At 37.1% G+C, this 288,358-nt stretch overlaps 1 long non-coding RNA gene across 2 annotated transcripts; it reads right to left on the reverse strand.

Moving 5' to 3' along the window:
- Positions 1 to 82,578: 82,578 nt before the first annotated feature.
- Positions 82,579 to 241,501, reverse strand: LOC132666826 (uncharacterized). 2 transcript variants are annotated; one of them, XR_013555396.1, is made up of 3 exons: positions 241,415 to 241,501; positions 235,125 to 235,239; positions 82,579 to 82,675 (listed from the first exon to the last, which is right to left on the reverse strand). It is a non-coding gene; the product is annotated as an uncharacterized LOC132666826 (long non-coding RNA). The 2 variants fall into 2 exon arrangements; XR_009604863.2 differs by lacking the exon at positions 82,579 to 82,675 and adding an exon at positions 180,203 to 180,307.
- Between the last annotated feature and the right edge of the window lie 46,857 nt (positions 241,502 to 288,358).

Genomic DNA, 288,358 nt, shown 5'->3' on the forward strand with positions numbered 1-288,358 from the left:
ATAAACGCCCTCAAAAAAAGTAGATTTAGAAGGAACATACCTCAACATAGTAAAGGCCACATATGAAAAACACACAGCTAGCATCATCCTCAATGGGGAAAAACTTAGATCTTTTCCCCTAAGATCAGGAGAAAAACAAGGATGTCCACTCTAACCACTTTGGTTCAATATAATACTAGAAGCCCTGACCACAACAATATCCAACAGCATTTTTCACAGAACTAGAAAAAACAATCCGAAAATTTGTATGGAACCACAAAAAAAAAAAAAAAAAAAAAAAAAAAAGGAAAGGAAATGAAGAAAGAAAGAAAGACTCAAATAGCCAAAGCAATCTTGAAAAACAAGAAACAAAGCTGGAGATATCACAATTCTGGATTTCAAGTTATACTACAAAGCTATAATCAAAACAATGTAGTTTTGGTACATAAAGATTAGAGAAGAAACAAATGACATATAAACTAAAAAAAAAAAAAAAAAGGTACATAGAGCAATGGAACAGAATAGAAAATACAGAAATAAACCCACAACTATATGGTGGATTAATCTTCAACAAAGCAGGAAAGAATATCCAATGGGAAAAAGAAAGTCTCTGCAACAAATGCTGGTAGGAAAACTAGTCAACTACGTGCAAAAAAATGGAACTAGGTTACTTTCTTACACTATACAGAAAAACAAAATAAAAGTAGATTAACGACCTAAATATGAGATCTGAAACCATATATATCCTAGAAGGGAACACAGGCAGTAATGTCTGTGACATGGCCTGTAATAACATTTTTCTAGATATGTCTCCTTAGACAATGGAAATAAAATTAAAATAAACTATTGGTACTACATCAAAATAAAAAACTTCTACACAGTTAAAGAAACAATCAACAAAACTAAAAGGCAACCTACAGAATGGGAGGAGATATTTGCAAATGACATATCTGATAAAGGGTTAGTATCCAAAATATATAAATTTATAAAGAATTTATACAACTCAACACCCATAAAACAAATAATCCAAATAACAAACGGGAAGAAGACAGGGTGCCTGGGTGGCTCAGTACGTTAAGTGTCCAACTGACCAGCTCAGGTCATGATCTCCCAGTTCGTGAGTTCAAGCCTCGTATCCGGCTCCATGCTGATGGTGGGGAACCTGTTTGGGACTCTCCCTCTCTTTCTACCCCTTCCCTCACTTGCGCTCTCTCTCCCTCAAAACAATAAATACATCTTTAAAAAGAGTAAAATGTTTAAAAAATGGGCAGAAGACGGGGCACCTGGGTGGCTCAGTCGGTTAAGCGTCTGGCTTTGGCTCAGGTCACAATCTCACGGTTTGTGGGTTTGAGGCCCGCATTGGGCTCAGTGCTGTCAGCTCGGAGCCTGGAGCCAGCTTTGGATTCTGTGTCTCCCTCTGTCTCTGCCTCTCCCCTGTCTGCTCTCTCTCTCTCTCTCAAAATAAATAAACATTAATTTTTTTTAATGGGCAGATGACATGAACAGACATTTCTCCAAAGAAGACATACAGATGGCCAACAGACACATGAAAAGATGCTCAATATCACTTATCATCAAGGAAATGCAAATCAAAGCCACCATTGGATATCACTATACACCTGTCAGATTGGCTAAAATAAAGATCACAAGAAACAAGTGTTGGTGAGGATGTGAAGTAAAAGGACACCTTGTGCACTGTTGGTGGGAATGCAAACTGGTGCAGCCACTATGGAAAACAGTAGGGAGGTTCCTCATAAAGTTATAAAATGAAACTACCCTATGATCCAGTAATTGTGCTACTGGGTATTTACTGAAAAAATATAAAAACACTAATTCAAAGGGATACATGCACCCCTATGTTTATTGCAGCATTAATTACAATAGCCAAATGATGGAAGCAGCCCAAGGGTCCATCAATAGATGGATGGACATAAGAAGTAATATTTTATATAAAGTAATATTTATTTATAAAGTTGTATTGGAATACAGCCAAGCTCATTTGTTTACATATTGTCTTTGGCCACTTTTATTGTTGCCTTCCCTCTACCAAGGCTGCCTTGAATAGCTGCCACAGACACCTTATGACTTGCAATGCACAAAATATTTACTACTGGGCCTTTTACAGAAAAAGTTTCACAACCCCTGACCTAGGCTAATGATGAAGAGTAACTCAAGGTCATGAGGTGCTATATGTAAAAGGTCAGAGATCCTGTGTATAGATCTCTCCAGTTCGTACACAACAGTTACTTCTACCAGAGCATGCTTGGAAAAGACAATTATTTGATGAAGTGGACATAAGAGAAAATATACTATGTATAATGTTTTCTAATCCTCATCTGTTTTACTTCTGCATATGCAATTATCAGTATCCCTTCCATCTGGGTATAACATCAGTTAAAATAACCCTAAGGTTATTTTAAGGACTCAGCCAAAAGTTTCTTCTCTTCTCTTTGGGTCATTTACCTTTGTTGAAGCTTGTTTCATCACTTACCTTTAACCTTTACCCCCCACCATTCAATGCTTCCATGTTCATTTCTTCCCATGCCCCACTAGTTGTGCCAGTGCTGACATAATAGACATTAGCAGTCAGGAAAAGGAGAGACTGCTCACGGAAATGAGGGCCTGATTTGCAGATATTTTGCTATCAAAGCATTCAACTTAGAGTTAGGAGACCTTGATGCAGGTTTCACCACTGTCACTAACTAACAGTATGACCCTAGGCCAATCTCATTAGGAAGACTTGTAATGATTTTCAATGATTCTAGGTTCCAAAAATGAGACAAAGTGAAACCTAGTGCATTTGTATCATTCTTGTGTGAAAAATCTAAACAAATTCCTTAATTGTGAGTCTATTTCTATAAATATTTGCTTTTAAAATTTTAATTCCAGTATAATTAACAGTGTTATATTAGTTTCAGATGTATTATATACTGATTCATCAATTCCATACATCACCCAGTGCTCATCATAAATGACCTCATTAATCCCCATCACCTATTTCACCCATCTCCCTACCCCTCTCCCCTCTGGTAACCCAGCAGTGTGTTCTCTATACTTGAGTCTCGGGGCACCTGGGTGGGTCAGTCAGTTGAGTGACCAACTCTTGATCTCGTCTCAGGTCATGATCTAGCAGTTCATGAGATTGAGCCTCATGTCAAACTCCACGTTGATAGTGTGGGGCCTGCTTGGGATTCTCTTTCTCCCTCTCTCTCTGCCCCTCTCCCTCTCTCTCTCTCACTCTCTCAAAATAAATAAATAAACTTAAAAAAATACTTTCTTGGTTTTTCTCTCTCTCTGTTTCTTTTTCTTAGCTCCTTTGTTTTCTTTTATTTTTAATTTATTATTTTAAATTCAAGTTAGGTAATATTCACTATAGTACTGGTTTCAAGAGTAGAAACCAATGATTCATCACTTACATATAACATCCAGTGCTCATCCCAACAAGTGCCCTCCTTAATGCCCATCACCCTTTTAGTCCATAAGCAGCAAGATGGATTTGGCATGGAGGGCAGTTTGCCAACTCCTAGTCTAACTAATGAATTTGATAAAACCCTGGAGTTTCTGAGACACTTGCTATACTCACAGGTGTGAAGACATATAATAAAGTCCTACCCTGACTTTCCAGTCACATCACTGGGCATGGCACCTGTAGCTCAGAAAGCGTGAACAACTCATCCAACACCTCAGCCCTCGGGGAGAGTAGTTTAAAATGCATGTATCACTCAAGTAGGTGAATCTAGTTATGGAAGCCGGCTGACTAGTGGGAAATGGGAAGTTTTTATTTTCAAATTTGGAAAAGAGAAGAAGTAGGGTTATTCTTACTGGAATTAACTGTGCCTTTTGGTCAGCCACTGTACATTGGTAGCTATGGCAGCAGAATCACCATCTTTGCACGTTGATTCAGCAACACCCAGACTTGGCTACCTGTTGAGTGTGCCCTGTGTGACCCCACATAGCCCATCAGGAGTCCCAGTGAAGCATAATGCCTTCTGGATGAGGGAATCAGGAAGCCTGGTGCTTTTGCTTTCATATGCTTTGTACAGATTTCATCCATAGCAAAACTACAATGAGAACATGCTTCCTAAAAACAAATGCAGACTATAAATGAAGGATCCTCTATTTCAGGCCCTGAGAGGTTCAATGACTGAGGCTGTGGAATGGTCAATGTGTGTAAGTGGCCAACTCACTTGGAGATAGAAAACTGATGCCATTTTATAGAATACTCCTTTGTCTTTAAGGAAACAGCTGTTCACAGAAATGATTAATGATAAAAGCAAAGTCATTCATAGGAAAGTTAGCATGTTTCCATTAACAAGTCCCGGCATAAGGGCATTTTCTCCTCAAGCAAAGATTACTATTTCATTAAGAGTGTCCATGCAACAATGTTCACCTGGAATTCAAACTTTAGTTCAAAGTTTCTTTTCTAATTTAGGAAATGTCTTACAGGTTGAATTGGCAAGAAATTTCACCAAAGCTTCTGATTCATGAATTATACCTTAAAAATGCACTTTGAAGTAAATTTTCCTTAAAGCAGTTTGCAGTAGAACTTCTTTTTTAGGGTTCTTTCATCAGCTTAAGAGGAGCCTACCTAGATTTAGGAATATCTGTCACAAATGGCCTGGAACTTTGGATCCCATTTCACAGATCTCACCCTCTAAGGGGGTGTGAACACAGGGGCAAGCTGGTTCTCAAGCCACTGCCTCCCCCCTAGACCAACAGACTCCCTGCACACTCACAGCCAGGGAGGGTCACCCTTGTCACGCAGGAAGCTCTGTGCACAGTGAGGACAGAAGGCCTTCATCTCCCACACACCTTACAGCTGCCTATGGTTGTGGATACAGGTTCTCAGAGCATTGGTGGCAGGGGAATATGTGTGGCAGGCATGGAGCAAGGACAGCTGTGAAGGAACATGCTGGGGAGCGAAGCCAATTCTACCCACTTTGGTTCCTTCTACTCCAGTTACTGTGTTTTCTGCATGGTTGTATAGCAAGCCACAGATACTCTCATATGGCTAAGAAAAAAGCAAGAGGGGATAGGGTGAGGTCAGAGAGAGCTTGCAAAGAACTCCTCAAATTACTACAAATAGGCACTTGCTGCCTATACCCCAACTGGGAAGTCACACTGGGTTCCATTATGAAAGGGACAGACTCCAGGTCAAATGTAAAGAATGGCCACTTGGCTGAGCTGGTGGATGCAGAGAGCACTGCTGAAGGAGGTAGATTTTGACTGTGTGAGGCCTTTAAAATGTTTTTTTTTTCTCTATGTCAGACCAAACAATTTCTTATTCTAAAGTTCTTGATAACAGGGATCTGCATTTTTTCCCTATAAAAAGCAAGAGAGTATATAGTTTTGGCTTTGTGGTTCATAAAGTTCTGTCACAATTACTCAACTCTGCCTAGCCAGAGTAACCATTGTTACAGACAATGTATAAACCAACAGTCATGACTGCCCAGAAGAACTTTATTTACAAAAGCAGGCAGTGGACAGATGAATGTCTAAACAAAATGTGACATAAACATATAATGGAATATTACTGAGCCTTAAAAATGAAGGAAATTCTGACACTTGCTACAACATGGATGAACCTTGAAGACCTTATGTTGAATGAAATAGGCAAGGCACAAAGGACAAATACTATATGATTCCACTTATATGAGGTCTGTAGTCAAATTCAGAGACAGAAAGTGAAATGTGGGTTGCCATGGGTTGTGGGGAGGGGAATGGGAAGTTATTATTTAATGGGGAAAGAGCTTCAGTTTTACAAAATAAAAAGAGTTCTGGAAATGCATGGTAGTTATGGTTGCACAGCATTGTGAATGCATTTAATGCCATCAACCTGCATGCTTAAAAATGATCAAAATGATAAGTTTTTTGTTTTGCGTTTTTTATCATGTGTATGTGTGTGTGTGTGTGTGTGTGTTATGTATGTGTATACATATGTATTCAACCTATATACATGTATGAACAGGTGATGAGTTGACCCTTCTCTATACTCCTGAAGAATAATGCACATAATGTACAGAGAAGTATTAAATTTTTCATTCAGCAAATAGTCCTGGTGTTTCTTCAGGACTAATCCTCTGGGTAATAGAATGTGGGGATGGGGAGAGAAATGTGCCATCTGTTACCTGCATCACTGGATACACAAGAAATGAATTCATAGCATTGTTAAGGAGTGCAGAGAAGGAAAAAGAGAGAGAAAAAACATTTTGTGGGGAGGGAGTTATTGTTTTATTCTCCAGGCTAGTCCATGCTAATCCTATTTAAATTCATAAAGCTAATTGTTTGTTCTTACTGCCTAGAAATACTTCCCAAGGAACTAATGTAATAGAAAACTGAATAAGGTTCAGATAACTATGTGATACTAGTCTACAGCACTCAGATGAATTTTCTCAGTCCATGGTGTGTTGTGTGTGTGTGTGTGTGTGTGTGTGTATCTCCAATAGATATAGTCCTCATATGTGTGTATATGTGTACACACAAACACAAACACACATATACATGTCACCAAATAGCACTGAATCAGTCTATGGAGAGTGTGAAGGAGCTCAAGTCCAAGGCCCCTTTATTGATACTAAGCTTTATTTAAGCAACTTAAATATTCTCATGGAGTAAGAGATTTATAACTTCAGAGCAGGAAATTCTCTATCAGTTCAGGAAAGAATAGAACAGGGAGTGGCCTGACAATGGTACCTTTTCTTTGCCCTTCTAGGGCCTGGGCTGAAGTTTGATTTGGTTAAGAAATGCCCACAAATAAATGGCAGGAGTTAGCTAAGTCAACACAATCTCATTTCCTCTCCTTACATAAACTCATTAGCAAAAACACTGATTAGAGTCTTTGCTGGTAATCTAGACTTTTATTTCTTTTTGTTTCTGTTCCCCAACCAGGCTTGCTTTCAGGAAAGCTCAGTGAGAATGGTGCAGAGAGTCATTCCTTGGTCTTGGTCCATCACTCAGAACCTTTTGAAAATATTCCACCTCCACCCCTTGGGGCTGACTTTGAATTTATGTCCTTGAGGCAAAAGGTCTGGAGCCTGTTGGCAGTCCCACTTCATCATCTTATGCAAAGTCTCCCAATCACATCTGCCTCCATTTTCCCCAACTTTTAATTCCTATCTTTTTAAAGAGATTATGTTCTATCCAGATTCTACTGTATGACTATGGATATTGCTATGCTTTTAGTTTTTTTCTTCCCTAATAACTTTATGGTGTTTACTTAACCTTGCTTTGATACTGCTATTGACTTTGTAGTTATAATTACTACTACTAATCGAGAAAGCTTGGTGATAGATTGAGGCAAATTGACCAACCACTATGTGGGAAACGATGCAGTGGCAGTCATTAGAAACTAAATGGCACAGAACAATTTTAATTAGACATGACTAACGTCAGCTGCCTATATTCTCAGGGTGATTAAGGTATGGAGTTCAAAAATACTAAAAGTCACTTTACCTCGTTTGATCTTGAGAAGGGAGGGGCTGTCAACTTTGCTTCTAAGATAATTTTTCTCTCTCATTTTCAAATGAATTTGGCTTTGATTTAGGGTTAAACAGCTGGGTGTTTTTTGCTTATTTGGAGAAGCCATTCTGTAAGGCTTATGATCAACAATATGGGGAGGTAAAAACAATCATGCAGACATTCAAAAGCATGGAATAGTTATTTGTTTTACTGTTAAAGACTAAATGTTTCTTAATGAAAAATAAGTAGTAAGGAAACTGTGTTGCAGGGTTCTTATTCTTTCACAGATAAAGAATGTGTTTTAATCAGAAGCCATGTGCATATTAAGTGTGACCCAAATGCTAATGTAAGGACAGTGATGATTTTTTAACATTCTTATTTGTAACAAAGTCATTGCACTGAACTAACCATCACCATGAAAGAAGAACCATACCTCAGAGAAACTCTAAGATTTTTAAAGGAATCTGGAATTATTTTCCCCTATATCCTGTCCCCAAACAATTATATTCACCATTAGAAATTTAGCTACCACCCCTATGTAGATTACTACCCAACCTGAACCCCAACCGCTTTTCTCCTCAGTTGACCATTTCAACCTTCTATTGGACATCTTCTTCTGGGTTCTTTGCTTGTGTCCCAAACTTATGTGGCCAAAGCCAGTCACTGTATATGTTCCTGGCCCTTTCTCTTTATGGTCTCTCCTTTTAAGTTATCCAGGATTGAAACGTCCATCAACTCTGACTCCTCTCTTTCTCATCTTCTACATCTTATCACTGTGGTGGTGTTTGAATTTTACTCTTTTTTTTGCATTCTTATTATTGCTTTCTGAGTTTAAGATATGTGTTCCTAATTCTCTGAATACTGGAATAACCCACTTGGTTGTCCAGCTGCCTTCAGTTTTCTCATGTAACTACCCTCAAAGCTTCTCCAGAGTGACCATAATCAAGAACAGCTTAAATTATGTTTCTCTGCTGGTTGAAAGCTTCAATACCGCATTCCTCCACAAGATAAGGTTTGAACCACTGATGGAAGCTGACAGGGTCTTTGAAAACATTCCAATCTCAAGTCACTTTAACACCTCTGCACATTTTTATCAAACTGGACTGTAGAAGTTTTGCCTCAACTTATAGCAGCACAGCCTGCTGAGGTTCCTAGTGGACCACTGCTTACAGGCAAAGTTCCTCCCAAGTTACATACAGTATAAAAGCTTCCAGTTGCCTTCCTTCATTTTGGGTTAAAAAGAAATAAATAATGACTCCAAAGAGAAAGGAAAGCCATTAGGCAAAGCCATAAGTGACACAGTGAAGTATGAAGGCATGCATTAATGGTGTTTCATCCTAGGCACCCCAAGTGCTTTTTATGGAAACCTGTACTAGAGGGGGAGGCTAGAAGGCATTCATGCAGGTTGAGGAAGCTCTAGAGCATCCTTGTGTGAAATATCTTCTGGACTATAATTTTAGACTTTCCAGAAAGAGCTAACATCTTGATTACAGCCTATTGAACAAACATAGCACTAGGAATTAGGCCTGGGTCTAATTCTGATGACCTCTGTCACTGAAAGGCTACCTATCACTGACTCTGAGTCAGACACTTGTAGGTTAACATGTACTTAACCCTTCTAATTCTTGTCTTTGTCTTCTATAGAGTAGTTACATCACAGGGTTCTTGTGCAATGACATGAGATCATGTAAATAATGGGCTTAGCCAAATATCCTGCAAATGACAAGTGTTCAATGCAAAATACTTTTTGTTTACTCAACTAAAACTGGAGACATGGAGGAAAATGGCCAAGTCATTTGCTCATGTTTAAATGATTAAAAAACTAGGAATATCTGTATTGGTGATTTTGTTTTGAAGAATCTCAATAATAATGTTATAACTGAAAGGAGAAAAAGAGATGCTAAATGGAGTTCTACTTAGCACAGGTGAGAAGCTGAGAAAGACAGAATTTGGAATAAGAACTATGCTCCAAACTACGCACAACTTTCTATCTTTGAAATACAAATTTTGGCAAACCTTCTAACATCTCTGAAACTGCTTCCTCAAAAATAAAATTCATCATAATTTGTATGAATTTTTTGGTTCATTGTAAAACTAGAACAAAATGCTTGAAAATTATACAGTAATTTACTAGTGGAAAACAAAGGCAGAGTTGTTTTGAGTTAGCTGAGAAAGCCATTGAACAAATGTAAACATCAATATTATTTTTATTTTGAGGGAGAAAGAGAAAGAGAAAGTCTGACTTAGACTTTCTCACATTAAAGTTCTTCTTTCCCTCACAAGCCATGGTGAGTGGGGGTCATTATGACTATCTTCCAAGGGCAGGGCAGTGATGGTGAGCCCACCTCAGCTGGGCCTCTTTGAGGTGGCACACTGTGTCCTTGGCTTCAGATCATGGTAGTTGTTTGTTTCTGGTTCTCTTATTAGCAATTACCTTAATCAAATCACCACTGTTTATTACTGAATTACTCTCTGATGAAACGGAAGGAAGCCCATGTTCTGTTGGAACTTGAGGTAGCAGTTGTTTAGACCATAATAAAAGATGACACCCTCTTTATGATTTTTTTTTATTTTGCAAATTACTCCACAAATGTTCATAAAAGAAAAGATTAATGGTGTTGGAGCAGAACCTTCTGGGCTGGAGGCAGGCCCTTGCCTGATGCCCACTGTTCCCATTAATCTTGAAGAGGCCGGAGAGAGGCAGTTCCTGCCCAAGACCAGATGTTGCCATGCTCTTCAGTCAGCAGCCCCACAAATTCGTTTGACTGTTTCTGCTTTTCCTGTTTCAGATCTCTCTGTCCTGTCCTTTGCAGTCCAGAATTAGAGGGCTCAGATTAATTAAGTAGGCCTCACGGAGGCATAGGAAAGCATGTTGGGCCAGCAGAGGGCAGAAGTTACAATCCAAGTGTGCCCATTCTGGGACGGCCATCACCTCCATAATGGAGGTGATAACCAAGATCCTGGTCAAGACTTTCATCTGAGTAATAGTAAGACTAGTGAAAAGTGCTTTTACACTGGTTGTGTTTTGTGGAAAGACTATTTCATTTTTATCTTTCTGTAATTTCTAAAGGAAGGATTCCAAATTTCTCATTACAAGAAGAAATAATCTTTAATAAAATCTTTCCTATTCTTTAACATCCAATTTATATACTACTTTCTCCATGAAATCTTAATGACTGCACATATACAGTATTTTTGAGAACACTTATATAGCATATTATGCATTTTCATGAATGTTTCTTTTTTAAAAAATCCACTGTATCACAAGGAAATAAAGGGCATGTATTATTTATCCCATAATACTGATAAGACAATGAGTCAGAGAGCCATAATATTCACAGAAGGAGCTAGAACTCACATCTTCTGGCCATTAATCCATTTTCTGGCCAGGCTAGATAATACCTTTTTTGGTTTTCTTTGGCAAAATAAATCACTCTGTCTTCTATATAAAGACAGTCCAAAAAATGAAGAAACAAACAAAAATGAGTAAATAATTTTGCTAACACCAGTTGTTTAAGAAAATTGTACATGTGGAAATAAAACCAAAGCTCAAAAGACAAGCCTTTCCCAGAGGAGTGAATTGCAGCTATCTAGAGCTCAGTGATGGCCAGGCCATAACTGCTCTGTGTATTACTGTAACTCCAGAATTGAGCAAGACACCTGGCCATGTTGGAAAGAAAGAAAGAAAGAAAGAAAGAAAGAAAGAAAGAAAGAAAGAAGGTAAGTATGTTTGCTTAAAATATGTAGATATGACCATGCTCTGGCTTAGCTTTTCTCACAGACATAGTCTTATCTTCTATGAGCTCTCCATGAGAATTTTTAACTCACTGCTTTCCTTTATAATCTGAAAAGTTTATTGTAAGTAGTATGAGTGACCTTTTAGAATAACTAACTCACTCCAGTTTGCCTGGAACTGTTTCTGTTTTAGCACTGGAAGTCCTTCATCCTTTGGAAATCCCTCAGGCCAGGGCAAACAGACTGTTGGTTATCCTACGTCTAGATGACTTCCTTAGGGCAAAATGTTTTAAACATTCATGGCCTGAATTGGGATCTATGTTTAAGATCCCATGATAACCTAAAGTGAACTTATGAGTGAAGTGCTTTTTCCAACCCTACTTTATCAGGATATCAAGACAGATCCCATTTTGACAACTTCTTCAATACATGCCAAGGGCTAAGGTAGGCATCTGAAGGACACTTCAAGACTTTCCTAGACATTTTTGCAACATGACACACTCCCATTGTTGATTCCACCATCTCCACCATCCATGACATCACTCCTTTTAAAAGAATAGTTTTGGGTCAGTAATGGCATCTGCTTTGGTGAGTAGAATAGTTAAACTGGGAAAAGTGAGAAATCTTGTCTTTAGATTCCTTGCAGTTTAAGGGAAGAAAATTGAGTCAATGTCTGTATGAAATCCCATTATCCTAAAAGTTTCTTAATTTGTATTTTTTTCCTAGTGGAACGTAAAACATTTTTGCTTTTGCAGAACTGTGTAGTCAGTATACTTTGGTATATTTCCTTTCTTTTCTCTCTTTTCAAGTTTGAGGTGGGAAAATGCTTAAAGAAATATGGAAGAGGAGAGATGGAATTTGCTTCAGAGGACATTGTTTCAAAAAGTTTTCTTCGAAGCATATCTTGTGCCTGTGGCAATGGCACTCAGGTTTACTTGCTCTGCACCTGTAGCTCCACTGATATGGTTTTACAAGCGATAAGCCACTCATAACTATTAGTGATATTCCTATAGCAATAATCTAGGAGTTATAAATTTATAAAGCTAAAACCAATTAGCTAGACTAAGTATTTTGTTCTATGGCCAACCTGTTTATCTGGTTGAGCAAACTTTTCCTTGAACATATAGTTCAACAAGGAATATGAATACCAATAAGCACATTCTTATAGTGTGATTAGATCTGAGTTGGGATTAGTAGGCAGTGCTAAGACATGCACTGGTTTTCCTTTTCCAGTTTTAAAGTGTGCATGGATCATTTGAGCAGGAGAATAAACTTACTTGGCTTCAGGGAAGTTTACCTCCATTTACTTTAGTTTTTCCATTGACCTGAAGATGATAACATCCTTCTGGAAACAGGAAACTCTCTGAAAACCTGCTATTGAGTTTCCCAAATTGCACAAGTTGCATGTTCTTGTGCATCATGTTAAGATCATAGATATACAAAGCCCACAATGCCCACATGTGGGGCCTCAGGATAATTTGCAGCTTCCCGTATAAAACTGACTTGTGAAATTAAATTATAGGGAAGGAGGAGGTAAGGGAGAGAAGATAAACAATATGGACAGTTCTCTTCATCTTGTCTGAGTCCAAGTTAAATGGTGGTTTGCAAACCTATCTTTGTAGATTCTCAAATTTTCAACTGTATTCTGAACAATCTAAATTCCCTGCTGCTTATCAGATATTGATTACACAGACACTTGGTTGGAGAAGAAGGTTATTCTCAGGGTAGGGAAAGGCAAACATCTTTCTTTCAAGCATCAGAAATTGCATTCTAAATCAAAGAGTGAGGGAGATTGATTTCATCCTGAACTACTATGTATAAACCAATTAAGATTAAGCTGCAAGAAGCTGTATATTTGAAGCATTTTTACATAGCAATATTAGTTTAGCAAAGCATGTTGATAGCACCTGAATGTGGTCTTTCAAACCCACTGTAACTTAAGGCCTGAGCCAGATAAAGTCAAAAAATAACAGCTATCCCTGACAAGAGGCATGGAAGCTGAGGAGTCATTTGCTTCTTCAAGGGTGATGTTGAAATAATGTTGCAAAGTAGGTCTCAAAATGAATGAGGTGGAGAAAAGTGGAGTTTCCTTAAAATTTATTGTTTAAGTCAAGAAGTGTTAGCCATTGTGAAAATATGTTTGGAAGCTTGGGTTACTGAGAACAACTGCCTATAAGTTAGGATGCTGAATGAAGAAAGCTATCTCCTTTAAGTCCACCTTGACTAGTTAGCTACCACAAATGAATAGCCCTAGTCACTCTGTAGGAACCAGGTGATTTGGGGAGATTAAAAAAGCAATAAAAAGACTCATTGCAGTGTCCTATCAGCTATTGAAACCACTCACTATGTAAGTTAATAATGACCACATTCTTGAATTCCCTGCTTAGCCAGCTCTCTCCAGTGGGTGCAGCTTCCATTCACACCCTGAATTTCCTGGTTGCTGAGCATCTCCTCCAAGCCTACCAGATCACAGTTAGCCCACATTAAAGCTTTTACCCCCAGAAAGAGTGTTACCTTCCTTTAACAGTTTGGGTGAGGTCTTCACTGACATTAAAAGAACAATTGATATTTCAAGTGGTGTTTAATATTATTATATTAATTATATTATATAATAATCATTAATATGTTGTGATATGTTTATACACTCTTTTAAGTTTATTTACTTATTTTTGAGAGAGGGAGAGCACAAGCAAGGGAGGGAAAGAAAGAGGAAAAGAGAGAGAATCCCAAGCAGGCTCTGCACTGTTAGCACAGAGCCCAACATGGGGCTCGAACTCACAAACCATGAGATCATGACCTGAGCCGAAATCAAGAGTCAGATACTTAACCGCCTGAACCACCCAGGCACCTCTGTGTTGTGATATATACTTTTTTAATTTTTTAATGTTTATTCATTTTTGAGAGAGAGAGAGACAGAGTGTCAGTGGGGGAAGGGCAGAGACAGAGGGACTTAAAGCAGGCTCCAGGCTCCGAGCTGTCAGCACAGAGTCTGACGCAGGGCTCAAACTCACAGACCAGGAGATCATGACCTGAGCTGGAGTCAGATGCTTAACTGACTCAGCCACCCAGGTGCCCCTGTGTTGTCATATTTTTAACAGCAACTTAGAACTTTATAGGATTATTTATCATTCCTTTCTAATATAACAGGGGAGGAAAGCCTCACCTATCCAGAGATATTCCTGCAACAAGTCCACAGGGCACCTGACTAGTTGGATTGGGAAATGAGAGTTTGGCTAGAGAAAGATCATGGGCTCCTCACAGGAACAAAGGCTTTGTGAAAATATCCTGCTTCCCACCCCTAGGAGAGGATTGGGGTGAGTGGAAGGGTCAGAAGAAAGAAAGATCATCAAAGAAGAAAGTTAACTGAAAATTTGAAAAAGAGTGGACCCATCCCATTGTTTCCACTGATTCCATGTCATGAGAACAGACTCCCAAGGTCCCATTTCCTGTCTCTCCTGCACTTTTTCTCATGAGAATCCAGTCAGAGATTGTGGGCCTGTTAAAATTTCTGACAGTCAAGGGTACCAACCTACCCACTGACAATAAGGTATAGGGAAAAGACAATTTCACTGGAAATTATTAAATCAAAAAGATCAAACATGTCTTTAATTAAACTTTCAGACTAACTAAATATTCACTTCCTGAAACATCCTACCTAGATCAGAGAAAGAGTGTAAAATGGGATTGACAATCTGGTTTGCTAACATTATTATTAGAAGCTCAATTCAGTGTAACACCTAATCTTGGCTTGTCAGCATTAAAAAGCAAACAGCAAAACATACTAAATCTGAACCTCAGAAAAGAAAAAGCTACAACACCACTGGAGAAGATCACCTTCTTTGAGAAATTTTGAAGAGAAAACAATGGGTACTCACCTACTAGGTGTAATCTGGTCTCATTTTCCACAGAGAACCTGGAGTTGAATTGAACAGTATCATAGGACATCTCTCAAAGAACAATCTCATATTATTTCTTCCTTTTTAGGATCCAACTCTTTTTCCATCAGGTCTACAGAAAATAAGACCCAAATGGGCCACTTGTCTCAGGCCCAAATATCTATCAAAAGATCAATGCAGTGAGATTTTTCACAGCAAGTAAGAGACAAATTTCCCCACTGAAAATGTAAGGGTGTGAGACATCCATGACTCTCTGGTTTCCTCTCAAATTTAAGCAAATAGAAAAATAAAAATAGATAGATAGATATAGATGATAGATAGATAGATGATAGATAGATAGATAGATAGATAGATAGATAGATGATAGATAGATGATAGATAGGGATATATATGAAAGAGGAGAGGAGGGGAAAATTTAGAAAAATTACAAATAGCTTTAAAGTAGTCTGTACCACTTTTTAGAGGGTTTTTTGTTATTTTGTGGGTTTTTTTGGTTTTGTTTTTATTTAAGATGGAGGGGCGCCTGGGTGGCTCAGTTGGTTAAGCATCCAACTTTGGCTCAAGTCGTGATCTCATGGCTGGTGAGATCAAACCCTGCATCAGTCTCTGTGCTAATAGCTTGGAGCCTGGAGTCTGCTTCGGATTCTGTTTCTCACTCTCTCTCTCTCTGCCCCTCCCTCACTCATGCTCTGTCCCTCTTTTAAGAATAAATAAACATTAACAAAAAAGAAAAGATGGAGTAAAAAGAATTGTGAAGACTGTGACTGAGTGAACTCCTTGTCACGAAGCTCTACATTTCTCTTCTAGCTTAACTATTGCAAAACTTCTCAACAAGACAGAGGAAAAAGGTGACATGACAAATCACTGTTCCATCTAAATTTCTAAATAGGCATCAAGGTTATATTCCTCATTACAGGGCCCAGAAGAATGCTGGAGCTCCACGGAAAAATTGCTCACCATAATGGGAAGCCATTTGCAGATCCCAACTTGGGCCATGGTCTACACATACACCTACACACTCATTGACCCTCTAAAAATAACAACAGCCATCCTTCCTTCCAGCTGCAGGATTAGGACAAGGACTTTCTCAAAAACAAAACAAAATGAAACAAAACAAAGCAAAATAATGCTTCCTGCTTTATGAGGACTAGACACAGATGGCCAAAGACTCCCTACACAGATGCTCTAAATTTCATATCCATTGTGACCAAGATAACTTGAAAGAGGGAAAACAAGCTACTACTCACTGTTGTTAGATCATCAGGAAACTGGGCAGCTATGGGCAACCTTGGGTGGGACCCTGGCCATCAGGGAAAGCAGTTCACTGATTATCCTGTCCTCTCTGCAAAGCAGGAGCGAGTTTTTCAGAGAGGCTTTGGTTTGGAATGTTTCATCCTTATGCAGAGGGATCCTGCTGCACACAAGCTCCTTCCTGAGCCTTGCTTTTTTTTTTTTTTTTTTTTTTTTTTTTGTGCTGAGCACTTGTTTTCTACGGGTGAGAAACAGCTTTATATAGCAAAGTAGCCTGGGTCTGCTGCTGATCCTTTGGCTAACTCTGAGAGCAAAGGACAGATAAGGCTTCCCTCCACAAACAAGAGCTCAACCATAAATTCCCGCATGGAGTTCTGCCTACAATATTACCCACACAGACACCCCAGCCTTCATACCTGCCTTCTGAAGAATCCTGATGAGAAGACACAGTGTCCTAGTGTGAGACTCAAGAGACCTTCCCTACCCTCTATAGCATCTCTCCCATGGGTCATTATAGCCCTCAGCCTCAAGCAAATCCTCTGGAAACCAGAAATCTCCAGCTGTATCCACAAAACCTCTAGCCCTTCATCCCATTCTGTACAGACCTCTCTTGGGATTATATTAAAAATTAAATTAAGTTTTATAAGAGAAGATATTATACTCCTATTTTCACTGTATACTGTCTAGGTATATAACTTAGACTTGATCACATATGGTATTTTTGTTCTTTTTATAATAATTTGAAAATCAAGCACTTGGTCTGTATTATAACTTCCATTATAATATAAATAAATGTTAAAATATATATGTGTATATATATATATATATATATATATATGCATATAATATAAATTAGATTAGACTTACATCATTTCAACTTGTAGTGCCTTTCCCAGAAACATAAGAAGTCATAAGTTCCAGGAATACAGTTTTGACCTGAGGGAAAAGGGGGTTCAAGTCCAAAGAACTGGGTGCAAGCCTTTCTCTACTATTTACTGGATGAATTTCTTAGGGAAGTTTCTCAGCTTCCTCCTGTGCAAACTATAGCTAATAATAATAACATTAAAAATGATCAACTGTGAAGATAAAACTAAAAGTGCTTTATAAATGCTCTACAAATGTTAGCTAGAAAGATAAATAGTTTTGCTTGAAGCAAAAAATAGTGGTCACATACAAGCTAATTTTCATTCTCAATACTATATATTTTCCTCATTTCTAAGAGGAAAATATATTCTTTTCATGAAAGTTGATGAAAATAAATGGTGCATTAGTTTGCTGGTGCTGCCACAGCAAGTACCAAGGACTAGGTGACTTAAATAAGAGAAATTTATTTTCTCATGGTTCTGTAGGCTAGGCATCTGAGATCGTCGTGTTGGCAGGGATGTTTCTTCTGAGGCCTTCCTCACTAACTTGCAGATAACCTTCTCCCTTTGTCCTCATGTGGTCTTCCCTCTGTGTGTGTCTGTGTCCTAATTTCCTTTCTTGAAAGAACATAAATTGTGTTGGATTAGAGCCCACCCCAATGACTTCATTTTCACTTAATTACCTCTTTCAAGACCTGATCTCCAAATATAGTCACTTTCTGAAGTTCTGGGGTTAGGACTTCCACACATGAGTTTGGAGGGACACAATTCAGTCCATGACAAATGGATAGGACAGAACGTTTCATTAAAATTTTGAACTCATTCATTATTTTATCTTATTTTTTTTTCACTTTTCCATCTCAATAACCAAGTCCAAAAAATGATCTCTGATCTTAGTGAACCTAGAAAATTCAGGCTGGCCCAATTTGTTCTATAGCTTGATTTATGGCAAAAACCACCAAATGTTGGTAACTTTGATTTTGCATAATGAGAAAAGAAACAACACCACAGACAAACCTCAGTCCCTTGCTTGAGAGCAGACCTATTGCTCTGCCAGGAGAGCTCTTGGCTGTCCAGAGCTGACAGGATTTTATGGTTTTCTTTTCCTCCAAAGGTTTTCAAAGATTGCTTTACCTTATGTTGGTAAATTCAGAAAAGGAAAGCTGACTTCCTGAATGCTTCTCACAAATAGCCTCCTAATAACACAAAGAGCTTTCTTCCCCATTCACAGGACCCTGACCCCACTCTCCAAGAATCAGGTAAAATTAACAGATAGAAAATGTAACCTTGCCCAATAATGTATATCACAGCCATTACTTTCCTGCATGATAATATGATGGAAATATTCTAACATGAATGCTCATATACTGTCATAAAAGTTTTCTATAAAACATATCTTTAGGAGAAGCCAGGATGGCGGAACAGCATGGAAGCTTTTTGGGTGTCTCACGTCCATGAAATACAGGCAGACCAACACTAAACCATCCTACACACCTAGAAAACTGATTGGGGGATTAACACAACAATCTGCACAACCTGAACCACAGAATTCAGCAGGTACATGGCACAGAGAGGTGAATTTGGGGAGCGAGAAGCCGTGGGGAGTAGGGAACCACTTTTGTAGGTAGAGAGAGGATGGAGACTGGGGACAGGGGGAGAATACAGGAAAAACACCCGTCCCCAAAAGCAGCTGGAGAGAAAGTGGAAAATTGGAAACAAACACAGGGACTAAACTAAAATGGGAGAAAGGAGAGGGTTTAAATTCCATTAAGATTATAAACAAGGGGAGCACAAAGGCTGCAACTCTGCAGCTCAATACCTGCCAGTGCTCTGGTGGGAAGGGCGAATCCCCAGGAACAGCGTAGGGTCCGGGAGGTTTGCAGACCACATGGGGAAAAGCGGTTCCACTGCTGGAAGGACACTTGGTAGAGACTGTTGAAGCCACCTGGTCTCAGCAGACCCCAGAAGGTGGCCATATTTGCTGGTGCTGGGGCAAGGTCGTTAAGGGTGAAGCCTGGTGCCAGATGTGTGTTGCGATTTTCCATGATCCCTGAAACGGTGCTGCTACACTGTCTCGCGAACTTTTTCTGGGGTGGGCAGGCACCTGGCTACAGTCTTGGGGCACCGGCAACAACAGGGTTCAGTGGGCATTCCTGGGTACAGCCGATATTCAGCCATTGCTCATTAGGCCATTGCTCCATGAGACCCTCCCACAGAGGGGCAGAATGGGTCAAAGCCGCAGTCCTTCAGAAGTAAGGGGCCAGAAAAAGCCGCAACTGAGACAAAACTTGGGAGAGAGGTACTGCCTGGGGCCTGGTCACAGAGAGTGAAAAAGTGGGGAGTGGACCACAGCTGAAGACAGAAGACAGGTGCATGACTGCTGATCCAGGAGAACAGACTGGGTAGCTGGGTGGCGCCATTTTCACCACTCCCGCGCATGCACATACGCACCTATGAGCGCTGCAACAACCCACTCCAGTAGGCTAGCAGCGCCATCTAGTGGAAAGCAGAGCTATTACACCAAGCCTGGCCCAACTGGTCCAGCTTCCCTCTTCAAGAACACAAGTCTCAAGGCCGGCTTAATTTATGGACTATAAAAAGCTACATAGACTGACTTCTAGAAGAAAACGAAGCAATTTAAGTCCTACTTCAATCTGTTAGCAGGTTCATCTATTCAATTTTCTTTCTTTTATTTTTTCCTTTTTCTCTTTTACAATTCTTTTTTTTTCTTGCACACAGAAAGAGAAAAAAATCATTTTTGTTTTCAATTTTTATTGAAAATATCTGTCTTTAATTTTTATTACTATATTTTTTTACTTTTGTGTAAATTTTTTTTCAAATTCTACTTTACTTCCATTATTTTATTTTAGTCTACTTCAGTGTATTCACCTTTCCAAATTTCAATTTCCTTTTTTTTCTGTTTCTTTTTCATCTTTTCTTTTTCTTGAATGCACAAAGAGAAAAACTTCATTTTTACTTTGAATTTCTATTAAATATATTCTTACTTAATTTTCATTACTATATTTTTTTGCTTTTATGTAATTTTTTTACAAATTCTATTTTACTTCCATCATTTTATTTTAGTATACAACAGTGTATCCACTTTTTCAAATTTTCAAACTACCTCTTTTTTCTTCTTTTTCCTTTTTTTATCTTTTTTTCCCTTTTTCATTTCTTTTCTTTCTTCTTAAATACAGAAAACGAAAAAATTCTTATTAATTTTTAATTTTTTATTAAAAATATTTTTATTTAATTTTTTCCACTATATTCTTTACTTTTGTGTATATTTTCTCAAATTCTATTTTACTCCCATCTTCTCACATTAGTCTACTTCAGTGTATTCATTTTTTTCAAATTCTCAAAGGATTTCCTTTTTTTTTATCCCCTCCCTCTTCTTTTCTCTAATGTGTCAAACCACTTTCAACACACACCAAAACACACCTAGGATCTAGCATCATCTATTCACTTTGTGTGTGTGTGTGTGTGTGTGTGTTTAATTTTTAATTTTAATATTTTTTTAATTTTAATTTTTTTAATTTCATGTTTTTCTACCTCATTAATTCCTTTTCTACTGTCAAAATGACAAAATGAAGGAATTCACCCAAAAAGAAAGAGCACAAGGAAACGACAGCCAGGGATTTAACCAACAAAGATACAAGCAAGATGTCTGAACCAGAATTTAGAATCACGATAATAAGAACACTAGCTGGAGTCAAAAATAGATTAGAATCCCTTTCTGCAGAGATAAAAGAAGCAAAAAATAGCCAGAATGAAATGAAAAGTGCTATAACTGAGCTGCAATCACGGATAGATGCAGCCGAGGCAAGGATGGACAAGGCAGAACAGAGAATAAGTGATATAGAGGACAAACTTATACAGAATAACTAAGCAGAAAAACAGAGGGAGATTAAGGCAAAAGAGCATGATTTAAGAATTAAAGAAATCAGTGACACATTAAAAAGGAAAAACATCAGAATCATAGGGGTCCCAGAAGATGAAGAGAGAGATATAGGGGTAGAAGGGTTATGTCAACAAATCATAGCAGAAAACTTTCCTAACCTGGGGAAAGACACAGACATCAAAATCCAGGAAGAACAGAGGACCCCCATCAGATTCAACAAAAACTGATCATCAACAAGGCATATCATAGTCAAATTCACAAAATACTCAGGCAAGGAGAGAATCATGAAAGCAGCAAGGGGAAAAAGTCCCTAACCTACAAGGGAAGACAGATCAGGTTTGCAGCATACCTATCCACAAAAACTTGGCAGGCCAGAAAGGAGTGACGGGATATATTCAGTGTGCTGAATCAGAAAAATATGCAGCCAAGAATTCTTTAGCGAGCAAGACAGTCATTCAAAATAGAAGAAGAGATAAAGAGTTTCCCAGAAAAACAAAAATTAAAGGAGTTTGTGACCACTCAACCAACCCTGTAAGAAATTTTGAGGGGGACTTTCTGAGGGGAGAAAAGATGAAAAAAAAATATGTACATATACATATATATATATACCAAAAGCAACAAAAGATGAGAAAGGACCAGCGAACACCACCAGAAACTCCAACTCTACAAGCATCATAATGGCAATAAATTCATATCTTTCAGTACTCACTCTAAATGTCAATGGACTCAATGCTTCAATCAAAAGACATAGGGTAACAGAATGAATAAGAAAACAAGATCCATCTATATGCTGTTTACAAAAGACCCACTTCAGACCTAAAGACACCTTCACATTGAAAATAAGGGAAGGGAGAACCATCTATCATGCTAATAGTCAACAAAAGAAAGCTGGAGTAGCCATACTTATATCACACAATCTAGACTTTAAAATAAAGACCGTATCAAGAGATGAAGAAAGGTATTATAACATAATCAAGGGGTCTATCCACCAAGACCTAATATTGTAAACATTTATGTGCCAAATGTGAGAGAACCAAATATATAAATCAATTAATCACAAACATAAAGAAACTCATCAATAGTAATACCATAATAGTAGGAGACTTCAACACCCCATTCACAGCAATCGACAGATCATCTAATCAAAAAATCAACAAGGAAACAATGGCTTTGAATGACACAATGGACCAGATGGACTTAACAGATATATTCAGAACATTTCATCCTAAAGCAGCAGAATATGCATTTTTCTCCAGTGCCCATGGAACGTTCTCCAGAATAGACCATATACAGGGACACAAATCAGCCCTAAGTAAGTACAAAAGATCGAGATCATACTGTGCATATTTTCAGACCACAATGCTATGATACTTGAAATCAACCACAAGAAAAAAATTGGAAAGGTAACAAATACTTGGAGACTGAAGAACATCCTACTATAGGACGAAAGGGATAACCAAGCAGTTAAAGAGGAAATTAAAAAGTATATGGAAGTCAGTGAAAATGATAACACCACAATCCAAAACCTCTGGGACGCAACAAAGGTGGTCATAAGAGGAAAGTATATAGCAATCCAGGCCTTCCTAAAGAAGGAAGAAAGATCTCAGATACACAACCTAACCTTACGCCTTAAAGAGCTGGAAAAAGAACAGCAAATAAAACCCAAAACCAGCAGAATACAGGAAACTATAAAGATTAGAGCAGAAATTAATGTTTTCAATACCAATAAAACAGTAGAACAGATCAATGAAACCAGAAGCTGGTTCTTTGAAAGAATTAACAAAATTGATAAACCACTAGCCAGTTTGATCAAAATGAAAAAGGAAAGGACCCAAATAAATAAAATCAAGAATGAAAGAGGAGAGATCACAACCAACACAGTAGAAATAAAAACAATAATAAGAAAATATTATGAGCAATTATATGCCAATAAAAATGGGCAATCTGGAAGAAATGCACAAATTCCTAGAAGAACCTGAAACAGGAAGAAATAGAAAATTTGAACAGATTCATAACCAGTAAGGAAATCGAATTAGGAACCAAAAATCTGCCAAAAAAACAAGAGTCCAGGGCCAGGTGGCTCTCTGGGAGATTTCTACCAAACATTTAAGGAAGAGTTAACACCTATTCTCTTGAAGCTGTTCCAAAAAATAGAAATGGAAGGAAAACTTCCAAACTCTTTCTATAAAGCCAGCATTACCTTGATTCCAAAACCAGACAGAGACCACACGAAAAAGGAGAACTATAGACCAATTTCCCTGATGAACACAGATGCAAAAAACCTCAACAAGATATTAGCCAACCGGGTCCAACAATACATTACAAAAATTATTCACTACCACCAAGTGGGATTTATACCTGGGATCCAGCTGGTTCAATATCTGCAAAACAATTAACGGGATTCATCACATCAACAAAAGAAAGGACAAGAACCATATGATACTCTCAATAGATGCAGAGAAAGCATTTGACAAAATACAGCATCCTTTCTTGATAAAAACCCTCAAGAAAGTAGGGATAGAAGGATCATACCTCGAGATCATAAAAGCCATATATGAAAGACTCAATGATAATATCATCCTCAATGGGGAAAACCTGAGTGTTCCCCCTAAGGAAGGTCAGAAACAAGACAGGGATGTCCACTCTCACCACTGTTACTCAACATAGTAGTGGAAGTCTTTTGTCCTCTGCAATCAGACAACACAAAGAAATAAAAGGCATCCAAAACAACCAGGAGGAGGTCAAACTTTCACTCTTTGCAGATAACATGATACTTTATATGTAAAACCCAAAAGATTCCACCAAAAAACTGCTAGAATTGATTCATAAATTCAGCAAAGTTGCAGGATATAAAATCAATGCACAGAAATTGGTTGCATTCCTATACACCAACAATGAAGCAACAGAAAAAGAAATCAAGGAATTGATTCCATTTACAGTTGCACCAAAACCCATAAAATACCTAGCAATAAATCTAACCAAAGAGGTGAAAAATCTATACACTGAAAAGTATAGAAAGCGTATGAAACAAATTGAAGAAGCATGAAAAAGATTCCATGCTCCTGGATAGGAACAACAAATATTGTTAAAATGCCGATACTACCCAAAGCAATCTACATATTCAACGCGATCCCTATCAAAGTAACACCAGCATTCTTCACAGAGCTAGAACAAATAATCCTAAAATTTCTTTGGAACCAGAAAAGCCCCGAATAGCCAAAGCAATCTTGAAAAAGAAAACCAAAGCAGGAGGCATCACAATCCTACACTTCAAGCTGTACTACAAGGCTGTAATCATCAAGACAGTATGGTACTGGCCCAAGAACAGACACTCAGATCAATGGAACAGAATAGAGAACCCAGAAATTGACCCACAAATGTATGGCCAACTAATCTTTGGCAAAGCAGGGAAGAATATCCAATGGAATAAAGACAATCTCTTCAGCAAGTGATGCTGGGAAAACTGGACAGCAACATGCAGAAGAATGAACACGGACCACTTTCTTGCACCGTACACAAAATAAACTCAAAATGAATGAAAGACCTAAATGTAAGACAGGAAGCCATAAAAATCCTCGAGGAGAAAGCGGGCAAAATCCTCTTAGATCTTGGCCGCAGCAACTTCTTACTCAACACGTCTCCAGAGGCAAGGGAAACAAAAGCAAAAATAAACTACTGGGACCTCATCAAAATAAAAAGTTTCTGCACAGTGAAGGAAACAATCAGCAAAACTAAAAGGCAACCAACAGAATGGGAGAAGATATTTGCAAACGACATATCAGATAAAGGGTTAGTATCCAAATTCTATTAAGAACTTATCCAACCCAACACTCAAAAAGAAAATAATCCAGCGAAGAAATGGGCAAAACACATGACTAGACACTTCTCCAAATAAGGCATCCAGATGGCCAACTGACACATGAAAAAATGCTCAACATCATTTATCATCAGCGAAATACAAGTCAAAACCACAATGAGATATCACCTTACACCTGTCAGAATGGCAACATTAACAACTCAGGCAACAACAGATGTTGCCAAGGATGTGGAGAAAGAGGATATCTTTTGCATTGTGTTGGCAATGTAAGCTGGTGCAGCTACTTTGGAAAATGGTATGGGGGTTCCTGAAAAAACTAAAAATAGAACTACCCTACGACCCAGCAATTGCACTACTAGGAATTTATCCACAAAATACAGGTGTGCTGTTTTGAAGGGACACATGCAGCACTATCAACAATGTTTATAGCAGCACTATCAACAATAGCTAAAGTATGGAAAGAGCCCAAATGTCCATCGATGAATGAATGGATACAGAAGATGTGGTATGTATATACAATGGAGTATTACTCGGCAATCAAAAAGAATGAAATCTTTCCATTTGCAATTACGTAGATGGAGCTGGAGGGTATTATGCTAAGTGAAATTAGTCAGTCAGAGAAAGACAAAAACCATATGACTTCATTCATATGAGGACTTTAAGAGAGAAAACAGATGAACATAAGTGAAGGAAAACAAAAATAATATGAAAACAGGGAGGGGGACAAAACAGAAGAGACTCATAAATATGGAGAACAAACTGAGGGTTGCTAGAGGGATTGTGGGAGGGGGAATGGGCTAAATGGGTAAGGGGCATTAAGGAATCTACTCCTGAAATCATTGTTGCACTATACGCTAATTTGGATGTAAATTTTAAAAAATTAAAAATAAAATTAAAAAAAAAACATATCTTCAATGAGGCTGTATCTGATATTTAGTAGAAAGAGAGCTAGCATTTTGTGACACTAATGCAGCAAAACATTCTCTTTCCATGTAACCATAACCATTTACCTCTAAACTAAAAAATTAAACAGTGCTTTCATCTTTAATACCACATTTAAAAAATCGTACTATAATCTCTGTAGGGATAACTGGCCTTCAAAAGGTTTATTTTTTTTTTAAGATTAAGAAACTATGCTATGAAGTGACAAAGGGAAAAACAACACATAAATTAGACTTGATTAAAATTTAAAACTTTTGTGTTTCAAAAGATACCTACAAAATGAAAGAAAATATTTACAAATCATATATCTAATAGGAATTTATAGGACTTTTATCTAGAATATATGAAAAACACAGCTCAATAGAGGCATATCTTGGAGGTATAATTGGTTCTGTTCCAAACCACCACAATAAAGCAAACAACCTAATGAAGCAACTCAAATTAATTTTCTTTTGTTTTCTCGGTACATGAAAACATTATGTTTACACTATACTACAACCTATTAAATGTGAGATGGAATTATGCCTTAAAAATGTATTTCCCTTAGTTAAAAATACTTATTTGCTAAAAATGCTAACCATCATTTGGGCTTTCAGCAGGTTGCAATCTTTTTGCTGGTGAGGAGTCTTGCCTCCATGTTGCTGGCTGCTGACTGATCAGGGTAGTGGTTGCTGAAAGTTGGGGGTGGCAGTGGCAATTTCTTATGAAAACAATAAAGTTTACCACATAAAATGATTCTTCATTTCACAAGTGATTTCTCTGTAGCATGAGATGTCCTTTGATAGCATTTTACCCACAGTACAACTTCTTCCAAAGTTGGAGTCAATCCTCTAAAATCCTGCCACTGCTTTACCAACTAAGTTTATGTAATATTCTAAAACCATTGTCATTTCAACAATTTCCACAGCATCTTCACCAGGAGTAGGTGCCACCCCAAGAAACCATCTTTGCTCATCCATAAGCAGCAACTCCTCATCCATCCAAGTTTTATCATGAGATTGCAAAAATTTGGTCACATCTTCAGGCTCCACTTCTTATTCTAGTTATCTTGCTATTTCCACCACATCTGCAGTTACTTCCCCCACCAAAGTCTTGAACCTCTCAAAGTCATCCATGGGGAATCAGCTTTGAATCAACTTGTTCCAAAGTCTTGTTAATGTTGATATTTTGACCTCTTCCCATGAGTCATGAATGTCCTTAATGCATCTAGGGTGGTGAATCCTTTCCAGAAGGTTTTTAATTTATTTTACCCAGATCCATCAGAGCAATCACTATCTTTGGCAGCTACAGCCTCACAGAATGTATTTCTTAAATAAGACTTAAAAGATTAAAGGACACCCTGATCCATGGGCTACCAAATGGATGTTGTGTTAGCAGGCAGGAAAACAATGTTAATCTCATTGTACGTCTTCATCAGAGCTTTTCGGTGACCAGGTGCATTGTCAATGAGCAGTAATACTTTGAAAGAAATCTTTTTTTGTTTCTTTTTTTCAGAGTAATAGGCCTCAATAGTGGACTTAAAACATTCAGTAAACCATGTTGTAAACAGACATCCTGTCATCCAGCCTTTGTTCTTCCTTTTATAGAGCAGAGGCTTAGTCGATTTAACATAATTCTTAAGGGCCCTCGGATTTAGAAATGGCAAATGAGCATTAGCTTCAACTTCAAGTTACCAACTGCATTAGTCCTTAATGAGAAAGTCAGCCTGGCCTTTGAAGCTTTGAACGCAGGGATTGGCTCTTCCCTCTAGCTATGAGAGTCCTTAGATGGCATCTTCTTCCAGTATAAGACTGTTTCACTTACTTTCAAAATCTGTTGTTCAGTGTAGCCACTTCCTTTAATTATCTTAGCTAGATCTTTCTACATCAGTACTTGCAGCTTCACCTTGCACTTTTATGTTATGGAGATGGCTTCTTTCCTTAAATCTCATGAACCAACCTCTGCAAGCTTTAGACTTTTCTTGTGCAATTTCTTCACATGTTCAGCCTTCACGGAATTGAAGAGAGTTATGGCCTTACTCTGGATTAGACTTTGGCTCAAGGGAATGTTATGGCTTGTTTGATCTTCTATCCAGACCACTAAAACTTTCTCCATATCAGTAATCAGAACTGTTTCACAATTCTTATCATTTGAGTGGTGTTCACTGCAATAGAACTGTTAATTTCTCTCAAGAACTTTTCCTTTGCATCACAACCTGTTTAACTGTTTGGGGAAAGAGACTTAACTTTCAGTTTATTTTAGCTTTTGACATGTCTTCCTCACTAAGTTTAGCCATTTCTAGCTTTTGATTTAAAGTGATTTTGATTTAAATGTTCCTTACACTTGAACATTTACAGGCCATTGTAGGATTATTAATTGGCCTAATTCCTATGTTGTTCTGTTTCAAGGAATAAGGAAATCTAAGAAGAGGGAGAGAGATGGGAGAACAGCTATTCAGTAAAGTAGTCAGAAGATCAGGGTATTTATTAAGTTTGCCATCTCATATGAATGCTGTTTATAATGCACCAAAACAATTACAATGATAACATCAAAGATCACAGATCACAGATCACCATAGCAAATACAATGATATGAAAAAGTTTAAAATACTGAAGGAATTACCAAAATGTGACACAGGGACATAAGGTGAGCAAATGCTTTGGGAAAAATACTGCAGATAGAATTGTTGAGTGCAGAGTTGCTACAAACCTTTAAGTTATAAAAAATGTAATATCTGTAAAGCACAATAAAATGAAGTATGCTAGTAATAAAAAGATAAATAACCCAACTTAAATATATGCAAAGCATATAAACAGACATTTCTTTAAAGTTATTCAAATAGCCAATAAACGTATTAAAAGATGTTCACCATCATTAGCCAAATCGAAACCATATTAGCTACCACTTTACACCCAATGGGATGACTATGATCAGAAAGATAGACAATAACAAATTTTGGCAAGGATGTGGAAAAAATTGGAAACTTTGTAGATTGCTCTTGGGAATATAAAATAGTGCAACTACTTTGAAAAATATTCTAGAAGTTCCTCAAAATGTTATATATAGAGTTACCATATAACTCAGCAAAATTCATATGTATACACCCAAGAAACTTGTAAATAAACATTCATTGCAACATTTTTCATAATAGCCAATGAATGGAAACAATCCAAATGTCCATCAACTGATAAATGGGTAAGTAAAATGTGGTAAATCCATTACAATGTAATATTGTTTGGCCATAAAAAAGGAATAAAGTAGCAATACATGCTACAACATGGATAAACCTTGAAAATATTATGCTAAGTGAAAGAAGCCAGTCACAAATATCCACTTATATGATTCCATTCACATGTAATATATAGAATATGCAAATCTATAGAGACAGAAAGTAGATTCATGGTTGTCAAGGGGTGGGTGGGTAGGAGAAAATGACAGTGAGTGCTAATGGGTACAGTGGTTTATTTTGGAGGGGAGTGGTGAATATATTCTAAAATCAATTATGATGATTGTTGCACAACTCCATGAATATACTAAAACCCACTGAATTGTACACTTCAAAAAGGTACAAACAAGGCATATGAATTGTATCTCAAATAACCCTTAGAATATCAAGTATGATTTGGGAGCCACCCCATTCCTTCAGAGTGATGGATGTGGGCACACCTGGAGGGAAAGGTCAATGGTAAATACAAAGAGAAACATTTAAAGCTATTCTCCTTGGCATCATTGACCATGAGGTCTCTGTGGAGTTTTCTCCTGAGGATATGGTTATACACTGAAAGATGAAATTTCAATGCAGTTGTTGCTTAACAACTTAGTCTATTTTTTAGTCACTGTATTTTCTGATGTAATAAATGCTCCATAAATATCTGTTGAATGAATGGATGGATGAATAAAAAACTCATATATTTTTTTCTCCAGTCTTCATTATGTTAGCATTTATGCTGAAATATAGGACATGGCCATTTGGAAAATGGGTTTACTGTGTGTTGTTTAGTTGCATGGCAATATTTTTCATCTTTCTCCTACCTACAATAGACATTTTAACCAAAACAAGAGGCTATTTATTACTAAATACATGGCATTATTCTCAATTTATTAACTCAAGTGTGTAATAAACCACTTTAGTGTTCTGAAGTGAGCTGACATCAATTGTAAGTCCACATTCTAGAGAGACGGGAACACACTGCACCAACTTCGGGTCTCCCCATAATTCCGCAGGAGAAATGAGAGATTGCCAAGGGATGCTTGGCATCATGGTCCATCCTGAGACACTCTGCTCACCTTTCTTGTAATTGATCCAGGCAGGTCACAACTGTTTCCTCACTATTCCCTAATTATGATCCCCTCACATCTACCCTCTAGGCCATGCCACCCTCAAGTGCCCAGGAAATGTTCCCTCACTCCAGGATGGACACATCTATAGGGATCTCCATCAGGCCTTCCTGGGCACAACAAGCAAACCTCTCTTCTGTTCCCACTCTACTCTGAGAATTTTAAGATTTTTTACCAAAATTTTCTTTGTAACTCTCCACCACCATGCCTCCAACCCCTGCCCCCTCCCCATCAGCAGCCCAGGGAGTAAGGAGCAGAACATAGAGTCCCTGTGAAGGGACCTATCAGTACAGAGGCCCACTTCTCCTCTGGTCATCCATCTCCCCAAGTTCAAGAAATCCAGCCTGGGACCTGTCAATTAGTCTTATGCCAGAGTCGAGGCATTTGAAATTCAAAAGTCTCTAATTTAATTTGCTTATTATGTGTGTTCTGTTGTTATTCCTTTTCCTGGGGGAATAAAGGCAGAATGGGTAAGATGCCTAGTGATGGAAGGGTAGAAGTAACCAAAAATACCAAGAAAAACATTCTATTTGTTAAAGTTCTGTTGACTCCACGATAGAATTTTTCAAAAGTAAGAAGTGTCATTGGAGCTTCAGCACAGAAGAGAGGGGAGCCTGCTGCTGTTGTTCAAGGTACCCCAGAGCACTGCAGCACAGCCAGGGCTCTGTGAAAGATGAAATGAAACAGAGGAGAGAAGAGAAGATAGCTAGTCTTTCTCAAGGCTGGAAGGTGAAATTATTTCAAGTCTTTGTTTTCATACCTTCTATCCCAATCCTTTCTCAGGATGTCATAGTTTTTGCCCAGACAGCAGATTTCAATTCTGGGAGATAAGGGAGGGCATGACTCTGGTTTTCTCCTTGTGGGCCAGATTAGATCTGGAGCCATCACCCCCCAGATGTCTCCCCTGGGACACACTGAGGAAGAAGGGATCTGGAAAGCACAAAATAGCATAAACAGCTGAACACAGCAGGCACATCTAATTTGGAGGGGAAAAAAAATGGGTTGGTGGAAAGGCTGGAGTCAATGGGCAATGACTTCAAATATCCAAAGGCTACTGGAGAGCCAAAGAATGTGGAGGAAGTAGCAGGGAGGTGGGGTTTTATTCAAATAAGAACGATCTGCCCCAAAAAGAAGTCCTTGTGTTACAGCAAATACTCGGCTCCCAGGAAGGGACAAGCCACATGCACTCAAGGAATCAGAAAAGGCTGTTTATTGCACACTCATGCTAGCCCAGGGGAGTCATCTCCAAAGGCTGAGCCCCTAATCTTGGCATTGGCCTCCTTTTATGGCTGGGATGGTAGGGGATTGAGAGACAAAAGAAAAAGGAGAGGGGGACCTTATCAGTGGTGCTATCTGGGCAGTTGGTGGACACAGGAGACAAACATAGATTACAGAAGCCAAAAAGTATGCAAGAGGAGTATACAGCCTCGGGCATCTGACTGGCCCCTTTTATCTTGTTTTTACTAGCTTTTCTTCTCATCCCTCCCCCTCTTGATTCTCCAGCTGCTGTAGCAGACTTAGAGAAAATCAGTTTGTGGGGGCCAGGGAACCCTTCGCTGCCATGGGAAGAGAGGCAAAGACCTTTCTGGTTTCTTCCTGCTGGACAGGGACATTGAAGAAAGGAGTGAAGCAACTGGGGTTCTTTATCATCCAAAGGAGAGTAGACACAGCTAGAATCGTCCAACTGGAGCATCATCTGGAGTTTTATAGCTTCCAGACAAGAGGAGACAAACTTGGTTAGCATATTAAGAATACAAGGACGGGGCGCCCGGGTGGCGCAGTCGGTTAAGCTTCCGACTTCAGCCAGGTCACGATCTCGCGGTCCATGAGTTCGAGCCCCGCGTCAGGCTCTGGGCTGATGGCTCGGAGCATGGAGCCTGTTTCCGATTCTGTGTCTCCCTCTCTCTCTGCCCCTCCCCCGTTCATGCTCTGTCTCTCTCTGTCCCAAAAATAAATAAAAAACGTTGAAAAAAAAATTAAAAAAAAAAAAAAGAATACAAGGACCAAACAGGAGGGCTATGGAAAGCATTAGGAGAGGATCAGCTAAAGGGAGGAGCCAAGATGCCCAATTCCATATGTTGCTCCGAGAGTTCCATGAATCTGCTAGTTCCTGTCTTCCTTTGTTGATTCTCCCCCTTAACTGCTGGACCATATCTCAGACTATCCCTGATTGGTTGACATAGAGGCAACATTCTTCATATAGGAAGAGATATAGTCCTCCCCTTTCAGCAGTTAGCAGGTCCATCCCTACAGCAAAGAGTATAGCAACAAGTATGAAAAGAGAAATAGGTAGGAGATGACAATGAAATCTGAGACAGAACAATTTGCTATAGTTCATTTAAGTTGCTTGGTGATTTTCCTCAAGCTTCTGGTTACAGAGAGTTCTCAGGTGTTGGCTGCAGGCTGCTTATCATCTGTTATCTTCTTAATGGTGATCTGTAGAGGATTATTCTGGTTAGGAGTTACTTTCCACCTCAAGTGGTTGTCAGGTGACAGGTGGGCTGCCTTTACTCGAGAATGGTGAATCCAAGTGTTTAGTCCCACAACCTTGAGAGCTGTGGGTGTGGTTAGCACAACTAAGTAAGTCCCTTCCAGGTAGGTTTAAGCAGTTCCTTTTTCCAATCTTTTCTCCAAACCTGATCCCCAGGTTTGTGGGGGTGTACAATTATTTCTAGGGAAATAGGTACCCTCTTACCCATCTATGTATCTCAGATACAGTTTTCCCTAGTCCTTGTAGTTGTTTTTCTATTTCTAAAGCTCTGTCAGGTCCCCCTTGAATTTGACTAGTGGAGAGGGTCTTCCATATAGGATCTCGAATGGGGAGAATCATATTTTTGCCCAGGGTGTACAGTGTATTCGGAGAAGAACTAAGGGTAGTATATCTGGCCAGGGCAAGTTAGTTTCCTGAAATAGTTTTGCCATGGCTGATTAAAGGGTCTAGTTCTTACGTTCTACTTTCCCTGAACTCTGAGGCCAGTAGGCTGCATGTAAGTTCCACTGGATAACTAGGGCTTTGGCTACCTGTTGCACCACTTCAGCCACGAAAGTTGGGGCCTTGTCTGAGCCTATGGTTAATGGCATTCCAACTCTGGGAATGACACCCCTTATAAAGGCCGTAGTTACTTCCCTTGCCTTTTCGGTGTGTGTGGGATAGGCTTCAACCCAGCCTGAAAACGTGCAGATGAAAACCAAAAGATATTTTTATCTTTTACTGAGTCTTAATTCTGTAAAATCTACCTCTAAATCTTTGAAGGGTACTTGACCACAGCGCTGGATTCCCATGGGCCCAGTGGGGCCTTGTTTGGAGTTATTTTGAGCACAGAGGAGGCAGCGTTGAGAGACCAAGGCACAAAGGAACAGAAGTCGAGCAATTACATAGTAAAGTTTAATAAGATTTCAAGGACTGTTTTTCCTAGGTGAGTGAGCTCATGTTACCTGGTATGCTAGCTGCTCCGGTATATAGACTCTTTGGTCTGGAAGTACCCACCATCCTTCTTTTGTCTGACTTCCTGTTTCCTGTTGTGCCCATTTTATTTCTTGGATTGTGTACTTTGGGGAAGTTGGCAGTTCCGGGGCCAGCATGATTTTTGAGGGTGTGTTTGTTTTCCTGCTGCTTGTTTAGCTGTGGCATCAGCTCGTCACTTCTGACGCTGAGTCCTTTCCTCTTTGGTGTCCCTTGCAGTGGATGACTGCTACCTCCCTCGGTTCCTAGACTGCCCTTAATAGTTTTAGGATTCTTCCTGATTTTTTATTTCTCTTCCTCCTGCAGGCAAAAGTCCTCTCTCTCCTTGTATAGAGCACCATGTACATGTAGAGTGGCAAAGGCATAGCATGAGTCAGTGTATATGTTGGCCCATTTGTCTTTACTGAGTTCTAGTGCTCTCATTAGGGCCCACAGTTCTGCTCTTTGAGCTGACAATGCTTGTGGAAGGGCTTTTGATTCTATGAACTCATAATCAGAGACTACTTAACCAGCATATATTTTGCCTTCATTCATGAAGCTGCTGCCATCAGTGTACAGGATGAGGTCAGGATTTTGTAACGGCCTGTCTAATATGTTGGGTCAGCTAGAATAGAATTTATCAAATACAATCATACTCTGGGGGCCCCACCACTGCAGACAAGAAAGTGGCAGGGTTTAGAGTTTTTACAGCTCCCAATCTTATTCGTGGGTTCTCACATAGCAGTCCCTGATATTGTATCATCCAAGCATGCATTCGCCAGTGTTGCCCTCAGGCATCCATCAAGGTAATAACAGAATGGGGAACCTTAATGTTAGGTTTTGTTCCAATATGAGTTTGTCTGCTTCCTTGATTAAAAGTGTGGTGGCTGCTAGTGGCCTCAGGCAGGGTGGCCATCCTGTCACAGCTGAGTCAATTTGCTTTGAAAAATATGCCACTGGTCTTTGCCAAGGTCTAAATTCCTGGGTGAGAACCCCCCAGGGACACCCCATTCTTCTCATGTACGAACAGGTTGAAATCTCATGATACATCTGGGAGTCCCAAGGCTGGTACCTCCATGAGTTTTGTTTTTATAATTTTGAATGCCTTTTCTTAATTAGGGGTTCAGAAAAGGGGTGCTCTCTCTTCCTCCTTTAGTGCCTCATATAGAGGTCTGGCCAACTCTAAGAACCCTGGGATCCATATTCGACAGAATACTGCTGCTCCCAAGAACTTTCAGATCTGCCAATGGGTAGTGGGAACTGGAGTGGCAGACTGCCTGTTTACTTTTGGCTCCCAGCATCCATTTGCCTTGGTTAATTTTGAAGCCCAAATATTTAACTTCCTGTTGGCAAATCTGTATCTTTTTCTTTGACACCCGGTATCCTGCCTCTGCTTATAGCCTGAGTAGGACCCCAGTTCCCTCCTAGCACTGGGTCCGTGTGGGACCAGCTAGCAGAAGATTGTCCATATATTGGAGGAGGACACATCCTAAGCCCTGTCCTGGAAACCTGGGTAAATCAGATGTCAGGGCCCCACTGAATAAGGTTGGTGAATTTTTGAATCCTTGCAGCAGTCTAGTCCAAGTGAACTGTTCCTTTGCCCTTGTGGTGGGGTTTTCCCATTCAAAAGCAAATAGGGGTGGGCTATTAGGTACTAGCTGGAGACAGATGAAGGAATCTTTTAAATCTAGGCAGGTGAACCATCCTTCTTCCAAGGGTGTGAGTCTTAGTTGAGTGGGTTAGGCAATGCTGAATGCAGCATGATGACTACTTCATTAATGGCTCTTAGGTCCTGCACTGGGCAGTAATCATTTGTCCCAGGCTTTTTCATGGGCAGCAGGGGAGTATTCCATGGGGACTGGAATCATTTTAGGAGTCCTCATTTGAGTAGCCTGTCCAAGTGTGTCTGAATCCCCAGGCGTGCCTCCCATGGGACCATATATTGGTGTATTTTTGACAGGTTGGGATCCAGGCTTTAGGTCAATTAATATCAGTGGGTGTTGTTTTTTTTTTTTTTTTTTTTTTTTTTTGCCAGACCAGGGAGTTTCCACCCAAACTCAAGGGAATTCAGCTTCAGCTTGGGGGCCACAGTTGGCTCACTGAGAGGGGAAGTATATAATCTCCATTTCTCTTCCCATGGAATCATCAAGGACAAAATCATGGGTTGGGTCTTTTTGTTCAGGCATGATTACATCTGTCCATCTGAGGAGAAGGATATTTCTGTGTTCAAGTTGGCTAGGAGACAGTGAGACCGGGCAGTCGGGTAGATACAGGAATTCATAAACTACTTGGTGACCCCCAGCGGGCACTGTTGGGGACCACAAAATGGCTTCATGTTTGTGCCCCTGTGGCTCCTACGACCAGTGTCAACAGTGGAGTCTATTGTTTGCCCCCCCCACCTTCATTTTGGCCATGGGCTCATGGAGGCCTAGTTAGATATAGCCCAGTCTTTCCTAATCAGAGTTCCCTCCTGCCAGTCTGATCAGGTCTGCCTCAGGTGGTTCTGGTTGGTAGTGGCTGGGTGGAGCAGAGGTTTTTGGTTTCCCTTTTTGGCAGTTGGGGCATTCATTTTTCCAATGTCCAAATTCCTTGCGGTAGGCACATTGGTCCCATCCCAGTGGTGCCTTTCCTTTTTGTTCTTGCATCCCTCTTGGTTTCCATGGGGGCCCTTCTGGAGGGGGTGGTTGCCCCAAGGCAGCGGCCAGGAGAGTTGCCTTTTGTTTCATTCTTCAGTCTGTCTTCTTTCCAACAGCTTGATCCCAGTTTACAAAAACCTTGTTTGTAATTTCCAATAATTCGGTGGCATTTTTTCCAGCAAATCCTTCCAATTTTTGTAACTTCTGTCTAATGTCACTTTGGGCCTTTCCCACAAAGGCAGCATTAACCATGCACTTATTTTGGGGGGCTTCTGGGTCAAATGGAGTGTAAACTCTGAAGGCTTCACATAATCTTTCATAGAAATCAACTGGACTCTCTTCTGGCTTTTGTAGGACCTCAGATATCTTTGTCATGTTGGTGGGCTTTTTGGCCCCTGCTTTTACCCCCTGGAGGAAGGCAAGTCGGTATCTTTCTAATCTGGCCTTTCCACTTCTGTGTTGGGGTCCCAGCAGGGCTCCGCTTCAGGCATAGCCTCCCGTACCCAAGGCTCAACTTCTAGATTCCACTCAGGCACTCTGGTGCCTGAGTCTGGAACCATTTTCTGATTTCAGTGACAATTCGTGGGCACTCTTCCATGTTGGAAAGGGTAAGAAGAAGCTGCTTACAGTCAACCCAGGCAGGGCGGTGAGTCTGGATTATGGATTCTAGGAGATCTATCATCACCTTTGGCTTCTCAGGACAGAGGGTGGTGTCTCCAGTTGAGGAGGTCAGGAGTGGAGAAAGAACGGTTGGTAGTAGAAAACCGATCCCCCCTCTTATAGGGTCCCATTGGGGCCTATTCTCTGGGGACCCTAGTCTCCTGCAATGGCGTCTGCACTGCCATTGGGGGCCTTGGACCTTAAGCCTCAGACCTAAGGCATCTTCTTAATGTTTCAGGTGTCCCTAGTTAGGGCAGGCTGGCTGCTGGAGGAGGCATGACTGATGGAGGTGGACTATCAGGCAGATGAGGTTCCCCTCCCTCGATTGATGGGGTGCTTAGGGCATTGGTAGAAGAAATGGAGGGACTTCTGAATTTTCTTGGGGAATGGGGGGCAGATGTGAAGTCTTCTCAGCCCATGCCACTAAGACCCTACATTGTCCCTTGCTATTAATGCAGAACCAGACCCAAGGAGGCTTGACTTGAGCTATTTCCAGCCATTGATCAATGTATGGGAACTGATCTGGGTGGCTAGAGTCTCCACTAACTACTTTATAAACAACTCGGGCTGTGGGGACATCTAGGGTGCCCTCAGAGGGCCAGCCTACACCAAATGTGGGCCATTCTAATTTGCAGATGGTGTGTAACTTCCTGGGGGTCGTTTTGACCCCATAGTCACCTGAAAATCACTTTTTAAAATTCTTAATCATACATTCCAAAACAGTTGGTTTTGAGGAATTTCTCCCCATCCTGGTATCCTAGATAGATCCTTCCCAATGTACCGTGTGGCAGGACAAACACTAAGGAAGAGGTTGCTTCAACCACCTGGCCCTGCCCTTATGGGGATTTAGATGCCTCTTAGCATTGGCAGGTCAGTATAAACTCCTGACTTGGATCAGACCTCTGCAGACCTGATTTTATCTTGAGCTGTATGAGGTCGTCACAGAATCACAGGATAGGACCCACTCAGGCTTCATAGCCAAGACGGTGGAGCATGGGCCCTCACACATATTTCAGACAGATTCCAGACTTCCACCCAGGACTTCCCTTCCTATGTGGTGACTATTGTCACCTGGGAGGTGTTCAGACCCCCCTTTTGCCTCTATGGTGGGCCTGAACTCAGTCCTGGGTCCAGGGACACTTACCTGATCTGATGTCCTGTCCTGGCAGAATTTTCTGATTCCCCCCGGACTCTGTGCGAGCACAGGGGGGCTGACTATTGCCAGGCCCAGCAAGGGTGGGGGTCCAGTGAAATCACTGGCAACGTGCTTTCCTTTCCATCACAGGGCGCTGGAAGAGTGACCTCTCTGCTGGCCTCCGACAATGGTGGCTCAAGGGGCCAGCATGCTGTTGAGTTTCCTGGCCAATGCACCAAATGTTAACAGTAAATACTCAGTGCCCAGAAGAGACAAGTCACACACACTCGGGGAACCAGAAAAGACTACTTATTGCACAGCGGTGCTGGCCCAGGGGAGTCATCTCCAAAGGCTGAGCCCCTAATCTTGGCATCGGCCTCCTTTTATGGCTGGGATGGTAGGGGGTTGAGAGACAAAAGAAAAATGGGAGGGAGCCCTTATCAGTGGTGCTATCTTGGCAGTTGGTGGACACAGGAAGCAAATAAGATTACAGAAGCCAAAAATATGCAAGGGGAGTATCCAGCCTCGGGCATCTGGCTGGCCCCTTTTATCTTTTTTTTTACTAGCTTTTCTTCTCACTTGTAGGAGAGAGTCAGCACTTCCTCCTTAATAAGAGTGTCCAGGAGAAAGCTGGCTAGAATGACAGGAATATTGTAAAAGATTTCTGGTTGAGGTACAGTTTAGGCCAAATGGACTCTGAAGTAACAGCCAACTATGAAGAGTCTATGATTTTAGTGTCTAGGTCAAGATTGGCTGATGTCACTAGATATTGAAGTAAATATGAAACCAGAGTCAGATTCTTAAAATTCTTGTTTCTCTTTGTTAAAAAGTCATTTTCACTTTAAATTTTTTTTTCATTTTTTTTTTATTTTAGAAAGAGAGAACACAAGGGAGAGAGAGAATCCCAAGCATACTCCAGGCTCAGCACAGAACCCAAAGCAGGGCTCCAACCCTTGACCACAGAATCATGACCTGAGCTGAAATCAAAAATTGGACGCTCAACCAACTGAGCCACCCAGGTGCCCCAAAAGTCATTTTAATTTGTTATTCATAAGAGCAAATCTTAAAACTCTATGCATGGTCCAAAGTCCATAAAACATAATTAGCTAAACACATCAGCTAAACCTCTGAATTTCTGAGTTCACTACTAGCTACTAACAGTCATTGAGATGGTTCATAAGTCCCAGTTTGAGCTTTGGTTAGAGTAATGGTATACACAAAATATTTGCTGTTAGGGGGTGCCCAGGTGGCTCAGTCAGTTAAGTGTCCAACTTCTGCTCAGGTCATGATCTCATGGTTCACGAGTTTGAGCCCCACCCTGGGCTCTACACTGACAGTGTAGAGCCAGCTTAGGATTCTCTCTCTCTTTCCCTCTCTCTCTCTCTACCCCTCCCTCACTTAGGCCCCCCCAAATAAATAAAAAATTTAAAACATTTCTAAAAAAATTAAAAAAAAAAACATTTGCTGTTAGTGATAGTTATGTTATAAAACATTTACCAAACAAATTTGTCTCAGCAAATATAAGTTTGTCACCACAAGCAGAGCTACAACTTATTAATTTTCTGACAGTGTATCACATACCTTGGTAATTTAATTACCAAAAACCTTTGGAAAGTATTTTTGGCAGTAGGCAGAGGTCAATTTCCAAATATATCAAATTCAAGTGGAGACAGAATATATAACATCTCTAAGGAATCATTCAATTCTAAATTCTATGGTTGTAACCCTATTCCTTGATAATGGGCAAGCTTCAAAAGTTAGCATTTCTGCCTGTTTTTCTTAAATTTAAATATACAATTATAGTTTGCTGGTTAATTTGCTATTACAAATTGGCCTGTCTATCTGTAGTCTATGGAGATAAATAATCTCAAATAGATAGATAAAGAATCTAAAATCCAAGTTTAGACTTTTACCTCCTCATACCAGCCTTCTTTATTGCTCCCTACCTTCCTTCATGACACATTTCCTTTAGGCAACTTGCTTTTATTTCAGGCACCAAAGGAGGAGGAAAAACCACATCACAGAAATAAATCTATCCTTTATTCCTGTTTGGGTAAGATATCTCCATATTTGTTGTTTTCAAAAGAAATGATTTCTTGAGGGGAAAACTATAATAATTTCAGGAAGTACCTAGTCTGATACTGACAATTTCCAACTGAAAACTCTCCAGCCAGCCCAACTTCACTGGTCTTGAAGGGCTCTGTGGCATGGGGAGCTAAGTTAGGAGTGACTAAGGTCAGTCATCACCTAGGCAAGCCAAGAAAGATTAATTCCACTCTGAGCTATAAAAAGAAGATAAAATGGAAGAATACTTTTTAAAGAAAAGCCCACACCCTTCTTCACTTTTTGGTTTCACTTGATTATACTTCCTCAAATTGTGTTTATGTTTTTATGTTTTGGTGCTGCTCTTATTTTTTGTCTTTTGTCATAGTAGGTTTGGTAAGCCTTGCTTCAGCCCTCAGGGTTTGTTCTGATCAGTTGAACCCTTTTGTCTTAAGTACCTGTTTATATTACAGTTTATCATTCCAAATGTCAGTATTGAAACAGGAGCTGATAGCCTGGGTCTCTTCAATATTATCACCTTTCAATCACCTATCACATCTTTCAAGAAAGGTGTGAATTTGTAAAGGAGATGCTATCTATTGTCCTTATTTGGGTAAGATGAAGGAATTACAAAACAAACAGGGTGTACTCTACTTATAGTTAATATGAGAAATACCACTTGAGATTAGCCTTTGGAAACTGAAAATTAACTATGAAAACATTGTCTAGGGACAATTGATTACACTTTTCATGAGGGAGGGCAGGGTGTGAGAATGCATTTCTGAAAAATTAACTGCCATTCTTGAGTTGGCCACCCTCATACCCTTTCCTTAATGATTTCAGAGTGACCAAAGGGTCACCTTGCATGAAAGGATATTCTGGTCTTAACACAGTTCAGTCCCCTGGTGCTTGGGTAGTGGTGCAGGTGTACACCCCCACGGGGGTCTAAGGACCTCCATATAAGGTGTCTCTACCTCATGTCCATTTCATTTACCCTCCAAGCCTCAGCTGGGATGTGTCACCTCCTGCTGGATGTAAAATCATCTGGGTTCACATCCTTCGTCCTGCTGGATGAAACAGATTGTTTCCTTGAAGTCTCTGACTTCATGTGACAGTGAGCATCTTTAGCAGCACCTTTTTTTACGTGTTCTCTGTCTCCAGTACCTAGTACAGTGCCCGGCATACAGAAAATACTCAGTAAAGGTTAGATAAACAGAAGCCCAGATTTCCACTCACTTCACTGTCTGTAGTATTCTCATCAAAACCTGGTACATTAGAACCAAAACACTGAAGTATCAAGGCAAATAGCTAACACTCTTTTCTAAACATGTGGTTTTAGAACAGGACCGGTTAACGAGGTTGGAACTACTGGCAGTAAAATCCTAGAGAAAATATAGAACAACTGCCCTCAAACATGTTCCATTGACATTTGGCTACTACACCCATTCTTGTAAACAGCAGCAGGTAGAGTGCAAATAAGAAATTTCACCGATTATGTTCTCCCATAAAGAAATTCAGTAAATACACAAGTGCTTTCCCTGCTATATTCCCATTAGATGTGTTTTCCCTTAGAGGACAAAAAACAAATGTTTCTAGGCTCTGGAATGACTTCGAAAATAAAATAAAAACTAGGTTGTTACAGAAAGCTCAGCCTCATATGTTCTTGACAAGACCTTTTTTTGAGGATTTTCTTTCCCTAAGAAAAAATTTGGGAAAACATAGTAGTTAAATAAATGTTAGAACTATGAACACTTACTCTGAACAGTGTCCCAGGTTACTTCTAATACTCTGAAAAGATTCTTAGCTTTACTTACATGCCCTCTCAATTAACATTTTATTGGTTTCTATTTCTTGAATTAAATAAGTTGATCTTACAGATTCACAAGAGAATGGGGGAAGGAAAGATGCAGTGGGAGAAGATACCGAATTTTGTCCATAAAAGTAAATGCCTCACTACATTTTACCTGGAAATAATTTTGGATGCCCCACTGAAAAAAATGGAGTTTTACTAATTTGGATTATTTTTTAAATAATCCCTGAATTTAATTTACTCTCACCACTTTACCACACTTCTCTCTGGCTAGAAATATTTGTGTATGTCCTAAAATGTATACATAGATCATCTTTTAAGTAGTAAGATGAAATGTCAATTTATATTATTTAAATAAAATGAATTAGTATTTAATAGTATTTGTATTTAAATTTTTATTTTACTTATTTTGTTTGCAATGAGAGACCTCTAATTGAGTCTTGGGTTGTTTAATTTTTCTAAAGTTTTTATTTTAATTCCAGTTAGTTAACATAGAGTGTTATATTAGTCTCAGGTGTACAGTAATATATATTTCCAAAATAGTAACACAAATCAATTACCAATAGGTATAGAATGACATTGGGGAACTTTACTAAAGTAGAAAAAATAAAGCTAGTTTTGGACAATTATTTCTCTTCTTGGATGTGACTACATTAACTCTCCAAGGTAAAAAAACAAAACAAACCTCTCTCTTGCACTCTCCTTTAAATAAACTACCTATAAAAGACACTTTTGAAAGATATTTGCAGTTCACAACCACTGTGTTCTGATTCCATTGGCAAAATCCTACTTTAACATATCCAGGGATCATCCAAATTATTGCATGTTACTGGAATATTGCAATTCATTTAAATAACCCTTTGAATAAATAGACAATGGCCTGAAGCAAAGTCTTGTGATAATAGAAGAGTGTACTACCAAGTTATTTAGTGTAATGAGATTTAATCTGTAACCAGAATTAATCAAGTGTCATTGCCAGCTGTCCCTTATCCAAGAAGCATGGCATGTTAGTCTGCCATTAACACCCCCTTTTAATAAAATGGCTGCTTTCCAACTATGCACTGCATTGTCAGTTCTGTTTCCAGATACAAAAACAGTATGACACCGAAAGCAACGTGTTCTACATGTGGGTTCTCTATCTGCTCCCCTTGGAGACTTTCTTTGTCTTACTTTTCTTCTCTTCAGCCCTGAGCAGTGGTATTCAGGGCTCTGAGCCTCTTAGAGCTCAGGGGTGGCCTCAGGGGTTGCCTCCATCAAGGTGGCTGCAGGGGTTGCCTTCCATCCAGTCTCTTGGAGAACAAGTCCTGCTCCAATCAATCAGAAAGTGGCTGCTCATTGAGTCCATCCCTAGACTATTGAGCCAGAGAACCTAAAGAGACTGTGAAAATTCTGAGGGAGGCAAACATAATGGGAAAGGATTAGGAGGCTGATGTGGGACTTGTCTGCACAGTGTGCAGTGTGACCAGATTCATGCAAGAGGAACAACAGAAATACAGACCAAGTGTAGGCCAAGAACAGTCAGAACAGAGGTGTCCCATGGGGCAGTAGAAAGTAGCTGAAGGAAGGTGTGCAAACCTGGGAGACCTTCTAGGGAAAGGAGTGTCAGGTGTTCTGTTGGGGGTGCTCCCAGTCACAGATGTTCTCAGTTTGCTTTTACTGTGTTTTCCAAACCTCATGTCCTCCTCAAGTCCATGTGGACACTGGGATCCCAAAGGCTGCATTAGAATGTGCTTGGTTCTGGATGACAGAACTAGCTTAGTATTCCCTGGGTTTTTCTCATTGGTCCTGTTGTCCATTTCTCCAAAGCGTGTTCCATAGAGCACCAGCTGTAAATTTGAATATGTGATTCTCTCTCTTCCTCTCTAGTTTTCTTTCACACATGCACACACATACTCACACACACAAATCCCACAGATCCCAGACTCTGTGGTTAAAATGTTTATAAAACAACACATATTTTGAGTGGCACTTTATTATAAAGGCACATTATAAAGGCACATTATTATAAAATTATATTAAAGGCTTCCACTAATCCCACAGCATTGAACTTGTTCATTTAATTCAACTCCATGTTCCCCCAAATTTTTTTCCCCACAGAACCTGTTATGGTGGAATACCCATCTTAGATCATTTGTGTTGTGTGGAAGAGACTCTAGGGATTGCTCATATGATAACTGTCCATCATGTATTGTCTAAACCATAAACAATCTCATGGGTTAGGTCTTAAACCAAGCAAAATGGATGAAGACAAGCCAGCAGAGAGACTCCAGGAAACCAAAGGAATCCTGTAGCAACCTTTTGTTCATGACATATCAGTAACATTCAGTAACATCGGTGATGCATCCCCAAAACTATCCTCCAGTTCTTGCATCCCCATGAGCTAGCTCTGCTTTTACCCCAAAGCCAATCTGGACATAGACCAGAGAGTCTTGAGGCTTTCCAAAGGACCCACTTACTCAGAAGTATTATGAATAATGCATAACTTGCCTAAAATTTCATAATGAGGTCAAAGAAACAAAGTTTGCATGCTCCACTCAAAACCCAATACCTACAAATTGTCCATGCCAACATCACGGTGGTTCTTCTCTCCCCTTCTTCTACCCCAGAACTGACCTCTCCAGGCACTTCTTTTCCATTTTATGCATAACAATTCATCTGCCCTAGTTTCTATCCCCAAACATGTATACTAAAATTTATTTAAGTACTCAACAAATCAGGTTTCCCTTTCATTGCCCATCCCTACCCTTAGAAGACAATTTAGAGACTATCTTTTCTCCTTGAGCATGTCCTTAGGGGTCTTACCCTCAACTTGCTGAAATATTTCCTCCAAACAAGTGCAATACTCTAAGAGGCATTATGGTTAATTACATTTTTTCCATCACACTAGCATCTAGAAGTGGCCTCTGCCAGGCCTCCAAGAGGTACCATGCTACAGTACCTTGCATACAATGAAACTTAGCTTTTACTTAGTAGGACTTCCTGGTTGTCTTTCTGTATCCATTCTCCCCTCCTTATAAAGTAATAGAATTTGTGTTTGGGCACATGGCCATCTATCTAAAAGACTATTTATCCAAATCCCCCATATTGCTAGATACAGCCACATGATGCGCTCTGGTCAGGGGGATGTGAGGGAAAGTGATACAAGAGCCAAACTATATCCTTATAGACAAGGGACACACTCCCCCTTCTCCTTTTCTCCTGCTCCATATCTACTAGAATGAGACACCCTAGTAGGAGGTATAACATCATCTTATATTCCCACATGGAAACTATACATTAAGAATGGTAGAACAATAGGATAGATGCCTGAAACCCCAGTGATTAGGTAACTGAAAGACCAGCCCTCCATATCCTATCCAAGCTTTTACAGAAGAGAGAAATAGACATCCATCCTATTTTACCAATTAGACTGTAGAGTGTCTGTATAATAGCAGCTCACCAACTGCCCCCCTTTATTTCTCTGAAATTCCATTCAACTGATATTCTTTGATCATATACTCTATACTAATTGCTGGGGCTAAAATGCTGACCATGACACCACCCCTACCCACAAAAAGTTCATGGTCTGCTCAAGAACCAAATATTTCTATGTAATGTAATAAAGATAATGACAGAGTCATGAAGACCCAGCTTTGGGAACACAGGGAAAGAAATGCAGAAAGGCAGAGCAGAGCCTTGGGGCACAGAAGGCTTAAACCACTCTGGAAGGATAAACAAGAGTCAGTCAAAAAAAGGAATATGGAGGTGAGCTGGGAAAATGTGCAGCATGAGCAAAGGGCAAAGGCACAGAGGAGTGAAACATCACAGGCCTACAGGGAATGGCAAGTTTGTGTTTGGGTCATATAGAGATGGAGAGGAGAAGAAGCTGAAAGAGAAAGACATGGCTTTCTGAAAGCCTCCAGTTTTCAACCCCATGCTTTCCTGCAGCTGAAAGACTTTTAGACTTTCTGACTCAAGTGGCCACCTACATCTTTAGTTTTCAGTCTTTCATGGAAATTATGAGGCTTCCCACACAGTGCCCTGCAGCATGCCTTTTATTCTGAAAGACTGTGGCCCACAGAAGGTCCAACCCCTACAAAATGAGCTGTTATCACCAAACTATAAAGCAATCAAGCAACAACTGCCAGTTGAGATCCTATGGAAGCCCCATCCTCTCACTTTCAAAATTAAGAAACTGTAGCCTTGGGAGGGAAATGTAGCCCAAGGCCACAAGCTAGGACAGAATTAGGACTAGGGCCCTAAAATCTTCTCCAGCATGGGGTTTATCTACTGCACTCAGCTGCCTTCTCCATCTGCAGCTAGTCTCTGAGTGGTCACCTCTTAAAAACTGCCCTCCTGGGGCGCCTGGGTGGCTCGGTCGGTTAAGCATCCGACTTCGGCTCAGGTCATGATCTCACGGTCTGTGAGTTCGAGCCCCGCGTCAGGCTCTGTGCTGACCGCTCAGAGCCTGGAGCCTGTTTCAGATTCTGTGTCTCCCTCTCTCTCTGCCCCTCCCCTGTTCATGCTCTGTCTCTCTCTGTCTCAAAAATAAATAAACATAAAAAAAAAAAAAAAAACTGCCCTCCTGAGAGCATTTTACTGACCTGACCTCTCAGCAACACACAGGATTTGCAACAATGCAGACTTTTCCACTGAAACAAAGAATGTTTCTCCTTCACTTTTGATATTTTGACAATTTTTCCAGAGTGCAGATCTGTTGTAGACCAAAGAGTGTTTGTACTGCAATTAACCAGGAATGCAATGTAGCTGCAATATAATGCAAATGAATTCAAAGAATGTTCAAATGACAAGCTAGTGAAGAAAAAGATAAGGAAGTACAGGATAAACATCATTCTGGTTATTTATTCATCGGAAGAATGTCTGAAAAATAGAAGAGAAAGATCTTTTAGGTCTTTTAAATATCAAGAAATTATTGTTGGGGTGCTTGGGTGGCTCAGTCGGTTGTGTCTGATTTTGTGAGTTTGACCCCTGCATCAGCTGTGCTGACAGTTCAGAGTCTGGACCCTGCTTCAGATTCTGTGTCTCCCTTTCTCTCTGCCCCTCCCCTGCTCACTCTCTGTCTCTCTCTCCTTTAAAAATAAATAAACATTTAAAAAATTACGAAAAAAAATTTTTTGAAGAAATTGATATACCTATATGTATGTATATATATATATATATATATATATATATATATTCATTCACTTGTTCACAAATAATTAATTGATCATCAATTATATGCCAGGCAATGAGCTATGTATTGCCAAAAGGTGTGATACGACAAAAATAAAGATAAATCAGTCTCAGCTGATAGATTTGAGGAGGAATTCATGGAGACATAATCCATCTAGAAAAATATTTGAACAGGCTACACATGACTGGCATTTATACTGGCACAAATTACTTTACCCAGATTAGGCGATATAATGATGGCAAAAAGTGCAGACAACAGAGAAAACAAGTGAACATCTGATAGGAGAGGCTATGAAATAGACACCATGAGGTAATTCATGTAGAGGAGTTAGAAACCCAGGCCCTCCTGAAACATGTGCTCTAGGAGGAAAATAGTTCTTGAGAGTTGAGTCTAAGCTGAAAACTGCTTGTTATTTTTACTTTACAGTTTACCTCATTTCCTTAGTGAGAATGTTATCATTTGCAAAATACAATGCAAACATGTGTTCTTTTTGCAGTTTAGGGGATGCCATGGTTTCTGTTCATTCCTTTAATATTCTTGCTTGTAAGAAAAAAGAAAAGTTTAACCATCAATTGAGCCAGTGATGAAAACTGTAATTTCCTGCTGTGTTTCCAGGACATGGCTTCCTGACACATGAGCCTTTCAGACACTGACACCTCGGGGAAAGTGCAGAGATCTGGCAAATGCCCACCATGTAGAAAACAGTTCCCATTTGCATCAGTCTCAATGAGAAGAAGCTCCAAGCAGAGAAGTCTGCCTATTTTATTCAGTTCTGTTACGCAAGCTCTTAAACCAGTGCTGGGCACAAAGCAGATATGGAGTAACTATTAGTTAAGTGAATGAATGGGTAGATGGCTGGCTGGATGAATGAATGAATGAATGAATGGTAGCGATGTTGGACTTCCCATTGAGCTGGTATTCTCACATGTACATTTCATAGTCTTCATCATCTGACCTCCTAGCATACTTTTTGAGGTTTGAGCTTTGCTAACACAATTACTATATTTTAATTTCTTTCATCTGACGAGATCAACCTAAAGAAAAATTGCAGCAATGGTGCAATAAGCCTAAATATCCAGCCACATTTTAAAGTGGCTGATCTAAAAACACTAGAATGCCTTAAGCAGGAACTATGCATTTTCTTGAGATATTATCATTTTTTTCTATAAGGCTCCTGCCAGCATTTTCACTTGTGGAAATAAACAATCTCTCTCTCCCTCTTTATTTTTATGTTTATTTATTTTTGAAGGAGAGAGAGACAGAGCTTGAACAGGGGAGGGGCAGAGAGATAGGGACACACAGAATCCTAAGCAGGCTCCAGGCTCTAAGCTGTCAGCACAGAGCCTGATGCAGGGCTCGAACTCATGAACTGTGAAATCATGACCTGAGCCAAAATAGGACGTTTAACCAACTGAGCCACCCAGGTGCTCTTCTACCTTTTTTTTTTAATAATAATTTTTAAAAAGCTACAACTCAATAACTTGATTTGCTTTTTCCAGAAGGCTAGCAACTTCCAATTTTTAAACCCATGCTTTCCTGCAGCTGAATGATTTTTAGAGTTTCTGACTCAAGTGGCCACCTACATCTTCAGTTTTCAGTCTTTGAGCACTGATATTTACTACAACACTTTATGTTTTCTAAAGAGATTAGAAAAATAGACATCTGCTACTCAACCGGCAAGGCTATGGTTGAAACCTACCACATGTTGTTGACAGATGCCCTGGATGCCTGTCTGACTGGTATCATAACTAAGTAGTAAGTACTGAGACAGGAGGTTCTGTCATTGGCTCCTGACACCAGCAATCAGACTCCTACAGCCTTGGGACTAGGTTATGAAAATGCTTGGCTGATGAATAAAGCTAAAGAAAGAAAGAAAAGAAAAGCTAAAGAAAGAAAAGAAAACCACGGAAAGAAAATAATTCCTGTTTCTGTTCCATAGAGTAGACTTTAACTTGCATTCCATCCTGTAAAATTCTTTGGATTCAGAAACTGAAAGCCCCCTGGTTCAGTTTTCCTGTCTGTAAAGAACAATGATCTTCATTCAAAAGGCTCCATTCATACCCAAACCTGTGATTCATTTGCTGTGTGGTTTTCTATGTATCATTATATATCTTTTTTGCACCTTACTTTCCTCATCCAAAAACAAGTTAAATGGTTTACTAATGTGATGAGTGTTTTGTGTGCAATCTCTTTGTGACTGTAAATTCTTCCCTTCTTGGTTCTTTACCTCCCAAGTCTTTTTTTTTAATGTTTATTTACTTATTTTGAGCAGGGAGGGCAGAGAGAGAGAATCCCAGGAAGGTTCCACACTGTCAGCACTGAGCCCGACACAAGGCTTGATCTCACAACCCATGAGATCATGACCTGAGCCAAAATCAAAAGTTGGACGCTTAACTGACTGAGCCACCCAGGTACTCTTATCTCCCCAAGGTCTAATCTTTTACACTTGATTTTAGCCAAACAGCTGAGAAACAGTTGAAAGGTCTCATCTTTTAGAGATTATATTACAGAGTTGGCAAGAGGCAGAAACAGAGGGCAAAAGTGGGCAGATAAAGGGCAGGGCAGTAAAACTGCAAGCCCTGGGCCTGCAACAGTGGGCCCTGGAAGGTGGCAAGGCCTCAGAGGAACATTCTAGATGGTGCACCTAGGAAGTCAGGATTCCAACATTAGGGGTATTGAGGAAGGATTCCTGAGCTCACACATAGCAAAGAGGCAAAAGAACCATAGACTTACAAGGGACCAGACAGATGGGGGCAGTGGGTATTTCAGCAGCAACTATGGAGGCCAAAAGCTGGAGAAAATTCCCCAAAAACTTGGTCCACGTGAGTACCTGGGAATCCCAAGACCTTCTCTTGTGTCCAGGAGAGAATAATTGAGTAACAACAGAGAAAGAATGCTCACTCACACCATAGGATAGGAAACAGAGTAAAATCAAATATGATGGAAAAGGAACTGATTTAAAGAAATGGAGTGGCCATTTTGTAAACACTGTAGTTTTTGAAACAGTATAGTATTGGCATAAAAAAAGACATATAGATCAGTAACAGAATAGAAAGCCCAGAAATAAACCCATGCATATATGATCAATTGCTTTACAACAAAGGAGTCAAAAATATACAGTGGGGAAAGGACAGTCTTTACAACAAATGGTGTTAGAAAACTTGGACAGCCAGCTATATGCAAAAGAATGAAGCCAGAACACTATCTTATACCATATGCAAAAATAAAACCCAAAGGGTATTTAAGACTTGAATGTAAGACCTGAAACCATAAAACTGCTAGAAGAAAACATAGCTGGTAAGCTCCTTGACATCAATCTTGGTGATAATTTTTTGGATTAAGGGTACAAAAGCAAAAATAATGGGTACTACATCAAACTGAAAAGGTTCTGCATGGCAAAGGAAATCATTGATAATATGAAAAGACAACTACAGAATGGGATAAAATATTTGAAAATATCTGAATATATAAAGAACTCAATAACTCAATAGCATAAAATAATCAGATTTTAAAAATGGATAGAAGAACTAAAAAAACATTATTCCAAAGATGACATATAAATGGCCAACAGATACATGAGAAGGTGGTCAATATCATTAATTATTAAGGAAATGCAAGTTAAAACCACAATGAGATATCACTTCAGATCTGTTAGAATTACTATTATCAAAAAGACAAGAGATAACACGTTTTGGCAAGGATGTGGACAAAAGAGAACTCTTGTGTTCTGTTGGTGGGAATGTAAATCAGTATAGCCATTATGGAAAATCATATGGAGTTTCCTCAAAAAATTAAAAATAAGACTACCAAGTGAATCAGCAATCTCACTTCTGGGTATATATTCAAGGCAAATGAAAAGAGGTAATGGAGAGATATGTGCATTCCCATGTTCATTGCAACATTATTCACAATAGACAAGATACAGAAACAACCTAGGTGTTCTTCAACAGATGAATGGATAAAGAAATGATATATACAGTGAAATGTTATTCAGCTATGAGAAGGAAGGCAATTCTCTATTTGCAGCAATATAGAACTTGAGGGTGTTGTGCTAAGTGAAACAAGACAGAGAAAGGCAAATTTGTGTGGTATCACTCATATCTGGTATCTTTAAAAAAGTGTTTAAAGTAATCTCATAGAAACAGAGTAGGAAAGTGGTTGCCAGAGGCTGGGGGGAGGGGGGTTGGAGGAAATAGAAATAGATTTGTAAAAGGGTATCTTTTAGCTATAAGATTATTGAGGTCTGGTGACTATGGCTGATAACACTGTGTTGTATAACTGAAATTTGCTAAAAGAGAATTTTAATGTTCTCATCAAAATAAAAAGCAAGATAAATATGTGAGGTGATGGATGCGTTAATTAATTAGATGGGGGGGGGATTCCTTTCACAGTGAATACATATACAAAATCACCATAATTAAAAAAAAAAAATACGATAGAAGAGGGACTGGTTTTAAGAAAACCTGGACTGGGCCATTTCGTAGGGTGGAAATGTTCACAGAGTAGTAGTCATACCTGCTGCAAACAGATCTTATGGGCCTATTGGGAGATAATTTAAGTGGAAGTGAGATGCAGACTACAAAATGTCATGCAAGTACCTTCACTCTTTGCTGTGAAACCAGCTTGACAGATACAAGTTTTGATCTTTTGGCAATCTCTATCTCTATCAGTCTGATTATGGTAGTCTCTATCAAGCTTAGCAGTCTCTACCATGGTAAGGAGAGCATTAACGTGCCCAAGGACATAACTTTTCCCACTTTTCTCCTGGATGATTTTAAAATGAAATACACTTTAAAATAGAGTAGAAAAGTTTGAGGTTACTTGAAATTTTGAGATTAAATTGTCTCTACTCAAGGAAGAAAAAATCTCAAACAAAAATCAAGCGAAGTATTAAGGCTTTAATTCAAAGGAGCAAAAACTTTCTGTTCTGCATTACAGGATTATGCTCTTAGAAAGAAAACTGGCATCAGCCTAAAGAGTATCACTGCCTATTGGCCTAATTTACAACAATGGATAGAGCTCACGGGCATTTGCTCATCTTACAACCAAACCTCTCCACATAAAATAATGCCAACAACTGCTCACAGGAAATAAGAAATCAGATCCAAAACGTTTGAAATGTTTTTATTTGAGCAGGGGGTTAGGGGAGTGGTGGGATGGTGTGTGTGTGTGTGTGTGTGTGTGTGTGTGTGTGTACACTAATCTGTTCTTTTGTAGATACAGTTTAGTTTTAGTTTAAAATATATATATATAGATCATCAGGAACTGTTTAGACTTGCTAAACTCCCTCAATCTAGTGCCACAAAGTTTTTCCAAGGGGCTTAGGGTCTGGAATGGTCATGTGAAACATTCAGCAGCCCCTCCCCCCACACAGACCTCCCACACACAGGACTTTAATGATCTGGGGCAGATTCCTTTACTGCTCTGTCTCAGAAAATGTAAAAGATGCCTTACAGATGATAGATCTGCAGCAGTTAAAACCAGTGATTGCACCTGGCAAGGAGCCCATATGCCACATTTGCCACAAATGATCTACACGTGGCTCACCTTTTTTATCCTTCAAAGAGCACATGCTAGAAAATGCCTTCCCAAACAATGGAGAAGAGCAAAGCCATGTGGACCTCCACATTCTAGGAGGGAACTCAGCCGACAAAGGCAGAGCTGAAGCTAGCCTTAAGTCCAAACTTCCCTCTGTCAGAATAGCCTCAACATGTCCTCCTGACAGATACAGAACCTGCTGTGTTTCTCTAACTGCCCTATTTTATAAATCTCCTTCCCAGACAGGCACACAATTTGGCATCAAAATCAGAAAGCAGACACTCTCAATGAGAAGGTGAGAACCAAGATGTGCCAAACTGTCCATTTTCTATTTAAAATGGAGCTCTCTTTTTCTCATTGGATAGTAGCCAGTGTAACATTCTGAAAGTGGGAAAGTCACAAGGACAAATTATGAAATTAACTTAAGAAAAATATAAAAATGACTCCTATCCTCCTGTAGCATCTTCAGTGCAGCCACCAAAAGATAGGGATGGATGGTGGTCCCCAGCCCCAATACAGAATGTTTTCAGACTAACAGTCATTGGATATGCTTGGTTTTCCAGGAGCAGTGGTCAGGGGGCTGGAGCGGGAGGGAGGGGGGTGGCGGGGAAGCAAAGGCCAAAACTTCTTTTATGCATGTTGGTCAAATTATTAGAAAAATAATTCAATATTAAGCAGACATAATTAATTCACTTTTCAACTTTATTTCTACTCTTCTGTGTCTTCCTTACTTGGAGGTATAGGGTTGAAGAATTAAGCATGGCTATGGGCAAGTTAGTCTGCAATTCTCCACAGGGGTCCTACCTGGGCCCCAAGGAAGCATGCAAAACCTCTTAAAGTTCAGCCTTGAAATTGGCACAAAGTAATTTCTGGCACATTTTATTGGCTAGAGCAAGTCAACAAAGTCAAACTATAGGCAACAATCTTCACCTCCCAAGCTGCAAAGTCATAATACAAAGGAATATTGCCACATGGAGGGAAATAATTTCTTAACATTTTTACAAATACCACAAGAATGGAAAAAGTCATCTGTATTAGTCTGTTCATGCTGTCATAACAAGATAATACAGACTGGGTGACTTAACATGAATTTATTTTCTCATAGCTCTGGAGGCTACGAGTTCAAGATCAAGGTGCTGGAAGAGTTGATTTATTCTCAGGCCTCTCTCCTTGGCTTGTAGATGTTCATCTTCTCCTTCTGTGCACACACTTCCCTGGTGTCTCTTTGTATTTTCTAATCATCTCTTCTTTTTTTTTTTAAATTTTTTTTTTAACGTTTATTTATTTTTGAGACAGAGAGAGACAGAGCATGAACAGGGGAGGGTCAGAGAGAGAGGGAGACACAGAATCTGAAACGGGCTCTGGGCTCTGAGCTGTCAGCACAGAGCCCGATGCGGGGCTCGAACTCACAGACCGCAAGATCATGACCTGAGCCGAAGTCGGACACTTAACCGACTGAGCCACCCAGGGGCCCCACTAATCATCTCTTCTTAAAAGGACACTAGTTAGGTTGGTTTGGGGCCCACTCTAATGGCCTCCTTTAAAACTTATCACCTCTTTAAAGGTCCTATTTCCAAATACAGTCACATTCTGAGGTACTGAGGGTTATGACTTTACTATATGAAATTTGGGAGGGCACAGTTAAGTCCATACCACCACTGAAATACCAAACATTCGAAGATAGTACAAAGATAGTACATGGGAGATAAAAATGCAATTTTACATGCAAAGGACAGAAGCCACTCTAGCACTGCCTCTGTGGCCTGCAGCTTAGATACACTTAGTTTGCCAGTTTCCCTCATCCTAAATCCCCTGCAACCCTTTAGTCTGTCAGCTTCTGCAGTGTTCATCTATTTAAATGTATCCTTCTTGTGCTAATATAATTTACCTCTTCTCCTGAAAAGTAACACCAAAGCAAAGGGCAGTGGGGAATCAAAATGCTTTAAATCTGGTATATCCTTGTGGAATTAAGGGATTTCAGACATATCTTTAAGTGTCCACTATGCTCAAGGCCAATGATGGGATGATGTGGGAATCCACGCAGTGAAGAGATAAACCTTCCCAGTCCTCAAAGCACATACAGGGTAGTTGGAGAGTCATGAGGTCCCCAACACAATAGGACTTCCTAGGTAGAAAACCACAGGAATGGCATCTTCTTTCCCGACAAATTGCATCCTTATGGCTAAAGATCAAAATGAACAAGGACTGAGGAAGTTTTGACCAGCCCTAAGAAATAATTCATTTTTTATTTAAAAGATATTCTGCAAGTGCTCTTTAGCACCTCTGAATGTATCCTTTGCCCTTCTGGATGTTCAGTGCAGAGTTCCCTTCTTGGCAAGTGCACTTGTGACAATCACAAGCATGGAATCTGATACCGTTTTTTCCCTTTAAGTCTTAAAAAACCATCTGCTTCTTTAAGAACCAGGCCTGTGAGTTGCCAAAGCAAAATATAATAAGAGCACAAGAGAGGCCCAGGTTTGTCCAAAATCTGCTTTTCCATTTTTATAGAAATGTCAACCTCACTTGATCAGAAAAGAAGAGCTGCCACTGACTCACGTACCTGGCTGTCTCTCATCTCTGCTTGAACAGTGCTCTGAGGAAGTCAGCCAAATATCTTGCCTTGCTCCTGTGGACCTGAGTGCCAACAGTGGAGAAAAGAATAGTCCATATGTCATATAATGATAAATTCAGAATAAAATTAATGCTTCTTTTCTCTTGGCAGAATTGTGTTTAAATTTCAACCTATGACACAAAAAATGCCCAGAGATCTGAAAATACATAGAAGAGGTTTGTTTTTTTTTTTTTTTTTTTTTCTTTTCCTCTTTGTCTTTCAGGGAAGCATGATGGCATCAGCCATTTAAACAGGATAATAACAGAGGGAATCTGGTTATAATCAGTAAAGCTCAAGGACCCAGAACATAATACAGATCCATTCTGAAATTGAGTGCTGAGAAAATTCAGAAATATATAGAGCATACTCCTAAATGGTTGAATTCCATTCGTGCTTAACGTTTTAAAGATGTTTCCTTATTTATAAATTTTATATGCACATTTAAACTACGAAAAAAGTCTAAATATAAATCTAAAAGGATTCTCAGTGTTAGTCACTCTTTGTCCATTATTAAGGAGCCAGATGTTAGGTTCATCATTTCATAAGAATATGATATTTAATTTCCACTTTCATCAGTATCCCCATATTTGCATGAAATGGATTTCAAAGTACTTGAGACTATAAATTAATACCTTTTACTAAACTTATACTAATGGAATGGATATATAGAGTATTTTGTCAACATGAAAACTTAGCCATAAATTTTCTACACATATTATTGTTGTACTATAACTTGATTTCCTTTTGTGGATTTTGGGAGGTGGGGGCACTTAGCAAAACATTCTGAAATGTGCCTGTTCACTGTCTCCATAGCATGGTCTACAAGGAATGTTGATGCTGATGGGCACCATGCAGTGCGCAGCACAAAAACTTGGAGCAGTTTTCAAAATGGGAAGAGATTGAGAAACAAAACTATTGTGTGTTCTGGAAAAAATAGTGATAGTGGATGCCACATACTAGTGGCTGAAAATCAGGCTACAAAGTGAAATTGTACTGCAAAACAGCACAGTGCATAAGAACGACAGATGCTTCATTATTTAAGATTAGGTTGGGCACAGTCACTTCAACCGGTGAACCAGGTTCTTGCCCAGTTTTGCATGTGACTTCCCAAAACCATAATGAGACTGGAATTAGACCTGGGGAGAAAAATACCTGTGATAAACGCTTATGTCCATTTTTGAATGGAGGATACAATGTTGAAATATTCTTGCATTTATTTACTCCTTCCTGACCTTATGCAATGGAACTTCATAATGACTCATTTTTTACTCCCTTACTCTATTTTCTAAAATTAAAAATGTTTAATTCATCCAGTAGTGGGAAATAACATCTGGGATTAGCCACTGAAAATGCATATCCATATATAGGATATTAAACCCTTTGGAGAATCACTTCCCCTAGAAGATTTCTTCAACAAAGTTCTGACCAGATAGAAAGTAACAACAACCACATGTATAAAAATGGAAAGAAATTCCATATGGAGTGTAATATGTTCTATGTCAATATCCAATAGTTGATCTATATATTTAGGAATATGTAAGGCTTTCAGCAGTAGAATGGACATGTATGTAACCAAATTCCTAGATGCCGTAAGACAAGCCTGACACACCTAGCTTCATGGGGTTATTCTTTATTTTATATTTTTATTTAAATTTTTCAAATGTTTATTATTTAGAAAGAGAGAGAGACAGAGACAGACAGAGCATGAGCAGGGAAGGGGCGGGGGGCGGGGAGGGGACACAGAATACGAAGAAGGCTCCAGGCTCTGAGCTGTCAGCACAGAGCCCAACGCAAGGCTGGAACTCTTGGACCACGAGATTATGACCTGAGCCAAAGTCAGATGCTTAACTGACTGAACCACAAAGTCACCCCTCATGGGGTTATTCTTAAGACCCCCAGCCTCACCCACTCTTCAATGCAGTCCTGGTTCCATTTTCCCTGCACCCTTGGCTAGTAGGTGTGTTGCCTGTTATCTCTGCAGATGTTCATTTCAACATTCCATCTGAATACATTATCAAGTTTCTCAATCTCTCACCTCAGCTGCCCCCCTAGCTTCATGTTTATCTCTTTTTGATTCTTTGAGTAAATATGAACACCCATTAGGGTACCAGTTCTTCATATCTCTCTTTCCTCTACTAGGAAAGCATCCAGTCATTTTAAGGTAGGCACAAAAGTGCTACAGAACCATAGTCTGAACTGGGGGGAACCATAGGGATCATTTCGTCCAAGTTTTTACACAGGAGTAGCATGTTGCCACAAGTTATTAGATGAGAAGATGATTAAAGTAGTAAAAATCACAATTTTTGAAAGTTTGTCTCTTGTGTTAAAGATCTCAAACACCAATATAGTGGGCAGAGTATAAGACAGCCCCCATGATCCTTACCTCCTGGTGTGGTTTCCCTTCACAATGTACTAAAAGTGAACTGTGCAACCAATATATAGCTAAATGATGCTATGTCACTCCTGAGATTATGTTATACAAATAGACTATGATTTCTGTATGAGATTCTCCTTCTTTTTTCTCTATCACCTCTCTCGTTTTGGTGGAATCCAGCTGACATGTTGAGAGGACAGTCCTAGAAGCCTATAAAGAGGCCTACACGATGAGGAATTTAAATCTCCATCAAACAGCCAGCAAGAAATACAGGCTTGCCAGTGAGAACATAATTGAACCCAGAAGCCCAGCCTAGCCTTTAAAGGAGATTGTAGTCCTGGCTGGTAGTTTGACTGCAACCTCTTAAAAGACTTGAACCAGAACCATCCAACTAAAATACTCTCAATCTCTCAACCCAGAGAAATGGGAGATAACACATATTTGTTGTTTTATACTGGTAGATTTAAAAGAGAAATATTTTCCTTACATAATAAAGACCATATACGACAAACCCACAAGTAATATCATAGAAAGGCTGAAAGGTTTTCCTGTAAAATAAGGAGCAAGACAGGGCTTCCCACTCTCACCACTCCCATTCAACAGTACTGGAAGTCCTAGACAGAGTAATCAGGCAAGAAAAATAAATGAAAAGTATCAGAATTGGAAATGAACAAACAAAATTGTCTCTATTGCAGGTGACCTGATTTTATATAGGAAAAAATCATACAGACTCCACCAAAAAACTTCAATCTGATCAAATTTAGTAAAGTTGTGGGATAAAAAATCAACATACAAATATCAGTAACATTTTTTTACACCAAGAGTGAATTATCTGAAAAAGGAATAAAGAAAAATGTCCCATTTTCAATAACATCAAAATCAACAAAATATCTAGGAATAACTTTAACAAAGGAGATGAAAGATGTCTATACTGAAAACTATAGTACATTGATGAAAGAAATTGAAGATGACTCAAATGAATGGAAAAATATACCATGTTCATGGATTGGATAAATTAATATTGTTAAAATGTACATAGTATCCAAAGCCATCTATAGATTCCATGCAATACCTACCAAGATTCTAATGGCATTTTTTTTACAGAAAGAGAAAAACAATCCTAAAGTTCATATGTAACCACAAAAGACCCTGAATAACCAAAGAAATCCTGAGAAAGAAGAACAAAGCAGGAAACATCACACTTCTCGATTACAAAATATATTACAAAAATATTTTAGCAATCAAAACAGTATGCCACTGGCAAATAAAACAGATACATAGACCAATGAAACAGAATCAAGAGCCAAGAAATAAACCTGGTCAACTAATATGTGCCAAGAGAGCCAAGAGTATCTGATGGAGAAAAAATAATCTCGCCAATAAATTTTGCTAGGAAAATTGGATATTCATGTGCAAAAGCAAAATAAAAAACAAACTAGACTCCTATCTTATACTACTCATAAAAATTTAATCAAAGTGGATTAAAAACTTCAATGTAAGACTAAAACCACAAAATGCTTAGAAGAATATATAAGAAAAAGCATGTTAATAAGGGTCTTGGCAATAACTTTTTGGATACAACACCTAAAACACAAGCAACATAATAAAAAATAAATAAGTGGGACTACATCAAATAAAAAAGCTTTTGCACAGCAAATGATCAACAAAATGAAAATGCAACCCTTGGAACGGAATAATATTTACAAAGCACACAACAGGCTTATTAATATAAAAAATATGTAAGGAATTCATACAACCCAATAGCAAAATAATAATAATAATTAATAATAATAATCCAATTAAAAAGTAGGCAAAGCACCTTAATAGATATTTTTCCAAAGAAGGTATTCAAATGGCCAACAGGTATATGAAAAGGGACTCAACGTCACTAATTATTAGGGAACTGCAAATCAAAAACCACAGTGAGACAGTTTACTCTTCTTACAATGGCTATCATTAAAAAGACAAGAGATAACAAATGTTGTCAGAAATGTGCAGAAAGGGGAACTCTGGTGCACTGTTGGTGAGAATGTAAACTGGTGCAGCTACTATGGAAACTAGTATGGAGATTTCTCAAAAAATTAAAAATAGAACTACATATGATCCAGCAATTGCACATCTGAGTATATATCCAGTGGAAATAAAATCACTATCCCAAAGAGGTTTCTGTACCTCTATATTCATTGCAGCATTATTTACAATAGCCAAGACATGGAAACAACCTAAGTGTCAATCAACAGATGAATAAAGAAGGTATGGTATATAGATGCAAAGGAATATTATTCAGCATTAAAAAAGAAGGAATTCTACCATTTGTGGCAACATGAATGGACTTTGAGGGCATCATGCTAACTGAAATAAGTCAGACAAAGAAAGAAAAATATTATATGATATCACTTACATGTGGAATCTAAAAAAAACCACACCCACAGAAATAGAGAACAGATTTGTGGCTGCCATGGATGGGAAGTAAAGAGAATGGGATAAACATGGTCAAAAGGTAAAAACTCCTGGTTATAAGGTAAATAAGTTCTGGGGATGTAATGTACAGCATAATGGCTACAATTAGTAATTGTGAGCCCTCATGTAGAGCTCATTCTCACAACCATGAGATCATAACCTGAGCCAAAACCAAGAGTCAGATACTCAATAGACTAAGACATCCAGGTGCCCCTAATCTTCTTGCCTTATTTCTTAGAAAAATACTAAGTGAAGAGAGATAGCACATATCAGATTGCTTAGCCACTTGTCTAAGAACAAAAATAATCAAACCATTATGTTCTTCAGAAAATTACCATCTTTATCATCCATTTATGGAAGGGCATATTGGTTGCTTTCAAGTTTTGGCAATTATGAATAATGCTATACCTAAATTTTTATTTTATTTGGGTAAATACCAAACAACATATGGTGCTGTGGACTGAATTTTGTCCCCCCCAAATTTATATGTTGAGACTCTAATACCCAATATAACTATACTTGAAGATAACGCCTTTAGGAAGGTAAGTAAGGTTTAATGAGATCATAAAGGTGAGGCCCTAATCCAATGGTACCAATGTTCTTATAAGAGGAAGAGAGGGGCACCTGGGTGGCTCAGTCAGTTAAGCATCTGACTTCACTCAGGTCATGATCTCACAGTTTGTGAATTGGAACCACTCATCAGGCTCTGTGCTGACAGCTCAAAGCCTGGAGCCTCTCTTTGCCCCTCCCCCACTCATGTGCTCACGCGTTCTCTCTCTCTCACCCTCTCACAATAAAATAAACATTTAAAAAAACTTTAAAAAAATAAGGAAGAGAAAGAGACTATCAGAGCTCTCCCTCTGTCTTCAAGCAGTGCACAGAAATAAAAACCATATGAGGACATAGTAAGAACTCTGTAAAAGAAAGAGAGAGATCTCATGAGAAAACCTTGCTGGCACCTTAATCAAAGACTTGCAGGCTACACAAATAAGAAAATAAATGGCGGGAGGGAAGATGGCGGCGTAGGATGCTGGGCTCACCGCGCGTCCTGCTGATCACTTAGATTCCACCTACACCTGCCTAAAGAACCGAGAAAACAGCCAGAGGATTAGCAGAATGGAGTCACCAGAGCCAAGCGCAGACGAGAGGCCCACGGAAGAGGGTAGGAAGGGCGGCGAGGCGGTGCGCGCTCCACGGACTGGCGGGAGGGAGCCGGGGCGGAGGGGCGGCTCACCGGCCAAGCAGAGCTCCCGAGTCTGGCTGGCAAAAGCGGAGGGGCCAGACGGACTGTGTTCCGACAGCAAGCGCGACTTAGCGTCTGGGAGGTCATAAGTTAACAGCTCTGCTCAGAAAGCGGGAAGGCTGGAGGACAAAGGGAGGGAGAGCTGCTGAGCCCCCCGGACGGCAGAGCTCAGCTTGGCGGGGAACAAAGGCGCTCGCCAGCACCATCTCCCCCGCCCATCCCCCAGCCAAAATCCCAAAGAGAACCAGTTCCTGCCAGGGAACTTGCTCGCTCCGTGCAAACACCCAACTCTGTGCTTCTGCGGAGCCAAACCTCCAGCAGCAGATCTGACTCCCTCCCGCTGCCACAGGGCCCCTCCTGAAGTGGATCACCTAAGGAGAAGCGAACTAAGCCTGCCCCTCTTGCCCCCGTGCACCTTGCCTACCCACCCCAGCTAATACGCCAGATCCCCAGCACCACAAGCCTGGCAGTGTGCAAGTAGCCCAGACAGGCCACACCACCCCACAGTGAATCCCGCCCCTAGGAGAGGGGAAGAGAAGGCATACACCAGTCTGACTGTGGCCCCAGCAGTGGGCTGGGGGCAGACATCAGGTCGGACTGTGGCCCCTCCCACCAACTCCAGTTATACACCACAGCACAGGGGAAGTGCCCTTCAGGTCCTCACCACTCCAGGGACTATCCAAAATGACCAAACGGAAGAATTCCCCTCAGAAGAATCTCCAGGAAATAACAACAGCCAATGAACTGATCAAAAAGGATTTAAATAATATAACAGAAAGTGAATTTAGAATAATAGTCATAAAATTAATCACTGGGCTTGAAAACAGTATACAGGACAGCAAAGAATCTCTTGCCACAGAGATCAAGGGACTAAGGAACAGTCACAAGGAGCTGAAAAGCGCTTTAAACGAAATGCAAAACAAAATGGAAACGACGACAGCTCGGATTGAAGAGGCAGAGGAGAGAATAGGTGAACTAGAAGATAAAGTTATGGAAAAAGAGGAAGCTGAGAGAAAGAGAGATAAAAAAAATCCAGGAGTATGAGGGGAAAATTAGAGAACTGATACACTAAAAAGAAATAATATAGGCATAATTGGTATCCCAGAGGAGGAAGAGAGAGGGAAAGGTGCTGAAGGGGTACTTGAACAAATTATAGCTGAGAACTTCCCTGAACTGGGGAAGGAAAAAGGCATTGAAATCCAAGAGGCACAGAGAACTCCCTTCAGACGTAACTTGAATCGATCTTCTGCACGACATATCATAGTGAAACTGGCAAAATACAAGGATAAAGAGAAAATTCTGAAAGCAGCAAGGGATAAACGTGCCCTCACATATAAAGGGAGACCTATAAGACTCGTGACTGATCTCTCCTTTGAAACTTGGCAGGCCAGAAAGGCTTGGCACGATATCTTCAGTGTGCTAAACAGAAAAAATATGCAGCCGAGAATCCTTTATCCAGCAAGTCTGTCATTTAGAATAGAAGGAGAGATAAAGGTCTTCCCAAACAAACAAAAACTGAAGGAATTTGTCACCACGAAACCAGCCCTACAAGAGATCCTAAGGGGGATCGTGTGAGACAAAGTACCAGAGACATCACTACAAGCATAAAACATACAGACATCACAATGACTCTAAACCCGTATCTTTCTATAATAACACTGAATGTAAATGGATTAAATGTGCCAACCAAAAGACATGGGGTATCAGAATGGATAAAAAAACAAGACCCATCTATTTGCTGTCTACAAGAGACTCATTTTAGATCTGAGGACACCTTTAGATTGAGAGTGAGGGGATGGAGAACTATTTATCATGCTACTGGAAGCCAAAAGAAAGCTGGAGTAGCCATACTTATATCAGACAAACTAGACTTTAAATTAAAGGCTGTAACAAGAGATGAAGAAGGGCATTATATAATAATCACAGGGTCTATCCATCAGGAAGAGCTAACAATTATAAATGTCTATGCGCCGAATACGGGAGCCCCCAGATATATAAAACAATTACTCATAAACATAAGCAACCTTATTGATAAGAATGTGGTCATTGCAGGGGACTTTAACACCCCACTTACAGAAATGGATAGATCATCTAGACACACAGTCAATAAAGAAACAAGGGCCCTGAATGATACATTGGATCAGATGGACTTGACAGATATATTTAGAACTCTGCATCCCAAAGCAACAGAATATACTTTCTTCTCGAGTGCACATGGAACATTCTCCAAGATAGATCACATACTGGGTCACAAAACAGCCCTTCATAAGTTTACAAGAATTGAAATCATACCATGCATACTTTCAGACCACAATGCTATGAAGCTTGAAATCAACCACAGGAAAAAGTCTGGAAAACCTCCAAAAGCATGGAGGTTAAAGAACACCCTACTAACGAATGAGTGGGTCAACCAGGCAATTAGAGAAGAAATTTAAAAATATATGGAAACAAATGAAAATGAAAATACAACAATCCAAACGCTTTGGGACGCAGCGAAGGCAGTCCTGAGAGGAAAATACATCACAATCCAGGCCTATCTCAAGAAACAAGAAAAATCCCAAATACAAAATCTAACAGCACACCTAAAGGAAATAGAAGCAGAACAGCAAAGGCAGCCTAAACCCAGCAGAAGAAGAGAAATAATAAAGATCAGAGCAGAAATAAACAATATAGAATCTAAAAAAACTGTAGAGCAGATCAAGGAAACCGAGAGTTGGTTTTTTGAAAAAATAAACAAAATTGACAAACCTCTAGCCAGGCTTCTCAAAAAGAAAAGGGAGATGACCCAAATAGATAAAACCATGAATGAAAATGGAATTATTACAACCAATCCCTCAGAGATACAAACAATTATCAAGGAATACTATGAAAAATTATATGCCAACAAACTGGACAACCTGGAAGAAATGGACAAATTCCTAAACACCCACACTCTTCCAAAACTCAATCAGGAGGAAATGGAAAGCTTGAACAGACCCATAACCAGCGAAGAAATTGAATCGGTTATCAAAAATCTCCCAACAAATAAGAGTCCAGGACCAGATGGCTTCCCAGGGGAGTTCTACCAGACGTTTAAAGCAGAGATAATACCTATCCTTCTCAATCTATTCCAAGAAATAGAAAGGGAAGGAAAACTTCCAGACTCATTCTATGAAGCCAGTATTACTTTGATTCCTAAACCAGAAACCCAGTAAAAAAAGAGAACTACAGGCCAATATCCCTGATGAATATGGATGCAAAAATTCTCAATAAGATACTAGCAAATCGAATTCAACAGCATATAAAAAGAATTATTCACCATGATCAAGTGGGATTCACTCCTGGAATGCAGGGCTGGTTCAACGTTCGCAAATCGATCAATGTGATACATCACATTAACAAAAAAAAAAAGAGAAGAACCATATGATCCTGTCAATCGATGCAGAAAAGGCCTTTGACAGAATCCAAAACCGTTTCTTAATAAAAACCCTTGAGAAAGTCGGGATAGAAGGAACATACTTAAAGATCATAAAAGCCATTTATGAAAAGCCCACAGCTAACATCATCCTCAACGGGGAAAAACTGAGAGCTTTTTCCCTGAGATCAGGAACACGACAGGGATGCCCACTCTCACCGCTGTTGTTTAACATAGTGCTGGAAGTTCTAGCATCAGCAATCAGACAACAAAAGGAAATCAAAGGCATCAAAATTGGCAAAGATGAAGTCAAGCTTTCACTTTTTGCAGATGACATGATATTATACATGGAAAATCCGATAGACTCCACCAAAAGTCTGTTAGAACTGATACATGAATTCAGCAAAGTTGCAAGATACAAAATCAGTGTACAGAAACCAGTTGCATTCTTATACACAAACAATGAAGCAACAGAAAGACAAATAAAGAAACTGATCCCATTCACAATTGCACCAAGAAGCACAAAATACCTAGGAATAAATCTAACCAAAGATGTAAAAGATCTGTATGCTGAAAACTATAGAAAGCTTATGAAGGTAATTGAAGAAGATTTAAAGAAATGGAAAGACATTCCCTGCTCATGGATTGGAAGAATAAATATTGTCAAAATGTCAATACTACCCAAAGTTATCTACACATTCAATGCAATCCCAATCAAAATTGCACCAGCATTCTTCTCGAAACTAGAACAAGCAATCCTAAAATTCATATGGAACCACAAAAGGCCCCGAATAGCCAAAGTAATTTTGAAGAAGAAGACCAAAGCAGGAGGCATCACAATCCCAGACTTTAGCCTCTACTACAAAGCTGTCATCATCAAGACAGCATGGTATTGGCATAAAAACAGACACATAGACCAATGGAATAGAATAGAAACCCCAGAACTAGACCCACAAACGTATGGCCAACTCATCTGTGACAAAGCAGGAAAGAACATCCAATGGAAAAAAGACAGTCTCTTTAACAAATGGTGCTGGGAGAACTGGACAGCAACATGCAGAAGGTTGAAACTAGACCACTTTCTCACACCATTCACAAAAATAAACTCAAAATGGATAAAGGACCTGAATGTGAGACAGGAAACCATCAAAACCTTAGAGGAGAAAGCAGGAAAAGACCTCTCTGACCTCAGCCGTAGCAATCTCTTACTCGACACATCCCCAAAGGCAAGGGAATTAAAAGCAAAAGTGAATTACTGGGACCTTATGAAGATAAAAAGCTTCTGCACAGCAAAGGAAACAACCAACAAAACTAAAAGGCAACCAACGGAATGGGAAAAGATATTTGCAAATGACATCTCGGACAAAGGGCTAGTATCCAAAATCTATAAAGAGCTCACCAAACTCCACACCCGAAAAACAAATAACCCAGTGAAGAAATGGGCAGAAAACATGAATAGACACTTCTCTAAAGAAGACATCCGGATGGCCAACAGGCACATGAAAAGATGTTCAACGTCGCTCCTTATCAGGGAAATACAAATCAAAACCACACTCAGATATCACCTCACGCCAGTCAGAGTGGCCAAAATGAAGAAATCAGGAGACTATAGATGCTGGAGAGGATGTGGAGAAACAGGAACCCTCTTGCACTGTTGGTGGGAATGCAAATTGGTGCAGCCGCTCTGGAAAGCAGTGTGGAGGTTCCTCAGAAAATTAAAAATAGACCTACCCTATGACCCAGCAATAGCACTGCTAGGAATTTACCCAAGGGATACAGGAGTACTGATGCATAGGGGTACTTGTACCCCAATGTTTATAGCAGCACTCTCAACAATAGCCAAATTATGGAAAGAGCCTAAATGTCCATCAACTGATGAATGGATAAAGAAATTGTGGTTTATATACACAATGGAATACTACGTGGCAATGAGAAAAAATGAAATATGGCCTTTTGTAGCAATGTGGATGGAACTGTAGAGTGTGATGCTAAGTGAAATAAGCCATACAGAGAACGACAGATACCATATGGTTTCACTCTTATGTGGATCCTGAGAAACATAACAGAAACCCATGGGGGAGGGGGAGGAAGGAAAAAAAAAAAAGAGGTCAGAGTGGGAGAGAGCCAAAGCATAAGAGACTGTTAAAAACTGAGAACAAACTGAGGGTTGATGGGGGGTGGGAGGGAGGGCAGGGTGGGTGATGGGTATTGAGGAGGGCACCTTTTGGGATGAGCACTGGGTGTTGTATGGAAACCAATTTGACAGTAAATTTCATATATTAAAAAATAAAAAATTAAAAAATTAAAAAAAAAGAAAAAAGAAAATAAATTTCTGTTGTTTAAGCTACCTAGTCTGTGCTATGTTGTTATAACAGCCTGTAAGTAATATATTTGGAACTACCATTTACTTACTTTACTGCATAATTTTATATTCCTGCCAGCGTGAACAAAAATGTATACGCTCTACATCTTCCCAGCATTTGGTGCTGTCAGTGTTTCGGATTTTTGCCATTTTAATACATATGTAGTGGTATCTTATTGTAATTTTTTAAAGTTTATTTGCATATTTTGAGAGAAAGAGCACACAGCACATGCACAAGCAGGAGAGCGGCAGAGAGAGAGAATCCCAAACAGGTTCCACACTAAGAGTGAGGACCCCAACGTGGAGTTCACACCCACAAACTGTGAGATCATGACCTGAGCCAAAACCAACAGACAAACTCTTAACCTACTGAACCACCGAGGTGCCCCTTATTGTTCTTTTAATTTTCAACTCCCTAATGACATAGGATGTTAAACATTTCTTCATGTGTTTATTTGCCATCTGTATACCTTATTTGGTGAGGTGTCTATTCTGATCTTTTGGTCATTTAAAATATCTAGTTGTTAGATTTTTTGTTATTATTGAGTTTTAAGAATTCTTTGTATATGTTGGGTAACAATTTTTCATCAGATAGGTCTTGTGCAAATATTTTCTCTGAATCTGTGGCTCAAGAGGGTATTTTGCAATTTTTACTCCCTTCATATAGTTTTTTATTTATTTTTTATATAATCTTTTGTCAAATTGGTTTCCATACAACACCCAGTACTCATCCCAACAAGTGCCTTCTTCCCTGCCCATCACCCACTTTCCCCTATCCACCTCCCCCATCTACCCCTTATTTGTTCTCAGTCCTTAAGAGACGCTTAAGGTTTGCCTCCCTCCCTCTCTGTAACTTTTTTTTCCCCTTCCCCTCCCCCATGGTCTTCTGTTAACTTTCTCAGGATCCACATATGAGTGAAAACATATGGTATCTGTCTTTCACTGATTGATTTATTTCACCTAACATAATACCCTCCAGTTCCATCCACGTTGCTGCAAATGGCATGATTTCATTCGTTCTCATTGCCACGTGGTATTCTATTGTATATATAAACCACATCTTCTTTATCCATTCGTCTGTTGATGGACATTTAGGCTCTTTCAATAATTTGGCTATTGTTGAAAGTGCTGCAATAAACATTGCGGTACAAGTGCCCCTATGCATCAGCACTTCTTTCTCCTTTGGGTAGATTCCTAGCAGTGCTATTGCTGGGTCATAGGGTAGTTCTATTTTTAATTTTTTGAGGGACCTCCACCCTGTTTTCCAGAGCAACTGCATCAGTTTGCATTCCCACCAGCAGTGCAAGAGGGTTCCTGTTTCTCCACATCCTCGCCAGCATCTATAGTCTCCTGATTTGTTCATTTTAGCTTCTCTGACCTGTGTGAGGTGATATCTCATTGTAGTTTTGATTTGTATTTTCCTGATGATGAGTGACATTGAGCACCTTTTCATGTGTCTGTTGGCCACCTGGATGTCTTCTTTGGAAAAGTGTCTATTCATGTCTTCTGCCCATTTCTTTACTGGATTATTTGTTTTTCAGGTGTGGAGTTTGGTGAGTTCTTTATAGATTTTAGATACTAGCCCTTTGTCTGAGATGTCATTTGCAAATATTTTTTCCCATTCCGTTGGTTGCCTTTTAGTTTTGTTGATTGTCTCCTTTGCAGTGCAGAAGCTTTTTATCTTCATGATGTCCCAATAGTTCATTTTTGCTTTTCATTCCCTTGCCTTTGGAGATGTGTCGAGTAAGAAATTGCTGCGGCAGGGGTCAGAGAGGTTTTTTCCTGCTTTCTCCTCTAGGGTTTTGATGGTTTCCTGTCTCACATTCAGGTCCTTCATCCATTTTTCCATTGGATGTTCTTTCCTGCTTTGTCAAAGATTAGTTGGCCATACATTTGTGGGCCCAATTCTGGGGACTCTATTCTATTCCATTGGCCTATGTGTCTGTTTTTGTGCAAATACCATACTGTCTTAATGATTACAGCTTTGTAGTAGAGACTCAGGTCTGGGATTGTGATGTCTGCTGCTTTGGTTTTCTTTTTCAATATTACTTTGGTTATTCAGGGTCTTTTGTGGTTCCATACAAATTTTAGGATTGCTTGTTCTAGCTTCGAGAAGAATGCCGGTGCAATTTTGATTGAAATTGCATTGAATGTAGATTGCTTTGGGTAGTATTGACATTTTAACAATATTCATTCTTCCAATCCATGAGCACAGAATGTTTTTCCATTTCTTTATATCTTCTTCAATTTCCTTCACAAGCTTTCTATACTTTTCAGCATACAGATCTTTTAGATCTTTGGTTAGGTTTATTCCTAGGTATTTTATGCTTCTTGGTGCAATTGTGAATGGGATCAGTTTCTTTATTTGCCTTTCTGTTGCTTCATTATTAGTGTATAAGAATGAAACTGATTTCTGTACATTAATTTTGTATCCTGCAACTCTGCTAAATTCATGTATCAGGTCTAGCAGACTTTTGGTGGGTCTGTTGGGTTTTCCATGTGTAGTATCATGTCATCTGCAAAAAGTGAAAGCTTGACTTCATCTTTGCCAATTTTGATGCATTTGATTTCCTTTTGTTGTCTGATTGTTGATGCTAGCACTTTCAACACTATGTTAAACAACAGCGGTGAGAGTGGACATCCCTGTCGTGTTCTTGATCTCGGGGAAAGCTCTCAGTTTTTCCCCATTGAGGATGATATTAGCCGTGGGCTTTTCATAAATGGCTGTTATGATGTTTAAGTATGTTACTTCCATCCCAACTTTCTTGAGGGTTTTAATTAAGAAAAGATGTTGAATTTTGTCAAATGCTTTTTCTGCATTGATTGACAGGATCATATGGTTCTTTTCTTTTCTTTTATTAATATGATATATCACATTGATTGATTTGCGAATGTTGAACCAGCCCTGCATCCCAGGAATGAATCCCACTTGATCCTGGTGAATAATTCTTTTTATATGCTGTTGAATTCGATTTGCTACTATCTTAATGAGAATTTTTGCATCCAGATTCATCAGGGATATTGGCCTGTAGTTCTTTTTTTATGCTAGGTCTCTCTCTGGTTTGGGAATCAAAGATTGCTGGTGTCATAGAATGAGTTTGGAAGTTTTCCTTCCCTTTCAATTTTTTGGAGCAGCTTGAGAAGGATAGGTATTAACTCTGCTTTAAATGTCTGGTAGAATTCCCCCAGGAAGCCATCCGGTCCAGGACTCTTATTTGTTGGGAGATTTTTGATGACTGATTCAATTTCGTCACTAGTCATGGGTCTTTTCAAATTTTCTCTTTCTTCCTGTTTGAGTTTTGGAAATGTGTGGGTGCTTAGGAATTTGTCCATTTCTTCCAGGTTGTCCAGTTTGTTGGCATATAATTTTTCATAGTATTCCCTGATAATTGCTTGTATTTCTGAGGGATTGGTTGTAATAATTCCATTTTCATTTGTGATTTTATCTATTTGGGTCCTCTCTCTTTTCTTTTTGAGAAGCCTGGCTAGAGGTTTATCAATTTTGTTTATTTTTTCAAAAAACCAACTCTTGGTTTCATTGTTCTGTTCTACTGTTATTTTGGATTCAATAATGTTTATTTCTGCTCTGAACCTTTTTTTTTTAATGTTTATTCATTTTTGAGACAATGCAAGAGACAGAGTGCAAGCAGCAGAGGGGCAGACAGAGGGAGACATAGAATCTGAAGCAGGCTCCAGGCTCTGAGCTGTCAGCCCAGAGTCTGACGTGGGGCTCTAACTCAGAAACCATGAGATCATAACCTGAGCTAAAGTCAGACGCTTAACCGACTGAGCCACTCAGGCACCCCTCTGCTTTGATCTTTATTATTTCTCTTCTTCTGCTGGGTTTGGAGTGTCCTTGCTGTTCTGTTTTTGGTTCCATTAGGCGTGCTGCTAGATTTCATATTTGGGATTTTTCTTGTTTCTTGAGATAGGCCTGGATTGCAATGTATTTTCCTCTTAGGATTGCCTTTGCTGCATCCCAAAGGGTTTGGATTGTTGTATTTTCATTTTCATTTATTTCCATATATCTTCTTCTTCTCTAATTTCTTCTCTAATTTCCTGGTTGACCCATTCATTCTTTAGTAGGATGTTCTGTAACCTCCAGGATTTTGGAGGTTTTCCAGACGTTTTCCTGTAGTTGATTTCAAATTTCATAGCATTGTGATCTGAAAGGGTGCATGGTATGATCTCAATTCTTTTACATTTATTGAGGGCTGTTTCATGACCCAGTATGTGATCTTGGAGAATTGTTCCATGTGCACTTGAGAAGAAAGTATATTCTGTTGCTTTAGGATGCAGAGTTCTATATATATCTGTCAAGTCCATCTGATCCAATGCATCTTTCAGGGCCACTGTTTCTTTATCTGTGTCTAGGTGATATATCCATTTCTGTAAGTGGAGTGTTAAAGTCCCCTGCAATTACCACATTCTTATCAATAAGATTGCATATGTTTGTGATTAATTGTTTTAAATATTTGTGTATGCCTTTAACTTAAACTCTAGTTTATCTGATATAAGTATGGCTATTCCAGGTTTCTTTTGACTTCCAGTGGCATGATAGATAGTACTCCATACCCTCACTTTCAATCTGAAAGTGTCGGCATGATAGATAGTACTCCATACCCTCACTTTGAATCTGAAAGTGTCCTCAGGTCTGAAATGAGTCTCTTGTAGGCAGCGAATAGATGGGTCTTGTTTTTTTAATCCATTCCATTAATCCATATGTCTTTTGGTTGGTGCATTTAGTCCAATTACATTCAGTGTTACTATTGAAAGATATGGGTTTAGAGTCATTGTGTTATCTCTAGGTTTCATGCTTGTAATGACGTCTCTGGTACTTTGTGATCCTTGCAACATTTCACTCACAGAATCCTCTTTAGGATCTCTTGTAGGGCTAGTTTAGTGGTGATGAATTCCTTCATTCTTGTTTGTTTGGGAAAACCTTTTTCTCTCCTTCTATTCTGAATGACAGGCTTGCTGGATAAAGGATTCTTGGCTGCATTTTTTTCCCTTTCATCACATTGAAGATTTCCTGCCATTCCTTTCTGGCCTGCCAAGTTTCAGCAGATAGGTCTGCTACTACCCTTATGCTTCTACCTTTGTGTGTTAAGGACCATTTATCCCTAGCTGATTTCAGAATTCTCTTTTTATCTTTGTATTTTTCCAGTTTTACACTGATATTTCATGCAGAAAATCCATTCAAGTTACATCTAAAGGGAGTTCTCTGTGTCTCTTGGATTTCAGTGCCTGTTTCTTTCCTCAGATCGGGAAAGTTCTCAGCTATGATTTGTTCAAGTACACCTTTTGCCCCTTTCTCTCCCTCCTCTTCTGGAATTCCTATGATACGGATATTGTTCCATTTGATTGCATCACTTAGTTCTCTAATTCTTGGCTCTTGATCCTATATTTTTTTTATCTCTCTTTTTCTCAGCTTCCTCTTTTTCCATAATTTTGTCATCTAATTCACCTCTTCTCCCCTCTGCCTCTTCAATCTGTGCTGTGGCCACCTCCATTTTATTTTGCACCTTTTTTATAGCTTTTTTTAAAAAATTTTTCATGACTATTTTTTAGTTCCTTTATCTCTGCAGTAATAGATTCTCTGCTGTCTTCTGTGCCTTTTTCAAGCCCAGCAATTAATCTTATGACTGTTTTTATAAATTCTTGTTCAGTTTATTGCTTATATCTGGTTTGATCAATTATTTATCTGTCACTTCTTCCTGGAATGTCTTTTGGGGGGAATTCTTCCGTTTCACCATTTTGAATAGTTTTCTGTCTCTTATGAGTTTTAAAATCTTGTTATGTGCTCTGCACCTGTGAGCACTGATTCATTACACAGGAGTCATACACTGTCCAGGGCTTGGCCCTTCAGGTGTTTTTTGGAGAGTGTTACTTGCTCTCTGTTGTTGTGACTTTGGTCATTTTATTTCTCTACCTGTAGTGATGTTATGGACACTCCACAAGGTGTGCAAACACACATACAATAAAACAAATAAACACACACACACACACACACACACACATAGCCCAAAAGCAAAACAAAACAACAACAACAAAAAAAGACAAAACAAAACAAAAAAGAAAAAAAAAACAGAAATACCACCTACAGGTAAAGAACAGGGTGGAGGCAGTGCTGATGGAAGAGCACATACAGAGAGAAATGACAGGGGTGGGGGCAAAGAGAAAATAAACATTGACCAGGCATAGAGACTAAATGGCTTAATCCAGAGAAAGAGAAAGGAAAAAAAAAAAAAAAGAAAGGGGAGCAGGGGAGATAAAGTTACCCAGATAGAGACACTATATGGCTTGATTATTCCAGAGAGAGAGAGAGAGAGAGAGAGAGTAAAATACAGAAGGAGATATAGAATATGTATCAAGGGAATGGATTAAATATGTCTGCTTAAAGAAACCAACAATCAGAGTAACCAGACTAGAGGAGGGAAGAGATAGGAAGGGAGAATATATCTAAATAACAAGAATTGTCCTGGAATTAATCCAGACTATGCAGCATCACTGGTCTGAGTGAAGGAGCTGTCTGGTTGCACAGCATCTATCTGGCTCCAGCAAAAATGCAGTTACCCCACACGGAGGGGAGTGGTTTGTTGTAGACTGATCCCACATCCACTATGGGCCCTGGGACTGATCCCTGAGGCCCTGCCTTGGTGGTGGGGAGGGAGGAGGAAATGGCAATCCCCCAGTCTCTTCTCCACAACCTGGTAGACTCCATTCAAGTCATCTTCACTATGCCACAGGTGAAGACAGGGTTGTCCTTCTCACCTCACCAACTCTCCTGGCCTGGCGCTTGGCTAGGATTGAAAGACCTGCTCTGTGTACTCTGGAACTGGGGAAGCACCTCTCTGTGTGGCTGGATATATCGTCCCGGCTGGCTTTGTCTGTGCCACCACACTTCAGGTAGGACCTCCTTTTCCTGCTGCGGACTACACCACTGACCTCACCTTCCAGGGAGGGGACCACTTACTCCTACTGCGAACTGCGCCCCTGATCTACCATGGAACCCAGGGTTGGCTTTCCTCCTCCTCAGGTGCGCAAACAGGGAACCGGCCCCAGTCCAAAGAAAGCCCTGCAGTTAGAGAGATAAGATCCCTCTCAGTCCCAGTCTGAGGTTTTTCTCTAGTCCAGATACAGTCCTACACTTCCCCAGCCACTCTTTCTCTTCCTTTTGTCTCTTAGCAAAAGGGTATCCCTCCCCTCCGTGCCTACTCAGCCTGTTTTATCTCCCACAGTTCGCTATCACCCACCTATGGTTTCTCAAGTCCAGTTTTCTTCCTGGTAGATTCAGTCTCTTTTCCTCCCAGACTCTTGGGGTTCAAAGTTCTTTGGCTTCATCACTTCTTTGTTTGAGAGACGTGGGAAGTATGGATCCCCCTACTTCTCCACTATGTTGGCACACCCCCCCCTTAGGTTTTTTTAATTGAAATATAATTCACAGAGTATAAGTTATCCTTATAAAGTTTACAATTTCAGTGGTTTTAAGAATATTCACAAAGTTGTGCAACCATCACCTAATTAAGAACATTTTTATCATTCCAAAAGAAACCCCATATGCATTAGTAGTCACTCCTCATTTCCCCCTCCCCTAATCCTCTGAAAATCACTCACCTACTTTCTAATTTTATGGATTTCTATTCTGGATGGTTCTTATAGCTGGAGTCACCCAGTATGTGACCTTTTGTGACTGACTTCTTTCTTCTTTTTTAAAATATTTTTTAAAATGTTTATTTTGAGAGAGAAAGAGAGACAGAACATGAGCAGGGGAGGGCAGAGAGAGAGGGAGACACAGAATCCAAAGTAGGCTCCAGGCTTTCGGCTGTTAGCTGTCAGCACAAAGCCTGACGCAGGGCTCAAACTCAGGAACCATGAGATCATGAGCTGAGCCAAAGTCAGATGCTTAACTGACTGAGCCACCCAGGAACCATTGTGGCTGACTTCTTTCACTTAGCATATATATTTAAGGTAGAACAGTGTTGTAGCATATTTTAGTACTTTATCCCTTTCTTATGGCTGAATATTTTAGTGTATGAATATATCACATTTTATTTATCTATTCATCAGTTGATGGACATTTGGGTTGTTTCCACTCTTTAGCCATTATGAAAAAAGTTACTATGAGCACTCATGTACCAAGTGTTTGTGTGGGCCTGTTTTCAAATCTCTTATGTATCTACCTACCTAAGAGGAGAATTGTTCACCCTTATTATTGTGATAATTTATTATGATATTGAACATCATTACTTTTTCGTGTACTTATTGGATATTTTTGTATCATTCTTGAAGAACTGTCTATTCAGACATTTTTAATTGGGTTATCTTTTTAACATTGAACTGTAGGATATCTTTATACATTTTAGATATATGTCTCTTATCACATATATTGTTTGCAAATATTTTGTCCCATTTTGTGGATTGTCTGTTCCCTTTCATCCTGGTGTCCTTTGCAAGCACAAAATTTTGATTTTGATGAAGTTTAATTTATCTATTTTTTTCTTTCATCTCTTGTGCTTTTTTAGATGTGAAATTCACCTTTTTTCTTAATTTTCATAATCTTCACATCTTTTTCTTATTTTCTTTCTTGTACGTCATGAGTGTCATAAGTTGCTTAATGTTTCTGCCCATCTTACTCACCAAGTCCATGTGCCATTGGAACTGAAGTTTTTAATCGAACAATTAACTTCACCTTCAGTAAAAATAAATAGTTTAAGATATTTCTTTTTGTGACAGTAGTCAAAATTCCCAAGCTGTGGGATAGCTCTGGTCCCTACAGCATGGAAACTGCATATGTGAGAAACTATGTTCTCCTGTCAGTGGCATTTTCAAGAGGAGGGGTATGTTTCCTGTCTAGTGAAGCTCTTGTCAAGTTTCAGTCCAAATAAAGCTGCAAGAGTTTGCAGATCAGGAGGATGGAGGGCAGGGAACTTCTGGTGAGAATTGCTCCATACATTTGTTTTTACTAGTACTAGGCTTGCCAATCAAAGGAATAAGTAAGCCCATGCTTAACCCGGTATAGACTAAACAGCCAGGAGGCTGAGAATGGGAATTTGCTTACAAAGGGATTTCCTGCATGGTTTGGGGGTCAGGGGCACTGAAAAAAAAAGTTAGTTGAGGGGCTTAATCTATGATTCAACATATGTTCATGAATGTAAAGCCCACCTTTGCATCTAAAGATTGTAAGGATGACAAGAGAAAGGAGCTTTCACTTAACTCCACTTGTAAAAGGCAGATCCACAACAAACTACCACTCTACATGGGATACCTTGCACCAATTTTCCTAGAAATCGATGAAACTAGGTCATATTTTTCAAAATTGAACTGATTTTCAGTAGAACTATTCAACTAGAATTTAATTCTTATGACTACTTTGCCAAGGAATATTATCAGTGGTCCAAAATTCATTTCTCACAGAGTTAAACTGTCACAGAAAATAGTCCAAAGTAACCAAAGGTATTCTATATTTAAAGCATACAAAACATTGGGAGAACAAACACTAAAAATTGGAGTTCTGACTTTGAGAGATTTTCAATAAATGGAGAGTTCCATTAGTAGTAGTAACTCCCAAGAGCAATTAATTAGAATATATCATTGTGCTTTATCAATATTAGAATCCAGAACAATGATGTTTAAACAATCCTAGAGATTTCCAAGTATTATGAAACCAATATGCTACCATAATGTAAACAGAAGTTTCCACAAGGGAAAATGAAAGTTGGGTTACACATCAACAATAATGACTATGAAGAGAAATTGGAGTAAAACATGTCATGTGGTAGGGGGATAGGCTGCCATGCCAAATCTTGAACTTCAGTCTTTCCCACCATCCCAGCCTTTTACCTTCTCCCTTGGGTTCAAACTTTCTACCTGGGTCATATCACATGTCTTTAAAACATCTTTCTATGGAAAGCTTTTCCCAGCCCTTCCAACCTGAGGTAGTTATCTGGGAGCACCCTGTGCATATCCCTAATGGAGGTTGCCACACTGTATAGTGACTGTGGGCAACTTGTCTGCCTCTCCCATAAGAGGCCAAGCTCCTAAAAGGCAAAATCAGTGACTTGTGCATCTCTGTATTCCAATGACTTAGCAAAGACCTTAGTAGGTAATTGTTATTGAACAAATAAATGCATTTTATTTAAATACATAATTTCATAGCTACCACTATTAATATTATAATTACCTTTTTATTTAATTAATCTAGAAAATCCAATGCTGCTTCATATATGACTGAAACATTGTGTATAAATAGGAAGAAATCTTTTGTCATAGAGCTTAGTAAAATTGTTATATGTTAAACTAATCAAAGAGAAACAGTGAATTAAAGTGAATGTATCATAGAATGTAATGTGGAATGTTAAAAAATTACTTTTTTACTATAAACATTATTTTAATAAAATTGAGTATATTAGCATTCAGTTACTGTGTACAGATTCTACAAGGTCTGTGCTGAGTAATTTGTAATTAATTATATTTGTATAGTTGGGGGAAAATGTATTTTTTCCTTAAAACTTTTTATGTTACCAATCTGCTAAGCAAATAGTTTTCTAGTAAGCAATTCAGAGGTAAATTTCAATCTAGTTCTAATAAGATTATCACACATTAAGGTGGGCTAAAAAAGCTATTTAGCATTACTTCATAAATATTAGATCTACAAACAGGAACTAATTTGATTGACATAAATAATTCTCTAGTATACTTTTGTGTATTGATTTATTTTATTCATTTATGTTTGGTTTGCTTTATTTTGAAAAAAGACAAACACATTTATGTAACTTATATTTTTTTTTTATATTTTTAAACAACATATACCCTTCTTTGGATTGAAAACTATTTTAACTGAATCAGCTATCTCTGAATTCATAAAGTCAAATTCCACCAGATTCAGTTTACTTAGCTTGATTTGCTCTCAAATTTTTTCAGTCACTACCTTAAAACTATGCACATCTGAAGTTGTGCAACCTAAAAAAAAATTGAAATCCAATAAAAGAAAGTTAATTCCTGGGGTGCCTGGGTGGCTCAGTCAGCTAAGCACCAACTCTTGATTTTGGCTCAGTGTATGATCTCATGCTTCTTGAGATGGAGCCCTGCGTTGGGTTCTGTGCTGTTAGCACAGACCCGCTTGGGATTCTCTCTCTGCACCTCCCTCTTCCTGTCTCTCTCTATCAAAATAAATAAATAAGCATTTTTTAAGAGAAAAGTTAATTCTCAAGTCCTAGCATATATCATAATCAGGTCTTATCATTTTAATATCTGTAATTCAATCTATAATGTAATGGAACACAGAAGCTTTGGATTCAAAGCTAGATCATTCTATGCTAATGATGTGCTTTTAGGCAAGTGATTCTCTTTCATCTTTCACTAATTCATAAAATGTACATCATCATCATCATTATCATCATCATCATCCTCACCATCATTGTTATGCTTACCTTGTATGGTACAGATGGAAATATTTGTTTACTACCTAATATCCAGTAATATATTAAGTGCTCTGTTTCCCAAATTAGCCTGAACATAAATGCCTGGCGCACTTATTACTTAAGAAGTATCCATGGCCTTCTTTCAGACAGACTCTGATTCATTAATCAGAATTTCCAGGGAATTTCCAGCCTTCATAATTATTGTGGTAGTTTGGGAAACTATGCTAAAGGATCCCAAAGTAGCTTCTTTATATATATAATTAGTCATATGATATAAAATGTATATATTACTTAATTATATTAATATATTATATATTTATATTATATAATATACATATTTATATTAATATATGTATATTGTATCATATACATTATTTTAATATTAATTTATTATTATATTGATTTATATTTATATTATATATTATGTAATATATTTATAGTATATATTATAATATATTTATATATTTATATTATATTAATATATATTATGCTATGTATATCATGAACTAATCAAGGAATGAATACTGACCAAAAGGGTGCATAAAAGTGTATAGAATCTCACAGATCATATTCTAAGTCTGTATAAGGAAAAGATCAAAGTCATTCCAATTTGTTGTTATAAATCATATTGCTTTAATTTCCTCACTTTCATATTTACTTAACTACTGCAGTAAAACCAGCAGATCTAATCCCAGTGTGATAACCAAGGAGCCTGGGTAAAAGATCCCTGCAACAGAAAGATACTGTTGTTTCTGCCCCAGAAATTCTTATGGAAATAGGGCAGTGATGGTACGAGACAGAGAGAAGACTCTGGAAATAGTTCTGTTATCTAAGTAGCATGTGCCACCACCTAACAATTGAACCCCAAGTCCCAAGCAATAGTAGATGAATGCTTATTCAGTCAAGTGTCCACAGGCAAAGTAGCCCAACCAGCTCTTCATTAGTTGTAACCTCTTGTCTTCTTCAGCCTCCTGTTTCATACTCCAGGCTCTTCTCTTGGCCAGAGGTGTTCTTTCTTACCCTTGTTCACAAAACCACTATGACATTTAAAATGCAACTTACATGCCACTCTCTCCATGAAGTTTTCCTGAACCTTTTTAAAAAGTTTTTATTTAAATTCCAGTTAGTTAACATACTGTGTAATATTGGTTTTCACGTGTACAATATAGTGATTCAATACTTCCATACAACACCCACTGCTCATCACACTAAATGCATTCCTTAATCCCCATCACCTATATAACCCATCCCCACACACCTCCCCTCGGGTAACCACCAATTTGTTCTCTATAGTTAAGAGTATGTTTCTTGTTTTGCCTCTCTCTTTTTTTCCTTTTGCTCATTTGTTTTATTTCTTAAATTCCACATATAAGTGAAATACTGTGGTATTTGTCTTTCTCTAACTGATTTATTTCACTTGGCATTATATTCTCTAGCTCCATCCATGCCATTGCAAATGGGAAGATTTCATTCCCTTTTATTGCTGAATATACTCCATTGTATATATGCATATATACCACATCTTCTTTATCCTTTCATCACTCAATGGACACAGGCTGTTTCCATATTTTGACTATTGTACATAATACTGCTATAAACATCTGGGTGCATGTTTCCATTTGAATTAGTATTTTTGTATCCTTTGTATAAATATCTAGTAGTGCAATTGCTGGATTATAGGGTAGTTCAATTTTTAACTTTTTGAGAAACACAGATACTGTTTTCAAGAGTGGCTATACCAGTTTGCATTCCCACCAACAGTGCAAGAGAGGTCCCTTTTCTCCAAATTCTCACCAACACCTGTTGTTTCTTGTGTTGTTGATCCTAAGGCAAGAGAAACAAAAGCAAAAATAAACTGGGACTTCATCAGATGAAAAGCTTCTTCACAGCAAAGGAAGCAGTCAACAAAAGTAAAAATCAACCTACAGAATGGGAGAAGATATTTGCAAATGACATATCTGATAAAGGGTTAGTATCAAAAATATATAAAGAACTTATAAACCTCAACACTCCAAAATGAATAATCCAAATAAAAATGGGAAGAAGACATGAATAGACATTTTCCCAAAGAAGTCTTCCAAAGACTTCCAAAGAAGTCATACAGATAACCAACAAACACATGAAAAGTTTCCTGAACTTTTGCCATACGATGTAGTTGCTCTCCTCTCCTACCTAGCTCCAAAAGCATCCTGTGAAGATTCTACCATAGCCTGTGTTGTGTTAGGATGCATATTTCTCTATTCCCATTGCACTTTAAGGTCAAGGACAGTTTTTCCACTTTGTGTCTTCCCAGAGCCTGTCAGAAAGTACCTGGCACAAATAACCAATGTGTGAAGTCAGGGAGGGAAGAAGGGACAGAACAAATGGAAAGGAAGAAAGTAAGTTGTTGGATGAGTTAATATGAATTAACAATATTATTAACAATTTTGGCAGTCCAGGAAAAGTTCACAAAACTTCCTAATGAATGTTTTAAAATTAGATATGTCTCCACATGAAAACTTTCCCCTTCCCACACTGAGCCTAACCAACACATTTTTGGTCAATTCACATTGTCAGAATAAAAATACTTCTCCCTTTCACAAAATAGGTACTGTGCAACACTTTGCTCATATGGAGAGGTACAACTAGAAACAACTCAAAGTTGTAGAATTCTTTAATGTCACAAAAAGCATCTAAACGTTCAGGTCATATATTTTTAACAACCAATTTATGAATGCACATACAAAAAGTTGGTAGAGGCATTAGACATAGGCAGGATTCACAACATAATTTAATGTTTGAAAAGAAAAAACAAATGAGTCATTTCCCAGAGTGGTTCAGGTCAGCCTGTGCTGGAATACAAGGCAGAATCTCTCAAACTTGTCTGTCTTCATTAACAGCACTGTGAAAATTAGTGCAAAACCAGCATCTGAGGAGTATGAAGAGTGTTCATTAAATCAGCTAAAAAATCTATAGCTTTTTGTTTTGTTTTGTTTCACCCAACTGCAAAGGATCTTTGAAATTAAGCTACAGTAATAAAGCTTGATGTTTAGAGAAAAATCAAAATATTGCTATTTTCAGATTTATAAACTGGTCAGATAATAACTGAGCTCAGATTTCTAAATGTAGTCAAAAAAATCTCTAAGATTAGACCTTTTGAAATGCTTCTGCTCATGTCTAGTAGTCTCAGTGATGACCATGGGCTCCTCTTGGTATCTCCTGCATGTGTATCTCTTTTCTTTTCTCTGATAATCTTGTTTTACCTTCAAATAATTTTTCCAGAATCTTCGCAAGAAAATTGGACTTGTTTTTTCTATCTCGTAAATTTTCTAAATACTGCTATGTGTCTTAATTTGATGCAAATATTTGGCAGTTACTTATTTTCCTCTATTTTTTATGTTTTAGCTGCACTACCCACATCTTTTTGTGGATTTTATTTATATTTACAATGTTATGTAATGAAAATTCTTTGACCTTGCAATTTTCTTTAGTGGTGCAAGTTTCCTTAAATTCTGAATAAATACAGCATTAAGGAATGGTGCATGTCCTCAAACTTCCAGGATACACGCACACAGAACCAACATGCAAGCTACACATAAATTTCCTCAGTTGGATCTAGACCAAAAATTTTAAAAAGGCAAATACAACAAATTATTTTCTTTTGAAGTTTTGCTTAGCAGTAGTCATATTCAAATGTTTACTGATCTAAAGATATCCTCTGGGTGAGAATGATCTTGGGATTTTGCAACAGATAAAATATTTTGTAAATTTAGTAACATGCATAACCAAAAGGAACTATAAAGCCCTAGAGTTAGGCAAGAAGAGCCACTGGAACATTCACCATGTGTAAATATCCCTGTAAAATCCTTCAAATGAAACGTTATACCTAAGGATCTTGAGATAATTAACACATGGAGGTTATTTCTGTTTTATATGACGATAAGGAATAAAGTTCAGCCCCTTTGAAAAGTATCTTATTCAGACACCCAGAACACAAATGTCTTTCAATAATAGAGTCTTCAGAGGGATGGGAGATGTAAATCCCAATGAAAACATCATCTTGAAGACAAATCAGTGAATTTTAAGCTAATTTATTTTAAATTAATGAGAAGTATGAAGACCAGTCTTTCTGGAATTCTTTGAGAAACAAAGGCCCTCAAATCTGTCCAGTGTCATTGCTTCTTATACTGAACAGGTACATCATAGTTGTTACTTTGCTTAAGGCAGTCTTCCCTGGGAAGGAAGGAAGGAAGGAAAGAAGGAAGGAAGGAAGGAAGGAAGGGAAAAAAAGAAAGAAAGAGAATTGATTATGACTTTCTTGAAATCTCAGATGATAGCATTTTTTAGCAATGAAGTATTTTTAATAAGGTATTTACATTGTTTTTTAGACATCAGGCTATTTCACACTTAGTAGACTACAGTACAGTGTAAACATAGCTTTTATATGCACTGGGAAACAAAAAAAAAATATCTGACTTGTTTTATTCTGATATTGGCTTTTTGTTGTGATGGTCTGGAACTAAACCAGCAATGTGGTTGAGGTATGCCTGTAATTGTGGTGAATGCATCAGACTAAAACACAGGAATAAACCCTGCATGATTAAATATATTGGAATGATACCACTTACAAAATTTTTCACTAAGTATATAAAAATAAAATAGTACTTATTCAAATGACAATAAATTTGCAAATTCTATTTCAACTCTCCATCATCTTCCAAAAAGTGTCCACTCATAAAAATCAGTTCATAAATAATATGAACAGGTATTGAAAATTTACTAGGTAGTTGGTGTTGTGCTAAGTACTCTGAATATGTTCATTGACATAATCCTCACATCAATTTTATGAGGTAAGTTTTATTAGCCCAGTTTTATTAGTGAAATAACTGAATCTCAAAGACAATACGTAACTTACTCAAGGCACAGAACTAGAAAGTAACAAAATTTGAGTTAAATTCATATAATATGGTTCTGGAACCCATACTTTTAAATACTTCACAACCGTTTTTGAGAAATTATCATCATAGTGCTGAACTAAAATAGTTTATGTGAGCATGTAGAAGAGCTTTATTGGGCTCACTGATAATCAGTTCCCCTGGATTATAGTTTCCCACTCACAGGCAGGAACATGTGACTAGTTCAGGTCAATGAAATGAGAGTGGAAGTGATGTGTGCATTGAATTGTCAGTGTGAAATCCTCCATGAATCTCTTCTTCCACTTCAGTATTTGAGGAGAAAGTCTTATACTACAGTGATAAACTAAAAAGATAGAAGCAGTTTAAGACACAAATATCTGAGAAGAGTGTCCCATATCTCTTCCCCATACCTACTTGTCCTAATATTATCACCTTGTTCTTTGCACATTTCTCACCACCCAGTCAATCCACTATACATAAATCTGTACCTTGAGTAAATAGAAAACCAGAGGTATCACTCAAAATTTGAACCAGTTAAATTTGCAACATATTTTCACAACCACTGGAGTAGGATTATGATATAGTTGCTATTACTGCTTCTGGCTGGTGTTGTGCTGATCCTGAACACCTCTGCTATCTGTTCTTTACCTCTCCAGATCTTCTGTCTACTTTATTCCATATTCAAGGGGCCAGACCTCTAAAAATGCATTAAATAGGCTTCCTGGCTCTCCAGCTTTCAATTAAACTTGACCAATTTGAAGCTATTATCTAAATAGTAAAAGATGGCCTCTGTGTATTTGTTCCTAGGTTGTTTATTTCTTCACTGCAGGCTGAGTTCCATTAGCTCAAAAGCCCACAGGTGTCAAATTCCAATTTTTGTAAATCCAGTTGTTTTTAAATTACCCAAACAAGCACATTTGTATCTATTTATGGTCTCCCTGCTTTGAATCACTGAGGAAACCTCACCCCACATCTGTTGACCATTGATAAGATAGAGCCCTGTGCTTTAAAGACCACCATGCTGCTAGGGCCTTTCAGAGCTCTTTAACCCAGATACTCCCCATCAAGCTCCTGAGCAATATCCTCTGGAAATGTGAGCTCCCTCTCCCCAGATATCCTTTACTTTCCTCTCCTGGATGGCAACCCCTTCTCATTGAGCCTTTGGACAGATTCCTGCTGTAAGGGACTTTCCCTGTCATGCAACCTGCCCATGAGCCACCCAATAAAGCTTGTTGAGTGTTACACCCCCTCATGGTCATATCTTTTTTCTAGATTAGCCCTAAATCCCTCAAACTCCTTATTACAGGCATCAGAAGAGAATTTGGGTTTGTAAGATGAAAGAGGTCAAGGCATTTATTCTCTGAATCTTCTCTCTCCAGGGTTACAGCATGGCAGTGGATTCTTCCAAATCCACGTATTTTTGGGGGGCTGACTTCTCTGTCAGCTTCAAGTCTCTTCAGACTCACATAGCCATCCCTTCCCTTCCCTTTTCAAGCCTAGAATGTTATCAGTTTCTCATGGTTGTTAGGGGTTGCTAACTAGTCCTTTTTTCCCTTAACTCTGCTTACCCACTTATAAACACATACTATTTACAGAGTATCTATTTCATGCCAAGACCCTGTTGCATGCTGAAATGTGTACTTTTTTTTTTTTTTTTACATGATGCAGTCATTAACCAGGCCTCTGCTTTTTTCCCATTTCATTAATTTTATATGGGGAACTCCTACTGAAGCCTGCAGGAGAGATGGTGAGGCACTAGGTGAAAGTATCATGGGTATCTGTATATCTATCCATGTATACCTCTTACCAGTGCCTTTTGGACCTGCTTAGATCCAGTCTCATACATACCAATTCATTTAATAATTGAATGTATAATGTGCAGCTCAACTTTATGATTCAATTAGTAGTATAATACCTAGTTTACAATGGACATCTTGGGTCTATCACATTGTCATTTGGTCTCTAATGGTTAAGTGTTTGGTGTCCACAAAGAACCAGTAGTCAGTTGCTGCTTTTCAAATAGAAAATAACTTTATCCAGAAGAGGACATACTCTAAGACCTTAGGCATTTGCTCTGTGATCCTCCTATTGCTTTCCAGGGCTTCCTTCAGCATCCCTGTCTGTCACAGAGTAACATTGCATTTACAGGCTTATAGGCTTAAGAATGAGGACAGCTTGCATAGAAGCTAGAGTCACACAGAATCTTTTCTTATGATGAGCTCCACTCAGGTTTACAGAGCAGCATGCTCAAATGTCATTTATGTTGTCTATAAAATTCAGAGAGGCCCATTCAGCATTGTGTCCCTTTCTTAATGATAAGGAGAACAAGGTTCACTGACCTATCTTTCGCTTCTTCCATTTTGCTATTTGTTTTCTGTATGTCATAATTTTTTGTCCTTCAGTTACTCCCTTACTGCCTTTTTTATATTTAATTAATTTTTGTAGTGCATTACTTTGAGTCCTTTCTTATTTCCTTTTTGGTAATTTTTTTTCATGGCTTTTATTTAATTTTACTAAACATTTTTTTGTCTAGAAATAGATCTCTTTTAACAATTTTAATTTTTTAATTAACTTTTATTTTAATTAATTTTAATTTTAACAATATTTTAACAAATACTTTATAATGCTTTACGATTAAGAAAAATACTTTCATATATGTTTGCATATGTAATTTCATTTAAATGATCTCTAAACCTGCATGGCAAATTAGGAGATGACAAAGTAGGCTCACTGTGACTTTTCACACTTAAAAAAAAATAGCTCCATTTACTTGTATAGTGTTTTAATTTTGTCTTGCTTATTAAATTTTATTTACAAAACTACATTTTTAAATCATTTTCTTAGTAGTTACCTTGGGGATTACAATTAACATCTTAAAACAACATAGTTTCAATTACTATTAACCTTCTCTCAAGAGCACACAAAACTGCTTCTATACAGCTTTGTCCCTGTTCTTTCACACTGCTATTGTCACAGATTGCATCTTACACATTGTGTGCCCATTAAAATATATACATAATAATAGTTTCATACATTTGTCTTTTAAATCATATAGGAGAAAAAAATAGGAGTTAAAACCCAAAAATGCAATAATACTGGCTTGTATATTTCCCTATGCAGTTATTTTTGCCAATTTTTTTTTCTTCCTTTGGCTTCAAGCTGTTGTGTAGTGTCCTTGCATTTCCACCTGAAGGATTTCCTTTAGCATTTCCTGTATACCAGAAATGATCTCTCTCACTTTTGTTTACCTTGGGATGGTTTGATTTCTCCTTCTTTCATAAAGCATAGTTTTTTTTTCAATATATGAAATTTATTGTCAAATTGGTTTCCATACAATACCCAGTGCTCATCCCAAAAGGTGCCCTCCTCAATACCCATCACCCACCCTCCCCTCCCTCCCACCCCCATCAACCCTCAGCTTGTTCTCAGTTTTTAAGAGTCTCTTATGGTTTGGCTATGTCCCACTCTAACCTCTTTTTTTTTCCTTCCCCTCTCCCATGGGTTTCTGTTAAGTTTCTCAGGATCCACATAAGAGTGAAACCATATGGTATCTGTCTTTCTCTGTATGGCTTATTTCACTTGGCATCACACTCTCCAGTTCCATCCACGTTGCTACAAAGGGCCATATTTCATTCTTTCTCATTGCCACGTAGTACTCCATTGTGTATATAAACCACAATTTCTTTATCCATTCATCAGTTGGTGGACATTTAGGCTTTTTCCATAATTTGGCTATTATTGAGAGTGCTGCTATAAACATTGGGGTACAAGTGCCCCTATGCATCAGGACTCCTGTAGCCCTTGGGTAAATTACTAGCAGTGCTATTGCTGGGTCATAGGGTAGGTCTATTTTTAATTTTTTGCGGAACCCCCACACTGTTTTCCAGAGCGGCTGCACCAATTTGCATTCCCACCAACAGTGCAAAAGGGTTCCTGTTTCTCCACATCCTCTCCAGCATCTATAGTCTCCTGATTTGTTCATTTTGGCCACTCTGACTGGCGTGAGGTGGTATCTGAGTATGGTTTTGATTTGTATTTCCCTGATGAGGAGCGATGTTGAGCATCTTTTCATGTGCCTGTTGGCCATCCAGATGTCTTCTTTAGAGAAGTGTCTATTCATGTCTTCTGCCCATTTCTCCACTGGGTTATTTGATTTTCGGGTGTGGAGTTTGGTGAGCTCTTTATAGATTTTGGATACTAGCCCTTTGTGCAATATGTCATTTGAAAATATCTTTTCCCATTCTGTTGGTTGCCTTTTAGTTTTGTTGGTTGTTTTCTTTGCTGTGCAGAAGCTTTTTATCTTCATAAGGTCCCAGTAGTTCATTTTTGCTTTTAATTCCCTTGCCTTTGGGGATGTGTCAAGTAAGAAATTGCTGCGGCTGAGGTCAGAGAGGTCTTTTCCTGCTTTCTCCTCTAGGGTTTTGATGGTTTCCTGCCTCACATTCAGGTCCTTTATCCATTTTGAGTTTATTTTTGTGAATGGTGTGAGAAAGTGGTCTAGTTTCAACCTTCTGCATGTTGCTGTCCAGTTCTCCCAGCACCATTTGTTAAAGAGACTGTCTTTTTTCCATTGGATGTTCTTTCCTGCTTTGTCACAGATGAGTTGGCCATACGTTTGTGGGTCTAGTTCTGGGGTTTCTATTCTATTCCATTGGTCTATGTGTCTGTTTTTGTGCCAATACCATGCTGTCTTGATGATGACAGCTTTGTAGTAGAGGCTAAAGTCTGGGATTGTGATGCCTCCTGCTTTGGTCTTCTTCTTCAAAATTACTTTGGCTATTCGGGGCCTTTTGTGGTTCCATATGAATTTTAGGATGGCTTGTTCTAGTTTCGAGAAGAATGCTGGTGCAATTTTGATTGGGATTGGATTGAATGTGTAGATAGCTTTGGGTAGTATTGACATTTTGACAATATTTATTCTTCCAATCCATGAGCAGGGAATGTCTTTCCATTTCTTTATGTCCTCTTCAATTATCTTCATAAGCTTTCTATAGTTTTCAGCATACAGATCTTTTACATCTTTGGTTAGGTTTATTCCTAGGTATTTTATGCTTCTTGGTGCAATTGTGAATGGGATCAGTTTCTTTATTTGTCTTTCTGTGGCTTCATTGTTAGTGTATAAGAATGCAACTGGTTTCTGTACATTGATTTTGTATCCTGCAACTTTGCTGAATTCATGTATCAGTTCTAGCAGACTTTTGGTGGAGTCTATCGGATTTTCCATGTATAATATCATGTCATCTGCAAAAAGTGTAAGCTTAACTTCATCTTTGCCAATTTTGATGCCTTTGATTTCCTTTTGTTGTCTGATAACTGATGCTAGAACTTCCAACACTATGTTAAACAACAGCGGGAGAGTGGACATCCCTGTCATATTTCTGACCTCAGGGAAAAAGCTCTCAGTTTTTACCCCTTGAGGATGATGTTAGCTGTGGGCTTTTCATAAATGGCTTTTATGATGTTTAAGTATGTTCCTTCTATCCAGACTTTCTCGAGGGTTTTTATTAAGAAACGTTGCTGAATTTTGTCAAAGGCCTTTTCTGCATCGATTGACAGGATCATATGGTTCTTCTCTTTTTTTTTTGTTAATGTGATGTACCACGTTGATTGATTTGCAAATGTTGAACCAGCCCTGCATCCCAGGAATGAATCCCACTTGATCATGGTGAATAATTCATTTTATATGCTGTTGAATTCGGTTTGCTAGTATCTTCTTGAGAATTTTTGCATCCATATTCATCAGGGATATTGGCCTGTAGTTCTCTTTTTTTACTGGGTCTCTGTCTGGTTTAGGAATCAAAGAATACTGGCTTCATAGAATGAGTCTGGAAGTTGTCCTTCCCTTTCTGTTTTTTGGAATAGCTAGAGAAGGATAGGTATTATCTCTGCTTTAAACATCTGGTAGAATTCTCCTGGGAAGCCATCTGGTCCTGGACTCTTATTTTTTGGGAGATTTTTGATGACTGATGCAATTTCTTCACTGGTTATGGGTGTGTTCAAGCTTTCTATTTCTTCCTGATTGAGTTTTGGAAGAGTGTGGGTGTTTAGAAATTTGTCCATTTCTTCCAGGTTGTCCAGTTTGTTGGCATATAATTTTTCATAGTATTGCCTGATAATTGTTTGTATCTCTGAGGGATTGGTTGTAAAAATTCCATTTTCATTCATTATTTTGTCTATTTGGGTCATCTCCCTCTTCTTTTTGAGAAGCCTGGCTAGAGGTTTATCAATTTTGTTTATTTTTTCAAAAAACCAACTCTTGGTTTCATTGATCTGCTCTACAGTTTTTTTTAGATTCTATATTGTTTATTTCTGCTCTGATCTTTATTATTTCTCTTCTTCTGCTGTGTTTAGGCTGTCTTTGCTGTTCTGCTTCTATTTCCTTTAGGTGTGCTGTTAGATTTTGTATTTGGGATTTTCGTTGTTCCTTCAGATAGGCCTGGATTGCAATGTATTTTCCTCTCAGGACTGCCTTTGCTGCATCCCAAAGCATTTGGATTGTTGTATTTTCATTTTTGTTTGTTTCCATATATTTTTAAATTTCTTCTCTAATTGCCTGGTTGACCCACTCATTCGTTAGTAGGGTGTTCTTTAACCTCCATGCTTTTGGAGGTTTTCCAGACTTTTTCCTGTGGTTGATTTCAAGCTTCATAGCATTGTGGTCTGAAAGTATGCATGGTATGATTTCAATTCTTGTAAACTTATGAAGGGCTGTTTTGTGACCCAGTATGTGATCTATCTTGGAGAATGTTCCATGTGCACTCGAGAAGAAAGTATATTCTGTTGCTTTGGGATGCAGAGTTCTAAATATATCTGTCAAGTCCATCTGATCCAATGTATCATTCAGGGCCCTTGTTTCTTTATTGACTGTGTGTCTAGATGATCTATCCATTTCTGTAAGTGGGGTGTTAAAGTCCCCTGCAATGACCACATTCTTATCAATAAGGTTGCTTATGTTTATGAGTAATTGTTTTATATATCTGGGGGCTCCCGTATTCGGCGCATAGACATTTATAATTGTTAGCTCTTCCTGATGGATAGACCCTGTGATTATTATATAATGCCCTTCTTCATCTCTTGTTACAGCCTTTAATTTAAAGTCTAGTTTGTCTGATATAAGTATGGCTACTCCAGCTTTCTTTTGGCTTCCAGTAGCATGATAAATAGTTCTCCATCCCCTCACTCTCAATCTAAAGGTGTCCTCAGATCTAAAATGAGTCTCTTGTAGACAGCAAATAGATGGGTCTTGTTTTTTTATCCATTCTGATACCCCATGTCTTTTGGTTGGCACATTTAATCCATTTACATTCAGTGTTATTATAGAAAGATACGGGTTTAGAGTCATTGTGATGTCTGTATGTTTTATGCTTGTAGTGATGTCTCTGGTACTTTGTCTCACACGATCCCCCTTAGGATCTCTTGTAGGGCTGGTTTCGTGGTGACAAATTCCTTCAGTTTTTGTTTGTTTGGGAAGACCTTTATCTCTCCTTCTATTCTAAATGACAGACTTGCTGGATAAAGGATTCTCGGCTGCATATTTTTTCTGTTTAGCACACTGAAGATATCGTGCCAAGCCTTTCTGGCCTGCCAAGTTTCAAAGGAGAGATCAGTCATGAGTCTTATAGGTCTCCCTTTATATGTGAGGGCACGTTTATCCCTAGTTTCTTTCAGAATTTTCTCTTTATCCTTGTATTTTGCCAGTCGTGCAGAAGATCGATTCAAGTTATGTCTGAAGGGAGTTCTCTGTGCCTCTTGGATTTCAATGCCTTTTTCCTTCCCCACATCCAGGAAGTTCTCAGCTATTATTTCTTCAAATACACCTTCAGTACCTTTCCCTCTCTCTTTCTCCTCTGGAATACCAATTATGCGTATATTATTTCTCTTTAGTGCATCACTTAGTTCTCTAATTTTCCCCTCATACTCCTGGATTTGTCTTTTTCTCAGCTTCTTCTTTTTCCATACTTTTATCTTCTAGTTCACCTATTCTCTCCTCTGCCTCTTCAATCCAAGCCATGGTTGTCCCCAATTTATTTTGCAGCTCATTAATAGCATTTTTTTAGCTCCTCCTGGCTGTTTCTTAGTCCCTTGATCTCTGTAGCAATAGATTCTGTGCTGTCCTCTATACTCTTTTCAAGCCCAGTGATTAATTTTATGACTATTATTCTAAATTCACTTTCTGTTATATTGTTTAAATCGTTTTTGATCAGTTCGTTAGCTGTCGTTATTTCCTGGAGGTTTTTTTGAGAGGAATTCTTCCATTTTGTCATTTTGGATAGTCCCTGGAGTGGTGTGGAACTGTGGGGCACTTCCCCTGTGCTGTCTTGAATAACTTGCGTTGGTGGGCAGGACCACAGTCAGACCTGATGTCTGCCCCCAGCACACCCCTGGGGCCACAGTCAGACTGGTGTGTGCCTTCTCTTTCCCTCTCCTAGGGGCAGGATTCCCTGTGGGGTGGCGTGGCCTGTCTGGGCTACTTGCACACTGCCAGGCTTGTGGTGTTGGGGATCTGGCATATTAGCTGGGGTGGATTGGCAAGGTGCACAGGGGCGGGAGGGGCAGGCTCAGCTCACTTTTCCTTTGGAGTTTGGCTTCGGGAGGGGCCCTGTGGCACCAGGAGGGAGTCAGACCCGCCAGAGGGATGGATCTGCAGAAACACAGGTTGGGTGTTTGCGTGGTGCAAGCACGTTCCCTGGCAGGAACTGGTTCCCTTTGGGATTTTGGCTGGGGAGTGGGTGAGGGAGATGGTGCTGGCAAGCGCCTTTGTTCCCTGCCAAGCTGAGCTCTGTTGTTAGGGGCTCAACAATTCTCCCTCCCGTTGTCTTCCAGCCCTCCCGTTCTCTGAGCAGAGTTGTTAGTTTATAACCTTCCAGATGTTAAGTCTCACTTGCTGTCAGAACACACTCCATCTGGCACCTCCACTTTTGCAAGCCAGACTTGGGGACTCTGCTTTGCCGGCGGGCTGCCCCTCCACCCCAGCTCCCTCCCGCCGGTCCGTGTAAGGCGCACTGCCTCTCTGCCCTTCCTACCCTCTTCCGTGTCTCTCATCTGCGCTTGGCTCCAGAGGCTCCGTTCTGCTAGTCTTCTGGCGGTTTTCTGGGTTATTATGGCAGATGTAGGTGGAATCTAAGTGATCGGCCGGACGCGGTGAGCCCAGCGTCCTCCTACGCCACCATCTTCCCCAGGTCTCCTCCTCATAAAGCATAGTTTTGCTGAATATAGAATTCTTGGCTGAACTCCTTTTTTTTTTTTTTTTCCTTCTAGCACATTAAATATGGCCTCTTGCTGCATTCTGGTCTTCATGATTTGTACTGAAGAATCAGCTGCTAATCTGATTAATTATCTCTTGTACATAATGAGTCAGTTCTCTTACCACTTTCAAGATCCTCTCTTTATGTTAGGCTTTTGATTAACTGTAATGGCTCTCAGTGCAGCTATCTTTAATCAATTTGATGCTTTCAAATTTCTCAGAATTTTCATGTATTTTATGAAATTGGTAAGTTTTCAACCATTCTTTCTTCAAATATTCTTTCTGCCTCTGTATCTATCAACTTCTGGAACTCCCATTTTGTGTATGTTGGTATTTTTTGTGTCCTTAAGCTATTTTCATTTTTCTTCATTATTTTCTTTTTGCTCCTCAAGCTAGATAATTTCATTTGACCTATCTTCAAATTCATTGACACTTTTGCCTGTCAAATCTGCTTTTATACCACTCTAGTAAGTTTTTCATTTCAGTAACTGTACTTTTCAGTCCTATAAGTTCTATTTAATTCCTTTGATGATTTCTATTTCTTTATATTCTTGTTGAGACATTGTTTTCCTGGTTTCTCTTGTTCTTTGCCTGTGACTTTCCTTAGCTGATTACACATATTTAAGAAGTAGATTTAAAGTCTTTGTCCAAAGGTGCTCAACATCATCACGCATCTGAGAAATACTAATTAAAACCAAAATGAGATATCACTTCACATTTGTTACAATGGCTATCATTAAGAGGACAAGAGATAATAAATGTTGGAGAGGATATGGAGAAAAGAGAACTCTGATGCATATTTGGGAATATAAATTGGTGCAACCAGTATGAAAAACAGTATGGAAATTCCTCAAAAATATAAATATATAAAAACAAAACCATCATTTGACCCAGCCATTCCAAGTATTTATCTGAAGGAAACAAAAACACTAACTCAAAAAGATATCTGCATACCCATGTTTATCACAGCATTACTTACATAGAAATAAACTAAGTGTCCATTGATAAATGAATAAAGACAATGTGATACACACACACACACACACACACTCACACACACACTCAGAGTGGAATATCATCAAGCCATAAAAAAGAAATCTGGCCATTTGCAACAACATGGATGGACACTAAGGGTGTTATACTAAATGAAATAAGTCAGACAGAGAAAAAGTCCATATGATCTCATTTATATGTGGAACCTAATGTTAAAAACTGAACTCATGATACAGAAACAGATTGATGGTTGGAGTTTGGGCAAAATGGATGAAGGTAGTCACAGTATACCATAGTTGAATTATAAAATAAATAAGTCATGGAATATAATGTACATCATGGTGACTATAGTTAATAATACTGTATTATATAATTGAAGGTTGCTGGGAAAGTAGATCTTAAAAGTTCACATCACAATAAACACAAATTTGTAATTAATTATATGTGGTGATGGATGTTAACTAGAATTATTGTGGTTTTCATTACACAGTATGTACACATAACAAATCATTATTTCATACACCTGAAACTAATATAATAGTGTATGTCAATTATATGTAAATAAATAAATAAGTAAATAAATAAATCTTTGTTTACTAAATCCTATGCCTCTGATTCCTCAGGGATGCCTCTTTTTTTTAGTTTTTTTCAATTTATTTTAATTTTAATTTATGTTAATTCCAATTAGTTGAAATACAGTAAAATATTAGTTTCACATGCACAGTATAATAATTTAACACTTCCGTACAACATCCAGTGCACATCACAAATGTACTCCTTAATCCCCACCACTTATTTAATCCATGCCCCTGTCCATCTCCTCCACTCACCCTCAGTTTGTTCTGTATTGTTAAGAGTCTGTTTCTGGTTTGCCTTTCTCTCTTTTTTTTTTTCCCTTTTGCTCATTTGTTTTGTTTCTTATATTCTACATATGAGTGAAATCATACGGTATTTGTCTTTCTCTGACTGACTTATTTCACTTAGCATAATATGCTCTAGCTCCATCCATGTAGCTGTTTCCATAGTTTGGCTATTGTAGATAATAATGTTAAAAACAACAGGGTGCATCCATATTTTAATTAATATTTTTGTGTGTTTTGATGAATACTTAGTAGTGCAATTGCTATATCATAGGGGAGGTCTATTTCATACTTTTGGAGGGACCTCCAAACTGCTTTCAAGGATAGTTTAACCATTTTGCATTCCCATCAACACTGTAAAAGTGTTCCCCATTCTCGACATTCTTGCTAACACATGTTGTTCCTGGTGTTGATTTTAGCCATTCTGAATGGTGTGGGCTGAAATTCCATTGTAGTTTTCACTTGTGTTTTCGGGATTATCAATGATGTTGAGCATCTTTTCAAGTGTCTGTTGCCCATCTGCAGTCTTTGGGAAAATGTCTATTCATGTCTTCTGTCCATTTCTTAATTGGATTATTCCTTTTTTGAGCATTGAGTTTTACAAGTTCTGTGTATACTTTGGATATTAACCCTTTACCAGATGTGTCATTTGCAAATATCTTCTCCAATTCTGGAGGTTGTCTTTCAGTATTGTGGGTTGTTTTTGTCACCATGCAGAAGCTTTTTTTTTTTTTAATGAACTCCCAGTAGTTTATTTTTGCTTTTGTTTCCCTTGCCTCAGGAGACATATATAGAAATAAGTTGCTACTGCCAATGTCAAGAAGTTACTGCCTGTGTTCTCCTCTGGGATTTTTATGGTTTCATGTCTCATATTTAGGTCTTTAATCCACTTTGAATTTATTTTTGTGTTTGGTGTAAGAAAGTGGTCCAGTTTCATTCTTTTGCATGTTGCCATCCAGTTTTCCCAACACTATTTTTTAAGAGACTGTCTTTTTCCATTGACTACTCTTTTTTGTTTTGTCAAAGATTATTTGACCACATAGTTGTGTATTCATTTCAGCGTTTTCTATTCTGCTCCATTGATCTATGTGTTTATTTTTGTGCCAGTACCATATTTTTTTGATCACTACAGCTTTGTAATATAGCTTGAAGTCTGGAATTATGATGCCTCCATAATTTTCAAGGTTGCTTTGGCTATTCAGGGCCTTTGTGGTTCCATACAAATGTTTGTTCAAGCTGTGTGAAAAATGCATTAGTATTTCCATAGGGATTGCATTAAATGTGTAGATTGCTTTGGGTAGAATAAACATTTTAACAATACTTGTTCTCCCAATCCATGAGAAGAGCATGGAATGTCTTCTCATTTCTTTGTGTCATCCTCAATTTCTTTCATTAGTGTTTTGTAGTTTTCAGAGAATAGATCTTTCACCTCCACAGTTAGGTTTATTCCTAGGATCCTATTGTTTTGCTGCAACTGGGAATGGGATTGATTTCTTAATTTGTCTTACTGCTGCTTCATTATTGGTGTATAGAAGTGCAATGGATTTCTGCGTGTTGATTTTGTTTCTTGCAAATTTACTGTATTTGTTTCTCAGTTTAGCAGTATTTTTGGTGGAGTCTTTTGGGTTTTCTATATAGAGTATCATGTCGTCTGCAAATAGTGAAAGTTTTACTTCTTCCTTTTCATTTGGGTGCTCTTTATTTCTTTTCATTTTCTGATTGCTGTGGCTAGAACTTCTAGTACTATGACAAATACCAGTGTGATAGTGAACATCCCTGTCTTGTTCCTGACTGTAGAGGGAATGCTCTCAGTTTTCCCCCATTGAGGATAATATTAGCTGTGGATTTTTCATATGTGGCCTTTATTATCTTGAGGTAAATTCATTCTAAACCTACTTAGTTGAGGGTTTTTTTGTGCATCTATTAAAATGATCATATGGTTCTTGTCCTTTCTTTTATTAATGTGGTGTATCACATTGATTGATTTGGGAATATTGAACCACCCTTGCAACCCAGGAATAAGTAAATCCCACTTGATCATGGTGCATGATTCTTTTAGTGTACTGTTGAGTTTGGTTTGCTAGTATTGTACTGAGAATTTTTGCATTCATGGTCATCAGGGATATTGGCCTGTAGTTCTCTTTTTTAGTGGAGTCTTTATCTGGTTTTTGTTTCAGAGTAGTGCTGACCTCATAGAATGAATTTAGAAGTTTTCCTTTCTTTTCTACTTTTTGGAATAGTTTGAGAAGAATGCGTATTAGCTATTCTTTAAATTTGGTTTGGTAGAGAGCGAATTGGGGCACCTGGGTGGCTCAGTTGTTAAGCATATGACTTCAACTCAGGTCATGATCTCACAGTTTTTGAGTTCAAGTTCTACATTGAGTGAGCTCAAGCCCCACTTTGGGTGAGCATGAGCCCTGCTTCCAGTAAAACACTAGCCCCAGAGAGCCCCACTTCTCTCTCTCTCTGACCCTCGTGGGATTCTCTCTCTCTCTCTCTCTGCCCCTCACTCACTTGTGTCCTCTCTCTGTCTCTCAAAAAAAAATTGGGGTGCCTGGATGGCTCAGTCGGTTGAGTGTTCGACTTTGGCCCAGGTCATAATTACATGGTTCATGGATTTGAGCCCTGCGTTGGGCTCTGTGCTGACAGCTGAGAGCCTGGAGCCTGCTTTGGATTCTGTGTCTTGCTCTCTTGCTACCTCTACCCCGCTCACACCCTATCTCTCTGTCTCTCAAAAATAAATAGAATAAAATAGGTATTAGCTGGTCTTTAAATCTTTTGTAGAATTCACCTGTAAAACCATCTGGCCCTGGACTATTGTGTTTTTTTGTTTGTATGTTTGTTTTTTGTTTTGTTTTGTTTTTGATTACTGCTTCAATTTCTGTGCTGGTTATGTCTGTTCAAGTTTTCTGCTTATCGTGGTTCAGTTTTGGTAGTTACATGTTTCTAGGAATTTATTCATTTCTTCTATGTTGTCCAGGTTGTTGACATAAATTTTTCATAATATTATCTTATAATATTATGTTTGTATTTCTGTGGTGTTGCTGTCATTTCTCCTCTCTCATATGTGATATTATTTATTTGGTTTCTTTCTCTTTTCTTTTTCATTAGTCTGCCTGGAGGTTTATCAATGCTATTAATTTTTGGCAAAGAATGAGCTCCTGGTTTAATTTATCTGATTTATTGTGTTTTGATTACTATATCATTTTTTCCCCTGTTCTAATCTTCATGATTTTCTTTCTTCAGTTAGCTTTAGGCTTCATTTGTTGTTCTTTTTCTCACTCTTTTATCTGTAAATTTAGGTTGTTTATTTTAGATTTTTCATTCTTAGTGCGGTAAGCCTGTATTGCTATATACTTCCCTCTTAGGACTGCTTTTGCTGCATCCCAACAGTTTTGGACCATTGTGTTTTCATTTCCATTTGTTTCCATGCATTTTTAAATTTGTTCTTTGGTTTCCTGGTTGATCCATTTATTGTTTGGTGGCATGTTGTTTAATTTCCATGTATTTCTTGTCTTTCCAAATTTTTATGGTGGTTAATTTCTTGTTTCACAGAATTGTGGTCAGAAAAGGTGCACAGTATGAATTCAAACTTTTTGTATTTGTTGAAGCCTGTTTTGTGACCTAATATGCGATCTGTTCTGGAGAATATCCTATGTGCACTTGGAAAGAATGTATATTCTGCTGTTTTATCATGGAATATTCTGAATATAACTGTTAAGTCCATGTAGTCCAGTGTTTCACTCAAAACCATTGTTTTCTTGTTTATTTTCCATTTAGTTGATCTGTCCAATGAAATAAGTGGGTGTTAAAGTCCCCTGTATCACAGTTTATTATCAATGAGTTCCTTCATGTTTGTTATTAATTGTTTTATATATTTGGATCTTCCTATGTTGGGGGTATAAATATTTAAAATTGTTATATTTTCTTGTTAGATTTGTCCCCCTTTTGATTATATAATGTCCTTCTTTGTTTCTTTTTATAGTCTTTGTTTCAAAATCTAGTTTGTCTGACGTCCCCTTTATGATTATATAATGTCTTTCTTTGTTTCTTTTCATGGTCTTTTTTAAAAGTCTAGTTTGTCTGATGGAAGCATTGCTATTCTGGTTTTCTTATGACGTTCTTTTGTCTGATAAGTGTTTCTCCACCCTCTAACTTTCAGTCTGCAGGTGTTTTAAGGCTAAAATGTGTTTCTTGTATTCAGTATATAGAGGGGCCTTTATTTCTTTTCAATCCATTTGACACCTATGTCTTTTGATGAAATCATTTATTCCATTTACATTCCAGGTAATTATTGATAGATATGTATTTATTGCCATTTATTTGTTGTTGCTGCTAGTGATTTTCTCTGATCCTTTCTTTTCTTGTCATTTTAGGTCTCTCTTTTCTACTGAAAGAGTCCCCTTTAAAATTTCTTGCAGGGCTGGTTTTGTGGTTATGAAATCTTTTAGTTTTTGTTTGGGAAACTCTGTCTCTCTTTCTAATCTGACTGATAATCGTGCTTTGTAGAGTACTCTTGGTGCAGATTTTTCCCTCTTGGCACTTTGAGTATATCATGCCACTTCCTTCTGCCTTGGGATATTTCTGTTGAGAAATCTCCAGCTAGCCTTATCAGTTTTCCAATGTAAGTTAAGGACTTCTCTTGTTCTGTTGCCTTCAAGATTTTTTTTCTTTATCACTATCTTTTGCAAATTTAGCTATAACATGTCTTGGTTTTGACTTGCTTTTGTTGATGTTGATGGGATTTCTCTGTGCCTTCTGGATCTGGATGTCTGTTTTCTTCCCAAGATTAGATAAGCTTTCTGCTATTATTATTTTTTTTTCTTTAATATATAATTTATTGTTAAATTTGTTTCCATACAACACCCAGTGCTCATCCCAACATGTGTCCTCTTCAATGTCCATCACCCACTTTCCCCTCCTTCCCACCCTCCATCAACCCTCAGCTTATTCTCAGTTTTTAAGAGGCTCTTATGGTTTGCCTCCCTCCCTCTCTAACATTTTTCCCCCTTCTCCTCTCCCATGGTCTTCTGTTAAGTTTCTCAGGATCCACATAACAGTGAAAGCATATGGTATCTGCCTTTCTCTGTATGACTTATTTCACTTAGCATAACACTGTTGAGTTCCATCCACGTTGCTACAAAAGGCCATTTTTCATTATTTCTCATTGCCAAGTAGTATTATTTCTTAAAATAAATTTTCTTTTCCACTTTTCTCTCTTCTTCTGGGACTCCTATAATACTAATGTTATTACATTTGATAAAGTCATCAAGTTCCTTAAATCTATTCTCATGTTGCATAACTCTTCTTTCTCTCTTTTGTTCAGCTCCATTACTTTCTAGTAGTTTGTCTTCTAGGTTACTAATCATTCCCCTGCTTCTTCCAACCTGCTGTTCATTGTATTGACTGTTTCCAGTCTCGCTTATGGCATCATTCAGCTCTGATTAATTCTTTTTAAACACTTGTCTCTGTGGTAAACTCTTGTCTCACCAATGTCTTTTATTATTTTCTCAAGCCCAGTTAGTATCCTAATGATCATTGCTCTAAATTCTCCATCAGACATGTTACTTATGTTTGTTTCACTTAGAGCTCTGGCTGTGGCCTTATCTTGTTCTTTCATTTGGGATAAATTCTTTCAATCTTGGCATATTGGCTAAGTTAAGTCTCTGCCTTCTTCTCTGTGTTAGAAAAGCCAGTTATGTCTCCTGTTCTTGAAAGTAATGATCTTATGAAGAAGATATCAAGTAGTACCCAAGGCCTGGTGCTTCACAGAGTATCTCCAAGTGTATGCCATGTGCACTCTGTGTATTATGTTTTTGCCACTCTATTCTTCAGGCCAATTACCTAGAAAGGCTCTCCTTGCCTGCTCTGGCAGTGTTGACTCCCTGGCTTGATGGTGGTGAGTTCTAAACAGGTGTGCTCCGGTGAAATGAGACTTGACACTAAATCCACCAGAATTGAGGCTCTGCTGAACTCTCTGTTCAGGAGATGTGGTGTAGGCAAGGATTTGTTCCCATCTTCTGGGGAACAGACCCACCGTGCTGGGAATGAGGCAAGGTTGACTGAGAAGCGAAGTCCTGTCAGCACTGGGGGTGGGACTTGGTGTAAGGAAGTTAGGCAGCCAGTTTGGTGCTGTGCTTCTTCCTGCAGATGGCTCTGTGTTTATGCTGAGGGGCAGAGGAGAGAGATGGCACCAGACAGCTCCTTTGTGTACCACCTTCTCTTTATCTATTTATTTGTACATGGACATTAAGTTGCAGGTGAATTTTTGTGTAAGCCCAATATTTGGGAGATTTTGCAATATAATCTCAATTCACTAAGTTAGAAGTTAGAAATAACTGTCCAATGTTAGTGGACAGAGATATTCAGATTTGTATTCACAGAGAGGCAGCACATTATGGGATTTTAGCTTCTTGCAGGCACCCAAATTTTGAATTTTATTTTGGTTTGGGACATGCTATTTTGACTCTTGTTTGAGCAAATGTTAAAACCCAAATTCCAATCATCTCCAGGAGCACTTCATCTTCACATCCTACTTACTACTATGTGTTTCTGCTTCCATTAAGGCTTTACTTCATACTTTAGAGATTGGCTCTAAATAATTTATATTATACTGGCATTTTTATCTGTTCAGAGAGTAAAAGAGAGATATCCATATGTGCTCTACCTGCCATCATGACCCTAATGACAAACCTCATAAATATAAAGTATCTGGAGCCATAAGACAATAGTTGAACAGAACCAGGGCTTAAAAAATAATAGGTATAATTTACATATATGTTATATATATATATATATATATATATATATATATATATATATACTTTTAGACTCCATGCATAAAATAAAACTTAGAGAATAAAGAAAATGTATAGATGAAAACATGTGAGTGAAAAAGTGAAAAACTGAATCTCAAGTCTGGCACTGTCATTAAAACCGGAACAGAACCAGAATAATAATGAGAAAACAAGTCAAAAGGAAGTGCTTTCTAAGTCAAAGGGAAAAACATTAAGCATCCTAAGAATAGTGTATTTGCATCATCAGAGCACAACGCATCTCAGAGAAGTTATTCCACTTCTTAGTGAAACCACCTAAGGTTTTGCAAAAAGCCAGATGTTTATGGAAATATTTGCCTACTATAATCGGGACTTTTGGAATCATTACTGATAAGTGTTGGAAAAAATGATACCTAAATGTGGTGAATAAACATCACACTATACCCTTCTTTGCAAAAATACTTTTGTGATTTGGGATGAGACTTTAAAAGGACATTCATAAGCATTTCACAATTTTTAAAAGGACATCTGCATATTATTCCAGTTTTAAATTTTTATGAGCTTTTACAGCTTTGATTTGGCTATTGTTTGAGAGTTGGGAATATGCATAAGAAAATTAGTGACTAATACCTAAAAATCCTTTTCATCTCTACAGAATAAAGTTATGAAGGAGGCAGCGCACAGAGTTATATACATTGGATATTGTATTTTTAATTCATGCAAGCAAATTTATTTACAATTTTAGTTTAAAATGACATACACAGACTCAGAGGTTAATGTAATAGTCAAATGATTATTCTAATGTAATTAACTCACTTTACAGCTGATAAACAGAGACCCTGGAGGGACTACATGATTCCTTTTTTTTTTTCCTCTTTTTTAAAAATGTTTATTTTTGACAGAGACAGAGACAGAATGCGAGTGGGTTAGGGGCAGAGAGAGAGGGAGACACAGAAGCAGAAGCAGGCTCCAGGCTCTGAGCTGTCAGCACAGAGCCTGACGCGGGGCTCAAATTCACGAGCTGTGAGATCATGACCTGAGCTGAAGTCGGATGCTCAACTGAATGAGCCACCCAGGCGCCCCAGGGACTACATACATGATTTCTATAAGGTTATGTAGTCACTGAAAACATCATAACTAGAAACCAAGTTTTCTGTTTACAAACAATCTTATTCATATCTTTACATTAATTTATTTTTCTAGTTTTATCCTTTATCTCTTTTTTCTAGTTTTATCCTTTATCTCATCATTAATTTATCTGACTCTAGGAGTAGTGGACATTACTTTAAAAAAATTATGTATGTCAGAGAGTTGTTTGGTTAAGAGTCAATGTTCTTCTCTTTGCAGCATTTGAAGATGCTGCCCTTCCTTCCTTAGCTCCTTTTGCTTTTAGATTCTGTGGGGTATATTTTCTTGATTCTTCTTCATTTGTGACCACTCCTCATAGTGTAACTAGTGCTTCTTTCTAAGATGTTCTGACATACAGTCATCTTGTAAGCTTGTGTCTTTAACTGGATTCTCTTTCTGTAACCAAACTTCCCCTTTGGGATATATCCATTTCTGCCTCCTAATTATTATTTCTCTGCATTAACTCAAAGATCTTCATGTCTAGTACCAATACTTGCTAAGCCATAACACTGCTGTATTGAAACTTGCCAACACTGCAATCTCAGTGTTTCCACAACTGATTTCATCTTCCTTCAGGACAACTTCCTTCTTCTGTACTCAAGTCTTGATTAATGTTACCACCAGCAAACCTTTTCAGCTTTTTCACTTTATCCCCTCTTCCTTTGCAAAACTAGCCAATGCTTGATCTACATCAACTTTACTTTTTTGAAAACATTTTTTAAGTTTATTTATTCATAATAAATGAGACAGTAAGAGAGAACGAGCAGGGAAGGGGCAGAGAGAGAGAGGGAGAGAGAGAATCCCAAGTAGGGAGCATGCTACCAGCACAGAGTTGGATGCAGGGCTCAAATTCACAATCCGTGAGATCATGACTGGAGCTCAAACCAAGAATCAGACGCTTAACCAACTGAGCCACACAGGCACCCCTCAACTTTACTTCTTAAACACACCTTATGTTATATTTTTTTATCTGTACTATTATTACCTTAGTTTTGGTAATTAATGTCTCAGCCTGACATTTATTAGGCTTCATATATCACAGTATTCACTCTTTCCTTTCCCATTCATATCCTTTAGGTTACCAACATTCTTTCTTTGTTTCTTTGTTTGATTCTTTCTTTCTTTCTTTCTTTCTTTCTTTCTTTCTTTTTATTCACCTTTACTTTATTATTTTTTTATTTTTTAAAATTTACATCCAAATTAGTTAGCATGTAGTGAAACAATGATTTCAGGAGTAGATTCCTTAATGTCCTTACCCATTTAGCCCATCCCCCCTCCCACAACCCCTCCTTTAACCCTCATTTTGTTATCTATGAGTCTCTTCTGTTTTGTCCCCCTCCCTGTTTTTATTTTTTGTTTCCTTTCCCTTATGTTCATCTATTTTGTTTCTTAAAGTCCTCATATGAGCGAAGTCATATGATTTTTGTCTTTCTCTGACTAACTTCACTTAGCATAATACCCTCCAGTTCCATCCACCTGGTTGCAAATGGCAAGATTTCATTCTTTTTGATTGCTGAGTAATACTTCATTGTATATATATACCACATTTTCTTTATCCATTCACCCATCAATGGACATCGGGCTCTTTCCATACTTTGGCTATTGTTGATGGTGCTGCTAAAAACATGGGGGTGCATGTGTCCCTTCAAAACAGCATACTTGTATCCCTTGGATAAATGCCTAGTAGTGCAATTGCTGGGTCATAGAGTAGTTTTATTTTTCATTTTTTGAGAAACCTCCATATTGTTTTCCAGAGTGGCTGAACCTGCTTGCATTGCCAGCAACAATGCAAAAGAGATCCTGTTTCTCTGCATCCTTGCCAACATCTATTGTTATCTGAGTTGTTAATGTTAGCCATTCTGACAGGTATAAGGTGGTATCTCATTGTGGTTTTGATTTGTATTTCCCTGATGATGAGTGATAGTGAGCATTTTTTCATGTGTCAGTTGGCCATCTGGAGGTCTTCTTGGGAGAAGCGTCTATTCATGTCTTTTGCCCATTTCTTCATTGGATTATTTGTTTTTTGGGTGTTGAGTTGGATAAGTTCTTTGTAGATTTTGGATACTAACCCTTTATCTGCTATGTTATTTGCAAATATCTTCTCCCATTCTGTCAGTTGCCTTTTAGTTTTGCTGATTGTTTCCTTCTCTGTGGGGAAGGTTTTTATTTTGATGCGGTCCCAGTAGTTCATTTTTGCTTTTGTTTCCCTTGCCTCAGGAGACGTGTTGAGTAAGAAGTTGCTACGGGCAAGATCAAAGAGGTTTTTGCCTGCTTTCTCCTGGTAGATTTTTATGGCTTCCTGTCTTACATTTAGGTCTTTCATCAAGTTTGAGTTTATTTTGTGTATGGTGTAGGGAAGTGGTCCAGGTTCATTCTTCTGCATGTTGCTGTCATTTTCCCAGCACCACTTGCTGAAGAGACTGTCTTTATTCCATTGGATATTCTTCCCTGCTTTGTCAAAGATTAGTTGGTCATATGTTTGTGGGTCCATTTCTGGGTTCTCTTTTCTATTCCATTGATCTGAGTGTCTGTTCTTGTGCCAGTACAACACTGTCTTTATGATTACAGCTTTGTAGTATAGTTTGAAGTCTGGGATTGTGATGCCTCCAGTTTTGGTTTTCTCTTTCAAGATCACTTTGGCTATTCAGAGCTTTTCTGGTTTCATACAAATTTTAGGATTATTTGTTCTAGCTCTGTGAAGAATGCTGGTGTTACTTTGATAGAGATCGCGTTGAATATGTAGATTGCTTTGGGTAGTATCAACATTTTAACAATATTTGTTGTTCCTATCCAGGAGCATGGAATCTTTTTCATGCTTCTTCAGTTTGTTTCATAAGCTTTCTATAGTTTTCAGTGTATAGATTTTTCACCTCTTTGGTTAGATTTATTCCTAGGTATTTTATGGATTTTGGTGCAACTGTAAATGGGGTCGATTCCTTGATTTCTCTTTCTGTTGCTTCATTGTTTGTGTATAGGAATGCAACTGATTTCTGTGCATTGATTTTATATCCTGCAACTTAGCTGAATTCATGAATCAATTCCAGCAGTTTTTTGGTGGAATCTTTTGGGTTTTACATATAGAGTATCATGTCATCTGTGAAGAGTGAAAGTTTGACCTCCTCCTGGTTGTTTTGGATGCCTTTTATTTCTTTGTGTTGTCTGATTGCAGAGGACAAAAGACTTCCAATACTATGTTGAGTAACAGTGGTGAGAGTGGACATCCCTGTCTTGTTCCTGACCTTAGGGGAAACACTCTCAGGTTTTCCCCATTGAGGATGATATTAGCGCTGGGTTGTTCATATATGGCTTTTATGATCTCGAGGTATGATCCTTCTAGTCCTACTTTCTTGAGGGTTTTTATCAAGAAAGGATGCTATATTTTGTCAAATGCTTTCTCTGCATCTATTGAGAGGATCATATGGTTCTTGTCCTTTCTTTTGTTGATGTGATGAATCCCATTAATTGTTTTGAGGAAATTGAACCAACTCCTCATCCCAGGTATAAATCCCACGTGGTGGTGAATAATTTTTGTAATGTATTGTTGGACCCGGTTGGCTAATATCTTGTTGAGGTTTTTTGCATCTGTGTTCATCAGGGAAATTGGTCTATAGTTCTCCTTTTTAGTGTGGTCTCTGTCTGGTTTTGGAATCAAGGTAATGCTGGCTTCATAGAAAGGGTTTGGAAGTTTTCTTCCATTTCTATTTTTTGGAACAGCTTCAAGAGAATAGGTGTTAACTCTTCCTTAAATGTTTGGTAGAATTCCCCCGGAGAGCCACCTGGCCCTGGACTCTTGTTTTTTGGCAGATTTTTGATTACTAATTCGATTACCTCACTGGTTATGATCTGTTCAAATTTTCTATTTCTTCCTGTTTCAGTTTTGGTAGTGAATATGTTTCTAGGAATTTGTCCATTTCTTCCAGATTGCCCATTTTGTTGGCATATAATTGCTCATAATATTCTATTACTGTTTTTATTTCTGCTGTGTTGGTTGTGATTTCTCCTCTTTCATTCTTGATTTTACTTATTTGGCTCCTTTAATTTTTCATTTTGATCAAATTGGCTAGTAGTTTATCAATTTTGTTAATTCTTTCAAAGAACCAGCTTCTGGTTTCATTGATCTGTTCTACTGTTGTTTTTTTTTTTTTTTTTTTTTTTTCATTTTTGGTTTCAATAGCATTGATTTCTGCTCTAATCTTTATTCTTTCCTGTCTTCTGCTGGTTTCGGGTTTTATTTGCTGTTCTTTTTCCAGCTCCTTAAGGCATTAGGTGAGGTTGTGTATCTGAGATCTTTCCTCCTTCTTAGGAAGGCCTGGATTGCTATATACTTTCCTCTTATGACTGCCTTTGCTGTGTCCCCAAGGTTTTGGATTGTGGTGTTATCATTTTCATTGACTTCCATATACTTGTTAATTTCCTCTTTAACTGCTTGGTTAGCCCATTCATTCTTTAGTAGGATGTTCTTCAGTCTCCAAGTATTTGTTACCTTTCCAATTTTTTTCTTGTGGTTGATTTCAAGTATCATAGTGTTGTGGTCTAAAAATATGCACGGTATGATCCCAGTCTTTTTGTACTTACTTAGGGCTGATTTGTGTCCCAGTATATGGCCTATTCTGGAGAGCATTCCATGTGCACTGGAGAAGAATGTATATTCTGCTTCTTTAGGATGAAGTTAAGTCCATCTGGTCCAGTGTGTCATTCAGAGCCATTGTTTCCTCATTGATTTTTTATTAGATGATCTGTCTATTGCTGTGAGTGGGGTGTTGAAATCTCTGACTATTATGGTATTACTCTTGATGAGTTTCTTGATATTTGTGATTAATTGATTTATATATTTGGGTGCTCTCACATTTGGCACGTAAATGTTTACAATTTTTAGGTCTTCTTGGTGGATAGACCTCTTGATTATGATATAATGCCCTTCTTCATCTCTTGATACAGTCTTTATTTTAAAGTCTAGATTGTGTGATATAAGTATAGCTACTCCAGCTTTCTTTTTTGACCATTAACATATAGATGGTTCTTCCTCCCCTTATTTTCAAAATGAAGGTGTCTTTAGGTCTAAAGTGGGTCTTTTGTAAACAGCATATAGATGGCTCTTGTTTTCCAATCCATTCTGTTACCTTATGTCTTTTGATTGGAGCATTGAGTCCATTGACATTTAGAGTACTGAAAGATATGAATTTATTGCCATTATAATGCTTGTAGAGTTGGAGTTTCTGGTGGTGTTCTGTGGTCCTTTCTCATCTTTTGTTGCTTTTGGTATTTATTTATTTATTTATTTATTTATTTATTTTCATCTTTTCTCCCTTCAAAAAGTTCCCCTTAAAATTTCTTGCAAGACTGGTTTAGTGGTCACAAACTCCTTTAATTTTTGTTCTCTGGGGAACTTTTAATTTCTCCTTCTATTTTGAATGACAGTCTTGTTGGATAAAGAATTCTTGGGTGCTTATTTTTCTGATTCAGCACACTGAATATATCCTGCCACTCCTTTCTGCTCTGCCAAGTTTCTGTGGATAGGTCTGCTGCAAACTTGATCTGTCTTCCCTTGTAGGTTAGGGGCTTTTTTTCCCTTGCTGCTTTCATGATTCTCTCCTTGCCTGAGTATTTTGTGAATTTGACTATGATATACCTTGTTGATGGTCGGTTTTTGTTGAATCTAATGGGAGTCCTGTATGCTTCCTGGATTTTGATGTCTGTGTCTTTCCCCAGGTTAGGAAAATTTTCTGCTATGATTTGCTCACATGACCCTTCTACCCTTATTTCTCTCTCTTCATCTTCTGGGACCCCTATGATTCTGATGGTGTTCCTTTTTAATGAGTCACTGATTTCCCTAATTCTTAAATCGTGCTCTTTTGCCTTAATCTCCCTCTTTTTTTTCTGCTTCATTATTCTGTATAAGTTTGTCTTCTATATTGCTTATTCTCTGTTCTGTGTCATCCATCCTTGCCATGGCTGCATCCATCCATGATTGCAGCTCAGTTATAGCATTTTTCATTTCATTCTGGCTATTTTTTACTTGTTTTATCTCTTCAGAAAGGGATTCTAATCTATTTTTGACTCCAGCTATTATTCTTATTATCGTGATTCTAAATTCTGGTTCAGACATCTTGCTTGCATCTGTGTTGATTAAATTCCTGCTGTCGTTTCCTCGTACTCTTTCTTTTGGGGTGAATTCCTTCATTTTGTCATTTTGATGGGAGAAAAGGAATTAATGAGGTAGAAAAATTGAAATTAAAAAATTAAAATTTAAAAAGTATTAAAATTAAAAATTAAAAACACACCCACACACACAAATTGAATAGATGATGCTAGATCCTAGGTGTGTTTTGGTCTCAGTGTTGATCATGGTTTGACAGATTAGAGGAAAAAAAAGGTGGGGGGGAGAAAAAAGAAAAGAAATCTTTTGAGAATTTGAAAAAGTGAATACATTGAAGTAGACTAAAATGAGGTGATGGGGTAAATAGATTTTGAAATAATATACACAAAAATAAAGAATAGAGTAGAAAAAATTTAAAGAAAAATATTTTTATTTATTTATTTTATTTTTTTATTTTTATTTTTTTTATCATGGTGGGAATGTTATGAATTTATTTAAGTATCAGGGAGAAAAATAATACAGTAGAATTAGAACTTGTTTAAAATAATTTGGAATATTAATACATATATTTATTATATGATAACAATGTTATGAAAACTAACACGGCTAATTCACAACCGACATTGATCTTGGTGTGTATTTACTTTTATAGAGTAATCTTTTCTAACCTCTTTTTGTCTTTTTGCTGTCAGTTACCATCAATCAGTTAAACCTTTTAAAGCAAACTGTGAGAGAATTCTTAGGTCACCTTTATTTTGTGTTTTTCAAAAGAAGTATATAAAAAGGACATGTGCTTCTGTTGAATGACTGAGTATCCTGTATATTAAATATATCTTTTAAATATGCCAGACACTTTCATTGGCCTTGCATATTCTTATTCTTATTTTATTAGAAAGCTGACATTAGTGCCTCAAGGACTGAACTTGTCATAAACATTTTTTCTGAAATTAGAAAAAGTAAATCTGAGTGCCTGGAAATAAACACTCACCTTGATTAAAATAAAAAAATACAACCATCTTTCATTTTCAATCTTTCTTTACTAGAAGAATGGTTTTTACTTAGTGATTTTATTTTTTTCTTTTTTTTAGAAAAATATTTTTAATAAAAATTAAAAATAAATGTGAATTTTTTTCTTTATTCAAGAAAAAAGAAAAGAAACAAAAAAAGATAAAGAAAGAAAAAAAGGAAATTGTTTGAAAATTTGCAAAAGTGAATACACTGTAGTAGACTAAAATAAAATGATGAAAGTAAAATAGAATTTGAAAAAAATTACATAAAAGAAAAAATATATTAAACAACTAAATGAAGATATTTTCAATAGAAATTGAAAGTAAAATGAATTTTTTCTCTTTCTGTCTTCAATGAAAAGAAAAGAAACAAAAAAGAGAAAAAAGAAAAAGAAAGAAAAAAAGGAAATTGTTTGAAAATTTGAAAAGGTGCATACACTTAAGTAGATTGAAATAAAATTATGGAAGTAAAATAGAATTTGAAAAAATTTATACAAAAGTAAAAAGATAGTTATGAAAATTAAAGAAAAATATTTTTAATAAAAGTTGAAAATAAAAATGATTTTTTTCTCTTTCTGTATTCAAGAAAAAGAGGTGTAAAAGAGGAAAAGAACAAAAAAAGAAAATTGAATAGATGAACCTGCTAACAGATTGATGTAAGACTGAAATTACTTTGTTTTGCCCTAGAAGTCAGTCTATGTAGTGCTTTATAGGCCATCAATTAAGCTGGTGGTGAGACTTGCGTTCTTGAAGAGCAAATTTGGCCCAGTTGGGGCAGGCTTGGTGTAACAGCTCTGCTCTCCACTAGCGGTGCTATCCTACTGGGGTGGGTTGTTGCGGTGCTCATAGGTGCGTATGCACATGTGTGGGAGTGGTGAAAATGACTCCACCCAGCTACCCAGTCTGTTCTCCTGAATCAGCAATCACGCACCCATCTTCTGTCTTCAGCTATGGTCCACTCCATGCTTTTTCACTCTCTGTGACCAGGCTGCAGGCAGTACCTCTCTCCCAAGTTTTGTCTCAGTTGCGGCTGTTTTCTCCAGCACCTTATGAAGGACTGTGACTTTGACCCACTGCACCCTTCTGCAGGAGAGTCTCTGCGAGCAATGACCGAATGAGCAATGGCCAAATATTGCCTGAACCCAGGAACACTTGCTGGACCCTGCTGCTGCCGGTGCCCCAAGACTATGGCCAGGTGCCAGCCCACCCCAGAAAAAGTTTGTGAGACAGTGTAGCAGCAGCATTTCAGGGATTATGGAAAAGCACAACACGCATCTGGCACCAGGCTTCACCCTTAGCGACCTTGTTCCAGCACCAGTGAATGTGGCTGTTTTCTGAGGTCTGCTGCGACCAGGTGGCTTCAACAGTCTCTACCAAATATCCTTCCAGCAGTGGAACTGCTTTTCCCCATGTGGCCCAAGAACCTCCCAGACTGTTCCTGGCAATTCTCCCTTCCCACCAGAGCACCACCAGGTATCGAGCTGCGGAGCTGTAGCCTTTGTGCTCCCCTTATTTACAGTCTTAATGGAATTTAAACCCTCTCCTTTCTCCTTTCTCCCTTCTCCCTTTTTAGTTTTGTCCCTGCAGCTGTTTCCAATTTTCCACTTTCTCTCCAGCTGCTTTTGAGGAGGGGTACTTTTCCCATATTTTCCCCCCCTTCCCCAGTCTCCATCCTGTCTCTGCCCTCAAAAGCGGTTCCCCACCCTCCGTGGCTTCTCGCTACCCAAATTCACCTCTCTGCGCCATGTACCTGCTGAATTCTGTAGTTCAGGTTGTGCAGTTAGTTTTCTAGGTATGTAGGATGGTTTAATATTGGTCTGGCTGTATTTCATGGATGCGAGACACACAAAAAATTTCCATGCTGTCCCGCCATCTTGGGTCTTCCCCACCAACATTCTTTCTGCAATGCAGGTTGAATTATTCTTTTTCTTGCTCAAAATATTTTAATTGTACAGTTGACCCTTGAATGACAGATTTAAACTGTGTGGGTGTACTTATACATTTTTTTTGGATACATACTGCACAGTAGTATAAATGTATTTTCTCTTCCTTATGATTTTCTTTTCTTTTAATTTTTAAAATGTTTATTTATTTAATTTTTTTGAGAGAGAGAGAGAGAGAGAGAGAGGGAAACAGAGCATTAGTGGGAGAAGGGCAGAGAGAGAGAGAGAGACAGACAGAGAATCCAAAGCAGGCTCCAGGCTCTGAGCTGTCAGCACAGAGCCAGACATAGGGCTCAAACTCCCAGAATGTGAGACCATAACCTGAGCCAAAGTCAGAAACTTACGTGAATGAGCCACCCAAGTACTCCACTTCCTTACTATTTTCTTAATTACATTTTATTTTTTCTAGGTTACCTTATTGTGAGAATACAGTATATAATAGATATAAAATATGTACTTACTGTTTATGTTATCAGTAAGCTTCTTAGTTAACTTTATAGTCAAGCCTATTAATACTTAAGTTTTTGGGAAGTCAAAAGACATATATGGATTTTGGATTGCACAAGGGTTCAGTGCCTCAACCCCTACATAATTCAAAGGTCAATTGTATTCCATTGTCTACAAAGGGAAAAACTAACAATTAATATGAATTTCTAACCTCTGTATGATCAGACCACAACCTATAATTCCAACCTAATCTCCATTACTCACACATTCTACAATCACTGGACACTAGTACTAAATATTTCTTTCCTTTCTTCCTTTGTTAATTTGTGCAATAAACATATATCAATTTCTTATTTTGTCTGTAATAATTTGGTGGCGCTATGAATAAAACATTATGCTTTCCTAAATATTCCAAATTTTCTCTGAATGTATGTCACTTTAATAACCATGAGTAAATAATTAAAAACCTACATATAATAGAGAAAACAAGAAAACAGATGATTAAGATAAAGTACAGGTGTTAGGATACCTAAAAGTTAGGTGTTAGGACAGAGTGAAGCATAGCACACTGGAGATGCTTATAGGTAGGCAGCCAAATGCAGACTAATAATCAGGCAAATAGTGACAGGTCAGTATAGACTTCCAGAAAGAGATAGTACCTGATCATCCTCAAATGTAAATGGAAGGAACCAGTACACAGAGACATGACAAATGATGAGGAAATAGTCCTGAGAATGAGAGAGGGCCCAGCACATACAGCAGGATAAAGACTTCTTATATTGTAAGAAAAAGAGAGGAGGAAAGGATAAACATCATATCAGTTAGTAAAGCTCTCAGCTCAATTAAGATAAGCTTAACTAACAAAGTTTAAACAGTAATTACATTTAGTTGTCTTATATTGAAATTTCTAAGGGTAGATGGTTCAAAGGTTGGAACAAGGAATTCAACACTCCTGTCTTTCAAAACTGCCATCCTTATTGTGTGGGCTTCTCATCTTTAGCTTCATTGTCTTGTGTATTCATCTCTTTTAATTTATTCTTCAGCTACAACATCCAAATTTAAACAACAGATCTATATTTCTTATGCTATATTACCTTTGTGTTTTCATTCCAAGATATAAATTTGAGCAATAGCCTTCATGTAGAACATACTATTCTCATGAGAGAAGAAAAACGAGTCAGAGCTGAATCATAGAATGGCTCTTAAATCCCACATTAGATATGGTGTATGCCATGTTCCATTACCCAAAACAAGTCATGTGGCCACATCTGAGCATTAATCGTGGCTACATGTCACTGAAAGTTCTGTGGCAATCAATAGTAATATGTCATTCTCTAATAGGAAGACACAAATAATTGAGTACATTAGTATAACTTCCCACACCTTTTAGGATTGAACAATATTACCTTTCACAAGAGGGATGAGATTGAAATAAGGGGCAAAATTTCTCCCTCTACGTCTGCATAGAAAGGAGCAATATGGTGTATGCAATGCATGAATGAACAGTGTCATAGTTTGATGCTATTCTCATTAGTAAATCAGACTCTTAAATACAGAGACAAATCGGTAAGTTGCCAAAGGGGATGTGGGAGGAGGGATGGGTGAAATAAAGTGGATTAAGAGGTACAAACTTCCAGTTACAAAATAGTCAAGGAGATTAAAAAGTACAGCATAGGGAATATAGTCAATGATATTGTAATAACATTGTATGATGACAGATGGTGCCTATATTTATGGTGAACATTTAGTAATATATAGAATTGTTGAATCAATATGTTGTACAGCTGAAGCTAATATACCATTGTATATTATACTTCATTAAAAAACAAACAAACAGAAACCAAATGTTTCTCAAAAAAGGTGTCAAGGAATACAATGTGATTTCAATACAACAAATTTCTAAGAAAATACAATAAAGAAAGAGGTACTATTTATTGCCTAAATTCCTTAGCTTATTTGTGCCAATTCCTCAAGCACAACAATAATTGCATTCTTTCAGGGCCTGCTCAATTTCTAGTGTGACTTTTCCCTCTGCAGTCAGTCATTGCTGAGTTGTCTGGAAAAATACAATTCATTAGGCTCTCTTTAAAATATTGGGCACTGACTGACTTCCAAATTTGTCATGTCAGTGTGTGTTAGAGAATATAAACATCTAACATTCATTTCCATTGAGTATAATTTTTATACATTAATCTGTATAGTAAAATCTACTGAACAAGTTTAGTGTCAATTGGTAAATACTCTCTTTGGTAGCCAAGATGTTCATCAATACCTCTGTGGCTTTAAAGTTTTAGAGTAAAGACAGGCCTCATTTGTGAATCTTTTCCTATACAATCTGAAGATATCAGATTGTATTGGGTTATGTCCCCTAAATATTCTACAACTTCTTCAGTCAAATCATACTAACAACTTATTGATATTCTAAATAAGCCCAAACCCTTAAATTGGAGGAAGTATACATTAGAGAAACTTCATGAAGACTTTATAATGTTCCATATAGGAATGTTTTGTGTGGAGACATCTCATTGTTACTTTGGAAAACAATCATCATGAGATTTTAATAACAGCATATGCAGAATATCTTAGAATTGTTAACATTAATGTTAGCTATAAAACCATCTTGAAGCCTGTCATGGATGTTGAATCTGAAAATATGTGAAGGTATATAATATGTATACTGGGCTGGGCTATTGGACACTATTTCATGTCGGCCTTTAATTGAGAAAGGAAACACTTGTTTTACTCTATGGTTGGCATGAGAGCATATGTTTGATCAGATGCTGATAAAGGATATATGGGGCTAGGGCAAAGTTCAAGTCCTTTAATAGAGAAGGGATTGAGATACCCACATGATGAGATACATAGAAAAATGCACAAAAATTTGATTTTAGGGGATGAATTTCAAAACACCTATTAATGGGGTTTGAAATAAACTACATAAAAACAACAGTTTGTATTGAAATATTTTCCTCTTCAGAGTGTGTGGTAACTTAGACAAAATCTAACATTGAAATGTAGAGAATTAAGATATTTCAGTTCATACTTGATCAGTTCTCTAGGCTACACATTAAGAGAGCTCTGCTACTTCTTAGCATATGAGCCAGAATAGTTTTTTCTCTGGTAACTAATGCCAAGAGTTTCAACCAAAGCACATTAGTAATATTTTTTTAAAAGATTGTTGTGAAGTGCCTCCAAATGGGAAAGATTTAAAATCTTATAACTAGGGGCGCCTGGGTGGCGCAGTTGGTTAAGCGTCCGACTTCAGCCAGGTCACGATCTCGCGGTCTGTGAGTTCGAGCCCCGCGTCGGGCTCTGGGCTGATGGCTCGGAGCCTGGAGCCTGTTTCTCATTCTGTGTCTCCCTCTCTCTCTGCCCCTCCCCCGTTCATGCTCTGTCTCTCTCTGTCCCAAAAATAAATAAATAAAAAAAAAAATAAAATAAAATCTTATAACTAAACCCAGGTGTACATTTATAGAACCAATGTTTTTATTACAATGAAGTGAAATAAAAATAACTGAAACTCATAGTTGCCCATAAAATCCCTAATTTTAGTTTCTAAATAACTGTCTTGCTTTCCACTATTTTGAAAGATATATTGAATATCAATGAACCAGAATTTGATGGGTTTTATATATTTTATTTGACCTTGCATGCCTTCTATTTATAACTCGTGATGAAATCACCAAATTTCAGGAGTCTGAAGGAGGAGGCCCCTTGATAATTCAGAAGACACTACTAAAGTATGTATCTACTGGTCTATCCACCAATCTATTCTCTACTCTTTTATCTCTCTTTATTTATGGAGGCACCGAACTTACAGAATAGACCTCAAAATTCTGTCAAAGTCTGTCTTCAGCTTTGGTTTGAGTCTCAGCTTTTAGAAGACCAAATAGAAAATGCCTATTTATTGTCATTTCTGACATTCCTGACTTGTTTAATCAATGATATTGTTATTAATCATCATACCTTGTAGGCTTGATAATATCTATATCACAAATGAGGCATTCATATTTATTGCTTTTTTAATATATGTATTTTTAAATTTTAAGTAGACTCCATGTCCCTCTCATGACCCTGAGATCGAGAGTTGCATACTCCACCAACTGAGCCAGACAAGCTCCCCTCATGTTTTTTGTTAATATCTGAATGTTCACTTTCAGATAAAGTGTCATTCAAAGATGTAAGTTGGAGTAAAACCATATCTTTATGTGTTTTATAAGTTGAAATTATAATGGCCAGCTGAAGTATAAATGCATGTTTATAATTGCACAAGTAAAATGCTTTAATAATTAATGATTATTGTATAGAGGCCACTGGCCTTTCATGCAAGCAATATTCTTTGGTCCGGTTTCTATCAATATGAAAATAGTCATTTTATGCTTGCATCTGTCAGTTGGTTCTGAATCTTCAGATATGTTAAAATTTTTGATTAAAAACTTATAGGGTAGATGAGATGTACTTCTTGGCCCTTAAACATCTAAATGAACTGTTTAAAATAAATTCCTGGGGGGTACGTTGATGGGTTACTTTGGTTATTCTTCTATCATGGGATTTATATCCATAAAATAAACGGTCATTCACCTGAGCTTATTTAAGCAGGTTTCTGTTGCTTGCACCTAAACTTGACACACTAGGCTAAGTGCCTTTTATTTTACAAAGCAACCATAGTTTTTCAAGAACTCTATAAATATGTTTGACTCATTGGTAATGAGAAATGTGATTTCTAATGAAATGAAAAGAACACTAAAAGCTGAAAGAGTGTAGTAAATTTTCTAGGGTTACATAAAGGATCCTAGAAAAGAAGCTGAAAAGGGGCTCTGAAAAAGAGATATGTTTTGACATCTATCACTGGCTGTGTGTGAGTTCACAGATGAATATTTTCCTCTTCTCAATGTGGAATCCAGAGTACCATGACTGCACTTGGACTATCTGCAGGGTGCTATGGCCATGCACCTAACTCAAAGCTGGTGACCCTCAGTGCTTAAGGATTATAAGAATAAGTTTTAGCAGGAGACTTTTAAGCATAATGCCTTAATTTCTTTCACTTGGCTTAAAAATTTTGTTTATGCAGTTATTTACAATTTTATTACTATCTATTACCATATAACAAATTGACAAAAACTTTGTAGTTTAAAACAATGTATGTGTATTATCTCACACTGTTTCTTTTTTTTAATGTTTATTTATTTTTGAGGAGAGAGAGAGAGAGAGAGAGACCGTAAGTAGGTGGGGGAGAGGCAGAGGGAGAGGGAGAGGGGCAGAGAGAGAGAAAGACCCAGAATCAAAAGCAGGTTGGAGGTTCTGAGCTGTTAGCTCAAAACCCAACGCGGGGCTCAAACCCACCAACTGGGAGATCATGACCTGAGCTGAAGTCGGACGCTCAACCAACTGAGCCACCCAGGTGCCCCTATCTCACACAGTTTCTGAGGGTCAGGAATTCAAGAGTGGCTTAATGGTTCTGTCTTGGGGTTTCTCATAAGGTTGCAGTCAAGATGTTGACTGAGGAAGAAGTTCTCTGAATGCTTCACTGGGACTTCAGGACTCACTTCCAATGTGGTTCATCCACATGCCTTGCAAGTTAGAGTTGGTTGTTGGCAGGTGGCCTTAGTTCTTTCCCACATGGACCTTTCTCCATAGGGCTATTTGAATGTCTTCATAACATGGAGAGCAGGTTTACTCCAGAGTGATCCAAGAGAGGGCAAGTTGGAAACTGCAACATTGTGACCTAACCTTGCGTAAAAATCTTAAACTATTTATATAATAGCAATACTTTCAGGAATTTAAAAACTTAAATAGGAGCTTTAATGTTAATTTTGTTACTCCAGATGTCTTTATTTCAAATGGTGAAGAACTGGAAAGTTCTAAAATTAAGTTTTGTTTATTTGTTGGACCAATCTAGGATTTCTACTTCAAAGTATCATAAGATAACGTAGTTATTCCTATAGCCAGTCAGCCTTGTAAAGGCAAATGCTGAGAGGTGGTGATTTTTTCTTGACTTTGTTATAACTATTAACATTTTGGGAAGGGCCAGAAATAACACCTTTTACCACCACCACCACCCCCACTCCTGTGTTTGGAACCAAGTGAGAGATAAGGTACAGGATATTTTCAGGTAATAATTAGAGTGCCAGATATATTGCTGAAGGAGCAGACTGGAGGCAGAGCTTTAGATTTATGGCCAAATGGGCTTGATTATAAACGTACCTACTCACTTCAGGCACAGCTGGACAGCTATAGGCCCCTTCAATGTACCACATGGACAAGACTCCCATCAAGTGCAGGCAGAGAGACTTGAAAGATGTAAGGGACAGCTGAGCAGAGCTGGCTCAATTCTTTCTCCCAACCTCACTAATCTGATAATTCAGCTTCTCTCTCAAGGATAGGAGTGAGTGAGGGCTGGGTCAGAGAGAACCTATGTTGATCAGGTGCTACTTCTGGGGAAAAGAAAGGTATTTCAAAGAATCTATACTAATGATAGCAGGTCATCATTAATCCTTCAATTGGTTAGTGAACCATGACTGTAGGGTTAGCACAGATCTAAATACTACAGATAACAAAGGTAACAGAAAGCATTCTGGCCCGTAAAAAGTATCTGGTCAGACAGATAATATACATACATGAAAATTTACATATCTGGATATGATCTTACTGTTAACAAAATCAGCAATTACAAGCTGTAAGTTTTGTAGTATAGAAGAAATGATTACTGCATACCTCAGGAGGTCTTTTCACATAAACATTTTTTCCTGACTGATTAAGTGTGAAAACTGTGGTGAAAAGAGGTCTGTTCTTCATAAGTGATGGTGAACACTGCTCTATATTAAGTCTGTCTTTTGATTCTGATGATTTGATATATGGGGCCTCACTGAGGGACTGGTCTTCCTAGGGTTAGCTAATTCTTAGAGATAGTACACAACTCTCTAGGGAGTATGCCTTTCACATGAAAAACAACCGATCAAGAGCCTGCCATATGCCCACTGTGCCCCACTGCTCACTGATTCACCCTAGAAAATCCTAAGCCTATGCACCCTGCCTGGTACGTTCTTTCCCTGTGGAAACCCCAGTAAAGGCTCTTGCCCATGTATCCCTTTTTCTCCTCCTGTCTCCTGACCAATCCTGGTGATTGGTCCTACATGGCTTCTACTCTTAGAAACTGTGAGTAATAAACTGTCTCTTCAGTTGCCATTATCTCTTGACCTTCGGCCTCACTGTACCTAAATAATAATAAAACCGACATTTAAAAACACACCCTTCTCCTCCTGCCTTAGAACACAGTTTGTATGTATGAGGACTAATGTTTAAATGTATTTTTGTTACTAGCAAGATTTCTGGTGTACTGAAAGTGAGGGTTGGGGTATTCTGAAGTATTCTAGATAGACAATATTCATATGTAACCTACCCTTCTTTCAAAGACTTTCCTGTTTGACATCTTTTCCTTAAATATACCCACTGTTTGTTTTTTAATTTTTTTTTTATTCTGAGACAAATGTAAATTCACATGGAGTTGTACTGTAAGAAACAATGCAGATGGATCCCATGTGCTCATCACCAAAATTCTCCCAATGGTGACATTTTGAAAAATTACAGCACAATATCATAGCCAGGAACTTGACACTGGTACAATCCACAAATCTTACTCAGATTTCACTGTTTTACCTGCACTGTTTTTTGTGTGTGCATTTTAGTTCCATCATGCGTGTAGATTTCTGTGACCAGAACCACTATCAGGATACAGAGTGGAGAGCAGTTTTATCATAATGATCCTGTGTACTGCCATTTTAGAGCCACAACTGACTTCCACCACACTCTCTTCCCTATCTCTTGGCAACCACTGACCTGTTCTCCATCTCTATAATTTTGTTATTTTAAGATGTTATATAAATGAACTAATACTACAGTATTTGACCTTTTGAGGGTTTTTTTTATTCAACATACTTCCCTTGAGATCCATCCAAACTGTTGTGTATACAAATATTTTGTTCCTTTTTATTGTTGAATAGGATTCCATGGTATGGATGTACCATACCATGACAATCATACAACCACTGAAGGACATCAGAGTTGTTTCCAGTTTTTTTTTAAACATACATTTGGCATCTATATCAGTCAATGACCCACATTTGTTGCCTCAAACTTGCCACTGTTGCAGTTTTATTCTTATTCATGTTTTCCACGTCTGCTATAACATTCTTCTGTTTCTATAAGAATCTTTGGTCACTTTAAAGGAAGACACTTTTTCTATAATCAGAGGACAAATTCTTCTTTAACCTCAAAATAATTATTTTCTTTGTGCTTCATTCCTTGGGATAATTATTCACTTTCTCTTTGTTTCATTTCCCCTTCCCCATATGAAGCTATGAAGTGTTTCTATCTCTAATGTTTAAAATGTTAATGTGATCACTTTTGTTTACACAGTCTGAGAAGAAGAAGGTTATATAAATTATTTAGATATACAGGTGTGAGTTAGCTCCCTCCTCCTAGTAGAAGGTAAGTTATAGGAAATCAAATATAGCTCCCTCTGCTGCTTGCCACCATTTCTGGGCCAGGCTCTTTTCCTGATAGTATTTAATTCCCAGAATTCTGTCTTTCCAGGGGTCTGGTGCTTAGACTTTGTTCAGGCACAAACCACTTAGAGTTGGCAGACATTCTAGATTATTAATTATCAACTAACTACCCAAGAAAGAATTAGCTGAACCTGCATAGGATTGGACTTGTAACTCAATTAAGATATTAATTAGACTTGACCAAGTTCAGGCAGAGGCCACACATATTCTCTCTTCAGGCTAAAAGTTTGCTTTTATTGTAGACTCAGTGCTTAATATGTCTTATTTATAGGGGTGCCTGGCTCAGTTGGTTGAGTGTCTAACTTTTGATTTCAGTTCAAGTCATGATCTCATGGTTCTTGGGATTTAGCTGTGTCAGTCTCTGTGCTGACAGTGTAAAGCCCTGCTTGGGATTCTCTCTCTCTGTCTCTCTCTCTGCCACTACCCATCTCTCTTTCTCAAACCAAATAAATAAACATTAAAAAATATATGTTTCATTTATATTCAGCCAAGTGCCAAAAAGGAATACTTGTGCATTTAGAGCCATCACGCTAGAAATCTTGGAAATTCAGGCTCAGAATTCCAACTAGGCCTACCTCCGAATGAGGACAGAATGTTCCAGGCTGAAATATTTCTGTCTGAACACCCTGGTTCCATTAGCCATAGCTTGGAGGGAAATTTAAGCCTTTCTCCTGAGTTTGTGGCCTCTGTTGCCCACCATGAGCACCCTGGGGGTATGAGTTATACTAGGAATCTGATTTCTAAATTTCTCACAGTGATTTTGATGATTAGACAGGTTTGGAGAAACTGTACTAGGTGAAATTGCAGGAAATACTCTTCTAAGTCTTTGTTTACTCCTAGATACAGGAAAACAACACAGAATTTGGGATATAATTGACTTGAGGAGCTTGATAGCAAAGCTGAAGATCTTGAAATTTCTGAAGCTAGATGTCTCAGAAGGAAGCTTGGTGACACTGCTGATGGACCCATGCTGGACCACCTGACTCTGAGGCAGAACGAGCATGAACTTGGTAACTGCTTAGCCTCTGTCATCCTCTGTGGGGGAGGTTAGAATGGATGTTCTCTTAGGTCACTTCTAGATCTATAGTCTGTTTGGGACCAAGCTTCCTTGAATAGATCAATAGGACCCAAAGTAAGGATAGTCTGGCTATGGGACCCTGGGGGGCTAAGTAGAGGAAAGAAAACAGACTGATGTCAGGATTCTCTCTCTCTCTCGTTCTAACCCTCCCCCCTCCAAAAAAACCAGATAAAAATAAAAAGTGATAACTCATATACTGATTAAGAAAAAAGAGAGTTGCCATCTCTCTATCTTTATAATCCTCAACTACAACCGTATGGTGACTGCCATCAGAGAAAGCATGGCAACAGTTATCCCATGTTCTCTATAAAAATAATGCAAATGTGCACATAGCAGGAAGAGTATATTTAACTAAGGAACAGAAAATCTTGCAAGCTAGATTTCTGAAGAACTAATATTATGTTCTGTACTAAGCTAGTACATACCTCAGAACATCAAATATGAAAAAACGTACTGAAGTTTAGAGTAGTATTATGTATTAAACAAAATAAAAGTTCTGAATAACCAACTTGTTTGCCTTTTTTGGTACCTACTATAAGGGAGACACTTTGCTGAAAATCAGAACAAGCTTTCACAATAATTGCTATAGAACATTAACATGGATTTGAATGACATTAGTAGAGCTCTGATTTCTAGAAAGTCAAAAACAGGAAAAACTATTTTATTACAAAAAGGAAAAGTTTTTTGTGGCACCTGCGTGGCTCAGTAGGTTGAGAATTTGACTTTGGCTCAGGTCATGATCTCGTGGTTCACGAGTTTGAGCCCTGCGTTGGGCTCTGTGCTGACAGCTCAGAGCCTGGAGTCTTCTTCAGGTTCTGTGTCTCCCTCTCTCTCTGTCCTTCCCCCACTAATACTCTGTCTTTCTCTCTCTCAAAAATAAATTTTAAAAAAACATTAAAAAAAGAGAAAAGTTTTATGAACATTGAAAGGGAAGTAATGCTAATTACTTTAGGGCATTGTATATTCAAATTCAATTTACTATTTGGCATATATACCATACACCTTGGTTTGTTCCTCACAATTACAAGGCAAATAAATTTAAAAATAAAAATTTTTACGTCATTATCTATCTGCTAATTTAATATGATTTTGATGTTTCCTTGCTTTTAACAAAGTAAAGGTTCAAATCTTTACATTTTCTGCAATATCTGAAAAATCACCTTTCCATCAGTATGAAGTTGTAAGAGGTGGCTTATTGCAGTCAAACCTTGTGTGAGTATCACTTGCATTTCCAGTTTGGAATTCCATAAGTGCTCAATATATATTTCTGAGTAGATAAATAAATGAATAGGGTTGGCATTTGTAATAAAAATGCTATTTTGTATTTATCTTGTTTTAGAATAGAATTACCTACTACTAATATAGATTACATTATATACACAATAACAGAAAGAAGTATGTAATTATTCCAAGTATCCCACCATATTCTCCTGACAAGTGCAAGCTAATGTATGTATGATCAGTTAAAGTACCAATATGTTCTAGTCATCCTTAAGTCACTGTTTTAGGCTTTACTTTTCAAATTCCACAGCTGTGATACGTGAGAACTGCAATACAGTATCATAGTTCCCTTTTTGAAGTAAAGTGATCCAGCATGCAGGAAATACAATGTTTTGTTTTTGTCAATTTTTATCTTTCAATTATTTTACCAGAGCCCTTTCTCCCATTCCTAGAATATTTCCCGGTGGGAAGCTGGACCCTTAGGATGATGCAGTAGGGCTATGTCCTATAGGACATTAATAACTGTTCCTGCCAACAAACCATATCTTCCTCAATAATGCCAGTTGACAGTTTTGTTTTGTTTTTTGAAAATCTCTCTTCTCTCTCTCTCTCTCTCTGTCTCCATTCCTCCATATCTGTCTATCATCTGTCTATCTATATCTATCTATCTATCATTTATCTATATCTATAATCTATTTATGTTAGAAAAACTCTACACATGCATAGAATTATTTCTTACAAATATATGATAGTCTTCTTTCCAGAAGCCAGAAAGAATACATGCTCTGCTTTATTGCACTGTTGAAAACAAGCACTGATCAACTACCTGTGGCTTATAAGCTAAATCTTACAAGCCATTGGCAACAAATAAGAAGGCCAGAAATGAAGGAGTTGGGTCTGTATCTCCCACTCTCTCCCTGACTGCTTGTGGTTTTGTAGTGAATTGCTGTGTCCTTTACTTATGATTCTAGCTCCTGGAAGAAGTCTTCTCACCTATGGTCACAGCTTTCCTGAGGTTTTGGAGGTCCTGATCTTAATCCTTTTCTCTCATGGCCTAGGGTGCTAACATTTCCCCTGCTGTTGCTAGTCCCTGGGTGCTTCATCATCTTTGGTTGTTGTTGTTGCTTTTTAATTCTGCCAGTACTTTTAAAATAGTGCCTTTACTAAATTATCTTCAGTTATACCTATTGAGTGTACCTTATTATTTTGAAAGGCTTGACTGACAGAGTAATGGGTTCAGACTCAAGAAATAGTCCCTCAAAATTGGGTTACTTGTATACTTTATGAGCACTCCTATAATCTCTTTGGGGAGGATAAGGTATTCATAATTTGTGGAATGTTGTAGCACCATAATTTCTCAAATCATCACTCTTGGTAATATTGAATAAAATTCAGGTACAGAGGAGAACACTGGATATCAAACTGCTGTTGCTTTTAGTGGTTATAATGACAACAATGAGTGGAAATACTGTAGGTGGGACTAGGCAACTACTTCACAGAACATATATAAGTAAAACTGAAGTCTTACATTTCCAGTCCAAGTGACTGATAGAGAATCGGAAGGTGTGTATGGTGGCTTTGAAGAATTCCTTAATTCATGTGTTTCCAAGGCAGACTTGGGTGAGTTTCAAGATGAAGGCTTACTTATAAAGGTTGGAGTGTTCCAGGATCAATTCAATGCTTAACCTAATGGGTCTCTTATTCTAAGTCAGGAAAACTTCCAGACTCATTCTATGAAGCCAGTATTACTTTGATTCCTAAACCAGACAGAGACCCAGTAAAAAAAGAGAACTACAGGCCAATATCCCTGATGAATATGGAGGCAAAAATTCTCAATAAGATACTAGCAAATCGAATTCAACAGCATATAAAAAGAATTATTCACCATGATCAAGTGGGATTCATTCCTGGGATGCAGGGCTGGTTCAACATTCGTAAATCAATCAATATGATACATCACATTAACAAAAAAAAAAGAGAAGAACCATATGATCCTGTCAATCGATGCAGAAAAGGCCTTTGACAAAATCCAGCACCCTTTTTTAATAAAAACCCTTGAGAAAGTCGGGATAGAAGGAACATACTTAAAGATCATAAAACCCATTTGTGAAAAGCCCACAGCTAACATCATCCTCAACGGGGAAAAAATGAGAGCTTTTTCCCTGAGATCAGGAACACGACAGGGATGCCCACTCTCACCGCTGTTGTTTAACATAGTGCTGGAAGTTCTAGCATCAGCAATCAGACAACAAAAGGAAATCAAAGGCATCAAAATTGGCAAAGATGAAGTCAAGCTTTCACTTTTTGCAGATGACATGATATTATACATGGAAAATCCGATAGACTCCACCAAAAGTCTGTTAGAACTGATACATGAATTCAGCAAAGTTGCAAGATACAAAATCAATGTACAGAAACCAGTTGCATTCTTATACACTAACAATGAAGCAACAGAAAGACAAATAAAGAAACTGATCCCATTCACAATTGCACCAAGAAGCATAAAATGCCTAGGAATAAATCTAACCAAAGATGTAAAAGATCTGTATGCTGAAAACTATAGAAAGCTTATGAAGGTAATTGAAGAAGATTTAAAGAAATGGAAAGACATTCCCTGCTCATGGATTGGAAGAATAAATATTGTCAAAATGTCAATACTACCCAAAGCTATCTACACATTCAATGCAATCCCAATCAAAATTGCACCAGCATTCTTCTCGAAACTAGAACAAGCCATCCTAAAATTCATATGGAACCACAAAAGGCCCCGAATAGCCAAAGTAATTTTGAAGAAGAAGACCAAAGCAGGAGGCATCACAATCCCAGACTTTAGCCTCTACTACAAAGCTGTCATCATCAAGACAGCATGGTATTGGCATAAAAACAGACACATAGACCAATGGAATAGAATAGAAACCCCAGAACTAGACCCACAAACGTATGGCCAACTCATCTGTGACAAAGCAGGAAAGAACATCCAATGGAAAAAAGACAGTCTCTTTAACAAATGGTGCTGGGAGAACTGGACAGCAACATGCAGAAGGTTGAAACTAGACCACTTTCTCACACCATTCACAAAAATAAACTCAAAATGGATAAAGGACCTGAATGTGAGACAGGAAACCATCAAAACCTTAGAGGAGAAAGCAGGAAAAGACCTCTCTGACCTCAGCCGTAGCAATCTCTTACTCGACACATCCCCAAAGGCAAGGGAATTAAAAGCAAAAGTGAATTACTGGGACCTTATGAAGATAAAAAGCTTCTGCACAGCAAAGGAAACAACCAACAAAACTAAAAGGCAACCAACGGAATGGGAAAAGATATTTGCAAATGACATCTCGGACAAAGGGCTAGTATCCAAAATCTATAAAGAGCTCACCAAACTCCACACCCGAAAAACAAATAACCCAGTGAAGAAATGGGCAGAAAACATGAATAGACACTTCTCTAAAGAAGACATCCGGATGGCCAACAGGAACATGAAAAGATGTTCAACGTCGCTCCTTATCAGGGAAATACAAATCAAAACCACACTCAGATATCACCTCATGCCAGTCAGAGTGGCCAAAATGAACAAATCAGAAGACTATAGGTGCTGGAGAAGATGTGGAGAAATGGGAACCCTCTTGCACTGTTGGTGGGAATGCAAATTGGTGCAGCCGCTCTGGAAAGCAGTGTGGAGGTTCCTCAGAAAATTAAAAATAGACCTACCCTATGACCCAGCAATAGCACTGCTAGGAATTTATCCAAGGGATACAGGAGTACTGATGCATAGGGGCACTTGTACCCCAATGTTTGTAGCAGCACTCTCAACAATAGCCACATTATGGAAAGAGCCTAAATGTCCATCAACTGATGAATGGATAAAGAAATTGTGGTTTATATACACAATGGACTACTACTTGGCAATGAGAAAGAATGAAATATGGCCTTTTGTAGCAACATGGATGGAACTGGAGAGTGTGATGCTAAGTGAAATAAGCCATACAGAGAAAGACAAATACCATATGGTTTCACTCTTATGTGGATCCTGAGAAACTTAACAGAAACCCATGGGAGAGGGGAAGGAAAAAAAAAAAGAGGTTAGAGTGGGAGAGAGCCAAAGCATAAGAGACTGTTAAAAACTGAGAACAAACTGAGGGTTGGTGGGGGGTGGGAGGGAGGGGAGGGTGGGTGATGGCTATTGAGGAGGGCACTTTTGGGATGAGCACTGGGTGTTGTATGGAAACCAATTTGACAATAAATTTCATATATTAAAAAAAAAAAAGAAAACACTGAAATGAATACACAACTATGTGGTCAAATAATCTTTGACAAAACAAAAAAGAGTAGTCAATGGAAAAAGACAGTCTCTTAAAAAATAGTGTTGGGAAAACTGGATGGCAACATGCAAAAGAATGAAACTGGACTACTTTCTTACACCAAACACAAAAATAAATTCAAAGTGGATTAAAGACCTAAATATGAGACATGAAACCATAAAAATCCCAGAGGAGAACACAGGCAGTAACTTCTTTGACATTGGCAGTAGCAACTTATTTCTATATATGTCTCCTGAGGCAAGGGAAACAAAAGCAAAAATAAACTACTGGGAGTTCATTAAAAAAAAAAGCTTCTGCACGGTGAAAAAAACAACCCACAAAACTAAAAGACAATAGATGGAATGGGAATAGGAATTATGATAATTGAAATAAGTCAGTTAGAGAAAGACAGATATCATATATCTTCACTCATATTTGGAACTTGAGAAACTTAACAGAAGACCATGGGGAAGGGAAGGGGAAAAATAGTTACAAACAGAGAGGGAGGGAGGCAAACCATAAGAGACTCAAATACAGAGACCAAAGTGAGGGTTGTTGGGGGGGCAGAGAGAGGGGGAAATGGATGATGGGCATTGGGGTGGACACTTGTTGGGATGACCACTGGGTGTTGTATGTAAGTGATGAGTCATGGGAATCTACCCCCAAAACCAAGAGCACACTGTATACACTGTATGTTAGCCAACTTGACAATAAAGTATATATATATTTTTTTAAAGGCAACCAATGGAATGGTAGAAGATATTTGCAAATGACATATCTGGTAATGGATTAGTACCCAAACTATATAAAGAACTTATAAAACTCAACACCCACAAAAGGAATAATCTAATTAAGAAATGGGCAGAAGACATGAATAGACATTTTTCCAAAGACCTGCAGATGGGCAACAGACACATGAAAAGATGCTCAACATCAGTGATAATCAAGAACATACAAATCAAAACTACAATGCAGTATCACCACATACCAGTCAGAATGGCTAAAATCAACAACACCAGAAACAATAGGTGTTAGCAAGAATGTGGAGAAAAGGAATGTTATACTGTTGGTGGGAATGAAAACTGGTGCAGCCACTCTGGAAAACAGCATGGGTATTCCTCAGAAAGCTAAAAATAGAAATACTCTACAATCAGCAATTGCACTATTAAGAATTTACCCAAAGAATGCAAAAACACTAATTCAAAGATACATGTACCCTCATATTTATAGCATCATTATCTATAATAGCCAAGCTATGAGAAACAGCCCGTGTCCACTGACTGATGAATGGATAAAGAAGATGTGAGACAGATATATATAGATATATAGATATAGATTAGACAGATGATATAGATATAGGTGATATAGATATAGATATAGATATAGATTAGATAGATGATATAGATATAGATGATATAGATAGATAGATATAGATATAGATAGATATAGATATAGATATAGATAGATATCACACAATGGAATATTACTCAGTGATAGAAAGAATGAAACCTTGCCATTTGTAATGACATGGATAGAGCTAGAGACTATTATGCTAAAGAAAATAAGTCAGTTAGAGAAAGACAAATACATATGATTTCACTCATATGTGGAATTTAAAAAACAAAGCAAACAAGCAAAGGGAAAAAAGACAGAGAGAGAGATTCAAACCAAGAAACCGATTCTTAATGCTAGAGAACAAAATGATGATTACTAGAGGGGATGTGTGTTTGGGGGAGGGTGGGTTAAATAGGTGATGGAGGTTAAGGAATGCATTTGTCATGATGAGTACCAGGCGATGTATGGAAGTGTTAAATTACTATATTGTACACCTGAAACTAGTATCACACTGTATGTTAACTAATTGGAATCAAAATAAAAACTTAAAAAATATTCATATGGTGACAACAAGATAAAGAAGAAAAAGAAGGAAATTTAACCATATACAACAACATGGATGAACTTTAAGGACATTATGCTAAGGGAAGTAACCAAGTTACATAAGAATAAATGCTGGATGATTCCACGTATATGAGGTGTCTAAAATATTCAATCTAGTAGAAGCAAAATTCAGAATGGTGGTTTCCAGGGATTAGGGAAGAGGGCAATGGGCATTGCTATTCAACAGTTATAATGTTTCAGTTATACAAGATGAACACTTTCTATAGATTGGCTGTCAACCTTTGAGCTTATAGTTAACAATACTGTACTGTACATTTAAATTTTTAAAGGGACAAATGTTATGTGCTATTACCACAGTAAAAATTCACCCACAGAATAGCTTAATTCTATACATTTCAAAACTGGGCAACCAATCAAAGAAACATACATTTCTGGAAAAAAGCATCAAAGTTCACAATGAATCCTAATCTCACCTTTCATCTCTCCTCATAAGAAGCTATATGGATGAGTCAATAATTTTTTTTAGAGAAACAGCAAAACCCTTTCAGGTAAGTAGCCAAAACAAAAATTCTTTCCCTTCTTTACTGCAGAACAGCTCACCCAAGGCACCATTTCAGATCCCACAACTGATGTCCATAAGGGCTGAGTCCTGCACCCCCTGCACAGTCAAAGACCTGGTTCCATCCTATGCTTTCTCTCTCTCTTTTACCCGGTCTTGGTTGCACTACACAGTCAAGCTTAACTGGTTCACCATGTCCTCGGACTCCGAATTTTAGAACTGTAAGTGATCAAGATTGCAGAGCCACATGGAGTCCCTGAGCTTGTTTCATCCCTGAAACACAGCTAGATCAGCACCAAACCATCTTGCACACCTAGGAAATTGATCTGAGGATTAACACAATATGCATAAATTGAGCCACAGAACTGAGAAGGTACATGGTGTGGAGAGGTGGGCTGGGGGAGAGAAAAGCTGCAGAGGGTAGGGAGCTCTTTTTATGGAAAGAGGATAGAGAAAGGAGGAGAGTGTGGTGCATCAGGGAAGTGTAGGAGCAATACTCCCCAAAAAGTATCTGGAAAGAAAGAGAAAGAGTGAAAACAACACAGGGGACTGAACAACAAATCTGTTCCCCAAAACCACTGATGGGAAGAAAGGAGAGGTTTTCAATACTAACAGGATTCTATAATCAATGGAGCAGAGTCTGAGGTTCTGGAGCCCATTGCCTCACTGTGCTCCAATGAGGAAGTAAGGCAAATCCCCAGGGGCAGGCAGAAGGGTATAAGGATCTGAGGGGTCCATGTGCCACACAGGTAGAAGCAGTTCCCCTGCGGCCATACAGCTTCCCCACAGGCAAAGGTCCCAGTAGATCCTGGAGACTAGCCACATTTACTGGTATTAGAGAAAAGATGCCAGAATTCAGTGAAACCTGGTGCTGGCTGTGTGTTATGATTTGCCATAATCTCTGAACCTCTGCCACTGTGCAATGGCATGAACATTTTGCAGGGCAAGCCAGCCCCTGGCCATTGCTCAGAAAGACTCTTTCCCAGAGAGTTGGTGCAGGTTCAAGCTGCAGGGGTCCCTGAAGTGTAGGGTTTTGAAACAACCCCATCTGAGATAAAACATGGAGGAAGGTGCTGGTTGCCAAGAAGATGGCTTGTACACAGCCAGGATAGAGGCAGGGAGTGGAGCCTGAGACAAAGGAGGGGTGCTTGATCATGGGTCAGTGAGAGAGAGAAGTTCCTGTGCCAGAGACTAAGGATCTGGGTTAAGCCATTTCCACCTCTCCTGAGCATGATGCACATGCATGCCACACTGATCCACCCCAGTAAGCTAAGCAGCACGCCCTAGTGGAGAATGAAAGCCATTACACTAAGCCCCTCTCAGCTGGGCCCTCCAAGGACATTCCCTAGACCATCACGAGTCCCTCTACCTGTCTAGTGTATAGAAAATAGAGTGTGTCCTAGTTTCAGTTCTAAAGGGAAGCTGCATATAACTTAATTTGGGTTTCATTCTGTTTTCTGGTTCATTTATTCCTTTTTTTCATTCTGTTTTTGTTTAAATATTTTCTTCTTTTCCTTTATTTTATTTTCTTCAATAAAGAAAGAAATTTTTATTTTTATTTTCACTTTTACTTTTTATTTTTTATTGATTTTTATTTTTTAGTTTATATTTTAATTTTTATTCTATTTAATTTCTTTATTTCATTTTATTCTATTTCATTATATAATTTTTCTAATTGTTAATTTTTTTCTTACTTTTTTTTCCTTTTCTTTCCCTTGTTTCTCTATCCTATCAAGCTTTTTTCAACAAGCAAACCAAAACACACCTAGGACCTAGCTCCCTTTAGTTGATTTTTTTGTTTTGTGTTTAATTTGTTAATTTTAATTTTCTATTTTATTAATTGTTTTCTTCCTCCAAAATGACAAAACAAAGAAATTTACCCAAAAAGAAAGAAGAGGAAGAAATGACAGCCAGGGATTTAATCAACAGATATAAGCAGGATATAAGTAAGAACTAGAATTTAGAACCACAATAATAAGAATACTAGCTGCGGCTGAAAAAAAATTATAGACTCCTTTCTGTGGAGATAAAAGAAGTAAAATCTAGTCAGGATGAAATTAGAAATGCTATAATTGAGATGAAATCTCGAATGAATGCCAGGATGGCAAGGATGGATGAAGCAGAGCAGTGAATCAGCGATATAAAAGACAAAAAATTATGGAGAAAAATGAAGCAGAAAAAAAGAGGGAAACAAAGGCAAAAGAGCACAATACAAGATTTAGAGAACTCAGTGACTTTTTAAAAGGAATAACATCTGAATCATAGGAGTCCAAGAAGATGAGAAGAGAGAAAAAGGAGAAGGTTTATGTGAGCATATTATAGCAGAAAACTTTACTAATCTGGGGAAGGACACAGACATCAAAATCCAAGAGGCACAGACAACTCCAATTAGATGCAACAAAAACAGACCACCACCAAGCCATATCATAGTCAAATTCACAAAATATATAGACAAGGAATGAATCCTGAAAGCAGCAAAGGAAAAAAAAAGTCCTCAACCTATAAGGGAAGACAGATCAGGTTTCGGCAGATCTGTCCACAGAAACTTGGCAGGCAAGAAAGGAGTGACAGGATATATTCAAAGTGCTGAAACAGAAAAAATGTGAAGCCAAGAATTCTTTATCCAGCAAAGCTGCCATTCAAAATAGAAGGAGAGATAGTTTCCCAGACAAACAAAAACTAAACAAGTTCATGACCATTAAACAACCTGCAAGAAATTTAAGGCGGACTCATAAAACAAAACAAAGAAGACCAAAAGCAACAAAGACTAGAAAGGACCAGAGAACAACACCAACTTTACAAGCAACACAATGCCACTATATTCATACCTTTCAGTACTCACTCTAAATGCCAATGGACTAAATGCTCCAATCAAAAGACATAAGGTATCAGAATGGATAAAAACACAAACCCATCAAATGCTGCTTAAAGACACCCATTTTAGACCTGAAGTCACCTTCAGATTGAAAGTAAGGTGATGGAGAACCACCTATCACACTAATGGTCATCAAAAGAAAGCTGGAGTAGCCATACTTATAATAGGCAAACTAGATTTTAAAATAAAAGACTGTAACAAGAGATGAAGAAGGGCATTCTATCATAATTAAGGGGACTATCCACCAAAAAGATCTAACAACTGTAATCATTTAGGCCCCCAACATGAAAGAACTCAAATATATAAATCGATTAATCACAAAGAAACCCATTGAAAATAGTACCATAATAGTAGGGGACTTCAGCACCCCATTTACAGCAAAGGACAATTCATCTAAGGAAAAAATCAACAAAGAAACAAAGGCTTTGAATGACACATTAGATTGGATGAACTTAACAGATATATTCAGAACATTTCCTCCTACTTCAGCAGAATACACATTCTTCCCTAGTGCACATGTAACATTCTCCAGAATAGATCACATACCAGGACACAAATCAGTCCTTGACAAGTACAAAAAGATGGGAAAAAATACCTTGCATATTTTCAAAACATGCTATGAAACTCGAAACCAACCACAAAAAAAATTTGGAAAGACCATGAGTACTTGGAGGTTAAAGAACACACAACTGGGGCACCTGGGTTGCTCAGTCGTTAACCATTTGGACTTCAGCTCAAGTCATGATCTCATGGTTTGTGAGATCTAGTCCTGCATCGGGCTCTGTGCTCACAGCTCAGAGCCTGGAGACTGCTTCAAGTTGTTTCTCCCTCTCTGCCCCTTCCCCACTCACATTCTGTCTCTCTCTATCTCAAAAATAAATAATCATTTAAGAATTTAAAAAAAAAACACACTACTAAAGGATGAATGGGTTAACCAAGAAATTAAAGAGGAAATTAAAAAGTATATGGAAGCCAAAGAATATGAACACACGACAGCCCAAAACCTCTGGAATGCAGTAAAGACAATCATAAGAGGGAAGTATACAGCAATCCAGGCCTTCCTTAAGAAGGAAGAAAGGTCTCAAATATACAACATAACCTTACACCTAAAATATCGGGAAAAAGAACAGCAAATAAAGCCTAAAACCAACAGAAGAAGGAAAATAAAGACTAGAGCAGAAATCAATGATATCAAAATCAAAAACAAACAAACAAAAACCAAAAAACAACAACAAAAAAAAAAACAGAACAGAACAATGAAACCAGGAGCTGGCTCTTTGAAAGGGTTAATAACATGGACAAACCCCTAGGCAGATTGATAATAAATAAATAAATAAATAAATAAATAAAGGACCCAAATAAATAACATCAAAAATGAAAGAGGAGAGATCACAACCAACACTGCAGAAATATAAACAGTAATAATAGAATATTATGAGCAGTTATATGCCCACAAATTGTGCAATATGGAAGAAATGGACAAATTCCTAGAAACATATAAACTACCAAAATCGAAACAGGAAGAAATAGAAAATTTGAACAGACCCATAACCAGTAAAGAAATTGAACCAGTAATCAAAAATCTCCCAACAAACAAGAGTCCAGGGCTGGATGCCTTTCCAGGGGAATTCTACCAAACATTTAAAGAAGAGTTAGCACCTATTCTTTTGAGGATGTTCCAAGAAACAGAAATGGAAGGAAAACTTCCAAACTCATTCTACGAGGCCTGCATTACCTTGTATCCAAATCTAGACAAAGACCTCACAAAAAAGGAGAACTACAGACCAATTTCCCTGAATAACATGGCTGCAAAAATTCTCAACAAGATACTAGCAAACTGGATGCAACAATACATTAAACGAATTATTCACTACAATCATATGGGATTTATTCCTGGGATGTAGGACTGGTTCAGTATTCACAAATCAATCAATGTGATACATCACGTTAAAAAAATAAAGGGTAATAACCACATGATACTCTCAATAGATGCAGAGAAAGCATGTGACAAAATACAGCATCATTTCTTTATAAAAACCCTCAAGAAAGTAGGCATAGAAGGAACATACCTCAAAATCATGAAGGCCATATATGAAAAATTCACAGCTTATGTCAGCCTCAATGGGGAAAAACTGAGAGTTTTCCCCCTAAAGCCAAGAACAAGACAGGGATGACCACTCTCACCAATGTTGTTCAACATAGTATTGGAAGTTCTAGCCTCAGCAATCAGACAAAGAAAGAAAGAAAGAAAGAAAGAAAGAAAGAAAGAAAGAAAGAGGAAGGAAGGAAGGAAGGAAGGAAGGAAGGAAGAAAGAAGAGGCATTGAATTCAGCAAGGAGGAAGTCAAACTTTCACTCTTTGTACATGACATGATACTACATGTGGAAAACCCAAAATACTCCACCAAAAACTACTAGACCTGACCCACAAATTCAGCAAAGTCGTAGGATATAAAATCATTGTACAGAAATCAGTTGCATTTCTGTGCACCAACAATGAAACGACAGAAAGAGAAATCAAGAAATCAATCCCATTTACAATTGCCCCCACCAACAAATCATAAAATACCTAGGAATAAACCTAAATGAAGAGGTGAAAAATCTACACACTGAAAACTATGGAAAGCTTATGAAAGAAATTGAAGAAGACACACACCAAAAATGTAAAAACAGTCCATGCTCATGGATTGAAAGAAAAATATTGTTAAAATGTCAATACTACCCAAAGCAATCTACATATACAATGCAATCCCAATCAAAATAACACCAGCATTCTTCACAGAGCTAGAACAAACGATACTAAAATTTGCATGGAACTAGAAAAGAGGCTGAATAGCAAAAGCAATCCTGAAAAAGAAAACCAAACCTGGAGACATCACAAAATGTAATGCAGGCTTCAAGCTGCATTACAAAGCTGTAATCATCAAGACAGTATGGTACTGGCACAAAAACAGACACATAGATCAATGGAACAGAATAGAGAACCCAGAAATGGACCCACAAATGTATGGCCAACTAATCTTTGACAAAGCAGGAAAGAATATCCAATGGAAAAGAGATAGTTTCTTCACAAACGGTGTCGGGAAAACTGGAAAGCAACATGCAGAAGAATGAACCCAGACCACTTTCTTGCACCATTCACAAAAATAAACTCAAAATGGATGAAAGACCTAAATGTAAGACAGGAAGCCATCAAAATCCTCGAGGAGGAAACAGGCAACAAACATTTTGACCTTGGTTGCAACAAGTTCTTACTTAAAATGTCTCCGGAGACAAGGGAAACAAAAGCAAAAATAAACTATCAGGACCTCATCAAGATAAAAACCTTCCGCGTGGCAAAGGAAACAATTAGCAAAACTAAAAGGCAATAGACAGAATGGGAGAAGATATTTGCAAATGACATGTCAGATAAAGGGCTAGTATCCAAAATCTACAAAGAATTTATCAAACTCAACACCCAAAAAACAAATAATCCAGTAAAGAAATGGGCAAAAGACATGAATAGAAACTTCCAGAGAAGACATCTAGATGGCTAACAGACACATGCAAAAATGCTCAGCATCACTCATCATCAGGGAAATACAGGGAAATCAAAACCACAATGAGATATCACCTCACACCTGTCAGAATGGCTAAAATTAACAAATCAGGCAACAACAGATGTTAGCAAGGATGTGGAGAAAGAGGAACATTTTTACACTGCTGGTAGGAATGCAAATTGGTAAAGCCACATGGAAAACAGTATGGAGCTTCCTCAAAATATTAAAAATAGAACTACCTTATGACTCAGCAATGGCACTACTAGGTATTTATCCAAAAAATACAGGAGTGCTATTTCAAAGGGGCAAATGCACCCAATGTTTATAGCAGCACTATTGACAATAGCCAAAGTATGGAAAGAGCCCAAATGTCCATCAACCGATGAATGGATAAAGAAGAATGTGGGATACACACACACACACACACACACACACACACACACACACACTGGAATATTACTCAGCAATCAAAAAGAATGAAATCTTGCCATTTGCAACAGCATGGGTGGAACTTGAGTGTATTTTGCTAAGTGAAACAAGTCAGTCAGAGAAAGACAAATATCATATGATTTCACTAATATGTGGAATTTAAGATATAAAACAGATTAACATAAGGGAAATGAAGAAAAATAATATAAAAACAGAAAAGGAAACAAACCATAAGAGGAGACTCTTAAGTACACAGAACAAACTGAGGGTTGCTGAAGGGGTGTTGGGTGGGAGAATGGGCTGGGATGAGCATTGGGTGCTATAAGTAAGTGATGAATTGCTAAATTCTATTCCTGAAATCATTATTACACCATATGTTAACTAACTTGGATTTAAATTTTTAAAAAAAGAAGGAAAGAATTTTAAAGAATTGAAAAAATAATATTTTTTTAGAATTTTCAATACTGCCTCAGAATCAGGAGTTAAGTAAAACTGGGGCAAGAATTACCCTGATACCAAAGTCAGACAAAATGTCACACAGAAAACTACAGTCCAATATCCCTGATGTAAAGATGTAGGAATAAGGAGGTAAAAGACTTGTGTGCTGAAAAACACAAAAGATTGATGAAAAAATTAAAGAAGACACAAACAAATGGAAACATATCTTGTGTTGATGGACTGAAAGACTCAGTATTGTTAAAATGTCCATACTACCCAACGCAATCTACAGATTCAATGCAATTCTTATCAAAATCCCAAAGACATATTTTAAAGAAATAGCAAAAAATAAGAATTCATTTGAAACAAGAAAGAATCATGAATAGCCAAATCAATCCAAAGAAACGAGAACAAAGCAGAAGGCATCACACTTCCTGATTTGAAAATACATTATAAAGCTACAGTAATCAAAACAGTATGGTTCTAGGAGAGCACTTGTTGGGATGAGCACTGGGTGCTGTATGTAAGCAATGAATCATGGGAATCTACCCCCAAAACCAAGAGCATCCTGTATACACTGTATGTTAGCTAACTTGACAATAAATTACTTAAAAAAATAAAAATAGAAATAAATAAAGTATAATAATATAGAATAATGATTTTTAAGAAACAGTATGATACTGGCATAAAACACATATATAGACCAATGGAGCAGAATAGAGAAGCCAAAAATAAGTCCATACAGGTCAACTGATCTTCAACAAAGCTGCCAAAAATACTCAAGGCGGAAAGGATTGTTTCTCAATAAATGGTGCTGAAAAAAAGAGTATGAACAGTCAAAAGAATAAAATTGGACTCTTATCTTACATAATACACAAAAATAAACTGAAAATGGATTAAATACCTTAAAATTTGATGCTTCTAGAAGAAAACAGTGAAAAATCTTCATGACATTTGTCTTAATCATTTCTTGGATATGACATAAAACCACAGGCAATAAAAACAAAAATACACAAATGGGACTACATCAAACTAAAAAGCCTCTGGATGGTATAGGAAACAATCAACAGAGTAAAAGTACAACCTCCAGAGTGGGAGAAAATATTTTCCTGACATATATCTGATAAGGAGTTAATCTCCAAAATATATGAGAAATATGTAACTCAATAACTAAAGAAACTGATTTTTAAAATGGGCAAAGGACTTGAATAAACATTTCTCCAAAGAAAGCATGCAAATGGACAAGCATATGAAAAAAATGCTCAATGTCATCAATCATCAGAGAAATGCAAATCAAAACAAGAAGGAAAAATCATCTCACAACTGACATGATGTCTATTTAAAAAAAAAAAGGAGGGGCGCCTGGGTGGCTCAGTCGGTTAAGTGGCCGACTTCGGCTCAGGTCATAATCTCGCAGTCCGTGAGTTCGAGCCCCGCGTCAAGCTCTGGGCTGATGGCTCAGAGCCTGGAGCCTGCTTCCGATTCTGTGTCTCCCGCTCTCTCTGACCCTCCCCCATTCATGCTCTGTCTCTCTCTGTCTCAAAAATAAATAAATAAACGTTAAAAAAAAAAAAGGAATCGTTGGTCAGCATGCAGAGGAATTGGAATTTTTGCACTTTGCTGGTAAGAATGCTAAATGAGGCAATCATTGTGGAAAATATTATGGGGGCTCCTCAAAAGTTAAAAATAGTATTACTATATCGTCCAGTAATCCCACTTTTAGACATTTATTCAAAACAATAGAAATACACATTTGTTTATTACAGCATATTGACACATGATATTACATTAGTTACAAGTATACAATATACTGATTTGACAAGTCTATAATGTCATGCTATGCTTACCACAGTATAGTTACCTTCTGTCACCATACAATGCTAATACAATAACATTGACTATATTTCCTATTCTGTACCCTTTATCCTCAGACTTATTCCATAACTGGAAGCCTGTATCTCCCACACCCCCTCACCCATTTTGTCCATCCCCCTACCCCACCCATCTTGCTACCATCAGTTTGTTCTCTGTATTCATGTGTTTTTATCTGCTTTTTGTTGCTACATTTTCTGTTGTGTTTTTTTTTTTTTTAGATTCCACATATAAATGAAATTAAATAGTACTTGTCTTTGGCTTATTTCACTTAACATTTAGGTCCATCCTGTTGTCACAACTGGCAAGATCTCGTTCTTTTTTATGACTGGCTAATATTCCATGGTGTGTGTGTGTGTGTGTGTGTACCATATCTTCTTCTTTGTCCATTCATTATGGACACTTGGGTAGCTTCCATATCTTGACTATAATAAATAATGCCTCAATAAACATAGGGGAGCATGTATCTTTTCATATAAGTGTTTTCATTTTCTTTGGGTAAATACCCAGCAGTGGAATTACTGGATTATGGTAATTCTATTTTTACATTTTTGAGAAACTTCCATACTGTTTTCCACAGTGACTTCACCAATTTACATTCCCACCAATAGTACAGGAGGGTTCCTTTTTCTCCACATCCTCACCAACACCTGTTATTTCTTGCCCTTTTTATTTTAGCCAATCTGACAGGTGTGAGGTGATATCCCATTATGGTTTTGATTTTAATTTCCCTGATGATAAGTGATGTTGACCATATTTTTGTGTGTCTGCTGGCAAGAAGCTTTTTTATTTTGGTTCAGTCTCATGGTTTTATTTATTTTTTTTCCCTTTCCTGAGGAGACAGATCTAGAAAGATGTTGCTAAGGCCAATGTCAAAGAGATTATTGCCTTTGTTTTATTCTAGAAGTTTTATGGTTTCAGGTCTCATATAGGTCTTTAACCCATTTTTACTTTATTTTTGTGTATGGTGTAAGATAGTGGTCCAGTTTCATTCTTTCACATGTATCTGTCCAGTTTTCCCAGCACCATTTATTGAAGACACTCTCTTTTCCCCTTGTATACCCTTCCTCCTTTGTCATAGGTTAATTGACTATATAAGTGTTGTTTTATCTTGGACTCTATTCTGTTCCATAGATCTAAGTATTTATTTTTGTGCCAGCACCATATTGTTTTGATTATTAGACCTTTTTAATATATTTTGAAATCTGGGAATGTGATATCTGTAGCTTTGGTTTTTGTGGTTGTTGTTGCTGTTGTTGTTGTTGCTTTCAGGATAGCTTTGGCTATTCAAGATATATTTCTGTGCAAAATGCTGTTGGTGTTTTTATAGGGATTGCATCGAATCTGTAGACTGCTTTTGGTAGTATGGACATTTTAACAATATTAATTCTTCCAATTCAAGATCATGCAATATCTTCCCATTTGTTAGTGTTGTCTTCAATTTCTTTAATCAATGTTTTATAGTTTTTGGAGTATAGGTATTTCACCTCTTTGCTTAAGTTTATTGCTAGAGATTTTATTCTTTTTTGTGCAATTGTAAATGGAGTTGTGTTCTTTTTTTATATGTATATGTTTTTAACATGTATTCATTTTTGAGAGAGAGACAGAGCATGAGTGGGGGAAGGGGGGCACCAAGAGAGGGAGACACAGAATCCGAAGCAGGTTCCAGGCTCTGAGCTGTCAGCACAGAGCCCGATGTGGGGCTTGAACTCACAAGCGCTGACATCATGACCTGAGCCGAAGTTGGATGCCTAACCAACTGAGCCACCTAGGTGCCCCAGTAAATGGAGTTGTGTTCTTAATTTCTCTTTCTGTTAATACATCATTAGCATATAAACACAACAGATTTCTGCATATTAATTTTGTATCCTGCAACTTTACTGAATTCAGTTATTATTTCTAATGATTTTCTGGTGGAGTCTTTAGGGTTTTTTATGTATACTATCATAGCATCTGCAAATAGTGACAATTTAACTTCTTCTTTACCAATTTGGATGCATTTTATTTCTTTTCCTTGTCTGATTGTCGTGGCTAGGACTTCCAGTACTATGTTGAGTAAAAGTAGTGAGAGTATTTTGATCCTAATCTTAGAGGAAATACTCCCAATTTTTCACCATTGAGTATGATATTAGCTGTGGGTTTTTCATATATGGCCTTTATTATGTTAAGATATGTTTACTCTACATCTACTTTGTTGAGAGTTTTTATCATAAATAGGTGTTGAATTTTGTCTAATCCTCTTTCTGCATCTATTGAGATGATCACATGATTTCATCCTTTGTTTTGCTGATGTGGTATATCACATGATTTGTAAATATTGAATCATCCTTGCATCCCTGGAGCAAAATCAGGATCTTGAAGTGATATTAGCACTCCCATGTTCATTGCAGCATTACTCACAATAGCAAAGATGTAAAAACAACCTAAATGTCCATTGGCAGATGAATGGTTAAAGAAAATGTGGTATATACATACAATGCAATACTACTGAGACTTAAAAAAGGAAGGAAATTCCGAATATGCTATAACATGGATGAACTTTAAAACATTATTCTAAGTGAAATAAACAAAAGACAAATACTGTATAATTCATGTGTACAAAAGATACACAATATTCAAATTCATAGAATCATATTATAGTGGTTCCAGGGGCTGATAAAGAGGAAAATCAGGAGTTACAAATTAATATGCATAAAATTTCAGTTAAGCCAGATGCTTAAACTCTAGAGATCTGCTGTACAACTTTGTACCTATAGTCAACTATAATGTACTGTACATGTAAAGATTTGTGTTAAGTGTTTTTAACACAATACAGTGTTGTTTTAAATTGGGTATGGGTTAGGGGTGCCTGGATGGCTCAGATGATTGTGTGACTCTTGATTTGGGCTCAGGTCATGACCTCACAGTTGATGAGTTCAAGCCCTGCCTCTGGCTCTGTGCCAACAGCATGGAGCCTGTTTGGGATTCTGTCTCCCTCTCTCTGCCCCTTCCTCGCAGCTCTCGCTCTCTCTCTCCCTCTCTCTCTCTGTCTCAAAATAAATAAATAAATAAATAAATAAATAAATAAATAAACTTTTTAAAAAGCTGTTTAAATTGGGTATGGGTTAAACCATAGTGTATATATTTAACAATGCTTCAGAAGAAGACTAGGCTCTACATTTTCTAGTAAAGATATCTACCTCTTAAGCAGCATTCTTCCCTTCCTCCAACTGTTTTCACTGAGTTACTTGTGATAAAGAAATGTTAAAAATTTACAAGCTCTTTGCTGCTTATAGTAACTTTGTGGAAAAAGAACAACAAAAGTTACCCTCTTTATAGAAGAGTGAAAGGAATGTCAGGACAGAGTTACCAAATATTATGGGAACTACATAAATATATAACAGAAGAAATAAATTTATTTAAAAAAAGAAAAACTACCAATCAAAACATAAATATCCCAAACACACACACACACACACACACACACACACACACACATGAAAATTCTCTGTAATTGCATTATATAATGCAAGGTAACCAGGTAATCAACTCAATAAAAGTGTAAAAATTGAATAATAAAATTGAATAAACTGCACTGTATCTGGCACTCAGTAAACAAACGTTTATTTAATAAGTGAATTTCAGATCTAATTAACACAATAAAAGCCAAAAGAAATTACTGCATAATGAAAATGTTCAATATCAGTTTATAAATCAGACATCACCAAAAGCTGAATTTCATACATAGAGGAAATGTTCAAAATAATCCCAGTCAATGGATATGGCAAAGTTAAGAGAACTGGAGCAAAGTGAACAGATATAGAAGACAGATGATCGAACATACAGATAACTGGTAGTAAAGCCAATTGGAAGTAGAGATTCAATCAGAAGCAGCAAATTATATAGATAATATTTGTTTTAATTTTTAGGTTATGAAAATTTATGCAAAAGTGAGAGCAACACATATTAGTAGTCTATTCTAATTCAAGGATAAAGAAAGAAACCATTACTTCATGCAAAAAAAAAAAGCAAATCAATTTTAAGGGACAAAAATTAGTCTTCTGTGTTTTCTATAACAGCATTAAATGTCAACATATATTGAAATGCCATACAGAGACCTAAGGGAAATTGTGATAAAAAGACAAAGCTTAAAATAATGTAAACACAAAAATATAAAATACTTTAAGGGCTACAGTTCCTACAAGCACATCTCACAAATAACAAAACTACTATCAATAATTCCAGGCTCCCCAGCCTCTAAAAAAGATGAATTCAGGGGAGCCTGGGTGGCTTCGTCCGTTAAGCGTCCGACTTTGGCTCAGGTCATGATGTCACGGACCGTGAGTTCGAGCCCCGCATAGGGCTTTGTGCTGACAGCTCAGAGCCTGGAGCCTGTTTCAGATTCTGTGTCTCCCTCTCTCTCTGCCCCTCCCCTGTTCATGCTCTGTCTCTCTCTGTCTCAAAAATAAATAAACGTTAAAAAAAATTTTAAAAAGATGAATTCAAATAAATACCTCAGTATCAGAATAGCAATACTTAAAGGACATATGGTAAATATTAAGCTCATTTAAATATGTAAATAATGTTAAATAACCATAGACATTTTTGTTGCAAAGTGGAAGGTGTACATTATAAATTGAGGCAATGTAAAAATACTACACCAGAAATTAGAAGGTGAAAGGAGGGGCCCTCTTCATTTTTCACAAGAAGATGTCAATACTATCTAAAATTGATTCATATCATTTAAAAGACACAATGATTTCCATATTTAGTATTGTCTTTTTAAACAGTTTATTTATTTATTTTGAGAGAGAGCATGTAAATGAGGGAGGGACAGATAGAGAGAGAGACAGAGGTAGAAAGAGAGAGTCCCAAGCAGGCTCCCCACTGTTAGTGCAGAACCTGATGCAGGGTTTAAACCCACGAACTACAAGATCCTGATCTGAGCCAAAGTTGGATGCTTAACATATTGAGCGACCCAGGTGCTCCTATTACTATCTCTCTTTTTAATTTAGAGGAATCGTCTAGGAGAAAATAACTTATAAAAGTATTGGAATTTGACAGCTTTCTTTTAATTTGGAGTTCAATAGTTTCTTCAGTTTTACTTCAATTTCTTTTCTTTCTGATACATTCAAGTAATATTAAACTTGGAGCATTTAAAAAATTAACAACAGCATCTATACAATGGGCCTATTTTCCTAAATTTATTTTCATTTACTTGTCTTTCTATATATAGATTCTCTTCCACTTGTGATGGGATTATAGCCCAATAAATTCATTGTAATCTGAAAATAAAGTCAAACATGCATTTAACACACCTAACCTACTGAATGTCATAGCTTAGCCTAATCTACCTTAAATGTGCTCAGGACACTTATATTAGCTTATAGTTGAGCAAAATCATCTAATACAAAGCTTACTTTATAATAAAGTATTAAATATCTCAAGTAATTTATTAAATACTTTACTGAAAGTAAAAAACAGGATGTTTATATAAGTACAGAATGGTCATCAGTAAGGGTTGTTTATCCTCATGATGTTGTGGTCAACTAGGAGCTGTGTCTCACTGTCAGTGCCCAACATAATAAGAGGGTAACATACTGCATATTGCTAGACCCAGAAAAGATCAAAATTAAAAATTCAAAGTACCATCTTGTCATTTCTACTGAATGGGTATCACTTTCTCATCATCATAAAGTCAAAATATCATGAGTCAAACCATCCTAAGTCAGGGACCATGTGTATGCATATGTGAGGAACTATGTCTAGAATGAAGTCCATCAAATGTTAATGGTATATATTTCTGGAGGGTAAAATTGTGGTGAATTTTAATAATTATATGTGAACATTCCTTAAGCATTTAAATTATTTATAATAAACACAAATTACTTCAAAAGAACAATAGATATTTGCCCTTAAAACAATAATCAAAGCAAAGGCTAGAAGCAATTATGGTAAGATGCCAAAAACATGGATATTTGTTATTTTATTCCTTTTACTTTTTTTGAAGAACCAAAAGAAATTAATCTACAAAATTGCTTGCTTACCAGAGGTGAGAACCAAGAAACAGCAAAAATGTGGACTAGGAAACAAAATGCCCCGTAGTCAGGTAGCAAGGAACATTGACAGTTTCATCATTGCATTTGGGTATAGATTGTCCAAACAGATTGACCCTGAGAATTCAGGGTCACAACCTGTTCTTCATAGGTATTTAATTTCTATATTAACAGAGATACAACAGAAATTTTAGAAGCTAGTCAAAGAATACTCTTGACAACTTTATGTCAACACATTTGAAATGTACATTTATTTCTCAGAGGGAGAAATGACAAAAAATGACTTAGGGAGAAATTAAAACATTGATTATCCTATAACAATGAAATAAAATCTCAAAGTATTCCACACAGAGAACACTGAAATCTCAAAGTATTCCACACAGAGAACATGAGGCCCAGATATTTTTGCAGTCATGTTCTGATAACACAACACATATTTCAAATCTTTTAGGACAAAAGAGGAAACTTTTTCAAACTCATTCAAAGCTATTTTAAACTTGATAACAAAATCATGTAAGAAAATACAATAAAGAAAACTACAACTCAATGTCATGCATAAGCCTAGATGCAAAATTTCTGAATAAAACATAAACAAATAAAATGCAGCCAAATTAGCTGTAGTCGCCTGGCCTCATTTGAGGTTGACTCCAGGCTAAAAGTTAGGTTCAGCATTCTTGCACCATATGTGTCCTCATTCTGGGTCATAGGTTATAGGATATGCACTAGTGGGGACTTGTAGTTCTCTCAAGAGGAGGGAAAGTTCAACAGGCTTAGTCCAAAAATGCAAGCAATTTCAGAGTGCCTCCTTAAAGATGGTGTCAGCGTATTCATGGTCCACTTAGTAGAAAAGAATAAATATTTGTTAACAATACATGTTATTGTACCACTGGAATGGAGAAAATAAAACTATTATTATTTGCATATGATAAGATTAACTGCATAGAAAAGCTACAAGTGCATAAGAGAATATTAGGAGGGTTTCTGGCTCTGAGATTTATATACAGAAAGCAATGATATTTCTACACATCAACAAAAATTTTAAAAGAACTCCCATCTTCATTAGCAACAACAAGATATCAATGTATAGGAATGACAATTTAAGTAGATTAAACTTGGTGTGACTCAAGAACAAATGAATATAATGGACATTTGTCTTAGTTTGGAAAAGGTACCTTGCTGAGATAGGCATTATCCCTCTAGTTGCTGGATTAAGGGTGATCCAAAGATCCTTCAGGAGGCAATGCTAAAGGACACTCAGAAGTTTAGGGCACAGGTTACCAATGCACTTTTAATTTAATCGTCTTCAATGTACATTTTTCAACAAAATCTGAAAGTTAATTTGTATCCTTTTTTATCCTCTTTCTTTGTATCCTGTTTTTTTAAATATAATTTATTGTCAAATTGGCTAACATACAGTGTGTAAAGTGTGCACTTGGTTTTTGGGGTAGATTCCCGTGGTTCATAGGTTACATTCAACACCCAGTGCTCATCCCAACAAGTGTCCTCCTCAATGCCCATCACCCATTTTCCCCTCTCCCTGACCCCCCCATTCACCGTCAGTTTTTTCTATGTATTTAAGAGTCTCTTATGGTTTCCCTCCCTCCCTCTCTGTAACTATTTTTTCCCCTTCCCTTCCCTCACAATCTTCTGTTAATTTTCTCAAGATCCACATATGAGTGAAAACATATGATATCTGTCCTTCTCTGACTGACTTATTTCACTCAGCATAATACCTTCCAGTTCCATCCAGGTTGCTGCAAATGGCATGATTTCTTTCTTTCTCATTGCCAAGTAGTATTCCATTGTATATATAAACCACATCTTCTTTATTCATTTGTCAGTTGATGGACATTTAGGCTCTTTCCATAATTTGGCTATTGTTGAAAGTGCTGCAATAAACATTGTAGTATATGTGCCCCTATGCATCAGCATTCCTGTATCCTTTGGATAAATTCCTAGTAGTACTATTTCTGGGTTGTAGTTTAGTTCTATTTTTAATTTTTTTGAGGAACCTCCACACTGTTTTCCAGAGCAGCTGCACCAGGTTGCATTCCCACCAACAGTGCAAGGGGGTTCTTTTTTCTCTCAACTTCCGTTCTTGAGTTGTTCATTTTAGCCGCTCTGACTGATGTGAGGTTGGTATCTCAATGTGGTTTTGATTTGCATTTCCCTGATGATGAGTGATGTTGAGCATTTTTTCATGTGTCTGTTGGCCATCTGGATGTCTTCTTTGGAAAGGTGTCTATTCATGTCTTCTGCCCATTTCTTCACTGGATTACTTGTTTTTCAGGTATTGAGTTTGGTAAGTTCTTTATTGATGTTGGATACTAATCCTTTATCCGGTATGTCATTTGCAAATATTTTTTCCCATTCCATCTGTTGCCTTTTAGTTTTGTTGATTGTTTCCTTTGCAGTGCAGAAGCTTTTTATCTTGATGAGGTCCCAATAGTTCATTTTTGCTTTTAATTCCCTTGCCTTTGGAGATGTGTTGAGCAAGAAATTGCTACAGCTGAGGTCAAAGAGGTTGTTTCCTGCTTTCTCCTCTAGGGTTTTGATGGTTGCCTGTCTCACATTTAGGTTTTTCATCCATTCTGAGTTTATTTTCATGTAAGGTGTAAGAAAGTGGTCTAGTTTCACTCTTCTGAATGTTGCTATCCAATTCTCCCAGCACCATTTGCTAAAGAGACTGTCTTTTTTGCATTGGATACTCTTTCCTGCTTTGTCAAATATTAGTTGGCCATACATTTGTGGGTGCAACTCTGGGGTCTCTATTCTATTCCATTCATTTATGTGTCTGTTTTTGTGCCAATACCAAACTGTCTTGATGATTACAGCTTTGTAGCAGAGACTTAGGTCTGGGATTGTGATGCCTCTCGTTTTGGTATTCTTCTGCAATACCACTTTGGCTATTTGGGGTCTTTTGTGGTTCCACTTTGTATACTGTTTTTAAATCTATGGATAATTATTAGGTTCTACTCCTGAAGCCAAGACACTGTATGTTAACTAACTTGAATTAAAATTTAAAAAAAATAATAATAATAAACCTATGGGTAATCACTAAAAATAAAAAGACAGAATGTATAATTTTTAAACATATTAAAATATGTAATATGTAAATTAAATAAAATTTAAGTATCTGTGGGGAAGAGTCTGACTCTGATTTTGTCAGTTTCTTCCAGAAAACTTTCCATGTGAGGTTTTGTGCTCTCCTAAAAATCACCAAAGAATTCAATCTCTTGTTCTCCAGTTTTACTCTGATTAGGAGAGAAAAAAATGTATCTCTCTAGTCTTTCCTACAGCAAGCCTCCCCCTTTTAAAGTCTTCAACAGTTTGTGTTGAGTAGACAATGTGGTTGATTTCTCAACATCTTTTCTACCCCAGGTAGTAGAACCCAATTGCAGTAATGCTGACCCTCTATTTACACTTGGGCCAGTGAGTGTAAGGAAAAGTTTGGGAGTTTCTGGGAAACAGAAAGAAGTACCTCTTATTTGTTCATATGAACAAAAAATCTTTTGCCCCAGTTGTTGCTGGTAGTCATCCTGAATCCATGAAAAAAGTTTGATACGTGGATGATGGCAAAGCCAAAGTTACCATGGAGTGCTCAAAGTAGACAAAGTCAGAAGGGGTCAATGGCTTTATCCTCATGTAGCTTTGTAACAAGGAGGAAACTTTTTCTTCTAACTGACTTCTCTTTAAATCTCAGAAGCATGAGTATGTGAATACCTATCGCTGACTGGAAAGAGAAACTTGCCAGAAGAGAGCAATCATAACTATCCCTTAGTACGAGGCATACTGCCAACTACATAAAATTTGTCTTCTGTTAACAAATAAAAAGAGGGGGCACCGGGGTTAAGAGTGGGTTAAGTAGCTGACTCTTGATACTGGTTCAAGTCATGATCTCAGTTCATGAGTTCAAGCCCCATGTCAGACTCTGTGCTTAGGATACTCTCTCTCTCTCTCTCACTCTCTCTCTGCCCCTACTCTGCTTACACTCTATCTTTTTCTCTCTCAAGATACAAAAAGAATTTTTTTAAAAAAGAAATAAAAACAGGACTTGCTTTTGAGTAGACAAACAGTAACCTACCAACACTGTGATCTGTTGAGGCCTTAACTTCAAGACACTGAGTCAGACTCTACATTATTCTGGCACATCCTATCTGTCCTGGCATCATGATGAGCTGAGCTCCTTTCATCAACCATGCATAAAACAAAAGAAGCAAAGGCTGACTTAGACATTTTCTGGTGAAGTTACTTATCTCCAAGGGAAAAGAAAGAATCTATGACAAATTAGGCAAAAATAATTCATATGAAAGTAAGAAAACTCAGGCTAACGCTCAGGCTGACTCAGCCTTTTCTATATCAACATTTCAACATTAAAAGCCAGACGATGTTAAGGGAAACACTACTAGGAAACAACGAAAAGTGTATACTGAATCAACAAAGCTATAGGACTAAGGCTGAGTAACTGTATTAATTATAGTTATGGAAACAAACATAAGTGTTACAAACATTGACATTGTAAAAATAATAATGCTAACTAACAAAAATTGGACCCTGAAAATAGCAAACATGAGAAGTATATTAGGCTAGACTAATGTACATATTATACGTACATATTATAAAGTGGGTCCCTGTTACCAAAAAACAGGGTCCAAAAGGAAATAAAGAAGGAAGGGGGAGGGAGGAGCCAAGATGATGGAACAGCATGGAAGTTTTTTGTGTGTCTTGAGTCCATGAAATACAGCCAGACCAACACTAAACCATCCTACACACCTAGAAAACTGATTGGAAGATTAACACAACAATCTGCATAATCTGAACCATAGAATTCAGCAGAAAGAGAAAAAACTCATTTTTATTTTCAATTTTTAGTAAAAATATGTCTTTAATTTTTATTATTATATTTTTTACTTTTGTGTAATTTTTTTCAAATTCTACTTTACTTCCATCATTTTATTTTAGTCTACTTCAGTGTACTCACCTTTTCAAATTTTCAAAAAATTTCCCTTTTTTTCATTCTTTTCTATTTTTCTCTTTTTCATTTGTTTTCTTTTTCTTGAATGCAGAAAGAGAAAAACTTCATTTTTACTTTCAACCTCTTTTAAAAATATTTTTATTTAATTTTTATTACTATGTTTTTTGCTTTTATCTAACTTTTTTCAAATTCTATCTTACTCCCATCATTTTATTTCAGTCTACTACATTGTATTCACATTTTCAAATTTTCAAACGATTTCTTTTTTTTTTGCCTTTTCCTTTTTAATCTTTTTTCTCTTTTTCTTCTCTTTTCTTTCTTCATAAAAACAGAAAATGAAAAAATTCATATTTCTTTTTAATTTTTGCTAAAAATATTTTTCAATAATTTTTTCTACTATATTCTCTACTTTTGTGTATTTTAGTCTACTTTTAGTTTATTCATTTTTTCAAATCCTCAAATGATTTCCTTTTTTTTCTCTCTTCCCCCCTTTTTTTTGTTTGTTTCTCTAATCTGTCAAACCACTTTCTACACCCAGAACAAAACACACCTAGGATCTAGCATCACCTATTCGATTTTTCTGTAGGTGTGTTTTTAATTTTTAATTTTAATATTATTGTAATTTTAATTTTTTTAATTTCATTTTTTTCTACCTCATTAATTCCTTTTCTCCCTTCAAAATGACAAAACGAAGGAATTCACCCCAAAAGAAAGAGGACAAAGAAATGACAGCCAGGGATTTAACCAACACAGACACAAGCAAGATGTCTGAACCAGAATTTAGATCACAATAATAAGAATACTAGCTGGATTCTAGAAATAGAATCCCTTTCTGCAGAGACAAAAGAAATAAAAAATAGCCAGAATGAAATTAAAAATGTTATAACTGAGCTGCAATCATGGATGGATGGAGCCGCAGCAAGGATGGACGAGACAGAACAGAGACTCAATGATATAGAGGACAAACTTACAGAGAATAACGAAGCAGAGAAAAAGAGCAAAATTTAAGAATTAGAGAAATCAGTGACTCATTAAAAAGGAACAACATCAGAATCATAGGGGTCCCAGAGGAGGAAGAGAGAAATAGGGGAAAAAGGGTTATGAGAAAATCATAGCAGAAAACTTTCCTAACCTGGGGAAAGACAAAGACATCAAAATCCAGGAAGTACAGAGGAACCCCATTAGATTCAACAAAAACTGACCATCAACAAGGCATATCATGCCAAATTCACAAAATACCCAGGCAAGGAGACAATCATGAAAGCAGCAAGGGAAAAAAAGTCCCTAACCTACAAGGGAAGACAGATCAGGTTTGCAGCAGGCCTATCCACAGAAACCTGGCACCCAGAAAAGAGTGGCAGGATATATTCAGTGTGCTGAATCAGAAAAATATGCAGCCAAGAATTCTTTATCCAGAAAAGCTGTCATTCAAAATAGGAGGAGAGATATAAAGTTTCCCAGAGAAACAAAAATTAAAGGAGTTTGTAACCACTAAACCAGCCCTGCAAGAAATATTAAGGGGGACTTTCTGAGGGGAGAAAAGATGAAAAGATGTTATATATATCAAAAACAATAAAAGATGAGAAAGGACCAGCGAACACCACCAGAAACTCCAACTCTACAAGCATCATAATGGCAACAAATTCATATCTTTCAGTACTCACCTCACTCTAAACGTCAATGGACTCAATGCTCCAATCAAAAGACATAGAGTAACAGAATGGATAAGAAAATAAGACCCATCTATATGCTCTTTACAAGAGACCCACTTTAGACCTAAAGATACCTACAGATTGAAAATAAGGGGATAGAGAATCATCTATCATGCTAATGGTCAACAAAAGAAAGCCAGAGTAGCCATACTTATATCAGACAATCTAGACTTTAAAATACTGTATCAAGAGATGAAGAAGGGCATTATATCATAAACAAGGGGTCTATAGACCATGAAGACCTATCAATTGTAAACAGTTATGCACCGAATGTGGGGCACCCAAATATATAAATCGATTAATCACAAACATCAAGAAACTCATTGATAATAATACCATAATACTAGGAGACTTCAACACCCCACTCACAGCAATGGACAGATCATCTTATCAAAAAATCAACAAGGAAACAATGGCTTTGAATGACACACTGGACCAGATGGACTTAACAGATATATTCAGCACATTTCATCCTAAAGCAGCAGAATACACATTCTTCTCCAGTGCATGTGGAACATTCTCCAGAATAGACCACATACTGGAACACAAATCAGACCTCAGGAAGTACAAAAAATCGAGATCATACTGTGCATTTCAGACCACAACACTAAGAAACTCGAAATCAACCACAAAAAATTTGGAAAGGTAACAAATAACTTGGAGACTGAAGAACATCCTACTAAAGAATGAATGCGCCAACCAAGAAGCTAAGGAGGAAATTAAAAAGTATACAGAAGCCAATGAAAATGATAACACCACAATCCAAAACCTCTGGGATGCAGCAAAGGCGGTCATAAGAGGAAAGTATATAGCAATCCAGGCCTTCCTAAAGAAGGAAGAAAGATCTCAGACACACAACCTAACCTAATGCCTTAAGGAGTTGGAAAAAGAACAGCAAATAAAACCCAAAACCAGCAGAACAGGAAAGAATAAAGATTAGAGCAGAAATCAATGCTATTGAAACCAAAAACAGTAGAACAGATCACTTAAACCAGAAGCTGGTTCTTTGAAAGAATTAACAAAATTGATAAACTACTAGCCAATTTGATCAAAATGGAAAATTAAAGGAGCCAAATAAGTAAAATCAAGAATGAAAGAGGAGAAATCACAACCAACACAGCAGAAATAACAACAATAATAGAATATTATGAACAATTATATGCCAACAAAATGGGCAATCTGGAAGAAATGGACAAATTCCTAGAAACATATTCACTACCAAAACTGAAACAGGAAGAAATAGAAAATTTGAACAGATTCATAACCAGTAAGGAAATCGAATTAGTAATCAAAAATCTGCCAAAAAACAAGAGTCCAGGGCCAGGTGGCTCTCCAGGGGGAATCTACCAAACATTTAAGGAAGGGTTAACACCTATTTGCTTGAAGCTGTTCCAAAAAATAGAAATGGAAGGAAAACTTCCAAATTCTATGAAGCCAGCATTACCCTGATTCCAAAACCAGACAGAGACCACACTAAAAAGGAGAACTATAGACCAATTTCCCTGATGAACACAGATGCAAAAATCCTCAACAGGATATTAGCCAACCGGATCCAACAATACATTAAAAAAATTATTCACCATGACCAAGTGGGATTTATACCTGAGATGCAGGGCGGGTTCAATATCCACAAAACAATTAACATGATTCATCACATCAACAAAAGAAAGGGCAAGAACCATATGATCCTCTCAATAGATGCAGAGAAAGCATTTGACAAAATACAGCATTCTTTCTTGATAAAAACCCTCAAGAAAGTAGGGATAGAAGGATCATACCTCGAGGTGATAAAAGCCATATACAAGCGACCCAATGCTAATATCATCCTCAATGGGGAAAACCTGAGAGCGTTCCCCCTAAGGTCAGGAACAAGACAGGGATGTCCACTCTCGCCACTGTTATTCAACATAGTATTGGAAGTCTTTTATCCTCTGCAATCAGACAACACAAAGAAATAAAAGGTATCCAAAACAGCCAGGAAGAGGTCAAACTTTCACTCTTCACAGATGACATGATACTCTATATGTAAAACCCAAAAGATTCCACCAAAAAACTGCTGAATTGATTCATAAATTCAGCAAAGTTGCAGGATTTAAAATCAATGCACAGAAATCAGTTGCATTCCTATACACCAACAATGAAGCAACAGAAAAATCAAGGAATCGATCCCATTTACAGTTGCACCAAAAATCATAAAATACCTAGGAATAAATCTAACCAAAGAGGTGAAAAATCTATACACTGAAAACTATAGAAAGCTTATGAGACAAATTGAAGAAGACACAAAGAAACGGAAAAAGATTCCATGCTCCTGGATAGGAACAACAAATATTGTTAAAATGTTGATACTACCCAAAGCAATCTACATATTCAACATGATCCCTATCAAAGTAACACCAGCATTCTTCACAGAGCTAGAACAAATAATCCTAAAATTTGTATGAAACCAGAAAAGCTCTGAATAGCCAAAGTGATCTTGAAAAAGAAAACCAAAGCTGGAGGCATCACAATGCCAGACTTCAGGCTATACTACAAAGCTGTAATCATCAAGACAGTATGGTACTGGCCCAAGAACAGACACTCAGATCAATGAAATAGAATAGAGAACCCAGAAGTGGACCCAGAAACGTATGGCCAACTAATCTTTGACAAAGTAGGAAAGAATATACAATGGAATAAAGAGTCTCTTCAGCAACTGGTGCTGGGAAAACTGGACAGCGGCATGCAGAAGAATGAACCTGGACCACTTTCTTACACCATACACAAAATAAACTCAAAACGGATGAAAGACCTAAATGTAAGACAGGAAGCCATAAAAATCCTCGAGGAGAAAGCAGGCAAAAACCTCTTTGATCTTGCCCACAGCAATTTCTTACTCAACACGTCTCCTGAGGCAAGGGAAACAAAAGCAAAAATGAACTATTGGGACCTCATCAAAGTAAAAAGCTTCTGCACAGAGAAGGAACAATCAGCAAAACTAAAAGGCAACCGATGGAATGGGAGAAGATATTTGCAAATGACATATCAGATAAAGGGTTAGTATCCAAAATCTACAAAGAACTTATCCAACTCAACACCCAAAAAACAAATAATCCAGTGAAGAAATGGGCAAAAGACATGAATAGACACTTCTCCCAAGAAGACCTCCAGATGGCCAACTGACACATGAAAAAATGCTCACCATCACTCATCATCAGGAAAATACAAATCAAAACCACAATGAGATACCACCTTACACCTTTCAGAATGGCTAACATTAACACCTCAGATAACAACAGGTGTTGGCGAAGATGCGGAGAAAGAGGATCTCTTTAGCATTGTTGGTGGGAATGCAAGCTGGTACAGCCACTCTGGAAAACAGTATGGAGGTTACTTGAAAAACTAAAAATAGAACTACCCTACGACCCAGCAATTGCACTACTAGGCATTTATCCAAGGGATACAGGTGTGCTGTTTTGAAGGGACACATGCACCCCCATGTTTATAGCAGCACTATCAACAATAGCCAAAGTATGGAGAGAGCCCAAATATGTCCATTGATGGATGAATGGATAAAGAAAATGTGGTATATATATATATATATGTATATATATATATATATACACACACAATGGAGTATTACTCAGCAATCAAAAAGAATGAAATCTTGCCATTTGCAACCACATGATGGAACTGGAGGGTACTATGCTAAGTGAAATTGGTCAGTCAGAGAAAGACAAATATCATATGACTTCACTCATATGAGGACTTTAAGAGACAAAACAGATGAACATAAGGGAAGGGAAACAAAAATAATATAAAAACAGGGAGGGGGACAAAACAGAAGAGACTCATAAATATGGAGAACAAACTGAGGGTTGCTGGAGGGGTTGTGGGAGGGGGGAAGGGCTAAATGGGTAAGGGGCATTAAGTAATCTACTGAAATCATTGCTTCACTATATACTAACTAATTTGGATGTAAATTTTAAAAAATAAAAAATAAAGTTAAATCAAAAAAAAAAAAAAGAAAGAAGGTGGAGCAGGATGGAAGAAAAGGGAAGGGGAAGGAAATAATCCATACCTGTAGGCACAGAAGAACAATTATATATAGTGTAACTGTGTGTGAGAGAGTGTAATAGTGTGTGAGAGAGAGAAAGCAAAGTTTAGAACAGTAAGCATAGCATGATCCCATTTTTGTAAAAACAAAATTAGATTGTATATATGCACAGAAATGAGGCTAGAACAAACTGTTTCAAACTGCTCACAATTGCCACCTCTAGAAACTGGAATTGGGCCAGGGTTAACAAGACAGGTTTACATTTAGCTTTACGTATTTACACATTTATGTATTGTTGCATTTGTTTTAACCTAAGGTTCAGAGCATCAGGTACCCTCCATTTATAGCATGTTATTATCATTAATCCTTCAAGGCTTGTCTCTCATTTTGTGGCATATTTATGAGTTTCTCCCTTTTCTCCCTATTCATCTCCTCTTTGCCTTTCCCTATGGGCAGCCATATTCATGCCTTTAATATGCATTGTTCTTTGTGTGTTTTGTACTAATATATCTTCATTTATATAAATGATACAGCCATATTTATGCCTTTAATATGCATTATTCTTTGTGTGTTTTGTATTAATATATCTTCATTTATATAAATGATATTGTTATCTGTTCTGACCCTCATGTTTTAATCTAGCACTATAGTTTCACTATTACCCATATTGCAGGTTGTATGCAGCTTGTCTATTGCTTCTAATTGCTCCATGGCATGACTTCCTGTGCTTAATCAATTCACCCTCCCAAGAATGAACATCCAGGCTGCCCTAACTCCCTGTCTCCTCAATAATGCCTCATGAAGCTAGGTGTGATCTCTTTGGTGTATAAGCCCAGGAGCAGAATTTCTGTGTAAATGAGTAAGTGTATATTTAATTTAACTAAGCACTGCCAGACATTTTACTTTTACAAGAAAATACTAAAAAGAACATTAATATTTTTTAAATTAAAGAAAACATTTTAAACTCTGGCAGAAAAGAAAGATTTGTTGTATTGCAATCAGTATTTTTTTCTAAAGAAAACTATCAGGCATTCTTTGCCCACAAAACAATATTGCTATATACTAGAAAAATGAAAACTTTCTCCAATGAATCACAATTTTATAATGAGAACACACTGTTCTTTCATGAAGTTGCCTGTTTTCTGGCAGGGAAGGCAGTGTAAACTTAAATTCAGGTTATACCAGTGTGGCCAGGTGCCAGGAGGCCTTGACTCTGTGCCCTGGGATCAGTTGCCTGAGAACTTCAACTTCAAGAGAATGAGCAGAGCTAGTTATGTCATGTAATGATGAAGATGATTTAATTAGAATGTATTTGCCATAACTATATGCACAGTTTTCTCAATTTGTTTACAGTATAAAACTTCAAATACCAGACAGCATGGTTTAAAACTGGACATCTGGAACTCTAAAAAATTCAGTTGTCTTTTCCCAGAGGGAAAATTTTACATATTTATTGATATGGAAAATATAATTTCTTAAATTGGGTTAAATTATAGCAAACTGTGTGATATATAATTGATAAATAAAATATAACAGATTTTACTACACTGGCTGAATGCAGATGTTGAATGGGAACATTATGAATGGTTAGATATTGTTAAAAGTTACCATTGTTCTGCAATGTATAGCATAAATTTACTGTATAATATACAAAGGAAAATTTACTCCTGTCATTCTCTTTCATGGATTTATTTTAGTGTTAACTTTAAAAGCTACTACAAATATTTATGTAAAATTAGTTCACATAGTGACATCATCAAGATGGTGACATAGGTTATTCCTGACTTTGCTCTCCCTCATAAGAAGAACTAACATCTATTTAAGAACAAGATACCACTGAGAAAATCCTAGAACATAGGAATGAGGCTGAAGTACCTTCCTGCAAATCAGAGACCAAGACAGACTGCATTAGAAGGGTAAAAGAAATGGCGACACATTGACCACACTCCCCCTTCCCCAGGGCAGTGTAGCAGCACAAGGAGGCCCCCCTGAACCTCCAGATCCTCCAGTGGGAAAAGAGAACCCAGGGGAGACAACCAGTGTCAGCTCCTGTTCTAGCATTGTGTAACTTTATGGGAAGTCCTACTCTGATCTTGCATCATGGGGATTGCAGGGGAATCTAGATGGCCCAATCACTGGGAATCTGTTACAGAGAAGGGAGGAGGGGTCTGCAACAACCAGCACATGGATCTTGGTAGGCCAAATTCATATCTGCAGTGCCTAAATAGTAATGCCAACTACAGGTTTTTCTCATCTCCAGAAACAAGTCGGAGATGCATTCGGACCATGGAACTCAGTAGAGTGCAGATAAGCCTGGTTTATGTCCTCAAATGAGTTCTTCCAGACCTAGAGCATGGTTTGCCCACACCCAGACAAAATGCTGAGTCACAGCCCAGCCAACCCCATCTGACCAGAAGACCTAGTGACAACTCTTAGTAGTAGCTGAGCAGCCCAGCGGTGATTGTGCTGAAAAGTGGGTAGCAGAGCTGATCACCCCAGAGCAAAGCCTGTACCAAGTGGAGTCTTTCCACGCTATACACAGGCAGTGGGATTAATTCTCAAAGATGAGAATAGCTCCTAACCCCTTCAAACTGGATATCCTGTTTGGGAAATTGAGAGTAGTCTGGCGTGACCTGTCTCTCTTGCACCTAAGCAGGGAAGCGGGGACATAGCCCCACCCGTGGTAGAGAGTGTCTTCTGGTCCCATCTGACCAGAAGGGCTGTCAAAAACAACTGAAAGCTGTACAGCCCAGTGGAGCTGGAGCCAAGAGAAGGGCAGAGCCAATAGTTTGCAGAACAAAGCCAGTTGGCTTATTCAGCCAAGGAATTTGGAGTGCAAATCAACTTGAGTTAAGACAACAAAAGAGCTTTCCCAGCTTTAGAACTGCTTCTCCCACTGCATTAGAGCAGGAAATCTAATTCATAGCTCATCTCTGAACACAGCCTTCAGTCTGTCTAACCAGGGAACCTAACCAGAGCAAATAGGAAGCTGCATAGACATTCAACATCCTGTGTACAGTGGAACTTGAAAAGAGAGTACAGATTTTGGTTTCCCCCATCTGCATGAAAAGCTGGTGACACCATATATTTAAAAATATATTTAAAGCAATAATGGTTGAAGACTTTTTTTTAACTGACTAGGGAATTCAGTGCATACTCAGGCCTGATTTGGACCCCCAAACAATGTGTTGTACAGGCTCTAGGTCATAGTCTGCTGCTCTGTCATACCAGGAATGCTAATTCATAGCTTCAGCTACTACCAAATATGGTCCCCAGTCCCAACCCTCGAGTAAACCTGAACAGAGAATTCAGGAAACTGTGGTGTCCATCCTACCAGGCCAGCAGTCCTATCCAACTGCTCTTAGACAATGCATACCCCCCATCACCCCTTTGCTCAGAGTTTGAATAGTTACCTCATCATAGCAGGCCCCATCTGCCCAAAGACATCACTAGCAAACACATCCAAAAATCCAAACTGAAGTAACTAGTGACAGTCTATCTCTATCAACACATACCTATAAGTCTGGAAGAGAGAACCCTGTTACTCAAATGTGCAGATACTAGCATAAGAAATCAATGATCACAAAACATCAGGTAAATTTGAAACCATGAAAGGAAACTAATAATGCTCCAATAACTGACTCTAAAGAAATGGAGAACTATGAACTATTAAACAAAAAATTCAGAAAAATCCTCTTAAGGAACTTTAGTGTCCTACAAAAAAACAGAGGGACAACTAAACAAAAATAAGAAAGCAATGCATGAGCAAAATGAGAAATTTGACAAGGCAATAGCAATCACAGAAAAAAAACCCCAGAAATCTTAGAGTTTAATTAATTAATTAAATGATGTTTAATTAAACAATTAAATTAATAATTGAACTGAAGAATTCAATAGAGAATTTAAAAGTAGACTTGACCATGTAAGAGAAAGAATCAGGGACCTGGAAAATAGGACACTGGAAATTACCCAGTCAGAGGAGTGAAAAGAAAAAAGAATGAATAAAACCTACATGGATTATGGAACACAATGAAAGGAAAGCATATTTTCTCTATGGGAATCCCAGAAGGAAAGGAGAAAGAACACAGAAAGTATATTTAAAGCAATATGGCTAAAAATTTTCCAAACCTGGAAAAAGAAATGAGATCCAAAACTCTAGATCCATGAGTCCCAAAGGACCCTAAGTATGTTGAACCTGAATAAAGCTATCATGAGACACATTATAATTAAATGTCAAAAGTCAAGGACAAAGAAAGAATTTTAAAAGCAGCAAAAGAGAGAAGTTACATACAAAATCCGCATTACTGCTAGATTTCTCAATAGAAACTTTCCAGTCCAGGAGATAATGGGATGATATACTCAAAATATTGAAAAAGAATAACTATCAACTAAGAATTATGCACATAGTGAAGCTCTCCTTCAGAAATGAAGGCTCCTTAATTTGTTCAGAAATGAAATAAAGAGTTTTCTGAACAAACAAAACTGAGAGTTCATTACTATTAGACTTGGCTTACAAGAAATACTAAAAAGAGATCTATGAATGGAAGTAAAAGAACACCTAATTAACATCATAAGAACACAAAAATGTAGCATAAATATCATTGGTAATGCTCAATATGTAGTAATAGATTTACAATGGTAGTTTAAAAGTTTAAAAAATCACATATAGCAAAAATAACTACAAGCAAAATAATCTCCTATTAGTTACACTTAAAAAAGTGTAAAATATAATAGTAATGACCTAAAACATGAAGGAAAGAAGTAAAAGTATAAAGCAAACAAATTTTATTAAAGTTAAGTTGTTATCACCTTATAATAGGGTGTTATAGAGCCAGCTGGCTGGCTCAGTCAGTATAGAGTGTAACTCTTGATCTCAGGGTTGTGAGTCTGAGCCCCGCATTGGGTGTGGAAATAACTTAAAAAATAAAATCTTTAAAAAATGTTAAATATATAAATAAATAAAATAAAATAGGGTGTTATAAGTTTAAGATATTTTGTGTAAACCTCATGGTAACCATCTTAGAAAATATTGTACAAAGGGTCAAGATGGTGGAACAGCATGAAAGGTTTTTTTTGCATCTCTTGTCCTTGAAATACAGCCAGATCAACACCAAACCATCTTGCACACCCAGAAAACTGAGTTGAGAATTAACACAACAATCTGCACAACTTGAACCACAGAACTTAGCAGACAATGGTTCCAGTGGACCCTGGAGATCAACCACACTCACTGGTGTTGGAACAAGGATGGTAAGAGTGAAGCTTGGTGCCAGATGTGTCTTATGAGTTACCACAATCCCTGAAATGCTGCTACTACATGATCCTGTGAAATTTTTCTGGGGCAGGCTGGCATCCAGCTGCAGTCTCTGGATGTCGGCAGCAGAACAGTTGCTTGAATATTCCTGGAGGCAGGCTGGCACCCAGCCATTGTTCAGTGAGACCCTCCACCATGAAGGGTTAGAGCAAATCAAAGCCACAGTCCCTCAGAAGTGAGGGGGTGGGAAACACAGCCTCATCTGAGATAAAACTCAGGAAAGAGGTGCTGCTTGGCAGCCTGACAACTTGGTCATAGATAGTGTAGAAGCAGGGAGTGACAGAAGCCAGAGACAAAGGGGGCAGTGCTTGATTGCAGGTTGGGGAGAGCACAGAATTCTGATACTAGAGACTGGGTAGCTGGGTGACACCATTTTCACCCCTCCCACGCATCACATGTGCATACAAGCCTACACACGCCACAACAATCCACCCCAGTAAGCTAAGCAACACCATCTCCTTAAGAATGGAGCCATTACACTAAGTCCTGCCCAACTGGGCCAATCATACTCTCGAGGAACACTATAAGTCTCTCTGCCTGCTTAGTTTACAGATTATAAAGTGGTTCATAGTTTGACTTCTAGCGGAAACTGGATGTAATTTTAATCGTATTTCATTCTGTTCGCTGGTCCATCTAGTCAGTATTTTTTTTCCTTTTTCTTTTCTTATTCTTAAATATAGAAAGAGAAAAAATTTATTTTTATTTTCCATTTTTATAAAAAAGATTTTTCCTTAATTTTTTTCTACTATATTTTTCACTTTTTTGTAAGTTTTTAAAATTCTATTTTACTTTCATCATTTCATTTTATTCTAATTTATTCTATTCATTTTTTCAAATTTCACGTTTTCCCTTTTTTTCTCTTTCCCTTTTTTCTCTATTCTATCAAGCTTCTTTCAACAACCAAACCAAAACACACCTAAGATCTAGCTTCCTTTATTTGATTTTTTTGTGTTGTTTTTAATTTTTTAATTTTTTTTTTACTTTATTAATTCCCTTTCTTCCTTCAAAATGATAAAACAAAGGAATTCACTATAAAAGAAAGAACAGGAAGCAATGACAGCTAGGGATCTAATCAATATAGATACAAGTAACATGTCTGAACCAGAAATTAGAATTATGATAATAAGAATACTAGCTGGGGTTGAAAATAGATTAGAATCCTTTTCTGCAGAGATAAAAGAAGTAAAACTTCTTTTATTAGGATGAAATTAAAAAATGCTATAACGGAGTTGCAATCTCAAATGGATGTCACAGAGGCAAGGATGGGTGAAGCAGAGCAGTAAATAAGTGATATAGAGGACAAACCTATGGAGAATAATGAAGCAAAAAAAAAAAAAGAGGGAAACTAAGGCAAAAGAGCACTATATAAGAATTAGAGAACTTATTGACTCGTTAAAAAGGAATAATATCAGAATCATAGGAGTCCCAGAAGATGAAGACAGAGAAAAGGGATAGAAAGTTTATTGTGAGCAAATCATAGCAGAAAACTTTCCTAACCTGGTGAAAGACAGAGACGTCAAAATCCAGGAAGCACAGAGGACTCCTATTAGATTCAACAAAAACTGACCAAAACAAGGCATATCATAGTCAAATTCAGAAAATACTAAGTCAGGGAAAGAACCATGAAAGCAGCAAGGAAAAAAAGTCCCAAACCTACAAGGGAAGACAGATCAAGTTTGCAGCAGACCTATCCACAGAAACTGGGCAGGCCAGAAAGGAGTGGCAGGATATATTCAGTGTGTTGAATAAAAAAAAAAATATGCAGCCAAGAATTCTTTATCCAGCAAGACTGTCATTCAAAATAGGAGAGATAAAAATTTCCCAGACAAACAAAAACTAAGAGTTCATGACCACTAAACCAGCCTTGCAAGAAATTTTAAGGGGGACTATCTGTGGGGAGAAAAGACAAAAAAAAAAAAAAAAAAAAGACCAAAGCAACAAAATCTAGAAAGGACCAAAGTACACCACCAGAAACTCCAACTCTATAAGCAACATAATGGCAATACATTCATATCTTTCAGTAGTCACTCTAAATATCAATAGACTAAATGCTCCAATCAAAAGACATAAGGTAACAGAATGGATAAGAAAACAAGATCCATCTATATGCTGTTTACAAGAGATCCATTTTAGACCTAAAGTCACCTTCAGATTGAAAGTAAGGGGATGGAGAACCATCTATCATGCTAATAGTCATCAAAAGAAAGCCAGATACTGACTGATACTTCTATCAGACAATCTAGATTTTAAAATAAAGACTGCAACAAGAGATGAAGAAGGGCATTCTATCATAACTAAGGGGTCTATCCAAGAAGATCCAAGAAGATCTAACAATTGTAAACATTTATGCTCCAAATGTGAAATGACCAAAATATATAAATCAATTAATCACAGACATAAAGAAACTCAATGATAGGAATACCATAATAGTAGGGACTTCAACACCCCACTTACAGCAATGCACAGATCATCTAAACAGAAAATCAACAAGGAAACAATGGTTTTGAATGACACACTGGACCAAATGGACTTAACAGATATATACAAAACATTTCATCCTAAAGCATCTTCTCCAGTGCACATGAAACATTCTGCAGAAAAGACCAGATACTGGGACACAAATCAGCCTTCAACAAGTACAAAAAGATTGAAATCATACCATGCATATTTTTAAACCACAACGTTATGAAAGTCAAATCAAGCACAAGAAAAAAATTGGAAAGATATCAAATACTTGGAGACTAAAAAACATCCTCCTAAGGAATGAATGGGTTAACCAAGAAGGTAAAAAGGAAATTAAAAAGTACATGGAAGCCAATGAAAATGATAATACCACAGCCCAAAACCTCTGGAATGCAGCAAAGGCAGTCATAAGAGGGAAGTATATAGCAATCCAGGCCTTCCTAAAGAAGGAAGAAAGATCTCAGATACACAACCTAACCTTATGCCTTAAGGAGCTGGAAAAAGAACAGCAAATAAAACCCCAAACCAGCAGAGGACAGGAAATAATAAAGATTAGAGCAGAAATTAATGCTATCAAAACCAAAAAAAAAAAAAAAAGTAGAAAAGATCAATGAAACCAAGAGCTGGTTCTTTGAAAGAATTAACAAAACTGAAAAATTGATAAACCCCTTGACAGTTGGATCAAAATGAAAAGGAAAGGACCCAAATAAATAAAATCAAGAATGAAAGAAGAGAGATCACAACCAACATAGCAGAAATGAAAATAATAATAATAGAATATTATGAGCAATTATATGCCAATAAAATGGGCAATCTGGAAGAAATGGACAAATTCCTAGAAACATATTCACTACCAAAACTGAAACAGGAAGAAATGAAAAATTTGAACAGACCCATAACCAGTAAGGAAATCGAATTAGTAATCAAAAGTCTCCCAAAAAATCAAGAGTTGAGGGCCGGATGGCTTTCCAGGGGAACTCTACAAAACATTTAAAGAAGAGTTAACGCTTATTCTTTTGAGGCTGTTCCAAAAAACAGAAATGGAACTAAAACTGCCAAACTCATTCTATGAAGCCAGCATTACTTTGATTCCAAAACCAGAAAAAGACCCCACAAAAAAGGAGAATTACAGACAAATTCCCCTGATGAACATGTATGCAAAAATCCTCAACAAGATACTAGCCAACCAGATCCAACAATACATTAAAAGAATTATTCACCACGACCAAGTGGGATTTATACCTGGGATGCAGGGCTGGTTCAATATCTGCAAAACAATGTGACTGAGACATCACATGAATAAAAAAAGGACAAGAACCGCATATTCCTCTCAATAGATGCAGAAAAAGCATGTGACAAAATATAGCATCCTTTCCTGATAAAAACCCTCAAGAAAGTAGGGATAAAAGGATCATACTTCAAGATCATAAAAGCCATATATGAAAGACCCACTGCTAATATCATCTTTAATGGGTAAAAACTTAGAGCTTTCCCCCTAAGGTAAGGAACATGACAGAGCCATCCACTCTTGCCACTGTTATTCAACACAGTATTGGAAGTCTTACCTCAACTGTCATACAACACAAGGGAATAAAAGGCATCCAAACCAGCAAGGAGGAAGTCAAAGTTCTCTTCACAGATGACATGATACTCTATATGGAAAACCCAAAAGATTCCACCAAAAAGCTGCTAGAACTGATCCATCGATTCAGCAAAGTCGCAGAATATAAAATCAATGCACAGAAATCAATTACATTTCTATACACCAATAACAAAGCAACAGAAAGAGAAATCAAGAAATTGATCCCATTAACAGTTGCAGCAAAAATCATAAAATACCTAGGAATAAACCCAACCAAAAAGGTGAAAAATCTGTACACTGAAAACTGTAGAAATCTTATTAAAGAAATTGAAGAAGACCAAAACAAAAGTAAAAACATTCCATGTTCCTGGATTGGAAGAACAAATATTATTAAAACGTTGATACCACCCAAAGCAATCTACATATTCAATTCAATCCCTATCAAAGTAACACCAGCATTCTTCACAGAGCTAGAACAAGCCATCCTAAAACTTGCATGCAACCAGAAAAGAGCCCGAATAGCTAAAGCAATCCGAAAAAAGAAAACAGAAGCTGCAGGCATCACGATCCCAGCTTTCAGGCTGTATTACAAAGCTGTAATCATCAAGAAAGTATGGTACTGGCATAAAAACAGACACTCAGATCAATGGAACAGAATAGAGAACCCAGAAATGGACCCACAAATATATGGCCAAATAATTTTGACAAAGCAGGAAAGAATATCCAATGAAAAAAGTCTCTTCAGCAAATGCTGCTAGGAAAACTGGACAGCGGCATGCAGAAGAATGAACCTGGACCACTTTCTTACACCATACACAAAAATAAACTCAAAATGGATGAAAGACCTAAATGTAAGACAGGAAGCCATAAAAATCCTCGAGGAGAAAACAGGCAAAAACCTCTTTGACCTCAGCCACAGCAACTTCTTACTCAACATGTCTCTGGAAGCAAGGGAAACAAAAGCAAAAATGAACTATTGGGACCTCATCAAAATAAAAAGTCTCTGCACAGCGAAGGAAACAATCTGAAAAACTAAAAGGCAACTGATGGAATGGGAGAAGATATTTGCAAATGACATATTAAATAAAGGGTTAATGTCCAAAATCTATAAAGAACTTATCCAACTCAACACACAGAAAGCAAATAATCCAGTGAAGAAATGGGCAAAAGACATGAAGAGACACTTCTCCGAAGAAAACATCCAGATGGCTAACAGACACATGAAAACATGCTTAACATCACTCATTATCAGTGAAATACAAATCAAAACCACAATGAGATACCACCTCAGACCAGTCAGAATGGCTAACATTAACAACTCAGGAACAACAGATGTTGGCAAGGATGCGGAGAAACAGGACGTCTTTTGCACTGCTGGTGGGAATGCAAACTCGTGCAGCCACTTGGAAAACAGTATGGCGGTTTCTTAAAAAATTAAAAATAGAACTACCCTACACCCAGCAATTGCACTACTAGGCATTTTCCAAGGGATATAGGAGCGCTGTTTTGAAGGGGCACATGCACCCCAACGTTTATAGCAGCACTATCATATTCCTCTCAATAGCCAAAGTATGGAAAGAACCCAAATGTCCATCGATGGATGAATGGATAAAGAAGTTGTATGTATATACAATGGAGTATTAGTCAGCAATCAAAAAGAATGAAATCTTGCCATTTGTGACTATGTGGAGGGAACTAGAGGGTATTATGCTAAGTAAAATTAGAGAAAGACAAGTATCATATGACTTCATTCATATGAGGTATTTAAGATACAAAACAGATGAGAATAAGGGAAGGAAAGCAAAAATAATATAAAAACATGGAGGAGGACAAAACATAAGAGACTTTTAAATGTAGAGAACAAACAGAGGGTTGCTGGAGGGACTGTGGGTGGGGGGATGGGCTAAATGGGTAAGGGGCATTTCGGAAGACACTTGTTGTGATGAGCTTGGGTGTTATACATAGGGGATGAATCACTGGAATCTATTCCTGATATCATTGCTGCACTATATGCTAACTAACTTGGATATAAATTTAAAAATAAATAAATTTTAAAATAGGGAAAAGCCTAGTAGTAATTACACAAAAGAACACAATAAAGAAGTCAAAGCATGCTTATATCAAAACACACCAAAAAACCTCAGCAGGATAAGAAACAAAGAGCAATGCATCTACAAAACAACCTGAAAATAATTAACAAAATGTCTATAGTAAGTCCTTACCTATCAATAATTACGTTAAACATACATGATTTAAATGTACCAATCAAAGACATAGGATGGATGCCTGAATGGATAAAAATTAATTAATTAAATTATGAAAAAACAAGGTCCAAAAACATGCTGCTTACAGAAGACTCATTTTTTTTTTGAATTCAACAAAAATCATATGTATAATTTTATTCTATATAATTATATATTGCTAATAAGATTTTATAATATCACTTTCAAATATCACATATTTATAAGATTTATATAGTACATTGATTATATAATTTTATTTTATTTTTATTTATTTATTTATTTATTTATTTATTTATTTATTTTAATATATGAAATTTACTGTCAAATTGGTTTCCATACAACACCCAGTGCTCATCCCAAAAGGTGCCCTCCTCAATACCCATCACCCACCCTGCCCTCCCTCCCACCCCCCATCAACCCTCAGTTTGTTCTCAGTTTTTAACAGTCTCTTATGCTTTGGCTCTCTCCCACTCTAACCTCTTTTTTTTTTTTTTTTTTCCCTTCCTTCCCCTCCCCCATGGGTTTCTGTTATGTTTCTCAGGATCCACATAAGAGTGAAACCATATGGTATCTGTCTTTCTCTGTATGGCTTATTTCACTTAGCATCACACTCTCCAGTTCCATCCATGTTGCTAAAAAAGGCCATATTTCATTTTTTCTCATTGCCACGTAGTATTCCATTGTGTATATAAACCACAATTTCTTTATCCATTCATCACTTGATGGACATTTAGGCTCTTTCCATAATTTGGCTATTGTTGAGAGTGCCGCTATAAACATTGGGGTACAGGTGCCCCTATGCATCAGTACTCCTGTATCCCTTGGATAAATTCCTAGCAGTGCTATTGCTGGGTCATAGGGTAGGTCTATTTTTAATTTTCTGAGGAACCTCCACACTGCTTTCCAGAGCGGCTGCACCAATTTGCATTCCCACCAACAGTGCAAGAGGGTTCCTGTTTCTCCACATCCTCTCCAGCATCTATAGTCTCCTGATTTCTTCATTTTGGCCACTCTGACTGGCGTGAGGTGATATCTGAGTGTGGTTTTGATTTGTATTTCCCTGATAAGGAGCGACGTTGAACATCTTTTCATGTGCCTGTTGGCCATCCGGATGTCTTCTTTAGAGAAGTGTCTATTCATGTTTTCTGCCCATTTCTTCACTGGGTTATTTGTTTTTCGGGTGTGGAGTTTGATGAGCTCTTTATAGATTTTGGATACTAGCCCTTTGTCCGATGTGTCATTTGCAAATATCTTTTCCCATTCCGTTGGTTGCCTTTTAGTTTTGTTGGTTGTTTCCTTTGCTGTGCAGAAGCTTTTTATCTTCATAAGGTCCCAGTAATTCACTTTTGCTTTTAATTCCCTTGCCTTTGGGGATGTGCCGAGTAAGAGATTGCTACGGCTGAGGTCAGAGAGGTCTTTTCCTGCTTTCTCCTCTAAGGTTTTGATGGTTTCCTGTCTCACATTCAGGTCCTTTATCCATTTTGAGTTTATTTTTGTGAATGGTGTGAGAAAGTGGTCTAGTTTCAACCTTCTGCATGTTGCTGTCCAGTTCTCCCAGCACCATTTGTTAAAGAGACTGTCTTTTTTCCATTGGATGTTCTTTCCTGCTTTGTCACAGATGAGTTGGCCATACGTTTGTGGGTCTAGTTCTGGGGTTTCTATTCTATTCCATTGGTCTATGTGTCTGTTTTTATGCCAATACCATGCTGTCTTGATGATGACAGCTTTGTAGTAGAGGCTAAAGTCTGGGATTGTGATGCCTCCTGCTTTGGTCTTCTTCTTCAAAATTACTTTGGCTATTCGGGGCCTTTTGTGGTTCCATATGAATTTTAGGATGGCTTGTTCTAGTTTCGAGAAGAATGCTGGTGCAATTTTGATTGGGATTGCATTGAATGTGTAGATAGCTTTGGGTAGTATTGACATTTTGACAATATTTATTCTTCCAATCCATGAGCAGGGAATGTCTTTCCATTTCTTTATATCTTCTTCAATTACCTCCATAAGCTTTCTATAGTTTTCAGCATACAGATCTTTTACATCTTTGGTTAGATTTATTCCTAGATATTTTATGCTTCTTGGTGCAATTGTGAATGGGATCAGTTTCTTCATTTGTCTTTCTGTGGCTTCATTGTTAGTGTATAAGAATGCAACTGATTTCTGCACATTGATTTTGTATCCTGCAACTTTGCTGAATTCATGTATCAGTTCTAGCAGACTTTTGGTGGAGTCTATCGGATTTTCCATGTATAATATCATGTCATCTGCAAAAAGCGAAAGCTTGACTTCATCTTTGCCAATTTTGATGCCTTTGATTTCCTTTTGTTGTCTGATTGCTGATGCTAGAACTTCCAGCACTATATTAAACAGCAGCGGTGACAGTGGGCATCCCTGTCATGTTCCTGATCTCAGGGAAAAAGCTCTCAGTTTTTCCCCGTTGAGGATGATGTTAGCTGTGGGCTTTTCACAAATGGGTTTTATGATCTTTAAGTATGTTCCTTCTATCCCGACTTTCTCAAGGGTTTTTATTAAGAAAGGGTGCTGGATTTTGTCAAAGGCCTTTTCTGCATCAATTGACAGGATCATATGGTTCTTCTCTTTTTTTTTTGTTAATGTGATGTATCACGTTGATCGATTTGCGAATGTTGAACCAGCCCTGCATCCCAGGAATGAATCCCACTTGATCATGGTGAATAATTCTTTTTATATGCTGTTGAATTCGATTTGATAGTATCTTATTAAGAATTTTTGCATCCATATTCATCAGGGATATTGGCCTGTAGTTCTCTTTTTTTATTGGGTCTCTGTCTGGTTTAGGAATCAAAGTAATACTGGCTTCATAGAATGAGTCTGGAAGTTTTCCTTCCCTTTCTATTTCTTGGAATAGCTTGAGAAGGATAGGTATTATCTCTGCTTTAAATGTCTGGTAGAACTCCCCTGGGAAGCCATCTGGTCCTGGACTCTTATTTGTTGGGAGATTTTTGATAACCGATTCAATTTCTTCGCTGGTTATGGGTCTGTTCAAGCTTTCTATTTCCTCCTGATTGAGTTTTGGAAGTGTGTGGGTGTTTAGAAATTTGTCCATTTCTTCCAGGTTGTCCAATTTGCTGGCATATAATTTTTCATAGTATTCCCTGATAATTGTTTGTATCTCTGAGGGATTGGTTGTAATCATTCCATTTTCATTCATGATTTTATCTATTTGGGTCATCTCCCTTTTCTTTTTGAGAAGCCTGGCTAGAGGTTTGTCAATTTTGTTTATTTTTTGAAAAAACCAACTCTTGGTTTCGTTGATCTGCTCTACAGTTTTTTTAGATTCTATATTGTTTATTTCTGCTCTGATCTTTATTATTTCTCTTCTTCTGCTGGGTTTAGGCTGCCTTTGCTGTTCTGCTTCTATTTCCTTTAGGTGTGCTGTTAGATTTTGTATTTGGGATTTTTCTTGTTTCTTGAGATAGGCCTGGATTGCAATGTATTTTCCTCTCAGGACTGCCTTCGCTGCATCCCAAAGCGTTTGGATTGTTGTATTTTCATTTTCGTTTGTTTCCATATATGTTTTAATTTCTTCTCTAATTGCCTGGTTGACCCACTCATTCGTTAGTAGGGTGTTCTTTTTTTTTTTTTTTTTTTATTTTATTTTATTTATTTTTTTTGTTATTTAGTTTTTTATTTTTTATTTTTATTTTTTTATTTATTTTTTTATTTTTTTATTTTTTAATATATGAAATTTACTGTCAAATTGGTTTCCATACAACACCCAGTGCTCATCCCAAAAGGTGCCCTCCTCAATACCCATCACCCACCCTGCCCTCCCTCCCACCCTGCCCTCCCTCCCACCCCCCATCAACCAGTAGGGTGTTCTTTAACCTCCATGCTTTTGGAGGTTTTCCAGACTTTTTCCTGTGGTTGATTTCAAGCTTCATGGCATTGTGGTCTGAAAGTATGCATGGTATGATTTCAATTCTTGTAAACTTATGAAGGGCTGTTTTGTGACCCAGTATATGATCTATCTTGGAGAATGTTCCATGTGCACTCGAGAAGAAAGTATATTCTGTTGCTTTGGGATGCAGAGTTCTAAATATATCTCTCAAGTCCATCTGATCCAATGTATCATTCAGGGCCCTTGTTTCTTTATTGACTGTCTAGATGATCTATCCATTTCTGTAAGTGGGGTGTTAAAGTCCCCTGCAATTACCACATTCTTATCAATAAGGTTGCTTATGTTTATGAGTAATTGTTTTATATATCTGGGGGCTCGGGTATTTGGCGCATAGAGATTTATAATAGTTAGCTCTTCCTGGTGGATAGACCCTGTAATTATTATATAATGCCCTTCTTCAACTCTTGTTACAGCCTTTAATTTAAAGTCTAGTTTGTCTGATATAAGTATGGCTACTCCAGCTTTCTTTTGGCTTCCAGGAGCATGATAAATAGTTCCCCATCCCCTCACTCTCAATCTAAAGGTGTCCTCAGATCTAAAATGAGTCTCTTGTAGACAGCATATAGATGGGTCTTGTTTTTTTATCCATTCTGATACCCTATGTCTTTTAGTTGGCGCATTTAATCCATTTACATTCAGTGTTATTATAGAAAGATATGGGTTTAGAGTCATTGTGATGTCTGTATGTTTTATGCTTGTAGTGATGTCTCTGGTACTTTGTCTCACAGGATCCCCCTTAGGATCTCTTGTAGGGCTGGTTTCGTGGTGACAAATTCCTTCAGTTTTTGTTTGTTTGGGAAGACCTTTATCTCTCCTTCTATTCTAAATGACAGACTTGCTGGATAAAGGATTCTCGGCTGCATATTTTTTCTGTTTAGCACACTGAAGATATCGTGCCAAGCCTTTCTGGCCTGCCAAGTTTCAAAGGAGAGATCAGTCCCGAGTCTTATAGGTCTCCCTTTATATGTGAGGGCACGTTTATCCCTTGCTGCTTTCAGAATTTTCTCTTTATCCTTGTATTTTGCCAGTTTCACTATGATATGTCGTGCAGAAGATCGATTCAAGTTACGTCTGAAGGGAGTTCTCTGTGCTTCTTGGATTTCAATGCCTTTTTCCTTCCCCAGTTCAGGGAAGTTCTCAGCTATAATTTGTTCAAGTACCCCTTCAGCACCTTTCCCTCTCTCTTCCTCCTCTGGGATACCAATTATGCGTATATTATTTTTTTTTAGTGTATCACTTAGTTCTCTAATTTTCCCCTCATACTCCTGGATTTTTTTATCTCTCTTTCTTTCAGCTTCCTCTTTCTCCATAACTTTATCTTCTAGTTCACCTATTCTCTCCTCTGCCTCTTCAAGCCGAGCCATCGTGGTTTCCATTTTGTTTTGCATTTCGTTTAAAGCGTTTTTCAACTCCTCGTGACTGTTCCTTAGTCCCTCGATCTTTGTGGCAAGAGATTCTCTGCTGTCCTGTATACTGTTTTCAAGCCCAGCGATTAATTTTATGACTATTATTCTAAATTCACTTTCTGTTATATTATTTAAATCCTTTTTGATCAGTTCATTAGCTGTTGTTATTTCCTGGAGATTCTTCTGAGGGGAATTCTTCCGTTTGGTCATTTTGGAGAGTCCCTTGCGTGGTGAGGACCTGCAGTGCACTTCCCCTGTGCTGTGGTGTATAACTGGAGTTAGTGGGCGGGGCCGCAGTCCGACCCGATGTCTGCCCCCAGCCCACTGCTGGGGCCACAGTCAGACTGGTGTGTGCCTTCTCTTCCCCTCTCCTAGGGGCGGGATTCACTGTGGGGTGGCGTGTCCCGTCTGGGCTACTTGCACACTGCCAGGCTTGTGTTGCTGGGGATCTGGCGTATTAGCTGGGGTGGGTAGGCAAGGTGCACGGGGGCTGGAGGGGCAGGCTTAGCTCGCTTCTCCTTAGGTGATCCACTTCAGGAGGAGCCCTGTGGCAGCGGGAGGGAGTCAGATCCGCTGCCGGAGGTTTGGCTCCGCAGAAGCACAGAGTTGGGTGTTTGCGCGGAGCGAGCAAGTTCCCTGGCAGGAACTGGTTCCCTTTGGGATTTTTGGCTGGGGGATGGGCAGGGGAGATGGCGCTGGCGCCTTTGTTCCCCGCCAAGCTGAGCTCTGCCGTCCGGGGGCTCAGCAGCTCTCCCTCCCTTTGTCCTCCAGCCTTCCCGCTTTCCGAGCAGAGCTGTTAACTTATGACCTCCCAGACGCTCAGTCGCGCTTGCTGTCGGAACACAGTCTGTCCGGCCCCTCCGCTTTTGCCAGCCAGACTCGGGGGCTCTGCTTGGCCGGCGAGCCGCCCCTCCGCCCCGGCTCCCTCCCGCCAGTCCGTGGAGCGCGCACCGCCTTGCCGCCCTTCCTACCCTCTTCCGTAGGCCTCTAGTCTGTGCTTGACTCCGGAGACTCCCTTCTGCTAATCCTCTGGCGGTTTTCTGGGTTCTTTAGGCAGGTGTAGGTGGAATCTAAGTGATCGGCAGGACGCGCTGTGAGCCCCGCGTCCTCCTACGCCGCCATCTTCTGGAACCCCCCAGAAGACTCATTTTTGCCTTAAAGACATACATAAGAGGAGAGTGAAAAAGACATTTCAAGCAAATAATAACAACAAAAAATCATGATTCACTATATATCAAGAAAAATAGACTTTAAACTAAAAATTATAAAAAGAAGCAAAGTCATTATATAATAAAGGGGTCAATATATCAAGAAGATATAACAATTGTAGATATTTATGTGCCTAACATGAGAGTACTTAATTTGTGAAGTAACTAATAGAGCTAACAGGAAGAAAACCAGTAATACAAAAATTATTGGAGACCTTAATATCCCACTCTATACAAGGAATTGATCATCCAGATCAAGAATCAATAAGGAAACAGCATATATGAATAACACTATAGACCAAATGGAACTAATAGACATATAAAACATTATGTCTAATCACAAAAGAATAAACATTCTTCTCAAGTGCACATGGAACATTTTCTAGAATAGACCATATGCTAGACTACATAACAAGTCTCAGCAAATTCAAAAGGATTTAAATCATACCAAGCGTCTTCTCTGGCCACACTAGAAATCAATAACAAGGAAAACTGGAAAATTCACAAACTCATGAAAATTAAAAATCACTTTTCTAAACAATCAAGAATCAAAGGGAAAATTAAAGGGAAAATAAAAGTTTCTTGAGACAAACAAAAATAGAAAACAATATATCAGAACTTATGGGATGCAGCAAAAGCAGTTCTAAGATGGAAGTTCATAACACTAAAATGTCTACAGTAAGATCCCAAATAAACAACCTAACTCAGTGCCCTAATGAACTAGAAAAAGAAGAACAAACTGAGCCCAAAGTTAACAGAAGAAAGGAAGTAATTAAGATTAAAGCAGAAATAAATGAGGGGCTTCTAGGTGGTAGTCAGTTAAGTGTCAGACTCTTGATCTCAGTTCAGGTCTTGATCTCAGGGTCATGAGTTTAAGCCCTGCTGGGTGTGAGTCCTACTTAAAAAAGAAAAAATAATAAATGAAATAGAGAACTGAAAAACCATAGAAAGGAATAACTAAACTAAGAGTTGGTTCTTTGAAAAATTAAGTAAAATTGACAAACTCTTACCTAAATAACCAAGGATAAAAGAAAAAGGATTCAGATCAACAAAATTATAAGTGGAAAAGGAGAAATTGTAACTAACATCACAGAAATTCAAAGAATCATAAGAAGCAACCATAAATAACTATTTGCCATCAAACTGGAAAATCTAGAAAAAATGGAAAAATTATTAGAAACATACAACTTACCAAGACTGAATCAGGAAGAGATAAAAAAATATATATATCTGAATAGACCAATTGCCAGTAAGGTGATTGAATCAGTAGTCAAAAATCTCCCAAGACAGAAAAATCCAGGACCAGATGGCTTCACTGATGAATTTTACCAAACATTTAAAGAATTAATACCAAGATAAAGAAGATGTGATTTATATATACAATGGAATACTACTTGGCAATGAGGAAGAAAGAAACCATGCCATTTGCAGCAACATGGATGGAACTGGAAGGTATTATGCTGAGTGAAATAAGTCAGCCAGAGAGGGACAGATATCATATGTTTTCACTCATATGTGGATCTTGAGAAACTTAACAGAAAACCGTGGGGTAAGGGAAGGAGAAAAAATAGTTACAGAGAGGGAGGGAGGGAAACCATAAGAAACTCTTAAATAAAGAGAACAAACTGAGGGTGAATGGGGGGGCAAGGAGAGGAAAAATGGGTGATGGGCATTGAGGAAGACACTTGTTGGGATGAGCACTGGGTGTTGTATGTAAGCCAGTTTGACAATAAATTATATTTAAAAAGAAAGAAAGAAAGAATTAACACCAATCCTTCTCAAACTCTTGTAAAAAATTGAAGAGAACAGTCCAAAATTCATTTTATGAAGTCAGCATTATCTGGATACGAAAACCAGAAAAGGAAACCACTAGAAAAAACTACAAGCCAATGTCTCTTATGAGTATAGATGCAAACATTCTCAATAAAATACTAGAAAACTGATTTCAGCAGCACATTGAAAAAACTATTCAAAATGATCAAATTGGATTTACCCCTGGGATGAAAAACTGGTTTGACATATGCAACTCAATCAATATGATACATCACATTCATAGAATGAAAGAAAATAATCATATGATCATATCAATAGATGCAGAAAAAGCATCTGACAAACTTCAGCATCCATTCATTATAAAAACTCTTAACACATTAAGCACAGAAGGAACATATCTCAACATAATAAAGACTATCTATGACACTGCCATAGCTAATATCATACTTAATAGTGAAAGGTTAGGTTTTCCTCTAAGATCAGGAACAAAATAGTGGTGCCCACTCTCATCACTTCTATTCAACATAGTATTAGAAGTCCTAGGTGGAGCAATCAGGAAAAAAAAATTTGCAGATGACATGATTTTATAAATAGAAAATCCTTAAGACTCAAACAAAAAAAATATTAGATAAAATCAATGAATTCAGTAAAGTCACAGGACACAAAACACACAAAAATCAGTAGTGTTTCTATACACTAATAATGAAATTTCTGAAAAGAAATAAATGCCATTTTCAACAGCATCAAAAAAAATACAGAAAAATAAATTTAAGGAAAGATATCTATGCTGAAAAGTATAAGACATTGATGAAAGAAATTGAAGAAGACACAAATAAATGGAAAGGTAGCCTGTGTTCATGAACTGGAAGAATTAATATTGTTAAAATACTAAAAGCCATCTATAGAATCAGTGCAGTCCTTGACAAGATTCCATTGCATTTTCTTCAGAAATAGAAAAAATACTCTTAATATTTATATGTAACCAAAAAATTCAAGGAAATAGTCAAAGAAATAGTTAAGGAAATCCTGAGAAAGGAAAACAAATCAGGAGTTATCACACTTTCTGATTTCAAGCTAGACTATAAAATGACGGTCATTGAAACAGTATCAAAACATGAAAACAGACAAATAGAGCAACAGACTAGAATCAAGAGCTCAGAAATAAACCCAAGTATAAACAGTCACCTAGTATTCAGCAAGGAAGCCAAGAACATTCAGTGGAGAAAAGACTGTTTCTTCAATAAATGATGCAGAAGTAATTGGATATTCACATGTAAAAGAATGAAACTGAACCCATATTTTACACCATTCACAAAAATTAACTTGAAATGAATTAAAGACTTCAATGTGAGGCTTGAAGCCATGAAACTCCCAGAAGAAAACATAGGAAGAAATCCTCTTGACATGGGTCTAGGAAATTAGTTTTTGGATATGACACCGACACTTGCAACAACAAACAAAAACAAGTGAGGACTATATCAAATCACAAACTTCTACACAGCAAAAGACACCATCAACAACTATGAAAAGGTGACCAATGGGATGAGAATAAATATTTGCAAACCATATATCTGATAGAGGGTTAATATCCAAAACATATAAAGAACTTCTACAACTCAATAGCAAAAAGACAAATAACCTAATTAAAAAGTGGGCAAAGGTATGTTAACTAAAATTTAAATTTAATAAAAGTGGGCAAAGGACCCGAATAGACATTTCTTCAAAGAAGGTACACAAAAGGCCAATAGGTACATGGGAAGATGCTCAACATCACTAACCATTTGGGAAATGCAAATTAAAACCACTATGAGATATCACCTCATGCCTTTTAAAATGGCCAACATCAAAAATTCTAGCCTGGATATGGAAAAAAGGAAGCCCTTGTGCACCATTGGTGGTATTGTAAATTGGTACATCCACTATGGGAAACATAGTGGTGGGTCTTCAAAAAATTAAAAACAGAGCTACCATATTATCCAGCAATTTCACTTCTGGGAATAACTCTAAAGATAACAAAATCACTGACTCGAGGAGATATCTGTACCCCCATGTCCACAGTAGCACGATTGCCAAAACATAGTAAGTGTCCACTGATGGATGAATGGATAAAGAAGTTATGGTATAGATGCATGTGTGTTTGTGTGTGTGTGTGTGTGTGTGTGTGTGTGTGTGTGTGTGTATACATATACAATGGAATATTATGCAGCCATTTTGACAACAGGGGTGGACTTTAAAGGCACTATGCTAAATGAAATAAGTCATACAAATACTGCATGATCTCACTTATATGTGGAATAAATAAAAACATAGAAAATGAAATTAGATTTGTGGTTCCCAGAGGCAGGGGATGGCCTGGGGGAATTGGAAAAAGGTTGTCAAAAGGTACAAACTTCCAGTTAAAATAAGTACTAATGATGTGATGTTCAACATGATGACTATAGCTCACACTGCTGTGTGATATGAAGGAAAGTTAAGAGTTCTCTTTGCAATAAGAAATGTTTTCCTCTTTATTCTTTTCTTCTTTCTTTTCTTTTTATATCTATATGAAAAGATGCATGTTAGCTGAACCTATTGTAATCATTTCACAATATATGTAAATCAAACCATCATGCTGTATGCCTTAATCTTATACAATGATGTATGCTATTTTTTCTTTTTTTTTTTTTTTAACGTTTATTTATTTTTGAGACAGAGAGAGACGGAGTATGAACAGGGGAGGGTCAGACAGAGGGAGACACAGAATCTGAAACAGGCTCCAGGCTCTGAGCTGTCAGCACAGAGCCCGACGCGGGGCTCGAACTCACGGACCGCAAGATCATGACCTGAGCTGAAGTCAGCCGCTTAACCGACTGAGCCACCCAGGGGCCCCAACTAATTATTTTTTCAATAAAACTGGGAAAAAAGGATATTGTAAAGCAATATATAATAAAATTTCATGTTCTGCAAACTGAGGGTTGATGGGGGGGTGGGAGGGAGGGGAGGGTAGGTGATGAGCATTGAAGAGGGCATCGTTTGGGATGAGCACTGGGTGTTGTATGGAAACCAATTTGACAATAAATTTCATATATTAAAAAAAATTTCATGTCCTAAAAATAGTAAAAAAAAAAAAAAACATTTACCTAATTACACTACTTCTACTTCTCAAAGATTCTTCTAATTCTGATTTTAAAAAGTCAGGTGTTCATTATTTTTGTTCTCTCTGAGCATAGGTTCTATCTATGTCAGCTAAAACATGTAAATAAATAGTAGTAAAAAAAAATGAAGCTCTAACATCCAGCTGCTTACACTGAAATCTGAATATATAAACTTAAATGCTGAAATGCTTAGACTAATAATGCCTTAATCACTTTGTTTTTCCTGTCACTTTTTAACATTAGGTTCCATGTGTTGAGCTTCTCTGTCTAATGCAGAGTCAGGAAAATGTAACCCCTACAACTCATATTGCATGGGTATCAGGAAGGCAAAGTGTTTATGTCTGTCTGCTCATATATATGTATGTACACAAAGTACTTTTTCACTCATTTATTCTCTCATTGATTCATTCATTCTGTGATTTAGCTTTCATTCACTTTAAAAACCTGGAAGGCAGAATAGAAAGAGAAAAGGATGCAGTCACCATCTCTGCATTAGATCAGTAAGATGATTTTTATATAAATATTTAATTATACACCACTTTAAATTGTTATTTTTCCATCTCTGATGATTCAGATACAATATAATTCCAAATCTCCTTACTGTATAAATTATAAAGAACCAGAGAATTCAAATCTAAGCAATACTCTGTTTTTTAAGCATCGGGTATCATAGATCCTTTAACTGCTCAATGATTGCTTTTTGATTGTAAAAAAGAAACTTCTTAAATCAATTATTCCTGATAAAATATACTGGAATTGCCTTCAGCAAGTGCCTAATGTATCTGTGCTCATAATCCTACAGTAAGAAGATATAGGGTTGGTGGCCTTATTACTCTTATATATTATACTATAAGTACTATATGTAAATACAAGATCACTGCTCAGATGAGCACAGTTTTGTACCCAGACAGGCATCCAGGGTCTTCAGTGGTGACTTTCTCCTCCAGTCTAAGACAACATATGAATGAAACTGGACTTAAAATAGTGGGACACTTCAGCAGGGCTCTAAAATGGTGGGACACTTCAGCAGGGGAGTTAAATGGCCTGAGCACTGGATAGGCAGACTGGACAGCTATAGAATCACACCTATGTTATGAGACAGGTCTAGCTATGATAACACAAAAGCAGTTCATTGCTCTAAAGCGGTGTAGTGGCCACTTGTTCCTGGAAAAAAAATACCATATCCTTAATGCAGAAAAATTTAATAAAAGCACTTGTCTTATTTTTTTCAAGTTTTTCAAAATTTTCAAATTTTATTTAAATTCTAGTTAGTTAACATACAGTGTAACATTGGTTTCAGGAGTAGAATTTAGTGATTCGTCACTTACATATAACACCCAGTGCTCAACATAACAAGTAGCATTTGTCTTACTTGGTGGATGAGAAATTGACCCAGATAGCTTCAAAGTACTTTGCCAATTCTAAGATTCTAGATTCTCCCTATAAATGAGAGATGCTCTATGTTTAAAGAGCTGAAATGTTTAACAGCAAAGAAATAAGCCTCAAGAGAGATGACACAGACATGGCCACTAGTCTCAGATCCTATGAACTAAAGAAAAGCAAACCAACACATGATCAAGGAAGGCCATTTCCTCGAGGCTTTGCAGCTTTTGTACTTTGATGTTTTTGGTGGTTTTCAACCTTCTTTTTGCATACTGGATGCTGGTGGTAAGAAGACAATGAAAGGAAAGGATTTGAGGAGCTAAGTTAAAACTGGCAAAGTAAAAAATGTCAGGACATACTTCACCTACCTTATCATCTTATCTCAGTATGTTGTGAGAGCTAGACAATACTATAAGATTGTCTATATTTGAGAAAGTCAGACAGACAGCTTTTCATTTTGATATCTTTAAAGTGTTATCCTGAAGAGGAAAAAATAAAAAACAAAAATAAAAAGCTAGTATGTTACAAATACTTGCTGTATAAAGATTTAGTGAAATGAGAGAATTCAAGTGTGAACCACAAGAGACTATCATCATAAAGAAGTGAAGAGCGTAAAGTTAATCAGTTTGGAATTTTTCTTTCTATGATTCAAAACACATTTCTCTGAAAATGTTCCTATGTCTGAAAAAATACATATCACCACTTCTCTACATTTAAAACTGCTAAGTTAAAAAGTCAAGGGGCATAATTACACTATAATTTATTAAATACATATATGAATCTGACTGCCTGCTCTATCATTTATTACACATAAAATTCCAGTTTTGGAAATTCTTATAATTTTAATTAAGTATTTTTAATAAAAAGCTAATTTTATTAAAGCTTTAAAATATAAGTAATGTTTTATTCAGATGTCCAAATCCAAATAATTTAGCAAGGTTCAAACATCTGCTTCCAAAGCAGGCTTAGCAAATGTTAGACAATAAAATTGTTTCTCCACCCACACTCAAATAATGTGTAAATGTTATACAGAGGTTGCTGGAAATTAACAGAAAGGCTTCTAAGTTTTCACTAAGTCCCAAATAAGCAAGTGGACTGAGAAGATTCTATGTGATTTGGAAAACTAAAATGACACCTGAAGGATAAAACTCAGCCAGTCATTTTACAAATAAGAAAAATAAATCTAGAACGGAAAAGCAAATTACCCAAAGCCACCTGTGAGCTTGTACAAAAGTCAGGCTCAGAACCTGAAGCCTTTTGTAAACTCCTCTCTCCAGGGAGTTTCTCCTGGCAGACCTATTCTCTCCCAGGACTCCTGATAACTATTTTGGGTTCACATGAAATAATATAAATTAATCTGCATTTGTTTGAAATGAAATAACTGACAGAAATTTAAATCATTAATTCTTCTTATATTTTGTTATCCAAAAACCCACTAATACTCATTAGAAAATAAATTTAGTTTTCCACATTAAGATTTTGAAAGTACCATATGCTTAAAGCTAACAGTTTTATTGATATAGTTTTTATACCATATAATTTATTCATTTAAAGTGTACAATTCAATGTTTTCTTAAAATATATTCAGACTCCTAAATCCATCACCACAATTTTAGAATGTCCTTTTACCCCAAAGAAACCCTACTCCTCTGAGCCATCATCCCCAAACCTCCTTTCCACCACAGCAGTAAGCAACCATCTACTTTCTGTCTCTATTTTGTAATTTGAGACATTCATGTAAGTGTAATCAAACAATATGTGGTCCTTTATAACTAGTTAAACACATTTTTTAAAGACCTAAAAAAAAAAAAAAATCCATAGAGGCATTTCTTCAAATCTCTATTTTTTGTCTCTTTTTCAAGGGGGACTTTGCAAATTTAGTTCAAACTTCATTTTTCCCAGTTTTGAAAATGTGGTTTTAGTTTTATCATCAGGAGCATGAGAAATGTTTTGCCGTACTGAAACTCTAGAGAAGTATTCCAAAGTCATTGCATATTCTTTTGTGCCCCCTGCTGGCTGAATGTATTAATGTATTTTCAAAATCAGTCCCTTAGAACTCTTTTCCTTGCTTAAATCTTAAAATACTGAACAGAGCACATAATTATTGTTATAAAATGTCATTTAAATTTGTTTGCTGAGTGTATCTTATTCTTTTCCTAGAAATTATAAATCTTTGAATTAGGCCTAATCAAAACGCTGTCCAAAATATTTACCTTCTTAACACTTCTTATTTTTCACAAGGAAAATGTTTAATCTTAAAAAATTTCATTTCAGTCCTAACAAAAACATAAAAGCTGAAAGACTTCTGAAAAGAATAAAACATACAAGTGATAAAGACTTTGCTAAAGCAATGTGTGTAGACTAATAAAAATGGAAAAAATAAATATAAAAATTCAAAACATGTATAAATAACAATAAAGTTTCTCTAAGGCTTAGAACCATGCAAAAATTATTTTTAGTATAATTACTTAACATACATATTGCTCTTTGAGTATCACTCAATTTTAAGTGTCTTTCAAACTGAAACTTCAATATTTATCCAATATTTCACCAATATTAAGTTTCTTTTCATTTTTTTAAGTCAAAGTAGGTAAAATTTATAAAAATTTTTCTATGGTCTTCATAACAAAATATTTAGTGTTCCAGCATAATAAACATTATAATTATTTTTAAATTGTCAATAAAATGCCATCTCATGCTTCAAAATATATTTAAAAGTCTTAGTAGGCATTCAGCCATTTTTATACCATTATCCTCTAGTCTTAGAGAAAGTTTTAGAAATTTTCAGAAGTGAATGTTTCATTTAATATACATTACCCCAAATTTCTCTCCTGATTTAAAAAAAGAAGAAGAAATAACATTAAAAAATTCATTTGGGACAGATGAATGAGTGTATTTTATTTGACTTTCAGTTAATTTGCTATTATTTATATGTGCTGGGTAAGTTTACAGAAAGTACTTTATTCCATTTTCTGGAAATTTCAAAACATATCCATGTGCCACATAGGGCAAAGAATTTTTTTAATCAGTTATGTGTAAATAAATCTTTTGAGTTACAGAATACAAACTGGGTTACTGTATTTAATTTTTTAATAAAATATTTTAAAAGGAAATGTGTAAGGAAGATATGGAGAACAAATTATGTCTTTTGGGACATTTTATACTTATGCAGAGTACAATGAAGAAAGGAATGTTGCATTAAACCTGCATTTAGATAAAAAGCTTTGGTTCCCGAAGGTTAACAAAGCATGATCAGTCACAGGAAATGCATCGCAGGGCTTTGAACATAGGGATCTCATCATCTGTTAGAAGGGAGAAGGAAGGGAAAGGGCAGTTGGTCTTCATCCATCATTACAAAGGAGAATATCTTATTTTCAGGATTATCAGCAGGACTTATGAGTAAAGAAAAACTGGATGAGGGGAACATGTTTACATTGATCATTATTGCCATATATAAAGTATGTTTTTATATTCACTACTGCAGCTACCTCTTTCAAATGGTAAAATTTACACATTTTAACAGAAAAAAATAATGCTGGGTACATTTTCCTTTCCCTCTTTATTATATAGCATTGCCTGCAAGCTTGATCCAAGTTCTTGATTTTTTAATAAAACAGCCTTAATTTCTCATCTATTTCAAGAATATTATCATTCCTCATTTCTCATGGGGTTTCTAATACCCTTTATTTAATTGTAGGTAACCTTTATTTTTGTACTATAGGATCTTTTACCTTTACTTTGTCAAAAAATCAAAGAGAACCTTAAAATGGCCACAAGGCATTTTCTAAGTTTGTTTTACATTTTATAAGAGGCTAGCTCAACTCCTCTTTCTTATCAAAAGAAAAGAAATAAAAAATTATAAAATGATTTATTCTCTTGGCCTGGTGATACTAGATGATGATTTCTAATCTTCCTTGAGAATAGAAGACCTTGTCTTAAAGGAGTTCTACCTTTCCTTGGAAAATAGCCAATTACTGTTTACAACTCCAGCACTCTTTGATACTGATCAGTGAATTCAGTCTCCTGGCCCTCAGATATATTGATGTTTACTCTATTAAGCAGTGCACATTTCAATACAGTGAAACACATGTTCAGTTGAAACCTGATCCCTCTGCTCTTCAGCTCCCATGTTGCAGAGGTTAGAGAAAAAGACAAAAGATCATTGGTGACAAAAGCAAATTAAGAGCAGTCTCCAAGTGCCTTCTCTTAAGGCAATGAAGATGTTAGAGATCAGTAAGGTAGATGCTTTGGGTAAAGCAAATTTATAGGAAACAGACTTGGGCAGGACACCTGATTAGAACCTGCATGCCTGATCCCAGCTTTGCCCTCTATGGTGGCCATATGCTCCAGTGATAGCCCCATATAATTTCATTACAGTAGGAAACCTGGAGCCACATCCTGACCCTGACAAGGTAATGAGGACTGCCAGACACAGTGAAAGCCTTTTGTTTCTGTGCTAAGATTTTATAGTTATAGCTTCCATTTCTTATCAGTCTGCATTTGTTACCTGCTTCTAAGTCTTGGACAGGAATCCGTCATCAGAAGCATCCAAATGGAGACCTTAAAACAGATGGCAGTAACAGGCACATCTCCAGTCTGGGAGGCAGTGTTCCCAGGGGTAACTGGGGATATTACTAACATGGTTATTATGATTAAATGTCTTACTTTATTTTTTTTTAAATTTTTTTTAACGCTTATTTATTTTTGAGACAGAGAGAGACAGAGCATGAACAGGGGAGGGTCAGAGAGAGAGGGAGACACAGAATCTGAAACAGGCTCCAGGCTCTGAGCTGTCAGCACAGAGCCCGACGCGGGGCTCGAACTCACGGACCGTGAGATCATGCCCTGAGCCGAAGTCGGCCGCTTAACTGACTGAGCCACCCAGGCGCCCCTAAATGTCTTACTTTATACAATAGACATCTTTGCTTTTTTTTTTTTTTTGTGAACTGATGAAATGTGTGAATCTGATATTTCCTAAAAACTTTCCATGAACATTTTAAGTTATCTAATACTTACTTAGATAAAAAGCCCTCTATGCCATTATACCTATTAAGAAACTTATTTTTTTATTTCCTGACAAAATTACTATTACCTTCAAAGTTTTTTTCACATTTATTTAATTGTAGGTGACCTTTGTCACCTTTATATATATACAATATATTCAAAGTGTTATTCTCTTACTCTTTACTAACTTTACTACCAAAGGATTGGGAATTGGGGATTGGGGCTGAACAATATCTAGGGTTCACTGGGAAATGCTCAGCTAGAGAAAAATAAGAAACTTTTCCTCACTGCTTCCCCCTTAATAGATAAATAATGTGGGAAGGAAGATAGGAAGGATCTTGGAGAAAGAAACCTCCTCAGGGATGGTGTGTGTTGAGTGTGGTGCAGTTGTTCCCATTAAGATGTCCTCCTCCAGAAGACTTAACCACTGTCTTCTAAAATTAGATACACAGTCTTCCAAACTCACTAGACTACCAAGGTCATCTCAGCCTACCACCACCACCACCACCACCACCCCGCCACAGTGCTCTCTCTCCCCCTATTCAACAGAGCTAGCCAAGTCAAGGAATAAAAATTAAGTCACTATCACAAAAAACATGTCCCAACTTTCAGCATTAAGTGGGCATCTAACCAAATTCACTATGAATTTGTGAAAAAGATCCAGTGATTGGATTAAAGCTAGAAACTTATCAGAGCATTTTTGTTACACATTCCAGACCACAAGTGCACTTTACTAAATTAACCTGGTTTTGAACACTAAATGCTTTCTACATATATGACAAAGAATTATATGTATGTATGTATTTATGTCCATGTATGAAAATGATATAATTAACTCATTTAAACTTTGTTAAAATATCAAAATAGTTTATAAATACAATTTTAAAAGAAAATAACTTTTTTTCAAGCAGCATATACCCAGATGCTAGGTTCTTGAGATACTCTAAAATAAATCCTGATGAAAAACATTGAATAAATTATTTCTATTAAAAAGTCTAAGTAAAAAGGAGAAGTACAAAAAAGTCTAAGTATATGAATGAAAAATAGAATGTGAATAAGGAAAATACTTTAGAAACGTTACCCACAAAAGTCTTTCAAACTGCATTTTAATTTCTAGATTCTATGATCTAAGAAAACCTCATTTTTGTGGTAAAACTTACAAATAAAATGCTAAAAACTGAAATGGAAAAGAAATTGCATTTGTTACATTTAATGCCATTTTAAAAGCTGAGTCAAAATTGAATGTCAGAGCTTACGTTTATTATACACGTGTTGGAGCTCGTTAAAGCTTTCGTGGAGTACTAAAATGCCCCGTAGGGATCCTCAAATAGTAATGGAGTGGTCAGAAAATGAAATGCATGTTTCTAATAGCAAATAGTCCTGTGCCACATCTACATCGATCACAAAATACCTGGAGCGAATCTTGGTTTTCAGTTTTTAGTTATAGCATCATTTGTTTACATTAGTCCTTTGCATCTCACAGTCTGTTTATTCTTCCTTCTTCCTTCTGAAGCAGAGGTGGGATGTTTGAGAGAGAGGAGAGGGAGAACAGGCAGTTCTGCTTGGCTAGTTTAGGTCTGAAAGAAAATGTTGTCTATTTCAGAGTTGGCTGAGAGGCCAGGGAGCATCTGGACCCAGGCTGAAAGAAAAGTTGAACAGCTTCTTACCCTCTCCTGTTCTTCAGCTTTACGGGAGGAGGAGTGGCTTCTTTATTGCGTAAAGAGTGAAATTTCAGACAGAACTTCAGGCACATATTAAAATGTAAGACCAAAAATAAATCCCAAAGTCAAATATAAATACTTCTCTGGATTTTCATTGCATTGAATTATTATTGTGATTTTTTCCTTAGTTAAGAAATGAAGAGATAAATTTGCTGCAATGAATGAAAATGAACAGATTTTCTTATAATTTATTTTTCCTATCCAAGAAAATAAATGGGCTGATTGCTCATTAACAGAGCAACCCACTTCCTTTTCAAGATGAAAACAAACCCTGTCAAGAGTTTTAAGGATTTGTCTTATTTCCAAAGAAAGCTTGTTGCTTAAATCAATGTTTCAAATGTTGTGATATATCTGGTTGCCCTAAATGAGGTTGTGATTGATTTCCATCGTAATCTCAGCTTTTCTGGTTGCAACTAATTTGCTGAGAAAGCTGCAGTGATCTGAAACTTCCATGCTAGCCCTCAGTTAACACAAGTCAGCTCATCCACTCTGAGCCATATAGAATGACAAAACATGACAAAGTAAGAATAGCACTACAGGATTTTGTCAATAGTTGTAACTCTCAAGGAAACAGTGCAAAACCTGAAGGAAAAACAGATCTCCTCAATAGGCCCAATTCAATAGGAAATGAGCAGAAAATGGAAAGTGAGGAGTAAACAGGACAATTTTATAGAGAATTAAGCCAGGATTTTCTGGATATGGGGATTTACAGCCCACCCATGGGTTTCCACCATGCAGGCATACAATACATCCTTCCATGCTTACTTTGTATTACTATATGCATAATAGCAATAATAGCTCCCATTTTAATTTTCACAATAATTAACATGTCATTGTGCCCATTTTACAGATGAGGAGCTATACAACAAACTCAAGGGCACCCAGCTTTTATGTAACTGTGCCAGTTCTATCTTACTTTGAGCTTAGCTACTATAACTCTATCACATTTTCAAATGGTACAATTGGAGGAAGTACCCAAATATATTACTAGCATAACCTATTTTCAAATCTAGAGCACAGAAACCAAAATTCTAGAGGGTAGAAAATATGCCCTATTGCACAAACTCTCAAATTGAGTAGGAGTAATTTTTAATGTTGAAGGAAGTCTCTTTAGGCTGTTGTCTCTAAAATTCTTATGAGTCTGCTAAATAATATGCACTTCCAGGCTGTTGTGAAGAGTGAATGAGCTAACTCATGTGACCCTCCTGACATAGTGCTGCTCCTCTCTTCCGCCTATGAGGACCAGTCTTTAAGGCTTCATTAATGATAAGAAAAGTTGATGAAATATGCATTAAGACACAGTATTCTCTTACAAGACCTACATAAAAGACGTCTCCATGGGCATAGGGACATTCTAGAATTAGCAAGCAGCACAAAATGTTTTTCTATCATTGAGTATTCAGCCAATGCTATTTTCATCCCCAAGAGTATTTTGAAGGCAGTCCATGACATCTGGGAAGTTTTGCTCTGTTAACCATTTAATCACACAATATTCACTTGGAAAAAGATACTTTATATCCAGAGGACTTTTTTCTGCTGTTTTATGCAACTTCTCTTAGAAGTTAAGTCCTCTTAGACAGTAGGCAAATTAAAGCATGTCTTCAGTTTTCCCTCCATTCTAAACCTGGTATAAGAAATATGATCTTGAAACTTCCTGAATATTAAGATTGCTGGCTCTGGTTCAAATTGATTAGAAAACAGCTGAATTAATTGGGAGAAGGAAACGGGGAAATATGGAATCAGGCCTTGTTCATTCACCAATTAGCCATGTGTCTTGAAGACATTTCTCCTACTGTCTGGACATCTGTTTCCTCAGTTGTAAAATGAAGATGGTTTGCCATATAATCCCAAGACTTGAATTTCCAAATCCATGATTTTGGTAAATAGAATTTTGAGCCCACCACTTTCTGACACCCACAGGGGACTGTGAGACGCTCCTGAATAAACCCTAAAAGAGGAGAGCAAGTGGCAAAATGGTCTGGATCCAAATTACTTAGACCCCAAAGTTGAAGCATCTCAGAGTTTTAGATCATCCCAATCTTCACTCATCTCTTTTTGGTTGTGTTTTTCCCCAACAGTCTGCAAAATCAACGTGGAGATGACATGAGTGATAGTTTCTAACATAATCAAATTCTGCAGTGCCTTCAATGCTTCCATTTGTGAGCAGGAAAAGCAAACAACAGGGAGCTTCTCCCTCCATTATTCTTCTCCAATTATAATAGTTTAGTAGAGAAGGGATGTAAAAGAGACTTTGACTTTACCTGCATGGCTTATTTATTCTATATAAAGAATGAACTGAAGCAAATACTTTAACATTAACATTTATTAATCTTGAAAGGTGAACACCTGAGTTTTTGCTATATTATTTTCAGTATTTATATTTTTTTAATTTTCAGATAGAAAAAGCAGCACAAGACATTAAACACAAAATACCAAGACAAAAAATTTAAGATTTCCTGAGAAATCTTAACAAACTTACTTAGTAAATTTGAAATCACATATGCATTTTATTTTTCTAATCCCTAAATTTGTTAATAAATTGAATATTTCTTTCCTGGAAAAAAGAAAGAAGAATTCAGAAATGACAAAGTAGTGCTTGCTACTAAATTAATATTTTGGTTTTCTACAATAGCTATAATAGATACAAATGTCCCTAATTCTTCAAATTCTTCCAATCTCTTCATTGTCAAACCAAGTACATCAAGATTAAAACTACATTAAAATAAATATAATTCAATGTGCGTATGTTTACATTAATTAAATAATTTTAGGTTACTGGAAAATTGATACTCTTACATCACCTAGCTATTAATTACTTGTTGTAAATATCATATTTACTTTCATACATAATGTACAGATATATAAGATGCACCTCAATTTTATAAGAAATTTTTTTGAAAAAATTTAAAGTGATTTCAAAGTTCTGGATATGTGATGTAAGCTACTAATTCCGAAAGGAAAATATTAAATCCCAAAGCTAAAGAAAATGTACTAATATGTAATTAAATGTATTAATATGGACATGGACTAGGTAACAAAACAGAACATATTTGCTAGAAAATTACATTTTACACTATACACAGGCACTATCAGAGCAAATAACATTATTGTATTTTAGTGCATATTAGGGACTAAAAGGCAAGCCACATTATAAAATAACTTTGTCGTCTAATGGAAAACACTAAAGGCAAATACAGCAGTAAAATCTTATACAAACAAGCAGCAAAATAAAATTGAAGGAATTCCTAAACAGGTAGTTTTTAGTATATATAGACAAATCTTTTAAGTTACAAAAATGTAGAAAAATAATCTTGAATAAAATGTCTGAAAGAAAGAAAATCCAGCCTTAAATAGGAAAATAAAATAATATATAATGCATTATAATAGAAACTGGTGTTTCAATATCATTTGTACAGATGTAATAAGCAGAATAAGTATGAAAAAAAAGTACCAAAAGTTTCAATTCTTATCCTCAAAGACTAGAGTAAAGCCCTCATCTTCAAAAGCAGAGAAACGGCCCTCCTAGAAATCCATTCTTACTGCTAGAATCCAGAAAATTCTCTTTCATCATCACTGGCTTCTCTCTACAGATACTGAACCACCACTCTCTTCAAATAATAAATCATTCTACATAGAATTGGAGACATTGCTAATTCCATACATTTAAGGGACTTTAGCACTACCTCTTGCTATTCAACATACCATGACGTCCTAATTCATTTACACGCTTATCAAAGAGGGCCACTTCCTTTCCCCTGTCAGGGTCATTTCAGAAGCCCTGCCATATACCCACCTGTTCCATTCCTTCTTTCTGAATCCTTTAAATACACAAGGACAGTCACATTTGAAGTTTACACTGCCCTTTGCCTATTCAGAATTACAGCTACATAAGTGTATCCTCTGAACAGTTGGTACAGACTAATAAAGCCGAGATTTTATTTTAATTTATTATTGATACTGACTTTTTTTATTTTTTAATACAATTTATTGTCAAACTGTTCTCTATACAACACACAGTGCTCATCCCAACAAGTGCCCTCCTCAATGCCCATCACCCACTTTCCCCTCTCCCCCACCCCCCATCAATCCTCAGTTTGTTCTCAGTGTTTAAGAGTCTCTTATGGTTTGCCTCCCTCCCTCTCTGTAACTTCTTTTTCCCCTTCTCCTCCCCCACGGTCTTCTGTTAAGTTTCTCAAGATCCACATATAAGTGAAAACATGTGGTATCTGTCTTTCTCTGCCTGACTTATTTCACTTAGCATAATACCCTTCAGTTACATCCACATTGCTGCAAATAGCCATATTTCATTCTTTCTCATTGCCAAGTAGTATTCCATTGTATATATAAACCACATCTTCTTTATCCATTCGTCAGTTGATGGACATTTGGGCTCTTTCCATAATTTGGCTATTGTTGAAAATGCTGCTATAAACATTGGGATACATGTGCCCCTATGCATCAGCAGTTTTGTATGCCTTGGGTAAATTCCTAGCCAAGATTTTAAAAAGCCCAACAGGTTGCCTGGATCTCTCTCTGATCACAGTTTTATTCCATCCTTGTTCATCCACCATTTGCATGGACACACATATAAATTTCATTTGAGATTCTTTTGATACAATATTTATTATTATAATTAGACACAACGACCTTTCATGAAATTGGCACATGCTAACACAAATCTGTAGTGTTCCTTCTCATGTCCAGAAATTTTAACAGGCACATATTGTACATTTTAAAAGAGTCCACCTCTTTCTTTTTTTCTTTTGCTATGCACCATAAATATCAAAAGAACTTTGGCAATATATCTGATCTATGAAAGGCAAAATTTGGTTTTTCTCCTAGCATTATAATTTATTTAAGTTGATGATTTTAACTTACTATGTACTAGGTGTATTTTGTGCTTGATATAACTCTATTCTCCTCATTAATCTGTAGCAAAAAAAAAAGAGTTGATCTATCTGTGTATTTCTACCAATAGTTGATACATTTTCATTTCAATGGTTAATAAATTCTGAGTTTCCTTTATCTAATATGCAAGCTTATAAGATGTGGTTGTGGCCACTGTGGAGATTGTTTCATTTGTTCTTGTGGTATTGTTACATCTACCAGCTTGTTGCTTCTCTTCTTGATTTCTAGAATCTTCATTGTCTATTCAGGTTTCAATAAGCAAAAGGCTACTCAGCAAACTTGTTCCTAATTTATTTTACTAAATCATTAATAAGGAGCATCTACCTAATATTAGAGCAATATATCTATTAATTTGAGCTGTGGATTATGGTACCAATAAATATAAAACTAAAATGATAAAGGAATAACCAAAATTCTACCTATAACAAAGTGCTGTGCTATTTTCCTTTTTAAAAAAATGGGGGCACCTGTGTGGCTCAGTTGGTTCAGCATCCAATTCTTGATTTTTGGCTTAGGTCATGATCCCAGGGTTGTGGAATTGACACCTACATGGGGATCACACTCAAGATACTTAAGATTCTCTCTCCTCCTTCTTCTCCTCTCCCCCACTCATGCTTGCGGTCTCTCTTTCTCCCTGTCTCTCTCTCAAATAAAAAAAATGGATGTGAAACCTTAGGCTTGGCTAAGTTACTTTGTTATATCATCCCACCACGGCATGGCTATTGTCCTTCATGCATTCTTTGCAAATAATAGACTTATGGATTGGACTTTCTATCAACATTTCCCAAACCTTTCTAGGTATACTTTTCATTCATAGTGTGCATAAGTGTTTATCAGAGTTAACAGAGCAATTAAATAATTTAATAAATTATTCTGATGTGAGCTATGTATACTGTTAAGTAGAGACAGTGGGATAATATGAACTTCCTTCTGCCTTTAGGCCAATCCTTTCTTTTATGTCTCCAATTTTTAACATTCCATTCATAACACAGGCACTGTTATAATTATTTTGGGGGAAAATAATGCATCTTCTGTATTATCAAACACAGCATATGTAAAAGTAAAAGAGACAAAAAGAAATCTCAGAAGTAACAGAGACTGAAATGTCATTCAAAACAAAGAATTGCTCTGTGGTTTGACATTAGCTTCCCTGACTCCCTAGTGTGTCTAGAAGTCTCCCTCCCACAGTGCCATGGCTTGTTCCTCTTATAGCTGATGGACTATCCAAATGGCACAGCTGCTCCCTGTCTGTATTCCTGCTCTTCCAAATTCTGCCACAACCAACTCTCCTCTCTCTATCCTCTCTGCTCCCATTAATGGAATCTGCTGCCTCAACTAACGCAAAGCTGTTGCTCACCCTCTCATCTCTGCTGATCTCTTCACTTTAGCACCAATGTACCATTTACCTGTTTATTCAAAAAATATTTTTTGAGCACCTTATATGTAGCAGGCACTCCTTCAGGCACTTGGCCTACAGTATTAAACAAAACTATAGCCTGCATTCTAGTGAAAGCAATACACAAAATGAGTAAATACAAAAAATAGTGTGTAGATGATGAAAATTATTACATGAAAAAGGAAAGTCAGCAAAGAAAGTGAGGACTTCTAGGGCAGGAAGGGTGCAATTTTAGAGAGGGTGATCAGGCAAGTGACATTTGAGCAAAGATTTGATAGAGATGAGGGAATGAGATTTGAGACTGCCTAGAGGAAGAGAGTTCCAGGCAGAGGAAATACAAGTGCAAAGGCCCCAAGGCAGTGGTGTGTGCCTGGAATGGAAGAATAAGGAAGCCAAGGTGGAGCCAAGTTAGTGAATGGTGGAATGGTAGGAGAAGGTCAGAGAGGCAATAGGATGCCAGCTTGTGTAGGGCACATACACTTAAATTTTCCTTTTGAGAGATAGGAAGCCTTAGGAGGTTTTGAGTCAACAAGAAACATGATTTGATTTACATATACAAAGAATCAGTCTGGCTGTCCTATTGAGAAAACACCACGGGGATATAGGAGCAGTGATTGAAGAACAGAAGCAAGAAAATAAGTTAGGAAGCTATTCCAAGCCCTCAAATGAAAAAGCATGGTGGAAAGGTAAGAGTTATGATTTGGGATGCATTTTAACATGATTTATCCATGGATTTGATGTGAAGTGTGAGATAAAGAAAAAAATTTTTAAAAATGACTCTAAGTATGCTAGGGCAAAAAACAAGAAGGACAAGTTTGCAACTTACTGACATAATCAGAAATTTGCTTTTAGAGGTGATATATTTTAAGTGCTTATTAAATATTATTGGAAATGTCAGAGAGATGACAACATATCTGAATCTGGATTCTAAAAGAAAGATCTGAGCTAGAGACAAATTTGGAGAGCTTTTAGGACATCAAATGATATTGAAAGCTACAACACTGTGTAAGAAGTCCAAGATTTGAGTATATTCATTCAAGAGAAGAGATCCAAACATTTAGTTCAGGAGAAACTTGAATTTAGAGGACAGAGAGATAAGAAAGACCAGCACAGGAAACAGAAGGAGAAGGATGTCAGCTTAGAGGAAACCAAGGAAATGTCATCTTCTGAAAGCTTAGCAAAGCAAATGTTTCAATGAAGAAGGAATGATTGACTATGTCAAATGTCTCTGACCATAAAGGTATGAGAAAGCCTTAGATTTGATTGCTGGATTAGCAATATTTGTCTTTGGTGACCTTAATAAGGAAAAAACTTGACCAGAGTGGATTTGAGAAAGCATAAGAGGAGAGTAATCACAATAGCAAATATGGACAATTTTTGAAGAGATTTTCTGTAGAAGAGAATCGAAGAACGACTGTTAGGCTGAAGGATGTAACAGCCAAAAGTTTGTACATGGCCAGGAATGATTCAGTAGAGAGAGATCAAAGGTATAGAGACAGAGGAGAGATTGTTGTAGAGATATCTACTGGCAAATAAAAGAGAATGGAATTCTGTGCATTCAATCAGTGAAGGGAAAATGTAACCTATGGCCACCAAAAGACAGTGTGCAAGAAAAAAGCAGATGCAGGAAAGTAGGTACATTCCTGGTGGGAGCATTTGGAAGATATCTTCTGTGTGTTTTTATGTTTTTTTGTGAAATGAAAAGTAGCTGAGAGTGAGGATGAAGGAGAAAGTGTTGCATGCTTGAAGCAGGTAGAGAAGATATGAAAGAGTTGAAGAAAGTGACTGAGTGAAGGGACAGTTCAACCCCATAAGGGCCCGCTGGAGATGATTAGTCATAAAGTTTAAGAAGACCTGTCAACATGGTTGAATGTTCTCCACAACTTGGAGCTAGATAGTTCATGTTAGGCTGGATTTGGCTTTGACCAAATGATTCTGATTTTAAAAAGAGAATAAAGGGGAGTTTTAGGGTATATGTGAGGGATGGATTATAATGGTGGCACACAGACTTCACACTGGGTAAAGAGGGACATAGGTAGATGGGGTGATGTGAGGTAGTAAAAGTGGTGGAATCAGTGGTGTCTGGGTAAGGTCCAAGTTTGTAGGATCTTGGATAGAAAGCATATGCACCACAAAGATGAGAGTCTGAGTGGAGGGGTGCTCGAACTGAGATGATGGAGGGGTTGTCCTTATCAATAGCAACAATGTCTGAAGACGCCATCAAGGGAATGAGTGACTGAGGTTGAGTGAAGGAAACTGTCTTTGAAGAAGAAAATGGCAAGGAAGTAAGAGGCCAGGATATTAGAGAAGTTATATCCATAGGCATTAAAATCAAGTTTAAGATCAGAATAGCATTGAAATGACTAAGGAGACAGTAGCTGAAAACTTCAAGGAATACTCTGGAGTAAATACATGTCTTATCAAGACAATGTTATACAATTTGGAGAACCTTCTTTTTTAAAATGAATACAAAATGACAAGTAAACATCAAAAAACCCAGAACAAGAGAAAACCTTACTATTATTAGTAGCATTAACTGCCTGACATTCCTGTTATTTGCCTGAATCCTCTTTAGTTATCTTTTCATATGACAGTGATTTTGTAATATTTTCTATAGAGGGAATATCAAAATAATTCTGTCTTTTCTCAAGTGTAGCTGATTGAAATTTGGGGGTTCTTTAACATTTATAGTTTGTGTTTTCTTAATAATTGATAGTTTTTTTTCTTTCAATTTCAATAATTTCCTTAATGGTAGTGCTACAACTGAAGCATCTTCCAGTTTCCTATTCAGAGGCTCTTGTTCAGGGACCTGTGCCCTAAAAACTGTAGCCTTTGTGGTTCACTTGGGAAGGGTCCCATCAGCCACATAACATTCATTTTATTCTCCTAGGGTGTGGATGTCCAAGATGTCTACAAGAACAGACTGTCTCTAAGTGCAGGTGGTGAGGACCCCCTCCAGGGTATATAGAGAGGTCACCTGTGAGGAAGCAGCACTCCAGCCCTTCAACATCAGACTGTCACAGTGGCTTTCCTTCCCTTGCCCTAGAGGAGCTAGCCTTGGAAGGGACATGAGGGGTCCTGAAACCTAAACTTTATTGGCATCATAGTATATCCATTTCTGGATTTCAGGAGTTGGGGAGAGAAGGAAAAGAGTCAGAAAAGAGGATGTACAGGGTACCTGGGTGGATCAGTTGGTTAAGAGTCCACCTATGAAAATTGGCTCAATTCATGGTCTCATGGCTCATGAGTATGAGCCCCACATTGGACTCTGCACTGCCAATACAGAGCTTGTTTGTGATTCTCTCTCTCTCACTCTCTCTGACCTCATGCTCTCCTCTCTTTCTCTCAAAATAAATAAATAAACTTTAAAACTTTAAAAAAGAAGAAAAGAGGATGTACAAAACCATGTGGGGATAGGGATGGTGACTCCAGAGGCCTGGGCTTGTGGATGGGATAAAGAGATTAGTGGTCTGAGGCAAACATCAGTAATAGCATTTGGCAATGGGGGATAGGAGTGGCAGAAGCAGTAAGTGGTAACGACCCAGAGTCCTGGCCACTTCTTCATTTCACAGTGGTGATACAGGGTCAGAAGAGTGGTCTGAGTTGTAGGTCATTAGGGCTCTGTTCTAAATTCTGAAATGCTGATCCCTATGGCTCCATCTTGATTCTTGTGAAGTGAGATATGGAGACCAAGGAGGAGGAGGATCTTACCTGTGACACAGCTTTTGATCCTTTTGGAAGAAGCTGAGGACAGACAAGCAACCTGGAATGCAACATGGACATGGGGCTAGCTTGGCAGATCAGGTTTCCTCCAATCTAAAAATTTGTGGCATCAGTGCCTTTAGCAACCTCCAGAGCATTCTCAGGAGAGACTTGGCTTGCTCCTCTAGGGTTCAGAATCTTCAGGCTAAAATCAGACTAATCAAGTACAGAAAGTAACAGAGAATCCAGAACTGCCAGCTGGCTGGGGGTGAAGGAGATTGGACAGCATCTCATATTCCTCCTGGCTCTAAGTCTAGACTTTGCTCTGCCTTTTGCATTCAAACTCCACCCAAAAATATCTGATGGTATTAGCCAGGTACAATTTACTGGAGCTAAACTGAGACCAAGAGGTGAAGGCCAGAGCAAACCCCTTTTTAGCTGAGTATAAGGAAGAACACTGGCACAGAGCTGACATAGAATGGGCTCTGCTGCAAGGTGGTATGTTTTCACACTGAAAACGTTTTAGCAAAGACTGTAGGATTTCTAGAAAGAAATGATGTAGAGAGGAATCATTCATAAAATAGGAAGGTTGGAGAGATAAGTTCTAAGTTTCCTTGTAACTAAAAATTTTAGAATTCTTTCAGGCTTCTATGAACTTCTATTAGTCTCTTCTTATTTAACATCATTTCATGTTAAGTTAGTATTTCTCTCCACCTACATTATAAGCTTATTGAAAACAGGTGCCATAGTTCATTTTCTCTTTGTATCCTCAGTTTTTATTAATGTATTTGAGAGTGCGATAGAATGAGCAGGGGAGAGACAGAGAGAGGGAGTGGGAGGACATAGGATCCAAAGTAGGCTCTCTGCTGACAGCAGAGAGCTTGATGCAGGGCTCGAACTCACACACCATGATATCATGACCTGAGCTGATATCAAGAGTTGGGTGCTCACCTGACTGAGCCACCCAGACGCCCCTGAAACTAAGTCTTAGTTGGCTGATTGGTGCTTTTGTATACTTATATTGTTAGTGGGGTTGCCTAGTATAAAAAATTACTATGACCTCTTCTTTTCATAATGTCACATTGATAACAGTAAAAAAAAAAATAGGGCAACTGTTAAGAAATTATGAACCTAGTTTTAGGGTTACGGAAGCAGATTGTACTAGTTCTGCTCTTTTTTCCCAAAATAAAATAGTTTTAAAGACAAAGTTCACATTTTAAAAAAAATTCTTAAATGTTTATTTATATTTGAAAGAGAGAGAGGGAGAGAGAAAGACAGTGCATGAGGACAGTGCAGAGAGGAAGACAGTGCAGGGGAAGGGCAAAGAGAAAGATGGAGGCAAAATCTGAAGCAAACTCCAGTCTCTGAGCTGTCAGCACAGAGCCCAATGCAGGGCTCAAACCCATGAGTCTCAAGATCATGACCTGAGCCAAAGTCAGACACTCAACCAACTGAGCCACCCCAGTGCCCCAACAAACTGACTTTTATTAAAAGTTGATAACAATGAGAATGTCTGACAGTAGGGGTTTGGTTAAATCAATGTAGTTATGGTTAAACATGGGGAAATGTTCAAGAAATATTGCTTTAAAAAGGAAAAACATCTTTTCACTTTCATTGAACCAAAATTTCTGTACCCTCTCCATAGGAAAGTGTTCATGTGGTTTCTTTCTGGTGCTTTTCCCTTCCATTTTCAAATTGAAACAGTGTAAAGACATGTTATGCTCAGTCTTTCTTCATCTTGATCTCCTTGGGTCCCAGAATTATTTTCTTCCAATATGAAAAGGCTAGAAACCACCTTTCTTCTCATTCCCTCCAGCCAACTAGCTTCCTTATAGCTCCTCATTGGAAACTTATAATTAAAAGTGCCCAAATACTACATAGCATGACAAGAGGAAAAGGGTAGAAGCAAAAATCTGGGCTGACCCTGACCAATGTTCAGCACCGGTGATTCTTTCAGAGCTGATTTGTGTCTCTATTATGCTATTTCACTTACAAAGTCAACTCTAAAACTGGTTGTTACAGACAGATAGAGCTAAATAATAGAGACAATTCTGCTTCCTTGGGAATGTTATGTTAAACAACAACACACCTGTATTCTGAACTTTTTCCGCTCACTCAAAAATCCACACTGGTACCTCACTATAGACCAAGGATACCAGCCCTAACTAAGATACATCTAAAGTATAGGGCATTGGACAGCAGGCAAGGAAACTAATATGGAAGGCAGGAAAGGTAGAACTCCATGTTACCCAGAAGTTAGGAGTTTGGGAGAGATATTGCCTGTAATGACAGAGGGGACAGGCCAATGCCTACTCCTCAAAACTGGAGGGGAAATGTAGGAAAACTGGTGGTGAATGCTATATGTGGCTGTACTGGCTCCAATCATGGAGGTGTTTCAAGAAATAGTCTCAGGAATGATTCACCCAGTGTGCAATAAGCAGATATAAAAGTAAATAGAAAAAAATCCATAAATTCAGAGTCTTAAAGGATTGGAAATACCAAATACTTCTAAATCCCAAGCATTAACAGATGGAACTAAAAGAGATTTTGAGAGCAAAGGTGAATAAAACCTTTCAATTTAGTAAAATGACTAAGGGCAATGAACACATGGAAGGTGTGGCCTCCACAGTTACACAGTTATTACAGTGAACCCCAGGGATGAAACAAGGAGACAGAGAGCAAGAGCCAGACTGAGATTAAGGAGAGTGTGGGGGAGCTAAAGAGACAAGAAAGCAGAGAAATTAAACAACTTTGAGAATTATTCTTAAAATACCTTTTGAGTGTGGCTAATGGCATATGGAACTGACTAGAAGCATACAAGATAGAAACCTACTAAGTTTTTAACAGCTTTATGAATACATAATTCACATACTACAAAAATTGCCAATTTAGTATTATGCAATCATCACCATAATCAATTTTGGACACTTGACTCACCACAGAAAGGAACCTCATACTCATCGGATTTTTCCCAACCATCCCCTCACCAACCCTCTTCTAGGTAACCACAGATCTATTTAATGTCTCTATAGATTTGCTTATTCTGGAAATTTCATATGCATCAAATCATACAGTATGTCTTTTGTGTCTGGCTTCATTCATGTACATAATGATTTAACATTCATCCATGCTGCAAAATTCCTTCTTATGGAGCATTCCTTTTTATGGCTGAATAACATTTCACTGTATGGCTATACTACATAATGTTTTTATAGTCATCAGATAGACATTTGAGTTTTTCCTATTTTTTCCAATTATGTATAATTCTGGCATCAAGATTCATGTACAAATTTTGGTGTGTACATATATTTTCAATTTTGTTGAGTATTCCACTAGGAGTGCAATTTCTGGGTTATATGGTAACTTTGTATTTAACTTTGAGTAACTACCAGACTGGTTTCAAAAGTGGCTGCACCATTTTTTCAGTCCCACCAGTAATGTGTAAGTGTTCCAATATCTCTGCATCTCCAGCAACACTTCTTATTTGTCCATTTTTTTAATGTTTATTTATTAATTTTGATGGTGGGGGGAAGGGAAGAGAGAGACAGAGAGAATCCCAAGCAAGCTCTGTGCCATGAGCATGGGGCTCCATCTCATGAACCATGAGATCATGACCTGAACCAAAATTGAGAGTTTGCTGCTTAAATGACTGAACCACCCAGGTGCCTCGCCCATCTTTTTTGTATAAGTTATTTATTTATTTTTTTTATTTTATTTACTTATTTTATATAGAGAGAGCAAACAGTAGAGAGAGAGAGAGAGAGAGAGAGAGAGAGAGAGAGAGAGAATCTAAGCTTGGAGCCCAGTGTGGCTCTCAGTCCCACAACCCTGAACCAAAATCAAAAGTCAGATGCTCAGCCAACTGAGTCACCCAGGTGTCTTTTTACATCTTTTTAAATTATAGTGTATGTGAAATGGTATCTTACTGTGGCTTTGATTTGCATTTGCCTAATAACTGTGTTGAGTACCTTTTCAGATATGCTTTCTTTGAAAAAAATGTTCAAATCCTTAAAAGTGGGTTGTCTTTTTATTGTTGAATTTTTTTAATTTTTTTTAATGTTTATTTATTTTTGAGAGAGAGAGAGAGAGAGAGAGAAGCATGGGAGGAGCAGAGAGGGAGGGAGACACAGAATCCGAGGCAGGCTCCAGGCTCTGAGCTGTGAGCACAGAGCCCGATGCGAGTCTCGAACTCATGGAGCGTGAGATCATGATCTGAGCCAAAGTTGGATGCTTAACCGACTGAGCCACCCAGCGGCCCTTATTGTTTAATTTTAAGAGTTCTTTGTACATTCTGGATACTAGACCTTTATCAAATAACTGATTTACAAATATTTCATCCATTCTGAGTTGTCTTTCACTTTCATGATGGTATCCTTTAAGGCACAAAAGTTTTTAACTTTGGTCAAGTTTAATTTATCTGTTTTTTTTTTTTTTCTTTTATTGCTAGTCCTTTTTGTATCATATCTAAGAAGCCAATTCCAGCTTATGATAATATTCTACTCTAAACACCTCTAGCAACTTTTGATAGTCATGGGAGACTAGGACTAACTAGCCCATATAATTATTCAATTGTGTTTTTAAAAATCAGAGATATAATACAATACAAAAATTATTCTGAAATGAGTGAAGTACTGAATTTGCAGATGAAAACAGTACACCTTCATTCAGAAAACAAAATAGAGATTAGTCATTGAGACACATCCTGGTTAGATTATTGAATTTCAGTTAAATTGTAAAAATTATGAATATTTTATCCTAATATCTAAGCAAAGAAAAGAAATTCACCTACAAAGGGGAAAATTCCTTTTAAGCTCAGAGTTTTCCAACAAATAATTCCAGAAGACGATGGAAGAAAGTCTATGAAATTCTGTAGGAGAGAAATGTGTCTATGAATATTCATGCATTGAACTTGTTATTCAAGTTTAAGATCCCTATTAAAGTTTTTTAAGTAGTCTCTATAATGTCACCTATGTTACCAGAAAACCACCCATAAATGTATAAACTTAAATGTATAATTATTTATACATAATTCCATGCGACTTATTGATTTCTAATTGTTCTGTATGTTCCCAGTGAGGACTGTAAATTCCTTGAAGGCAAGAATTTTTCTCCTGCTTTTCATAGAACTAGGACACAGAACATTCTTCACACTGTGTTAATTGGTTGTTAAATATTTATATCCTTAAAAATAAACTATGACCTGAGACATTGCTGTACCCAGTCTTTTCTCAAACTTTAGTCCACATCCGAATGACCTGGAGGGTTTGGTACCACAGATTTCCTGATTCCACAGGTCTGGGGTGAGGCCAGCAAATTTGCATCTCCAACAAATCCTAGGTGATGTTGTTGCTGCTGGTCCAGGAGCACACTTGGAGAGCCACTTCTCTAATGCAGCAGTCCCCAACTTTGGGTGCATATTGAAATCTGAAATCAACTGGGGAGATTGTACTGATGTCTGGGTCTATCCCCAGACATAATCAGAGAGGGGGCTGAGCACTCAAACAATACTAATGTGTATCCACAGTTGAAAACTACTATTCCAGTGCCTTAAGCAGGTCTTCCCTTCTCCTTTGGCATCCTGTGTCTTTATTTGCATCAAGTTTTGAATATATATAGATATCTTTACTTGAATATGATTACTGATTAAGGAGGGACTTTGGCAGTTTTACATATGACTTTACTTCCCATCATCACTAATATTGATAACTAATGGGTGGTCCAAAATGTTTTTTTTTTTTTAATGAAAGAAGGAATAGAAGTAGGAATTGGAACAGATTACAAAAAGAAATTCTAGTATAGTGTCTTGATGGGAATTCCCTCCCATAGCCTTCCATAAACCCCAGTTTTATGTGTAAGAATCACACTCCCCTGGAAGTACATTCCTACTCCAAATTACCTTAATCCATGTCACCTAGTCTCATAAACATCTGAGAGCTTTGGTCCAGGATTTGGTAATGCTCCTTTATAGGTAAGTCCCACAAGAGGAGGTAGTTGGGAATGAGGGCCAGAGATCCTGTCCCATTGTCTAGAAAAGCCTTGAAGACCACATCACATTATTTCCCTAAATTTCTCATTATTGCAAACAACCAATATGCCTATTTCTTGAATAACTAAACATTTTTGCGTAAAGTCTGGCAAATGGAGTTCTTACTCCACTGTTCACAGAAATTACTCTTGTCAAGTTCAGCAAGGACTTCCCTATTGTCAAATATAGTGGTTACTTTTCTGATTCATCTTACTCAACTTCTCAACAGTTTTCACACCAATTACCTCTGAAGATGTTTTTGTCTCTTAACTTAGGCCATATTCTACTCTCCATTTTCCTTCTACCTTCATGGCTCAAAGTTCCTTTGCTAGTTTTTCCTCTTGCCTCAACCTCCAAATATTGGAAGTTCCCTCCATTCTTTCCTGGAGCTGCTCTTCATCCTCCTAATCCTCACTGGTGAATTCTCCAGAACTCTTGAGGGGAAATTGGATAGAGGAAGAGCAGAAAGGAAATAGGGTAGTAAATTCTTCCCATTATGCTAAGTGTATGTATAACATATAGTACATAATTCATAGGTAACATTCTCTCTGTGTTTCAAGGACATCATCTGTATTACCAACAATTTTACTCAAAATACATGGAGACAAGGAAGATTCCTCATTCTGAACCTCCCAGGATTTTATGATGGATTTAATTGGAAATAGGACAAATCAATAATTTCTTGGAACTTCCATTTCACTTGGCCTGCTCTATGGGAGGTCCTTCTCTTTGGTCTTACATATACTGCTAATTAAAATTCTGACTGTGTTTAGGATCAAAGAACCCTGTCTCATTGCATTCCCACATTCTTCCTTCTTCTTTCAATGTCTTCCAAGATCTATTTTAAACTGTAAGTGTTGCATACTTTTCAAAGGCCCTTTGACCTGTTCCCATTAAATCAAAAGGGGGAAATAGGTCTCAGCCATTCACCTAACAGCCAATCAGTATAAGTCTGAGGTCTTAACAAGTTTCTCTGTGTCCAATGCTCCTACCAGGGAAGTGGTTATTTTCAAATGCCTCCCTGCCAGTTGGTATACTGCTAATCTGAATCCATACTAATGGATGGTTTTGGAATTAAACTCTTTGAGGGTATGAAGAAAAATGTGCAATGGATGAAAGTCCCAGAGAACTTTTACAAATCTTAGGAGACTGATACAAGAAGTTTGCAATGAGCTGAAAAGGAGTGGAGAGAACTAATATGGCCCTGGATCTTTTCCAAATCCCACCCCAGTGTGCTTGGCAGCTCACATGATACCTTGACTTTTCCAAATATTGGAAGAAAAAGCAGCCAAGGTTTTATGCAAGAATGAAAAGGCCTGAAGCACTTCAATTTCCGGGTGGTTAAACAAAAGAGGACACACACCAAGAAAAGCCACTTTAAGTGTGTGCAGAAGAACTGGACAAAAGAGAATAGGCATTTTAATCAGGAAAACAAATCAAAATCTCATTATTTGGGTATAGAAGAATTGCCATATAGGTGTGTTTTCATAAATTCCTTCGGCTTCTCCCAGCAATGCAGAATGTAATGTTAACATTTCTGAAAAATTTAACTAGAACTTGGACTTAGGATGCACAAAGGATGAAAGTCCCAGAGAACTTTTACAAACCTTAGGAGATGGATACAAGAAGTTGGCAGTAAGCTGGAAAGAAGTGGAGAGAACAAGTATGGCACTGGATCACTTCCAAGTGATATTAATCGTGAAACACAATTATCACACAAGGAAAGCTATTCTTATTACAAATATGGCACACCTACTTACTGGATGTTACAGCTGTTAATGCCAGAGGGATCCTGATTTCACAGTTAGTACATTTAAAACACAGAGACATTAATTAATTGATTTATTCACAGGCACACACTCTCCAGGTAGCAGTGACCTGGAGCACAGATTGCCCAACCAGGGCAAATCTTCTGTTAGTAGTTACCATAAAACTTCCCATCCAAAAAGTAAGCAGAGTGGGAAGGCAGGAAAAGGGGCTACAAATTGATTCCAGACTCCTCTTCTTTTAGGCATTATGAAAATAGTTACTGAATGCATTGAAAAATTCCTACCAGGGTGTGACTCTTCCAATCACTGTTCCTTTCCCCTGGTCTCCTGAGTAACAAGCTGAAGGAATACTCAGCAATAGACCACTTGCAATTCCTTGGATTTTACTTGTGCCATGGAAGATCATCTAAAGGGAAAGTAATAAGAATGAAGAGGTATAAATTCAAGGCCGTGCAGTGGCCAGCGTCCTCTTTCATGTTCTCATATACGTGAAAAGCCTTTACTTGGGGAGATTTTATTGGGCTATTGGATATAATCCCCCTCAGGAAATCTTAAATTGACCACTTTTAGTAATATCTGATGAATCATGCTGTACAAAGAGAGGTACCAGAACACTGGAGACAAATAAATGGGCTAATTTTATATAAGAAAGAACAAGAAGATGGATTTAGGGTTCTAACCTGGTATATTTGATTCAGATACCTGAAAAGATATTATTGAATAGTCAATTTATTGACAACTTGATTATACTTAAAAAAGAACTAAAGAATTCATCCAACCAATGACTATTTAATTTTTGATGGAGTCACTACACGTGTAGATCAGAAGAACATCAGCAGTGTGATTCCTGCAAAGTGTTTACTTGATGGAGAAGAGAGGGCTGAATAAAGTGTTAGTAGATGTGTTTGTATTTGATGTAACGACAATGGTGTTCACACCAAAAGGTGTTGACACATCAATTGATGTTAGCCTGGAGGAAAGTCTCATAAAACCAAGCTGGACTGAGTTCAAATCTTGCTTACTCTGCATGAGTCTTCTTTCCTCACCAGAAGAAATAATCTTGACCTCTGGGTTTTATGGATTTAGTGGTACTTAGTCCTTATACCTCTCATAGGTCTTATCAGATAGTGTCTTGTATAAGCCTTATTTGTTACATTTCATGGCATCCTAAACAATTTTATAGGCCACTGAAGATATAGACTACATTTTAAAATATAGTTTGCATTTGTAATATAAGCAAGTTTGTTTGTGCCATGCACAAGAAAGGAAGAGAGGGAGGGAAAATCAGAGAGAGAGATGAAAGATAGTAGTGACCAAAATGGGGTGTGCTAGCCTAACTACTTAACTACTAGGGAGGAAGAGTTGCAATCTGTCATGTCAAATGTTATACTGAATATGAACTGGTTAACCAGTTATAAAGCTCTACATCAATGTGAAGTTAATCTACAAATACCTTGGGATAATCAGGCTTTGTGTTTCCAGACTGACATTTCTCAGTCTATATGAATCAGTCCCTTAAAATAAAAACACCATTACTGTCATGGCCCTACACCCCCACATGTTAGCAGGTGTCTAAGATAATGCACACAAAGAGAATGTATTCACAACCCAGCATCTCTATACATAGGACACGAAAACTAGGTGCAGAGAAAAATGTGTTTCAGTGCCCAAAAATAATTTATTAAAAGGTCAGGAGGATATATAAGCATTTTCCCCCTGAGGCTTATGTAGACAAAACGAGAGTAAAATGTAAGTATAAAATATATTACATTTCAACCCAGTAAGGGCTGGTGCAAAAACTTTTAAAGAGGTGCTGGCTGTACAACTAAAACTTGTAAGCAAGTCTGCCTCAAGAGAAACAGTGCTATGCTCCCCAAAAATGGAAAGAATGTGGTTCAGGAGGGAAAATAACTGTGCCAGCAGGTTTTCACATTAATCAACCTATTTTGTCTTGGAAGCAAATTTCTTCTAGAATTTTTTAATGCATTATTACTCTTTCTATTGATTTTCTCTAAGCCCTACTTTTGGCTGAAATCTGAAGTTTGCCTATCTTGGTAATTTCCAAGAATGTGGTTAATGATCATGAACTCTATCAACATATCCCCACTAAGACTGATATTTCTGTAATGGGCTTACATATACCAAGGCAACATTTTTTTCTAAAGGGGCTCCCAGATAAAGATTTTAGTCCTGAACCATCATCACAGATAGCATAGGAGCTGGAGGCAGAGGCTCTGCCTCATGCCCATTCATAATGGAATGAAGAAGTAAATGTGCAAAGCTTCTCATATAATCCTTCAACTTGGACATAAATACATCAAAGGTTTGGAAGAGATCATGATAAGCCATGAGAACAAAACTCAGATTTGTTTATGACACCAACCCAAAATGAAGATCTGAAGGGTACTTTCATTTCAAATTCAGGGTCATTTGACACAAGGCTGATGGTGAAATGTGCCAAAGAATTCAAAACCAAGATGGTTTCACTCAAAGAGTGAAGGGCGTCAGCCTGTGAAAACTACATCAGTTAAAAAAAAATCTCATTTAACTTGCTGCAAATCCAACCCATTAAGTTCCCCTGTAAAGTGAGTTTATAGAGCATATGGAACTTGCTGGCTTCTTGGGATATTGCAAAGACAGATTTGTTGATGGAGAATATTATGCATTTTTCCCTATTTCCTACTTCAAATTTATTATTCTCTCCCTTTAAAATATTTTTTGCAGAGAGTAAAGTTTGGATCAAGCCAAAACCTCAATCTTTGCATTTTATTTTTGAACATATTGTAGGTAGACACTTGAAAATAAATGTTGAAACACTTGTTCTCTTTTAACTAATCCATAACAAAGAATTTAAAATAAACTTTCCAAGATGCTTATAAATTACAGGAATTACAATAATTCTGCAAAAACATGAAAATCTTACCTTTAAACAGCATGTTATTTGCAATATCAAAAAAAGAGATATATTCAGTGTGTTTTTCTTCAACCTCCAGATAACTTTTCAGATGAAGTACCTCTAAATTTAAGCAATAATCCTAGTGTTAATCTGAAACAAAATTACAATAAGTATCCTACAGAGTGTGCAAATATTTTGTAAACAAAGGGGAAATAATATATTTATTGTACTTTTTTCAGACTAAGGATCAGACCTATTGCTTTAAATTTAGAGTTACTTTACCTAAAAAGGTGTCTGGAGGTTGAGGGAAAGTATATTATGTTATTTGAAAATGTAACTAATAAATTATTTGAAATAAGTTTATTCTCTGTTGCCAAACTTTTCAGACAGCTTGTATATTATCTTGGCTCAAATAGCAGAGCATTTTACATACATTAATGAATTACATATGGGTGCAAAATTGCTGCCCAATAAAAGCTAAAGATATGAATGTACATATTGATCTACAGAAAGAGGCTGATTAGGACAAGGGAGAGGGCATAGACTCTTATAAAGAAAAAAACTTGGACAAAAGTAAGGATTGACATCCCCCTGGGAGACCGAGTTTCTAATGAGCACATGATTACTAAAGTTCTGGGATGCTCAACACTCTATTACATAGGTATTGATGTTTGGTGCCAAGTTTATGGTCAATTATTTTTTTCATTTATTCCACACACATTTATTGAGTATCTACCGTGTGCCTGACATCGTAATCACTGGGAAGGTTTTTTGTGGCTATGCACAAAAGTCTCAGTAAAATGTAGCTCAGTTCATGACACTGACACCTCTCCTTGAATAGTCCAAGGGAGTGTGACTAAGTACAATTCATAAGGTATACCCTATGGAAGAGGCTTGATTCCTCTGTGAAACATAGTTTCTGAGTCTTTGAAAGTGCCTTCTGGGGCACCCCCTGCTGTTCTTTGGCCTGGAACCATCCTTAGGATGCAGGCAGATGATGTTATTTTGTTGTGTCTGGCCGAGAATTGAGCACCAAGCACAGCATCACAAAGCAACCAAGCATAAATATACATCTGATTTTAATCTCTGGCTATATTACATAAATCTGGACTATTTGATGTGATTGTAAATGAGCAATATACAATTTATTAATTTCCAGATATCAAATTAATCTGTTTAAGATGATTACTACTGCAACTCTAAACCCAACTCAATTCATTTTCTCAACCAGATACCCCTCCTCTACCCTACGTTCAAACTGACATTAAAGATAAGCATTCACATATCAAGAAATGTGCTTAAAGTCATACTCATTAAAATTTTTCCTTTAATATTTTCCAAGGATGTTATTTCAAGTTTCTTTCTTTTTTTCAAGTCACATCTACCCAAGACCCCCCATTAACATTCTCTCCACTTTGTCAGGCTATACCACCTTCCAATATTATAGGAACTCTTGTCACCATATTAGTTTTCAAATATGAAAGCTGAGGTCTAAAAGAAGTAACAATCTAAGAGTTAAGTATCAGAACCATGAAAAAGCTCAACACAATAGAGAACGCTAACCACAGAATCATGACAATTGTGCAACACATGTACAATTGTACACAGAAGGACCTCTGTGCCCCTCCAATATTTACTCTTAATATTACTGCCAGATTAATTTCCCTAATCTACTAATTACAATATAGAGTTAGCCTTGCTGACAAAGACCCAAAATAATGGTATGTGCTTCTACTCCATAAAGTGTCTATTGGCTTAGGTTCCATCTGCCCTGATATTCTATTCTCCCAAAAGTGTTTTCTTTATCCATGACCTTCTCCATCAAGCTCACTTTCAAGCCACTACAAAAAAAGGAAGTGAAAGAGGAGAGCATGTCTAATAAGGGTAAAGCATGGGCATTGCTTATGTTATTTCTGTTCACATCCCCCCCCAGCCAGAACTTAGTCGCATGGCCACACCCACCCACAAGAAAGTCTGGGAATAAAGTCTATATTTTGTTCAGCTCTTAAAAGCTAAAAATTATATTGTGATGAGAGATGAAAGAACAGACATTGGGGGACAAGTAGGAGATGGTCATACCAGAATACTTCACATGTCTCCTCTCAAAATGTCACATTGAGTATCTACAGTTCTATAAATATAGTCGAAGATGGACCATGCAGCTTGCATTACAGGATATTCCTGAGCAGACCCTTCTCAATCTTTCATTAGCAGCTCAGGCTTTCAGAAGCCCCTAAAATAACTCACTCTACCACCCTGGCTCACTGTGCCCCCTCCCACCTTTCGGAGCCTGGATCAATTCCAAAACCCTTTTATAAATTTCTCCTTTCTTGCTACATCCGATAGTACTCTCTTTCTCCTCTGAGCTCCTCATATACTTATTGCCAGACCACTCTTTACCCACTCAATTATTATAGCAGATGTTGTGGATGCCTCATCCTGGTATTCACTGGGACCTGTTGAGACCATTTTACTGCAAGAAACTGCAACTCTCCAGCTGAAGGCTTTCTCCTGACTGCACAGGGAAAACCAGAAGTGCTGGGGAGTAAATGCTCTCAGGAGCAATCCTAATGATGGCTAGGACTTAGAAGATAACTACTGGTCTCCCTTACTTTTGGGTAGAGTAACATCAGGTTGTATTGTATTTCCCAGCAGAATTACCTGTTGCCTACACTGGTGGCTAGCTTTAGTTGTCTTCCTTGCCTTCCCTGTCTCATTTTTTCCACTTTCCTGTGCATGCTTCCCAGAATCACTCTTAAATAAACTAGTAGTCCTCAAATCTTTGTCTCAGTGTCTGCTTCTGGGGATTCCAAACTGAAATAATCATGCCCTACCTTTTCCACACTTCCTGGAGTTCTGAGCAATTCAAGTGCCTCCATCTCATTATCATTATTTTATATCCCCAGTACCTGGCATACAGTAGGTGCTTAACAGATATTGGGAGGTTCCCAGAATTCATTGTATCTATTTTTTCTTTGTCTATTCCAAAGCCAGTGTAATAATTTGTTCAACATCCAAGTTGCTAAGGAATAGCTGCTACAAACTTAGAAAACTTTAGTCCAAGCAGGTACCAGCCTGTCACTGACCATGCAGTAATTAAACCAAGAAGTATTTTTCCTTGTGCTTTACAAAGCATAAAGCTGTTTGTTTTGGCTTTATCACCGCCACTCATTAAGCAGTGGAAAAGTGAGGTTATATACTCAATACATTTTGCACTAAGATTTGTTTACTCTCTGTTAAATGAACATGTTAATTTACTGTTATAAAATTTTTAATTTACATGAAGATCCATTGTCCACTATTCTCCCAAATGTTAGCAATTCAAAATGTGTAGCAAATGGTTCCATTTATAGAACAATGCCAGTGACTATTTAGAGAAGCCATGATACTCCTGCAGTGTAGTTCTCTTCCTCCTTCCTTTTGTCCCTGCCTTCTCCATTCCCCTTCCACAGAGAAAAGCTTATAGAAGAAATAACTATTTCCATCATGCATAAGCTGTATACTATTTGGATTGGCATCTATCATCTTTGTTATCTTCCCAGGTCATTTATAAAATTTTTGCAGTTGTGTATGGTCATGTATGTCGAAATTTTTCAAACATTTTGAATTCTATAAAATTGAAAAGAAACTGCCAAATCTATCTCCCTCTTTCTCTTTAAACCCATAAAAAGGGACATATAAAGGGATATTCAATACTTTTGTTTTTGAACTGGTTATCCATGGCCCATTAAAGTGTTGTCTTTAAAAGCTATTTACTATTCAAGGAGTCTTGGGAGCCATTTAAGAAGCCTTTTCAAATCCTTTTCTCCGAAAAAAAAGAAGTTGTATTTTGCCAAGAGCAAACACACTCTGACCAGAGTGAGAAATGACTGGGTTGTGTGGGTGGCCAAGTATTCTACCCCACAGCTCATATACATGAATCCATAAAAGTAAAAATGTGATAAAAGCAATTAGAGCTAGAAAGCAATAAAATGAAAATTAGAAACCTAAATACAATCAAAGAACTTGTTTTTCTCCTGGGGCTGAAACTATAGATGGTTGGAGAAGACATGTGTTCCTCAAAATCTGAAAATCTTTCAGATTTGGGGTGTGCTTCCATACCTCTCCAGGCTACTTTGGCTAGACTAGTTAGCAAATGACTCATACAGAACACTGCTACCAATTATATCAAATCTCTCAATATCTCATTTCATTTTTTTAAATGTTTATTTATTTTTGAGAGAGAGAGAGAGTGTGAGCTTGAGCAGGGGAGGTGCAGAGAGACAGGGGGACACGGGATCCAAGGTGGCCTTCACACTGACAGAAAAGAGCCTGATGCAGGGCAAGAGCTCATGAACTGTGAGATCATGACCTGAACTAAAGTTGAATGCTCAACCAACTGAGCCACCCAGATGTCCCTCATTTCATTTTTTTAGAAATTGTTTCGTTTTTTAATTAAAAAAATTAATTGCAAAGTAGATGACATACAATATTATATTAGTTTTCGTGTGCAACATAGTGATTCAACAATTATATACATTACAAAATGCTCAGAAGGTCGGAAGATCGTGGCATAGGAGGACGCTGGGCTCACCGCCCATCCTGCTGATCACTTAGATTCCACCTACACCTGCCTAAATAACCCAGAAAAAAGCCAGAGGATTAGCAGAACGGAGTCTCCAGAGCCAAGCACAGACGAGAGGCCCACGGAAGAAGGTAGGAAGGGCAGCAAGGCGGTGCGCGCTCCACGGATTGGCAGAGGGAGCCGGGGCGGAGGGGAAGCCTGCAAGCCAAGCAGAGCCCCCCGAGTCTGGCTTGCAAAAGCGGAGGGGGCAGACCGAGTGTGTTCCGACAGAAAGCGGGACTTAGCATCTGGGAGGTCATAAGTTAACAGCTCTGCTCAGAAAGTGGGAAGGCAGGAGGACAACGGGAGGGAGAGTTGCTGAGCCCCTGGACCACAGAGCTCAGTTTGGCGGGGAACAAAGGCACTCACCAGCGCCATCTCCCTCGCCCATCCCCCAGCCAAAATCCCAAAGGGAACCAGTTCCTGCCAGGGAACTTGCTTGCTCTGCGCAAACACCCAACACTGTGCTTCTGCAGAGCCACCCCTCCGGCAGCGGGTCTGACACCCTCCCACTGCCACAGGGCCCCTCCTGAAGTGGATCACCTAAGGAGAAGCGAGTGAAGCCTGCCCCTCCTGCCCCCGAGCACCTTGCCTACCCACCCCAGCTAATACACCAGATCCCCAGCACCACAAGCCTAGCAGTGTGCAAGAAGCCCAGACGGGCCACCCCACCCCACAGTGAATCCTGCCCCTAGGAGAGGGGAAGAGAAGGCACACACCAGTCTGACTGTGCCCCAGTGGTGGGCTGGGGGCAGACATCAGGTCTGACTGCGGCCCCGCCCACCAACTCCAGTTATACACCACAGCACAGGGGAAGTGCCCTGCAGGTCCTCACCACTCCAGGGACTATCCAAAATGACCAAATGGAAGAATTCCCCTCAGAAGAATATCCAGGAAATAACAACAGCCAATGAACTGATCAAAAAGGATTTAAATAATATAACAGAAAGTGAATTTAGAATAATAGTCATAAAATTAATCGCTGGGCTTGAAAACAGTACAGAGGACAGCAGAGAATCTCTTGCTACAGAGATCAAGGGACTAAGGAACAGTCACGATGAGCTGAAAAACGCTTTAAACGAAATGCAAAACAAAATGGAAACCACGACGGCTCGGATTGAAGAGGCAGAGGAGAGAATAGGTGAACTAGAAGATAAAGTTATGGAAAAAGAGGAAGCTGAGAGAAAGAGAGATTAAAAAAATCCAGGAGTATGAGGGGAAAATTAGAGAACTAAGTGATACACTAAAAAGAAATAATATACACATAATTGGTATCCCAGAGGAGGAAGAGAGAGGGAAAGGTGCTGAAGGGGTACTTGAAGAAATTATAGCTGAGAACTTCCCTGAACTGGGGAAGGAAAAAGGCATTGAAATCCAAGAGGCACAGAGAACTCCCTTCAGATGTAACTTGAATCGATCTTCTGCACGACATATCATAGTGAAACTGGCAAAATACAAGGATAAAGAGAAAATTCTGAAAGCAGCAAGGGATAAACGTGCCCTCACATATAAAGGGAGACCTATAAGACTCGTGACTGATCTCTCTTTTGAAACTTGACAGGCCAGAAAGGCTTGGCACGATATCTTCAGTGTGCTAAACAGAAAAAATATGCAGCCGAGAATCCTTTATCCAGCAAGTCTGTCATTTAGAATAGAAGGAGAGATAAAGGTCTTCCCAAACAAACAAAAACTGAAGGAATTTGTCACCACGAAACCAGCCCTACAAGAGATCCTAAGGGGGATTGTGTGAGACAAAGTACCAGAGACATCACTACAAGCATAAAACATACAGACATCACAATGACTCTAAACCTGTATCTTTCTATAATAACACTGAATGTAAATGGATTAAAAGCGCCAACCAAAAGACATGGGGTATCAGAATGGATAAAAAAACAAGACCCATCTATTTGCTGTCTACAAGAGACTCATTTTAGACCTGAGGTCACCTTTAGATTGAGAGTGAAGGGATGGAGAACTATTTATCATGCTACTGGAAGCCAAAAGAAAGCTGGAGTAACCATACTTATATCAGACAAACTAGACTTTAAATTAAAGGCTGTAACAAGAGATGAAGAAAGGCATTATATAATAATTACAGGGTCTATCCATCAGGAAGAGCTAACAATTATAAATGTCTATGCGCTGAATACCAGAGCCCCCAAATATATAAAACAATTACTCATAAACATAAGCAACCTTATTGATAAGAATATGGTAATTGCAGGGGACTTTGATAAGAATATGGTAATTGCAGGGGAATTTAACACTCCACTTACAGAAATGGATAGATCATCTAGACACACGGTCAATAAAGAAACAAGGGCCCTGAATGATACATTGGATCAGATGGACTTGACAGATATATTTAGAACTCTGCATCCCAAAGCAACAGAATATACTTTCTTCTCGAGTGCACATGGAACATTCTCCAAGACAGATCATATACTGGGTCACAAAACAGCCCTTCATAAGTTTACAAGAATTGAAATTATACCATGCATACTTTCAGACCACAATGCCATGAAGCTTGAAATCAACCAGGAAAAAGTCTGGAAAACCTCCAAAAGCGTGGAGGTTAAAGAACACCCTACTAACGAATGAGTGGGTCAACCAGGCAATTAGAGAAGAAATTAAAAAATATATGGAAACAAACGAAAATGAAAATACAACAATCCAAACGCTTTGGGATGCAGCAAAGGCAGTCCTGAGAGGAAAATACATTGCAATCCAGGCCTATCTCAAGAAACAAGAAAAATCCCAAATACAAAATCTCACAGCACACCTAAAGGAAATAGAAGCAGAACAGCAAAGGCAGCCTAAACCCAGCAGAAGAAGAGAAACAATAAAGATCAGAGCAGAAATAAACAATATAGAATCTAAAAAAAACTGTAGAGTAGATCAAGGAAACCAAGAGTTGGTTTTTTGAAAAAATAAATAAAATTGACAAACCTCTAGCCAGGCTTCTCAAAAAGAAAAGGGAGATGACCCAAATAGATAAAATCATGAATGAAAATGGGATTATTACAACCAATCCCTCAGAGATACAAACAATTATCAGGGAATACTATGAAACATTATATGCCAACAAATTGGACAACCTGGAAGAAATGGACAAATTCCTAAACACCCACACTCTTCCAAAACTCAATCAGTAGGAAATAGAAAGCTTGAACAAACCCATAACCAGTGAAGAAATTGAATCGGTTTTCAAATCTCCCAACAAATAAGAGTCCAGGACCAGATGGAACTCCCAGGGGAGTTCTATCAGACGTTTAAAGCAGAAATAATACCTATCCTTCTCAAGCTATTCCAAGAAATAGAAAGGGAAGGAAAACTTCCAGAATCATTCTATGAAGCCAGTATTACTTTGATTCCTAAACCAGACAGAGACCCAGTAAAAAAAGAGAACTACAGGCCAATATCCCTGATGAATATGGATGCAAAAATTCTCAATAAGATACTAGCAAATCGAATTCAACAGCATATAAAAAGAATTATTCACCATGATCAAGTGGGATTCATTCCTGGGATGCAGGGCTGGTTCAACATTCGCAAATCAATCAACGTGGTACATCACATTAATAAAAGAAAAGATAAGAACCATATGACCCTGTCAATCGATGCAGAAAAGGCCTTTGACAAAATCCAGCACCTTTCTTAATAAAAACCCTTGAGAAAGTCGGGATAGAAGGAACATACTTACACATCATAAAAGCCATTTATGAAAAGCCCACAGCTAACATCATCCTCAATGGGGAAAAACTGAGAACTTTTTCCCTGAGGTCAGGAACACGACAGGGATGCCCACTCTCACTGCTGTTGTTTAACATAGTGTTGGAAGTTCTAGCAACAGCAATCAGACAACAAAAGGAAATCAAAGGCATCAAAATTGGCAAAGATGAAGTCAAGCTTTCACTTTTTGCAGATGACATGATACTATACATGGAAATCCGATAGACTCCACCAAAAGTCTGCTAGAACTGATACATGAATTCAGCAAAGTTGCAGGATACAAAATCAATGTACAGAAACCAGTTGCATTCTTATACACTAACAATGAAGCCACAGAAAGACAAATAAAGAAACTGATCCCATTCACAATTGCACCAAGAAGCATAAAATACCTAGGAATAAACCTAACCAAAGATGTAAAAGATCTGTATGCTGAAAACTATAGAAAGCTTATGAAGATAATTGAAGAGGACATAAAGAAATGGAAAGACATTCCCTGCTCATGGATTGGAAGAATAAATATTGTCAAAATGTCAATACTACCCAAAGCTATCTACACATTCAATCCAATCCCAATCAAAATTGCACCAGCATTCTTCTCGAAACTAGAACAAGCCATCCTAAAATTCATATGGAACCACAAAAGGCCCCGAATAGCCAAAGTAATTTTGAAGAAGAAGACCAAAGCAGGAGGCATCACAATCCCAGACTTTAGCCTCTACTACAAAGCTGTCATCATCAAGACAGCATGGTATTGGCATAAAAACAGACACATAGACCAATGGAATAGAATAGAAACCCCAGAACTAGACCCACAAACGTATGGCCAACTCATCTGTGACAAAGCAGGAAAGAACATCCAATGGAAAAAAGACAGTCTCTTTAACAAATGGTGCTGGGAGAACTGGACAGCAACATGCAGAAGGTTGAAACTAGACCACTTTCTCACACCATTCACAAAAATAAACTCAAAATGGATAAAGGACCTGAATGTGAGACAGGAAACCATCAAAACCCTAGAGGAGAAAGCAGGAAAAGACCTCTCTGACCTCAGCTGTAGCAATCTCTTACTCGACACATCCCCAAAGGCAAGGGAATTAAAAGCAAAAGTGAATTACTGGGACCTTATGAAGATAAAAAGCTTCTGCACAACAAAGGAAACAACCAACAAAACTAAAAGGCAACCAACGGAATGGGAAAAGATATTTGCAAATGACATCTCGGACAAAGGGCTAGTATCCAAAATCTATAAAGAACTCACCAAACTCCACACCCGAAAAACAAATAACCCAGTGAAGAAATGGGCAGAAAACATGAATAGACACTTCTCTAAAGAAGACATCCGGATGGCCCACAGGCACATGAAAAGATGCTCAACGTGCTCCTTATCAGGGAAATACAAATCAAAACCACACTCAGATATCACCTCACGCCAGTCAGAGTGGCAAAAATGAACAAATCAGGAGACTATCAATGCCGGAGAGGATGTGGAGAAACGGGAACCCTCTTGCACTGTTGGTGGGAATGCAAACTGGTGCAGCCACTCTGGAAAACAGTGTGGAGGTTCCTCAAAAAATTAAAAATAGACCTACCCTATGACCCAGCAATAGCACTGCTAGGAATTCACCCAAGGGATACAGGAGTACTGATGCATAGGGACACTTGTACCCCAATGTTTATAGCAGCACTCTCAACAATAGCCAAATTATGGAAAGAGCCTAAATGTCCATCAATTGATGAATGGATAAAGAAATTGTGGTTTATATACACAATGGAGTACTACATGGCAATGAGAAAGAATGAAATATGGCCCTTTGTAGCAACGTGGATGGAACTGGAGAGTGTGATGCTAAGTGAAATCAGCTATACAGAGAAAGACAGATACCATATGTTTTCACTCTTATGTGGATCCTGAGAAACTGAACAGAAACCCATGGGGGAGGGGAAGAAAAAAAAAAAAAGAGGTTAGAGTGGGAGAGAGCCAAAGCATAAGAGACTCTTAAAAACTGAGAACAAACTGAGGGTTGATGGGGGGTGGGAGGGAGGGGAGGGTGGTTGATGGGTATTGAGGAGGGCACCTTTTGGGATGAGCACTGGGTGTTGTATGGAAACCGATTTGACAATAAATTTCATATATTGAAAAAAAAATTCAAGCCAAAAAAAAAAAATACAAAATGCTCATAATGGTAAGTGTACTTATTTCACTTTTTTATATTTTTTATTAAAAGTTTTTTTTATGTTTTTATTTATTTTTGAGACAGAGAGAGACAGAGCATGAGCAGTGGAGGGGCAGAGAGACAGGGAGACACAGAATCCAAAGCAGGCTCTGAGCTGTCAGCACAGAGCCTGACACAGGGCTTGAACTCACGGACTGTGAGATCATGACCTGAGTTGAAGTTGGATGATTAACCGACTGAGCCACCCAGGCGCCCCTATTTCACTTTTAATAGTCACTGCAGTGACTGAAGAAAGTATCCAACATGTAGAGGTTATATATATGAGAAATATGCCTTCCAGGCTAGAAAAAGTAATTTGAGCTTTCATTTTCTTTCTTAGTGTTTCCTATCCATTTGCCAAGACCTGGGCGTAACATGCATAACCATTCTGGATTAGTTTCCTAGGGCTGCTAAGACAAACTACCACAAACTGGGTAATTTAAAATAATGGCAATTTATGTCCTCATAATTCTGGAAGCTAGAAGTCTGAAATCATGATGTCAACAGGGCTGTTATCCCTCTGAAGACTCTAGGGAAGAATCCTTCCTTGCTTCTTCTGACTTCTGGTATTTGTCAGCAGTCCTTGCCATTTCCTGGCTTGAAGATAAATCACTCCAATCTCTGCCTCCGTGGTCATATAGCCATCTTCTCTCTGTGTGTTTCTGACACCAGTCATTTTGGATTTACAGTCCACCCTACTCAAGTATGAACACAGCTAATGACATCAGCAAACACCCTATTTCCAAATAAGGTCACATTCCGAGATTCCAAGTGGACGTGAATTTTGAGGAAACACTATTCAAATCTGTAGAGTCCACTTGCTAGCCTCCAAAAATATATGTTCATCCCATGTGCAAAATACAGTTACCCCATCTCTTCCCCAAAAAGTCTTCAACTCATTCCAACTCTAAGTCCAAAATCTCAAATAAAAGGGCACCTGGGTGGCTCGGTCCATTAAGCACCCAACTTTGGCTCAGATCATGATCTCACAGTTCATGGGTTCAAGCCCCAGATCAGGCTCTGTGCTGATAGCTCAGAGCCTGTAGCGGCTTCCAATTCTCTCGACCTCCCTCTCTGCCCCTCCCCCACTTTTAGTCTGCCTCTCTCTCAAAAATAAATAACCATTAAAATAAATAAACACATCAAAATCTCAATTAAATATCGTCAACTTAAAAAACCCAAATCTCATCAGCTAAATCATCTAAATCAGATATGGATGAGAACCTTGATATGAACCATCCTGGGATGGTTCTATCTGTGGACCTTTGATATAGAAAACAAATTAACTGCCTCTAAAATGTAATGGTGGTCCCAACAATAGTGTACAAAAGTTCCTTTCCCTCCATATCCTCACCAACACTTGTTATTTCTTATCTTTTTTATTCTAGTCAATCTGCCAGGTACGAGGTGATATCTCATTGTGGTTTTGATTTGTATTTCCCTGATGGTAAGTGATTTTGAGTATCTTTTCATGTGTCTGTTGGCCATTTCTATTCTTTGGAAAAATGTTTATTCAGGTCCTCTGACTATTTTTTTTTAAATCAGATTGCTTCTTTGGTGTTGAGTTGTGTAAGTTCTTTATATATTTTGGATATTAACCCCTTATCAAATATATCATATACAAATATCTTCTCCCATCAGTAGTTTGCCTTTTGGTATTGTTGATGATCTCTTTGCTGTGCAAAAGCTTTTTATTTTGATTCAGTCCCAATAGTTTATATTTGCTTTTATTCACTTGCCTTAGGAAACATATCTAGAAAAATGTTGCTATGGCCGATCTCAGAAAAATTACTGCCTCTGTTTTCTAGGATTTTTATGGTTTCAGGTCTCACATTTAGGCCTTTCATCTCTTTGAGTTTATTTTTGTGTATGGTGTAAGGAAGTGAGCCTGGAGGCTATTATGCTAAGTAAAATAAGTCAGACTAAAAAAGACAAATAGTATATGATTCACTCATATGTGGAATCTAATATATATATATATATATACGTGTATATATATATGTATATATATACACGTATATATATGTATATACATATATAAACATATACATATATGTATATATACATGCATATATATGTATATACATATATATAAACATATACATATATATGTATGTATATATACATATATATGTGTGTGTGTGTGTATATATATATATATATACACATATATACACTCAACAAAAAGTGGAATCAGACCTATAAATACAGAGAGCAAAATGATGGTTGTGGGGGGTTGGCCAAAATGGGTGAAGGGGAGTGGAGGATACAGGCTTCCAGTTAAGGAATAAATAAGTCATGGGAATAAAAGACACAGCATAAGTCAATGATATTGTAATACTGTTGTATGGTGACAGATGGTAGCTACATTTGTGGTGAACATAGCATAACTTTTCAAATTGCTAAGCTGTACACCTGAAATTAATGTAACATCGTGTGTTAACTATACTCAAATTTATAAATAAATAAATAAATAAATAAATAAATAAATAAATAAAATGGTATGACAGGCATAGATAGGCATTCTCTTTCCAAAATAGGGAAAATAGAAGGAATAAAAAGGTCACTGTCCCAGGCAAGTTCAAAACCCAACAGGGCAGATTCCATTAGGTTTCAAGGCCTGTGGAGGCCTTGAAGGGAATAATTCTCTGTGTCTCCATGCTTTATTCTTCAGGCTTGTTCAGACCCCAGGTAAAGTCCAGTCAGGTTTGCTATTAGAGCAGTTCATTTCTGTTTGTGAAATCCCAGAAGTCTGCCAATCAGCCGTCATTTCATCCTGCATTCCAGTGCATTTCTTGTACTGCAGTCCAAGCTGCCAGGGTGTCTGCTGGTATAGCTTTCTCAAAAACTTCATTGGTCTTCTATGGATATCACAGGTACCCATGCTATTAGATACAAGGGTCCTTCATAAATTTTTCCTGGATAACTCCATCCCTATTTCTAGCTTCTGTTGAAATGTTTAAGTAGTTCCATAAGGAAATACCTAATCTCTTCACAAAGGTTGTACAGCCTCACCCATGGCCTTTTCTCCAGAGCACATCTTTGGCATGTATGAATGGGCTGAGAATTTTTCAAATCATCAAATGTTCATCCCTTTTTGTTTACCAGTTCCTTTCTCAGTTTATCTCTTTCCTCATATATTTTACTATGAACAGCAGGGGGAAACTAGACCACACCTTCCACACTTTGGAAATCTTCTCAGCTAAATATCCAAGTTCATCACTTTATATGTACTACTTTTCACCCAATGGTAGAATATAATTCAGCCAAATTTTCTGCCATTGTATAACAAGGCTTTCAGTGTCCAACATTTTCCCACTTTCTTCTAAGTTTTCACCAGAAGCACCTTTAATGTTCACATCTCTGGCAACATTCAGATCATGATAATATATGTGTTTTTTAAGACAATGGAAACTTTCTCTACCATAGTTTTTACTTCTTTCTGAGACTTTATCAAAAGAGACTTTAACATCCATATTTCTACCAGCACTCTTTTCAAAGCAACCTAGGCTTTTTCTAAGATGTGCTTCCAAATTCTTCCAACCTCTACCTACTATCCAATGCCAAAGCAACTTTCACACCAATATCTGTATCAGTCAGTGTGCTCTAGAGAAACAATCTATCTTAATAAAAGAGATGATAGATAGATAGATAGATAGATAAAGTATCTCTTTTGGATAGGTAGATAGAGATTTGAAGGAGTTAGCTCAGATAATTATGGGGGATGGAAAGCCCAAAATGTGTAGGGCTGGCAGGATGCTATCATCTTGATGCATAAATTCTCTAGGAAACTTCAGTTCTGCTCTTAAGGCCTTCAATTGATTCAGTGAAGCCCACCTACATTATCCAGGGCCATCTCTCCTTTACTTTTTAAAGTTAACTGACTGTAGTTGTTAACCACATCTACAAAATATCTTCATGGAAACACCTATAATACTGTTTAATTAAACAACTAGGTACTATAGCCTAACCAAGTTAACACATAAAACTATCACACAGCCCCAATCTTATAAAACAAGAATTAAAATATCCTGTCTATATTTCATTGGTCACTATTTTACTTATTTTTAAGATTCAATTGAACTAAAATTAAGTTGTTTTGTGAATTTCAGGGGCAACAGTATCATATTTTCCTGTCAAAGTTCAGACATAAATACAGTGAAGACAAACAGAATGGTAATGGACAACTACTGACTTACCCTGGTTTATACAGCTTAACTAGGTAAATGGATTGAAGAAATGTAAGACAAAGGCATTCCTATCCAATATGAAAATGTAGAATGTTTGTCTTGAGTCCAAAAAAAAAAAAAAAAAAAAAAAGAGCATGCACCAAAAAGCATAGCATACTTAGTATATATAGCTATATATATACTATATATATATATATAGCATAGCATAGTTTTCTTTACCTTTTTAAAAGAATCTCTGTTTCTCCTGGTTACAAAAATAATACATATTCACTTTAGATAATTTGTAAAATGCAAGAAAGAAAAGAAGAAAAATCATTTATAATTCCACTTCAAAGAGAGCCACTGTTAACATTTCAGTGTATTTCCTTCAAGTATGCCTTTCGGTGTATACCTACATATATTTACATATACACATATATAATATAGAATATATGTGTATATACATAGATACACGCATCCATATGGACACACACATGCAGACACAGACCTATATATAAAAAAATATATGGGGGCGTCTGGGTGGTAGTCGGTTAAGCGTACGACTTCAGCTTAGGTCATGATCTCGCGGTTCATGAGTTCAAGCCCCTCATCAGGCTCTGTGCTGACAGCTCAGAGTCTGAAGCCTGCTTCAGATTCTGTCTCCTTCTCGCTCTCTTTGTCCCTCCCCTACTCACGCTCGGTCTCTCTCTCTCTCTCTCTCAAGAATAAATAAACATTAAAAATTTTTTTAAAAATAATAAAAAATAAAAAGATATATCATTATCACACATCACACTTCCGGTTCCTAAATCCCCTTTTCCTTCCCAATAATTGTCTCTGTTAATTTGTGGTGAAATTAGATCCTTCAGAAAAAATCCAATGTGCATCAAAATCCATATTTTAGAACAGATGTCAAAAGACTGTTAAATAAAACCCTATTTTCCATCCAAAGCAGCAAGATGTCATAGTATCAGCAGATTTAGACACATGGAGCTTCACTAGCTACATAACCTGAGTATGTTTGTCTTCATAAGACTCTAGTTTCTCACTGTGATGTGGGCACATTTCCTGCACTTCTGACATTCTAACTTTGATATAAGGATGAAAATATGTATAGAAATACATCTCCTGAAACTCTTCAGGAAATACTCTCCTGAAACTCTTTCTATTCCAGCCATCAAGTTTTGAGATAATCTCATGTTGCTTAGCACTCATATACAGCATTAGTAGGAATCTCTAATGATGGATTACAAAAATCTGATAAAAACCTACCAGTGATTATGAAATAATATGTAAAACAAGATTTTCATATTTAATTTTAAGAAACTGCAGAATTAAAGATAATAAGTTGATTTAGCAGAACCTGGAAACTGAGGATCCAAAATGTAAAGTCTCTCCTCTAAATTCTGAGCTTCTTGGAGTCATCAACAGTTCCAGAAAATCAGTCTCTGTACACAACATGTAGTGCTCTTTTCCCTCACCTCCTTTTCCACTCCAAGTAAAAGCATTCCATGTCTAGAAACTTATTGGGCTGTATAGCATCTTTATCTCATAGAGATTTATAATTAAATAAATTTACTTAACCAGAATTTTCCAAACTTATGTTATCACAGAACCTAGAGGACTGCAACTTGAGTATTTTTGGTACGGAGCTGGTTTTGAAATTTTCACAGCTAGGAAAAGGAAAGCGTGGATATTTAACTTAATCTCTCTTTTATATTTTTCTATTTTAATGGCCAATTCCTCCACAATCAATTTGGTTAACCATGCAGTTTATGCTTATTTACATTAATGATAGAAACTAGAGATAGAGATAATCCAAAACGGCAGATTGTTAAAAAAAAAAATCAAAGAATTGACTTTAAAATGAGTTGTACTTACATTAATATATTATAAAGTGTGACAGAATGGATCAGACAACAATCCAAACACTCTAGTAATGGAGTGGCCTTATGAGTGAACATGGCAGATATTTGTTATGTCTTCACAACTTGGCTTTACATACCAATATTCCTTTATTCTGGGAATTCAAACAGAACATAAAGCCTCACTATAAAGATATTACTCAGGCAAAACAGAAAAGTGAGTGTCTTTCGCAACTATCCCCTATAGTCTACTCTGGGTTAGGAAATACCACTTTTTCTTTTCAAAAGACAAAACCAAGAATTTCAATGTTGTACTCAAAAACTTTACTGATTCTTTTCTTGCTCTAAAGATTAAAGGCCAGATTCTTGTATGGTACTTAAGGTTCTCCCAAAACTGGCCCTAAACCACACCTGACCCTCAGCTGATTCTCTGAAAAGGTAAGGGTTTGTTCCTCTATCTCTTTCCTTTGTTGTCCCTTTGCCCACAATGTCTTTTTCTCTTCTTCCCAGAAATGATATAATAGCTTCCTATGATTTTATGACAAAATACCACAAATATAGTGGCTTATCACAACTTAATTATCTTACAGTTCATTAGGCATGAAGTTTGACATGACACCAGGCTAAAATCACAGCATTTGACAGGGCTAGGATCCTTCTGGAGATTCTAGGGGAGAATCTATTCTTTCTTCCTTAAAACTTTTAAAAACCTCACATTCGTTGGTTCATGGCATCTTTCCTCCATCTTCAAAAACAACAGCATTGCATCTCTCTGATCACTTTTCAAGTCATGACTGCTCCCTCTGATTCTCTTCTTAAGCCTGTCTTCCACTTTTGAGGACACTTGTGATTACACTGAACCTACCTAGATAATTCAAAATAATCTCCTTACCTTAAAGTCAGATAATTAGCAATTTTAATCCCATTTATAACTTCAATTCCCCTTTGCTATGTAAAGTAACATATTCCCAGGTCCTAGGTATTAGGATGTGGAAATTTTTCATGGAGCTTGGGGAGGAGGAGAAATTATTTTGCTACCATATATAGCAATAGCACTTTACCTGTGAAGCTCCTGTGTCCCTGTAATGTTTAGTTTTTGCTTATCATACTCCTCAAAACAGACTGACTTATATGATTATTTTCTTACAAATGCATTCTCCACTTCATTACTTGCTCCTTAAGGGCAGGAACCACGCTCTAAACACATCTGTGCCTCCTGAAATGAGGTCCACACATTGGCAAAAATGTTTTCAATAATTGGTGTTTTCCCTAACTATTGCAAATTCTGCCTTCTCTATAATTTTCTTGGAGAGCTGCAGAGTCAATTAGTTTTATAGAGCCACAGCAAGTACAACAGATGGTCACAAAGCCATTATTAAAGAGATTAAGTTAAAAATAAATTATCAATACAGGTCAAAGAATGTTTCCAATTCTACCATTTTATAAGATCTCTGGAAAATTAAGTCAATGGATTCCAAGGCTAACAATTTCAGACTGACTTTACCAAACCAGCTTAAGTTTAGCAACAGAACCATAATAATAGAATATTTTTGCAATTTTTCTACCAGTCTTTTTTAAAATTATAAATATGTGTTAAAATTCAAAAACAAATTCTGGACTTCTGAATTCTGGTCTGGTATGTAAGTTGCTTAAAAGTCATCGTTCTATTCTAACAATTAGAAAGCTGAACAAACTGAAAAATCAGCTCTTCTTATACCTATCAGAGAAGGAAGGTCACAAGACAAACTGATGTCCCCAAAATGGAAGAGATAGACAAGCAAATACAGAGAATCACAACTTGTTGTAGCAGAAACCCATGAGCTGATTCTCCCCAGGAACCAGGAATGAGGTAGGAAAACCTGAACTATAATTAACAAATTATTGGAGGCTCACTATGGACAACCCTGAAAGTTAAAAACTCCAGGGAGACCCAATAATGGAGCATTCACATTTTTGTGAGTTTCACTACCTAGAGCTTGACCAGATCATCATGGTGAATACCAAAAACAAATCCTCTTGTGCATGCAGCAGGGGAAGGGAAGAAGTAACTTTTTTGAATTACCCTAGAGCTGTTTTTCCTAACAAGGTCTGTCCTCAAGAGAAAGTGGTTAATCAGAGCCTAAACTATTTGGGTTTCTTCAGAACCAAACCAACCTGAGGGAAATACATCCTGCCTCACCTAAGTGGGGAGAAAGAAACTGAGAAATACTTATGAAATTCACAGTCCAGGGACACAGGCTTACTAAAAGACTGAATCATGGGATGATAGAACATTTCTCTCCTTTCACATTTCATAGCACATATTAAAGGCCTATTCATAGCAGTTTCTTTCACCTGGTACAGCATGACTACCTATCAAGAAAAGATTAAAAGGCATACCAAAAGGCAAAAAGTACATTTTGAAGAGATGGAGCAAGCATCAGAATCAGACATGACAGGGATGTTGTACTTATCCACTGGGAATTTAAAAGAACTCTAATGAATATGCTATGAGCTCTAATGTAAAAAGTAAACAGTATTCAAGAACAAATGGGTAATGTAAGTAGAGAGATAAAAATCCTAAGAAAGAACAAAAAAGAAATGCCAGAGACTAAAAGCACTCAGAGAAGTGGAGAATGCTTCAATGGGTCCATTAATAAAATGAGCTTGGCTGTGGAAAGAATTTCTGAACATGAAGATATGAAAATAGAAACTTATAAAACTGAATAGCAAAAAGAAAATAAGAATGAAAAAACATGGAACAGAATAGCCAAGAACTGTGGAACAACTACAAAATGTATAACATATGCATAAAAGGAGTATCAGAACAAAAAGAGAGAAAAAAGAACAGAAGAAATATTTGAAACAATAATGACAAAAAATTTCCCAAAACAAGTGTCAGACTCAAAACCACAGACCCATGAAACTTAGAGAAGATTCATCAGGAAAAATATAAAACAAAAACAAAAATACTACACCTGTACATATTATATTAAAACTGCAAGGGAGCCTGGGTGGCTCAGTTAGTTGGGCAACAGACTCTTGATTTTGGCTCAGAGTCATGGGATAGAGCCCCACATTGGGCTCCATGCTGAGTGTGGAGCCCGCTTAAGATTCTCTCTCCCTCTGCCCCTTCCCCCACTTGTGTGCTCTCTCTCTAAAAAAAACAAAAAAAAAACTGCAGAAAATAAAAGATAAAAAATATTGAAAAAGGTAGAGGAAAACAAATTTTTTTAAGTTTATTTATTTATTTTGAGTGAGAGATAAGAGAGAGTGAGGGAGGAGTAGAGGTTGGGGAAGAAAATCCCAAGCAGATTCCACATTGTCAGCACAGAGCCCAGTGTGTGGCTCGATCGCACAAATTGTGAGATCATGACCTGAGCTGAAATTATGAGTCCGAGACTTAACTAACTGAGCCACCCAGGCACCCAGAAAAGGAAAAATATCTTACCTATGAAAGAACAAAGATAAGAATTACATTCACCTTTTGCCCAGAAACCATGCAAGCAAGAGAAGAGTGGAATAAAATATTTAAAGTATTGAGAGGAAAAAACAACCAACCTAGAATTCTGTACCCTATGAAATTATCCCTCAAAAGTGAAGGAAAGAGTGTTATCACCAAAATAGCAACATGAGATGGACGCAGACAACATCCATCCCTCCACAAAGATCAATAGTTAGCCATCTACAAACAAAAACAGCTCTAGGGGATACATGGAGTCCACTTAAAAAACTTCAGCAACACAGTAGAAAAACAATAGCAAAACAAACAAACAAACAAAAAACAAAATAACTGCACAAAAAGGGAAGAGAAACAGCTTCATTTTGCCAGCACCCACCCCCAACCCCTAGGCTGGCCTTGCTCAGCACCAAGAGGAAACTCCCAGCTAGAGAGTTCCTCCCACTGGAAAAGAGAACAGAGTGAGCTACCAGTTTCCCCAGCCTTTTGGAGCACCACACAAAGGACCCACTATGACTTTACCCCACCCAGAGACTGTCAATGCTGAGATGTATACATGTAGTAGGAAGAACTGAACTTCCAAATGATCTTTCCTAAGGCTGACTCCAACAACCTTCACCACTGAAGAAACCAATGGACAGCCAGCATAGCTGTGGCACACCCGTTGGAAATTAATCTGGTTTTTCCATTTGTGTATGGCAGATGCCCGAGTCTCTCCTGGTTTCTTCCCTCATACCCTTCCCTGACAGAGCCAGAACCTATACCAGCACCCACACCTGCCAAATGAGGCTGCACAAGGGTAAGAGGCTAGGCTAGACCCCTGCAGCTATCCCACAACAATATGCACATCCATGGGGCTAGCCCCTCCAACTGTGCATGTGCAAGGAAACTAAAACCTATCATAGATTTCCAATGCCATGTGCCCATGGGAAGACAGTGTAGCCACAAGGGTATATACTCAGAGCCAAAGATCCTACAGTTGCTTGTGGATCTGGATCAGGCCTTGTCTGTTGTCACTGGTTAGCACCATGGGGCTCACCTCCAGGTAGCCCCTGAAGGGGCTGTGTAATTGTATGTCCCTGACCTGACTTCCAATACTGACCTAAACTTCTGTGTGCCTGTGGTGAGACCCAGCAGCCACAGTAAAGCATGCTAATAGCCAAGTTTTCCTAAGTTGCATTCTCTGTAGCCAGGTCTTGCTGCCTGCTCTGGCTGCCACTATTACATATGTTCTGCAAAAGGCCCCTACCACCACACAGAAACTCACAGCTCTCACAGCCAAGTATGAACACCACTGGCTCCAGTCACTACTACTGCCTGTCTTGGTCCCTAACCATTAGACCTGAATGCACCTCTGAGGACACCAATAGCCCTAGCAGCCACTGAAAACACTCAAAATGCTAGCCAAGGACTAAGGGTTGTCAATGCTATAGATCCCAGTGGCTTGAGCCAAAGATACAACATGCCCTCCTAAATCTGGAGCCACAACACACCCTTGCAGCTAGCATTCTGCACAACTAAACCTGGGGTCACAACATGCTCCAGTGTGCCTCCATCCACAAGTGAGATCTTTCCATTCTAAAGTTAGTCCATAAAGTCTGGAAGACGCAACTGCTTCTTCAAATATGTAGACACCTACACAAAGTTACAAGGATCATGAAGAATCAAGCAAATGTGATACCACCAAGGGAACACAATGAACTTCTAGTAAGTGAAAAGGAGAAAAGGAGATCCAGGACTTGCTTGACATAGAATTCAAAACAAGTGCCATAAAGATTCACAGAGAGCTACAAGAAAACACAGATAAACAGTGTAATGAAATCAGGAAATCAATACAAGAACAAAATGAGAACTTCGACAAAGAGATAGAAAATGTAAAAAAAAAAAAAAAAAAAAAAGGAACCAAATGGAAATTTTGGAGCTTAAGAATATAATAATTGAACTGAAGAGTTCAATAGAGAGTTTCAACTGCACACTTGACTAAGTAGAAAAGAATCAGTGAGCTCAAAGAAAGAGCAATTGAAATTATCCAATCAGAAGAACAAAAAGACAAAAAAGAATGAAAAATAAATAAATATTTTGGGACTCATGGAACACCTTTAACAGAAACAATGTATGCATCATTGGACTCTGAAAAGAACGAGAGGTGGAAACAGTGGTAGAAATCTTGTTTAAAGAAATAAAGGCTGAGAGGTGCCTGGGTGGCTCAGTTGGTTGGGCGTCTGACTTCGGCTCAGGTCATGATCTCAGGGTTTGTGGGCTCAGGCCCTGCATCGGGCTCTGTGCTGACAGCTTGGAGTCTGGAGCCTGCTTTGGATTCTGTGTCTCCCTCTCTCTCTCTGTCCCTTCGCCACTCAGTCTCTGTCAAAAATAAATAAACATTAAAAAAAAAAAAGAAAGAAAGAAAGAAAGAAAGGCTGAGAGCTTCCCAAACCTAGGAGGTATTTGGACATTCAAGGTCATGAATCTAATAGGTCACCGCAAAATTAAATCCAAAACAATTTTCTCCAAAATATATTATAATAAAACTGCCTAAAATCAAAGGGAAAAAGAGAATGAGAATATCAAGAGGAAAAAAAATTGGAAGAGAAAAAAATTCTCATCCAAGAGAGTCTGCAAAGGACTTTCAGGTTTCTCAGCAAGAATCTTGCAGGCTCAGAGACAATGGGATGATATATTCAAAGTGCTAAAAGAAATAAAAAACTGCCAACAAAGAATACTGTAACCAATAAAGTTGTCCTTCAGAAAAGAAGGTGAAATAAAGACTTTCCCAAATAAACAAAAAATGAGGAAAGGCATTACCACTAGATCTGCCTTATAACAATTGCTGACATATTTCTTAAAGCTGAAACAAGAGGCCCCTGGGTGGTTCAGTCAGTGCTGATAGCATGAAGTCTGCCTGGGATTATCTCTCTCTTCTCTCTGCCCCTCCCCTGCTTGTGTTCTCTCTCTCTCTCTCAAAATAAGTAAATCAACTTTTTTTAAAAAGCTGAAACAAAAGGATGATATTAGTAACATGAAAACACATGACACCACACAACACACTGATAAAAAGGTAAAGATATAGTCAGATCCAAAACACTCTCATACTGTATTATGCAGTGTATTAACCACTTAACTCTAGTACATAGGTTAAAAGACAAAAGTATTAGCAATAACTATAGCCATAATAACCTGTTAATAAACAATATAAAAAATTTTAAATTGCTACCGAAAAACAAAATGTGGCAAGGAAGAAAAAGGGGAAAGTTCTGGTATACAATCAAAGATAAGTTGTTGTCAGCCTAAAACAGACTGATTTGTCCATAAGGTATTTCAAGGAAGCTTCAAGGTAACCATAAAAACGGATAGTAGGTACTAACAAGATAAAGATAAGATAATCAAAGTATACCACTACAGAAAATCATCAATTCAAAAAGGAAGACAACAACAGAGGAAGAAAGGAACAAAGGAACTACAATACAGTCAGAAAATAATTAACAAGATGGCAGTACTAAGTCCTTACCCCAATAATTACTTTAAGTGTAAATGGATTAAACTCTGAAGTCAAAGGGTATAGAATGGTGGAACTGATTATTTATTTATTTACTTATTTATTTATTTGACTGAACTGATTTTTAAAAAAATGAGACCCAAACATATGCTGCCTATAAGGTCACACATAGGATCAAAGCGAGGAGGTGGAAAAAGATATTCCATGCAAACAGAAACCAAAAGAGAGGAGGGGTAGCCAAACTTATATTACACAAATATGCTTTAAGTAAAACACTGTGATAAGAGACTAAGGCCATTATAAATTGATAAAGGAGTCAATTCATCAAGAAGATATAAAATTGTAAATATATCTTCACACATCAGAGCACCTAAATATCTTAAGCAAACACAAACAGAGCTGAAGTTAGTAATATACAATACAATAATAGTAGGGGACTTAAATATTCCACTTTCAACAACATTTGGACAATTGAGATGGAAAATAAGTAAGGAAACATTGGACCTGAAATACATTTTAGACCAAATGAAACTAAGAGACACATACAATCCATCTGATAGCAGTAGAATATAAATTTTTCTCAAGTGTACATGGAATATTTTCCAGGATAGAGTATATGTTGTGTCACAAAACAAGTCTCAGGAAATTTTTGAAAATTGAATTATACCAAGTATATTTTCCAACTACGATGGTATGAAAGTAGAAATCAGTAACAGAAGGAAGTTTGGAAAATTCACAAACATGTGGGAACTACACAACACATTCCTGAACAACATATGAATCAATGAAATCAAAGGTAAATCGAAATATATCTTGAAACAAATAAAAATGGAAGCACAACATACCAAAATATATGAGATTTAGCAAAAGCAGTGCTATGAGGGAAATTTATAACAATAAATGCTTACATTAAGTAAACAGAAAGAGTTCAAAGAACCTAGTTTTATATGTCAGTTACCAAGAAAAATAATAACAAGCTACCAAATGAACAGAAGAAAGGAGAAAACAAGGATGAGAGCAGAAATAATTGAAATATAGAACAGAGAAAAATATAAAAGATAGACAAAACCAAAAGCTGGGTTTTTTAAGATAAAATAAATAAACTTTAGATAAATTTACAGAAACAGAGAAACAGAGGACTCAAATAAATTAGAAATTAAAAAGCAGACATTACCATTGATACCACAGTCATTCAGAGGATCATGAGACTACTATCAACAATTATACACCCAAAAATGGACAACCTAGAATAAATGGGTAAATTCCTAGAAACATACAACCTACCAAGTCTGAATCATTAAGAAATAGAATATCTGAACAGACCAATAAAAAGTAAGGACACTGAATCAGTGATCAAAACCTCCCAACAAAGAAAACCTCAGTAACAGATGGCTTCACAGGTGAATTCTACCAAACAGTTAACAAAAAAGTAACACCTGAACATGGTGACAGCTTTATTCTTGAAAATAAAAAGCTTGTGCACAGCAAAGGAAATACTCAACAAAACTAAAAGACAACCTACCGGACAGGAGAAGATATTTGCAAATGACATATTCAATAAAGGGCTAGTCTCCAAAACACATAAAGAACTTATACAATTCAACACACAAAAACAAATAATCCAATTTAAAAGTAGGCAAAAGACATGAAAAGACATTTCTCCAAAGAAGACATATAGACAGTCAAAAGACACATGAAAAGATGCTCAACATCACTCATAATCAGGGAAATGCAAATCAAAACTACAGTGAGATATCACCTTACACATGTTGGTATAGCTAAAATAAAAAACACAAGAAACAACAAGCATTGATGAGGATGTAGAGAAATAGGAACCATGGTGCACTGTTGATGGGGGTGCAAACTGGTGAAACCCCTGTAGAAAACAGTATAGAGCATCCTCAGAAAGTTAAAAATAGAACTACCCTATAATCCAATAATTGCAGTACTAGGTATTTACCCCCCAAAATACAAAAACACTAATTCAAAGGAATACATGCACCTCTATGTTTATTATGGCATTATTTACAATAGCCAAATTATGGAAGCAGACCAAGATGAATGAATAAAGATGTGATATAAATAGGTAATGGAATATTATTCAGCCATAAGAAATAATGAAATCTTGCCATTTGCAATGACATGGATGGAGCTAGAGAGTATAATACTAAGTGAAATAAGCCAGTCAGAGAAAGACAAATACCATATAATTGCACTCCTATGTGGAATTTAAGAAACAAAACAAACAAGCAAAGGGGAGAAAAAAGAAGAAAGACAAACCAAGAAACAGATTCTTAGCTATAGAGAACAAACTGATCGTTAGCAGGGAGAAGGTAAGTAAGGGGAAGGATAAAATAGGCAATGGGGATTAGAGATTACACTTATCACGAGCATTGAGCAATGTATAGAACTGTTGAATCAGTATACTATACACCTGAAATTAATATTACACTGTATGTTAACTATACTGGAATTAAAATTAAAAACTTATTTAAAAATGACAATAGTGACAGTTTTACTTCCTTTCCAGTTTGGATGCCTTTTATTTATTTTTCTTGCCTAATTGCTCTAAGACTTCCAATTCTATGTTGAATAAAAGTGGCAATGATGGGCATCGTTGTCTGTTCCTGATCTTAGAGAAAAGACTTTCAGCTTCTTACCATTGAGTATTAGTTGTGGACTTGTCATGTATAGCCTCTATTATGTTGATGTACATTCCCTCTCCACCCACTTTGTTGAAAGTTTTTACAATAAATTGATGTTGAATTTTGTCAAATGATTTTTCTATATCTATTGAGATGATCATATGATTTTTATCCTTAATTTTGTTGAGGTTGTGTATCACATTGACTGATTTGCTACTGTTGAGCCATCTATTCATCCCTAAAATAAATCTTACACTATCATGGGTATGATCCTTTTTTTTTTTTTTATGAAATTTATTGTCAAATTGTTTCCATATAACACCCAGTGCTCATCCCAACAGGTGCCCTCCTCGATACCCATCACCCACCCACCCTTCCCTCCCACCCCCAATAAACCCTCAGTTTGTTCTCAGTTTTTAGGAGTCTCTTATGTTTTGGCTCCCTCCCTCTCTAACTTTTTTTTTTCCTTCCCCTCCCCCATGGTCTTCTGTTAAGTTTCTCAGGATACACATAAGAGTGGGGGGAAAAAAGTTAGAGAGGGAGAGAGCCAAACCATGAGAGAGTCTTAAAAACTGAGAATAAACTGAGGGTTGATGGGGGGTGGGAGGGAGAGAAGGGTGGGTGATGGGCATTGAGGAGGGCACCTGTTGGGATGAGCACTGGGTGTTGTGTGAAAACCAATTTGACAATAAATTTCATATTAAAAAACAAAAACAACAATAAAAAAGAATCACGGACAAATATTGAACTCCTGTCAATCACATACAGACTGAAGCATCTGGGAGGAAGTATAAATAATGTCTCTAAATTAGTCTGAAATGCATCAAAAAATTGATGGATTGATGGGTGGATAGAGGATGGATCATTGAGTAGATATATATATAATAAAACAAGTATAGTAACACGTTAAGGGGAAGAACCTAAGTAGTGCAGACATGGGTGCCCACTGTAAAAGTTTTCAACATTCTGATTTGTTTGAAAATTTCCAAAATAAAATGCAGGGGTGGGGAAGGATGTCAATGATCCAAACTTCTTTAGGAAATTTATTAAATAATGATACATCCACATAATGGAATGAAGTAAATAATTATAAAAGAATTTTGTTGCTTTAAGGATGCCTGAGGAGGGATGGAGTGGGAATACTTCTGCTTTTTCTATTTGCACAATTCTATTTTTCTGTGCTTATATTACTTTGATAAAAACAAAAGCAAAGAGAAACTTTAAACAAAACAAAAAGTAAATGAAAGAGAAATCATTACTACAGATCCTATGAACATTAAAAAAATATTATGAATAATTCTATGCCCATCAATTTGATAACCTACATAAAATTTAGGAATTCCCTGATAACAGTTTACCAAAACTCACACAAGAATAACAATTTGAATAGGCCAGCATACATTAAAGAAATTGAAATATTAATTAATAACCTCCCAAAAAAGAAAGTTCCAGGCTCAGATGGGTAACTTCCACTCAATTTTGCTGTGAACCTGAAAACATCCTATTTGAAATCCATTAGCTAATTAATTAATTGTAAAAACTTATCTGTATCAGCAGACAGGAAACATCAAGAAATCAAATATTTACTGGGTAAGGAGAGTTTAATGAAGAGGACATTATAAATGTGTGGATGGTGTTTAGGAATGTCAACAAGGGGTGATTTAGTATCTTAGTGCTAATGACAGCGGGAAGTTCTCACTATTCTTTTACCTGAAGAGGAATTCCTAGAATTCAGAGAATGATATATGACAGGAGGTGCAAACAGGTAGAGGGACTTCATTCTCCTCCAATTTCCTGAAGAATTTCTCCAATTTCTCCAATTTTTCTTCCCATTGGTCCAAAAGAAGTAGAAGAAAAGAAAGAATATTGGTAAATTATAAGGCAATACTATAGAAAACAAACACAAAAGAGAAATTCAGTGAAAACAAAAGTCAATTTGAGAAACTCAACAAAATTGATAAACCTCTAGTTAGGCTGATCAGAAAGAAAAGAGAAGACACAAATCACTAACAATAAAAATGAGAGAGGGGACTTTTCTATAAATCCTACAGACATTGAAAGGATGATACAGGGATATTATAAACAATTTTATGCAAATGAATTTTAAAATTTTACTTGAATGGACAAGGAAATACCTTTCCTTGAAAGACAAATTAATAAAATACACTTGAGAGAATATACAGGCCTAGATATCTCCATTATTCAACTCAACCAAACATTTAGGGAATGAGTAATACCTATTCTACACAAACTCTTCCAGAAAACAGAAGAAGAGGGAACACTTCCCAACTTATTTTATAAGGCCAACATTACCTGATACCAAAATCAAAGACATTAACAAGAAAATAAAAATCTAGACCTATGTCTTTTATGGACATAGATGGGAACATTTTCAACAAAATGTTAACAAATTGAATCAAGCAACACTTTTTATTTTTTATTTTTTTAATATGAAATTTATTGTCAAATTGGTTTCCATATAACACCCAGTGCTCATTCTAACAGGTGCCCTCCTCAATACCCATCACCCGCCCTCCTGTCCCTCCCACCCCCCCATCAACACTCAGTTTATTCTCAGTTTTAACACTTTTTAAAAAGTAAGACAACATGACTAAGTGGTGGTAATCTCAAGAATGCAAGTTTGAACATTCAAAACTCAATCAATGTAATTTAACACATTAGCAGAGAGGAAAAACCATAATTATCTAAATGAAGAAAATGTATTTAATAAGATTCCACTTTCATTCACATTAAAAACTTAGCAGATAGGCAATAGAAGGAAATAACCTAAATGTGATAAAGAACATCAATGACAAACCTACACCTAACATAATACTTAATGGACAAAGAATGAATGCTTTCCTTCTAAGAACAGGAACAAGATAAAAATGTCTTCTTTCATTGTTCCTAATCAACATTGTACTGGAAGTCCCAACCAATGCATTAGGGCAAGGAAGAGAAACAAAAGACAATCAGATTGGAAAGAATGAAAGAAATTCTCCCTATTTTCAGACAACATGATTGTCTACATAGAAAACCCCATGAATGTACTAAAATATTTCTAGACTTATTAAATGAGTTAAGCAAAGCACTGAATTCAAGGTCAATATACAAAACTCAGTTGTGTTTCTATATACTAATTATAAACAATTGGATATTGAAATTTTTTAATATTTTATAATAGCATTAAAATGTGTGAAATACTTAAGAATAAATTTAACAAAAATGTGCAAGGTCTATACATTAAAACTATAAAACCAAACATTGCTGACATAATTTAAAGATCACCTGAATAAATAGAAAGTTACACCATGCTCATGGATCAGAAGACTCAATATGGCTATAATATCAGTTCTTCTCAAAATGATATATATATTCAATATAACCCCAATCTAAATTACAGTGGGGACTTTTGCGTAGATGAGCTAATCTTAAAATTTATAGGGAACAGCAAAAGAACAACAATGATCAAAACAATTTTGAAAAATAATAACAAACTTGAAGAACTCACACCACCTGATTTAAAGACTTACTATTTATAATCATTCCAGTGTGAAATTGGTGACAGGATAGGTAACTATAGCAATGAATTCAAATAGGAAGTCTGAAAATAGTACACAAAGGTGGTCAATAGGTAACTGATAACAGTGCAAAAGCCATTCAGTGGAGAATGAATCTTTTGAACCAACTGTACAGGAACAAATGGGCATCCATATAAAAAAACAAAAATGAAACTTGACCTATACATCACATCTTATCTGAAAATTAACTCAAAATATATTATAGATCTAAATGTAAAACTTTTAAAAGAAAATACAGGAACAATATCTTCATGACATGGGGTTAGGCAAAAATTTTTTAACCATGACACCAAAAGCATAATCCATAAAAGAAAAAATCCATAAATTAGTCTTCATCAAAATTTTAAACTTTCTCTGTAAAAGACTGTCAAGAGAATGAAAAGACAAGCCATAGACTAGGAGAAAATATTTGCAAATCATGTATTTAACAAAGGATGTGTATCCAGAATGTTTAACAAACTCTCAAAGTTCAACAATAAGAAAACTTTAATAGATACAAAAATTGAACAGACATTTCACCAAAGAAGATATATAGATGATAAAGATATTCAAAATCTTCAGTTATTATGGAAATACAAATAAAAACCAAAATGTGATACTACTGCACATCTTTGAGAATAACTGAAATTTAAAAAAATAATAAACTAACAATACCATATTCTGATGGAAATGTAGAGCACCTATAAATGTTATACACTGCTAGTGAGAATTTAAAGTGCTACATCCAGGGTGCCTGGGTGGCTCAGTTGGGTAAGTGTCAGACTCTTGATTTTGGCTCAGGTCATGATCTCAAGGTGGTGGGATCAAGCCTCTGATTGGGCCTCCACATGGCATATGGAGCCTGCTTGAGATTCTGTCTCTCTTCCTCTTTCTATGCCCCTCCCCTGCTCTCTTCCTCTCTCAAAATAAATAATATTAAAAAAAAATAAAAGTATAAAGTGCTACAGCCATGTTGAAAATCAGCTCGTGGAGGCGGCTGGGTGGCACGGTGGGTTAAGCATCCGACTTCAGCTCAGATCATGTTCTCGTAGTTCATGAGTTTGAGCTCCACATAGGGCTCTGTGCTGACAGCTCAGAGCCTGGAACCTGCTTTGGATTCTGTGTCTCCCTCTCTCTCTACCCCTTGCGCTCTCTCTCTCTCTCTCTCTCTTTCTCTCTCTCTCAAAAATAAGCATTTAAAAAAAGAAAAAAAGAAAATCAGCTTGTGAATTTCTTTTAAAATTTTTTTTTAATTTTTTTTTTAACATTTATTCATTTTTGAGAGACACAAAGAGACAGAGCGTTAGCGGGGGAGGGGCAGAAAGAGAGGGAAACAGAATCCGAAGCAGGCTCCAGGCTCTGAGTTGTCAGCACAGAGCCAGACGTGGGGCTCGAACTCAGGAACCCAGGAACCAACCGTGAGATCATGACCTGAACTGTAGTCAGACGCCCATCTGACTGAGCCACCCAGGCTCAGAAACCCAGGCTGAGAAAAATATGTCATATTTAAAGGATTTACATGCAGTGTGATCTCATTATATGGAAGTTTAGAAAAGCCAAAACCATAAATAGGAGGCAGATGAGGGATAAGTGGGTGGGGTAAGGGGGTTGAGTGAAATCCCAATGGAACATTTCAGGATGATGGAGAAGTTCTATATCATGATTTTGGTTGTCTTGTGGTTGTTACACAATTGAACGCATTTGTCAAAATTCATCAATTTAATTAATTTTACCTTGTACAAATCTTACTTCAACCAGGCTGAAAAAACAAAAGGTTTATTTATGGACTACCCACTAACTGGGCCATAACCACACCCTAAAATGTGATGCACAAAGTTTTCAAATCCCACTAGCACCATAATTCTTTCTTCATGGTAGGCAGTATAAGGTACATCAATTTATCTCTTATTCTTGTGGTTATATTCCAATATATGCCAGACCACAAGATCTCTAAACACATCACTAATTTATTAGGTTCCTTATCTTTTGCAGAGTTTATCTCCTACTCTCTGCCACGTATATGTGTCATCAAGGTATCTAGAATGCTTGATATTTCCTGCCCTCTAGGTCTATTAGCATAATATCATCAATATGATAAGCCACCTTGTTGGTCTATGGGATATCAGAATAATGAATTTCCCTTCAGTTTACATTATGACAGTGAGCAGAAGCATGAGAGAAAGGATATACAACCTCAAAGAGGCAAATTACTTTGAGTACTTTTGTTTTCAAGAATGGGGAATTTTTTTAATCTAGTTTAATGCTGTATATCATATGGCAGGAAATAAACAAATGAAATTAGCATTTTCATCTTAATAAATTTGGATATCTTTGACAGAAGTGTTCAAAGAGTGGTCTCAGGACCAGCAAGATTACTATCACCTAGAACCTGTTAGAAATGGAAATTCTTAGGTTTTACCCCAGACCTGCTAAATCAGAAATTCTAGGGATGGAACCCAGGAATCTGTGTTTTAATGACCCTGCGGTGATTCTGATGCTTACTAAAGTTCAATTACAACTCATCTACAGGTATTCTCCATGAATCATCTGGATTTTGCAATAGCAGAATTAAGATTAAGAGGCTATTTAAATTGGGATATAGTGGAAATCACTATCATACATATTTCAAGTCTTTGAAATCTCTGAAATTCACCCAGGGCTCCATTATTGATTTTGGTTTATACTGTTTTTTTATGGAATGAACAAGAAAATAGGCACATTTCCAGGCCCTTCCACCTCATCTTTTCACCAGAGAACAAAAGTGAAGATTCTGTCAGATACTAATTATATATATAATTAAGTATATTCTTCTCTATATACATTCTTGGCCTGGGGGAAAAACTGTGGTCCTACTGGCCTCACTGGGACAGACTTGGACCAAGATTCTTCAATTACCTGACTTTCTTAAACTTCCACTCTAACTGGCAGACCATGGTGGGGTTTCAGGTCACTTGGAAGCCACTATCGAATAATCTACAAGAGATCTGGATATCCATTTCTCCCAATGTCCAGTCGCCCTGATGAATGCACAGGTATTTTTAGGAAAGCCTGGGGGGAGAATGACAAAATATGTCTAGGGCCACCTTGCAGCGTCCTTCCTTTAAGAGAATGTTTTTTCCTTCATTCTAGAAGCTTGGGTCTGGGAACTGCCTTAGGTGTAGGCACTAATATTAGACATGGATCCCCACCACAATGATTTAGGTTGGATTTCTGCCCACCAAAATTAGAATTTTTCCTCTGATATACATTATATCCTTGATATGCTTCCCATCAATTTCATTTGTAGCAGTTAGATCAATTAGCCATTATTGTAGATCCATGGCTACCACTCATCCTGTGGCTTCTTTGTAATTCTGCCCAACTTGCCTCTGCCACTTAAGCACCATCAACTGCCATCTGCCACTTCTAGGTGCAACATTTTCCACCATCACCTCTGGCCTATAGATGTCAGTCACATAGAATTTTTCAAAAATGCTGGTTCTCCTTTGCTAGCTAAATGCCTCCATTAAAGGAACATCCTATAGGCCCTGCCAGGGAAGGAGAAGGGGAGAAGGAGGGAGAAAGAGACCTGATTAGAAGCTAACTAATCAAGTTGTACTCAATAGGTACATTTCAACTTTTTTATTTTCCTGAGCCATTAGGGAAGTATTAGAATCTCTCTAACTCCAGGTCACTATTGAGTCCAGGTTTCAATTACTCAATCTAGTAGACTCAAGCCAACACATTAAATTCCAAATCACAAATGTATACATCTATTCCAATAAATACAGCCTAAACAACCCTTATGTTTCATTTTTATTGGCCTCATACCCTTAAAATACATTCCCATACATTCCCCCCAAGCTCTAGCAGATAAAAACTGGCAAGATCTTATAACTCTTTTGGTGGATAGGCTATCTCCTACAAAAATAGGTTTTGTGTTCCTCCATCTGGGTTCTACTGGGATCTAATTCTCATATGGGCCTGGAGGCAATCAGGGCTGGTAGGAACATATAGCTGAGGAGAACCAGTATCCTTTTATTAGCAAATTCCTTGGGCACATTCATAGAGGACACTTATGTATGGGAAGGGGTTGCCTAATGGCAAGAGTTCAGGGGGATTTGGAGGTTTAAACTTCTTAGCCTTCTCTGTGTCTGCCCAAATGGCCCCATTCCTTATCGTGGGGTCCCACTTATTCCCCACAAATGCCATTAACTTAAAGACCCATAGGGCTATACACCCTTTGGTGCTGCAATTCTGCAACCCATACATCATCAGGCTCCCAGGGTTTGTACCTCAGCCATATCTGCTGTGTGTCTGCAAAATATGAACTTCTATAAAGCTTCCAAACTTTCTAATTGTCTGAGTGTGTTCTGAGTAAATAGTGATAATAATCACAATCTTCAATTTCTCCTTTTCTCTTTTTACATTTTCTAATGCCAACAGAAACAGCCAGCTGACCTTACAATCCTTAGTATCACTGCTGCCATAATGACCAGGGCCATTTGATCTCCCCATTGCTAGTCCTCCACCTGTACTTCATCTCATGCCACCACTGGGAATTTGAGTGACTGTGATGTCACAATATGCTACAGCTGACCAGAGTCTTATTTCCTCCTAGCAAAGTTGTTGTATAGCCCTCTAATATATGAGCAAACCAATGCCAGAATTACATTTTGAGGGTTTTGTTCCCAGGGCCATTCCTGGTACCAATTACTATGTCAATCAGATGTTATAGACATCATACTCAAATGGAGTATTTGAGGGAAGTTTAATAAAAAAAAGAACTACTTCAAAAGATTTGAACAAAAACAGAGATACAGGGGCGCCTGGGTGGCTCAGCCGGTTAAGCCTCTAACTTCAGCTCATTTCATTATCTCATAGCTCCTGGGTTCGAGCCCCACGTCGGGCTCTGTGCTGACAGCTCAGAGCCTGGAGCCTACTTCATACTCTGTGTCTCCCTCTCTCTCTTCCCCTCCCCTGCTCACACTCTGTCTCTCTCTCTCTCTCAAAAATAAATAAACATAATTTTTTTTCAAAAACATAGATACATAGAGGATAAATGATTAATAGATAAATAGATGAGTAGATAGATAATTGATGAATAGATAAATAGACAGATGGATGGCATGGGAGTAGTTTAGATAAACCCATTAGGAATAATGAAGTATCTCATTTCAACATACAACATACAACAATAGACAGCCATTACCACTCCTAGCTTTCAAGGAGCAAGTTCTATTACAGGAAAGCAGAGAGAATAGCTATATGGAGAGAGCTATATAGAAAGAACTGTGGCCTTGACAGGCTGATACAGCCAAATCATGTGGTCCTGAATGGAGCTGGAAGATAAACAGCCCAACTTCACTCTTTTGGTGTTTCACAAGCAATTTCCTTGACACAGAACAGATGGCTTACCTTCTTAGGAGCAGGGCAGCAGGGAAAAGAGTGGAGAGAGGACCTGGAGGCCCAACAAAAGATACCCAGAACACTGTGAAATAAAAACCTTTCCTTGACGTTATCACTAGAAAATCGCCACCCAGAGCCAGACAACAAGGTGAAGCAGGTCAAGGAGGGTGGGGGCCTACTGCTGCTGCTGCCACCCTCTCACTCCACTTCACTTCTCTCCCATTAAAACCCCCACAGCCCTCAAATGCTCTGACAAAGACAACAAAAGGTTATTCAATACTCTCATAATTTTCATTGCAAACAAACATGTCCTATTAGTGAACACATGTTGACCTCTTCTATGTTCTATTTCCTTAGAACTATCATTGTTGTCAGTGACTGGCTAATCTGATCAATTCAGGTGTGTTTATGAGCTAACTCATGCTATTGACTCCATCCATTTTTTTATATTGTACAAGTGCATAAAGGAGATAGTACTTGTTGGGTGGTGCCCTAGCCCCTATAGAGGGATTTTTTTCAGTGCCATCCCCTTGGGAATAGAACTACCTCTGGCCTTGAAATGGCCATATAGTGGTTTTAAAGTTAATGAGATAAAATAGTTCAAAGTGCTTTATTTAGAAAAATGAAACTGACCAAAAATTTCAATAAAATGAAAGCAATACCTTTTTTGATTTTAGTAGGAAGCTCATCTAAAAAAATTCCAGTATTACATTCCTTTTAAAACTCTTCTAAATGAAGGTAAAATTTCATTGTGAATTATGATAATTTGGCTTTAAAAAGTCATGTTCTGGAAAGTTAAGTCGTCTGCCTATAATAGAGTAGGAAGGGGAAAATACTCAGTCAAGAAGAAGAACAGAATGAAGAAGTTTGAGGCAGGAAGTTTAGAAAAACAAAATGGCTGAAATTGAATATGCCCGGGAAAAATATTGGCCTTACCTAATCAAGAAATCCAATGCCATATAGCATAAGGTCAATTCTGGGTAAAACTGTGAAATAAACAAAGTTGCAAAGTTGGTATTTTATTTGATTTCTGTGTTCTTTCTCCACTTGTTAGCAAGCATTCCTTAACTCCATAGACACTGTGTTTCCTTCTCATCCTTTATCTCTCCTCCTCTTCTCTCTCTTTCTCTCTCCCACACCCATCCTTATTTCTTTCCCATCCCTATTTCTTTCTCATCCCTATTTCTTTTAAAATGACTGCTATAACCTATGCAGTCCATTTAAATTTCACACTCCATTTAAATTCTAATTTCAAGAATTAGGAAAGTATCTAAGCAGGTCATTTACACTGAAAGTAAAAATGAAAAACAAGGCTTATTATGTTATAACTTTATGAACTGCTATCATTTCATAGAAGACAATGACTTTATTTTTAAAAGAGAGAGTGTGCATGTGCACATGTGAGCAAGAGGGGGAGGGACAGGGGGAGGGAGAGAGAGAGAGAGAGAATCCCAAGCGGGGATCCGATGACCCTGAGATCATGACCTAAGCCAAAATCAAGAGTCAGAGGCTCAACTGACTGAGTCAGCTAGGCACCCCTGACTTTTTAAGGAAATTAGGTCAAAGTGATATAATTTTGGAATTTTAGGCAATAATAAGTGTCAGGAAGGATATTCCTGTGCCTGAAGGTTGGTCACTAACATTCTAATCAAATATACACAATATGTATCTGGTGCCTACTAGGTACCCCATTAGGAGTTAGAAATGCATATATGGGTAAGACACAAACTCAACTGAGAACACTCTCAAAGAGCAATCTCCTTATAAGTGAACCAGGTCCAAACCATTTCACCACTAAATCATTTCTTTTTTTCTTTTTTTCTTTTTTTCTTTTTTTTTACATTTTATTTATTTTTGAGAAACAGAGTGAGACAAAGCGTGAGCGGGGGAGGGGCAGAGAGAGAAAGAGAGACAGAATCTGAAGCAGGCTCCAGGCTCTGAGCAAGCCATCAGCACAGAGCCTGATGCGGGGCTCGAACCCACAAACTGTGAGATCATGACCTGATCCGAAGTTGGACGCTCAACCGACTGAGCCACTCAGGTGCCCCAATTTCTTTTTTTTTTTTTTAATGTTTTTAACTTATTTTTGAGAGAGAGAAAGCATGGGGAGGGGTAAAGAGAGAGGGAGACGAGGATCTGAAGCAGGCTCAGCACTGATCTCAGAGCAGGATGTGGGGATGAACTGCAAGATCATGACCTGAGCCAAAGTCAGATGCTTAACAGACTTAGCTATCCAGGCACCCCATCACTAAATCATTTCAAATGTTATTCAAAATGTATATACTATTAATTCTATTTAAACTGTCACAGAATTAGAAAGAAAAGCTTTGCATTACTTTTATCATTCTAAGGATTACTGATATTAAAATCTGAATAAAAAAACACAAAAAAAGAAAAACTTAGGATTTTCCTATAAAATAGCTGTCCACATAAATTGCTCAAAAGCAGTAAGAAGAAACATAAATGCAGTTTCTATCTTTGATAAAACAAGGATACATCTCTAACACCTAATCACAATATTTTAAAATGGGCTGCCAAATTTCTATCTTAAAAGATATTCATTAATCTCACTGATTAATACAGATGAAAAAATCATAAATAAATAAAATTGAACAATATTTATCAAAAACAACCAAGTAGAGTTTATCCCAGGAATAAAAATAAAATAAATATAATTGTATTTATATTATTTATTATATATTAATACATATTAACTGTTTAAAGAAAAACTATCTTATCATCTTAATAATGGGGAGAAAACATTTACTAAAATTCAACATTTATATATATGATATAAGTAAAAAGCGTTATTTGCAAGTAGAAATAGAAGAGCTATCTTTTAATTTAATAAAAGATAGTTATCATTGTAGTGCTAATATCACATATAATAATGAAAATGTAGAAGCATTTCTATTAAAATCAGAAATAAGCAAAGATTCCCCCTATCATTACTTCTGTTTGATATTAGACTGAATGCCCTAACCATGTATCATAGCAAATAATAATAATAATAATAAGTGTAGAAATTACAAAAGAAGGACTCAAACATTTTCTTCTGCATGTGATACATTGTCTCATAGAAAACCTAAGAGAATCCACAGAATATTACTAAAACTAATAGGAAACTTCAGCAAATTATGGAATAAAACAGCAACTTATAAAATATTACAATATACCATGCAAAATTCAACAGTGGGAAGAAAAAAGACATCCTATTTCTTTTTTTAAGTTTATTTATTTATTTTAAGAGAGAAAGAAAGAGAGAGAGAGCATGTGAGTATGAGCAGAGGAGGGGCAGAGAGAGAGAGGGACAGAGAGATCCCAAGCAGGCTCCACACTGTCAGCACAGAGCCCAACATGGGGCTTGATCTCCCAAACTGCAAGATCATGACCTGAGCCAAAATCAAGAGTTGTATGCTCAACTAACTGAGCTGCCAAGGCACCCCAAGATATCCTATTTCTAACAGCAATGAAAACTATAACTATATATATATATGGCAAAAGTTGTAAAAGGTTTTTTTTGTTAGTGATTACCAAACATTACTAAAGAGCAAGAAGAATTGGATAAATTAAAATTTGAACTACATTCATGGAAGGAAAGATTCTCAAAATCATAAAGTTATCAATTATTCCTTATTTAAAATATAAATTTAAAAAATTACAATAACAATTTTAACAAGATTTTATGGAATTTTGACAAGCTGATTCTGAAACAAATATGGAAAAATTAAGGACTGAGAAGAGCTAAGAAATTTTGAAAAACAAGGAAGAGGAAATTTTGTTAACAGATAGAAAAGCTTATGAAGCTGTTATAATTAACATAGTGTTTTATTGTCATCTGGATTGTGTAATATACAAACGAAGCAGAATACAGAAATATAAATGAAAGTATATGAACAGTTGATATATAACAGCATTGATATTAAGTATAGGGTGGCTGGGATTTCCCTCAAAAATAATATGATATCAGAGGAAATGAATAAAACTTAAATAGGATAGAATTGGCCAAGTGTTGATGGTTGTTGATTCAGGAGATAGGTACATGGGTATTCATTATTATTTTGTCTACTTTTACCAAAACTTCCAGTATAAAAGGTATTGAAAAGGGGGCACCTGAGTGGCTCAGTCTGTTGAGCGCCGGACTCTTGATTTTGGCTTAGGTCATGATCTCACAGTTTGGGAGTTCAAGCCCACACTATCAGCATGGAGCCTGCTTAGGATTCTCTCTCTCTCTCTCTCTCTCTCTCTCTCTCTCTCTCTCTCTCCTCCCCTGCTCACACACTCTCTCTCTCAAAACAAATAAATAAGCCTTAAAAAAGTATTCAAAAGTTACCTCCTAAATATAGTAATAAACTCATATATAAGATTAAATATATACATACTGAGCAAGAAAAATCAAGGGAAATGAGAGATTATTTAATGAATAATTCTGGAACAATGGGTTATCATATGGAAAAAAAATGAAATTATATCCCTATCTTATCACACACACACACACACACACACACACACACTCCAGATAAGTTAAAAAAAAAAAACTTCTATGTGAAAAACAAATTTTTTGAAGAAAATAAAGCAGAATATTTTCTTAATCCTGGGGTAGTATGATTTCTTCAACATGACACAAAAAAAATACATTATTCATAAAGGAGAGAAAGGATTTACTTTAAGTATATCTAAATTTAAAACTTTTCTATGACAAGAGATTTTCAAAAAAATTTTAAAGCCAAAAATTAGAAAGAGATGTTTGCAATAAATAAAACAAAGGATTATTTGTATTATCCATAATACAAAGAGAACTCCTATGAATTACTAATAAAGTGACAAACAATAAAAAAAAACTGGAGAAAGTTTATGAACAGGCAATTCACAAAAGAGAAAACCCAAATGAACATTGACAATATGAAAAATAATTTTCACTCTTGCTAGACATCTGGGCAATGCAAATTATAACACGAGATACAACTAACTTCACACTCATCAGCTGGGAAAACTTTGAAATTTGAAAACAATAAGCATTGGCCAAAATATGAAGTACTAGAAATGCACATATAACGCTCGTAGAAATGTAGAATGTTAAATCGTTTGAGGGAAATTTGGCAATATCCATTAAATAATGAAGATGTGTATTTACTAAACACCGGGAATTTCATTTCTAGCTAAAGCCAAGAAAAAAGTTCACATATCTTCAAGGAGACTGTAAGAATGTTCATTATAGCATTCTTTCATTACAGTGTTTTTAATGGAGAAAAAGGATAATAGAATAAATTATGGCATACACAGCACATATATTGATGTGACCAAATCTAAAACAAAGTTCTGTTGAATAATATGTGTCCTGTAATACTTATATAAAGTTTGATAACATGCAAAATACTACATATGTATTATTTACATACATGGTAATTGATAAAAATGTGCAAAGAAATGAAAACTACATAATTGTGAGTAATAACTACTCCTGAAGAGGTCAGAGGGAGTGGAATTATGAGTTTTGGGGCTTCAACTGTATTGTATTTCCAAAAACATAAAATGAAATTTAAAATAAAATAATAAAATAAAATAAAATAAAATAAAACTAAGACAAATATAGTAAAACTATATGATTTGGTAAAGCTGGGTGCTAGATATGGAGATGCTTGTTTTATTCTCTATATTTTTATGTTTATTTAGATTATTTTATAATTAAGAATAAATAATTCAAGAAAGCTTACAAGAAATAAAATTAGATTTTAATTTACCTACTAAAAAGTTCCAGAAAAAGCTCACAAAGAATGACAAACATTAAGAAATATCTTGGTAAAGTAATTGGATTTTAGAGAGAATATCTTGAACAGCAAGGAAAAAAACACTAGATGAAGCCTTCTAAAAGAAACTATCAGGCAGTCCTCAGCTTTTTCCATAGATTTCACATTAAGAGACAGTGAACGATACCTGCAACATCTTCAAAGACATAAAAAGTAGTCTAAGAATTTTACAGTCAACTGAACTCTCATTTACATAAAAAGACAAACAGTAAAATTTCATGAACATGTAAGAACTCAGTTCCCATGACCTCCTACTAAAAAGTTATTAAAGGATGGAGTTTGAATTGCAGAAATAGGATTAAAACAAATATGGAATAAATACAGTAAACTTTATAAATCCTATTAATATATAAATAATGCCACAAAAGATATAAGAAGAAAAAAGAAAAGATGGAAAAAAGTAAAAATATGCTGGTTTTATCCTTACCTCTTACTCTTGGTTATACGATTATGCCACCTGGAGCTGATGAGTCAAATAATAAAGGTATAAGTACATTTATAGGTATAAAAATAAAACCAATAATAAAATAATTAATACTGAATAATAGAGGGGAACAAGGAGAAAGAAGGGAAAACATTAATTATAATATTGTTCATAGCAAGAGGTCAAAGTATATTATCTAAAGAAATAAAAAAGTAAAGTTATAAAGTTAATCATTAGAACAAAAATGTAAACCATTTAAGTTATCAGAAAAACAGTAAAAAAATAAAGAAAATATAAGCCATATTATGAAAAAAATTAAAATCAAAGGTTTAGTGTTAAATATAGTGGCACATAGGAATTGGCAAAGGGTTATGTCAACATATGTAAATGAGTAAAACATTCTTAATTACAGAAACAGACTTACAAAATACACAACAAAGCAAAATCCAACATTATGCCATATATAATCTAAATATTAAACATCAAATGATAGAGGGTATTAGGCAAATACAAACAAAAAAGAAATTGTAAATTTAACATTATTTAGGATTGACTTCAGAGCAAAAGTAGTAAATTATACCAAGGTAAATTTATTAAATTCTATCTATCAAATCTACTTTCATAAATCAAATTATACAATTACTCTAAAAAGAACTATACAGAAATGCACTAGTTATAGGAAACTTTATTTTACAAGCCTCAGTTCAGTACAGATGAAGTGATAAAAAATATGGAAAGATCTAATTGATATAAGGAGATGCATATATATGGATATATGGTGAATTCTATGTCCTGAAAGGAACAATATATCTTATTTTGACACATAACATGGAATATTCATAAAATTGGCCATATACTAGGTCATAAAAATCCCTCAAAAAATTAAAAGTATAAATAATATAGGCACCATTCTCTGGTCAAAATGAAATAAAACTATACATTAATATGGGGTGCCTGGGTGGCTCAGTCAGTTAAGCCTCTGACTCTGGCTCAGGTCTCAATCTCATGCTTCATGAGATCAAGCTCCCTATCCAGACTTTATGGAGCTTTGCACTGACAGTGGAGCCTGCTTAGGATTCTCCTTTTCCCTCTCTTTCTGCCCCTTAAATGTAAAACTGCTCGCTCGCTCTCTCTCTCTCTCTCTCAGTAAATAAACTTAAAAAAAAAGAGTGAGAGACCAAGAGTGGTTTCAGTATTAAAAACAAAAACAATATATATATATATATATATATATATATATATATATATATATTAATAACAATACAAGAAATAAAAATAAATCCCTGTCACCTCAAAATTTTAGAATGTTTACAGAGAAACAGAACTGTTCACAGAGAAATAAAATTGAAATTGAAAAAAAGCTATTAACTTGTCATGAAATTATAGACATTATTAGAAATTATCATAGAAACACTCCATATCTGAACTTATGGGATACACATAAAGCAGTGAGAAATTCATAGCCCTAATTGCACATATAAAAATAAGAAAGAGGAAAATCTATAAATTAAGCATCCAATTTACAAAGTTAGAAGATGGGGTGCTTAGCTATCTCAGTCAGTAGGGCATGTGACTCTTGATCTCAGGGTCATGAGTTCAAGCCTCATTATAGGCATAGAGATTACTTTTTAAAAAATTTAGAAGAAAGGGGCACCTGAGTGGCTCAGGTGGTTGACCCGACTTCAGCTCGGGTCATGATCTCACAGTCCATGGGTTCAAGCCCCACATCCGGCTCTGTGCTGACAGCTCAGAGCCTGGAGCCTGCTTCAGATTCTGTGTCTCCCTCTCTCTCTGCCCCTCCCCTGCTCGCACTCTGTCTCTCTCTTTCTCTCTCAAAAATAAATAAATATTAAAAATAAATAAATAAAATAAAAATTTAGAAGAAAACATTACAATAAACCTAAGAAAATCAAATAAAATTAAAAACAAGAGCATTAGTTAACAAATTATAAAATTTTCAGTTTGCTTTTCTTTTCAAATAAATAAGTAAACTGATAGTGGTAAATGCCTGGTTTGGCTCTCTCAACTTCCTTTTAAGCCCCTTTCTATTTGGACAAGATATAAAATAAAGAACAATTTTTCCAATATTCCCCTGAAGTTGGGGTTCTGGTATATGTATAAGAATCTGCCAATTAGATGCACTTGCATAATACTTAGAAAGTTTTAACAACTTGAAGGGAATTGTTGATGGAGCAGGTAGAGGAGAAATATGAGAAGTTCAACTCGAGGCATGTTGATTTTACTTGTCTATTAAATATCAACTGGATACATGGAGTAGGTGAATGGACACATAAATGTGAATTTCAAAAAGAGCTCAGAGCCGGAAGTTCAGGAGTTATCAGCATATAGATGGTATTCAGTCAGGAGACTAGATGAGATACTCAGAGAATAACTGTAGACAGAAAACAAAAAAGAACCAAATTGTGTGCCCTGAGGTACTCCAACATTCATTCAGTGAAAATAGGTGGACCCAGCAAAAAAGACCAAATAAGAATGACCAGTGAAATATAAAAACTGGAAAAAGGGTAATTTCTTTGAAACCAAATGTAAAACAAAATAAAAAGGTAGGGGTTATCAACAGCTAATAGAACAAGTAAGATGAGAACTGAGAATTGACCTTGGAAATAGCAGTATTGGTCTAATAGAGACAAGTTATTTAACTTTTCTCTATTTATTACTTATAAAATAAGTATATTTTAAGTTACTTATAAAATAAGAATGCTAAAAACATCTACATCAAAGGTAGTATTGTGAGGGTTGAGTGCATGAATATATGAAGAATTGTGCCTAGCATGTAATGACCAGTCAACAGATGTCATTTTTGCATAGCATTTTATTCATAAAAGAAGGAAACCCAAACAATAATCCCCAAAGAGTTGAGTGTGTGTGTGTGTGTGTGTGTGTGTGTGTAGAATATTCAGTGGAATAATATGCATAAAACTATTAATATCTCTTCTGAGATGATAACATGATTTGGAGTGGGAACCAGAGCTGTAGAAAAAGTAAAAGAAATATTTTATCATATAGCTCTTTATTGAGGTCTTTGAACTTAGAATGTGCTCATGTATATTATCTGTATGATTTTTTCTAATTAAAAATGTATAGAGAGGAACATACTCAACTTGATAAAGATCATCTATAAAAAATCCACACCTAACATCATACTTTATGGTGAAAAACTAGATGCTTCCCTCTAAAGATCGGTAACAATCAAGGACATCTCTGTCCATCACCTCACCCAGGTGCCCCAGTCGGTTAAGCATTGGACTTTGGTTCATGTCCTGATCTCACAATTCCTAAATTTGAGCCCTACCTGGGGCGGTGGCTGACAGCTCAGAGCTTGGAGGCTTCTTCAGATTCTGTATGTCACTCTCTCTCTCTGCCCCTCTCCCTCTGCCCTCTGTCTCTCTCACTCTCTCTTAAAAATGAATAAACATTTTAAAAAATCTTTAAAAACAGACATCTCCTGGGGCACCTGGGTGGCTCAGACAGTTAAATGTCCCACTTCAGCTCAGGTCATCATTTCTTGGTTTGTGAGTTCAGGCTGATGTCAGGCTCTGGGCTGACAACTCAGAGCCTGGAGCCTGCTTCAGATTCTGTGTCTCCCTCTCTCTCTGCCGCTCTCCCACTGGTGCTCTGTCTCTGTCTCGCAAAAAAAAAAAATAAATAAAAACATTTTATTACTTATTTAATATGAAATTTATCGTCAAATTGGTTTCCATACAACACCCAGTGCTCATCCCAAAAGGTGCCCTCCTCAATACCCATCACCCACCCTCCCCGCCCTCCCACCCCCATCAACCCTCACTTTCTTCACCGTTTTTAATAGTCTCTTATGTTTTGGCTCCCTCCCTCTCTACCCTTTTCTTTCTCCTTCCCCTCCCCCATGGTCTTCTGTTAACTTTCTCAGGATCCACATAAGAGTGAAAACATATGGTATCTGTCTTTCTCTGTATGGCTTATTTCACTTAGCATAACACTCTCCAGTTCCATTCACGTTGCTACAAAAGGCCATATTTCATTCTTTCTCATTGCCAAGTAGTATTCCATTGTGTATATAAACCAGAATTTCTTTATCCATTCATCAGTTGATGGACATTTAGGCTCTTTCCATAATTTGGCTATTGTTGAACGTGCTGCTATAAACATTGGGGTACATGTGCCACTATGTATCAGCACTCCTATATCCCTTGGGTAAATTAGTAGCAGTGCTACTGCTGGGTCATAGGGTAGATCTATTTTTAATTTTTTGAGGAACCTCCACACTGTTTTCCACAGCGGCTACACTGTTTGCATTCCCAGCAACAGTGCAAGAGGGTTCCCGTTTCTCCACATCCTTGCCAGCATCTATAGTCTCCTGATTTGTTCATTTTCACCACTCTGACTGGCGTGAGAGGGTATCTGAGTGTGGTTTTGATTTGTATTTCTCTGATGAGGAGTGACATTGAGCATCTTTTCATGTGCCTGTTGGCCATCTGGATGTCTTCCTTAGAGAAGTGTCTAATCATGTTTTCTGCCCATTTCTTCACTGGATTATTTGTCTTTCGGGAGGAGTTTGGTGAGTTTTTTATAGATTTTGGATACTTAGCCCTTTGTCCGATATGTCATTTGCAAATATCTTTTCCCATTATGTTACTTGCCTTTTAGTTTTGTTGATTGTTTCCTTGGCAGTGCGGAAGCTTTTTATCTTCATGAAGTCCCAATAGTTCTGTTTTGCCTTTCCCTTGCCTTTGTGGATGTGTCAAGTAAGAAATTGCTGCGGCTGAGGTCAGAGAGGTTTTGTCCTGCTTTCTCCTCTAGGGTTTTGATGGTTTCTTGTCTCACATTCAGGTCATTTACCCATTTTGAGTTTATTTTTGTGAATGGTGTGAGAAAGTGGTCTAGTTTCATCCTTATGCATGTTGCTGTCCAGTTCTTCCAGCACCACTTGTTAAAGAGACTGTCTTTTTTCCATTGGATATTCTTTCCTGCTTTGTCAAAGATTAGTTGGCCATACGTTTGTGGGTCTAGTTCTGGGGTTTCTATTCTATTCCATTGGTCTATGTGTCTGTTTTTGTGCCAATACCATGCTGTCTTGATGATGACAGCTTTGTAGTAGAGGCTAAAGTCTGGGATTGTGATGCCTCCCGCTTTGGTCTTCTTCAATATTACTTTGACTATTCGAGGCCTTTTGTGGTTCCATACAAATTTTAGGATTGCTTGTTCTAGCTTCGAGAAGAATGCTGGTGCAATTTTGATTGGGATTGCATTGAATGTGTAGATAGCTTTGGGTAGTATTGACATTTTGACAATATTTATTCTTCCAATGCATGAACACGGAACGTTTTTCCATTTCTTTGTATCTTCTTCAATTTCCTTCATAAGCTTTCTATAGTTTTCAGCATACAGATCTTTTACATCTTTGGTTAGGTTTATTCCTAGGTATTTTATGCTTCTTGGTGCAATTGTGAATGGGATCAGTTTCTTTATTTGTCTTTCTGTTGTTTCATTAGTAGTGTATAAGAATGCAACTGATTTCTGTACATTGATTTTATATCCTGAGACTTTGCTGAATTCATGTATTAGTTCTAACAGACTCTTGGTGGAGTCTTGGGAGTCTTGGGTTTTCCACGGATAGTATCATGTCATCTGCAAAAAGTGAAAGCTTGACTTCATCTTTGCCAATTTTGATGCCTTTGATTTCCTTTTGTTGTCTGTTGCTGACGCTAGTACTTCCAACACTGTATTAAACAACAGCGGTGAGAGTGGACATCCCTGTCGTGTTCCTGATCTCAGGGAGAAAGCTCTCAGTTTTTCCCCATTGAGGATGATATTAGCTGTGGGCTTTTCATAAATGGCTTATGATGTTAAGTATGTTCCTTCTATCCCGACTTTCTCGGGGTTTTTATTAAGAATGGATGCTGAATTTTGTCAAATGCTTTTTCTGCATTGATAGACAGGATCATATGGTTCTTTTCTTTTCTTTTATTAAAGTGACGTATCACATTGATGGACTTGCAAATGCTGAGCCAGCCCGGCAGCCCAGAAATGAAACCCACTTGATCATTGTGTATAATTCTTTTCATATGCTGTTGAAATCGATTTGCTAGTGTCTTCTTGAGAATTTCTGCATCCATATTCATCAGGCATATTTGCCTGTAGTTCTTTTTTTTCTGGGTCTCTGTCTGGTTTATGGATCAAAGTAATGCTGGCTTCATAGAATGAGTCTGGAGGTTTTCCTTCCCTTTCTATTTTTTGGAACAGCTTGAGAAGGATAGGTATTATCTCTGCTTTAAATGTCTGGTAGAATTTCCCAGGGAAGCCATCTGGTCCTGGACTCTTATTTGTTGGGAGATTTTTGATAACTAATTCAATTTCTTTGCTGATTATGGGTCTGTTCAAGCTTTCGATTTCTTCCTGTTTGAGTTTTGGAAGTGTGTGGGTGTTTAGGAATTTGTCCATTTCTTCCAGGTTGTCCAGTTTGTTGGCATATAATATTTCATAGTATTCCCTGATAATTGCTTGTATCTCTGAGGGATTGGTTGTAATAATTCCATTTTCATTCATGATTTTATCTATTTGGGTCATCTCCCTTTTCTTTTTGAGAAGCCTGGCTAGAGATTTATCAATTTTGTTTATTTTTTCAAAAAAACAACTCATGGATTCATTGATCTGCTCTACAGTTTTTTTTAGATTCTTTATTGTTTATTTCTGCTCTGATCTTTATTATTTCTCTTCTTCTGCTGGGTTTGGGGTGTCTTTGCTGTTTTGCTTCTATTTCCTTTAGGTGTGCTGTTAAATTTTGTATTTGGTATTTTTCTTATTTCTTGAGATAGGCCTGGATTGCAATGTATTTTCCTCTCAGGACTGCCTTCACTGCATCCCAAAGCATTTGGATTGTTGTATTTTCATCTTCATTTGTTTCCATATAGTTTTTAATTTCTTCTCTAATTGCCTGGTTGACCCATTCATTCTTTAGTAGGGTGTTCTTTAACCTCCAAGCTTTTGGAGGTTTTCCAGACTTTCTTGTGGTTGATTTCAAGCTTCATTGCATTGTGGTCTGAAAGTATGCATGGTATGATCTCAATCCTTGTATACTTATGAAGGGCTGTTTTGTGACCCAGTATGTGATCTATATTGGAGAAGGTTCCATGTGCACTCGAGAAGAAAGTATATTCTGTTGCTTTGGGATGCAGAGTTCTAAATATATCTGTCAAGTCCATCTGATCCAGTGTATCATTCAGGGCCTTTGTTTCTTCATTGATCCTGTGTCTAGATGATCTATCCAATGTTGTAAGTGGAGTATTAAAGTCCTCTGCAATTACCACATTCTTATCAATAAGGTTGCTTATGTTTGTGATTGTTTTATATATTTGGGGGCTCCCATAGTCAGCGCATAGACATTTATAATTGTTAGCTCTTCCTGATGGATAGACCCTGTGATTATGATATAATGCCCTTCTTCATCTCTTGTGACAGCCTTTAATTTAAAGTCTAGTTTGTCTGATACAAGTATGGCTACCCCTGCTTTCTTTTGACTTCCAGTAGCATGGTAGATAAAGAGTTTTCATCCCCTCACTTTCAATCTGAAGGTGTCCTCAGGTCTAAAATGAGTCTCTTGTAGACAGCAAATAAATGGGTCTTGTTTTTTTTTATCCATTCTGATACCCTATGTCTTTGGGTTGGAGCATTTAGTCCATTTACATTCAGCGTTATTTTTGAAAGATATGGGTTTAGAGTCATTGGATGTCTGTAGGTTTCATGCTTGTAGTGATGTCTCTGGTACTTTATCTCACAGGATCCCCCTTAGGATCTCTTGTACGGCTGGTTTAGTGGTGATGAATTCCTTCAGTTTTTGTTTGTTTGGGAAGACCTTTATCTCTCCTTCTATTCTGAATGACAGACTTGCTGGATAAAGGATTCTCAGCTGCATATTTTTTCTGTTCGTCACATTGAAGTTTTCCTGCCATTCCTTTCTGGCCTGCCAAGTTTCAGTAGATAGGTCTGCCACTAGTCTTATGGGTCTCCCTTTATAAGTTAGAGCCTGTTTATCCATAGCTACTTTCAGAATTTTCTCTTTATCCTTGTATTTTGCCAGTTTCACTGTGATATGTCGTGCAGAAGATCAATTCAAGTTACGTCTGAAGGGAGTTTTCTGTGCCTCTTGGATTTCAATGCCTTTTTCCTTCCCCAGATCAGGGAAGTTCTCAGCTATGATTTGTTTAAGTACACCTTCAGCCCCTTTCTCTCTCTCTTCCTCTTCTGGAATTCCTATTATACAGATATTGTTCTGTTTGATTGCATCGTCTAGTTCTCTAATTCTCCCCTCATACTCCTTGATTTTTTTACCTCTCTTTTTCTCAGCTTCCTCTTTTTCCATAATTTTATCTTCTAATTCACCTATTTTCTCCTCTGCCTCTTCAATCCGTGGTATGGCCACCTCCATTTTATTTTGCCCCTCATTTATAGCAATTTTTAGCTCCTCATGCCTTTTTCTTAGTCCCTTGATCTCTGTAGCAATAGATTTTCTGCTACCCTTTATGCTTTTTTCAAGCCCAGTGATTAATTTTATTACTATCATTCAAAATTCATGGTCTGTTATATTGCTTAAATCATTTTTGATCAATTCGTTAGCTATTGCTACTTCCTGGAGTTTCTTTTGAGGAGAATTTTTCCGTTTCATCATTTTGGATAGTCCCTGGAGTGGTGCGGAACTGCGGGGGCACTTCCCCTGTGCTGTATGGAGTAACTTGTGTTTGTGGGCGGGGTCACAGTCAGACCCAATATCTGTCCACAGCCCACCACTGGGGCCACAGTCAGACTGGTGTGTACCTTATCTTCTCCTCTCCCAGGGACAGGACTCACTGTGGAGTGGTGTGGCCCCTGTCTGGGCTATTTGCACACTGCCAGGTTGCGGTGCTGCCTTGATGGGATCTGATGTATTAGCCAGTGTGGATCCGCAAGGTGCACAGGGGCTGGAGGGGTAGTCTCAGCTCACTTTTCCTTTGGTGGTCTCCTGTGAGAGGGGCCCTGCAGCACTGAGAGGGAAGCTAACTCGTCGTCGGAGGCATGGATCCACAGAAGCTCAGTGTTGGGTGTTTGCACCGTGCAAGCAAGTTCAGTGACAGGAACTGGTTCCCTTTGGGATTTTGACTGGGGGATGGGAGAGGGAGAAGTCGCTTGCCAGTGCCTTTGTTCCCTGCAGAGCTGAGCTGTGTCTTCCAGGGCTCAACACCTCTGTCTCCCGGTGTCCTCTCACCCTCCTGCTCTCTGAGCAGAGCTGTTGACTATAATATTCCAGATGACTCACAGAGTCTGGCCCCTCTGTATTTGCAAGCGAGACTTCAGGGGCTCTGCCTTGCTGGGCGGGCTGCCCCTCCACTGCCCTGGCTCCCTCCTGCCAGTCCATGTAGCATGCACTGCCTCTCTGCCCTTACTACCCTCTTCTGTGGGCCTCCTGTCTTGCTTGGCTCCAGAGAGTCCATTCTGCCAGTCTTCTGGCATTTTTCTGGGTTACTTAGGCAGATGTGATGAGCAGGATGAGGTGAGCCCAGCGTCCTTCTATGCTGCCATCTTCCATCCCTCCTCAAATAAAAACATTTAAAAAAATTGTTTTAAAAAAAGGACATCTCTCACCACTCTTTTTTATATTTATTTTATTTTTTAGAGAGAGAACAATGGGGGAGGGCCAGAGAGAAAGGGGGACAGAGGATCTGAAGCAGGCTCTGTGCTGACAATCATTGAGCCTGACATAGGGCTCTGGGACTTGAACTGTGACCTGTGAGATCATGACCTGAACCGAAGTTGGACTCTCAACCAACTGAGCCACCCAGGCACCGCTCCTCTCACCACTCTTATTGAATATTGTATTGGAAGTTGTAGCTAATGCAATAAGATAAGAAAAGTGAGTGATGGGCATTAAGGAGGGCACTTTTCGGGATAAGCACTGGGTGTCATACATAAGAGATGAATCGCTGGGTTCTACACCTGAAGCCAAACTACACTATATATTAACTAACTTGAGAATAAAAAACTAAGATAGTGTGGTATTTGTGGAAGAATGAATAACTAGATCAATTAAACAGAATAGAGAAACAACATATAGACCTGCATAGTCAATTGATCTTTGACAAAGGAGCAAAGACAATTCAGTAAGGAAGGATCTTTTCAACAAATGGTGCTGGGAAATTCAGACATCCACATGCAAAAAAATAATAATAATTAATCTAGACACAGACTTTACATCTCTCATAACAATTAACTCAAAATGGATTTTAGACCAAAATGGACTATAGACCTAAAATTCATAGAAGACAACATAGGAGAAAATTGAGGTAGCCTTGTGCTTGGCAATAACTTTTTAGATACAACACCAAAAGTATTATGAAAGAAAAAGTTGATAGGTGAGACCTCATTAAAATTAAAAACTTCTGCTTAGCAAAAGATATTCTTAAGAGTTTGAGGATACAAACCAGAAACTGGGAGAAACTATTTGTAAAACACATATCTGATAAACAACTAGTATCCAAAATATACTAAGTTCTCTTAAAACTCAATAATAAGAAAACAAATATCAAACTCAAAGAAGCAGAGAGTAGAGTGGTGATTACCAGAGATGAGGAGGCATGGGAAATAGGGAGATATTGGTCAAAGGGTACAAAATTGCACTTATATGGAATGAATATGTCTAGATATCTTCTCTATAGCATGACAACTATACTTAAAATACCACATTGAACACTGGAAATATGCTAAGACAGTAGATTTTAGGTGTACTCATCATAGCAAAAAGAATGGTAACTGTTAGATATGTTATATTTAACTATAATAATCATTTTACTATGTGTATGTATATCAAATCACATTGTATGCTTTAAATATATATAATTTTATCAAAAATATATAAATAAAATGAAGTAATAGGGAAAAGTGTAAAACAAATTACTCAGTTACAAAATGGGCAAAAGATCTGAACAGACAACTCACCAAAGAAGATGGCAAATAAGCAAATGAAAGGATTCTCAACATCATGTGCAAGTAAGGAATTGCTAATTAAAATAACACTGAGATATCAATATACACCTATAAGAATATAACAATTAGAATAGTAGCACAGAGTGGGTGCCTGGGTGGCTCAGCTGGTGAGGTGTCCTACTCTTCAGATCACGATCTCAGAGTTTGTAGGATTGAACCCTGGGTAGGGCTCTGCACTGAAAGCATGAAGCCTGCTTGGGATTCTCTATCTGCCCTTCCCCAGCTTGAGCCCTCTCCCTCTCAAAATAAATAAATAAACAAACATTTTTTAAAAATAATGGCACAGAGATTTCTCTCAGTTAACTATGGAATAAACATGGATTTATTTGCACTTAGATAAGATGTTTCAAAAAAGCATGATTTTGAACAGCAATCAAGGGGAGTAGATTTTGTGTCTACATAAATACAATCTGAACTAACTAGAAAATAGACTAACCAATAAGACCACTGGCAAAATAAGGAAAAAGCAATCAGCCTTAAATGAGTATTAAGCAAGCAAATAAAATATTTAACATCCAAACCTAACTTTGTCATATTTCCTGTCACATATGGCCCATCCCTCAACCATCACCATCATAATAAAAATATTTCAGAAGTAGAACTGTTATCAGTTTCTTATATATATTTTCTCTTTCTCATCTCACTTCTTAATAAAAAAGTCCAATAGTGAATCTATTGAAGGCAGTTGTCCTCCAGTTCCACTGCACATTAAATCACTAGGGAGCTCTAAAATGTCCCTGCCAATGAAATCAGAATTCTTAGGTGATTTTGTTTAGTTTACTTAAGATGTAAATTATTTATAATTGGATGATACATTTCTCTTATTTCATATTTTTGACAAGTTAGCCTTTGATATAATAACAACAATATTAGCTAACATTTATACAGTGCTTACTATGTAATGGAAGTTATGATAAAATATCAGCTTCTATATAAATAAATATAACTGCAATCTCAGCTTCTTCATGCATTTTCTCTTGCTCTTTAAGAAGATAAAGTCCACTTACTTGGTTATATTTAAACTGGAGGACTGAATTAAAGACTTCATTTGTTCACACACTAAAAAAAATGCATCTGAATGAGTATCTATTTAATTTGCTGCCTGTGTATGAAACTGAAATTATGAAGAACTTAAATACATGATGGAAATATTTTAAGTCATTTGTCATTTCACTGCCACAATAGAACACTGTCCTTATAGCTAATCTTGCTATCTTTAGGTTGTGTGATCAGACATTTCCTCCCCCTGACTTATTTGTAACCTGTAAGCAAGCCCCCAGAGGGCAACATAGCCAAAACTGTATGCCGTCTTAAGACCACACTTAGCATTTCTCTTATCTTCAAAGCAGTCCAGCTGGACAATATGCAGATAAGAACCGGATTGCCCACTCAGGACCTGTGGAGTTATGGATAAAAAGCTAAATTGTATAGTTCCCAAAGGAAGTTAACCAAAATCTCCATTAAGCAGTTTTGTTCCTTTCCTCAAAATTTCTCTTCTCTGCCAACTAACTCTACTTTCCTCTTCTTTCCTTATAGGACCTATAAAAATTCTTTCTGCCAAATCCACATATTAAACTCTTGTCTTCATTTTCACAAGCCACTTAGCAGACCAAAAACCACCAGTTAGCCAGCCTTGAAGGGACAATCTATGTTTCTTCAAGCAGTCCCTTGAGGGACCTCATCTCCCCAGACAAGCAGACTATCAGGGGGTACCTCCAATAAAAACAAGGTCTAGTTCTGTTTTCTTAGAAGACTTTTACTCATTAAATGTTTATTCAATTATACTTTTTCAAAGAATTTTATTAGAAAGATATAAATACATACTCACTGCAACTCTGAATCTACAGTTCTGAGGATACAAAAATGAACTGAATTTCACTTCCACTTGCAGATGGAGAAACAAGGGTATCGAAAGAACAGATGGTTTGTCCAATTTCTCATAGCTAATGGCAAAATTGAGACTATTACCCTGGTCCTTTGATTTATGGACCAACTTTCTTTCCACTAAAGAGCTCTGCCTCCCGCCAAGGGCCAACCTTTTGGCTTGAATTAAGTCGTTAATCTTTATTTTCTCATTTATAAACTGAAGCTACACTTATCTATGAAAATTCAAGTGGTTTCTATGAGGATTCATATTGTGAACGTATACATACTTAATGTTTCTTAAAAGAAATATATCTAATCAATACAGGGTGTTGCTCCAACAATGATCCAAATTTTGACCTCTGATATATGTCAATGACTGATGTCATACATTTCAAAGCAAAATGTAGCATGATATTGTCTGGGTAAACCAGGCATGTAAATTAATTCAGCCATAAAACTCTTTTAAAAATTTAAAAGAGAGGGGCCTTGGCTGGTAGATTAAAATACAGAACAATGTAAGTATTTCAGGCTGTTGGTGCTACTCACTGCCATCTTGTACATTGTGATGACATTGACAAGCGTGGGAAGGAATAGCGATTCTTGTGGGTTGCTAGATATTTTTAAACCTATTCTTAAGATCATTCATGTTAACTTCTCAAACTACCAACACAGGGAAGAAGGGAAAATTGAAACTACCTTCTTCCCTCCCTTCCCCCGGTGCATTGTCTATCTAGATAACATAGCAAATTGAAGCAAAAGTAGAGCTAGTAAATCATTTTTCTTCCCAATGTGGCTTATTTTACAATGCTGAGAGGATGATGACATCTTAAAACATGGATGACAGTTGGTGAACTGAATAGCATTAACTTTATGCCCAGAAGCCTGAAGTTTCTAGTGTTTTGTTTTTTGTTTTGTTTTGTTCTGTTTTGTTTTGTTTTTTAATGCAGAAAACACATTTGAAATATATATGCCTGATAGGGGTATAAGATTGGCATAAAGGTAAACAACTGGCAAATTGTTCATAGGAATGAATTTGTGCAGTGGCTTTTCACTGCAAAACATTAGAAATTACAGACTGTTCACCAGATGTTGTAAGAAAAAAAGGGGGGTCCTAATTTAACTACTAAATTGCTAAAAGGTACACTCTGGTAAGTCCTCTTCTGACTGAAAATGTCTGTGTCTTATTAAATGTTTATTGAATACTGTAATTATATTGCTTTTGCTGTTAAATGATATTGACATGCTTGAATACAAATTTTTATCCAGGCAAGATGAAATGTGAACATCTGGCAGTAACCTTATGTGTAACATTGAAACAAACAAACAAAAAGCTTGACCAGTGTGTTTTTTCCTAATTTCTCTGGATGTGACTCACATCATAATATACTTAGACATTAGGACTTTGTCACTTATCATTGAAATGTTCAAAGTAAATCCCTAACAAGCTGGTGGCTGCTGAAATTGGGATCAATTTAGCCATGAAACAACTGTTTCTCAAACAATGAGGCAGCTGCTTGGTTCCCTTCAAATTATTGTGGTAGTAAAAAGGGGAAAATATTTTAAATATAGACATAATATAATGGCCATTTGTTCTAACATTGCCAGAAGCACAATATTTTGTGTAAGTTTATCCAAGATACCACAAATAAAGAAACAAATTTCCATATGGTACTGTCAGTTTGCTGTAGGCTTTTTTTTTTTCTCTACGCAGAATGTTTTGGCTTAAGAATCCCTTAATTTTATCTATTATACAACTGACCCTCCACAAATTGGTCATAATTAGGCCACAGCAAGAGTATCAGTAGAGTGGCTGGCTTACTGTGTTCCCAGCACATTTCTTTCTTCTCTTTCCCATTTCCTATTGTGTAATGGAGTATGACAGAGACTTGGCTCTCCTGAACCTTGAGAACTCCTTATTAATTCAAAGGCAAAATTTTGATTTATGCAGAAGAAAGAAGTTGCATATATCCCTGAGTGTTTCACAAGGAATCTTCAAGGCAATTTTTTTCCTTTTAGGTATCCCTGTCAAAAATTAGATTTAGACATCAGAGTAAGTCAAATATTATCAAATGCAAATATCTAACACCAGCTGTATCTACACAGCAAAGCAACAGTTGGCAAGCCAATTCCCTTAATCCAAGCCCAAGTCTGAAGGCATTCATTCATCTTAAATATCCAGAATGGTTATCAAGAATGTCCCTAGTTAGCCAAATTGCTCAGCATCCTGTTTGCTTTAGTTACTTGAAAACATATTTCCGTATAGCCATGGCATAACAAAATGGAGCCAAAAGGTCAGATCCCTGTCCTTCTGCTCATCCACATAACTGCTTTTATAGTGTGCTAGAATGGCCTTAAGTGAATGGGAAGATCTAAATTCTACAGTCCCAGAACAGATTCTTAATCTGAATTATCTCATCTATCTATTAAAATAGCCTTGAAAATAGCAGTCCTGGAAACTTGAAGATAATTGATAAGGACATTCAAGTTAAGGGAACGCATAACAACACAAGTATAGGTGTTGAAAACCATAGGACATATTTGGTGAAAAATGAGTAGATTAACCTAGTTGGAGTAGATACCTTTTAATCTTGAAAGATGTGCAGGTGGATGATGGCAGATGGAATGAGAGAGCATTAAAAAAACATCATGTACAACAGATTACATTAGCCTGGCAGGTAAAGATCATTGCAAGAAGCTTGGCACAACTGGAGCATAAGTTCTGAGTATGGCTAGGTAGGCAGGAGTCAGGGAACCAAGGCCCCAGGTATGCTAAGAAGTTTGAATTTAATGTAACAGGCAATAGTATTTTGAGCAAGGGTGTAATATGATCAGGTATGTGTTTTAGAAAGCTCATCCTTATGGCTTTATGGAAGATGAACTGGAGGGACAGTAATATAAGGGTGAAGAGATGAAGTGGGTAAGAGACACTCTAAAAAGGTAAAACAGACATGCCTTCTTGTTAGGTAGAATGTGGAAGGTGATGGAGATCATACCCCAGTTGATGGTTTCGGTTGCTGTCTCCATGAAGGTGCTAGTCTCAAATACAGAGAAGAAGATTTTGATTGGAGATATGATAAACTAGAGACTTGCTTATTAAATATTATAGCTGAATATTTAATAGATGGCTATGGAATTCAGGGAGGATAACTGAAGTAAATAAACATATGTTGTTAGTATTATATAATATAAATAATATATAAATTATATATAACTACAGTAAATTATATAATATACTATATAATTATTCTTCTAATTAAAAAGTAATGCATGTTCCTTTAGGAAGATTTAGGAAAATCAGAAAATTGTAAAACATAACATATGCAGCTGGGTTAGCATATAAATTTAATAATTAACTATCCTGAATAATAATTGTGACTTCTCATAAGTGAGGTATACATTTTCAAAGACGTATCAAATACTAAAACGTATTTCAAAGTAAAACCAAACTGTATGCGTGAGATAGTTTGTTATGAATAAAGAATGACTAAGAAACAAGAAAGCTCAATATTAACTATGCCAAAATCTAACTCACATTCATATCAACCAAATTAATTCTTCAACTTCCTGGGAATATCTTTGCAGCTAACTCATCTTGGCATGCCCATTAAAAAATGGTAGTACAGTGAGACCTCTGGGTGGCTCAGCTTGGGTCATGATCTAGAGGTTTGTGAATCTGAGCCCTACATCGGGATCTGTGCTGACAGCTGAGAGCCTGGATCCTGCTTCAGATTCTGTCTCCCTCTCTCTTTATTTCTCCCCTGCTTGATCTCTCTCTCTCTCTCAAAAATAAATAAGCATTAAAAATATATAAATTTAAAAAATAAAAATAAATTTTTTAAAAAAGAAAATGATACTATAGAAAATCAGGCTCCACAAGAGACATAGCCTCAAGTTCATCTATAGTTCAGACAGGTAACTATCAACACCTGCTCTTATAGTTTTCTATTTTCTATATATGTAATTCTAAGATCTCAAATAATAATTGCCCAAATATATGAGCAAATCCAAAACTTTCTTTGAGAAATGACCTCTGTCTGGTTACATCTACAGCTAATTTGTATTAGGAGATGGAATAGAACCTCTTTGGGGCAAGAATAAAAGTATCTATCATTTTCATAAGAGATTATAAACTTTTAGGTTCATATATTCAGTGTCTCTCTTACCTATGTACATCATCATATACACTCTAGGCACTTACCAAAACAACTAGTTCTTTTCTTGTTTAATGACGTGTAACTTTCATAAAGTGCACAAATCTTAAATATATAGCTAGAGGGACACCTGGGTAGCTCAGTTGGTTAAGCATCTGACTTTGGCTCAGGTCATGATCTCACCATTTGTAGGTTCGTGCCCCACATTGGGCCCCGTGCTGACAGCTCAGAGCCTGGAGCCTGCTTCGGATTCTGTGTCTCCCTCTCTCTCTGTCCCTCCCCTGCTCACACTCTGTCTCTCTCTCTCAAAAATAAATAAACATTAAAAAAATTTAATATATAGCTAGATTAATTCTTGCATGTGCTATAATAGACCTATTTTATCACCACCAAGATCAAGATAAAGAACATTTTCAGCACCTAAAGATGATCCCTTGTGTATCTACATGGTAACCAGTGCTCTGAACTCCCACAGATAAACATTATTCTGAACTCTAGCATCATAGATTAGCTTTTCCTATTCTTGAAATACAAATGGAATCATTTAGTATCTTTAGCATCTGTTTTCTTTTGCTCAACATATTGTTTTTCGAGACTTATCTATGATGTTACATGTTTCAGTATTTTGGTCTCTTTTACTGCTGCATAGTATTCCATTGTATAAATACACCATAGTTTATTTATTCACTTTCCTATGATGGACATTAAGGCTGATTCCAGTTTGTGGCTATCATGAATAAAACTACTACAAATATTCAGCATGCATATTTTTGTGGACATAAGCATTCATTTCTCTTGGATATTACCAAAGAGTGGGTATATGTATGTTTAGCTTTAGAATATACTGTATAACTTTAGAATATACTATAAACAATCTTCCAAAGAGTCTATCCAAATTTATACTTTCAGCAGAAAATTTAATCTTCACTTTACAGTTGCTTTGAACACTGTGGGCTGAATTCATATTATATCAGAATAATATGAGAAACATAATAACTTCTTATTCAACTAGATTATTAAGGTCAGACCTTGTTTCAAGCTAGATCACCAGAAATACTTGTCTTTATTATTCTATTTTTTAATACCCTGAAGAAATGTCTCATTGGGTTTTATCAAGAATCTGTATTAGAGGGGTGCCTGGGTGGCTCAGTCGGTTAAGCCTCTGACTTCAGCTCAGGTCATGATCTCCCAGTCAGTGGGTTCGAGCCCCGCGTTGGGATCTGTGCTGACAACTCAGATCCTGGAGCCTGTTTCGGATTCTGTGTCTCCCTCTTTCTCTGACCCTCCCCTGTTCATACTCTCTCTCTCTGTCTCAAAAATAAATAAATGTTAAAAAAAATTTAAAAAAAAGAATCTGTATTAGAAACAAAAATCAAAATTAAAACTTAGAATATCTTATCGCTATGACAGATGGATGAAGATTTGTCCAACTTCCTCAAAACCAAAGAAATGTTGGATTTGATCTTTTAAAAAAATTTAATGTATATCTGACCTCAAAAGTAAGAAAAGGAAAAATTCCAGGTGCCCTATATATAACAGGGAATTTAAGGTCAGAGTAAAATGTTGAGGTGAACATCATATGGTCTGCACAAATATCAGAATGTGATATGTGCCTAAGGAACAAAGGTATAAATGCTTACTCAAGAATCAAGTGTCAAATATTTTTCTGGGTTAACATCAACACCTCAAATTTGAATTCTCCCAAGGTAAACTACTTATCTTGTGGATTTCCAAACTCAGTGCATTTCATTCACCCAGTTAACTATAACAGATTCAGGGCTTGGCAAACTTCTTCTGCAAAAAGTTATATAGAAAATATTTTAGGCTCTGCAGGCCAGATGTTCTCTGTCACAGCTACTCAGCTCCACTTGCTATAGTGCAAAAACAGTCATCATGAGCAGTCGTGGCTCTGTTCCAATAAAACTTTATTTACAAGAAGAGGCAGCAGACCAGATTTGGGGCAAGGGTTATGGTTTTCTTATGTTTGCTTATTAGGGCAGCAAGCTAGGCCCCTCTAACATACTTCACATCAACTTCTAATCATTTACTTTATCCTTTTTTAAATTACAATGTAATCTGTTCCCACTTCACCTTTGCTGACTACCCAAACTAATTATATTTCTACAAGTCTTCCATGTTGTTGTGTATACTTCATTCACTTTCAACTATTGTATAATAGTTCATTGTGTCAATATTTAAAAAAAATGTTTTATACATTCTCTTGTCACTGAATATTTGGGCTGTTTCTACTTTTCTTCCTCAATTTCCTCATCTGTAAAATATAATATCTACTCCATATGATTTTTCATGGATTAAACAAATAAATGTATATAAACTGCTTGAAAAATGCCTGATGTGATAAAGCCCATAAGAGTTTTCTACTATTGCTATGTTGTAGTTGTGTCTGGTTGCCTACCTCCCTACTAGACTGAAAGTTTGTTGAGTTCAGAGGTTATGTTCCTTCATTTCCTTATTCCCAGAACCTACCATAGTGGCTCTATAAATGTTTCTTAAATAAATTAATGAATGAAAAATTAAAGAATTGATTTGATATATAGATTCTAAGCAATTCCAATCAAAAGTCCAACAGAGCTTCCATGGAATTTGATGAGCTAATTCTTAAATATATGTTGAAGGACAAAGGACTGAAAAAAGATAAAATACTCCTGAAGAAAAATTAAAATGGAAGAACTTGACTTGCCAGAAAATGAATATACATATAAATAACCATTTTTTAATTAAGATAGAGATTTAAAAATTGACAGAAAATAACAGAAAAGAGAACTTGAAAGATAGCTGTGCATTTGTGGAATTCTGATAATTGGCAGAGGTGAATACATCAGTGGGAAAATTAGGGACTACTCAATAAATGGTGCTAGGGCAATTAGCTATCAATATGGGTAAAAAAAAAATTGATCCCTACCTCACACCATACACAAAAATCAATAACAGATCAAAGACATAAATATGTAATAGCAAATCTCCAAAAAATTTGAATATAAAAAAAGCATAATGTATATAAAAACCAAATACTTCTTTTAATCAAATGACATCACTTTAATATGGAAAATTCAGTTCCTAAGCTAGAAGAAATTATTTGTAACACATGTAACTTACAAAATATTCATATACAAAATATATGAAGAAATTCTAAAAATCCAGCAAGATAAGAACAAACAACCCAGTGAAAATATAGCTAAAAGACTCAAACAGATGTTTCACAGAAGAGGAAACATATGATAATGCTCTCAATATCAGTAATCACAGAAATGTAAATTAAGATCATATAAGATTTCAAAAATTGTCAAGAATTAAGAAATTTGATAATATAAAATGTTAGAGAGAAATGAACCAATGGGAATTCTTGCAGACTGCCAGTGGAAGTGTAAAATGGCACAGACACTTTGAGGAAAAATGTGGCATCATCTTATAAAATTTAACATTTACCCAATGACCCCTCATAGCTAACCATCCTAGAAAATATTTAAACATGTGTATCATGAGACATGTACAAAAATGTTCATAGCAGCACTGTTCCTAGTAACAAAGAAACTTGAAACACCCCCAAATGTCCAATGATAGGTAGATAAATTGAAATTTTTCTACTTACACAATGGACTATATTACATTACAGTTGAAAATGAATGAACTGTATGCAGTGACATGGAAGACTCATGGAAATCTCATGTTGAGCATAAAAAGAAAGTCCTAGACCACTTAAAATTAAAAAACATAATAGTCAAGCTTAAAAAAGTTAAACAATATATTGTTTAGAAGTGTAGACAAGTATAAAATTTTACTTTTTAGGGTAAGAAAATGATAAAAATAAAAATTGAGATAGTGCTCACTTCTGGCCCATAAGTGGGAGGCACCAGTTAGTGGGAATGGTGTCAGTTTCAGAGTGAGTTTATACTCTGACATTATGCTTCATAGTTTCTATATGTTACATATACTCTTTTGTATCAAATATTATTTTAATTTATTATAAAAATACAGAAAATGAACAAATCTTGTTAATGAAATGCCAGGTAAGACTGTTATCTGTATCAAACAGAACCTGATTTAAAAAAAAAATTAACAGACCTTGATCGCCATTTCAGGCTTAGAAGGAAAAGGCAATATGTATATTCTCCAACATAACAGAGTAGATTAATCTCTCTTTAGAGTTATCTTGGAGTGATCATATTTCTCCTGGATATTCTAAGAATTATTATTAGTAGTTTCTTATGTCCAATACATTTAGAAGTCAGTGCTGCAGTTCTACAGAGCAACCTAGAACTACCAGGCAAAGGTCAGTATCTAATTACTTTCTTTGCCCTGCTCCTTGCTGCCCCTCTCAGGGTGGACTAAAACACTAGTTCTGTTTTCTCCGTAAAGATAATCCTGGAGATTGTATGTTGTTTAACCTCCATGTACTTATTTGTTTCTTCAACTGAAAGGCTTGAATGGGTGAAATGTTTGGCATTTTAAGTGAGCTAAAGGATTTTGCTGTGAGGAACCATAGGAACAACAACAACAAAAAAACAGATCCTGAAGAGATTTTATACAGGACAGATGCATTTTGGGAGGGTGGACTTAAGAAGGAGGTAGATCTGGAAGCATGAGTAGGAGGCCACTGCACTCCACAAGATAGGCCACTGAAGTGGGGGGGGGGGTGGGATTTGAGAGTGTAGGTAGTATCCGGATGTTGCACTCAGATAAGAAAGTGGAATGGAAATGAAAAGGGGTAAGAAGAGGTCATAAAGATTAACAGATATAATAAATAGGGGCGCCTGGGTGACTCAGTCAGTTAAGCGTCCAACTTCAGCTCAGGTCATGATCTCACAGTTCATGAGTTCAAGCCCCACATCGGGCTCTGGGCTGACAGTTCAGAAACTGGCATCTGCTTCGGATTCTGTGTCTCCCTCTGTCTCTATCCCTTGCCTGCTCACACTGTCTCTTTCTCTCTCTCTCAAATATAAATAAACATTAAAAAAATTACAAAACAACATATAATAAATACAACCAAAAGAAATTTTGCCTATGTTTTGGCTTATGTAGTCACACCCTCAAAAGAACAAAGAGACAGACAGCTGTAGGGTAATGTGGACACAAACATGTAAGAATCCACTGTGTCTGACATGAGAGGCTGAAGTAAGTATGTTTTAGAAAAATTTCAAAATAATATTGCAAGATTAGACAGTTTTTCTATGAGCACATGTTCAAAGCAAGTGAAATATTTCAAAAAAATATTTACAAACATTATTTCCATTTTAATTTATTCAATGAAAATAATTTTATATTGAAAGGGTAAGAGTACAATTATGTCTTTGAGAAAAAGGAAATGGGATTTTTACATTTCTTACCAAAACAGTTATCTTAATTTCCTCTGCTTCAATGAAGACTGTTTTGCTCATTCTCTACTAGAAGATAATATGAATGTAGATTACATTTGTCAAAAGAATATACACATTAAAACAATTTTAATTTTTTATCATCAGGGAAATACAAATCAAAACCACATTGAGATGACACATATCAGAATGGCTAAAATTAACAACCCAGGCAACAGCAGATGTTGGTGACAATGTGGAGAAAGAGGAACTCTTTTGCAAACTGGGAATGCAAACTGGTGCAGCTACTCTGGAAAACAGCACAGAGGTTCCTCTAAAAATTAAAAATAGAACTACCCTATGACCCAGCAATTACACTACTAGGTATTTATCCAAAGGATACAAAAGTGCTGATTTGAAGGGACACATGCACCCCAATGTTTATACCAGCACTATTGACAATAGCCAAAGTATGAAAAAAAGCCCAAATGTCCATAGACTGATGGATGGGTAAAGAAGATGTGGTATATACATACATACATGGAATATTACTCGGTGATCAAAAAGAATGAAATCTTGCCACTGCAACAACATGGATGTAACTACAGTTTATTATGCTAAGGTAAATCAGTCAGAGAAAGATAAATATCATATGATTCCACTCATATGTGGAATTTAAGAAACAGAACAGATGAACATAGGGGAAGGGAAGGAAAAATATGATAAAAAACAGAGAGGCAGACAAATGATAAGAGACTCTTAAATACAGAGAACAAACTGAGGGTTGCTGGAGGGGTGTTGGGTGGGGGGATGGACTAAATGGGTGATGGGCATTAAGGAGGGCACTTGGGGTCAGCACTAGGTATTATATGTATGTGATGAACCACTATATTCTATTCCTGAAATCATTATTATACTATATGTTAACTAACTTGATTTAAATAAAAGATGATATTAATAAAATAAAGTAAAAGAAACTATTTTAATTTAGTAAATCAGGTTAAAATTTTCCTAAATAATCATTTAATGAGTCAGATTAACAGTAAGAAAGAGAAGAAACAAAAAAGACCTAAGCATGAAGAGACTCCAAAATGATATTAATGTATTTTCCTTTACAAATCCCTTATGCTTCAGCAGTGCTTTCTGTCTCCAAATGTAAGTAATCTTCAGAATATAAAAATTTTAAGAAAATAAATACGTCAATCCTATTTTGGTCTCAGTAGCTTATGACATTAAGAACAAATATTATCTTGGGGAGCCTGGGTGGCTCGGTCGGATAAGCATCCAACTTCAGCTCAGGTCATGATCTCATGGTTGGTGAGTTCAAGCCCCTCACCGTGCTCTGTGCTGACAACTCAGAGTTGGGAGTCTGCTTCAGATTCTGTGTCTACTTCTCTCTCTGCCCCTCTTGTGATTGTGCTGTCCCTCTCTCTCAAAAATAAACATTAATTTTTTTAATAAAAAGAACAAATATTATATTGGGGCAACTGGGTGTCTCGGTTGATTAAGTATCTGACTTTGATTTTGGTTCAGATCATGGTCTCACAGTTCATGAGATTGAGTCCTGCATTGGGGTCTGTGGAGCCTGCTTGGGTTTCTCTCCCTCCTTTCTCTCTGCCCCTTCCCCTACTCGCTCTCTCTCTCTCTCTCTCTCTCTCTCTCTCAAAATAAATAAAGAAACACTTTTTTAAAAAAAGAATAGGTGTACCTGAGTGGCTCAGTTGATTGAGCATCCAACTTTAGCTCAGGTCATGATCTCACTGCTCATGAGTTCGAGCCCCAAATTGGGCTCTGTGCTGACAGCTCAGAGCCTGGAGCCAGCTTCAGATTTTGTGTCTCCCTCTCTCTCTGCCCACCCCCACTCATGCTCTGTCTCTCTCAAAAAAATAAACAATTAAAAAAAAAACAAATATTAACTTACTGATGGTTTGGAATACTTCATCATTCATTCACTTCTCAATTTTCTGAATAACCTATTACCTTCAAACTGATTTAGAAAGTGTCCTATATCTGGATAATTACTGGGATTAAGAACCTAAATGTAACGTAAAAGGCTACCTACTAATGGCATTATATTATATTATATTGTGACATATATTAACAGGGTAGAACTCTTTTTTTACACTTCTTTTAATGTTCATTTATTTATTTATTTTGAGAGTGGGAGGATGGGCAGAGGAAGGAGAGAAAGAATCCCAAGCAGCCTCCGTGCTCAGTGTGCAGCCCAACGTGGGGCTGAATCTCACAACCTGAGCCAAAGTCAAGAGTTGGACACTCAACTGACTGAGCCACCCAGGTACCCCTACAAAATTCATTTTCCATGAATGTTTGATGATATTCTAGAAGTGTAAAAAGAGGGATGCCTGGGTGGCTCATTTAGTTAAGCATCTGATTCTTGATTTTGGCTCAGGTCATGATCTAACAGTGAGCCCCATGTGGGGCTCCATGATGACAGGTTGGAGCCTGCTTGGGATTCTCTTTCTCCCACTCTCTCTCTGCCCTTCCCCCACTCACTCACTTTCTCAGAAATAAATAAATAAATAAACTTTAAAAGAAAAAGAAAATGAATTTTGTAAATGTGTATTATAAAACATTCATCTTCCTTCATCAATTTGTCTAAAATATTGTCCTACATTCTATTCACAATTGGATCTATTAAAATCTTCCTTAATATACATGCTTAATATTTTTGGATATCAATCATCATCATAATCATGGCCAAAAGAAAAATACTCTTTATTTGGATGAATTACCCCAAAAATAATAATATTAAAACTATATAATTAACTGGAGAAATTAAACAATTGATAACCCAAGCCGAAAGGCTTAAGCTATTAACCTTGTAGGCACCAAACCACGGAAGAAACACAATATTGGACTGCACTTCTAAGGAATGAATTTCTAAAACACAGTCTAAGTAGTAGAAACCTTTTCTACTAAAGATGTACATCTATATTGTGCCCATGGATACAATACCAATGTAGAATGAGCATGGCCACAGCACTTATTTTGAGCCGAGCCTTCAAATTTCAGCTGTTCTCAATAAAAGTCAATTTTTTAATTCTTTTCATGTTATCATTATTTTCCTATATAAATATATACTTATTTTTTTACTTATCACACAGGTTATAAGCCAGTGATCTACGAGCAAAAGATTTTGATTTGGCATAGTGATGTTTTTAAAGTTTGCATTAGTTGTCAACATACAAAAATTTGGAGATTTCATATAAAAATCCAGTTTTCCAACTTGAAAACTCAGATGATCTGCCAGTTGGGGCCCATTTGTTTGATAGGTAATTACTTCCTTCAATTACAACAAGTACTCCTTAGTTTGCCAGAGTCCCTAACCAACTTACTTTACCTGCACCCCAGAAATGTGACTTTGCAATTATTTTTTTTCATGGTTTTTAGCCTTTTAAAAAAAATTTTAAATTTACATCCCAATTAGTTAGTATATAGTGCAACAATGATTTCATGTGTAGATTCCTTAATGCCCCTACCCATTTAGCCCATCCTCCCTCCTACAACCCCTCCAGTAACCCTCTGTTTGTTCTCCATATTTTAAGAGTCTCTTATATTTTGTCCCATCCCTGTTTTTATACTATTTTTGTTTCCCTTCCCTTATGTTCATCTGTTTTGTCTCTTAAAGTCCTTAGGTGAGTGAAGTCATATGATAGTTGTCTTTCTCTGACTAATTTCACTTAGCATAATACCCTCTAGTTCTATCCATGTAGTTGCAAATGGCAAGATTTCATTCTTTTTGATTGCCGACTAATTCTCCATTGTACGTATATACCACATCTTCTTTATCCATTCATCCATCAATGGACATTTGGGCTCTTTCCATACTTTGGCTATTGTTGATAGTGCTGGCATAAACATTGGGGTGCATGTGCCCCTTCAAAACAGCATACCTATCCCTTGGATAAATACCTGGTAGTGCAATTGCTGGGTCGTAGGGTAATTCTGTTTTTAATTTTTTGAGGAACCTCCATACTGTTTTCCAGAGTAGCTGCACCAGCTTGCATTCCCACCAGCAATGCAAAAGAGATCCTCTTTCTCCGCTTCCTCGCCACAACTGTTGTTGCCTGAGTTGCTAATGTTAGCTATTCTGACAGGTGTGAGGTGGTGTCTCAGTGTGGTTTTGATTTGTATTTCCCTGATGATGAGTGATGTTGAGCATTTTTTCATGTGTCAGTTGGCCATCTGGATGTCTTCTTTGGAGAAGTGTCTATTCATGTCTTTTGCCCATTTCTTCACTGGATGATTTGTTTTTTGGGTGTTGAGTTGGATAAGTTCTTTATAGATTTTGGATACTAACCCTTTATCTGATATGTCATTTGCAAATATCTTCTCCCATTCTGTCAGTTGCCTTTTAGTTTTGCTGATTGTTTCCTTTGCTGTGCAGAAGCTTTTTATTTTGATGAGGTCCCAATAGTTCATTTTTGCTTTTGTTTCCCTTGCCTCCAGAGATGTGTTGAGTAAGAAGTTGCTGCGGCCAAGATCAAAGAGGTTTTTGCCTGCTTTCTCCTCGAGGATTTTGATGGCTTCCTGTCTTATATTTAGGTCTTTCATCCAGTTTGAGTTTATTTTTGTGTATGTTGTAAGAAAGTGGTCCAGGTTCATTCTTCTGCATGTCATTGTCGTTTTCCCAGCACCAGTTGCTGAAGAGACTGTCTTTATTCCATTGGATATTCTTTCCTGCTTTGTCAAAGATTAGTTGGCCATACATTTGTGGGTCGATTTCTGGATTCTCTATTCTGTTCCATTGATCTGAGTGTCTGTTTTTGTGCCAGTGACTTTGCAATTCTTCAGAACGTGTCTACTGACACAAAGGCTAAAGATGGCAATTTTTATTGTTTAATCATATAAGTACAGAGCCACCTCTATATAAGAGAATATAAATTGTGTTTTTGTCATATATGTTTTTTGTCAAAATTTCTTGCAAGAAGGTATAACTAGGGGCGCCTGGGTGGCTTGGTGGGTTGAGCGTCCGACTTCGGCTCAGGTCATGATCTCGCGGTCCGTGAGTTCGAGCCCTGCGTCGGGCTCTGTGCTGACAGCTCAGAGCCTGGAGCCTGCTTCCAATTCTGTGTCTCCCTCTCTCTCTGACCCTCCCCCATTCATGCTCTGTCTCTCTCTGTCTCAAAAATAAATAAACGTTAAAAAAAAATTTTTTTTAAATTAAAAAAAAAAGAAGGTATAACTAAATGGTGATAAAAATTCTTAGAAATAAAAATTCTTATTTATTTATTTTGATCATATTTGGCTCACAAACTCTTTATAAACAGTATCTCATTAGAAAGCAAAGGCAGAGACTGATTTATTTTAATCAGATGATCTTCATTCTCCTGTTAATGAGGACTGGGCAAGTAGGAAATGTCAAAAGTTGCTAGACGGGAATTCCAAAGTTCAAAGTGTCAAGGGGAAAAGTTCTAAAAGAATATAAGGTCGTGTCTGTGGAGCAAAGTGTAGCACAGATGAAAGCTGTGGCTTAAAAGTTTGAGAAATGGGAATACGCCTAAATAAAATGAGTTATGACAGCAGAGAAGTCAGGGAGGAAGACTAGTTACCTAGATCATCAAGGAAGGTGTCCAGAACATCAGTTCTGACAGCATGAACTTTGGAGAAGTGGTGAATGATGCACACATGAAAGGAGAGATGTGTATAGCATTTACTGATATAACCTCTACACCAGGTCAATCTGGTGGTGCATAAAAAATTTTAATGAAAGGAAGAAAGAAATAAAGAAAGAAAGAAAGAAAGAAAGAAAGAAAGAAAGAAAGAAAGAAAGAAAGAAAGACATGCCAGGTACAGCCACCTGATATGAATGCAAACAGGAGAAATAGAGAGAAAGAATGATCTGGAGGAAAAGACGGAACAGACTCCTTTTGGAAGGATTTGTAGGGAAAGAGTGGAGGGAAAGTCAGACTTCATTCAGATGAAGAAATAGGAAAAATTGTTGAAAAAATGTTCAGGATATAGACGAGTTTGCTCAAAATTTAAAAAGGGATTCACAAGTGTAGTCCAGTTTCTATTTAAAAGGAATTAATGAAAACAAAAGCCCAAATGACCCATGTTAGAGAAACAAGGTATTTCTCCATTTCCAAATACTGTATTCATGATTAATAAGCTCTTCTCTTTAACCTGGTTGCTACATGCTAATATAAGGCAAATACTTTATTAGATCATTTTTTGCTAAATATAATTTTAAATTGTTAAGAACTTAGTTGGCTGTCCTATAGATTGTCAAATGAATTCTAGTCAAAGGCAGTATTTAATACATTTCTGCCAGAACTTCAAACACAATGATAGAATTATGTAAATTGACTCACTTTTCTAGGTTAAGTCTCCTCAAATATAAAAAGAATGTTGTTCATCAGCTAAGTTTCATAAGCTGGTGATACATTTAAAAACTACAAAGGTACTAGAGTTCTAACATGAGGTAGAAAATTGACTTACAAGTATAGGATTTCTTTTTTCCACCAGAAACTTTCCTAGACTCTTTCTAATTTGGTACATCAGGAAAACCAAATAATTAAATATCTTGCTTTGATGCTTTCATTAAATTGGCCCTAGAAAGAAGTTTCGTCTTAGTGGCACTTAAATTCTCCTTAATTCCCCTTGTCACATTCTAGCATTTAAAAACAAAACAAAACAAAACAAATCTTGTTTTTCCTTATTAAACTGGACATTCACCTGATATTGGTGCCCTGAAGTTTTTTTTCCCCCTTTTGTCACAAAATTATTAGATTCATATAATACAAAAAAGTGTGTTATTTGACTGTAATATAAGATATAGTAAAGTAGATGTTCACAGAAACCACTCTTAGTAGAACACAAAAATGCAGGAGGTATGGGGAGATGAAAAAAAAAAAAAACTAGTATAACACATGATTGGGCTGGCAGAAAGTAAAGGAATTCCTCAGAAGCCTGAGAAGGAAAGTTCTTATCCACAGGAGTAAGCAGCACTGGAGCCACAGATTGATTGCCTTCCAATCTATGCTCAATCTTGGTGGCCTAGGTTCTGGATTTTAATGGACCACTCCTTAGGAGAAAGAAAAAAAAACCAGAACCTGAACAGCCTAGATGATTAGATTAGAAACTAGAATTATAAGCTGGAGAACAGTGGTTCCAACCAGTCAGGAGAGAAGGCATAGAGAAGAAACACAGAGGAGACTCCCGTGGTGCAACTGTCATTTTACTCTTTAGGTGGGTGATAGGTTCATGGGGATTCACTTTCTTTTTATTCCCCAAATTATACATGTATTATTCAATAAAATTGTTTTAGTTTAACTTGAAATAACTTTGCTGAACTCAAACCCATGTCAAAATATCAAGGGTAATTACAATTTATAAAATGATTTTTTTTTTGCCCACAAAAAGCACACCTAATATGTTAAAATATCTGTAGACCTAAAGTCACCCATAGGAATGTTTAAACATTTTTACAATAACCCTTCTCCTCTGCCTCCTTATCCCCATCTTGTATTTGAAAAATCAGAGAAAATCCTGAACCATGGCTTGTTCAATTAATTAAAGTTTAATTCTGCACCAAGTTCAACATCCTCTTCATTTTGCTCTCAGTTTGCAACAGACAACCCTCTGTAATCAGTAGGATCATTGCAAATGACTTGTGAGTTCAGAAATCAAATTCATACACCGAAAGCAAAGAATGATCAAATATAAGGTTTCATGGGGTACCTGAGTGGCTCAGTAGGTTAAGCACCTCACTCTCAATTTAGGATAAGGTCATAATCTCACAGTTCATGAGATCAAGCCCTACTTTGGGCTCTGCCTACTTAGGATTCTCTCTCTCCCTCCCTCTCTGCCCCTCTCTCACACTCTCTCTCAAAATAAATAAACTTAAAAAAAAATAAAGCTTCATTTCAATTTTACAATCATTGAAAACAATTTCAAAATAGGAAATGCAAAATATTTTGAGGAATGGTCATTTACCAGAATATATGTCCAAATTCCTAAATGACAACCCAGAAGAGCCCAACATTCATTCAAATGCCAAAACTTTGTGCTGTTTTTAAAGAATCAATTTCTTTTATTTATATTATACCCAAATAGTGCTTGATTAATAAGGATTTTTTTTTCTGACAGTCCACAGACTACTTATAGAAAATACTAGGTGTTGAAATACAAAATTTAATATTTTCTCTTTGGAGTACTTGAAGAAATTAAAATAGATGTTGGAATTTGCTATTTTAATTTAGATTCACTTAAAATATGATCTGTTGGTGCACCTGGGTGGCTCAGTCTGTTGGATGTCTGACTTTGGCTCAGGTCATGATCTCGCGGTTCATGAGTTCTAGCCCCGGGTCAGGCTCTGTGCTAACAGCTCAGAGCCTGGAGCCTGCTTTGGATTCTGTCTCTCTCTCTCTCTCTCTCTCTCTCTCTCTCTCTCTCTCTCTGTGCCCCCTGCTTGCTCTCTTTCTCTCTCTCTCAAAAATAAATAAGTAAACATTTTTTAAAGTCATCTTTTTCTGTGAGGCTTCCCTGCTAAGCCATTTAACACTGAAACCCCTCCCTTAGCATTTCCTATCCTCCATTCTTCCTCCTTCTCATCCTTCTTATTCCTCTTCATTTTGAGATATAATTGACACATAAAATCATAACACATTTAAAGTATACATTGTGGTAATGTTATACACATTGTGAAAAGATTTGCCCCACTTAGTTAATTAACACATTCATCACCTCACTTTTTTTTCATGAGAACGTGTAAGATCTACTCTCTTAGCAAATTTCATTTATACAATACAGTGTTACAGTGTTGTCAACTATAGTCAACATGTTTTATATTAGATCCTAAGATCTTATTTATCTTATAGTTGAAAATGTGTACCCTTTTATCAACCTCCCCCTATTTCTCCCACCCCCTAGCTACTGGCAGCCACTTTTCTACTCTCTATTTCTATGAGTTGGATCTTCTCTCTCTCTCTCTCTCTCTCTCTCAGATTCTACATCTAAGTGATACCATGCAGTATTTGTCTTTATTTGTCTAGCTTATTTCACATAACACAATGCCCTTGAGTTCCATCTATGTTATAACAAATAACAGGTTTGTTTTCTTTCTCATGGCTGAATAACTTTCCCTTGTACATATACACCACATTTTCTGTATCCGTGTATCCACTGATAAACACTTAGGTGTTTCCATATCTTGGCATTTGTAAATAATGTGAACATAGGAGAATATTTGTGAACATAGGAGTGTAGATATTGCTTCAATATCCTATTTTTATTTCCTTTTAATATATACCCAGAAGTGGGATTGTTGGGTCATATGGGGGTTTGGGCTTTTATTTATTTTTTTGGAGGGACATACATACTGTCTGCACAGATTTACATTCTGCCAACAGCGCACAAGGATTCTCTTTCTTCCACATCTTCAAAAACACTTATTATCTCTTGTCCTTTTAATGATAGCCATTTGAAGAGGTATGAGGTTGTATCTCATTAAGGATTTAATTTGTATTTCTCTGAATATTAGTGATATTGACAACCTGTTCATATACCTTCTGGCTATCCGTATGTCTTCTTTAGAAAAATATAAATTCAGTTCCTCTGCTTATCTTGTAATCAGATTGGGTTTTTTTGATGAGTTCTAGAAGCTCTTTATACATTTTAGATATTAACCCCCTTATCAGATATGATTAGCAAGTATTTTCTCACATTCTGCAGGTTGTATTTTCATTTTGTTGATGGTTTCCTTTCCTGTACAGACGCCTTGATTTAAAAAAAAAAGTTTTTATTAAAAAAAAATTTAAATGTAATCTCTGCCCTCAATATGGGGCTGGAACTCAAACCCCAGATTAAGAGTCATATGCTCTGCTGACTGAGCCATTCAGGTACCGTTCCTATACAGAAGTTTTTTGTTTGATGTAGTTCCACTTGTTTATTTTTGTTTTTGTTGCCTTTGCTTTTGGTGTCAAATCTAAAAAAATCATCACCAAGACCGATGTTAAGGGAACTTTCTATGTTTCCTTCCAGAAGTTTAATGGTTTCAGGTCTTATGTTCACGACTTTAAACTATTTTGAGTTAATTTTTGTGTAATTTTTGTGTAAGATAGGGTCCCCGGTTCCATTCTTTTGCATATAGCTGTCCAGTTTTCCCAGCACCAGTCATTGAAAAGATTATGCTTTTTCTATTTATATTCTCGGCTCCTTTGTTGTAAATTAACTGACCAGAGGTGCCTGGGTGTCTCAGTCAAGTGTCTGACTTCAGCTCAGGTCATGATCTCACAGTTAGTGAGTTCAGTCCCCATGTCAGACTTTCTGCTGTCAGCACAGAGCCTGCTTCAGATCCTCTGTCTCCATCTCTCTGCCCCTCCCCTCCTCATGCTTGCTCTCTCTCTCTCTCTCTCAAATATAAACATTAAAAAAAGTATTAAAATTTTAATACTTGCATGCGTTTCTTTCTGGGCTCTTTATTCTGTTCCATTGATCTATGTGTCCGTTTTTACGCCGATTCCATACTGTTTTGATTCCTATAGCTTTGTGATATATTTTGAAATCAGGAAGTGTGATGCCTCCAGCTTTTTTCTTCTTTCTCAAGATTGCTTTGGCTATTTGGGGTCTTTTGCAGTACCATACAAACTTTAGGGTTGCTTGTTATATTTCTGTGTAAAATGTCATTGGAATTTTAATAGGGACTGCATCAAATCTGTAGATTGCTTTGAGTAGAATGAACATTTTAATAATATTCTTCTAATCTATGAACACAGAATCTTTCTATTTATTTGTGTCGTCTTCAATTTATTTCATTAATGTCTTACAGGTTTTAGTGTACAGATCTTTTACCTCATTGGTTAAATTGATTCCTAGGTATTCTATTCTTTTGATGTAATTGTAAATAGGAATATTTTCTTGATTTCTCTTTCTGGTAGTTCATTGTTAGTGTATAAAAACACAACTTATTTTATATCCTTCAACTGTACTGAGCTTATTTATTGCTCTAAATTTTTCAGTGGAGTCTTTAGAGATTTTTTGTATATAATGTCATATCATCTACAAATAGTTCTACTTTTTCTTTCACATTTTGATGCCATTTATTTTCTTTTCTTACCCAATTGATGTTGAATTTTGTCAAATGCTTTTTCTGCATCTGTTGAAGTGATCATATAATTTTTATCCTTCATTTTGTTAATGTGGTGTATTAATTGATTTTCAAATGCTGAACCATCTTTGCATCCATGGGATAAATCTCACTTGACCATAGTATACGATCCTTTTAATCCATTGTTGAATTCAGCTCGCCAATGCAACTATATTCATCTGGCATATTTGCCTGTAATTTTCTTCTCTTGTAGTGTCCTTAATTAGTTTGATATCAGGGTAATGCTGCCTTCATGAAATAAGTTTGAAAGTGTTTCTTCTTCTACTTTTTGGAAGAGCCTGAGAAAATTTTGTATTAATTCTTCTTTAAATGTTTGGTAGAATTCACCAGTGAAGCCATCTGGTCCTATACTTTCACTTGTTGGAAAGTATTTTTATTATAGACTCGTTCTCCTATAGTAGTAATTGATCTGTTCAGATTTTCTATTTCTTTGCAATTCAATCTTGTTTGATTGTATGTTTGTAGGTATTTACCCATTTATTTTAGGTTGTCCAATTTTTTCTTTCTTTTTTTTTTTTTGTCTATAATTACTTATAGTAGTCTCTTAGGGTCCTTCGTACTTATGTGGTATCAGTTGTAATGTCTCCTTTTTTTATTTATAATTTTATTTTGTTCTCTTTATTTTCTTGGCAAGTCTAGCTAATGGTTTGTCTATTTCGTTTTTTCTTTTCAAAAACAACTCAATTTTGTTGATTTCTTCTATTGCCATTTTAGTCTCTATTTTGTTTATCTCTGCTCTAATCTTTGTTATTTTCTTCCTTCCACTAACTTTGGGTTTACTTTGTTCTTTTTCTAGGTCCTTGAAATATAAAGTCAGGTTGTTTATTTGAGCTCTTTTTTTTTCTTAAAGTAGGCATTTATCATTATCATTTTCTTCTTAGAACTGTTTTTGCTACATCCCATAAGTTTTGGTATGTTATGTTTCCATTTTCATTTGTCTCAAGATATTTTTTAATTTCCCTTTTGATTTTCTTTGACTCATAGGTTGTTCAGTAACATGTTAAGTTTCCATTTATTAGTGAATTTTCTAGTTTTCTTCTTGTATTGATTCCTGGTTTCATACCATTATGGTCAGAAAAGATGTTTTATATGATTTCAATCTTCTTAAATTTACTAAGACTTGTTTTGTGGTCTAACATACAATATATCCAGGAGCATGTTCTACATGCTTTAAGCTTTGGCTTAACCCCTATTTCTTCTTTATTTCTCCATAGCATTTGTCATATCTAACATATCACAAATTTTTTTAATGTTTTTATTTTTTACCTTCCCCATTAGAATGTAAACTGTGTAGGTACAGGGATTTCTGCCATTTCATTCCTACTCTGTCTCACTTAGAAGAGTACCTAGCACATAGTATATATGCACTAAATATTCTTGAATAAATGAATGAAAGAAGGCCACCTATAGTCAACTATTTTGAATAATGATGAGAGGAAAAATACACCTAAGAACTCTTGACATTAGTCAAGATTTTTATTTACTATAATTATTAGGGTTTGCCAATGCAGTAATTTAGGAGTATTGCCAGCAACCCTCCGTCTTCTGTGCCTCGCTACCAAATCAGAATTATAGAGCAGGGTACATTCATTCAAAGATTTTTCTCCCTTTGACCACTTTTTGAATCAAATAAACATTATAGAAAAATCCCTTATTTCCAATAGATCTTGCCAAAACCCTCCAAACAATGTTTCAACACACTCCCCAAAGAAGAAACCCAATGCTGGGAATGAGTCAAGCAATCAGTTAGCAGCTGCCATTCTTAGGTTACTTTCCATACCCTGTTTTTTCTCTCCATTTAAAATCCTTAAACCTTCAAGTTCTTTTAATTTCTTCTGGTGAGAGATTTAATTATTGGTATTTTTAATAGTACATGTTCACTACAGGAATGATGAAAGGCAATTAGCATCATGATTGAGAGAAGCTAAAGCATGCTGTGGTGATGATGAAAGTGAGCAGTGAAGGAACACTGAGTGATGGCAATGGACCTAAACACCCACCAAGACGGAGACGTTCAACCTCATGCAGCTACTACTAACTTATAATAAACTCTATATTCATAAAGCAGCTCAAAATCCCCAAAAGAGTCAACTTAATTCTTAGCATTATATTTTCTTTACATGCTGAATTATAAAATCTCAGTGCAATCTCAGCATTGAAAACTGTAATTTGCATGTGTTTCCTCTATGTGCCACCTTTGTAGAAGCAGAGTTATGTGGACTAAAAATTATCTACTTGCACTCTGATTTTGGTCCATTACAATTTCCTTAGCTGGCTCAATAGTAAAATAAACTTAGGTAAAATAATCAATTTTCTCTTTTATCACACTGGTTTCTTACTGGTTTCATCCAACTATTAATTCAACACTTTATCTAGCTTATAGAAGTTGATAGTATACAGAAGTTGATACACAGTGAAATGAAAACAAAAAGATATTATTAACTAGCCACTGCTGTTTCTAAATGGGATAGAAACTTATTTATCTGTAGATCAGTTAGTGTCATTTGTCCTAGGGATTTCAGAAGGAGTTATAATAAGATTTCTCAGTTTATTTAATAATGCTAGCTACTCAAATTCTAAATGCAATCCTAACCTTCTACAGAAATTTACTAGTCTACATAGGCAGGTATATAGCTTTAACTGATGGCCTTATTTTATGTATGAATCTTATTCATCATTTAGAGTTTACAGAAAATGCAATAACCTCACTTTTAACTAATTACATGGAATATAACATAAACAATGTTGTCCAAACTTTAGGTATTCTTATTCTACTTTCATGATTTTCATCAGCTCCATTGTACTATCCCTTCTTAATAGAACTCTTTAAATTCCCTTAATATATTTCTTTGTAAACCTATCTTTATCTTCATTCCAAGTGATAGTAACTATGAAATCATCCATTTGATTCATGAATTAATTTTAAAAATATGTGTCTATCACACACTTTGTGACACATTTTGGGGAGCTTAAAATACAACTATAACAATCCTCTGTCATGAGGATTACATTCTAATGAAGAAGGTAATCAATCAGCCAATCAATCAATACAGGGCATTCTACAAATACAATGTTAGCTAAGTGCTATGAAGAAAGCTAAAGGAAAGTGGGGGGGAGGGGAAGATGGAGTAGAGTAAATGACCTCTGAAGTAGTGATATTTGAATGGAGACTTGACTGCAAACCCATGAAGGCCTCAGCAATGGAAAACAGAATGGTAAATGCCCCATTGTGAAAATACTCGAGGAATAGCAAGAAGGCTGATGTGCTGAAACAAAGAAAGGAAGCCAGAGAGGCCTGGAGGTGAGACTTCAGGGTCAAGCAAGGTCCAAAACAGATAGGATCTCATAGGTCCTGGGAAGAAGTTTGGATTTTCTTTTGAATATAATGAGAAATCATTGGAGAATTTTTAGCAGGGGAATGACATTAAATGTTTTTCACTCATAATCATTACTCAGGCTTTTGTGTGAACTGACCTTGGAGTAGAAATTCTGGGAACCACTTAGAAGGTTTCTAAAGTTAAGGGGGCCGTGAGGAGTGGGATGGTAGTAATGGTGGAGGTGGAGGAAATAGGTGGATTGGCTAGTTAGTTTTTTTTTCTCTGATACATACAAAGAATAAATAAACCTTTCTTGATAGTTGTACATGTTTCATCCATGTTCTACCTGAAAGTATTTCACATCTGGCATTCTGGCTCCCATCCTCTGTGAGACACTGGTGCAGTGGTTTGACTTCAGGCTCTGAAATCAGACTGCTTGGGTTTGAGTACATTATCTGACTTATTGTTTGGCAGACCTTTTAAAGTTTCTATTTCTTTGTCTTAGATAATGAGGATCTGATAGCTCTATCAGATCATAGGGTTATTAGAAGTATTCAGCTGGATAATGCATGTGCAGTGCTTAGCACAGTACTTGGTGGATAATAAGTAATGACCATCGTAGCTATGTAAATAACATATATCACGAAGATATCCAGTTCTTATTTTGTTTTCTCACTACAACCATAATGAGCACATATTAACCTTACAAATATATTTGCTCATTTTTAGTCATTGTTGTTACCCTTAAGAAGAACCAATATGTCTTAATTGGGCATTTAATACATAGAATTAATATATTACAAATGTGGTGGTAATTTCCAAATAATTTTAGTGCTTCAGATTCAAAGTTCCAGGGGTTTTTTGCTCTTGTGCTCACACAGGTGAAATAACAGCTGGAACTCACCAGAATTCTACTTGTCAAAAAATCTGCATGCAGTGGCATAAAACTAACACAGGTGCCCCAGCATGCTGACAAAGAATAAATAGAAGCACATGTTCTGAAAGGTACATAATACTTCACTTCTTAAAATACTACTTATAAAATGTGGTCAGCTTTGTTCTGCAAATTGGCTGACACCTAACATATAAAGGAGCTGCTGTTGGTGCCCCAGTGGCCATGCCACCTGGATTCTCTTTATCTTGTTTATTATTACTAACTGTTTCAAAAACACTTTGGAGATTTTAAAGAAAGGGATAGATTGTGATCTCTGCTTTGAGTGTGGTCCTGCTAGGAGGCCAAATGACTTTTTAAAGGTCCCTTTAGTGACATGGTATGTCTTAACTGATACTTTCCTTTTAAAAACAACTGTCCTTTTGGGGAGCTCCCAGAAAGGATATTAGGGATTATGTTTGAATAAAAACACTGGAATTTGCTTTCTTATCCCCCCTTTTTTTAAGGAAGAAATCTTCGTGGAATGTGGAAAAGAAATGAGTTTGAGCATACTAAATCCAAATAATGCAACACTGATCTCTCTTAGTCACAAGTCAATACAATAGCAAAAGCCCCAATAACGTTCAACTCACTTTTGGGAGACAGGACCCATGACGTGCTCTGCCTGTGCGAGATAGACGGGTGGTCTGAAGAATGTGATTCTCCTGTAAAAACAAGGGCATACACACACACACACTTACAAAAACTTCTTGCAGGAGGCCTTCCAAGGAATCCCTGTGTCGCCACCCCCAATCCTTCTAACTTAAATTGAAGAGCCTTCTTAATTTTCAAGCTTTCCCTAAGTAACACCAAATGTTGGGCTTTGCAGTGCTTTCCTGATTTGATTCTTACGTGACCAGCCTAATCAACCATCATTTGAGAATAAGCTCCCGAGCTTAATCCTTAATTTTCTTCCAACCACTGAAACTATGATGGCCAGAGAAGGTTTGCTTATCACTCAATTGCCTCCCCTCAGCCATCCACCAAAATGAATGTGAAAGAGTAAATTTCAAGATAGAAATGAGACAAGGCTCTTTCAAACTCAGGACTGGGTTATCGACAAAATCTTTTGATTTAGCCCAAATCTACCTGAGAGTTTTTACAAAGTGCTCACTTAGTTTTACAATTCGTTTATCAGTAGAGCTGGGTCCAAATTAACCTAGATTTGCGGTAGAAACATATGAGAGAAATACTAGGGACAGCATGCTCTAACACTGTCTTCCTAGTATGTTTCTCTAAGTCTGAATAATACAAGGTATTAGCAATGCCCTTGGGAACTGGTAAAAAAAAAACTAGATTACTCTACCTGGAGTAAATATTTCTTCTTCAGGACTTTTGTAGTAACTGAATCATTCTACATATTAAAAAAATGTAATAAGTGCCCCATTTATGGAGAACTTTACTGTTAAAATGTAGAAATACTAAGGTTGGAATATTTTATAAAAGAGCCAAAACACATAGTAAATTAAGATTGATTTGCATGAAATTTTGCAGATACCCAGATGATAATATAAAAAAAGGAAACAAACTTTGTTTGAACTCTATTGCTGTTATATTAGGTTATCCCCTTGTCTGTACTCTACTCCTGTTCCTAATTTAACACCTGTAAATTGCCATGGAAATTGCATATAAAATGTAAATTTCATATTGCAAAGGTAGGGAGGTCAAATTGTATATGAGTCAGAATTTTATTAGAATTTCTTTAGCTCATGCCTTTCCCCATCCTTAAAAACGTGGGTAATTCATTTTCTATCATTTTTTGTATCTTGTAGTGTTTGGCAATGGTTAGCAAAAGTGGTCAGGAGAGCCGGGAGGCATTGCTAGGACTATAAACCATGGCAAAGAGATGAAACACATTGAGTTTGAACTTAAAAGTCTTCTAATTCACTTTTTAAAATTAATTTCTTGAACAAATAGAAAAATTGGAGAAGGTCCTGGTGGCTTCAATGATACTGAACACTTGAACTAAAGGGCTGGTTAAGTGCAAGAAAGGTCTGGCTGTGCATCTCTGAAGTAATGAGGTGAGTCCTGGAGTTGTACTTTT

Source organism: Panthera onca, chromosome B2 (genome assembly GCF_046562875.1).
Source record: "Panthera onca isolate mPanOnc1 chromosome B2, mPanOnc1 haplotype 2, whole genome shotgun sequence".
Taxonomy (NCBI): Eukaryota; Metazoa; Chordata; class Mammalia; order Carnivora; family Felidae; genus Panthera; species Panthera onca.